Source organism: Capricornis sumatraensis, chromosome 1 (genome assembly GCF_032405125.1).
Source record: "Capricornis sumatraensis isolate serow.1 chromosome 1, serow.2, whole genome shotgun sequence".
Taxonomy (NCBI): Eukaryota; Metazoa; Chordata; class Mammalia; order Artiodactyla; family Bovidae; genus Capricornis; species Capricornis sumatraensis.
The window spans coordinates 86,743,309-87,019,493 of NC_091069.1; the positions used below are offsets into that span (position 1 = coordinate 86,743,309).

Sequence of the window (276,185 nt, forward strand, 5' to 3'; positions counted from 1 at the left end):
GAGATGATAATTGTGCTGTAAGACAATAGCTGAGCACAGAAAACAGTCAGTCTGGAGGGGTGAGATCACATACCGAGGAACCCTGGCAAGCTTAGAAGTGACGTTCTAGTGAGACTTCCAAGTCTATGAAGGATTGAGACGAATAGAGAGCAGACCACGTGAGGAGCCTGGACAAAGGGCCTGGGATGCATCCTGGAAAAGATAGATTTGAGAAATTGGGTGTACTAGTTTGGTTCTGTGAATTGCTGTTGGAACGTGCTTAGTTGCTCCGTTGTGTCCATCTCTTTGTGACCCCATGGACTGTAGCCCGCCAGGCTCCTCTGTCTGTGGAATCTTCTAGGCCAGAATGTTGGAGTGGGTTGCCATTTCCTCACTCAGAGGATCATCCTTACCCAGGGATTGCACCTGTGTTTCCTGCATCTCCTGCCTTGGCAGGCAGACTATTTACCTCATAGCCACCTGGGCCAGAACATAATTAAGGCGGCATCTTGGAAGAACTTGAGGGTTACTTTAAGCTTTGTAGTAACCAGCTGCCTTCCCAGGTGGCGCAGTGGGAAAGAATCCGCCTTCCAAGGCAGGAGAAGAAGGAGAGGTGGGTGCCATCCCTGGGTGGGGAAGATCCCCTGGAGTGAGGAAATGGCAACCCGCTCCAGTATTCTTGCCTGGAAAATTACATGGACAGAGGAGCCTGGTGGGCCACAGTCCATGGGGTCCCAAAGAGTCAGGAGTGGCTGAGCACACAGCAGCAACCAACTATCATTCTGAAATCATTGTGTAATTTTATAATTTTTAAAATGAGCCAAGTTTAAGCTTAACAGAAAAATCATAGTAATAGAAAATAGTTCTGTCAAGATTTATAGCAATTTCTAAAAAGTGTAATTGAAAGCAATTAATATGGTCTTCAGCTCCCAGTAATATAGTGCCACAGATGATATTACAAAGGGGAAAATGTATCTTTAAAATGAAAAGATCTTGTCACCACAATAACCAAGTAATTAAAGGTTCAGCATCACCAAAAGTGGAAGCACTTAACAACACACCCCTCCTGAAGTGATGTAAGAATTATACACTGTCAGCTGTTTAGTTTTCTTGCCCACAGTATTTAACTGGAAATTAATTATGAGGAAATGACTAGCCAAATCCTGAATAAGGTAATTAACTTGGGTTTCTCAAAAAGTCAGGACGATGAAAAAAAACAAGAAAGTAGAGGAACTCTTCTAAATACAGAGAGACTAGAGATACCATGACCAAATGCAATGCTTGACTCTTGATTGTATCCTGGTATATACATACAAAAAAAGAAAAACCCAGGAAATAGCTATAAAAGACATTTTTGAGATAATTGAGAACATTTGAATATAGACTGCATATTAAATGAATTTATAGAATAATTGTTAATTTCTTAGGTGTGATAATAATATTGATAATGATATTGTCATACCAGAAGATGTCTTACATTTTCTTAGGCAGTGCATACAGAAATATTTAGGGGTGAAGTGGCTTGACATTTGCAACTTACAAATGTTCAGCAAAAATCAAGGTGAACATAAATATGGTTATGTATGTATACACTTAGTCGTTCAGTAATGTCCAACTCTTTGTGACCCTTTGGGCTGTAGCCAGCCAGGCTCCTCCATCCATGGCATGCTCCAGGCAAGAATACTGGAGTGGGTTGCCATTTCCTCCTCCAGGGGAGGAGTACTTTTACTCTATAACATCACCCTGCGTTTCATTTCTTTCCTCTTGACTTCTATTTGAGGAAGGAATTAGTTCATAAATCCTATAGAACTTCCTTCATTTAGGATTTGGCTGATGGTATCCCCATGGTGTTTAGTTAGATCTAAAAAATTGATTTGATTATGGTCTGAAAATTTTTTCCAAGAATACTCCCTAGATGATGCTGTAGTGTGTGTGTGTGTATAGAGAGGAGTCACCCTTATTTCTATGTGAAAATCAACATACAACGTATTTCTTATACATTGTGTTAGGGAATGATGCTGTATATTTTGCATCACTCCAGGAGGAGCATGATGTCTGACTGTTCCACTTTTGGTGATTTTAAGTTTGATGGGTGGTTTGTGGTGGTGCCTGGGTTGGGAAGATCCCCTGGAGAAGGGAAAGGCTACCCACTCCAGTATTCTGGCCTGGAGAATTCCATGCAGTGTATCGTCCATGGGGTTGCAGAGAGTCAGACGCGACTGAGCGACTCACTTGCGGTGCTGTCATCCACTACCGTCAATTTTCCTTATCGGTCTTTCATCTAACAGTGTTAGCAGCCATTGATGACTATTGCCTGGATCCATTATTTCATTAGGGGTTGCAAAACTGATTTTCAGATTCTATCAAACCTTTTGCATTTATTATCTATGATTCTTCTTGAAAGAATTTTCTCTAAAGCTGAATGGGTTGTTGTTTAATTGCTAAGTCATGTCTGACTCCTTTGCAATCCCATGGACTGTATCCTGCCAGGCTCCTCTGTCTGTGGGATTTTCCAGGAAGGAATACTGGAGTGGGTTGCCATTTCCTTCTCCAGGGGCTCTTCCCAACCCTGGGATTGAACCCATGTCTCCTGCATTGGCAGACAGGGAACCCCAGAAACTGAATGGAAAAGATGGGATTAATAGTTATTAATTTTTAGAATGAGGTGGCACCTCAGCAACCGCCAAAGGTGACAAAGAGGTTTTTTGCCTTTTTTTTTTTCTTTTTTTTTTAGGCAGGAATGTGATCCAATCTATACTTTGAAACTGTGTTTAGACTAGGTTGGAGCAGGCAAAGACTATTGAAAGGTCAGAAGTCCGAGAGGCTAAGTGGACCAGGACAATGGGAGGGGACAGAACCAAGAGGAGCTGGCATCTAATCGGATGTGAGGATTTAGGTAAGCAGAGAATACCTCCAGGTTGCTCTGATGGTGAGCACCAGAAGTATGATGCTGTTACAGAAGGTCCAAGTCTCAATCAAATTAACCCCTTCAGTGAGCCACACACAACTGAGAGACATTTTGTCTCACACTGTTCTCTATTACAGTTTTTAGTTAGAATTTAAGCAATAGTGGAGCAATGGTTCAGGTATCACCATGGTGTGAGGTGCAGCACATTGAGGAGGTGAAATGCTGGATCTCGTTTGCAGATGTCGAGTTTGAGGTGCTGCTGAAATATTCAAGAGTGAATGTAGAGCAGATCTCGGAAATGCAGGGGAGGTACTTGAAGGATGAGCTGGAATCCTCACACAAACGAGATGTGGGGCTTATCTGGAAATAAGCCCTGGTGCTTAACTTTGAATCCAAGAGCTTGCCGAGGGAGAGTACATAGAGGAAAGGGCTCAGAAACAAAAGTATGCTGGACATCTCCAGTTAGATATTTACCCTTTATATCTACATGTCAGTCCACTCCCTAGCATCTGTGATTTCACATCTGTGACCGTGAGCTACTCCAGTCCTGACATTTCCTCAGAATGGTCACAGATACAGGGACAAGAGTTGACAGGTGTACAGAGGCCCCACTGGCTTATACTAAATGCAGAACCCAGGTCTCCCGCATTACAGGTGGATTCTTTACCATCTGAGCCACCAGGGAAGCCCATTACTGGCTTATAGGACTGAAGTCCATGTAATGGGTAAAACTCTTGAGGCAAATCAGATATCTCAAATATGTGTGGCTCTTCAGGGGTCAATACAATTGAGACCTGTATTAGTTTCCTAGAGCTGCTGTAACCAAAGGACCACAAAACCGCCGGCTGAAAACAACACCTATTTATTTTCTTACAGTTCGGGAGGCCAGAGTTTGACTGGGCTCAAGTCAAAGTGTTGGCAGGGCTGTGCTCCTCTGGGCGCTCCTGTTTTGCATCCCGTGTTCAGCATTACCTGATTAAGTTCCAGCCACACAGGTCTGCTCAGGGTCACCTAAATAGGCTTTTGTGCTCAATGGCTCTTAGCTATGGTTTCTACCTAAAATTCCCTTCAATCTTTTCCTTTTTTTTTGTAAAATAACAGCTGTATTGAGACATAATTTTGCATACTGTAAAATTCACCCCATTTAAAGTATACAGTTCAGTGGTGTTTAGTATATTCAGAGTTGTGCAGCCATCACTACAATCAATTTCAAAACACTTTCGTCTCCCCAGAAAGAAACCCTGTACTTGTTAGCAGGCTTTCCTCCTCTTCCCGAATTCTCTGCAACCACTCATCCACTTTCAATCTCCATAGACTTGCCTGCTTGGGACATTTCATTAAAGTGGAATCATACAACACAATCATACAACATGTGATCACTTTCACTTACTATGTTTTCAAGTGTCATCTATGATATAGCTTGGGTGGAAATTTCTTTCCCTTCTGTTGCCAAATAATATTCAACTACATGGATACATTACATTTAATTCACCTACTCATCAGCTGGTGGACATTTGGGTTTCTGTTTTCTGGCTATTATGAATACTGCTATGAATATTCGTGTGCAAGTTTTATGTGAACATGTTTCCATTTCTCCTGGGCATATACCTAGGAGTAGAAACATGGATCTTACTGTAACTCCATCCTAGTGACTTTGGATATGAAAATGATGGTCAGAGCCCAAATTCAGTGTTGCTACCATAGTGTTTTCCCAGCTCCCATACAGAATGAAGCTTCTCCCTAGTACTGCTAGTGCTTAGTACTTCAATATGGTACTTATCAGTTTGCCTTGGCACTCAAGTTATTCCTGTGTGGGTGTCCCCCTCCTTGTAAATTTCTGGAAAGCAGGGACAGTTGATTTACCTTAAGGAAGCAAGTGTATTACTCTGCATAAAGCAGGAACTCTCTAAGTGCTTTTTAATTAGTAGGGAATAAAAGTGCCAAGAATTTTATATGCCTGATCCTGTAAAATGTGTCTGATATGAAATAATGTTCATTGTAAAATTTCAACAATTAAATGTTGGTAAATAACACTTAAAGGTGGGTAGGTAAACCTTTGGTATATTAAAATCTCTTTATTTTGAATTTTAGAAGCTCTGGTATTTTGAGTTTATAATGAGGAAAATAAAACATTTTAGAAATTCTAGATAGGACTTTGAAAATAAACATAGTATTAACATAATATGGTCAAAAGTAAATGACAACCTGACCTGTTAAAATTTATGTTTCAAATGTCACATATGTTCTAAAGCAAGTTTAAAAATTCTTTTCAGTATTTTGCACCCTTTGGTTTTCATTATCATCTGGTTATGAACTTGTAAAAGGTGTTTATGAATAAAAGTAAGCTTTTACTCATACTGAAAATCTGTAGTTTTCATTGGTGGTGGTAAGAATAGAGGGATGTCTCCCACTCTCCAAGCCCGGCTGAGTGCTGGCCTCTGGCCTGGAAATGCAGACCACAACTCTGGTGGACTCATGGGTTCCGTCAAGGTTATTCCTATTCTTATGTTAATGAATATATTCATGAACATATTTAAAATACTCTGGGCCACTGGGCAGGTATCCCCATAGTACAAGGAGAAAAAGAAGCCAGTTCCTAACTCCATTCTGTCTGAAAGAATCCACATGGCTTTGGGTCTGGTAGAATGAATGTCAGTATGATGGCTAAAATGACAGGCAAGCATGTGATTGTAACTGCAAGAAGATGTACTCATGTTTTATCTGTTAATACAATGTTACTATGAAAAAGGTAAATATCAAAACAGTATTGTCCAACTATATGTCCAATATTTTACATATGTATTTATACTCATAAAAATAATAATTCAGTTTCTAGATGAAGCACTGAGGCCCAGACATTGACTAGGTTTTCAAACTCTACTGCATGTTGGTATCAAAGAGAGTGGTGCTCAGGCCAGACTGATCAATTATATAGATTCTCTGGAAGTATGATAATCTTTGTATTATCATTTTTTTAAAAGCTCTCCAAGTTAAACTTGAGGACAAGTGAATTAGGTCATATTAGGTCAGAGGTTAATAAAACTCATACTATTGATAACCTGGGTAAGTGTAGGTTAGCTTCTGCTATGTTCTCAAGTATGCTGTTTATAAGAAGAGGCTATCTCTTGCTCAGTGCTTCAGAAAGGTGAGCTATAAAACTGTACAGGTAAGGTCACAACTTGATCCAAAGAACAGTTGTGCTCTGGTTTAACCTAGAGCACTAGTTCTTATCCATGGGTGATAAGCAGACTCAGAACTTTAAAATAAATAGATATCTAGAAACTATCCTAGATTAGCTGAGTCAAGTCACTAAGGGTAGTACCTGAGCTTGGGAACTTTAAAAAACGTTCATGATTTTGATGCCCAAACTTACATGGAGCTCTCTAGGAATGTGCCACATGGTGTGTCTCTAGCTGTATTTGGTTAAGTTATAGGGAAGCAGAATTCAGCTTAAGACAGAAAAACAACTTTAAAATGACTTAGTGCTACCCAGCTCTTTTAAGGCAGTGAGCTCTCTGCGGTTGGACAAATCAAGGTAGAAGTAGGATTACCACCTGCTGGGAATGTTGACAAATGATAAGGTATTTGGATCACCTGATGTTTCAGGTTACTCCCAACTATTGTTTCTTTAGCCAAAACTTGCAATGGATACACACGCTGCCATGAAAACTCATGATTTTATGGAATATAATTACTTTGTCTCTAAAACTCATTAGATTTAAGTACTACTACTGGAACCTTGCCTCTGACATTACTCTCATTGAGGGGAATACTTTTCACCTCCTCCTCAAGCTTGCATGCAGGGAAGGGAACCTCTTCTTGCTCCTTGGAAGACAGAATTGTGGGAAGCAGTTCTGCGAGCCTGTATTCGTTCCTTCTCAACAGAGCTGAATCTCTCCTGATGAGTGGTTTTGGGAAAATGAACTGAGGATGTGCACCTCTCCTCTGCCCCTAGGGTTGGCTCTCTCGCCTTGACAGCTGACATGGGCTCTATCCTTCCTCTGAGGCAAGGTCTGCAGTCCTCTCTAAGCAGGGAGATCTCACAGGGAGTGTGGCTGGAGAACAAGTCAAGTAGCTCTTCATTCCGTTAGTAATAAAACTGATATTTTGATCTCAAACTCCCACGTCTTATTTCTCAATTTGTTCCAAAGTGAAGAAGGGAATAAGAGAGCTGGTGTCCTTAAACCCCATAAACGTCAGGACAGAGTCATGAACTGTAACTGCTGGTTTCTATAATACTTGTTGCTCTGCCATGGCTTTCCATTATATGTTGAAGTTAGTAAACAATTATATTCTAAAGTACAAAGTACTTCTAATGTACAAAAAGAACAAAACATATGAAGTCCCCTTTCTTTACTGGCATCAAAAATGTGGGAACTCTAACAGCCGAACTATCTGTCTTTAGGAAACAAGAACATTTGCCAAGCTTCCACTTTGTTGAGAATAATCTTAGTCATGATCTGCAGAAGTTGGTCCTGGACAATTTGAAGACAGGTCTTCTTTATCTGTAATTCATGTGAGGAAAAGAAACAATTAATACAAATTGCACAGTAAACTATTTTAGAAAATTGTTTCAGCATAACATGTATTTTGTAGTTGTGTCTGCTTCCTTACTCTGCTAAACAAACCAGGAAAAGATACAACAATAACCCCAAATTCTTCACTCAAGTACACAGTCCTTAGCTTCAAGTTAAAGCTGGCTTGGGCAAGTGCTAGAAAAGAAAGCACTTGTGTCTTTAAGACATCTGACATGTTTTAACCATTTCTTTCCTTACATGAAAAAAAAATGGAGTGGATTTCAACATCCTGATTTTTATGGTTCACAGACAATATTCTACCTAAGTACCAAAAAATTAGTTCTAAAAATTTACTATATCTTTCTGGTAGCTGAAAAATTGTGGAAAAATAAAGCATGAAAAAATGTATCAACTTCAACTGATTGAAAAATTCTTTCTTGTGAAATAGAAGACTGAAAAATTCCCTTCTGCACATTCAGTGTCTGAAAAGTTAAAGGCACCTTTAATTAACCCTCAGTTAATTCTTTCTCTACCCCCTATTTCTTTTAAAGCATTCATCCAACGTTGCCCTTTGGATGGAATAAAAAATTTCCATTGTCTATGGAAATATGACTTTCATAAAAAAAAAAAATCAAAGCCGAAATCAAAGCGCATTTGTATCCAATACTTTTCAAAAGTATAAAGTATCTTCTTACCTTCATAGGCTGTTCCACACCAAATACAATATAGATGTTCTTCTCTTAAATAACTAGTCAGTATTTGTAATTTTTCCAGTACCTAGGATACAAGCACGTTAATGGTTTACACCGAACAGAATTTTTGTTTTTAGGTCTCTTAGATTATGCTGAATTACTCCAAGGCCATAAATCTTCTGAAACACTCTCAGTCAGTTAGGAGAGGTGTCAAGGGTGGAATATATTAGAACATGTCCCAGTTTACTAGCTGCCCTGTTTCACTTCTGTCACACACACCACAGACCACTTGTTAACATTTCAACAATAGATTGCGGCTGGCTCTATTAGAATCAGCATCCTTTAAAGACCCCTCCTATTAATAGTTTCAAAGAATCTGGGTGAAACTCTCACTCTGCCACTAGAGTTCTCATCAATGGTTTCCCAGTTAGGTGGAACATAGATTTTTCCAATTGTGAATGTTTGCAACACACTCTTTTATACAAGTAACCATGGAAATGTGTATTCTTTTCTTGAAAACTCTCTACTTACTTTGAATTGTGTTTTTTGACTTTGTTTTGTTTGTGGCTGAGTTGGGGGGAGGAGGTACTCAGAATTACTTGAAGAGGTTCAATAGGAAACAAGGTAGAAATCAACATAATTTACATTGGCAGCTTATACATCATCCAAACTGAGGTGAGAGGGGTAAACTGAAGCTAAAAGGGCCATTTACATGAAGTTTTGATTTAGGGTTAATAAAATAAACCTATAATGTAGTAGCTCTCAACTAGGAGTGATTTTTTTCCCTCAGGTGAAAATTTAGCAATGTCTGGAGACATAAGAAAGCCTTTCTCAGTGATCAAAGCAAAGAAATAGATAAAAACAATAGAAGGGAAAGACTAGAGATCTCTTCAAGAAAATTAGAGCTATCAAGGGAACATTTCACGCAAAGGTGGGCACAATAAAGGGCAGAAACGGTATGGACCTAAGAGAAGCAGAAGATATTAAGAAGAGGAGGCAAGAATACACAGAACTATACAAAAAAGATCTTTGTGACCCAGACAACCACAATGGTGTGATCACTCACCTAGAGCCAGACAGCCTGGAATGTGAAGTCAAGTGGGCCTTAGAAAGCATCACTACAAACAAAGCCAGTGGAGGTGATAGAATTCCAGTTGAGCTCTTTCAAATCCTAAAAGATGATTCTGTAAAAGTGCGGCACTCCATATGCCAGCAAATTTGGAAAACTTGGCAGTGGACACAGGATTGGAAAATGTCAGTTTTCATTCCAATCCCAAAGAAAGGCAATGCCAAAGAATATTCAAACTACTGCATAATTACACACATCTCACACGCTAGCAAAGTAATGCTCAAAATTCTCCAAGCCAGGCTTCAACAGTACATGAACCATGAACTTCCAGATGTTCAAGCCAGATTTAGAAAAGGCAGAGGAACCAGAGATCAAATTGCCAACATCCATTGGATCACTGAAAAAGGAAGAGAGTTCCAGAAAAACATCTATTTCTGCTTTACTGACTATGCCAAAGCCTTTGACGGTGTGGATCACAACAAACTGCAGAAAATTCTTCGAGATGGGAATACCAGACCACCTGAGCTGCCTCCTGAGAAATATTTATTCAGGTCAAGAAGCAACAGTTAGAACTGGACATGGAACGATAGACTGGTTCCAAATCGGGAAAGGAGTATGTCAAGGCTGTATATTGTCACACTGCTTATTTAACTTATATGCAGAATATATCATAAGAAAGGCTGGACTGGAAGAAGCACAAGCTGGAATCAAGATTGCTGGGAGAAATATCAATAACCTCAGATATGCAGATGACACCACCCTTATGGCAGAAAGAGAAGAAAAACTAAACAGCCTCTTGATGAAAGTGAAAGAGGAGAGTGGAAAAGCTGGCTTAAAACTCAACATTCAGAAAACAAAGATCATGGCATCTGGTCTCATCACTTCATGGCAAATAGATGGGGAAACAATGGAAACAGTGAGACTTTATTTTGAGGGGCTCCAAAATCACTGCAGATGGTTACTGCAGCCATGAAATTAAAAGACGCTTGCTCCTTGGAAGAAAAGCTATGACCAAACTAGACAGCATATTAAAAAGCAGAGACATTACTTTTCCAACTAAGGTCCGTCTAGTCAAAGCTATGGTTTTTCCAGTAGTCGTGTATGAATGTGAGAGTCAGACTATAAAGAAAGCTGAGCACCGAAGAATTGGTGCTTTTGAAATGCGGTGTTGGAGAAGACTCTTGAGAGTCCCTTCGACTGCAAGGAGATCCAACCAGTCCATCCTAAAGGAAATCAGTCCTGAATATTCATTGGAAGGACTGATGCTGAAGTTGAAACTCCAATACTCTGGCCACCTGATGCGAAGAACTGACTCATTGGAAAAGACCCTGATTCTGGGAAAGACTGAGGGCAGGAGGTGAAGGGGACAACGGAGGATGAGATGGCTGGATGGCATCACCAACTCTATGGACATGAGTTTGAGTAAACTCTGAGAGTTAGTGATGGACAGGGAAGGCTGGTGTATTGCAGTCCATGGGGTCGCAAAGAGTTGGACATGACTGAGCAACTGAACTGAGCTGGAGACATTTTTGGTTGTCACAAGAGGGATGTGCAATGGATGGTGGATGGAGGCCATAGATGCGATGAAATAACTTACAATGTACAGAACAGCCCCACAACAAACAATTACCCGGTTCAAAATGTTAATTGTGCCAAGGCTGAGACATCTAGCTTAAGGAACTGGTGCTAAAACATACATTTAATGTGGCTGATTCATGTTGGTGTCTGGCAGAGGCTAATACAATATTGTAGAGCAATTATCCTCCCCCACTCCAAAAAAAACCAAACAAACCATACACTTAAATCTTCACTCTTATATTCATCTTCATCTTGTTCTTCCTCTGTCTCTTCTTCAGTTTCCTCTTCAGGCCTCAACCAGTACCAGGCCTCCCTGGGAACTTGAATATTCTGAAAATGGAGAATTATTCCTAATTAAACAAAGCTAAACATAAAGATTATCACAAGTTTGTTCATGTTCAACTAAATATTTACTGCTTTAAGTTCCACACCATGGAACAGTGCATGTGAGTTCAGTTGCTCAGTTGCGTGACTCTGACCCCAGGCTCTTCTGTCCGTGGAATTTTCCAGCTTAGAATACTAGTGTGGGTTGCCATTTCCTTCGCCAGGAGATCTTCCTGACCCAGGCATCAAACCTGAGTCTCCTGCGTCTCCTGCACTGAGGATTCTTTACCACTGAGCCACCTGGGAAACCCTGTACTATGGAACTATAGGGATGCAAAGCCCAGTTAGAATACTGCCTCCCAACTGCTGACAATCTAGTAGGGAAAAGACGCTATGGGGATAAGTGACTGAATGGGTATAAAATGATACACAAAGCTAAGAAATCTTAAGTATCATGACATATATTCAAAATAACATGCTATGGAAATACTGAATGAGAGATTGCTTTCAGCGGTCTATTTATATAAGGGAAATTTCAGAAATAATTTTTGAGACTTTAAATGAAGTCACTTTATTTTGCTGGTAGGTGAACCATCAAAATAAAAAAATTAAAGAAGAATCAAATCAAAAATTGAATTTTGAGGACTATTGAAATCTGAAATAGCATTCTACATGATTTTACTAGTTACAGACATGGAAGTTACTGAATATGGACTGAAAATAGGCTATTCTGATTGGCCAAACATTCAAATGAACAGAATTTCCACATGTAATAGTCTGAGTAATCAATATTCCAATAAATGGAGAACAGTTAAGTGAAAAACGGTATTTCATGCTTAAAGATCATTCAGAATATGTTCCTACAGTGAACAAGTCATTATTGTGCATACCAGTTATCACAGATCAACAGTGCATCTGAAAGTTTTAACAGGCAGATACACTAAGCTTGGAGTTCTCTCTCTCTCTTTAAAAATAAATGTATGGGACATTCCTGGTGGTCCAGTGGTTAAGACTCAACACTTCTAATGCAGAGGGTACACTTCCAATGCAGAGGGCACAAGTTTGACCCCTGGTCACACATGCTGTGTGGTGAGGCCAAAAAAAACATACACGGTAAATCATACTGGGGGCCAAAATACTTTACCAAACTGAAAGCAGGTAAAAGGATTACCTTCTGAGTATCCAGTTGTTGACAGGCTCTCTGACTTCTTCTAAGATCTCCTTCTAGCTTCATTTCATCTTGCTTATTTTTAAGTCGAATTCTAATTCAAAGAAAAAAATAGTACACTAGAGGTCTGTGCTCTCGTAATCCATGTTAAATGCCCAAATACCAGGAAACATACCATAGTAAAGGAACAATGAAACTAAAGACAGCTCAGTTACCGAAACTGTTCTGCTGCTCTTTCTTCAGCTTGGCTTTTCATGTGAATCTTTCTTCTGTAGCTTTCCAATTTTTCCTCTGCTTTCCGTTTTAATAATGTCTCATGACCAATGCCACTTTTCCCTGCTCAGACAGGAAACACTGATGAGAAACTTACTGACTTTGTATGTCAAAATGCGACAACTTAAATTTTTTTTTTGTGGCCATGCCTTGCAGCTGGCAGGATCTCAGTTTCCCACCCAGGAATTTAACCCAGGTCCTTGGCAGTGAAAGCATGGAGTCCTAACCACTGGACTGCCAGGGAATTACCTAAATACTTACAAATTAAATGCAATTCTAACTGCAGTACAATCACTCAAAATCATCTGATAAGAAGGGCAGGAGAAAACACTGGAGTTTTTTTTTAATCCAAATTCACAATTTGATTTTCACAAAGATTATCATTCTGATCTAAAAAGATGTCAATCCTATACACTTTTTTTTTCAAATTGGGAAATACGTATCAACAGTCATGCTTTTATAGAAATATGATGAACAAATAAAAAAATATATTTTTCTCTTTAATTTGTCCAATTATTAAGAGAAACATTTAGTGGATAAATCAGGATACTTTTAGGACATTCAACAGATAAAAATAGCTTTGTATTTTTGATGGTCACAACAATTTTCCCGTTACTTTTATGATTTAAATTTTATTTTATACTTATTAAAACTTACTTTTAGTTTAAAAGGTCTAGGAGTTTAAGAAACATTTTACATGATAAGAACTGTAATAGTACCACCATAAAAAAACCATTTATTGAACAGTATATGTGCTATATTTAAGTATAAGTTGTTATTACCAGCAAACAGCCGCAACAGTAATTACACACCTGTTTTGACATTGAGAGGAATTGGTTCAACAATACCATCTCCTAAAAAAAAAGAGAACAAAACACAAATTACTTTAGAAATTCTTCCTCAGACTACTGGTAGATGCAGTATGCAACTTTACAATGTTCTATACATATCCCTTCCAGTTTCAGGGATACTCAAAATTGGAACTGAACATCAATACTTAACATCAACTACTTCCCTTGGCCTTCAAATACTAAGTCCTCAATAAAGCTGATGGACAGCCTCCAATGCCACCTAAATGTAGGAATTTTCACTGATATATATACAAAAGGGTGGCAGCCTTAAGAGAGAGCAAAGCCTTGCTAGGGAAGTCAAAGCAATGGCAATAAAGGAGAGAAGAAGAGAGAAACAGCTTACAGAAGACACTATGTATATGACCTCTATCTCTGAATAAGCAATCTCATTCCTAAAACAGGTGAGAACTGAGCTTCTCCAGCTGAGGGGTCATCCAGGCAGCTGCCACACGTACAGAGCAAGCAGGCCGGAGTCCTGCCATCATCTCTAGTGTTGCTCCCCTGTCCTTTGGGCCACTGAACTTTGCTTTAAGATATTTTTGATGTGGGTCATCTTCTAAAGTCTTTGTTTTGGTGTTTTTGCCACTTGGCATGTGGGATCTCAGCTTTCTGAACAGGGATCGAACCTGCCCCCTCTGCATTGGAAGGTGAAGTCCCAACTACTGGACCACTAGGGAAGGCCCCCTTTCTGTTTTAAAGAAACAGTGATTTATTTATTTGGCTGTGCTAGGTCTTAGTTGCAGCATGCAGCAATCCAGTTCCCTGACTGGGGACGGGGGTGCATCGGGAGCAGGGCATTAGCCACTGAACCACCAGAGAATGCGTGGGGCCACTGCACTTCTTAACCCTTCTCCTGTCATCCTTCTTAGCTGCTGCCTCCGTGGCAAGCCTCATCCATCCCACTCCTTCAGGGCCAAGCTGGGCTGCTAAGCAGCTCTGGATGGCTTAAGTCTGAAGTGGCTATGGGAAGATGGAAGTGCTCCATAAGCTTGCCAGCATACAAGAGACCAGGAAGCTTAAGTTGTTCCAATTTCTGTGTAGATAGACAGTGAGGAAAGAGTCATCACTGGTCCCCATCAATAAGTTACCATTTGGTGGTTAAGGACAGCTGTTCATTTCCGGCTCTGACTCACCGCTCTTGCCGAGGGCCTGACCACTTTTATACCCCATCTTCTGAAGCAGAGCAAACCCTTTGTTTTCGCAGCCGAGTGCTTTCTTCAACCCTGTGTCACGTCTCTCTTGTTCTTCTTCTTTTGTACTCTTCTGTCTGTTTTTCAGATTCGCTTCCTGTCGCTTTTCTTCTTTTCGGCGGGCTTCCCGGATTTGCCTCAGCACTGGCAAGCCTGGTCTGATATCGTCTCTGAAGAATGAGGGAAAAGGTTATTTTAGACTAGTACATGGAAGTTTCTCATAACTTTGCCACTTACTCACTTGAAACTACTTAATATTTCAGTGCTACCTTTAGGAGCATCTCTGTTATCACCACTATTAGAACGTAACCAATGTCCTGTGAGAATGGCTGTTTTCGTAAAAACGATGAAGGCTGGTATTAGATGGTAAGAAACAAAATGTAGAGCTGAAAAAATAAGAAATAGACTAATTTTTCTAGGAGGTTGGCAATAATAAAAGGCTACTCTCAAAAGTAGAAACAAGACGTGAAAAGATGAAATAAAGGAAAAGAGTAAAATGGCCTTGGTAGTGTGGAAGAAAAAGAAGTAAAATGCTTAGCATTAGAAGTATCTTTGTATCACAGACATGTAGGAAATGTTCTCATAAAGCAGTGAGACGAAATTTCCAACCTCACCTTTAGAATCAATGGCATTGCTTAAAAATCTCCAATTCCTTAATGTCTTACACGTATCATTATATGGGGTGTGCACATTTACTTACTGGACATTAATGAAGGAATCAGACATATAGTCCTCCTCTTCTGCCATGTTCAACTTCATATGGTGAAAGTATCTACAAAGCAAACAGGATGAACAATTTTTTTTTAAGATGCAGATTCAAGGTTTTATTTCAAACCCCAGCATGACCACTTACTAGATGTGGGCAATCTTGAAAACATTACTGTACATTCTTCTACCATCAATTTTTAAAATTTATTTTTAATTGAAGGATAACTGCCTTATAATGTTGTGCTGGTTTCTGCCATACGACAACATGAATCAGCCGTAAGTATACACATGTCCCCTCCTTCTTGAACCTCCCTCCCAACCCCACCCCGTCCTGCCCTCACTCCATCCCTCCAGGTTGTCAGAGGGCACTGTGTTAAGCTCCCCGTGTTAGACAGCAGCTTCCTACTATCTACCTATTTCACATATGGTGTGCGTGTATGAATGCTAAGTCACTTCAGTTGTGTCAGACACTTTGTGAACCAATGGATGGCAGCCTGCCAGGCTCCTCTGTCCATGTGATTCTCCAGGCAAGAACACTGGAGTGGGTTGCCATGCCCTCCTCCTGGGAATCTTCCCGACCCAGGGATAGAACCTGCATCTCTTATGTTCCCTGCATTGGCAGGTGGGTTCTTTGCCACTAGCACTACCTGGGAAATCCTTTACATATGGTAACAACTACTAATTTTCAGTTTACCAAAATGGAAATAAACTTGCATGCATCCTCAGCTGTGACCTTTCTCTAGAAGCCTACTCCATATTCAAGTGCTCTTTTGACATCCTCCTGGGTTGAGCCCTCAAACTCAACAATCCAAACAACTCATTCCCTCCCCCATGCTGATTGCCTTTATCGCTGTATTTGCAAATTAACGCTGCCACCATCTCCCCCTTCCTGACCTCTTATAAACCTCTGTCCACTCTTCTTCCACATTATCCCTCATGGGCATTTTTTTCTTACAGTTGTGACCACTACTTTAGTTCAGGCATTTCTTTCTCATCTGAATGTCACAACTGCTTCCTGATTGGTCTTGTTGCCTTTGGCCTCTCCTCTTCCAATCCAGAGAGGTCCTCTATGACCTCTCCAAAGTGTTTTTTGTTTTTTGTTTTTTTAAATATAAGTCAGGGCATGTTACTTGCTGGTTTCAAATCCTTCAGCAAATTTTCCCCTGTGGGCAGTGGAGGAACCATCACTTTCACATGGTAGCAGAGAGATCCCCCGTAATCTGACCTGACTCTTTTTCAGGATTCATTACTCATGCCACATGGTCTCCTTGTCCTCTGAACACACTGCAGATAGTTCATTCCTCCTAGGCCTAGGCTACCCGCCTTTACAAAGGCCTGTCTTGACCACTCCAGGCCTCTCCACAGTACTTCATGTTCAAGCAGTTCATTGCTAACTAGATAGAGTTAACACTTCACTTATATGGAAATACTTTTGAGGACTGTTTTAGCCAAAATAGTTAAAATCATGTAATAATTAGCCCTTAAAGGGATAAAATAATTATCCAGAAAAGTGTACTTCAAACTTTCCTGTGTATACGAACTGCCCTGGGATTTTCTTGGGGCTTCCCTGGTAGCTCAGCAGTAAAGAGTCTGCCTGCAACGTAGGGGACGCAGGGAGACGTGGGTTCAATCCCTGGGTCAGAAAGATCCCCTGAAGAAGAGCATGGCAACTCACTCCAGTATTCTTGCCTGGAGAATCCCCATGGAGAGAAGAGCCTGGTAGGCTACAGTCAGTCCACAGGGTCGCAAAGAGTCGCAAAGAGTCAACTGAAGCAACTTTTAGCATGCAGCATGTTTCTCAAAATGCAGAGTCTGATTCTGAGCTCAAGTCCGAGGCTCTGCATTTCTAACAGCCTCCCAGGTGCTGTCAATGCTTCTGGTGCAGTTGCTGGATGCAAAATGGGAGTCACTTGCTGCAGTGCACACATGCTGTTTCAGCCTGTTCATCATCCCTCCTTTTGGAACTCAGCCCTCTGCCTTCCTTGTGGTTCTACTGGAGGGTGGCAATTAGTACTTCCTGAGGTATAAGGTGGCCAGTTATAGTACCCTATCCTAGTAAGAGGGGAGGGGATGGCCTAAACAGGGCAAATAAGCATCTCTTTCCCTGTTGTTGTTATTCAGTTGCTCAGTTGTGTACGACTCTTTGAGACCCCATGGACTGCAGCACACCAGGCTTCCCTGTCCTTCACCATCTCCCGGAGTTGGCTTAAACTCATGTCCATTGAGTCGGTGATGCCATTCGATCGTTTCATCCTCTGTCTCCCAATGAGTCGGCTCTGCGCATCAGGTGGCTACAGTATTGGAGCTTCAGCTTCAGCATCATTCCTTCTAATGAATATTTAGGGTTGATTTTCTTTAGGATTGACTGGTTTGATCTACTTGCAGTCCAAGGAATCCTCAAGGGTCTTCTTCAGCATAGGAGTTCGAAAGCATCAATTCTTCAGCGCTCAGCCTTCTTCATGATCCCACTCTCACATGACTACTGGAAAAACCATAGCTTTGACTAGACGGACCTTAGTTGGAAAAGTAATGTCTCTGCTTTTTAATATTCTGTCTAGTTTGGTCATAGCTTTTCTTCCAAGGAGCAAGTGTCTTTTAATTTCATGGATGCAGTCACCATCTGCAGTGATTTTGGTGCGCTCCAAAATAATCTCTTACTGTTTCCATTGTTTCCCCATCTATTTGCCATGAAGTGATGGGACCAGATGCCATGATCTTAGTTTTCTGAATGTTGAGTTTTAAGCCAACTTTTTCATTCTCCTCTTTCACTTTCATCAAGAGGCTCTTAAGTTTTTCTTTGCTTTCTGCCATAGGGTGGTGTCATCTGCATTCAGTTCAGTTGCCAGTTAAGTCCGACTTTTTGGAAGCACCTTTATAGAGTGTGTTGAGTGCCAAGAGATTACTATGTCAGTCAGTTCAGTCACTCAGTCGTATCCGCTCTTTGTGACCCCATGGACTGCAGCACACCAGGCCTCCCTGTCCATCACCAGCTCCTGAAGTTTACTTAAACTCATGCCCATTGAGTCAGTGATGCCATCCAACCATCTCATCCTCTGTCGTCCCCTTCTCCTCCTGCCTTCAATCTTTCCAAGCATTAGGGTCTTTTCAAATGAGTCAGCTGTTCGCATCAGGTGACCAATCTGTGTATCTGAGGTTATTAATACTTCTCCTGGAAATCTTGATTCCAGCTTGTGCTTCATCTAGCCCAACATTTTGCATCATGTACTCTGCTTATAAGCTAAATAAGCAGGGTGACAATATACAGCCTTGACATACTCCTTTCCCAATTTGGAACCAGTGTGTTGTTCCATGTCCAGTTCTAACTGTTGCTTCTTGACCTGTATACACATTTCTCAGGAGGCAGGTCAGATGGTCTGGTATTCCCATCTCTTTAAGAATTTTCCAGTTTGTTGTGACCCACACAGTCAAAGGCTTTGGTGTAGTGAATGAAACACCTACTTAATATATCAAACATTTTCATTCTATTTAATTACCATTAACGACTTCCCTGGTGGTCTAGTGGTTAAGCCTCTGTGCTCCCAACGCAGGGGTATGGGTTAAATCCTTGTCAAGGAACTAGATCCCCCATGCTACAACTAAGTAGTGCAGCCCTACAAATACATAGATAAAAATAAAAAGAAATATTAATTACCATTAACAGCTCTGTAAGATAGGTACAATTGTACTGTGCTTAGTCACTCAGTCATGTCTGACTCTCTGTGACCCCATGAACTGTAGCCTGCCAGGTACAGTTAGTCCTGCTTTAATTAAGACTCAGTATAGGTAAATAATTTGCTTAATACCACACACACACACAAATCATGTCTCAGAGCTGTTTCTACTGCAAATAGGATTAGATTATTTTTAAGGGACCTATTTAGCTCTAAAGGTCTATGCAGACAAGAATAGGGGTAACAGGTCATTTAAGCCCCCTTTTTATGGGTACAATATGTTTCCCAGCATCATCTATTCCCATGAAGCATAAGGATAAACTTCACAAGGTGATAATCCAGACAGAATGACAGTGGCTAGACAGCAATGGATTTCCCTGGTGGCTCAGATGGTAAAGCGTCTGCCTACAATGTGGGAGACCCGGGTTTGATGGAAGACAGCAATGGAAGTGATGAGAAATCATTGGATTCTGGGTATATTCTGAAGATAGGGATAATGGGATTGGAGGTGGCATGTGAAAGATTGATGCCAACGGTGACCCTAAGGCTTTTGGTTTGACTATCTGGAAGAATGGAGTAACCAGTTCTTGGAAATGGTCAGATTGCAGCACCAGGTTTTGTTTTTGTTTGTTTTCTGGCAGAGAGCAGGGGGGAGGTGTCAACAAGAGTGCTGCTTCACCCCTGTGTTCATAGCAGCTCTTCACAGTAGCCAAGACACGGAAATAACCTAAATGTCCGCTGACAGATGAATGGATAAAGAACAAAACAGTGCCATTTGCAGCAACATGGATGCAACGAGAAATAATCATACTAAGTGAAGCAAGTCAGAAGGAGAAAGACAAATCCCATATGAGACATGCTGCTGCTAAGTCACTTCTGTCGTGTCCGACTCTGTGCGACCCCATAGACAGCAGCCCACCAGTCTCCCCCATCCCTGGGATTCTCCAGGCAAGAACACTGGAGTGGGTTGCCATTTCCTTCTCCCATATGATATATGTGGAACCTAAAATATGACACAAATGAACCTATTTTATTTATGAAATAAAGACAGAATCATGGACATAGAGAAAATATACTGGTGGTTGCCAAAGGGAGGAGGTAGGAAGACGGATGGGTTGGTAGTTTGGGAGTAGTAGATTCAAAGAGAATACATAAACAACACCTTACTGTATAGCACAGGGAATTACAGTCAATATTTTGTGATAAGCCATGATGGAAAAGAATATGGAAATATATATGTATGTATAAATGAGCCATTTTGCTGTACAGCAGTGGCTGTACATTGCAATACACAACATTGTAATTCAAACATACTCTAAAAAAAAGTGATGCTTCGAATGTACTGAGAGTCTCATTACGCATCCAAGTGAAGAGATGGACTAAGTAGCTGAACGCACAGCAGAAAGATGACAAGAAACGCCTCAGTCCCAAACACTCCCTGCAGGGACCGCCGATCCCTTCCCTCCTGGCGCCCCTCCTAGCTGCAGTCGTCCCACAAACTTCATCACTCGTGGGTGGGAACATAGGAGATGGTGTGAGGGCTAGTTACAGCCAGCGTACAGGTCACCACTGTTTATCATTCGACAGGCGCCCACAGCCCCTTACCTGGAAGCTCTACTCGCCCCAGGCCAGCTCTAGAGAGCGCTTGCAGCGCAGACACACACCAACCTAAGGACCTCCCGGCCTCGGCTCGCTCCTGAGTTTCCGAAAACAGGATCAATCGGAAACCTGCGGCAGGAGGGGCTTGGCGGGCGCGGTTAAGTGCGCTTGCGCAGGATCAGCCTTCCGCGCACGCGCTCTCCCTGCGCTTCCTGCCGGCTGGAGTGTGGGAGGCGGGGCATCCGGGTCCCTCGGCGGCTGCTTCAGGCCCTGGAGCTCTGCTGAGGCGCCCCTGCCAGAAATAGGAGGTGAGGCCGCCGAGTCTGCAGCTAGAGCCTGCGCGTTAACACATCCCCTTCCCCAAAGTCCCCGCCACCACGTTGTCAGAGGGCTGGGGACGGAATCCCAGTTCGTAATGAACACTTTCACTTTCCAGCCGCCGACTCCTGGGGTTGACAGCCCGGGTGACCGGCGCCCAGGCCTGCGGCGCCTCCTGCATTTCCCCCAGGCCCGGCGCAGCGCTTCGGTTCTCATAATAGTCGGGTTTACCCGGACCAGCTGCGCGCGCGGCCTCTGCCAGCTGCGTTCCTGCACCCCCCCTCTCCCCCCCCGCCCGGCGTTGCAGCTGAAGCTTCGGCCGCGGGTATCTGGCCTCCCGCCGCCACCTCATCCCCCCAAGGAAGACTCTCAGAGGCTTCCAGGGTGGCATCTTTCTGCTGGGACGCCTTGAAGCCCTCCTGGGGCAGGTGCAGCAGGGGGAGGGTGCTGTGCATCGAGCAGAAGGAGAGAAAAAAGGAGGGTGGGTTGTCATGCTCGGCTGATGTTTGATATTGGTGTTTCGGTTTTCCGTTTATGAAATGGGTAAAGGACATATGTTTTTCTTCTGGAACCATGCCTTTTTTGCACTGATTAATTTTCCTTTGACCCCATTATCCATTCTTCCTCAACAAGCATGACTTTCATTTGTTTTTATTTGCACCCTTATCCTTTAAAATCAGTTTCTCAGGGTTTGCCTCAAAGAAGTTACGTACCTGTCCTCCAAGTGAGATGAGAAATAAAGCCTTGTATTTCTTTTCTTAGTGATTATATTCATGAAGCTTGACTTTTAACATGAACAGGTCCTTACAAGAATTTTAAAATTGTTTATTTAAGGTGTGAATTTAAAACTTCAGTCATGGAGTTAGCCCACAGTTTATTGCTCAATGAAGAAGCTTTGGCTCAAATCACTGAAGCAAAGAGACCAGTTTTTATCTTTGAATGGTTGCGATTTCTTGATAAAGTCTTGGTTGCTGCCAACAAGGTATGGTATTGCTTTTTATCTAGTTAACGTGTAAAGAATATTATGTGTACATGATTTGTAAGAAAGCTCATTATGTTTTGGAGGTTGTGGGTCACTTGAAAATATTACACTGTAGTAAAAATTTCTTGTCTGTCCTTTTTCTATCCTGTGGCAAAAACTGAAACCTCATTTAAATCCAGCTTATTGCTTGGATAGAGGCTTCATATTTCTTCCTGGACATCGAAATTTGAGTGGAGAAAAAGAAGATTATGTGACTGTTATCACCTTAAATTCATTATCTCCAACTTCAAGTGGTCCCTTAGTGCTGTGTAGCAGTTTCAGTATCTTCCCTTGTCTCTCTGAAGAGTTAGCCTTTTTTTTTCTTTGCTTCACAGTCTTTTCATCCAAATTACTTTTCAATATCTGTTTTAAAATTAGATGCTGTGTTTAAAATTAGGAAATCAAACATCTGATGATCTTTTACCATCTGCTCAAATTTAAGAGGGAAGGGGATATATGTATACCTGTAGCTGATTCATGCTGAGGTTTGACAGAAAACAAAATTCTGTAGAGCAATTATCCTTCAATTAAAAAATAAATAAATAAATAAAAATTTAAGAGGGAGTAGTAAAAGTTTGCTGGGTAGAATGACGTTTGTTAACTGTGCTTTGTCATACTGGTTCAGTTCTTTGAGGAACTCTTTATAGGTTTCTCTTGGCTAGTCATTCCCCACAAGAGCTTTTTTTTACTTTAAAGTGTCCTAAGGTATATGACTAGCTGCCTAGATTCTAGGATTTGGTGGAGAAGGCTGGGGACTTCAACATTCAGTATGTTAACTTTTACTTAGTCCCCCTGTTGTCAGTGTAGTTTTCCCAGCCCACAATTGTGCCTGAGCTTGCGAAGTCCAGAATGAAGGAGAGAGTCTTAAATAGACTCCCAATCATTCCCTTCACTTCTAGGTGCAACTTTACTGTCTCCTCCATGAGAACTTTGATGCCTCAAAACAAAAGCCACAACATACATGAGCTTTTAGGGGGTTCCGTGTTGGAAGTTGGGTATCTTCTAGCTTTCCCTATTGAGTATAGCTCATTCTTTGTTTTCTTTGCCTTTGTGTCCTTGTGCTTTTTAGTTACTTATTTCTTTGATTGCCCTGGAGTATACTTAAGTTTCTGTAGAGACAGAATTAACACATGGATTCATTACAGTTTTTAACTAAAAGTTCCTGTTTTCTCTTAAACTCACTCCATCTGGGTATGTGTTGCCTCCATTTCACTGAAACAGATCTTCTTTTGCCCAAACCAGTGGTCAGTATTCTGTCTTAATGGCCCCATCAGCAGCTTTTCACCTAGCTGATCCTCTGTCTGGAAATACTTAAAACATTGTTTTATTTTGTTGTGAAATTGAAAAGTAAAAGGAGTATGTAAAAAGTTATCCAAATTGTGAAGCGTGATAATATGAACATCTGTGCTCCCTTCACTCACATTAAAAAATAAATTGTTAACAATACTGTTGATGCACCGTTGGTGTGAATCTTTTCCTATTTGTGGTTCCTAAGACACTGCTTTTGGTTCTCATCCAGCTTCACTAGTTACTTCTCTTTTGCTGGCTGTTTCTCAGTCCTGGGCACGGTTTTTTTTTTTTTCAATACATCTTACTTACTCCTTCAGTGACACCATCTAATGTCATGACTTCTACTACCATCTGCATAGTAATGATTCCCAGATGTCTAACTACCTGCTCCACTTCTACCTCTTGGATATCTAAATGGCATCTCAACGTTAAAACCACATTCTTGATTTAACCCTCCAAACTTGTCCTCTCCCCAGTACTTTGTATCCGGAAGTGACCATTTTATCGTTCTGGTTGCTCAAATCATAAACCTTAGAGTCATTCTTCACTTCCCTCTTTTTCTCAAACTTCACATCGTGTTTCTCAGCAATTCATATTGGTTCTACCCCTACGTATGTCCAGAATTCAATTATTTTTCATTATTTCCATTGCTACCACCCTCATTTCTCATCAAATTTTTGCCACGACTTTTTAAGTGCTCACCATGCCTCTAACCATGTATGTTTGTAGAGTAGCCTCGGCTCAGTAGTCAGAACGAGCCTGTTAGAACATTTAATCATGTCCCTCTTCTGCTTCAAACTCTCAGAATAAAATAGAGTTCTTACAGTGGTGTCTGAGGCACTGCATGACCAGGTCCCTTCTACCATTCTGACTTCATCCCCTGCTGCTTCCTCTGTCTTATTCTGCTCCAGCCACACTGACTTCTCTATCCTCAAGCATGCTGAGCAAGGCCTTTGCATTTGTTTCCTGCCAGGAATGTTCTTCTCCCAGATGTCTGTATAACTCACATCTTGATTTCTCTTCAGGTTGCCTTTTTCTTATTCGTCTCTATAAAATAGTAAGAACCTAGACGGTTCATGTTTATTTGTAAACACTCTTTCTCCCCACTAGAATGTAAACTTCTTGACTGCAGAGGCTTTGTCTATTGTGGTCACCCTTGCTCCCCAGTGCCTAGAATAGTGCATGGCATATACGTGCACAGTAAATATTCCTTTAATGAATGGATGAATTCTCAGCATTGATTATGAGTAAATTTGAATATTTTTTCTGTTGCCTAGGGCTCTTCAGAGTTTCTTTTGGTTTCCTTTACTGAGCTATATAGCTTTGTGACTTTGCTTTTACGGGGAACCCTAGCTGAGTTCTAAGACATTAATTTGTCCATACGCTCAATATTTTACATCCTTGGATTGTTTTATTTTTTAATAAGCCAGTGTGGAAACTTTTTGGATATAGAGTAGTCACTTTTACTGATAGCCGACTTTGTGGAATTGGAGAAGAATGAAGGAGAAATATTTAATCTCCTTTAAATTTAAACAGAACAACCTTTTGGACTAAAAGATAAAATTATGTATAAGAAAAAAACTGATGTTCTCTTTTTTTTTTTTAACAGACTGATGTAAAGGAAAAACAGAAAAAACTTGTTGAACAATTAACTGGATTAATAAGTAGTTCACCTGGACCACCTACACGAAAATTGTTAGCTAAAAACCTTGCAGCCCTTTACAGCATTGGGGATACTTTCACTGTTTTTCAAACACTTGATAAATGTAATGACATTATCAGAAATAAAGATGACACTGCAGCCTACTTACCAACAAAATTGTAAGTACTTACTTTGAAATTAACCCTTGAAACTTGTTTTTTTTTTTTAGAGTAATTTATCTCAATAAGGGAATAGCAACCCACTCCAGTATTGTTGCTTGGAGAATTCTATTGACAGAGGAACCTGGTGGGCTACAGTCCATGGGGTCACAAAAGAGTCAGACATGACTGAGTGACTAATACTTACACATTATCTTAATGAAGGGCTGCTGATCATAAAGATTCCCAGGTAGAGGAGCCTGGGGCGTACTGTTGATAGTAAAAGCTCTAAGTAGGTCTGGGGAAGGAGTTCTATTTCAACATATGCTCCATTGTCCCTGGGACTTGTAGCAAACTACAGAGAATTGGTTTGATGTCAGCAATTTGCACAGGGGTTTCTGGTAATTTTGAAGGAAGTTTGAAGGGGTTTCTGGTAATATTCTTGGGTGGGATGGAAAGAAAAGATTTTCTAGGTGATGAGATTGATGCAGGAACAAGCAAACTATAGCCCCCAGGTCAAATCCAGCTTACCACCTATTTTGTAAATAAAGTTTTATTAGAATAGAACATACTCCTTCATATAGTAGCTGCTTTCATGCCAAAATGGTGGAGTTGAGTACCTGAGACAGGCTGCTTCCCTGGGAGCTCAGCTGGTAAAGAATCCACCTGCAATGCAGGAGTGAAAAAGTGAAAGTTAGTTGCTAAATTGTGTCCAACTTTTTGCATTTCCATGGACTGCAGCCTGTCCTGCTCCTCTGTCCGTGGAATTCTCCAGGCAAGAGTACTGGAGTGGGTTGGTATTTCCTTCTCCAAGGGATCATCCCGACCCAGGGATCAAACTTGGGTCTCCTACATTGCAGGCACATTCTTTACCAACTGAGCCACTAGGGAATGCAGGAGACCCTGGTTCAATTCCTGGGTTGGGACGATCCACTGGAGAAGGGATAGACCACCCACTCCAGTATTCTTGGGCTTCCCTGTGGCTCAGACAGTAAAGAATCTCCATGCAATGTGGGAGACCTGGGTTCAGTCCCTGGGTCAGGAAGATCCCCTGGAGAAGGGAATGACTGGCTACCCACTCCAGTATTCTTGCCTGGAGAATTCCATGGACAGAGGGGCCTAACAGGCTGCAGTCTGTGAGCAGCTTTCACTTTCACTTTATTGACTCCCTAAGTTAAGGACTTAACCCAGCTCCAAGCACATACTTGTTTGGATCTAGGGCAGATGTTTTCACAGGAAGTCTTGAGGATAATGGCCTTAGGGATGCACCTTATGAGAGTCCATTAAGAAAATCAGCAGTTATAGTACAGTGAGGAGTGCTGTGGGAGGGAAAATAACACCTGAATAAACTTAGCTGTGGTGTGAGGGAAGAGCAGTGTCAGTGAGGGCTTCTCAAAAAAGCATCAGCCAAAGAAGAACCATCAAGGGATGCCATATGGAAATGAGTCAAGTAAGGGATTAAGACGGGAAAAGGGGAAGATGGATGTGATGGGTTAGGGACCAGCAAGTATTATGGAAAGGGCCAGGTAGTAAATAGGTTTGGATTTGTTGAATATCTTCTCTGTTGCAGCCACCCAACTCTGCCATAGACAGTATGTAAATAAATGAGTACAGCTGTATACCAATAAAACTATTTACAGCAATAGGTGGAAGGCTGGATGATGGGCCAGATTTGGCCTGCAGACTGTGTTTCCCAACCTATTTTCTAGACAAAGAAAACTTATAACTGGAAACAGAGCTGGCTTATTTATATCTTATTTCTAGTACAGAGTAGTGGAGGGGATAAGTTCAGGAGAAGATGATGAATCCAGTTCTGAACATGCTGAGTTTGAGTCCACGTAACAGTGTGTAGTAGGCAGTTGGAAATCCTGGTCTGGGTTTCAGAGACCTGAGCTGAGAATGTTGTTTTGGTGAGTAGAGAGAGAATGGAGATTTGAGAGTAGGCTGAACCTGCGGTCTAGATAAAGTGTATTACTGTTTTGAGAGGAGAAGGTGCCAAGGATACACCTTCACAACACCAACATTCAAGGAGCCAGGACCAGTATAACAGCTTACAGAGGAAATGGGGAAACTATTCTGAACTTGGACACTGGTGTTTAGGTCTGTTTTCAACGACATAGGTATGCTGTGATTAAATTTTGTGTTGTTTGGGATGCATATGGATCTTAAAAGTGCTTTCCAGTTTATTCTGGAGTTTGGAGGTATGTTCATAGTTTTATGATTTAGTTCTCCATTACTTAGCAAATCCACACATGATTTTATAGTTCTGATAAAGCAGAATTTATTGCATATTACTTATTACTCATATGTATTTCCAGTGGATTCATGGGTTCTACTTAGGAATTCCATAGTACATTCTGGCAAATGACCTCAGACATTTTTAGCTTTGTTTTCAGCCTATAGAGTATTGAAAAAACCATGGGATTTGGAGTCAAAGAGGTGAAGATCGAGTCTCTGATTCTACTGTTTGTTGCTTGTAGGATAGTAAACTAAATTTATTTAATCAGTCACTTGTTCAGGACACATAGCTTTTGTGTGGCAGGTCCTAGGATTTAGGCACAGATTTGCGAGACTCCAAAGGATACATGCAGATTTCCCTGCAATGCAGGAGACGCAGGTTCAATCCCTGGGTTGGGAAGACCCCCTGGAGAAGGATATGGCAACCTCCTTCAGTATTCTTGCCTGCAAAATCCTTTGGACAGAGGAGCCTGGCAGGCTACAGTCCATGGGGTCGCAAACAACAACGAAAGGAAAGCTTGGGTTTCTTTCCAAAGGACGGGTATGATTTATTATATGAATATATGTTTATTCTCTTTTCTGACAAGAATACAGTTTGATTAACCATAGTATTTGTTAACAATGATAAACAAGGCATTTTTTTCTAAAAAATTTTTAATTGAAATATACTTGGTTTACAATATTGTGTTAGTTTCAGGCATATATCAAAGTGATTCAGTTAATATACATATATTCAATTTTTATATATATTCTATATATACATATATTTTTCAGATTATCTTCCATTATAGGTTATTATAAGATATAAAATATAGTTCCCTTTTGGAGAAGGCAATGGCAACCCACTCCAGTACTCTTGCCTGGAAAATCCGATGGACGGACGAGCCTGGTAGGCTGCAGTCCATGGGGTCGCGAAGAGTCAGACACGACTAAGCGACTTCACTTTCACTTTTCACTTTCATGCATTGGGGAAGGAAATGGCAACCCACTCCAGTGTTCTTGCCTGGAGAATCCCAGGGACAGCGGAGCCTGACGGGCTGCCGTCTATGGGGTCGCACAGAGTCGGTCATGACTGAAGCGACTTAGCAGCAGCAGCATAGTTCCCTTTGTTGAACAGTAAATCCTTATTGCTTATCTGTTTTTTGTATAGTAGTTTGTATCTGCTAATCCCATACTCCTAATTTATCCTTGCCCTCCTCATCCCCTTCGGTAACCATAAGTTTCTCTAAGTCTCTTTTTGTTTTGTATATAGATTCATTTGTATTTTCTTTTAGATCCCCCAAATAAGTGATATCAGATAATATTTGTTTTCCTCAGACTGGCTTATTTCACTTGGTATGATATTCTCTGGGTCCATCCATGTTGCTGTAAATGGCAGTATTTCATTCTTTTTCATGGCTAAGTAATATTCAATTGTATATATATACACCACATCTTCTTAAGCTGCCATCTGTTCTGTTGCCATCTGTGCCATGTGTTGATGGCCATTTGGGTTGTTTCCATGTCTTGGCTATTGTAAATAGTGCTGCTGTGAACACTGGGGTGCATGTGTATTTTTGAATTAAAGAGTTTTTGTTTTTTGCGGATATATGCCCAGAAATGGGATTGCTGAATCATACGGTGGCGATATTTTCAGTTTTTTGAGGAACCTCCGTATCAGTGCTGTTTTTCATAGTAGCTATACCAGTTTACATTCCCACCAACAGTGTAGGAAGGTTCCCTTTTCCCTACACCCTCTCCAGCATTTATTATTTATAGATTTTTTTAATGCTAGTCAGTAATCAACAAAGTGTTATTGAAAGTTTAAAATTTGTGGACAAAAATATCCTGCACAAATACAAATTGATTTCTGAAAATTAAAAAAAATGACAAAATTATTAATCTGAACAGTGACTGATGAAAATGTCGATTCTTACAGGGCTGCAGTGGCTTGTGTTGGAGCATTTTATGAAAAAATGGGGAGAATGTTAGGCAGTGCATTTCCAGAAACAGTGAATAATCTTTTGAAATCTCTGAAGAGTGCAGAGGTAAGTTTTACAACAAGTATTAAATGTTTTGCTTGTGGTAGGAGTTAGGTGTTAGGTAAAACCTATGTTTGCCTTTTTTCTGTTAAATGTATTACTCATATGGGTTAACAAGAGGGTAATTTAAAATTATTACTTGTAAAAAGTATTACTTGCCCTTTGTTTTAATGCATAGTTCCTCATATTTCAAAGAGAAAGGAAATTATGCTTTTCCTTAACAAAGAAGAGGTTTACATTAATCCCAGGGATATTTTTGTAGTGCTATATTATTTTTTTGTACCATAGCTAATGTATTAGTTTTCTAGGGCTGCTTTAATAAATTACCACAGAATGGATGGCTTAAAACAACAGAAATTTATTAGGTCCCAGTTCTGGAGGTTTAAGTCTGAAATCAAGGTATGAGCAGGGCCATTTTTCCTCTGATGACTCTTGGGAATAATGCTTCCTTGCCTTCTTAGTTTCTTGTTGCTACTGGCAGTCCTGGGCATTTGGTGGTGGTCCTGGGTTTGGAGATACATCTTTCGTGTTTCTCTCTCTGCTGCAACACGGTGTGCTACCGGTGCATCTGGTTCTGTGTCCAAATTCTCAAGGTATAAGGGTGCCAGTCATTGAATTAGGGTTCACCCTGATCTAGTATGACCTCATCTTTACTTGATGTCGTTTCTCTCTCAGTTCAGTTCAGTTGCTCAGTCGTGTCCGACCCTTTGCAACCCCATGGACTGCAGCACACCAGGCCTCCCTGTCCATCACCAACTCCTGGAGTTCACTCAAACTCATGTCAGTGATTCCATCAAACCATCTCATCCTCTCTCATCCCCTTTTCTTCTTGCCTTCAATCTTTCCCAGTATCAGGGTCTTTTCAGATGAGTCAGCTCTTCACATCAGGTGGCCAAACTATTGGAATTTCAGCTTCAACATCAGTCCTTCCAGTGAATATTCAGGACTGATCTCCTTTAGGATGGACTGGTTGGATCTCCTTGCAGTTCAAGGGACTCTCAAGAGTCTTCTTCAACACCACAACTCAAAAACATCAATTCTTCTGCGCTCAGCTCTCTTTATAGTCCAACTCTCACATCTATACATGACTAGTGGAAAAACCGTAGCTTTGACTACATGGACTTTTGTTGGCAAAGTAATGTCTCTGCTTTTTAATATGCTGTCTAGATTGGTTATAACTTTCCTTCCAAGGAGTAACATCTTTTAATTTTATGGCTGCAGTCACCATTTGCAGTGATTTTGGAGCCCCCAAAAATAAAGTCTGACACTGTTTCCACTGTTTCCCCATCTATTTTCCATGAAGCGATGAGACCAGGTGCCATGATCTTCATTTTCTGAATGTTGAGCTTTAAGCCAACTTTTTCACTCTCCTCTTTCACTTTCATCAAGAGGCTCTTTAGTTCCTCTTCACTTTCTGCCATAAGGGTGGTATCATCTGCATATCTGAGGTTATTGATATTTCTCCCAGCAATCCTAATTCCAGCTTGTGCTTCATCTACTCCAGCGTTTCTCATGATGTACTCTGCATATAAGTTAAATAAGCAGGGTGACAGTATACAGCCTTGACACACTCCTTTTCCTATTTGGAACCAGTCTGTTGCTCCATGTCCAGTTCTAACTGTTGCTTCCTGATCTGCGTACAGATTTCTCAGGAGACAGGTCAGATGGTCTGGTAGTTCCATCTCTTTCAGAATTTTCCACAGTTTGTTGTGATCCACATAGTCAAAGGCTTTGGCATAGTCAATAAAGTAGAAACAGATATTTTTTTGTAAATCTGTTGCTATTTCAGTGATCCAGCTGATGTTGGTAATTTGATCTCTGGTTCCTCTGCCTTTTTAAATTCAGCGTGAACGTCTGGAAGTTCACGGTTCACCTACCGTTGAAGCCTGGCTTGGAGAATTTTGAGCATTACTTTGTTAGCGTGTGAAATGAGTGCAATTGTGCGGTAGTTTGAGCATTCTTTGGCTTTGCCTTTCTTTGGGATTGGAATGAAAACTGACCTTTTCCAGTCCTGTGGCCACTGGTGAGTTTTCCAAATTTGCTGGCATATTGAGTGCAGCACTTTCACAGCATCATCTTTTAGGATTTGAAAGAGCTCACCTGGAATTCCATCATCTTCAGTAGCTTTTTTCATAGTGATGCTTCTTAAGGTTATCTGGGAACCTTACTTCCAAATAAAGTCATGTTTACAGGTAACAGGGCATAGGACTGATCTTGTCTTTTGGCAGGACAGTATTCAATCCACAGCGGCTAATATGATATAAAGACAGTTCTGTTTTGTCATTTCAATTTGTTATTACTTCTGAAAATTCTTTGTTCAGTTGGGGTTGACTGAAAATAGACGAAGCACTGGTCTCATAGTCTAGTTCTTTACCTTGGAAAACTAAAGGTTTCTTGGACAGCACCTCTTCTAAGAACTGTTTGTCTATTCATTTATTAAACAAGAGTGGAGGACATATTCTCAGGCATATCTTTAGGCTTGTAAAGATGGATAACATCTACCACTTGATCTCAAAAAGCTTACGATCTAATGAAAGAGATCTATATTTCAATCAGCTATCAGAAATATGAATCAAACACTGTAACAGTACAAAAACAACAGTTCAAATTAGTCCCAGTAATTTCATAGTTTGGAATATATCTGAGAAGTTTTAAAACTGTGTTGGCTATTTTATTCCTCTTTTAGATGCTTTATATTACTTAGGTACTTCTTGTAACTTTTTACATTCTGAAAGTTGGGATCCTTGAGAGATTATTATATTGAAGCTTTTGAATTTATCATGTTCTCATTATTTGAAATTCAACAGGTCCTGGAATATTAGAATATGTTTACTTATTGTAACATAATTTCTCAGGTATTATTTTGTTGAAGTTCATAATTATTTTTACCTTTTAGATACATTTTAGAATACTTTTTTATTTTTCATTACTTACTATTTATGTTTAGAATTAAGGCCATTAGGTGCAGAGAAATTTTGTGTATTGGTGTGTTCTTATTTAAATGTGGAATTTTCTTTATGTTCATGTGTAGTCTCAGGGGCGAAGTGAAATCTTAATGAGTCTACAGAAAGTTCTGAATGGACTGGGTGGTGCAGCAGCTTCCTGTCATCGTGATATTTACAAGAATGCCAGGTCCCTCTTAACTGACAGGTCAATGGCTGTTCGATGTGCAGTTGCCAAGGTTAGTTCTTAGTTGGTTTATAACATTGCTTCTTAACATGCTTGCCCTTAAATAATCAGTGATTTTTTTTTCTTTGTTTTTAAATATGGTATGATTTTTGTTCCCATGGATTAGTTTCATTCCATTTTCTAGAGTCATATATAGAAGGGAATGATGTTGTATGTCCTTTTTTTTTGGCCTGGCTTCTTTCACTCAGCATAATTATTTTGAGATTTGTCAGTGTTGTTACATGTATCGATAGTTCATTTCTTTTTATTGCTGGGTAGTATTTCATTGTATGGATATACCACAATTGGTGTATTCCTTCACCTATTATAAGTATTTAGGTTGCTTCAAATTTTGGCTATTACCAAAAAAGCTTCTGTGAACATCTGTGTACTAGTTTTTGTATGCTGCTGCTGCTGCTAAGTCGCTTCAGTCGTGTCCGACGCTGTGCGATCCCATAGACGGCAGCCCACCAGGCTCCTCTGTCCCTGGGATCCTCCAGGCAGGAACACTGGAGTGGGTTGCCATTTCCTTCTCCAATGCATGAAAGTGAAAAGTGAAAGTGAAGTTGCTCAGTTGTGTCCGACTCTTCATGACCCCATGGACTGCAGCCTACCAGGCTCCTCTGTCCCTGGGATTCTCCAGGCAGGAACACTAGAGTGGGGTGCCATATAGACATATGCTTTTCTTTCACATGGATAAATGCCTGGGAATGGTATGATTGGATCATATTCTAGATTTACATTTAATTTTTGGAGAAGTTCCCACCTTTTCCAAAGTATTGTGAAATTTCCTCTTTCTCCATGACCCTTATCAACATTGAGTATTGCCAGTCTTTTAACTTTTAACCATTCTTATAGATATGTACAGGTATCTCATTGTGGCTTTAATTTGCATTTCTAGACTAATGATGATCATTTTAGGTGCCTATTTGCCATTAACATCTTTGATAAAGAGTCTATTCAAAAATTTTTGCATTGTTATTGAGTTATTTGTTGTCTTATTATTGAATTTTGACAGTACTTTGTAGGTTCTTTATATATTTCTTTATCACACAGGTGATTTGCAAATGTTTTCTCCCACCCTGTGGTCTTGTCTTTTCATTCCCTAAATTGTTCCTTTCTATGAAGAGGAGTTTTGAATTTTGTCAAAGCCCAATTTATCAATTTTTATTATGTTAATTATGCTTTTAGTGTTATATGTAAGGGGCTTCCCATGTAGCTCAGCTGGTAAAAAAAAAAAAAAATCCACTTGCAATTCAGAAGACTCCAGTTTTATTCCTGGGTTGGGAATTTCCCCTGGAGAAGGGATAGGCTACCCACTCTGGTATTCATGGGCTTCTTTTGTGGCTCAGATGGTAAAGAATCCTCCTCCACTTCGGGAGACCTTGGTTTGATCCCTTGGTTGGGAAGATCCCCTGGAGGAGGGCATGGCAACCCACCGCTTGCCTGGAGAATCCCCATGGACAGAGGAGCCTGGTGGGCTACAGTCCAGTGAGTCTGGCAGGCTACAGTCCATGCAGGAGCAGAGAGTCAGACACGACTGAGCAACTAAGCACAGCACAGCATTGTATGTGAGAAAACTTCTCCTAGCCCAAGCTTTCTCCTATGTTTCTTTCCAAGTGAGTTTTATAATTTTACACTTGGGTATGTGATCCACTTTGAGTTACTTTTTGTATATAGTGCAAGGTATGAATCAAAGATTTTTTTGTTTTGTTTTACACATGAATATTTACTCGTTCTAGTGCCGTGTTGAAAAGGCTATCTTTTCTTCACTAAATTGCCTTTGCACCTGTGTTGAAAATCAGTTGTCCATATACTTGTGGGTCTGTTTTTGAAATCTCTGAATAGTTTCATTGAACTATTCGTCTATCTTGATGTACCTTTCTTGATTACTGTAACTTTGAAGGTGAAAGTGAAAGTCGCTCAGTCCTGTCCAACTCTTTGTGACCCCATGGACTATATGGTCCATGGAATTCTCCAGGCCAGAATACTGGAGTGGGTAGCCTTTCCCTTCACCAGGGGATCTTCCCAACCCAGGGATTGAACCCAGGTCTCCCACATTGCGGGCAGATTCTTTACCAACTGAGCCACAAGGGAAGCCCAAGAATACTGGTGTGGGTGGTCTGTCTTTTCTCCAGCGGATCTTCCCAACCCAGGAATCAAACCAGGGTCTTCTGCATTGCAGGCGGATTCTTTACCAACTAAACTATCAGGGAAGCTCAACTTTATAGTGCCTTAAAATCAAGTAGTGTCAGCCCTTCAACATTTTCTTTTTCAAAATAAATTTTGGGTATTTTCAGTCCTTTGCATTTCCATAGAAATTTTAGCTTATCAATCTCTACAAAAATAGCATGGTGGAATTTTTATTCAAGTTGCACCAAGTCTATAAATAAATTTGGGGAGAGTTGACAGCTTATCATTAAGTCCGACTCATAAATAGGATATCTCTATCTCCCATTCATTTAGATCTTCTGTGATCACTCTTAGCAACATTTTGTGGTTTTCAGATGCAGAGACCTTGCATATCTTTCGTCAGATTTATTGTTAACTGTTTCATATTTTTATGCTATTTTAAATAGTATTGATGAAAAAAATTTTTTAATTTCTAATTGTTCATTGCTGACATAGAGAAATACAGTTGCTTTGTACATTGATCTTGTATCCACCAACCTTCCTAAACTGTTATTAATTCTATGTCAGCTTTTTTTTTTTTTTTAATGTTTTATTTATTTGGCTGAGTCAGATTGTAGTTGTGGCATGTGGGATCTAGTTCCCTGACCAGGGATCAAACCCAGGCCCCCCGCATTGGAAGTACAGAGTCTTAGCCGCTGGACCACCAGGGAAGTCCCATGTCAGCTTTTTAAGTGGATTCTATCAGGTGTTCTCTATAGACAACCATGTTGCCTATGAGTAGAGACAGTTCTGCATCTTTTCCAGTCTGGATGCCTTTTATTTATTTTTCTTTCTTACTGCACTTCCTGACCAGATCCTTCAGTTCTGTGTTGAATATAAAACGTGAGAGCCAACATTCTTGTCTTGTTCTTGATCCTTAAAGGGAAAATATTCAGTCCTTCACCATTAAGTATGATGTTAACTGTCAGTTTTCTTTGATGACCTTTATCAGGTTGAGGAAATACCCTTATATTCCTAGCCTTCCAAGAAGTTTTTGTTAAGAATGTATTTTAGATTTTGTCAAATGCATGTTTGTTTGTTTTTTTTTTTAATTTGATTTCTAGTGTTGTTTCTGTTTTCTAACCAAGTTTTTTATTTTAGGATAATTGTATGATAATTGTAGGTTTACATGCAGGGTCTTCCCAAGTGGCTTCTCAAGTGGTAAAGAAACCGTCTGCCAGTGCAGGAGACATGAGTTTGATCCCTGAGTCAAGAAGATCTCCTGGAGGAGGAGATGGCATATTCTTGCCTGGATAGTCCTATGGACAGAGGAGCCTGGCAGCTATAGTCCATGGGGTCACAAAGAGTCCGACATGACTGAGTAACTAAACACATCGTATGCAGGTTTTCATGCAATTGTAAGAAATAATAGAGAGAGATCTTTATAAACTTATACCTAGTTCCCCCCCATGGTAATATCTTGAAAAAGCATACGGCATTACAAGCAGCATAATACAATAGTGACGTTTACACAGTCCACTGATCTTGTTCAGTTTTCCCCAGTTTTACTTATAATCTGTTAAATGTTTCTTTAGCATTTAATGAGATGAATAATATGAATTTTTTTCCAGCTTGCTAATGAATTGCACTGATTAGTTTTAGAATTTTAATCAGTCTTTCATTCCTAGGATAATCCCTGCTGATATATATTCATTTTATATGTTGTTGGATTAGAGTTACTAAAAGTTTGTGTGCACGTTTTGCATCTACATCCGTGGCAGGTATTGGTATGTAGGTTTCTTCCCTTGTAGTGTCTTCGTCAGATTTCAATATCAGGGTCAGTATGTTGAGTTGGGAAGTATACCCTTCTCTTCAATTTGCTGGAAGAGTTTATATAGGATTGGTATTATTTCTTGCTTAAACATTTGGTTGAATTCATCAGTACAACTCTCTGGGTCTCCAGTTTTCTTTGGGGAAAGATTTTAAACTACAAATTCAGTTTTTAAAATAGATATTGGGCTATTTAGGTTTTCTGTTTCTTCTTGAGTGAGTTGTCTGTTTCATCTAAGTTGTCAAATATATCGTCCTTTTCATATATACTGAATCTGTAGTTATGTGACTTCCTCATTCCTAATTTTGATAATCTGTGTCTTTCTTTTTTCTCATCTGTCTGGCTAGAGATTTAGCAGATATGTCGGTTGTTTCAGACAAGCAGCTTTTGGTTTCATTTCTGCTTTTCAGTTTTCTGGTTGATTGACTTCCTCTCTTAACTGTATTGTTTCCTATTTTCCTGCTTACTTTGTGTTGAATTTGCTCTGTGTCATCTAGTTTTTCAGTTAGAGGCTGAGATTATTGATTTGAGACTCTTCTTTCTAACACAGGACTACAGGGTTATGTATTTCCTCCTACCTGCTGGAAACTCAAGGGAGTATGCTGGGACAACTGTAGGGTTCAACTGGTGTTTTTTATCTCTTAAGGATTAGCATTCTTCGTTGCCTGATGGCCAGTGTCTTCAAAACTGTTGTTTCATGTATTTTGTCCATGTTTTGTTGTTGTTATTTCAGAAGAGAGAATAATTCTGGTTTTTGTTACCTTTGTCTCTGGAAGCAGAAGTTCTAATCCATTTATTATTATTATTTTAAAAATTCCAGTGTCTCCTAGAACTACAGAATGAAGCTGTGTTCATGTGGACTGCTGAACTGGAAAATATAGCCACTCTCTGCTTTAAGGCTTTGGAAAACTCTAACTATGGGGTACGAGTGGCAGTGTCTAAACTCTTAGGAACAGTCATGGCTACAGCACTGATGCCAAAACAAGCAACAGGTATCATTTTCCAGCCCCCAATATAGAGTGTAACAGGTGTTTGAAGATATATGGAATGCTTCCTTCCAGATGACGTACTACTTCTAGGCAAGTCAGTTTAAAGAGTTTAAATTGTTAAATATGCTTGTCTACGTTTTCATAAAATAGTTCCCACATGACTTTTTCCTTGATATGGGCAGGACATTTTCTTATGATAATAGTGAACAAGATTACATGTAGCAAGTATGTTGGACATATAAGCAAATAAGATTTATGGAGTGGTCTTGTATCCATCCACATGTACAGGGACTAGAACCTGCCAGAGTAGATCTTCATTCATAGTAAAGTATAATTTTCCTTTTCTTGACCATTATTATAAGCAGACTCGGAGGCAGTGCTGATCTCCTCAGTTATTTCTGCTGTGCCTCATAGTTCCATGGAGATGCTTCAGGGGCAGCTCTGAGTAGCTGTGGAGTGAGCCCAACTCTGCTGCTGTCCCCACGCCTCCTCCATCTCTGTATTGTAGAAAAAGACTCAGATTACAGGTTCAAGTCCTAGCTCTTATGTTTATTTGCTGTGAAACCCTTTGAACTTTGGTCTTTTCATCGTTAATGATAATTATTTCAATGTTTGAATTAGGTAACAATGATAATGATGATAGGTAACATTCATTAAGTGCTAACTATGTATAAGGCACTGAATGAGAGCAGAGTTATTTTATTTAATCCTCTCAAAAGCCCTGTTAATCCTGAGTATTGCTGTTATTCTCATTTTATAAACAAGGAAATTGAGGCTTAGAGAGATGGTGTCATTTGTGGTGTAATGAGTGTTCTACTAAGTGAAATCAAAACCCAGGCGTCAAATTCTAAAGTCCACGTACCTAATTATGAGCTTTATGCCTGTTGTGCAGAATTTTTGTGAGGATTGTATTTGGTACTCTATATGAAAGGACTTTATGAAGTAGGGCAGCTCTTTACCAGGGGTAGCAAGTTGGTTGCAGTCCAGTGACATTTCAACCCATAGGTTAACTTGTACAGAAAGCATGGTCTTGACAAAGTTTCATTGTGTCCATCTCAATTGTGAGTGAGGGCTGTGATCAGTTAGCATTACCTGCTATGGATGTACTTTGTCCCTGTCGTGTTCCTCATATAAAGTTAGCGTAATTGTTAGACTATTTTGTCATAGTATTGAATTGTTTTTAATTTGTAGCGCCTTCCTTTTTTTTTTTTTTTAGCATTTTTTGCTTCAAAATTAAATTTATTTTTACAAATACTTTGTAAATTGTAAGATTATAAGAAAATAAATGACTGTCTCCTTTGTAGTAGTTTAAGTATCCTTAAAAATAAATGCTTGAGTTTTAAAGCTAGATTATTAGAAAACATTTAAATAGCAAAACATATTTGCTTTATAAATTTGCTTTTTTTTCCTGAAAGTAATGCGCCAGAATGTGAAGCGAGCAACCTTTGATGAAGTCTTAGAACTCATGGCCACAGGATTTCTGCGTGGAGGGTCAGGTTTCTTAAAGAGTGGTGGAGAAATGTTAAAAGTTGGAGGGTCTGTTAATCGTGAAGTGAGAGTTGGAGTTACACAGGTTTGTAATACATATGTATAAAAGAATTCTGTTCATATCACTTGTGAAATTTCATCGAAGACTTGTACTAAGTAATAGCACATACAGAGATTTTTAATGCTATCTAAAATTTAATAATTAAAAATGTCTTTCAAAGCATTTCTCTTACTAAATGAATGAATTGCATTCAAATTGTAAATTGCATGCTTATATGGAACGTTAGATACTTAATGATGTGTGAATAAACCTGCATCTGCTACATCTATCTATCTGTAACAAAATTTTCCCAAATTTTACTTGGCAGAAAATCAGATGTAGAATAGTTTAGTTTTAACTGAAATTTTATTCAAGTAGCTTGAAGAATTTAGATTTTAATGTTTTCAGCAACCCTTGTAGCTAAAAATATTGGTTGGTACTTTGGATTTATCATCATTGCTTAATCACCAATGTGCTTATGAAGTTAAACCTTATGTGAGATAATTTCAGAATAATAATTAAAGATATTACAGTTAATAATATAATAATAATAGTTAACATCTAATACAAAGAGTTGGACACAACTGAGCACACACACATTAAAATGAAATGATTTTTTTGTGATCTTAGTCAAAATCATCCAATTATACCTTGTTCCAGAAACAAATGTAAAATAGAAGTAAACCGTTTCAACCTGATAGTCATAAGCGAATGTTTTATAGCTCTAGGTCAGCATTTATTTAGCATGTTGGGGCTTATTACTGTATCATCTTCATCAGGGCTTCCCAGGTGGCTTGGTGGTAGAGAATCCACCTCTCAATGCAGGAGTTGCAAGAGACCTGGGTTCGATCCCTGAGTTGGGAAGACCCCCTGGAGTAGGAAATGGCAACCCACTGCAGTATTCTTGCTGGGAAAATCCTATGGACCGAGGAGCCTGATGAGCTACAGTCCTTGGGGTCACAGAGAGTTGGCCACGACTGAGTGCACACACTGACACACATACATCACCTCCATCCCCAGGGTGATTTCACCTTTTCTTCCCACGCACACCACTCTCTGTTCTTCATGAAGCTATTATCCCAAAACTGTGTTTAGTTAAAGATACTTCAACCAGTAAATCCTATGCTACAAGTACCAGAAAGGTCTCAAGTTTTAAATTTTTCAGTTGTAATCTCAAAGATGTTATTTTGCATGCTGTCATCAGTTATTTACATAGTTGTTCTATCTGTAATTTCAGTTTGTGTGTATAAATTTACCTGAAGTTGTCTCTTAATCTATTTACAGGCATATGTTGTTTTTGTAACAACATTGGGTGGCCAGTGGTTGGAGCGTAGCTTTGCTACATTCTTGTCTCATGTACTTGATCTGGTTTCCCATCCTCGGGCAACACAAACACATGTGGAGGCTGTGTATTCTAGACGATGTGTCTCCTTTATCCTAAGAGCTACCGTGGGCAGTTTGCTAGGTGAAAAAGCCCAGATTGCAGCTGCCAAAGAGATATGCCAGGCGATTGGAAAACAAATGAAAGCAGTAGGTAAGAATTGATGTCATGGTATGTGTTGTTGATTATTAGTCATTTAGTTCTTTATTGCTACCCTTAATAAATACTGATAGATCTGATTAGTTCATATCTCTTTCTGGAATGTGTGTTTTTTTTTTTCCTTCTTGTCTTCCACCACGCCATGCAGCATGTGGGATTTTAATTTCCCAATCAGGGATTGAACCCACGCCCCATGCATTAGAAGTATGGAGTCTTAGCCACTGGACCACCAAGGAAGTCTCTGACTGTGTTTTAATAGTCCTTTTTATTGTATACTCTTAATTTGATATTAAAATAACATATAATTACAGTAAATTGGAGTTTTTTAATATTTGGGTAGTGTGTTTGTAAGATTTAGATTTTTTCTGTTTTATTCCTAGTACCTTTACTGACTTTATAGCTCTCCTGGTATGCAGTAGCATATTGAGGAATCTTTGAGGGATAACCTATTATGGTTTTTCTTCTTGGAGCCTGTTTTATAAATACATGTTGTTTTCCCCACCGTTATTAGGCTTGATATGAAGACTTAAAAACAGTTACAGGTGATTTTTAACCCATTACAGAGTATGCTGTGAAGCCTCAGTAATTCATAATTAAAAGAAACCTTCTAGGCAGTATCAATTTTATAACTTTTTCAGATGAACTAATAGTTATTCAGTATTTGAGATTGCAAACGAGTAATTCAGGTTTTGAGTAATGAGTAGGATAAAGTTACTGTCTTCTTGGTGCTTATAATACAATTAGGGAACTAATGCAAGGTAAAATATAAATTCTATGAGATAGTTTATTTTATCACTGTTGTGAATATATATTAATCAAGAAAATTATATTGCCTAACAGATGTCTTTAGAAATAAGAATTTAAAGACTGTATAATATCCAGGACTTTATATTTAGAGAATTAATAAATTCTTATGAAATTAATGAAAGTGAGTTTTTTTGTTATAGTTAGTAGCTTACTAGGCAAATCATATTTTAAATGGACTAACTGAAAGGAATTAAAAGATGTTCAAGTTAATGAGGTATTGTTAGATATGTTAAAGTAGTAATCTGTCCTAGATTCACAAGTTTAAAGATATTTGTTTGTTGATTCATTGAAGAAATGTTTGCATGACAAAAACACTGCCATATGGTAGGAGTAAAATAGCAAGCCACACAGATAACACTTGTTTCAGTTCAGTTCAGTCGCTCAGTCATGTCCGACTCTTTGTGACCCCATGAATCACAGAACGCCAGGCCTCCCTGTCCATTACCAGCTCCCGGAGTTCACTCAGACTCACGTCCATCGAGTCAGTGATGCCATCCAGCCATCTCATCCTCGGTCGTCCCCTTCTCCTCCTGCCCCCAATCCCTCCCAGCATCAGAGTTTTTTCCAATGAGTCAACTCTTCACATGAGGTGGCCAAAGTACTGGAGTTTCAGCTTTAGCATCATTCCTTCCAAAGAAATCCCAGGGTTGATATCCTTCAGAATGGACTGGTTGGATCTCCTTGCAGTCCAAGGGACTCTCAAGAGTCTTCTCCAACACCGCAGTTCAAAAGCATCAATTCTTCAGCACTCGGCTTTCTTCACAGTCCAACTCTCACATCCATACATGACCACTGGAAAAACCATAGCCTTGACTTAGGGAAATTCTAATTTAGTAACCAAAGGAGAGAGTCCATGCATTTCCAAGTCCAGAAGTATCTCAGGAGAAAAGAGGTGTTTAATTTTAGTCCATAATGTATTAATCAGTTATTTCCTATTATTCTATATTTTATAGCCTGTTAATTCATAATGAATATAAATAAGAAAGTTTGTTACTGTCATTTCACAGTCTTAAGGTCATAGATTAGTCATTTGATTCTTAAAATAGTAAAAGAATTAAACACAGTGCTGTGTATCTGGAATTTATGGGCCAGGATATAGTCTTAATTAGTAATTTGATAAGGAGTTTTTCATTTTTTCATGATTAAATACATATCAATTCTATTGGAAGCTAAAAGATGGGGGAAAGGGTCAACAACATTAATGGAAACTTTGAGGAACATCTCAGTAAGAAATTCTAAAGTCACTCTCTTTATAGATACTCTTTCTGGTCAGTAATTTGACAGTGATGCTACCAACACATTGCAGCTCTTAAATGATAAAGTAACAGTAATAGCTCCTAATGTTTACTGAATGTGTACTAGGGGCATCATTGATTTTTTTATCATTGTAATTTTGATTTGTGTTTCCCTAATTATTAGAGATCTTAGTTTTCTGAATGTTGAGCTTTAAGCCAACTTTTTCACTCTCCTCTTTCACTTTCATCAAGAGGCTTTTTAGTTCCTTTTCACTTTGTGCCATAAGGGTGGTGTCATCTGCATATCTGAGGTTGTTGATATTTCTCCCGGCAATCTTGATTCCAGCTTGTGCTTCTTCCAGCCCAGCATTTCTCATGATGTACTCTGCATATAAGTTAAATAAGCAGGGTGATAATATACAGCCTTGATGTACTCCTTTTCCTATTTGGAACCAGTCTGTTGTTCCATGTCCAGTTCTAACTGTTGCTTCCTGACCTGCATATAGGTTTCTCAAGAGGCAGGTCAGGTGGTCTGGTATTCCCATCTCTTTCAGAATTTTCCACACTTTATTGTGATCCACACAGTCAACGGCTTTGGTATAGTCAATAAAGCAGAAATAGATGTTTTTCTGGAACAGTCTCACTTTTTTGATGATCCAGCGGATGTTGCCCATTTGATCTCTGGTTCATCTGCCTTTTCTAGCTTGACCATCTGGAAGTTCACAGTTCACGTATTGCTGAAGATCATGGCATCTGGTCCCATCACTTCATGGGAAATAGATGAGGAAACAGTGGAAACAGTGGCAGACTATGTTTTTGGGCTCCAAAATCACTGCAGATGGTGATTGCAGCCATGAAATTAAAAGATGCTTACTCCTTGGAAGGAAAGTTATGACTAACCTAGATAGCATATTCAAAAGCAGAGACATCACTTTGCCAGCAAAGGTCCATCTAGTCAAGGCTATGGTTTTTTCCAGTAGTCATACATGGATGTGAGAGTTGGACTGTGAAGAAAGCTGAGTGCTGAAGAATTGATGCTTTTGAACTGTGGAGTTGGAGAAGACTCTTGAGAGTCCCTTGGACTGCAAGGAGATCCAACCAGTCCATTCTAAAGGAGATCAGTCCTGGTTGTTCTTTGGAAGCACTGATGCTAAAGCTGAAACTCCAATACTTTGGCCACTTCATGCTAAGAGCTGACTCACTGGAAAAGACCCTGATACTGGGAGGATTGAGGGCAGGAGGAGAAGGGGACGACCGAGGATGAGATGGCTGGATGGCATCACCAACTCGATGGACATGAATTTGGGCAAACTCCGGGAGTTGGTGATGGACAGGGACGCCTTGCGTGCTGTAATTCACGGGGTCACAAAGAGTTGGACACGACTGAGCGACAGAACTGAACTGAATTATTAGAGATACAAACACAGTTCTTAACAGTCAGGCATTCAGCTTGTATAAGTTAAAAACATAAAATTGTAAGATCAAAAAATTATATCAAGGTTTAATTCACCGACATTCCATACCTGATTTTGTGCTTCCAGAAGCAGTAGTGAATGACACTAGTGGGGAGAACAAGTCTGGAGCAGCAGACATTGCGGCAAGCCAGCATGTGATGGTCTGTGCCCTGCAGGAGCTCGGGAGCCTGGTGCAGAGCCTGAATGCCACCGCGTCCCCTCTTATTCAGGAAGCATCTATAGGTGTGGTGTTCACTTATAGGCCGGAATATTTTTTTCAATATTTTTAAAAGTCATAAGTGTGATTGATAAACTCCCAATTGGTTGCTTAACATGGTAATTAGCAGTTTAAATCATCCATTAAAAGTTGGGTTTTATTTAGGATTATTTATCTGTGATAATGAATCTTGAATTAAATATTAAAATACTGCTTTGAGAGACAGAAACAGTCATGGTAGTTTTGTTCCTAAACTTTATTGAATACCTCAGCATTTCATAGTTCATTGGATATAATTGTACCATGTTCTTTGTAGAAAATTTTCCTTTAAAGTACTTACCTGTTTATAAGTTGAGATGTGTGTGTTTTTTGGCAGCAATTCTGAAAATATCTGTGTAAAATTGTAACACAATAATAATGGTGGTGTTATACATAGTCTTTTAACTCATTAAATTGTGTGACTTCATTAAAGAGTAATTCTGAGTATTTTTTAGGTCTTTTGGAGACTGTGACCTCAGTGCTTCTCCATCCAAGCATGGCAGCTCGACTTGCTGCTGCCTGGTGTTTGCGCTGTGTGGCTGTGGCGTTACCGTTCCAGTTGACGCCATTTCTAGACAGATGTGCAGAACGGCTCAACAGCTTAAAAACTTCGCCAGAAGCTGTTAGTGGATACAGTTTTGCAATGGCTGCTTTGTTAGGTGGAGTTCATCAGTGTCCTTTGGGCATTCCTCATGCCAAGGGAAAGGTATGACAAAGATCCTAGAATTTTAAGTGCTAACCCGTGGGCTTTATTTAGTCTTTAGGAATACCTTCTGTGTTTGATGTTGAACTGGATGATCAAACATAAACAGTTTTGTGTGATAATAAGTGGCATAGTATTCTGTTTATATGGAGTTATGCCGTGCTGTGCTGTGCTTAGTCGCTCAGTCGTGTCCGACTCTTTGTGACCCCATGTACTATAGCCCACCAGGCTCTTCTGTCCATGGGGATTCTCCAGGCAAGAATACTGGAGTAGACTGCCATACCCTCCTCCAGAGGATATTCCCAACCCAGGGATCGAACCCAGGTCTCCCACACTGCAGGCAGATTCTTTTATCGTCTGAGCCACCCAGGAAGCCCGTGAATACTGGAGTGGGTAGCCTATCGCTTCTCCAGGGGATCTTCCCGGCCAGGAATTGAACCGAGGCCTCCTGCATTGCAGGCGGATTCTTTACCAGCTGAGCTACCGGGGAAGCCCATATGGAGTTGACAGACCCTAATTAAAATTTGATACTTACTTCTGTTACAGAAATAATAGGTTTTGTCTGGGTATAATATCATTTTATGATTTATTTTAGAGATTAAAAAAACCTTATACTGATTCTTTAGAAATCAGAGCTTTTCTTTGGAGTTTTAGAAATATAATTCACATTGCTATATTCAAAATGTCAAGAGAATGTGCTGTTGCTATAGTTAGCATTTTGGTAATACTTAATAAAATTTGAATAGCTGTCATGAATCAGTTACCTTTTTTTCACCTTTCTTTCTGCTATACCGTATACTACTATGAAGATTTTCTTCTTAGGAATATAAGTGTTTATATAAGTATTATTTGCAATTTCATATTGGGCTAAATTTTTTAATTTTTCTTTTTTCTGGGTTACTTGGCCCGTGTCTGTTCTTCGATAGCTCCTACTCAAACCCAGGCTTCCATCTCCCTTTGTCACATGCTTGTCTCCTACTGATTTTCCTTCTTTGGAGTCTTTTTCTCCCATCGCTTCCATGTTTTACAATGTGCTCAAAGACCCTTAGAGACTACGCAGGATCAGAGAATAAAACATAATCACCTCTGTCTGCTAAACTTGTACTTTCATAATTTGCTTTAATTCTTTCCTTTCATTCTAGTTTCCCATTGCACTCGTCAGACTAGCCACATTACTTTCTTTCCAAGCTTTTCTTCAGCCTCCGTGTCTTTGCTTATGCTAACATCTTACATTAGAATTTCATCTCTCTTCTTGTTAATCTGCACCAAACTAAGCTGCTTTGTTTAGAAGCCCAATTCAAGTTCCATCTCTTCCATGAAATGCCTTCAAGGCTGCCCAGTCTGTGGTAGCCTTTCTCTCTGCTGACCACTGCATCTGTACTGCTACTCTGTCGTTTGATCGTATGCTGCTTGTTCCTTCCCTTTCTTCCTATGTCTTTTCTAACCACCTTAAGATTAGCTTAATGGCAAATTTATAGTAAGAGTTCAACAAATCTTTAAGTGTAGGTTTACAGTGTTACTGCTAATAGCAGTTACTAAGTGACTACATGGATCAGCACCGTTCTGAGTGCTTTCCTGTATTAGCTTATTTAATCCGCACGTGAGTGACGTTGGTTCTCCTGTTATTCCTATTTTAGCAACGAGGCATAGAGATGAAGTTATTCTAGGTCGGAAAGCTAGGGAATGACAACACTGGGATATGAACTCAGGCATCTTGGCTCTGCAAGTCATATTCTTAACCACTGTGCTGTTCTGGGTCTTCTCTGAGTCAGCAGTGCAGTTGAGATTGATTAGGTATTGATGTTGCCTCTTTAAAAGCATGTTAACAGCAACAACAAAAAAGGACAAATTCTTTTTTAATAAAAGTATACTAGCTATGTATTTTCTTTTCTGATCTTGGTAACTTGTTTAAATTAAAATCCAGTTCTAAACCTCTCTTGCAGATGGTTGTTAGTATTGCTGAAGATCTCTTACGAACTGCTGCCCAAAATAGCAGGCTGTCTTTACAGCGCACCCAAGCTGGATGGCTCTTACTTGGAGCACTCATGACTTTAGGTACAGCTGTAACTGAGTGGGATTTTGTCTTATTCTGTAACTGTCAGTAGACTGTAAAGAAAGTTTAAAAGCATTCAACTTTATATTCTAGACTTCGAATGAGGCTGTAAAATGATAATGATGTTTTTCTCATCATTTGGTATGAGCTTTTTCAGTAATTTCTGTTTATGTACACTTACTGAGAAAGTGAAAGTCACTCTGTTGTGTCTGGCTCTTTGCAACCTCATGGACTGTATATTCCATGCAATTCTCTAAGACATAATACTGGAGCTGGAGTGGGTATCCTTTCTCTTCTCCAGGGGATCTTCCCAACCCAGGGATTGAACCCAGGTCTCCCGCATTGCAGGTGAATTCTTTACCAACTGAGCCAAGTTTCACCTTTACCATCAGAAGAGCCATGGTCTAACTGATTAGCCTATTAAAAGAAACGAGGTATTCCGTGCCCAAAGTGAAGGCTAGTGACATGGTTTTACTAGGATGTTAAAGTCACACAGTAAATAATATCTCTCGTTGGCTTTACATCCTTGGGGTTATTCTTATGCACTTCACTGTCCTAAGTGTTATGACAAATCTGAGATGCAGATAAAGTTTAGCGTTATACATAGAACAGAAATACATGTTATTATTGTCATAATATATGGTATCAATATGTTATCACCGTAATAAGGTGTGTCCACTTTTTACTTCACATTTTCGGCTTCTACTATAAAAAGTATGTGTGTGTGTACTAACTGCAGAGTGGCTAACTGCTTGATTCATCTACCTTTTGAAAATTGAACCTTGATCTGGTTTTCTAAAGAAAATAATAAGTGGTAACTTTTTTCCAGAACATTATATTAAGTATGTTATGTGGTATATTAAACGAATTCCTTAGCAGTATAAATATAGGTTCCTACCTCTAAATATACCACTCCATGAAAATTAACCATATAAATTGCCCTTAAAATGGAGTAGTAAATATTTATATGTATGTGTTTAGGAACAGGTGTATGTTTATAGAAAAGACATCATGAAATATGTCCTAGATAACTTTATTGTTGATAGAATGTAATCTGTCATTCTAAATATATCTGAGTAATTTCTTTTAGATGACATTTTATGGATTTATTTTATGTTGGATGCTATAAATATTGTTAGTTTCTAGATGAATTTTACTATGCTTCAATAGATATATATTTTACTTACAGAATAAAAAACATTTTGAAAACGTTAGAGATTAAGATAGAGATAAGAATTATTGTTAAAGCTTATTTGGGGCTCTTTTCTATGAATTTTTTTTGTAGTGTTACATATAGTATGGTTTTGTATTCCCATTTTCTTGGTTAGGACCGTCTGTTGTTCGTTACCATCTACCCAAGATGTTGTTATTGTGGCGAAACGTTTTCCCTCGTTCTCTAAAGGAACTGGAGGCTGAGAAGGCCCGAGGCGATTCTTTTACCTGGCAGGTAACATTGGAAGGTCGTGCTGGAGCTTTATGTGGTAAGAACTGAAGGGATTGCACTTTCACAATATTGCTTTCTTACTAAAATATTTGTGAAGTGAAGGTAAATCATTGCTTCAGTTTTTTATTTTAATATATAATGATGAGTTTGTAGACTTTTACATTTAGAAAAAAACTTTGTAAATAATCTATACCAGTTTACTAATTTTGTAGTAAAAATGAAGTTAAGTCTTTGAAAAGGAGATTAGAGTTTATGATCAAACAGGAGCTAGAATCCAGGCCGCTAGACTCCAGTTACTGCAGTCCCGAAGAAGCACTGAGTCATCATGTGAAAAAACCCAGTGCTTATTTAAAGGAAAGAGAAACAGGATTACCAAGTTTACTGAGTTTACAGTTAGTCTTTTTCATACAAATAGCTGTTTTCTCCTATCAGATCTGCAAAAGTTGATACATTTTTAGATATCAGCCTTTTTAACAAGTGTGAAATAAAGTTGTTTTTGTTTGGGAGTCAGCAACTTATAGGAAAGGCTCAAGTTTTGTTTTATTTGGGAACTAAAATTACACTGAGTGACTATCCTTTTTTGTTTTTTTACTTTATTTGAAGATGAAAAGTACTTCTTTTTCCAAACTGTGGGAGATGGATGTGCACTTAACCATAAACACGGCAGGGCAGAGTGTCAGTTTTGTGCCCATATATCTGAGAGATGGTAGCTCTACTGCTAAAGAGCCCACAAAGATACTTCTGCTCACTGGGGCTTTATGTCCATTCCTGGTTCTCTTCTGAAACAGCTCTCTTTTTCAGTCATCTGAATTCACATGGGGTCATAGACCTCTGAATTCTCACTCAAGGAAATCTTCTTAAGAGACATCTCCCCTTCCTCTGCCTCTGTTGTCCACTCTTCTAGCCTTTTCTAATGAGTTTTCTCTGTCGTTGCAGTTGGCTCTTCTTTTGGTTTGGCCTTGTTTTAGAACCTGATGTTTTTGTAATAATTAAAAATTTTAGGAACCTTTATATAACTTTAAAATTGTTCATCTTCACAAAAGCTGTTTCAAATCAGTCTTTTTAAAATTTTTACCTAGCGATGAGGAGTTTTGTTGCACATTGTCCTGAACTCCTAACTGAAGATGTGATTAGAAAATTGATGACCCCTATTGAATGTGCCATGACTATGATGTCACAGTAAGTAGGCAATTAGAACACATTAACATCCAATTTTATATATTTAAAAATTGCCATGTTTTGTAATTCCCTATACTGTCATAGAAAATGTACTAAACTTTATGTAAAGTGACTTTAAAAATTATAGTGATATAGACTGAAATAAAATTGTGTTATAGTGTTTCTGTTACTAATAGTAAAAGTTACAAAATAAACTAAAACAAAAACATAATACTTATCAGTGTACATTGACGGTACATTGATATCGTCTGGATATCATCTGGATATCACATTGATTTGACTGGAAAAGAATGTTTTAAGTACTGCTTATTCTATAAGCTAATACGAACTATACTGTTGACATTTTAGCATTCCCTCTGTAATTAAAGCCCACGGAGCTCATCTGAAAGCTAGTGCTGCCATGGTCCGTTTACGGCTTTATGATATCTTGGCGTTGTTACCTCCGAAAACGTACGAAGGTAAGTAAAACTTGTGGATGTTTAATAAAAATTCTTCATTATGCCTTTCCAGCTCTTCACAGTATCATCGAGTTCTGACCCTGGCTGCCTCACTGACTCACTATGCAAAGGAAGGCCACCATCTTCCTTTTCATCATACTGAGTGGCTAACGCCTGTTGAGCACTGCTGTGTTCCAGGTCCTACCCTAAGCCCTTTATAAGTATTGGTGTCTTTGACTCTAATCACAGACCTTATGAGGCTAAAATATAGCTTTGTTTAAAGGTGAAAAATCTTGGGTACTTAGAGGTTGTGTAGCTTGCACGGGTCTGGGAGGTAGTAGCAGAGCTTGGATTCAAACCCAGCTGGTTCATATTCAGAGTCTATGCTTTCGATGACTATCCTGTTACGATATAGCCAATAATTTAGGAATCTGGAGGGAGAATATTAATGTACTTTTGCAGAAGTTAAATGTCATATAAAATGTTAATATCCCAGTGCAAACATGCCTGAGAACTTTGATATGCCTGGTTCAGTGTTTGCACATCATTGAGTAATTAATAGTAAATAATAATCATATTTAACATATTTTAAATAAAGAACTTTTCCTGAATTTGAGTTTTTTATTTAAATAATTTGGACTAAAAGGCATAATACAATAATGAAGAAGTGCCATTATTGTGTATTAAAACTAGCAATGAAACATTTAATACTGATTTTTAAAAAAAGGAAATAGGGATTTAATAATTTTACTTCTGTTGAACATATTGCTGCTCTTTGTAGGTAATGATTGTCATCTTCTTAAAAAGTATTATTTTTTATCTGATCTGAGTTCTGTTTTATAGGCTCTTTCAACGCACTTCTTAGAGAGCTGGTGGCAGAATTCACTTTGACCGACAACTCAGCCAATACAACTACTTCCCTCCTCAGATCCCTCTGCCACTATGATGATAGTGTTCTACTTGGGTCCTGGCTTCAAGAAACTGATCATAAATCAATTGAAGACCAGGTAGTGAACTATACATTGAAATGATTACTAGCTTGATTGATAAACAATGGTACTCGTATACATTGTCATTTTAAAAGAAAATATTGTAGACTAAGGTTTACTTTTCATTTACCTTTCTTAAGACATTTAAAAATATCTTCTTAGTGGTGGATAAATAAGGAGAAAAGGTAAGCAGCAATAGTTAGAATTGGGTGAGTTGTCTTTATTTAATAGGCTGTGTATTTAGGTATCCTGTGGCTGCTTTTGCAAAGATCAGTTTTGAGTAGCTTTTTGGTTGTTGGTGTTCTGTTTTGGTTTAGTTTATTTTGTGACAGATTAGAGAGGAATAAAATTTAGTAGACTGAAGATTTAGAACCTTTTTTGCCCACTGAATACATTATTTCATATGTATTTTTTAAAAAGTTTCTAAAGGTCACTTTAAAAAACTTTTTTTGTGGGTTTAAGTTATTCCTGATGTTATTTTGCTTACACATTTTAAGGTGGGTACTATAAAAATGTTGTAGAATGAACAAGATTTTAAAAAAAATTATATCAACCGTTGTGACTTTGTTTAGATGGCCAAATTACATACTTCTCTATTTAAACATTTCCATAGTTAATCATTCTGTTCTTTTATTATTACCTTTTCTCTCTCCTCCTCTTACTCTTCACGCCCAGTACTTGGTAAGTGAATTTCCTAAAGTAGATTTCAAATGATTTTTATGTCCTCTTTTTGCAGCTCCAGCCAAACAGTGCATCTGGGAGTGGGGCTCTGGAGCATGACCCATCCTCCATTTACTTACGAATACCTGCTGGAGAAGCTGTGCCTGGGCCTCTTCCCCTTGGAGTGTCAGTCATTGACGCTTCCGTGGCTCTTTTTGGTGTAGTGTTTCCTCATGTTTCTTTTAAACACCGGTTAGTATAAAGTCATAGTTAAATATAAATTATTTTTAAGTAGTAGATTTTCCCAGCCAGTGAGTTTCCTTTTATTTCTCATTCATTAGGTGTTTTTATTGTGAAAAAATGTGGAATTTTGTCATTCTTTTAGTGCATCAATTGAGATGATTTGGGGTTTTTTCCTTCATCCTATTAAGGTGCTATATCACATTGATTAATTTTTGTCTGTTGAGCCATTCTGAAATTCCAGGAGTAAATCCCACTTGGTCATAGTATATAAACCTTTTAATGTACTGCTTTAGTTTGCTTATATTTTGTTCAAGATTTCTATGTCAGTATTTGTATTCGTAATTTTCTTGTAGTGTCTGCCTGTCTTTGATATCAGTGTAAAAGTTTTCAAAATATATTCTGGATGCAAAAAAAAAAAAAAGAGTTCAAACAATAGTCTCACAAACATAATAACATAAATTGCATGCAGACTCCACATAGTTTGAAACTGTTTTTCAGGTTTAAGTCCATGTTCCGGCATCTAATAACTATTGTATTGTGGACCAGGTCTTATACAACAAAATTTTCATTGTAGTAATTTGTTTGCTGGTTTATAAGGCATAGTATGTTTGCCTGTATCTTTAATTAGGGACAGCAGTTTTCCAAGTTTTTTGATTTTGTTACTGAGAAAGTAAATGAATGAGAAGTCTACCCCCTAATGTAACATTTGTCAGATGTTAAAATCTGGAAATTGGAACACTAAAGTAACTGATTCTTTTCTTAATGGGAACATTTTAGTTTGCTATGCTTTATGTCCACAGACACTGTACTTAACTTTTAGGTGCTTTATACTTACAGTGATTTTCCCAGAAGTACTAAAAATGAATTAATGTAAAATCTTCACAGATAGTTCAGGTTTTAAAAACTATGCCTCAAGAACATTGTTGTATTTGTATAGAAAAGATAGCATGTCTTTACATATGTAGGTTACTTGATTGTTTTTTTAACTTGAGGGGAGAATTTTAAATATGGAATTTTACTTTATCCAGATATCTTCAAGAACATCTGGTTGCCATGTGAATGTTAAAGACTTAAAACTGAAAGAATCCTATGAAGCATCTATTTTAATGTTCTTGTTTTAAAACTAAAGAAATCTAGGTCTGAGAGCTTGTGGTTTGCTAAAAATTATACAGCTAGTTGTGAAAGCTGTAACTGGAATCCAGGATTATCTTAACTTTATTAAATCACTTTTGTGAAACAAGATGAAGTAAAAATAGATAATTCTATCAAAAATATAATATATAACATAAATACCCAGAGATGGAGGAATCAGTGAATACACTATGGAAAGTTGATAGGCTGAAGTATGTTTTACAGAGACAATGTTTTGATATCAGCAAATGCTCATTATATAATTTTAAGTGAAGAATGTAAAAGACAAGAAGTGTTGCAGTTTCGATTTTAAAATATGTAGAAATGCTCAGCGGTTATTCCTAGGTAGTAACTTTTTCTTGATATTTTTCAAGTTAAAAGAAATAAATACTTCACAGAAGGGGAAACCTTTTTTTTAAGTTGCACGTTTGAGATCAGTTATAGACACTAGATGTTTGATAGCCGTGTTGGAGCACATGTACATCTTCTTAGGTGTGTGCCTGAAAGCAATGTGGACAGTACCCTGCTTCCTCACCATAGACGTGGGTCAGTGTCAGAGAGGTGTGCGCATGGCAGCCCGAACTGGTGTCCTCTAAGCACCTCTGACTGGGCTTCCTCCTGGAGGAAAGAAGGTTTCTTCCTGTTGGGTTTTTGAAGAATGCTTTGACTTGAGACCTGTGGCCTTTTATAATTAAGCTTAAACCCTTCCAGTGAAATTCCCCTAGATTCCTTTGCCCACTCCATTTCTTTTTAGGAGAATCTGATGTGACTTCATTCTCTTTAGTCAGAATAGTCTCAAATGGCTGTGATTTGGGGAAGAGGGGTAACTGTCTCATTTTTTAAAAATGAAAGAGTGAAACAACCAATTCACCTCTGATTTTTCACATTTAACAAAAGTGACCAAGCTAAATCTTAAAAAAAAAAAAAAAAAAAATCTCCTAATTAGCTTCCCAAAACAAGGCATGAAGTACTGTTTTCTTCTATGTGTGAGCATTTTAAAATTTCCAACCTAAAAGTCTTCCACAGAGATGCACAGCTAATGATGGTTATTCTGTTCAAGAGACCTTGAGCATCTACTTTGTTGCACACTGAAGATGACTCAGATTATGGCCTCATTTTGCTGGTTGAAACTTAATGTTAGTCTCTTGTGTTGTGCCAGTTAGTTGTTTCATGTTTGTCTGTTAATTCAAAGAAGAGGGGAACTGGTTTAGACCAGGGAATGAAAATAGAGAAGTGATAGCATGGGGCGTTATTTGTTAAACAGCGTGTCTTATCTCTGTTTTTTGAGCCATATTTGAATAAAAAGTAGTGCTAATGTAATCTTTATTCCATTATAGATTACAGATGTTGGATCACTTTGCTGAATGTGTTAAACAAGCCAAAGGTGTTCGCCAGCAGGCAGTGCAGCTTAATATCTTTACAGCTGTACTTAGCGCACTGAAGGTATTTACTTTTAACACATAGTAAATGTTCTAAACTGAGATTTTAACTAATACCTTTAATATAGTAATTCAGGCATACCAAGACTATTATATAATCTATAATATTAAGTTGTTAGTCTATAATATGGTAATATTAAGATATTACTGTTTTAAAATAAAAGGGCAACAGGTAAAGAGTTTAAATGGGCATGAATTAAATCATATTTTGTAAACTTCAGGGAAAGGGATGTAGGCACTGGTTATGCAAAAAAGATTTGTGCCGTTTATATAATCATTAGTATATGTCCTTTTTAGAGATTGTCAGCTACCAACCTCTGAGTTTTTTTAAAAAGCAGTGGCGTGGTCATGGTTCCCCTCAGTGGCTGGAAGGCTAGCAAACAACTATAATGTTTCTGTACAGTATACCTTTACTCATAGGTGTGCTCGCTAATGGCTCTGCTGAAGTTAACACTTTCCCTAGGCAGCATGACTTAGATTTTTGGCCTCAAGTAAATAAATAATTTTAAGTTCCAGGACAGTAATTGTAACTAGAACCAGAGACGTTAACCTTTAGTATGATGAAGAGACTTTGTCAGCATTCATGCTTTGTCACTTTGTCATGTCCGACTCTTTGCGACCCCATGGACTGTAGCCTACCAGGCTCCTCTGTCCATGGGATTCTCCAGGCATGAATAACGGAGTGGGTTGTCATGCCCTCCTCCAGAGGAGCTTCCCAACCCAGGAACTGAATCTGGGTCTCCAGCATTACAGGCAGATTCTTAACCATCTGAGCAACCGACGTTCGTTTACTGATTATTCTTACCTCATTTTGTCTTTAAGTATCCATTGGATATACTCTTTGTGACGTAATTATTGTCTCTGGCATTTTTATATAAATGTATCAGGGTTTCATGTTCATCAGGCCTTTTTCTTTCCTTAAGGTTAGAATGATAAATTTCAATCAGTTAATCACAGTTGTTTTAATAATACTGCCTGCCAAGTCGCCCCAGTTGTGTCTGACTTTGTGCGACCCCATAGACGGCAGCCCACCAGGCTCCCCCATCCCTGGGATTCTCCAGGCAAGAATACTGGAGTGGGTTGCCATTTGTCCTTTATATATAAAAACAACTTTTAAGTATGTGTCTTTGGTAGAGACACTCCTAGGGATTGTTGGTTTTAGGGCTGATTCAGCTATAACTATGTTACGTATCATGATCTGAAATCATGTTTAGGACAGTGATTGCTGTCAATTTGAAAGGTGTGAATTCTAAGCATAGTATATGCATGGGAAAGCTGGCTGAAGAGAGTAATGTGTGAAGATGTCAATTTACAAATATTGCAGTCCTTTTTTTTTTTTTTTTTTTTTTTTTAATAACCATAGGGCCTTGCTGAAAACAAAAGTACTTTAGGACCAGAGGAAGTTCGTAAATCTGCTCTGACACTGGTTATGGGGGCTCTGGACAATCCAAACCCTATCTTACGATGTGCAGCAGGGGAAGCTCTTGGAAGAATGGCTCAGGTGGTTGGAGAAGCAACTTTTATTGCTAGAATGGCCCAGTATAGCTTTGACAAGTGAGTCTCCCTATCAACAAGTAACTTTCTCTCATAGTCAATGATATCGTTTAGATAATCCACAGTTGTTATTAACCGAACCATGTATTTTCTACATGGTACATGCTTTCAATGTGGTGTGGGTTTCTTTTTCAGCTCTTGAATGTTATCTAATGGAATCAAGAGGGTTGTTAGTAAGGGTTTCTCTCAATTATGTGTACTTTGCTCTTAAAGAGGTGCTTTGAAGTTCTTTTCTCTCATTTCTGCTCCCCCCCACACCATTGCCATTGTTCTTTCTGTTAATATTTCACTTTTTGGACAAGCCATTCTTTTTCTAACTATTACTAAGTTTATCATTATTTAAATTATTTCTGAAACGGGATATATTTAGCATTAGCTTTTAAGAATTTTGTGGCATTTAAAAGAGTGACCTCAGAGATCCAAATAAATGTGATTAAGATGATAAATAGAGTTATTAGTGACTGTTGGTTGTTAATCAAGTACTGAAGTAGAGCAGTTGAAAATCAAGAGCGGGTAGGAATTAACACTTGAGTAATGTAAGCTAATCATTCTTAAGTTTGGTATATCTTGCATATTAATTATACTAAACTACATCATGATTAACAAGAGAGAGATTGGGAGAAGCAGTGGTTGTGAAGTAGTAATTCTAAAGAAGTGTTTTCTGAACTCTTCTGCACCTGAGAATTGTTGTCCTTGTCTTCACACACAATTGGCACAGTTTGGTGGGTTGAGGATAATGCCCCAGTGTTATCGCTTGTGACTCACTAAGGATAATACAAGTGGGGAGAATACAGTCAAAATATTCCCTGTCACTTAGTCTTCTGCAGAATGGCTTCAGTTGTTTTCTAGTGATAGATTAGCTTTACCTTTTTCAAGTATCTCTCATTGATCCTGAAATCAACTTTTGTTAAAGTTATTTTAAAAGAACCAATCTTAACTACCTATTTTGTGGTTTGTGTTCTGTTATTAATAGGTAAAATTGGAATTTATTTCTTTGGAAAACTCTTGAATGGTTAATTTTTCTTTAGTGACCAGGGGTTTTAATTTATGTGTCTTCAATACCTATCAGAGTATCTGTTTCATATCAATTCTGGTGAAAACAAGGACATTTCATTCATATTCATACCTGTCCGGTTAATGGTTTGCAGGTGTTCTCAATGCTTAGTTTCATTAACTTTTCCAAATAAGTTATTATGATCTAAAATTAATTATTACATAGATTTTAAGTTACCCATTTTTTTCACATTTTAATTTATCTGAAACTGGGATTTGTCGTAAAATCTCCATGTAGTATTATAATCATTAGGCAGCATTCTCACTTTGACACCTCTGGGAAATGTATAGTCTTATATCTTAGATAATTTACTGTACTGAATAGATAATTATTCCTGACAAAATTGGCTCAGCTTTCATTTTAGCTCACTGGCATGAACTTTGAAAAGTAGCTATGTGAAGGAAGCTTTCTAATCTGTGTAATGCTTTAGGATGCACAGATGTCCTTCATTCTTCTTTAATTCCTCAAAACAACTGCTATATAGGAGTAATGATAATGTTTTGTTTTACAGATGGAGAAACTGAGGTATAGAGAGGTAAAGACCCCTTATCCAAGGATATAATATATTAGAAATATTGCTAAAGGATTTCCCTGGTAGTCCAGTGGTTAAGACTCCACACTCGCAATGCAGAGGGATCAGGTTCAATCTGTGGTCAGGGAAGATCCTACATGCCATGTGGTGTGGTCGGAAAAAAAGTACTGCTCTGGATGCACTTAGTTCACGGCTTCCATCGCTACATTTCCTAACGTCTATTCTGTCTTGACAGCATTTGTATTTTTCTTTGCCATAGGCAAACTAACCAGCCAGAGTCCTGGGATGGTTTTTTATCCCTTGACTTTATTTCACTTTTATTAGTTTAATTATGGATGATTTATTGAGAGTTATAATACAGTTTGTTTGTTTATTTGTTTTTAGTAATACAGTTTTGAAAATATAATCAAAGTTGCTTTCTAGGCTCCTTTGCTATTTTAGGAGCTTTGTTCCTAGTGGGATTTTCCTCTTCTCTAACAGTAACTATGTTGGTGCCTGATTATGTCATAGTCTTTTTGTCTTATTTGTCTTTTATTGAAAGCACCAGTGGTTAAAATATATTTCAAATCGCTCTTGTATTTTTGAGGAATAATTTAATATTAAAAACTCTGAAGTTGTAGTTTCTTTTTCATGTTTTCTCTGAAATGAAAATAAGCTTGTATTCAGTGAAATGTGTGATTTTAGCCATTTTAAATTAAGTCTCTAACGTTTGTTAATGAGTAGAGAAAGAAATAATCATGATTGTAATCTTTTCTGATTTCCAGAATAGATCCCTTTTATTGTGTGATTCATAAGCTTGTTGTTGCCATAGAGAAAGAGGAGAAACAATCCCTGAAGCATGACTCTTTTCCAGGTTGAAGTCAGCTCGAGACGTCGTGTCCAGAACCGGCCACTCGTTGGCTCTGGGCTGTTTGCATCGTTATGTTGGTGGTATCGGCTCAGGACAACATCTGAAGACCAGTGTCAGCATTTTGTTGGCTCTGGCACAGGATGGAACATCCTCTGAAGTCCAGGTAGGATACCAAGTTTTTATTATGAAGTTTGAAAATATTATTTGTAGGAAAATTTATTTCTAAAAAATGGTAATGATTTTGATGAGTTGTTAGGGAAAATGTGTTAGGATCTTTCTCTATCATTTTGTTTTATGAATGTATAACAGGATTTTGTATTTGAACCTAATCCTAAAGTCTGTCTTATTCTGGGAATTTGACCCATTCCATACATTCCTTGAAGCATAGTTTCTTTTTATTATTTATTATCCTTGGTACATGTTTCCTCATCTTTGTATTTCCTTACATTTGGTAGATTGACCAAATTTCTTTTAATAACCTTTCTTTCTCTCCTCCTCTAATACCCTAACCCAGGTACAGGGCCATGGGTTGAATCTTCAAGTGTACTCCTTGAATTTCATTTTTTCTTTCTCTTCAAATATTTTATACAAAAATAGATTTAATTACAGTAAGAGGCAAAAACTTCATGTGTGTGAAGATATCCTAGATTCTTGATTTGCCATTTCACACTGATGCACCACAAAAGATCGAGTATGTGAATCCAGTAGCTGTCAACTCGCCAGCTTCATATTGGGACTCAGATGATGACAGAAGAGACAAGTTTGATTGCCATTATTGCCTTTCGTAGGTATATTTATAGATGGGTTCCTTCGCCATCAGAAAAGGATTCAGAATCCACCAGAGGCTTCTTAGTCTACAGGCTTAGTTTGCTTTGACTTCTTGGAAAATGTTTCCAGCAATAAAGCACAAACATCCCCAAAGAACTAAAAACACAAATGAAATAATCTTGCACCTTATGAGGGTCTATGCTTTTTTTTTTTTTTTTCTGAACACTGTTTCCACAGTGGTCTGCAAGAAAAGAACACAACTGTAAAATTATTTTACCTAAGAAGATGCTGCTTGCTTCTTTTATGTCAGAGAGTTGGTGCTAGTTTTCTTTCCTTTGCCTTCATCTTTTTCTCAGTCCTCTCTTGCTTTAATTTCTTAAAACCACACTCCTGTAAGTGACTGCTTCACATGATTCATTCCTATGACATGGCATTTTACTATCATGTAGATCACATACATTCCCTCAAAGCTGCTATTTCAGTTCTCATCTGCACAGGAACAGTATGGTAGCATTCTTCAGTTTTCTGTAAGGTCTCTTCTGTGACAAGAATCCTAACTCAAAAATTATACTTCACAGTCAAATTACTGTATACATGTATTCAGCTGTAATTACTAGAGCTTTATTGCTGCATAGTGGTTTCTTTTTTGTATCCTCAACTCCTGTGTTGAGATCTCTGTTCTTACTTTGTTTTTACTTGATAAGAAAACTTCCTTTAACAGTAATAATCTTGAGAAGGGTTGTTGAGTGGCGTGTTTTTTTGATTCCTTGCATAACTGAAATAAAATAACTCTATTTAATCTTCAAATTTGAGTGATATTTGGTCGGATATACTATTCCTGGCACACAGTCCTTTTTTTTTCATTATTCATAAATGTTTTGGTATTTTTTGTGTTACATGTGAGAGTCTCATAGTAGCTTAATTTTTTTAGTTAAATTTCCACAGATATTAACTCAGTTATTATCTCAGATATTATGTTTTTTATCAGCTATCTGTATAAGCTTTCAAATATGTTCTTTAAGATGTAGAAGATAACATAGAAGCCAATAATCAAATTAACTGGCGTACAAATACTGTAAAGTTTTTCTGCAGTGTGGCTTTGAATATCCAGATATAAAGTTTTGGTGGTAAATACATTTTCTTCTTTTATGCTGTGCATGTATTTTCCACTCCCAAAAGACTTCGGTTTATGTATTGACAATAAATTTCTAACATAATGGAGCTTATAGACATCATAGCGGTCTTTTTCCTTGGCTTTTTATTTCTTTTGCTAAGGAACTTATCTGAAATATGTCTATATGTTTATAACCTAACATTTTGGTTTACTAGCATTTTCCCTCTATCCTTGCAGCTTAGAAATTTCATCAAGTTGTGTATAAGTTTATCTTTTCTTTTTCACTTTCTGATACTTATTTGCATATTGAGCCTCTTGTCTTTTTCCTCATTATTTTAAATTTTTTGTGTTTTCACTATGTGTTACAAGATAATCTTCCAACTGAACCTCCAATTGAAAAAGTAATGATTTTTGTATTTCATAATCTGTTTAGTTGCTCAGTCATGTCTGGCTCTTTTGTGACCCCATGGACTGTAGCCCACCAGGCTCCTCTGTCCTTGGGATTTCCCAGGCAAGAGTACTGGAGTGCGTTGCCATTTCCCTTCTCCAGTATTGAATAATAATTAATCTTTTTTTCTAGCTTTCTACTGAACATTTAATATAAATCCTGGTGTTTTTTTTTTTTTTTTAAAAAAACACTTCTCCTTTTTACTTTAATTATATTGCCTTAAAAATCCTTGCAATAGTTTTATTAAAATACTTTCTTTCTTCCATTAATTTTTTTCTCCAGAATGTATATTCTGGTCTTCCTCCCACAAGCTGCTATATTCCTATTACTTTTCTCAGTAGTTGTAGTTTCTATACATAATTGTCCAACTCAGGTTGCTTGATTCCCTAGGATTGGAGTAGATTGACACGTAGTAGAAAGTAAGGTATGGATTTTTTTTCCTGCCACATTGTCAAGTTGGGAAACTTCTCTATTGAGACCTCTGTGTCCTTGGCTCAGGAGTGCAGCTCTCCTTTGGAGATGCCAATAGCAAAAATAAAAGGTACTGGTTTCCCTCTCCGCTGGGAGGAATGAGAAAGTTGGACCAGATGATTTAGACTTATGAAACGAAAAAGGGAGAAGGCAGTTTCGCTATCTGTTAGGATATACTCTGTGCTTCTTGCACTGTCTGTGTCCTAAAGACCAAGAGAGAAGAGATGGAATGGGACCAGAGAAGGGGTGCTGAGATGGCCTTCACATCCCTTCTGTAAATGGACTGGCAGCCCACACACCCACTCAGAACCTTCTAGACGCTGTAGCCCAGGCTTCCCAGCATAGATGGTGCCTCCCTGCATCCTTCTCCTTGACACAGAGAGGCTTCTAGTAAGGCTGCAGTTGAGTTAGAAAAGCCAACCAACAACACCCCCCATCTCTCCCGCACTTAGCTGGTACATGCTCCTTCACTGCAGCAAAGCCCAAACCTATTACAGGCAAAGCACTCGAGTTTTAAAACCTATGAAGAGAGTTCTATAAATGAGGTGCTCAGAAACTGGAGAAGGAGGCAGACGCAGCATTGGTGCCGAAGCACTTCAGTCAGCAGAACGCCTGGGCTGTGGCGGGGTCCTAAGAAGACCTCATGGAAAAGGTGAGGCTTCAGCCCTGGTGAAGAAGGGTGATTTTACTGAGAACGGGAAGGAAATGAGAGCCCAAACCCAGCCACATCCCCGAGGTGTGAACTGTATGAAGCAGGACCTTTAACTGCTCTTCAGTCAGTCCATTGTGGCTTCAGAAATATGTATGGGTAAAATCTCTTAAGAATTGAGAACTGAATGAGGTGTCTGAGAGTGTGTCTTTGGTAATAAAGCGGAGAGGTTTTTTTGTTTTTTTTAAAGGTACTTTCTTTAACATGTGGGTGTGGGCAGCTTAAAGGATTTTTCATTTTCTTAAGCCTGTGCTGATTACAGTACATTGCTCCAGGTTAATTCTGCAAATACTATTAGCCACTAAGATTATTTGTGCTTAGTAAACATAAATTAGAGCCTAGAAAGATTCCGTGACTTGAAGAGCTGTTATGTGAATGTCATTACTTGAGAAATAGATCTGAGTACTACAGAACATTGGTGTGGTCATGGTTTTATTTTAGGCTAGTTTCTTAGCAAAATTGTAAAGCCATGTCGGATGTCCTTCAGTTCAGTTCAGTCGCTCAGTCGTGTCCGACTCTTTGCGACCCCATGAATCACAGCACGCCAGGCCTCCCTGTTCATCACCATCTCCCGGAGTTCACTCAGACTCATGTCCAACGATGCCATCCAGCCATCTCATCCTCGGTCGTCCCCTTCTCCTCCTGCCCCCAGTCCCTCCCAGCATCAGAGTCTTTTCCAATGAGACTTAGCATCCACTAAACTCTCATTACATAAGTTCCTCTTTTTGGGAATTGTGAAATGCATGTAATTATAATAGAGGAAATGAGTTCATCAGTGAAACTTTTTCCCTGACACTTAAAGTCACACTGCAAAGGAACTTTAAACATAGCATTTGTGTATTGGTTGCTTTGGTCATTGGCTACTAGTGGCTTATGTGTTGACCTTTACTCATTTAAGGAATATATTTTAAAATATTTGTATTCATTAAAAATGAAAGTATTAGTATTATGAAAATTCAAGTTAAAATATCAGTTCACTATACTGTTTACAATAAAATAAATTATATTTTATTCCAGACTTGGTCCCTTCACTCGCTTGCTTTGATAGTGGATTCTAGTGGCCCAATGTATCGTGGATATGTAGAGCCAACATTATCTCTAGTTCTTACCTTGCTGTTGACAGTTCCACCCTCACATACAGAAGTTCATCAGTGTTTGGGTAGATGCTTGGGTGCTATAATAACTACTGTTGGACCTGAACTACAAGGTGAGTAACTTCATCTTAAGCTAAAGGGATTACACAGATAATAACTGTCTTTCAGCTTCCTGAATATTACCTTCACATTGCCTAAAGAAATCTTATACTAATAATTTCTGTGTGTTATGCACTGGCAATTTACTGAAAACCTGGAGCTCTCCTCTTTACGTGTGCTATTTTATTTACTCCCCTTAAGAAACCTGTGATATGAAGATGCTTTTTGAACTTTTGAGCAGAGAAAACACCTAAGTTAAAATGGTACTTGGAGCCCTATGAAGTCAAAGGTGAAAGTGGAGTTCCTTTGGCCTGGGGTGCCATCCTCTTGTCTTCATGGACTCTAGCTTCACTTTTTTGTTTTTTTAACTCTAAGAAATATATTATTTCCTCTCAGGAATTAAACTCAGTGAAGTTAAGTAACTTGCCTCGAGTCATTCAACTGAGGAGTAGCAGATTTGTGATCCTAAGGCCCAAATTCTTACCATGTACTTCCACTGAAATAATTCTACAAATGGTTAACTTAAACACTCAGGTCAGAAAATTATTGTGAATTTATGCAAAATACATGAGCTACTTTCAGAGCTTTCCCTTTTCCCCCTACTATTTATTAAATCTTTCAGTGAGTCTAGCTTTTTATATATATTATCTCATTTGATTCTAACAGCAATCCTGACAAAGGTATATCTCTCCATTTTACAGATGAAATACTGAGGCTGAGAAAGGTTAAGCACTTTCCCAAGATTTTATATATATTATATAGCCAGTGAGGGCTTCCCAGGTGGCACAGTGTAGAGAAGCCACCTGCCAATGCAGGAGACACAGGAGATGCAGGTTCAGTCCCTGGTTTGGGAAGATCCCCCGGAGAAGGAATGGCAACCCGCTCCAGTGTTCTTGCTGGGAAAATTTCATAGAGGAGCCTGACAGGCTATAGTCCATGCACAACTGAGCACACACACAGACACACACACACACACACACACACAGACACCACACACACGCACACGCACACCTGCCAGTGAGTGGTTGGGATCGGAGGTCAAGCTCAGGTAAATTTCCTTTGCCTGTTTGCCTGCATTCTTAACTACTTTGCTTCGTTGCTTCCATTCAGATAGTTACTTTAAAAAAAAGAGGGATGTGAAAAAAGAAAGGACCTTTAGGAGGAATGCTAGGAATTGAAAAATATATGATTTGTACATGTCTCTATCTTGGTCTCAGTGTCCTCTTTGAGAAGGTTGGTATTTCTTTCTTCCAGTGAATATCACAGGTATGTAGAGAGAATAAATATGTGCCCTTGATTAAGTGTAGGTGTCTACCAAGTGCTTTCTGATGTGATGGTGAGGCCTGTGTATTTCAAACTAGAATATGACTCTTGTGTGACTCTGATTTCCATGTTTGGTCTCTGTGGGTAAGTGTGTGCTCAGTCTCTGAAGTCATGTCCGACTCTTTGCGACTCTGTGGCTTGTAGTTGTCAGGGTCCTCTGGGATTTCCCAGGCAAGAATACTGGGGTAGGTTGCTGTTTCCATCTCTGGGGTATCTTCCTGACCCAGGGATCGAATCCATATTTCCTGGGTTGGCAGGTGGATTCTTTACCACTAATCCACTAGGGAAGCCCTGTTTGGTCTTTATATAAAATTTTTTTTTTTGCATTGGTAAAAATTTTAATTCACTTGCATTTGGCAGCTAAGACATTTTTATCTAGACGGTGTGTAATACTACACAATTTATTTTTCCTATCTCTGCTAAAAATTACCATTAATCTTATTAGGAAAATAGAATTTGACATTATTTTATCATAGAAGTGGTACTGTTATTTGAACAAAGAACTGGAGAATAAGGAATGTTCTGGCTCTTCCAAAGGAAACAATGATAGGCTTAAAAGACAATATAGCTTATCAGAGGATAAATATAAAGCTAGGTAAATCTAAGATGCATTATTGTCATTCATAAACTGTTGTGTTTTGAAATCATTTTTATATATTTTACAGAATTTTTGTTTACAAAACCATCAGAAAGAGGATTATTTTTCTTAAAAGTGACTCCTTTTTAAATTTTGATTGAAGCATAGTTGATATACACCATTGTATTCATTTCAGGTGTACTACTTGGTATTTCAGCATTTGTATATATTATGAATTGATCGCCACGTTACGTCTAGTAACTGTTACCATATAGTTATCATAAGATTGCTAACTGTATTCTCTATGCTATATGTTACATCCTTTGAGAAGTAACTTCTTTTTTGACATTGGCTTTCAAGGAGAGGAATTTAGAGGATGACTTTCTTATAATAGGGGACAGGCAGGTTAGGCAAATTAACTATGATCCATGGGCCAAATTTGTCAGATGCCCACTTGTTTGGTCTTTTTTTTTTTTTTTTAAACAACCCATGAGGTGAGAATTCTTTATAAGTGGTTATGTAGGCACTTCCCTCATAGAGTAGTGTGGATTTTGCCTCCTGGCAAGCAAAATAAAAAATATTGGCCCTCTTAAGAAAAGTTTGCTGACTCTTATTTTGTAGATTTTATTTGCTTGATAAAATGTAAGCTGTTAAAATGTAAGGGGAAAAAAAGTCAGGGCATTTCTTATAGTGATTTTTAATAGTTGCAGTATCAAACCTACAATAGAGCAAATGTACTAGTTAATGTTAATTCAACATAGTTTTTTTTTTTTAATTGAAGTACGGTTGATTTACAGTGTGGTGTTAGTTTCAGGTATACTTTTTTGTGTGTTTATTTGGAAAGGAGTTATTTAGAAGATAGTTATTTTCTAGGAATATTTTTGGTGATACTAATAATAAAATCATTGTATTTTATGTTGTCTTTTGCTTTGCTCTTAGGGAATGGAGCAACAATTTCCACAATCCGTTCTTCTTGTTTGGTGGGTTGTGCGATAACCCAGGACCATTCAGATTCTCTCGTCCAGGCAGCTGCCATATCTTGCCTTCAGCAGCTTCACATGTTTGCACCACGACATGTCAATTTATCCAGTCTTGTTCCTAGCCTTTGTGTAAGTATAAAGCTGTTTCATTCTTTTATTTGTTTAGGGAACCCAAAATTTGTTTTCCAAAAGATCAGACTAGAGCAAAGCAAAAAAAGTAAGTTTCCTGGATTGTGCATTCTAGTTTCAGTTTCAGTAGTCACTTTATGACTGTTTATTTTATTCACTGATTTTCTTTTTCACCTTTTAGGAAATATTTTAATGAACTGTTAAATAAGGTCCAGAGGACTTTCTCTGGACTAAACATACCTCAAAGCTGGGCAAGTATGTTGTACAGAGAGTGGAATTTCTTGGATGCAGCTCTAAGAATAAAATTTTTTTTCTTTTTTAAAAAATGTACAAAAATCATTATACATAGCACAAAAGGAAAATATTAAAGAAAAGTGTGGTTAACATGGTCAACAGTGATTGTTTACAATGAATGCTAGAAAAGACTATAGGCAAGCATATAAAGAGAGAATCCTATCATAACCTAGGCATTCAGAAAAGATTTCCTTGAAAAAATGATATATAAGATGCAAACTGTAGGGTAAATAGGAGTTAGTTTGGGGAGAAATATGATATTGGAGTAACAGCACTTATTTTTAAGCAGAAAGAAAAATATGTGAAAGGTCCTGAGATGGGAAGGAGGGAATGCATTTAAGGAATCGTTTAGTCAGAGGCTGAGAGGAAAAAGGGGGAGGTGGGTCATAAGGGCACAGGATGAAGCTGGACAATAATTTAGGGGGAATCATTCCCACACCTTCAAGGAGTTTGAATGTGCCACAGCGTGGAAACCAGGTGCATGTGAAATGTTTCCAAAGAACATCCACGAAGAAAATAGTCAATTAATAGTATACTCCAGATTGCATTCTGCAACAAGCTATGTGCCATCCTGTCAAAAGCCATGGCCTAACACGCAGGTTTTGAGGGCACAGATGGCATCTCTTGAGCACGGTAAACTAGTTACATGATACAGCTCTGGTATGTGTGTGCGTTCAGTAGTGTCTGAGTCCTTGCAGCCCCATGGACTGTAGCCTGTCAGGCTCCTCTGTCCATGGAATTTTCTAGGCCAGAATACTGGAGTGGGTTGCTATTTCCTACTCCAGAGAATCTTCCTGGCCCATGGCTCAAACCCCACCATCTCCTGCATAATGGGCAGATGCTTTACTGCTGAGCCACTTGGGAAGCGTAGCTCTGATAGGCAACTGATAAATGTGATGAAGACTCAGACACGCATTCCTCAGTTGTCTGGTTCCTCTGTGCATTTTTTTCTCCTTAAATATAATTATACTATGAAAGTTTTCCTTATGAGATGGAACATGTTTAAGAGGATCTGGTCAAGTAATAACGTGAATTTCTTTATTTCATTGAAGGTTACCAGTACGCCACAGGGAACATACTGAGTGTCCTGTGTGTTAACGGAAAATAATGTATCCAAAATGATTTTTTTAGCATAGCATCAAGGGTTTTGTTACACGGTATATTGGAGCACTCTCCTGAACCTTTTCCAAAAATCTGGGAAGGAGATGGCATGGGAGATAAAAGATAAAAAAGAGGGCCACTCGAGTGGCTCTCTTGATTCCACATTACCAAATGCCCTTTGAGCTGTCTTCATTACCAAATCTTTTGACACTCTCTAATAAAATAGTTCACACATGGATTCATCCAAATTAGTGAAATCAGGGCTGATTTTTGTAAACTTCATGTTCATCTCTATTCAGCCATTGCCACCAGAAGAGACCATATTATGTGATACCATGTGTAATACCTAACACAAATGAGGTGATTTTTTTTTTTTAGCAAATCTATTAAGAGGTAAGCTTCACCACAGTAATCTTTATGAGATTATATAAAAATATTAAAATGTATATGATGGAACTGTTCAAATGTGTTTTTGCAAGAACAGCCACCACTCTGGATTACTTTTATTTTCCTCCTGGCAAGTAGATGCTTTCTATACTATGTGATCAGTCATTCTTCTGTCCAGATCTTTTCTGCACATAGCAAGTACATTACCTGGGATGATTGTAGGAGATGTCAGTGAGAAAAAGACTTGAGCTAAATGCCCACGTCGTCAGTGACAGAGCAGGGATATCTCATTGTCCTGAATATAAGTACATGGCAGGCACAAGAAGGGATAGGTTAGCAAGATGACGTATGGTTTAAATAACAGGGCTTTCTGGGCTTCCCTTGTGGCTCAGCTGGTAAAGAATTCTCCTGCAGTGTGGGAGACCTGGGTTTGGAAGATCCCCTGGAGAAGGGAAAGGCTACCCACTCCAGTATTCTAGCCTAGAGAATTCCGTGGACTGTATAGTCCATGGGGTCGCAAAGAGTCAGACAAGACTGAGCGACTTCACTTCACAGAGGCCTAATGAAGGGAATGGCAACCCACTCGATTACTCTTCCCTCAAGAATTCCATGGACAGAGGAGCCTGGCAGGCTACTGTCCATGGGATCACAAAGAGTTGGACATGACTGAGTGGCTAACACTAACTAACTAGAGGCCTAATGTAGGACCAAGCAGCACGGTGTTCCTAAGGTTTGCAGAATATGAGGAAGAAAAAAGAAGCTTCTTTGGAAAACAGTGAGGCATAATCTACAAAAGTTGAAAGTATGCATACAATATAATCCAGCAACTCCCCTCTAAAGTGAATACCTGAGAGCAATGCATGCACATGTGTGCCCAAAAAAATCCTCAGGAATTTTCATTCCTGGGTTATTTGTGCTAGCCAAAAACATAGAAACAGCCAAAGTGTGCTCCATTCTGCAGAGTGGATAACGGTGTCATTCTTCAATAAAATATTATACAACAGTAAAAATGAATGAACCCCTATTATATGGAATCACGTGGATGGGTCCAACAGACATATTGCTGAAAAGAAACCAAACACAGAAGAGAACAGACTTCATGGTTCCATTTGTATAAAATTCAAGAACAAGGCTACACCAGGCTCTACTGATAGATGTCAAGTAAATTGTGATTATATCTGAGCAGCTAAGAAGTTTGCGTGAAGCCACGTATTTTTTTTTTTATCAAATTTAATGTTTTTTTCCTGATATTTTGTGGATTTTACCAGAAAGTGTTGCAAGTTTCCAAACAAATACAAGTTAATTGTTACCTGGTTTACAGTGGCTGCAAAACACAATCAGTGATAATTTGTATCTCTCATATCAGAGATGTTGAAATGGAGGGGTGGGGAAGTGACTTCAGAATCATTCAGTTCAGTTCAGTCGTGTCCGACTCTTTGCGACCCCATGAATCGCAGCACGCCAAGCCTCCCTGTCCATCACCGACTCCCGGAGTTCACTCAAACTCATGTCCATCGAGTCAGTGATGCCATCCAGCCATTTCAGGATCATTAAAACTGAGTTTTTGAAAACATGATGTAAACCTTAAAATATTTTATTTCTTTCACTTTGACCCAGGATATGTTGAGTGTATTTTCTTAGCTACAATTCTATTTAATTGTAATTAAATGAAATTATATGGTGTTATGCTTCATATATGTTTAATCCTTTGATCTTTCCACAGTTGCATAAGATAGGTAGGGCCCTTCTGTACAGATAAAAAAGCAAAACTCTGAGAGATTTGTTCTTTCCGTGTCATATGACCATGCTTAACCTTACCTATAGGATATTTGAAAGTTTTAAAATGTCATTATTTTTAGGAAGAGAAAAGAAAACATTATGTTGAAAAAAATCTGATCTGTTAGGTTTTCTCTCCTCAGTTATATTTTGTTTTTTTAATACTCGGTATAATTTCAATGATTGTAAGCTTTATTCAGAAATGAGTTACAAATGCTATATTAACAGCATAAAAATACATTATCTAGCATTGTGAAGGAGTGATGTCTTCCATATAATTATTTTCCCCTCCATCATTTCTAGATGAGATTCTTTCTAAAATGTCTTGCTTCCTTGCTTAAAAAGCAACATATGGAGCAGAGTTTAATATTTGCTTGATGAATCAGATTGATAGATTGAGTGATAATAGATTTATTATCTATTATATGATTTACTATGTATCATCTACTGTTCTAAATAAAATATTTGTTTTAACTTATTTTATTTTCACTATATTCCTGTGGGAAATTGCTGTCCTCATTTCATATATGAGCAAACAAGGCACAGAGAGGTTAGGTAACTTCCCTAAGACCACACAGGAGTAAGTGTGTGATTTAAACCCAGTCTGGCAACTGGGGCCTGAGTTCTTAATTATTATGCAGTGGTATGTCTTATGGTTTATATCATGTATTAGAGTGTACTACAGTGATTCTTTCGGGAACTTTTGAAATGAAAAATATTCTCTACCAAAAGAATCTTTTGCAGTTCTTTTCAGATATTTATGTTTGCTTAATTTTAATTTCTTATTTTAATGTGTACCTTCCTTTACTTTCAGTTCTTACTGTGTGCTCTACCCCGTGACTTTTCATTTGGTACACTTGATCTCTGTGCACTTCAAAAATTTCAGTGACATGGAGAAGGGAATGGCAACCCACTCCAGTATTCTTGCCTAGAAAATTCCATGGACAGAGGAGCCTGGTGGGCTGTGTCATTCATGGCGTCACAAAGAGTCAGACACGACAGAGTGACTTCATAGTCGATTAACAATGTTGTAATAGTTTCAGGTGAACAGTAAAGGGACTCGGCCATACATAGGCCTATATCCATTCTCCCCCAAACCTCTCTGAGGCCCATCCAGGCTAGCACATAACATTGAGCAGAGTTCTGTGTACTATACAATAGGTTTTTGTTGGTTATCCATTTTAAGTATAGCAGTGTGTACATGACCTTGCCAGAGTCCTAACTATCCCTTCCCCCTGGCAACCATGAGTTTGTTTTCTAACTTTGTGAGTCTCTTTCTGTTTTATGTTCATTTGTATTATTTCTTTTTAGACTCCAAATGTAAGGGTTTTCATATGATATTTCGCCTTCTGTCTGACTTCATTCAATATGACACTCGCTAGGTCCAAAAAAAATGTCGGTGACAGAGTTTAATAGGACTGTGTATAAAATGTGCAAAAGATCCTTCTGGATTTTAATTTAAGTATATTATATGATCTTTAACCCAAGACTTGGGGCAGTTCTTTTGTAGCCTATTAAAATACTCTATATATTTTATTGGTATTACTAGTTTTTGAAAAGTCCATCATTTGGCTCTATTGGAAACAAATAAGGGGGTTATATGAAGAGCCTCTTCAGAAATTAGGTGTTAATATACGTTCGTTAGACAAGTGAGATTACAGCTTTTTTAAAAAAGTCTAAAATTGTTATTGTTTACAGGTTCACCTGTGTAGTTCCCATCTATTACTTCGACGAGCAGCTGTGGCCTGTCTCCGGCAGCTTGCCCAAAGAGAAGCAGCTGAAGTATGTGAATATGCCATGAGCCTGGCAAAAAATTCAGGGGACAAAGAGAGCAGTGGCACCAGTAAGTCCTTTTATCAGTCAGTGTTCTTTTTAAGTATTAGTTATTAAATAACATTTTTGCATTGAAATATCATCAATTTTCTTACTCTTTTAAATAAAACTTGTTACTTTTAAAATTCCCATATAGTTTTCTTGGTAGTTTTACATTTTTAACTTTTTAAACACCCTCTTCCAACAACACAAGAGAAGACTCTACACATGGACATCACCAGATGGTCAATACCAAAATCACATAGATTATATTCTTTGTGGCCAAAGAGGGAGAAGCTCTATAAAGTCAGCAAAAACAAGACCAGGAGCTGACTGTGGCTCAGATCATGAACTCATTATGGCAAAATTCAGACTTAAATTGAAGAAAGTAGGGAAAACCAGTAGACCATCCAGGTATGACCTAAATCAAATCCCTTATGATGATACAGTGGGAGTGACAAACATATTCAAGGGATTAGATCTGACAGACAGAGTGCCTGAAGAACCATGGAAGGAGGTTCGTGACATTGTACAGGAGGTAGTGGTCAAGATCACCCCCAAGAAAACGAAATGCAAAAAGGCAAAATGGTTGTCTGAAGAGGACTTACAAATAGCTGAGAAAAGAAGCTAAAGGCAAAGCAGAAAAGGAAAGCTATACCCATTTGAATGCAGAGTTCCAAAGAATAGCAAAGTGAAGTGAAGTCGTGCAGTCCGACTCTTTGTGACGCAATAGACTGTAGCCTACCAGGCTCTTCCGTCCATGGGATTTTCCAGGTAAGAATACTGGAGTTAGCTGTCATTTCCTTCTCCAGGAGATCTTCCCGACTCAGGGATTGAACTCGGGTTTCCTGCATTGTACGCAGATGCTTTACCATCTGAGCTACTAGGGAAGTCTGGAGATAAAAAAGCCTTCCTCAGTGATCAAATGCAAAGAAATAGAGGTAAATAATAGAGTGGGAAACACTAGAGATCTCTTCAAGAAGATTAAAGATATCAAGGGAACATTTCATGCAAAGATAGGTACAATGAAGGACACACATGGTATGGACCTAACAGAAGCAGAAGATATTAAGAAGTGGCAAGAATACACACAAGAACTATACAAAAAGATCTTCATGACCCAGATAATCATGATGGTGTGATCACTCACCTAGAGCCAGACATCTTGGAATGTGAAGTCAAGTGGGCCTTAGGAAGCATCACTACGAACAAAGGTAGTGTAGGTGATGGAATTCCAGTTGAGCTATTTCAAGTCCTAAAAGATGATGCTGTGAAAGTGCTGCACTCAATAGGCCAGCAAATCTGGAAAACTCAGCAGTGGCCACAGGACTGGAAAAGATCAGTTTTCATTCCCGTCCCAACAAGGGCAATGCCAAAGAATGTTCAAACTACTGCACAATTGCACTCATCTCACACGCTAGCAAAGTAATGGTCAAAATTCTCCAAGCCAGGCTTCAACAGTACATGAACTGTGAGCTTCCAGATGTTCAAGCTGGTTTTAGAAAAGGCAGAGATCAAATTGCCAACATCGAAAAAGCAAAAGGGTTCCCGAAAAACATCTATTTCTTCTTACTTGACTAGACCAAAGCCTTTGACTGTGTAGATCACAACAGGCTGTGGAAGATTCTGAAAGAGATGGGAATGCCAGACCACCTGACCTGCCTCCTGAGAAATCTATATGCAGGTCAGGAAGCAACAGTTAGAACTGGACATGGAACAACAGACTGGTTCCACATCGGGAAAGGAGTCCGTCAAGGCTGTATATTGTCACCCTCCTTATTTAACTTACATGCAGAACACATCATGAGAAACACTGGGCTGGATGCAGCACAAGCTGGAGTCAGGATTGCCAGGAGAAATATTAATAACCTCAAATGTGCAGATCAACCACCCATTTGGCAGAAAGTGAAGAAGAACTAAAGATCCTCTTGATGAAAGTGAGAGAAGGAAGCAAAAAAGCTGGCTTAAAACTCAACATTCAAAAAACAGAGATCATGGCATCCGGTCCCATCACTTCATGGCAAAAGGATGGGGAAACAATGGAAACAATGGCAGACTTTATTTTTAGGGGCTCCAAAATCGCTGCAGATGGTGACTGCAGCCATGAAATAAAAAGACACTTGCTCCTTGGAAGAAAAGTTATGACCAACCTAGACAGCATATTAAAAAGCAGAGACATTACTTTGCTGACAGAGGTCCATCTAGTCAAAGCTATGGTTTTTCCAGTAGTCATGTATGGATGTGAGAGTTGGACTCAAAAGAAATCTGAGCACCAAAGAATTGATGCTTTTGAACTGTGGTGTTGGAGAAGACTTAAGAGTCTTCTCAAGACTGCAAAGGGTTCAAACCAGTTCATCCTAAAGGAAATCAGTCCTGAATATTCACTGGAAAGACTGATGCTGAAGCTGAAGCTCCAGTACTTTAGCCACCTGTTGCGAATACCCAGCTCCTTGGAAAAGACCCTGATGCTTGGAAAGATTGAGGGCAGGAGGGGAAGGGGACAACAGAGGATGAGATGGCTGGATGGCATTACCAACTCAAGGACATGAGTTTAAGCAAACTTTGGAAGTTGGTGATGGACAGTGAAGTCTGGCATGCTGCAGTTCATGGGGTCACAAAGAGTCGGATACGACTAAGAAACTGAACTGACTGACCTTTTAAAAATTTCATAGCTCAAAATTTTGGGGTGTCAGAACACTTCTGCCATCCCTAAAGGACATTATAACTGTATAAGGGATATTGCCTTGTATCCATAATAGGCTTCTGAAAAGATAATTTTGAGGATACTTCAAAACTTCCGATGTCTGACAATAGTTAATTTTTTGTGATGTTACTTTTCCTTGAAGAAGTTAAGACCACAGAAACCAATTAAACTATGAAATGTCAGTAGATGTTTAGGTAGTGAAAAATAGATCTTTACTTTCTTCAGTTCTTTTTGCTTTTTCAAGGATTTTAAGTATAGCTTGCATATATAATTGGCCCTCTGGGGATTCCCTGATACCTCAGTTGTTAAAGAATCCACCTGCAATGCAGGAAACTCTGGTTCGATCCTTGTGTCGGGAAAGTCCCCTGGAGAAGGGCTAGGCTACTCACCCCAATATTCTTGGGCTTCCCTTGTGGCTCAGCTGGTAAAGAATCCACCCACAATGCGGGAGACCTGGGTTCGATCCCTGGATTGGGAAGACTCCCCGAAGAAGGGAAAGGCTACCCACTCCAATATTCTGGCCTGGAGAATACCGTGGAGTGTGTAGTCCATGGGGTCACAAAAAGTCGGACACGACTGAGTGATTTTCACTTTCATTTTTCCTCTGGTTCTAGGGGTAGGTGGTTTGGGAACTTTAAGAGCTTAATTGACAGACATATTTCCTCTATAGTGAGAGAAAATTTCTACTTTTAAGAGGTTCCTAATGCATAGTAGTTTCTTGGGTACCAAGAAGTAATATACTAAAATGGCTTCAATTTTAGCATAATGTAAATAAGAACTCTGTTAGCAAGCACACACTGTATTGTAGAGTGTATAGGAAGTTTACTATAAAAAATACAGCAGTAAACATTACTGCTTTCTGGAGAGAAAACATAGCACCAAAAGTAGTTACAGAATTCTCTTGAATAAAAATTTCAGAACTTTTCTGCCAGTCACCATAATCAATATTGAAAGAGATAAACTAAGAATGGGAAAAATATTCACAAAATATCCTTTGTTTATTAAAATGTGTGCATTTGTATTTTAATATTTTAAAGCTTTTACAAATGTGTGCCAGGGGGCCTACGACACCCTCCCCTAGGTTTGGTGATTTACTAGGACTCAGCATATAGTCACATTTATGGCTATGATTAATACCAGCAGAAGGATACAAAGCAAAATCAGCAAAGGGAGAAGGTATATGGAGTGAAGTCCAGAGCAGACCAACAAGCTTCTACGAGTTCACTCCCCATGGAATCACACAGGATATGCTTACTTCCCCCGCAAGGAGTTGTGATGACACATGTAAAATGCTGTCTTCCTGTGAAGCTTGCTAGACCCTCAGTGCCTAAGGTTTTTATTAGGGGCTAGTCAAATCGGCATGATTTACCTAGCATATACTGGAAGTTCAGATTTTCTGAAAGTTTGTTGTTCAGCCTAAACAGATGTCCAGCATAAACCCTGCTGTTGGTACAGACAACTTAGGCATACTCAGCCACTTTTATCAGGAAATGATGGGGCTCTCTTGAAACCCAATTCCCAAATGCAAGTCAAGGACTGACTGTGATATCAGACCTTCATAGGGTAGTCTGGGACCTGCTAGGTTAACTCTTCAATGCATCTGTAAATATCGCAAGAGTACACAAAAGAGATGTTTTATCAAGGAAGCAGTACAAACATATGAAATACCTTTAATGATTAAATAGTTACATGTTAATACAGTCATAAGATAGCATTTTTCTTCTATGAAACTGATTAAGATTAAAAATTATGATTTTAACCAGTGTTGGGAGAGATATGAATAAAATAAATTTCTTATACTACTGGTAGAAACATAAAGTCACCCAAGTTTCCTTGGAGGGTTTTTTTGTCAGTATATCCTCCAAGTTTTCAAACCGTGCTAACCCTTTGACCCAGCCTCTTTCAGGAATTCCTCCTCAGTAGGTAATCAGTTACTGTACTCCTAAGTCATTGATTTGCTATGTTCATGTAAATTCATGTTGTGGAAGTCTAATTCCTGCTACGGGAAAATATTCACGCTATACTGCTAAGTGAAAAGTAGACATCTGTGCTTAATCTCTCTAGAATGTTACTTCCTCAGAACCTTCCATTTCCTGCTGTCTTTGAATTCCCTTAGCTGTGGCTGTTTTCTGCAAGCTTCTCCTTATTATGTCTTTGGAGTGATTCAATTTCAATTTGTTCATCCAACATATATACCAATAATTTTTTCAGATGATTAAATCTATTTAAAAATATATCTCTTTCCCACACTTTTCTTGTTAAAATCAAATATATTTATCAAGTATTCCCTGGAGATTTGTTTAAAATACTGTAGGATAATCAGTCTTAAAGAGCAGGGTTTTTACTTTCATTGTCAGATTAAATTCTAATTCTAAAAACATGTAATTTGGAGACCATAGTTGAATTGTGTATATATAGCTAACTGGTTTTGTTGTTGTTGTGAATATACATGTAGATCATGGTCTTTAACTTAACTATTACCACTAGTATACAATAAAATCCTGTACAAGTTCATTTGAAATATTTGCTTTTCAGATGTTAGTCCTTTTGCGCCTGGAGCAAGTTCTCGAAGTGATATCCATTGCCGGCATCAAGGTGTTAATATAACAGAAACTGGTCTTGAGGGACTTCTTTTTGGAATGCTAGACCGGGAGACAGACAGAAAATTATGTTCTGATATCCATGATACTTTGGGACATATGCTGTCATCGCTGGCTGTAGAAAAGCTTTCTCATTGGCTAATGCTTTGTAAAGATGTCCTAGCAGCTTCTAGTGGTATGTATTTAATATTTTTAAAATAAGGAAAATTATTTATTTTTGATACATATCTATTGATATATACCATATATAGATATACATACATATATATAAATTTGAGCCTACATTTTAAAATAATAATAAGTTGTACTCTATAAATCCCTGTAAAGGGATTAATTAAGGTTAAATTATATTACAAACTAATGAACTCTGATTATTTTTTGGCAGATAACTAAGTTCAAACTAATTTTCATATATTAAAATCCCAGATTACTGTCTTGTTCAACATAAGATGTAGAAGTAGTGAAATATGTAAATATTTTTGTTATTCTTTCCCTGGTTTTTCATTTCTATTTTTATTTATCTTTTTAAATTAAATATATTTAAGGAGAAATTTTATTTTACTGTCATAAACAGATCAATAATCATACCTTTCATAAAAATAAGTATTGTGAAAGTACTTGCCAAGGAGACAAAACAACATTATTGCATTTCAAAGTGATATCTGATAACTACTTTTATTGTTTATTTATTTTAATTTTATACAGGTTTTAAAGGTTGCTTTTCATTTACATGTATTACAAAATTATTGCCTGTATTCCTCGTGGTGTACATCACACCCTTGAGCCTGTCTTACATGCTTTGTACCCAGTCCCCCTCTTTGGTTTTTTAATTGATTCTCTAAAAAGAACCTTGCCAATTCTACTGTTTTTAAATTAGATTCCTTCAAACAGTGCTATATCTAAAGCATCATTTTTGCTATACGTGAGGTTGTTATAATGTGCTTTTACTCTTGTTACAGATATGAGTACTGCAACTCCTTTAAGCAGTGGAAAAGATGAGGAATTTGAGAAGAAAGATGAGATGGATGATGATACCATGTTTACCACACTCGGAGAAGAAGATAAGTCAAAGCCCTTCGTGGCACCTCGCTGGGCCACTCGAGTATTTGCTGCTGATTGCCTGTGTCGAATCATCAATCTGTGTGAGAATGCAGACCAGGCTCACTTTGATCTTGCCCTGGCACGTTCTGCTAAACTACGAAACCCCACAAGTAAGTTTAAAATCAGTACTTCTTTTCCCCCGAGTATTTTTTTTAATAGGTTTGAAATATTTTACTGCTTTGTAACCTGCTTTAGACTGTGCTCTTCATTTATTGTTAAGTTTCCTTGCTTTTTGCCTTTGTTTTTTGTCCTCTCTACATACTGTCTCTCTTCTGATCTCTATTTGGAAGGTAAGTTGAGGAAAGTGGGCCAAAGTTATATATCTATCTACCTTAAAGATATATTCATCTTAATCATTTGTCCTAAGAATAATGATGGCCCTGAGCGTAATGATGATGGTAACATATGTTTCCTTCTTACCTTATCCTACTTTTAGCAAAAGTTTAAGGTGAGTAAATAAAGTGCATTTTGCAGTCCCCAGCCATGGAGAATGTCAGAGTTTATGAATGCCATGGCAGATTTTAAACTCAGATTTCAGAAATGCTGTTGCATATTTTTGAAAAGGTAAAATTGTTTATTACTGAAACCTTTTTACTTTTTGATCGTTTGTAAGCTTTTATACCATATATCCCCTGGATCAGATATTAAACGGAATTTACAGAGATCATCAGGTTTTGTATTTTCACTTACAAATGAAGAAACCCAGAGAAGCTGAGAGACTGGTAGAGTAACAGAGTCTCTTATCTTATGCTTTGTTATCTCTTCATCATCCTGTCATTTTTTAAAATATCTGAAGACATGGTATGTATTATCAGTATTGAGGTCTATATGTTAAAAATGCCTTCCAGTTTATTGTATTGTGTGTAAGAAGCAATAAAAGTCACAGATGGATTAAAAAACAAAAAGTAAAACAGTATTACACTGGGTATAAAATGTGAATCTGATATAGGATACCAGTAAAGCACAATATGTTGTGAACACAGTGTCTTTAATCATGTCATTCATCAAATAGTCATCAAAACTTGTTCTTTGCTATCCATTGGGGATCCAGAAGGAAAAAAATAACAGTCTGTGCTTTTGAAGATGTTCTAGTCTAGAAGACAAAGAGACAAATTTGTCACTCAAATAATTATATTTCCCAGTAGTGGAAGGATAGAGTACTTTGGGAACATAAAAATTGCTATTCATTTCCTGAAGAACTAGGGAAAACCTCAAAGAAGAGGTCATATTGAAGCTGAATTTTATAGGAAGAGGGAGGGTTTTTCCAAGTAGAAGAGGCTGGTTGTGTTAGTTTTCTGTTGTTATTGTAAGAAATGACTGTAAACTTAATGGTTTAAACTAACAGAAATTTATTAAGTTACCGTTCTGTGGGTCAGAAAATCCCAGGATATTATAAACCTCTGTTGTTGTTCAGTCATCCAGTCGTGTCTGACTCTTTGCCACCACATGGACTGCAGTACTCCAGGCCTCCCTTTCCTCACCATCTCCCAGAGTTGGCCCAAGTTCATGTCCGTTTCATCGATAATGCTGTCCAGCCATCTCATCCTCTAATGCCCTCTTCTCCTTCTGCCCTCAATCTTTCCCAGCATCAGGGACTTTTCCAGTGAGTTGTCTGTTGACATCAGATGACCAGAATACTGGAGCTTCAGCATCAGTCCTTCCAGTGAATATTCAGGGTTGATCTCTTTTACAATTGACTGGTTTGATCTCCTTGCTGTGCAAGGGACTTTCAGGAGTCTTCTCCAGCACCACAATTTGAAGGCATCAATTCTTTGGCATTCTGCCCTCTTTATGGTCCAGCTCTCACAGCCATACATGACCACTGGGAAAAAACCATAGCCTTGACTAGAGGGAATTTTGTTGGCAGAGTAATGTCTCTGCTTTTAAATATGCTGTCTGCAGTGATTTTGGAGCCCCCCAAAATAAAGTCTGTCACTGTTTCCATTGTTTCTCCATCTATTTGCCATGAAGTGATAGGACTAGATGCCATGATTAGTTTTCTGAAGGTTGAGCTTTAAGCCAACTTTTTCACTCTCCTCTTTCACTTTCATCAAGAGGCTCTTTAGTTCTTCACTTTCTGCCATAAGGGTGGTGTCATCTGCATATCTGAGATTATTGACATTTCTCCCGGCAATCTTGATTCCAGCTTGTGCTTCATCCAGCCCAATGTTTCTCATGATGTAGTCTGCATATAAGTTAAATAAGCAGGGTGACAATATAGAGCCTAGATGTGCTCCTTTCCCGATGTGGAACCAGTCTGTTGTTCCATGTCCAGTCTAACTGTTGCTTCCTGACCTGCATACAGATTTCTTAGGAGGCAGGTCAGGTGATCTGGTATTCCCATATCGTGAAGAATTTTCTACAGCTTGTTGATCCACACAGTCAAACGCTCTGGTATAGTCAATAAAGCAGAAATAGATGTTTTTCTGGAACTCTCTTGCTTTTTTCCATGATCCAGTGGATTTTGGCAATTTGATCTCTGGTTCCTCTGCCTTTTCTAAAACCACCTTGAACATCTGGAGGTTCACAGTTCACGTACTGTTGAAGCCTGGCTGGGAGAATTTTGACCATTACTTTGCTAGCATGTGAGATGAGTGCAGTTGTGCAGTAGATTGAGCATTCTTTTGCATTGCCTTTCTAAGGGATTGGAATGAAAACTGACCTTTTCCAGTCCTGTGGCCACCGCTGAGTTTTCCAGATTTGCTGATTTGAGTACAACACTTTCATAGCATCATCTTTCAGGATTTGAAATAGCTCAACTGGAATTCCCTCACCTCCACTAGCTTTGTTGGTAGTGATGCTTCCTAAGGCCCACTTGACTTTACATTCCAGGATGTTTCTGACTCTAGGTGAGCGATCACACCATCACCATCTAGCTAGCTGCTAGACATTGCAAATTTTAAGTTACTAGTGCTGCATTTTGGTATATTCCTTTAAATAGTTTTTAACTTTGTTTTAAGATGTAGTTAAATTGCTTAGTATCTTTTGAATTCTTTTGATACTTGCTGTTGTGCTTGATAGTATGGATCTAGGGCAGCCTTTATTCAAGGGCTAAAAGGAAAAAGACTTCCCTTTTCTCCATCTAACCTTATAGATATCTTTTCCAGAGTAGAGGCTGATAAAGTACAGCTTGCAGTCCAAATCTAGCCTGCAGTCTGTTTTTATAAATAGTTTTATGGAGCACAGTATAGCTGTCTGTGTACATATGGTCTATGTACCAACTGCAACAGCAGAGTTGAATTGTTATAAGAGAAATTACGTGGTTGGGAAAACCAAATATATTTACTATCTGGTTCTTTATGGAAAAAGTTTGCCAATCCCTGTTGACAAAAGAATTACAGATTCCACTGGGGAAAGTTATAGTAATCAGTTATTTTGCTTCAGATGTCATCATACATCCTATAATATCATCCATGTTATCATATTGTATAAAGGTTTATCACAGTTCTTCAGAGATTATGATATGGAAACTTTCTTGAAAGTATATCTTTTTTATTTTTAAACTTGGTATAACATGTTGATCATAAATGCTTTTTAAAACAATTCCACTTTGTATTTTTCGTTAGTACACTTAATTTTGGAGATGTTTTACTTTCTGCCTCCTGTTTTTATTTTTAGATGACCTCCTGGTGCTTCATCTCTCTGACCTAATTCGCATGGCATTCATGGCTGCAACCGATCATAGTAACCAGCTGCGGATGGCTGGTCTCCAAGCGCTCGAAGACATTATCAAGAAGTTTGCCTCTGTGCCCGAGCCAGAATTCCCAGGTCATGTGATTCTGGAGCAGTATCAAGCTAATGTGAGATATTTTATTTGTTTCAAATTAAAATTGATCATTTGAGTGAACACTAAAGTGAAACTCCCCTGGAGAAATGCATTTGGACCTGTAACCTCTTTATTCATGTACCAGGCTTATGTTTTTTTCCCCTTGTCTGTTACATAGTTAGGATCAGTTCACAGCTGAAGAAACCATAATATAAAACTTGTCACTATTTTTAAGTCATGAGGTGGTATTAGTGATAAAACTAGAATAGATGTTCCAGCCTGGCTTTCCATTCTTATGTTTAGATTTTTAGTCATGCCATTTTAAAGATAAAAGGAACATTTAAAGAATGTTGTGGATTTACTGCCATTATTTTTATATGTCAAGACTTGATAAGCATTCTTAAAAATAAAAAGCAATTGTCTCTTGTATGCTGAAGGATAAATTAATTTTCAGTAGCAATGAAAACTATTACCAAAAGAACTGTATATTTCAAAACATTTTTTTAATACTCTAAACAGAGATACACTTGTTTCTTCTGAAATTTATACCTGTATTTATGTTCTTCAAAGGAGGCACAATAGGGACTTCCCTGGTGGCCCAGTGATTAGGATACTACACTTCCACTGCAGAGGGTACAGGTTCCATCCCTGGGCCACATGCACTGTGCCCCCCACCACCCCCCAAATAAAAGGATGCACAATGGATGAAATCCTAGAAATGGTAGATTATGTGAAGAAGAGAGAAACCTGTTAATAAGAAAAGAATGAACTATTTTTTTCTACTGTGATTATACCAAAATCGTGGCTTCAGTCACATCATACCTCATCTAACATCTATGCTCAAACATACACAAAATTAAAAAGTGTGGATAATGTATAGTCCATTTTCTTCTTTATAAGTGTAGGTAAAGAAGTTATACTTTCTAGTCCAAATGGCTATAGAATGCTTTTATATAATGATTTACTCCCAAATACCCAGTCTATCAGAATGGTCTTTTAAAAAAATCTTTCTATTTAGAAATAATTAAAACCTACAGAAATAATTGCAAGAATAGTACAAAAAAGACCTTGTCTTATACCCTTCATCCTTCATTCACATTTGCCAATTGAGAATTTTGCTTCATTTGCTTTAACATTTTCTCTTTCTCTCTCTGCTCACAACATACACTCTCTCAGCTTTTTTTTCCTGAGTTGTTTAAAAGTAAGTTATAGAAATCACGTATCTTTACCCTTGAGCACTTTAGTCTGGGTTTCCAAAAGACAAGAAAGTTGTCTTACATAACCACAGAACAGTTATCAACTTTAAGAAATTCAAAATCGATGTACTACTTTTATATAATCTGTCATATTCCAGGTTTATCAGTCAACCCAGTAATATCTTTTATAATATATTCTCTTTCTCCTTCAGTGTGAGACTTTATAGCACCTCTGAAGTACGATTACTACAGTTGATCATTGAAATGCAAATACTGGTTACTTGCTATATGTATTTATTTAGTCACTGAGAGGAATGCTTATTTCATTTCCAAACTCCTGTTGATAAGGAGTGTCCCCTTAGTGACTGAATCTCTAGTGTAAGGGGAGAAATCTCAAATGAGGAGTTGGCTATATCTAATTCCTTATTCACATCATACATACTAAATCTAATATAGCCAAGAGTCTGTGACTGATACTGGCTTATTAAAATAAAGCAGTAAGCAGAGTGGACCTGGTTAGTACTTGGTTGGAAAACTAAAGCTCATATTCCTTCATTTATTACTCTGAGAGCAGTACATAAATTAGTATTTCTTAAGCAACTCTCTTTTAAGACATCTTGTTTTGAAGTGAAATGATTTTTAAAGTCTTTTAGTTACTGTGTGAATTTTTAGTACTACTCAGTTATTTAAGGAAATTGAGCGTTTAACCTCAGTTATAGGAGATTTGCCCATGAGGTAAACACTGTTAGAAATATGTTCAAGAATATGTAGACAGGAGAAAAACAGCCATTTTCTCTTATCTGTGGGAACATGTAGAAAATCCCATGTACTGTTAAAAATAAATGAAAAAGAAACAAAATTAATTGCTTATTTGGTATAAGATTCATACAGATTAAGTAATGGTAATCTCCTATAAAGCCAAAGAAGAATGGGGGAGGGAGGTGGGAGGGGGGTTCATGTTTGGGAACGCATGTACACCCGTGGTGGATTCATGTCAATGTATGGCAGAACCAATACAGTATTGTAAAGTAAAATAAAGTAAAAATAAAAATTAAAAATTAAAAAAGGCAAAAGAAGAATGGTATGATTGAGTTTATTGTTATCAGAAAGAGAGATAAGAGACATGTGATAAAAAGGAAAGGAACAAAGATGTGTTTACTGTGTTTTCATCTCCAAAGACATAAGAGATTTCCTCAGTTCAGTCCTTCAGTCGTGTCCGACTCTTTGCGACCCCACGGACTGCAGCACGCCAGGCTTCCCTGTCCATCACCAACTCCCGGAGCTTACTCAGACTTATGTCCATCGAGTTGGTGATGCAATCCAACCATCTCATCCTCAACTTATCTTTAAAAATAAAATGCTTGTGCTCATTTTTCTAGGTGGGAGCTGCTCTAAGACCAGCCTTTTCACAAGATACCCCATCAGACATAATAGCAAAAGCTTGCCAGGTAAGAAGAAAAATAGAATTTTCTATATTCATCTTCTATAAATTTATAGATACTTTAGAACTTCACTTCCAAGAGAGAAAAATCGAATAGTATTAATTTTTATCTCAGAAATACAGCAGTGACGGTGTCCTTTTTTATCCTCTATGAAATGATGAAGTAGTAACTACTAATCACAACTTTAAAATAAAAATTTTTGCTGCAGCTGAGGTCACAGCTTTGGGATACGTAGCTCTTATGTTGTCCTGTAGTAAATGGAGATGTGAAAGTCATAAGATGGACTTGAGTAAAATCTATAATAATTGAAGAATATATAGTAATGGTAAACAGGTAGGTAAAAAGGTTTTTTTTGACCACAGGTTATAAAAATTCTACAAGTTTCTGTGTATTAAATTATCCTAAAGACAATTTTTCAATATGGCAATTTCATTGCAAAATTAATCCCAGGGGATTATTCTGAAACTATTGTATCTTCAGAGAGTTACAAAAGCACATATGTTCCTACCCCTTCAGTAAGTTTGTCTTTTTCGTGCTCCATCCTGAAAAAGGCTTTGTGCACTAAGCTCTAAACTTTCAGAAAATCTGATTTTTTATCTGCTAACCTAAGGATAGAAGAGAAGCAAGTCTGCCCTTCCCAGTTTTCTGGAGTACAGGGCTATAATCCATCTTTATTGCTTAGAATTCATAGTCAAGCGACATGTGGCCTCTATGCAGAGAATGTCCTGCTGTTTGCAATGACAAGTTTGAAATTCTGACTTTAATCTCTCTGTGGATAAATGAGTTGTCTCCTCCTCCTGTTAGTGTTTATTTCTTTGAAACCTGCTGTCTTATTGGTGGTCTTCAGAGAAATGAACTTCTCCCACCAACAGCAGACCAGAGAGAGAAGATGAGGGAGTGTTGTTTAAGATGGAAGCTTGGGGATCATGGTACAAACCTTGGAGGTAGAGTAGGTAAGCCATTTGGATCGGGAGACTGGCACACAAGCATCAGAAATTACAGTCAGTGTATAAAATAAATGTATCATGGTAATGTTTCAGATTGTGACATTTAAACACAACAAAACCTCCTACAAAGCTCCTGATGATCAGAAAAACAGAGGTGATTAGAACTTCATCTTGTGAATGATTAGTATGAAAATTCCATGTTAGTGAATTTGCCTTAAACTTATTTCTTAGATGGCCATGCTTTCTCTGTAAGAAGTGTCTTCTTTTCTAGTGCCAAATTCTTGATTTTTGATCATCTTCCTCAACTTTACTTCTATTTCTACCAAAATTCAAAGTATCAAGTATCTCCAAAGTGTTGTTTTCTTTAGGAACAACAACTTTTATTTTCACACTTATATTTAATTACTTTTTGCTTTAAATTTCAGTGTATTTGAGCATTGTGTCACTGACTTTTTTTTTTTTTGCCATCTGTATTGGTAATAATCAGTTTTTAAATGTCCCTATTGAATTTTATTTAGTTTTGAATTCTTAGAGAATAAGATTATAAGAGAATGAAACAGTTTACACATATATTTACTCTTAACTTTTTTAAAGTTTTAAATATAGGAATACAACCCATTAACCCAATTGAATATCTAGATGCTCTGAAAACCTGAAGCTTTTTCATAATTAATTTGGTAACAAAACCTGAGCTGACTGTATTGACTCAGCCCTGCCATGAAGTTGAGTGAGATGATATTATTGATTGATCTCAATTAGTGTGATTCATAGTACATTTCATTTTGTTTGGGAGGTGTTAGTTCTAAAAGGTCTTGTAGGTCTTCATAAAACCGTTCAACTTCAGTTTCTTCAGTGTTACTGGTTGGGTCATAGACTTGGATAACTGTGATATTGAATGGTTTGCCTTGGAGACGAACAGAGATCGTTCTGTCGTTTTTGAGGTTGCATCCAAGTACTGCATTTCAGACTCTTTTGTTGACCATGATGTCTACTCCATTTCTTCTGAGGGATTCCTGCCCGCACTAATAGATATAATGGTCATCTGAGTTAAATTCACCCATTCCAGTCCATTTTAGTTCGCTGATTCCTAAAATGTCGACGTTCACCCTTGCCACCTCTTGTTTGACCACTTCTAATTTGCCTTGATTCATGGACCTGACATTCCAGGTTCCTATGCAATATTGCTCTTTACAGCATCGGATCTTGCTTCTATCACCAGTCACATCCACACCTGGGTATTGTTTTGCTTTGGCTCCATCCCTTCATTCTTTCTGGAGTTATTTCTCCACTGATATCCAGTAGCATACTGGGAACCTAATGACCTGGGGAGTTCCTCTTTTGGTATCCTATCATTTTGCCTTTTCCTACTGTTCATGGGGTTCTCAAGGCAAGAATACTGAAGTGGTTTGCCATTCCCTTCTCCAGTGGAATGCAAAAGTAGGAAGTCAAGAAACACCTGGAGTAACAGGCAAATTTGGCCTTGGAATGCGGAATGAAGCAGGGCAAAGACTAATAGAGTTTTGCCAAGAAAATGCACGGGTCATAGCAAACACCCTCTTCCAGCAACACAAGAGAAGACTACACATGGACATTACCAGATGGTCAACACCGAAATCAGATTGATTATATTCTTTGCAGCCAAAGATGGAGAAGCTCTATACAAGACCAGGAGCTGACTGTGGCTCAGATCATGAACTCCTTATTACCAAATTCAGACTTAAATTGAACAAAGTATGGAAAACCGCTAGACCATTCAGGTATGACCTCAATCAAATCCCTTATGATTATACAGTTGAAGTGAGAAATAGATTTAGGGGCCTAGATCTGGTAGATAGAGTGCCTGATGAACTATGGAATGAGATTCGTGACATTGTGCAGGAGATAGGGATCAAGACCATCCCCATGGAAAAGAAATGCAAAAAAGCAAAATGGCTGTCTGGGGAGGCCTTACAAATAGCTGTGAAAAGAAGAGAGGCGAAAAGCAAAGGAGAAAAGGAAAAATATAAGCATCTGAATGCAGAGTTCCAGAGAATAGCAAGAAGAGATAAGAAAGCCTTCTTCAGCGATCAATGCAAAGAAATAGAGGAAAAGAACAGAATGGGAAAGACTAGAGCTCTCTTCAAGAAAATTAGAGATACCAAGGGAACATTTCATGCAAAGATGGGCTCAATAAAGGACAGAAATGGTATGGACCTAACAAGCAGAAATTAAGAGGAGGTGGCAAGAATACACAGAAGAACTGTGCAAAAAAGATCTTCATGACCCAGATAATCATGATGATGTAATCACTAATCTAGAGCCAGACATCTTGGAATGTGAAGTCAAGTGGGCCTTAGAAAGCATCACTACGAACAAAGCTAGTGGAGGTGATGGAATCCCAGTTGAGCTATTTCAAATCCTGAAAGATGATGCTGTGAAAGTGCTGCACTCAAAATGCCAGCAAATTTGGAAAACTCAGCAGCGGCCCCAGGACTGGAAAAGGTCAGTTTTCATTCCAATTCCAAAGAAAGGCAATGCAAAATAATGCTCAAACTACCACACAATTGCACTCATCTCACACACTAGTAAAGAAATGCTCAAAATTCTCCAAGCCAGGCTTCAGCAATACGTGAACCGTGAACTCCCTGATGTTCAAGCTGGTTTGAGAAAAGGCAGAGGAACCAGAGATCAAATTGCCAACATCTGCTGGATCATGGAAAAAGCAAGAGAGTTCCAGAAAAACATCTATTTCTGCTTTATTGACTATGATAAAGCCTTTGACTGTGTGGATCAAAATAAACTGCGGAAAATTCTGAAAGAGATGGGAATACCAGACCACCTGACCTGCCTCTTGAGAAATCTGTATGCAGGTCAAGAAGCAACAGTTAGAACTGGACATGGAACAACAGACTGGTTCCAAATAGGAAAAGGAGTACGTCAAGGCTGTGTATTGTCACCCTGTTTATTTAACTTATATGAAGAGTACATCATGAGAAATGCTGGGCTGGAAGAAACACAAGCTGGAATAAAGACTGCCGGGAGAAATACCAATAACCTCAGATATGCAGATGACACCACCTTTATGGCAGAAAGTGAAGAGGAGCTAAAAAGCCTCTTGATGAAAGTGAAAGAGGAGAGTGAAAAAGTTGGCTTAAAGCTCAACATTCAGAAAACAAAGATCATGGCATCTGGTCCCATCACTTCATGGCAAATAGATGGGGAAACAGTAGAATCAGTGTCAGACTTTATATTTTTGGGCTCCAAAATCACTGCAGATGGTGATTGCAGCCATGAAATTAAAAGACGCTTACTCCTTGGAAGAAAAGTTATGAGCAACCTAGATAGCATATTCAAAAGCAGAGACATTACTTTGCTGACTAAGGTCCGTCTAGTCAAGGCTATGGTTTTTCCTGTGGTCATGTATGGATGTGAGAGTTGGACTGTGAAGAAGGCTGAGCATTGAAGAATTGATGCTTTTGAAGTGTGGTGTTGGAGAAGACTCTTGAGAGTCCCTTGGACTGCAAGGAGATCCAACCAGTCCATTCTGAAGGAGATCAGCCCTGGGATTTCTTTGGAAGGAATGATGCTAAAGCTGAAGCTCCAGTACTCTGGCCACCTCATGTGAAGAGTTGACTCATTGGAAAAGACTTTGATGCTGGGAGGGATTGGGGGCAGGAGGAGAAGGGGACGACCGAGGATGAGATGGCTGGATGGCATCACTGACTGGATGGACGCGAGTCTGAGTGAACTCTGGGAGTTGGTGATGGACAGGGAGGCCTGGCGTGCTGCGATTCATGGGGTCGCGAAGAGTCAGACACGACTGAGCGACTGAACAGAACTATACATTTCATTCTGGAAGTATCTGTGTGTTAATTACGGGATACTGCTACATATCTTGCTTAATCCCTTAATTAAGTTCATGTACCTTACTACCCTTTAGGGTATAACGTTGTGAATTGTGCAACATATTACCTAAGGATTTCAGGTGAGAAAGTGAGGACATATACCTGTTGAGTGAAGTGGGCACTGTCAGACATCTTCTCTCATGCAGTAGGTTGTCTTTTTGTTTTGTTGCTGGTCTCCTTTGGTATGCAAAAGCTTTTAAGTTTAATTAGGTCCCATTTGTTTATTTTTGCTATATTTCTTTTGCTTTATGAGGTAGATCCAAAAAAAAATTGCTGCAGTTTATGTCAAAGAGTATTCTGCCTGTATTTTCCTCTAGGACTTTTATAGTAACAGGTCTTACATTTAAGTCTTTAATCCATTTTGAGTATATTTTTGTTCATTTCAGTTCAGTTGCTCAGTCGTGTCTGACTCTTTGCAACCCCATGGACTGGTTGGATCTCCTTGCAGTCCAAGGGACTCTCAAGAGTCTTTTCCAACACCACAGTTCAAAAGCATCAATTCTTCGGCGCTCAGCTTTCTTTACATGACTCACATCCATACGTGACTACTGGAAAAACCATAGCTTTGACTAGATGGACCTTTATTGGCAAAGTAATGTCTCTGCTTTTTAATATGCTGTCTAGGTTGGTCATAGCTTTTTTTCCAAGGATCAAATGTCTTTTAATTTCATGGCTGCAGGTACTGTCTGCAGTGATTTTGGAACTGCAAAAAATGAAGTCTCTCACTTTTTCCATTGTTTCCCCATCCATTTGCCATGAAGTGATGGGACTGGATGCCATGATCTTTGTTTATTGAATGTTGAATTTTAAGCTAGCTTTTTCACTCTCCTCTTTCACTTTCATCAGGAGGCTCTTTAGTTCTTTTTCGCTTTCTGCCATAAGGGTGGTATCATCTGCATATCTGAGGTTATTGATAATTCTCTGGGCAGTCTTGATTCCAGCTCGTGCTTCATCCAACCTGGCATTTTGCATGATGTATTCTGCATGTCAGTTAAATAAACAGGGTGTCAATATACAGCCTTGACGTACTCCTTTTCCTATTTGGAACCAGTCTGTTGTTCCATGTCCAGTTCTAACTGCTGCTTCTTGACTCGCACAAGGTTATTTTTTTGTATATGGTTTTTGTATATGTTTTTTTTGTATATGGTGTTAAAGGATGTTCTGATTTCATTCTTCTACATCTAGTTGTCCAGTTTTCCTAGCACCACTTATCGAAGAGACTGTCTCTTCTCCATTATATATTCTTGCCCCCTTTATCATCGATTAATTGACCATAAGTGTGGCTTATTTATGGGCTCTGTGTTCTGTTCCATTGATCTTTGTGTCAGTTTTTGGGGCAAATCTATACTATTTTGATGACTGTAGCTTTGTAGAATAGTCTGAAGTCAGGGAGTGTGATTCTTCCAGTACTCTTTTTCTTTGGCAAGTTTGTTTTAGCTATTCAGGATCTTTTGTGTTTCCATATAAATGTTTTAATTTTTTGTTCTAGTTCTGTGAAGAATGTCACTGGTATTTTGATAGGGATTGCATTGAATTTGTATATTGCTTTGAGTAGTATGGTAATATTAACAATATTAATTCTTCCAAGCCAGGAACACGGTAGGTACATCATGCCATCTGTTTGTATCATCTTCCGTTTCTTTCATCATTGTCTTACAGTTTTCCAAGTACAGGTCTTTTACCTCCTCATGTAGGTTTATTCCTAGGTATTTTATTCTTTTTGATGCAGTGGTCAATGAGTTGTTTTCAGTTTCTCTTTCTGATAGTTCTTTGTTAGTATATAGAAATGCAACAAATTTCTGTATATTAATTTTCTTTCCTGCAACTTTCCTGAATTCATTGATGAGCTGTAGTAGTTTCCTGGTAGCATATTTAGAATCTTCTATTGCTGTGGCTAGGACTTCCAAAACTATGTACAATAAAAATGGCAAGAGTAGACATACGTGTCTTGTTCCTAATCTTAAAGGAAATTCTTTCACTTTTCACTGTTGAATATGATGTTAGCTGTGAGTTTGTCATATATGACCTTTTTAAGTTAAGGTTCCTCCTGTGTTGGAACACAGTTGTTTCTACTGTGTTCACTTTCTGGAGAGTTTTTTTTTTTAAATCACAAATGGATTTTGAACTTTATCAAAAGTTTTTTCTGTTATCTATTGAGATGATCCCATAGTTTTTATTCTTCATTTGTTAATGTGTATCACACTGATTGATTTGTAGATATTGAAGAACCCTTGTTATCCCTGGGATGAATCCCACTTGATGATGGTGTATGACCCTTTTAATGTGTTGTTGGATTTGGTTTGATAATATTTTGTTGAGGATTTTTACATTTACATTCATCAGTTACATTGACCTGTAATTTTCTTTTTTTGTGGTATATTTGTCTGGTTTTGGTTTCAGGGTGATGCTGGTCTCATGGAATGAGTATTGAAATGACAGATTTTTAGTCAAGTTGTTTCCATTGAAAAATACTGATTTGAGGACTTCCTTGGCAGTCTGGTGGTTAAGATTCCACACTTCCAGTGCAGGGGGCACAGGGTTGATCCCTGGTCTGGGAACTAGATCTCATATGCTATGTGGTATGGCCAAAAAAAAGGTACAGATTTTAAAAGCTAATAACTTAGAACTCATACACAAAACAAATGGTAGACAACCTATTGAACGGGAGAAAATAATTGCAAATGCCGCTGCTGTTGCTGCTAAGTCGCTTCAGTCGTGTCCGACTCTGTGTGACCCCATCGACGGCAGCCCACCAGGCTATTCCGTCCCTGGGATTCTCCAGGCAAGAACACTGGAGTGGGCTGCCATTTCCTTCTCCAGTGCATGCATGCTTGCTAAGTCGCTTCAGTTGTGTCTGACTCTATGCGACTCTATAGACAGCAGCCCACCAGGCTCCTCTGTCCACAGGATTCTCTAGGCAAGAATATTGGAATGGGTTGCCATTTCCTTTTCCATTTGCAAATGATATGACCAATAAGAGGTTAATATCCAAAATATATAAATAGTTCATACAACTCAACATCAAAACAAACAATTGGATTAAAAACTGGATGGAAGTACTGATTAGACATTTTTGCAAAGAGAAAATGCAGATGGCCAATAGGCACATAAAAAGATGCTCACCATCACTTATCAAAGAAATGAAAATCAAAGCCACAACTAGGTATCACCTGACACCAGTCAGAATGACTATCATGGAAAAGAAAAATACAAAAATAGCAAACATTGGTGAAGATGTGGTGGAAAGGGAACCCTCACACACTGTTGGTGAGAATGTAAATTGGTGCAACCAGTGTGGAAAACAGGTTTCTCAAAAAATTTAAAATAGAATTACCTTGTGACCCAATTCAGTTTATATCTGAAAAGAACAAAAATACTAATCTGAAAAGAGTCATGCACTTCAGTGTTCCTAACAGCATTATTTACAGTGGTCAAGATTTGGAAGCAGTCTGAAGGTGGAATGCTACTCAGCCATAAAAAGGAGTGAGATTTTGCCATTTGCAGCAACATGGATGGACTTGGAGGGCTTTATGCTAACTGAAAAAATTCAGAGAAAGACATATACTGTATGCTGTCATTTATATGCAGAATCTAAAAAATATAACTAGTGAATGTTATAAAAAAAAAAAAAACAGACTGTAGACACAGAACAAACTAGTAGTTACCAATGGGGAGAGGGAAGGGGCAATTGTGGGGTAGGGGCAAAATAAAAACTCTAGTAATTAGGAGATTATGTGAAATCATAGATGAAAATTGTGAAGCACAGTAGAATTTAAAGACTTTCATTTAATTTAAAAAAGAGTTGGCACTATCAGGCAGCCCCTTCGTTCTTGACATTCTTCCTTTGTTTTCAGTATCACCACACTTGCCTATTTTCCTACTGCTTTTCTGGCATTTCCTTCTCAGTTTCTTTCATTGTTTATTTTTAGTCTGTCTCTCCCTTAAGTTTAATTATTTTTCCTGTGTTCTATCCTTATGGATCGATCCTTATCCTTTTTTTTTAATACCTGTCCTTGAACAAAATTACCTAGCACTTTAGCGATCACTTTTGCCTGGAGAATTCCTAAATCTACTTAGTTACCTTTGTCTTTGCTTCTGAAATCCAGACCCAAGTTTCCAACTGCCTACGAAATCAGCATGTCATAATTTAGTTCATAGTCAAAATCATGCTGCTCTGAAACTTCTCATCTCTACCACACTTCTCTGTATTCTTAAATAGTGGTATCACCTATCTTCCATTCATCCAAGGTAGAAGCTTTGACAATCAAAATTTGGTAATCATCACCTCTCACTGTTTACATGTCCCTGCTTTCACCCCTTTAAAGTACATAATTAGTTTTCAAACCTTGTGATTTCTACTTCCAAGTCATTTTCAAATGCCTCTCCCTTGTCATTTGATTCCATATCATCTCTGTCCAGTGGTGTTACAATAGTCATGTAGCTGAACACAGTGCTTACTATCTAAACACATGTTTTCCTGTGTTTATTGATAGTATTTGAGCAGTTTTCCTAAGGCACAATTCTAATAATATTCCCCTACTCAGAAGCCTTAGAAACTCATGATTGCCTGCAGAAAAAGTTTGCTGAATTCAGTTCACATGGAATTTAAATTGGACTGTAACCTAATCCTAGTTAACTTTCCCAATCTTTTTTCTTTCTCCGCCAAACTCCTCTCTATCTGTATACACAAAACTTCCTGATATCTAAACATTCCCATTTCTTGTGCTAGAATTAATTTCTTCTTTCTCTCTTTTTAAGTGTAGTATGACAGTCATAAAACATTCTTATGTGTTCATTTAATCTGTGCTTACTTACCTGAGGAGAGGGACTAGATTTTCTTTCCCTTTACTTTTTTGTTTCTTTTAAACTTCTCTGTATAGCTCAGAATAACCTTTTGACTATAGTAAACAGAAATGTTGAATTAAAGAATTATTTGTGACTGAACTGATTTGGGTGCAGATTTTTTTCTGTTAAAATTTTTGGGAATTTAGATAGTGGAAACATGGTGAGTAAATATTGTTTTGTTTTCTACATAGGAGTATAAGTTCCATACGTGCTATTGATTTTTTATTTAAAAAAAAAAAAGCATAGCATTGAAGCATTTTGTCTTGTTCATTGGTTTTGTTCTGTATTTGTACCCCTAGGAAAAAAATTCGGAGAAGGCAATGGCACCCCACTCCAGCACTCTTGCCTGGAAAATCCTATGGATGGGGTCGCTAAGAGTCGGACACGACTGAGCAACTTCACTTTCACTTTTCACTTTCATGCATTGGAGAAGGAAATGGCAACCCACTCCAGTGTTCTTGCCTGGAGAATCCGTCTATGGGGTCGCACAGAGTCAGACACACTGAAACGACTGAAGCGACTTAGCAGCAGCAGCAGGAAAAAAATCATATTAACACCAGCCTTTTATATGTTTAAACTTAACTTTTTAATATAAAAATAAAAGTTCTTTTTTTTTCCTCCCCCCTTTGGCTAGGTGTGTAGTACATGGATCGGAAGTGGAGTTGTCAGTGATCTCAATGATCTCCGTCGAGTACACAATCTGCTTGTTTCTTCACTGGACAAAGTTCAGGCCGGAAAAGGATCTTCCAGCCAACTGTACCGAGAGAGTGCTACAACCATGGAAAAACTGGCTGTTCTCAAAGCATGGGCAGAGGTAACGGCAGCCTATTGTTTTTAATTGTTTCTCCACCCATGAGGAAATATTCCTTTCTCCAATAGGTAAAAAAATTTTGTTTGGTTTTTGGTTTTTTTTAAGCTGACCTTTGGTATAGAGTGCTTTAAAAAATTTGCTATTTGCTTTCTCACTGAAATACGTATATATTTATGTCTCAAAAGAGCTCATATTGAACCTTTGAAAATTAGTATTTCTAATTAGTGTTTTTTAAATTTATTTATTTTAATTGGAGGCTAATTACTTTACAATTTTGTGGTGGTTTTATATGTTTTATTCATACGTTGACATGAATCAGTTTAAAAACATCTATATTGAAGAAGAGCTCTTCTTACTATGGAAAAATTAAGTGGGGAAAACCTACAAATAATAAAAAAATAGAAAAAATTGTGCTAAGAATCTTTTATTTGATTAAATTTCAGGAGACTTGCTGCCACTCATTGATTAGGCTGTAGGAGTTTATTTTGTTGTTGTATATTTTGTTTTTTTTAACAGCTGTTTTTACCTCTTTTTATGCCCATATTATTTCTAAAAATAATGATGCTGTTTTAATTTCACTTTTCTAAATCCCTTCTGCTAGTTACTTTCAAATTCTTATCCTTTGCATGTGGGTATTTCAAATATCTCTTTATTCCTTCCTCTGCCAACCCAGTATCTTACTTCCCTATTTCCATGGTTATCAGCAGCCTGTGGCCACCCCGCAGGCAATTGCTGGCTCAAAGCATACAACACCCAGATGATACAGTTTAGATAAAGGACCTCTGGGGTTTTGTGGATTTTTTTGTCACAGAAGAAAAAGAAGGGAAAATTAGAGCAATAAGATATTGTAGAAATTAGTTTTCTTTCTGTTTTTTATATCAAGTTGTTTTCATAGAGTAACCCTGAGTGTTCATTTATTTTCACCCTGCTGCCATCTTTTGTCTTAGACAAGTAAAATAACATTTGCTTTGATAAAATGTTTGTTCTTACTGATAAGATCTTATCAAATTAATGCAAATGGATAATTTTAAGTGGAAAGTAGTGTTAGAAAGATACTTACAATGTGTTTGCTTTCTCACTGAGATTCACAGAAATTCTTTGTTATTTTCATATATCTAATTTTTAGCTAAAAGTTACTGTAGAAATTACATTCCAAATGATTGAATGATTTTTATTTTTAAAAAATCTTTCAAAATTGTTGTTAATTCTCCAGCCGCATTCAGTAATTTCCCAAACATAGAGACAGTTAAGTAGTTGGATAAAACCATTTGTGAGTTAGCTGGTTCTCTGCTGACTTGCATGAATGTGCTTGATTTACCTACTAGGTAGTCTGGCACAGTTCAATATAAAAAGCTTTAAATGTAGAATCACAGACCCTACAGCAAGTTCTGTCTCTATCATTCACCATCTTTTGTACTTTGATCAAGTGAGTTGATCTCTCAGATACTCAAGTTTCTTTATCATAACATGGAAGCACAATAATATTTTCTAAAGTGACATGTATTAAAAAAACCAAGCATTGTAACTGGCACTGAATAGAAAATAAATAATAGTTTTAACAAATTAGATGAAAACTTCATATAACTAATTTATTAATGCACATTTTTGTTTGAAACTCTTTTCTTATTTTGGGGTAACTTGGTTCTATAATTAAATAATTTACACTTCAGCCCTCAGCCTATAATATTGTCAAGTAAATCTTTTCCTTGCTTAACTTCCTTCCTTCATCTTTTTACCTCAAAGGCCCAACATATTCTAGATTTCTCTGTTCAAGATCTATCTTTGCTTCTACTTTTTAATCAGAACATAGAGGATGTTAGTTTTCCAGCTCCTCAGATTGTTACCTTCAGGTCTTGAGATCTGTGTGAGTTGATAACTGTCCTTTTACCTGTGTGACCTTGGGTGAATTATTTACCTGCTTCTCTAAACCTGATTTCTCAGCTCTAAAGCGTGGATAATAATTACGCACATAGAATTACATTGTGAAGTAAATGAGACTTCATTGTGAAGTAACAAGGACTTTTTTCAATAACTACCTTATTTATATGCTCAGTGAATGTTGCCTGCTGTTATTAGTATAATTATTATTATTATTTTAAAGTTTTCCTCTGATCTAGGATTCCCTTTTCTCGATTTTCTTTCCCACTCTGATTCATTCAACAAAGTGTTAAATGAACATTAGCTCTGTGCCAGAGCGGTTGATGATACAGTAGTGCACAAGCCAGATGTTTTACACTTCCTGAGGAAAACAAACTAGTGGACTAGTGTGTGTGGCACCCCACTCCAGTGCTCTTGCCTGGAAAATCCCAGGGACGGAGCAGCCTGGTGGGCCACAGTCCATGGGGTCTCGAAGAGTCGGACATGACTGAGCGACTTCACTTTCACTTTTCACTTTCATGCATTGGAGAAGGAAATGGCAACCCACTCCAGTGTTCTTGCCGGGAAAATCCCAGGGACGGGGGAGCCTGGTGGGCTGCCATCTGTGGGGTCACACACAGTCGGACACAACTAAAGTGACTTAGCAGCAGCACAGGAAACGTACAGACTGTTGTAAACACATAGCAGAGGCACCGAAGTCTGGGGGTTCAGAGGAGGCTTCCTGGAAAGAGCAACACTTAAGCTGGGGCCTGGAGCATGAGAGCAGATGTTAGGAAGCAGGAGTCTGAGGAGGAGACTATTTCAAGCTAAGTGCATTCAGTTTTCCCCCACTTCTGTATCTCTCCATCTCCCTCTGCGTGTTCTTCCTCCCTCCTTCCCTTCCTTGTTCCCCAACTCAGCTTCCTCTTCCGCCCACTCTCCTCTTCACGTCCTTGAGTATTGAGTCACCCACTTCTCAATCCCCTGCAATCTAGGTTTACTCTCACCACTCCACTGAAATTACCAAAGTTCCAAATGATACAATTCTCCAAATCACTGGACGCTTCAGTCTCTGTCTGACTTAGCCTTTCTACAGCTTTTGACATTGTCTTCTCTGGAAACTCTTTGTTTTCCTTGACTTCCCGACCCTACTCCCTCGCTTCTCCTATTTTGTTTTCATTGTTCGTTCTTAGCATCACCTGCTGGCTACTCTTTGCCTGCCTGCCCTTTAAATGTTGATATTTTTCTTTTCGTTTTTCTTGCTCTTCATGCTTTATGGGTAACCACATCTACACCCACACCCTGTAGCTTTTCAGTTCAGTTCACTTCAGTCGCTCAGTCGTGTCCAACTCTTTGCGACCCCATGAATCGCAGCACGCCAGGCTTCCCTGTCCATCACCAACTCCCGGAGTTCACTCAAACTCACATCTATCGAGTCAGTGATGCCATCCAGCCATCTCATCCTCTGTCGTCCCCTTCTCCTCCTGCCCCCAATCCCTCCCAGCATCAGAGTCTTTTCCAACGAGTCAACTCTTCTCAAAGAGTGTCCAAAGTACTGGAATTTCAGCTTTAGCATCATTCCCTCCAAAGAAATCCCAGGGCTGATCTCCTTTAGAATGGACTGTTTGGATCTCCTTGCAGTCACATGTGTATGAAATATTCTAAATCTCCTTTCCTACTCAGACCTCCTTTCTAAATTCCAGTCCCATACTTTTAGCTATTTATTAGAGACATGTAGTAAGTACTGTAGTATTTACTACTGAAAAACATCTGCATGTAAGTGGACCCACACAGTTCAAACCTATGTTGTTTAGGGGTCAACATAGTATAGTCAAACACTTTTCTAAAACCACACCCATTGGTTTACCAGTTTATCCTAAGGAATATCGAGAATATACATAGATTCTGTTGTGAGGATGTTTGTTGTGATGTTGTTTATCATTCTAAAGAAAAGGAAATATATATATTTCTTGATCCAGAGATGATGGTGTTAAATGAATAGAAAATTGAGTTAAAAATTATAGACAAACACCCGTGGTGGATTCATGTCAATGTATGGCAAAACCAATACAGTATTGTAAAGTAAAATAAAGTAAAAATAAAAATTAAAAAAAATATATAGACAAACATATTATTGTTTAAAAGACTGTGAATATGTATTACAACGTGTCTAGCATGTTAACAGTATTACATCTGGGTAGTAGGATTGTGTCTGGCTTTATTTTCTTCATTTTACTTGTGCATCTGATTTTTCTATATTTCTTGTGTACCTTAAGAAAAATAAACCTCCAATTTTTTACAAAAACGAGTCAAAAAATATATTTTTATATTGCAAGTAGCAATGTAAAATATATGCCCCTTTTAGAAACGTTTGACAGTGTCTGTTCAGAGCCATGGAAGTATTTATAATCACTGACACAGTCACTCCATTTCTGGGATTTTATCCTAGGGAAGAATATTCAAAATATGAAAAAGAGAGACTTTGACAAAAATGTTTGTTTGGAACATTCATAATGTGAAAAACTGAACACCTTTGTCGTTGAAAACTGTGCCTCATCTTCTAAGATTCCCGGGGCTGAAAAGAATTTTAAAAAATATAAAATGTCAGCTACAGGAAAACTGTTAGGTGTATAATGTCTTCTATTACCACTATTAAAAATGATAGTTATGAAGCCTAGTATTTATATGGAAATCCTTTTATAAACAGTTAAGATTAAATACAAAATTCTCTGTACAACAAAATTACAGCTTAGTTGAAATGTGAAAATCTGGAAATTAGGATTGTGAGTAATTTTTATTAACTCATTTTTAAACTTTTTATGGTGTACTTTAAAATTTTTGTTAATTTATTTATGGCTATGCTGAGTCTTCATCGCTGCCCAAGCTGTTTTCCCATTGCAGCGAACGGGGCCTGCTCTCCAGCTGTGGAGCGTGGGCTTCTCATCGCAGGGGTTTCTCTGGTTGTGGAGCACAGGCTGTAGCGTGTGCAGGCTTCAGTAGTTGTGGGCATGGGTTTGGTTGCTCCGTGGCATGTGCAATCTTTCCAGACCAGGGATTGAACTAGTGCCTCCTGCTTTAACAGGTGGATTCTTTACCACTGAGCCACCAGGGAGGCCCACAGTATAATTTTTTAAATAAAAGTTGAGGAAAAATACATACATCTGACCCTTAAATCGTGCATTGACTCCACTTCCCCATTACCAAGAGTGAAATCTTCAGTTTCTTCTGCCTTGTGTTCTATGCTCAGTCTAATACCAAACTGGGAATTTCCTTAGAACGCCGTGCCCTTTCCTACCTCTTGTGCTCTTGCTCTTGATACTCCGTCTACCTCGAATCCCTCCTTCCACATTTGCCTGTCAACAGGTGAACTTTTGTCTTTGAACTGTGTCTCGCCTTTTCATACTCCATTAAGTTTCTTTATCTTTGGTGCTCCCTGTGATTCATTCATTACACAAACCACGAGTATTCGTTAGGTGCCAGGCAGTGGATGTGGTCACAGCTCATAGTGAGATGGGAAGATGGGTCATTTAAAACAAAATTTAAAAAATGTCCCTTCTCTCATCTCTTTTTTTCATCCCTTCTCTCATCTCTTCTATCATTGTATCAGTCTGTGAGTTCATGGCAGTGAAAACCACATGTGATTTGTCTTTGTTGCCTCAGATCCAAGCACAATAGCAAATACAAGGCAAGAGTAGGTACCTAAGAAGAATTTGATGAGTGAATGGCTGAGTATACTTACAGTGTTTATTGAGAGAGACATTTTCTTAAAATATCAACATTATAATAAATCTAAGTGAAGAAAGCAAGCTTAAAACCACTAAAAAATATGAATATGATATGTTTATAACTTGAGATTCAAATTCCCTTTTCCAAAAGTTAGATGGTTTATGCTTCTAAATTGTCAGGTGTTAGTATGACTGCTGCTGCTGCTGCTAAGTCGCTTCAGTCGTGTCCGACTCTGTGCGACCCCATAGACGGCAGCCCACCAGGCTCCCCCATCCCTGGGATTCTCCAGGCAAGAACACTGGAGTGGGTTGCCATTTCCTTCTCCAATGCATGGAAGTGAAAAGTCAAAGTGAAGTCGCTCAGTCATGTCCGACTCTTAGCAACCCCATGAACTGCAGCCTACCAGGCTCCTTCGTCCATGGGATTTTCCAGACAAGAGTATTAGAGTGGGGTGCCATTGACTAACTGACTATAATTAATTGATATATATATGATCACCATCATGTTAAGGAATGCTTCTTCTCAGAAATGAAGATTCATTGTTTCCTATCATCATTGTCTAAACTTAGTGAATTACTGTCCCATAGCTGTCTGCTTGTTGTAGGGATAGAGATAAGACCCTACCCTCAAGAAGTGTCCCTGGTTCAAATACATAGACTTTCTCTTATGTACAATGAAAATAACTGTGTATGGCAAACGTTTTTCTAAAGATACCTAGTGCAATTTTCTGTTGTTCTCTTACTCCCTTGACCGCTCCTCCCTTTTTTTGCTTTTTCGTGGATGTGTAATTCAGCTAGGTGCCGGTTGCCAAAGCCAAAATGTATGTACAACTACTAAAGAACACAAACAAAAGTAACTTTGGCAAAGAATCTTTAAGATTGTATTTTGAGAAGTTGTCATTATATATCTTTTTGGTTTACAAAGTGGAGAGAAAAGATACAGATAATATATATAGCCAGTAAATTACATTACTCTTGGCTGAGCTATCTGTTACAAGGACTAGATTACTAAATATGACTTAAGTACTCTAAAAGAAGGGGTTTTGGAGGATATTAGTGGAAATGCAGGTTGTGGTTTCTCTTCCCCCACCCCTTAGCTTTTTTTTTAATGCCATCTGATTGTGTCTAATAAGCCTGTGAAAGCAAATGCAGTAAACAGGAAGTTATACCCTATGGCAAAAAAAAGAGAAACCCACATATAAAGGGGGGCTTTGTAAAGTAGAACAAGAGAAGCCGGAAAAAATTCAGAGAACCGTACTCAAGGAATGTGCTGTGAGAGCAGTAGTCAGAAGTCAGATCTATTAAAAAAAGAAGATTGCCTCCAAAATAGGTGGGATTATTCTTTTGAGGATATCAGGAAAGTCTGAAGTTGCATACTTTCTACTAATAGTACTTACTCATGATGATTCAGCTGTATAATCATAGCGGTGGTGGTTTAGTTGCTAAGTCGCTTCTGACTCTTGCGACCCCATGGTTGATAGCCTGCCAGACTTCTCTGTCCATGGGATTTCCCATGCAAAAATGCTGGAGTGGGTTGCCATTTTCTTCTCCATATAATCATAACAGCTTAGAATATGTCATTTCTTAATATTATATCTTGTTCTTTTCTCCTCTTGAATCTCTTACTAGGTCTATGTGGTTGCTATGAATATTAAAAAAGAAGCAGAGTCAAAACCAAAAAGAGCAGTTAAAAATACTGATGACGATGATGATGATGACAGTACCATAGACGAACTACCACCAGATAGTTTAATAACACTCGTACAGCCTGAACTGCCAATACTCAGCCGCCTGTGGTTGGCAGCATTAAAAGACTACGCGCTTTTAACTTTACCAGCTGAATTTGCTAGTCAGCTCCCCCCAGATGGTAAGTACTGCGTTCAGAGTTTTGCTTTTAATGGAGTCAAAGTAGTAATTAAACAAAATGGAATTGGTGGAGACTGGCCACAATAATAATAATAACATCTTAAATTTCTGTGGACTTAAACTTGATATTCTGTCTGTACTGAATTTATAAATTCAGATACGGCATTAAACTTTACTTGTCAGCCCAAGCAAAAACGTTCTCACTGTTACAGTAATAACCGTCTGAGCCTGGGGTACTCTAAATAACTGCATAAGGAGTTACTATGCATAACCGTGATGAGGTATACCGCTGTGTTGGTCACTGTGTGTGTGCCAGGGCAGATATGGAAGTCCTCAGTTTGATAGTGAAAGCAGGAAGAAGGGAAGGATTTGCAGAAGAGTGGGGGAAAAAAAGAAGAGACAGAGTTCCCTCGCTGTAAGAGAAAGGAAAGGTGATGAGGGTTTTAAGAGTTGCTGGCGACAGTGAAGAGGAAGCCTGTGACCATGGGTGGGGCAAGGCAGAAGGCACTCAGAGGTGTGAGCACTTGCAGAGGAAAGGCTGGAAATGCTGGCATCAGTCACAAGGAAGTGATAGGCACTCCAGGTCAGCAGCTGTAGGAATGACGTTGGTTTAAAGAGACCCTTGGGAGAAACTCTTTGGCCAGATTCCTCTTTTATGTGTGCTGTGATCTGAATATTTGTATCACCTCAGAATGTATATGTTGAAACCTAATCCCTATTGTGATGGTATTAGGAGGTATGGATCCTTTGGGAGGTGCTTGGTCATGAGGGTGGAGCCCCTAGGAATGGGAGTAGTCCTGTTATAAAAGAGAACCCACAGAGTCCCCAACCCTGTCCACCTTCCACCTTGTGAAGACAGCAAGAAGGTACTGGCTGTCAGTCAGGAAGAAGGCCCTCACCCAGCCATGCTGGCATCTTGATCTCAGGCTTACAGCCTCCAGAACCTGATAAATAAATTTCTGTTGTGTAGCCACTCAGTCTGTGGTATTTTCTTAAAGCAGCTCAAATGGACTAAGACAGTATGTGACAGGTATTTTTAAATGAAGTTGTTCATAAATGAGTGAATATGTATAATAGAAGTAATGTTTTTCATTGATTTGATTGTTTTATAGGTGGGGCATTTTATACTCCTGAGACTATTGATACAGCTAGACTTCACTATCGGAATTCCTGGGCCCCAATTCTCCACGCAGTGGCACTTTGGTTAAATAGCACAGGATTTACATGTTCAGAGTCAGCAGAAGCAGCAGCAATATCAGCTTTACAAAAACGTTCCATACCGGTCAATTTAAGCCAAGCATCAGGAGCAACACCTAGTGCTAAATCTTTGGCAGAAATTAACAAAGACAGAATGCATCTGATTTTAGGTAGGTGAGCCGTCTTAATGTATTGCAAGATATATTACTTCTGAAAATGTTTATCTGTAAGGGAGAAAAGACTGCTTTCTACCATGTTAAGTTCTGTGACTGGCTTAAGAATTAAACTTACATAAGACACATTAATAGGAGAAAAGCATATAAATTGATTTAAAACTTTTACATGTTCATAGGAGGAAAATGAAGACTTGAAGAAGCTTTTAGGTCTGAGAGAGTGTATACAGTTTTACACAAACAAGAATAAATTGTGGAGATCTGACAAGACAAAGGGCTGAGGCCAGGGATCATAAGTTGTACAGGAACTAAAAAGTATATGGGGTAAACGAATGGAAAATTGGGGCTTCCTTGATAGCTCAGCAACAAAGAATCTGCTTGCCAGTGCAAGGAGATGTGAGTTCGATTCCTGCTCTGGGAAGATCCCCTGGGGAAAGAAATGGCAACCCACACTAGTATTCTTGCCTGGGAAATTCCATGGACAGCGGAGCCTGGTGGGCTACATCCATGGGGTCACAAGAGTCAGACACAGCTTAGTCACTGAACAACGACAGAAGAAGATCAGGCTTATTTTAGTATGTTTGTTTGGATAGGTCTATTTCAACATCGACTCCCAGTCTCAAGGAGTAAAAATATTCTTTGCCTGATACAGGGAGGGCATCTTTCTAATGAGAAATTTTATGACCTGCTTTTGGGTAAAAAGAGGGTCAAAGAGCCCTGCCTGCATCTGCTATTTCTCAAATGTGTTCAGCCAAGAAGGTATATTTTGGTGCAGCATGTTTTGAACTCCTTCATATCTTTCATTTTAATGCTATGGAAAAAAATTTTACAGTATAGTTCAGATAAGAAATAGTAAAAAGAGGTGTTTTTTTAAGCATATTTTCTAAATTAACTGAATTTTTAATAGAAAAATTTAATTATTAAATTACTCCTTAAAAATTCTCTATCATGTTCACTCACAGAGCAATACTGAATAATTTTCAAGGAAAAAGTTAAACTTTTTTTTTAATATGTTTTCTTTTTACTTGACACTTAAGTTACCCTGAGGAAATATAATATAAATTTATATTTATATTATAAATGTAATATATACATAAATTATGTATATGTATAAATTTATATATACATATATAAATGTATATATGCATATAATATAAATGTAAAGTTAAAGCAAATTTGAGTAATTGTTATTTATAATTGCTGTGTAGATTCTCTTGTAACATTTAAGAATTTGCAATCATTTATCATAATCTTATAATTTTCATACATTTATTCTTAATGTATTATTTTTAAATGTCTTTAAGTAGCTTCTTAATCAACCTGATGACCTTGGAACTCCCCCACTTGCTTCCAGTGTGACTGTTAGCCTCATTCCAAGGCTACAACCTATGTTAAGTTTGGCTACTTATTTTGACAATCATTTTGAACTCACTTTAAGGCATTAATAAATACATGTTAAACTAAGCTGTAAAATAAGTAGGTAAAAGAAAAAAAATGGTGTCAAAGAAACAAAGTGTTTTATATTAAGAAACCTGTTTGTTTATTTTGTGTATTACAGGTGTGAGTATACAGTTCCTTTGTTCCCCAAGACCTGAGGAGCCTGTTGAACATGTTACAGCTTGTCTGCAGGCTTTGCACACCTTGCTAGATTCTCCTTATGCCCGAATCCATATTGCAGAAGATCAGGTGCAGTATATTTCTAAAATAGATAATTTATGCTTTGTATTCATCATATTTATCTTAAGATAATTATCTCACATATGAGATAAATGTTATATAATAAGTGTTCAGGATTTTGGCTTCATCTAAGACCTTATATTGAATGTTGGATGACCAGACATGCTGGACTAGAGATCATCACTATACCTTCTTTGATGAGTTCATCAGCAATCAGATATAACTAAAAATGTAAAGGATCCCTTCAGTCCAAGTTAATGGTTCTGCTAGTAAAAGACTGAGTTAATTCATAAGGCTATTAATAAATTTGGGATTTTCTGGTGGCTCAGATAGTAAAGAGTCCGCTGCAATGAGGGAGACCCATGTTTGATCCCTGGGTTGGAAAGATCCCCTGGAGTAGGAAATGGCAAACCACTCCAGTATTCTTGCCTGGAAAATCCAAATAAATTATGTCACTTTTAAATGTTTGATTAAACTTGATCTCATTTAATAAGGTTTTTGCACTGGCTCAATTACTCATTTAAGAAGTTTAATGAATTGTGTTTTCTAATTTTTTGTATGGAATTTTTAGAGGATTTTATTCATGTTACAGAACCACGTTTCCACTGGATTTGTTTGTTTGTTTGTTTGTTTGTTTTAATTAGGAAGTCTTTTATTTTCATAATAACCATTTCTTTGGACACCATCACTACCAAATAGTACCTCTTGGGATAATTTTCTATAAAACACAAAAAGATTAAAAAAAACAAAATTATTATTATTGTGTTCTCTTAAAATTAGTTTTATAGATGATATTGCTCAATAAAAAAGAAAAAAACCCACATGAAACGAAGTATGTGCTGTGTGATTATAAGCGTCACTTACTGATAAACTCATCTTGTACTCGAGCCTTGTAGCTTAAAGCTGGGCCTCAGCTAGACTGCAGATTACGGCAAGGGTTGTTTTCAAATAGTCAGACCAATAAAGTTTAATCTGTGAATGAAGGTGTGTGACATATTATGTTAAAATTGAAATAATTGAGTGCAAATACAGTAGATTAAACGACGTGGTTAAATATGTATTTCATAAGTACAATAGACATAAATTTGACCTCTCCATCAGTTTTATAATGGTTGATTTTTAAGACATGAGAAGGGAGAAAGGAGGTCAATTACAAGGCTGTTTTCATAATTCCAGAGAGACAATGAGTTCACTGGCCTCGGAAAACTGAACAAAAGAAGAGGGAAACAGGGCCAAGACTGGAACTTTAGGGATAAATAACAAATGAGGGTGGAGATGAGGGAAGTTAATCAGCAGTGGAGACTACTGGAGAGGTAGGAGGAGGACCAAAGAGAACAGTTATCAAAGACAAGAGAGACTGTCAAGGACAGACAAGTCTCAGAGGAACAGAATCCAGTGAGTCAGGACAGAAGAGTCCCCGGAGGTTATTGGTGACCTCAGGCAGAGCATTTTCCCAGGTGAACGGAGCCAGGTTAGAGAAGTTTTGAGGAGTGAATGAGGGGGTGAAGGGAGTGGCATCTTCCATCAGGACAGAGACGGAAGAGATCATGGGGGCAGATGGAAGGATGTGAGGGTTCTCTGAGGCATGGAGGGAAATTAGATAGAAAAGACTTGAGCAACTACTTATATTGGGGAAGAGAAGCTTAGCTTAGTTTATCTATGATACATGGGATATGATTCAGGTCCTTGAAGAATCCTTGGGAAGTTAAACAGGATGGCATGGAGGCATGTGAGAAAAGAATTATCAGCCTTGGACAAGGGGCTGATCTTGATCTTAAGGAAAGAGGTAAAGGTGGCTTTGGTTGCAATTTAATTATTTTTCTCCCTCTTTGAAATTTGAGGTGGGTTTATTGGATGGGTTTGATGTGGAAGATTGTGAGAAGCTTAAGTGAATAGTGAGTGGTTAAAGTTTGTAATCGTTCTGAGACGAATCTTGGAGCGACTTGCCAGCCTGCCTGGAATTTCTGGTGGACTACTCTTGAGTACTCGGATTAGAAATCATAAATTTTAGTGGCACTAAACACTAGCAGTGCTGTTTAGTCCAAAGAGAAAAGAAATATTTTAAATGGAAAAATCATTTAAATATGTAATGAAGTAATTTTTGACTGAAAATATGTTGGGATAAAATATGACCATTTTTTAAGATTATTATAATATTTGCTGCATATTTTATGTATTTAGCTACCAAATCTATGTATTTTTATATGTATATTTTCCTAGATTTAATAATATAAATATATCCTTTAATTTCTCTCTATTAATTTATAATAGCTGATTGGTGTTGAGTTACTGAGTGTTTTACACCGCCTCCTGTTGACCTGGAATCCACCGTCTGTCCAGCTGCTGGTGACTGGAGTTGTACAACAGATAGTAAGAGCTGCTCAGGATTATTTGCAGGAAAAAAGAAACACACTAAGTAAGCACAAGAAATTACACTAACTTTAAAGTAGATTTTTTTCTATTCTAATTTTTTGAATATTAATATCAGGAAGTTTTTAATGAAAAAATTTAACCATGCATTTAAAAGATTGCAGTTGATTTTACTTTCATTAGAATGACCCAAATGAAATTGCTCATATACAACTATTTTTTACCTACAAAAGTGTTAACTTCATGTGTTTCAAGCCTAACATATGTGTTACTTCTATTATGAAATACATTCCTATTAAAAATACCTAATAAAAATTTTATTTTTAGTAAAGTAAAAAATGACTTGTCTGTTACATTTAAGGAGAGGTCAATAAACAATTCTAAGGCAGAGAATTACTCTGAGAAAGACATGGCATCAGTTAGACATTCAATTGTAAATTCTAAATTCTTTTGAAAGAATTTATTAAACATACTTACTGTGTTGTTACCTCTACTGTTTGTTATCCTTTTTGCTGAGAATTTCACCAGATTTTCTTTTACCCAAGATGAGGATGATATGGAAAAAGAGTCCAGTCCTGTATTAGGAGAAGGAGGTGACAGTGGTGGTCTCATTCCTGGAAAATCTCTTGTGTTTGCAACTATGGAGCTGTTGATGTTCATTTTAGTCCGTCATATGCCACATCTCAGTACCAAGATGTCGGACTCTCCAAGTCACATAGCCACTAAAACTCGACTGTCAGAAGAAAGTGCTCGTTTGGTGGCAGCCACAGTTACCATACTCTCTGACTTACCGTCTCTCTGTTCACCTGCTGGTATGGTGTTGCTCACTATTTGTAAATATATTATACTGTATTAGACAGAGATGAGCTTGGCTTTGATTTTAGGTGCTATGATGATTTATTTTCCTCTTAAGTCTTAAAGGAAAAGTAGGACTTATTTTTAAGGGTTTGTTTGCTTTAGAAGCCTATAAAGACTTAAGATTTAAAAAACCAAAACCCTAGGTGCCCTTTTCAGGTACATTTCAAAGAAACTTCGGCAAAGAGACAGACCCGCAGCTTGAGAGAAGACATTGGATGTTAGCAAATAGATGTAAAGTGGAATTACTAAACCCTTTATTTTCTGATCCAGTTGCTACTCTTGAGCCACACTGACAAACATGTCAGAGAAGAGTGACAACCAGCTTTAAGGAGCAACTGTTAATAAAAAATTATAGCTGAAAAAGATCCTTGAAGAACTAGTGGATAGAAAAATAGGCACTTGATACTTCCCTGGTCGTCCAGTGGCTAAGGCTCTGGTCTCAATACAGGGGGTCCGGGTTTGATTCCTGGTCAGGGAACTAGATCCCTCATGCTGCAACTAAAAGATCTCACATGCTGCAACTAAGACCTGACAAAACCAAACAAACAAGTATTAAAAAAAAAAAATAAGAAAAGTAAACTTTTCCTCTGTTGTATCTAGGAAATAGATATCATATCAGAATATATAAAGGTATCTTTCAGCTCAGCACAAGCCTACAGATAGGAAAACTCTACTCCATTGAAGCTTCATAGGTGGTCTACACTGGAGGCACGTCATAGTGGTGAAGGAAGTCTTCCGTTAAGTGGGCGGTTAATTTGATTACCTTAAAGTTCTTTCAGCTACAGATCCTAGGATTCGTTCATTTATTTTTGCCTTACCTATTTTTCAGTTTGCCTTACCTATTTATCAGGATCTCCCTGGTGGCTCAGACGGTAAAGCGTCTGCCTGCCGTGTGGGAGACCCAGGTTCGATCCCTGGGTTGGGAAGATCCTCTGGAGAAGGAAATGGCAACCCACTCCAGTGATCTTGCCTGGAAAATTCCATGGACTGAGGAGCCTGGTGGGCTACAGTCCATGGGGTCGCAAAGAGCCGGACACAACTGAGCGACTTCACTTACCTATTTATCAGCCTTTTTATCAGTTTCCTGACTTGGTTAGTACATTGACTAACTTAGTACTAACGCTCAGTACAGTGAGATTGATTACTTGTCTTGGAACTGCTACATGATTCACCAGGTTTCTCAACTACTTCTCAAAGTATTTGACAAAAGTTTTCCTTCTGTGTGAAACACTAGAAGTGATATAAAATAACAACGCAAGTTAGGAAAAGAAAGAAAATACTGACTTCTTTGAAATAGCTTGTGTCGTCCTTTTTATCTTTTTCAAACGTTGAATTACAGTAATAGCAGTGCTATAAAGTTTGTATAAATACAGGGAAAAGAAGTAATATTAAACCATTGTCAGTTGTAAAAAGATACAAACAATTGAAACAACTATAATACAGGAACTGAAGTAGTACAAGATAATCTGATTTGTTTTTATTTCAGGATGTATGACAATCTTGCCCACAATTCTGTTTTTAATTGCAAGAATATTGAAAGACACAGCAATAAAGTCTGCAGATAATCAGGTTCCTCCACCAGTCAGTGCAGCTCTTCAAGGGATCAAAAGTATTGTGACACTTTCAATGGCCAAAACTGAGGATACTCAAAAACAGTGGACAGCTCTAATTCGTAGCACTCTGGCATGCATCCTAGAATATTCCCAACCAGGTAATCTAATCAGTTTTAAATTTTTTAATTTATTACTATATTTGTTCCTTAATGACTGTCTGAACAAGCTCATCAGAATACTACTATATAACACTGAATCAACTCAGAGAAGTGTTTTTAATTCCATCTTTTAGATGTGAACTTTTAGTTCCGATTTTGAGTATTGACGCTCAACGCCCTTGTGTTGGGTTTCCTGGGTAGCTCAAATGGTGAATCCGCCTGCAGTGCAGCAGACCTGGGTTCTTCCCTTGTCTTACCGCTTACATACATGTTGGGAGTTTTCCCTCCAAAGAAAGAATGCGTATATATAAAACTCTTAGATTGTAAATTGTTCTGAACTCCTTGGTAGTTGTCTATCATTTATATTTATCAGTTATTAATCGTTCCCCTATCAATGGCTATTTTTACTATTTTTTTATTTTTCCTAGTTATAAAAATCTTCTCAGTGACTATCCTTATACATTCTTCATGCACATGTGCTATCAGATTTTCTACAGCATACCCCTAGAAATGGAATTGATGACACATTTTAATTTTCTCAGGCATTGCCAAATTGCTCTCCAGAGTAGTTATATAAATTTGCACTTCCACCAACAGTGCATGATTCCCACCAATACATGGTATTTCAGACTTTTTAATTTCATTATCTGGTAAGTAAAACATGCTATTTTATTGTTTTTACTTTCATTTCTCGTTTGCCGAGTAAGTATAAGCATTTTTCATGTTTGTGTTTAATTTGGGGGGAAATGCTTATTCACATTTTTGTCCACTTTTCTTCAGTGTTTAACTTTTTCTTTCATGTTGCTTCTGTTGTAAATGTGAAAAGATTGAAAACAATAATTAAAATTTTGTCATATTGCCTTCTAAAACATTTCCACACTATCTAAAACTGTGGAGTAGGCCCAAGAATGAACAGATAGGGCAGTAAAATTGAACTGTGTAAGTGTAAGTCAGTGCTAAATATCACAGAAGAAAATATCAATGTCAGTTCAGTTCAGTCGCTCAGTCATGTCCTATGCTCTGCAACCCCATGAATCATAGCATGCCAGGCCTCCCTGTCCATCAACAACTCCCGGAGTTCACTCAAACTCATGTCCAAGTCGGTGATGCCATCCAGCCATCTCATCCTCTGTCATCCCCTTCTCTTCCTGCCCCCAATCCCTTCCAGCATCAGGGTCTTTTCCAGTGAGTCAACTCTTCGCATGAGGTGGCCAAAGTATTGGAGTTTCAGCTTTAGCATCAGTCCTTCCAAAGAAATCCCAGGACCGATCTCCTTTAGGATGGACTGGTTGGATCTCCTTGCAGTCCAAGGGACTCTCAAGAGTCTTCTCCAACACCACAGTTCAAAAGCATCAATTCTTCGGCGCTCAGCTTTCTTCACAGTCCAACTCTCACATCCATACATGATCACTGGAAAAACCATAGCCTTGACTAGATGGACCTTTATTGGCAAGGTAATGTCTCTACTTTTATCTAGGTTGGTCATAACTTTCCTTCCAAGGAGTAAGCGTCTTTTAATTTTATGGCTGCAATCACCATATGCATATTGGACTATAAAATTTAGCATAAGCCTGTGAAAAATGACATGCATTAAAAGTAGGTGATAAATACTAAAGTTTCTTGTCAGAAGGAAAGTAGTTTTTTCTGTTTCTTCAATTTTGTATCTATATGAGATGGAGGACGTTTGCTAAACCTATTTTGATAGTCATTTCATAATGTATGTGAGTCAAATTATTGTGTTGTACATTTTAAATATATATATAGTACTGTAAGTTAAACATTCAGAAAACGAAGATCATGGCATCTGGTCCCATTACTTCATGGCAAATAGATGGGGAAACAGTGTCAGACTATTTTTTTGGGCTCCAAAATCACTGCAGATGGTGATTGCAGCCATGAAATTAAATGACGATTACTCCTTGGAAGGAAAGTTATGACCAACCTAGACAGCATATTAAAGAGCAGACATATTACTTTGCCAACAAAGGTCCTTCTGGTAAAGGCTATGGTTTTTCTTGTGGTCATGTATGGATGTGAGAGTTGGACTGTGAAGAAGACTGAGCTGAATTGATGCTTTTGAACTGTGGTGTTTTAGAAGACTCTTGAGAGTCCCTTGGACTGCAAGGAGATCCAACCAGTCCATCCTAAAGGAGACCAGTCCTGGGTGTTCATTGGAGGGACTGATGCTGAAGCTGAAACTCCAATATTTTGGCCACTTCATGTGAAGAGTAGACTCATTGGAAAAGACTCTGATGCTGGAAGGGATTGGGGGCAGGAGGAGAAGGAGACGACAGAGAATGAGGTGGCTGGATGGCATCACTGACTCGATGGAGATGAGTTTGGGTTAATTCCGGGAGTTGGTGATGGACAGGGAGACCTGGCAATGCTGCGATTCATGGGGGCGCAGAGTCGGACACGACTGAGCGACTGAACCTAACTGAACTGAACTGTGTTTCAGTTAAATCTCAATAAAACTGGAAGAAAAAATTTTACAAAATGAAAGCTGAAAAAGATCAAAAACTGAAAATAATAATGTCAGTGTTAATATCATTTATGTACAAAAAAATCTTATAAACATTTAACACCCAATATAAGAAAGAATGAGCTTCTCAGGTGGTTCAGTGGTAAAGTATCTGCCTGCCAATGCAGGAGATACGGGTTAGGTCCCTGGGTTGGGAAGATGCCCTGGAGAAGGAAATGGCGACTCACCCCAGTGTTCTTGCCTGGGAAATCCTATGGACCAAGGAGCCTGACAAGCTACAGTCCATTGAGTCACAAAAGAGTTGGACATGATTTAGTGACTAAACAACAACAAAGAGAAGAGAACAGGCAATGGTAAGAAAGAAATAGAAATGCCCACCAAGCATATAAAAAAATTGGCCACATTGTTATATCAGCAAAGAAATAAAATAATATAAATTTTTACCTGTAAAACTCATTTAACAAAAAAAATGTGAGTATGTACAGGGGGAATCGATTTTCATACTTTGCTAAAGGGAATTTAAAACAGTTCAGACTTTCAGGGAATCATTTCTGCAAAATATACAAAGAGCTTTTAAGATCTCATACTCTGACCTTAATCAAAAAGTTGTGTTCAGGTTTATTTGTTACAGTCTATTTTATAATAAAGAAAATACAAAAGTGATAAATATAACTATCCAGCAGTAGGAAAGATATTGAATATATGTTATATACTCTTTTGGATTATATATCCATTATATCTATTAAAAATCTTGTTTATAAATAATTATATTTAGAAGACTAACCCAGACCAGAAGAAATTAAACAAAAACCTGGAAATTAAACTATTCCTGGATGGTAAAATATTACATTTTATTTTATTTCCCTTACCCTTGTTGAAATTTAAACAAACTATATCCTACTTTTATTACCTGAATTTTTTTCAGATTAATATTTGGAGGGGAAAACTTTAATTAGTTTTGTTAATGTTACTAAAACTATTCTAACTTTATCATGAGTTAATATTTTGCTTTTTAAGATAGATTTTTAACAAGATAAAGAAACATTAAATGCCATAATTATATATGCTTTCATTTATATATGTGCCATGCTTAGTCTCTCAGTCATGTCCGACTCTTTGCGACCCCATAGACTGTAGCCCACAAGGCTCCTCTGTCCATGGAATTCTCCAGGCAAGAATGCTATAGTGGGTTGCCATGTCCTCCTCCAGGGGATCTTTCCAACCCAGGGATCGAACCCAGCTCTCCCAAATTACAGGTGGATTCCTTACCATCTGAGCCACCAGGGAAGCCCATGAAATTAAAAGACGCTTACTCCTTGGAAGGAAAGTTATGACCAACCTAGATAGTATATTGAAAAGCAGAGATATTACTTTGCCAACAAAGGTCTGTCTAGTCAGGGCTATAGTTTTTCTAGTGGTCATGTAGTGGTGAGTTGATGCACCTTCCTTTCTTATTTGTTTTTTCGCTTCTTATTAATAGACTATCCCTTCTCCAGGGGATCTTCCCAACTCAGGAATCTAACCGGGGTCTCCTGCATTGCAGTTGGATTCTTTATCAGCTGAGCTACCAGGGAATCCTTCATATCACACACACACATATATATAAATATTTCATTATTTGTATATTTCAGAAAATTCTTTTTTTTTTTAATTTTCTACTATTATTTCAGAAGATTCTGTGCCTGTGCCTGATGAAGTAAGCATGCTAACAGCAATTGCACTTTTCCTGTGGTCTGCTGGTAGTGAAATAATAGGAGTTCAGTCACTGCAGAATGGCTGCATTTGCAGATTTAAAAATGCATTAAATTCATGTGACCCATGGGTAAGTTACACTTAAAACATAATAGTAAACCTTCCACTCTATAAGAAAAATTTCAGATGGATTCATTAAAAATTTGTGATTCATCAAATGAAAGTATTTGCTATATGAATTTTCCAAAAAACTGGAAAGGGTCACTGGTTAAAGCTTAGGAGAGACATGTATATGTTAATTTATATATGCAGAAATTCCCCAGTATCTAAAATACTTGCTCAACCCTGGCCTACACTAGTAGAGACTTTACGTGTTTCTCTTTTTCACTGTTTACTTAATAACACCAAGGACATTAAAAGATAAATATATATAATAACATGTTTTTACAGGCCTAACGGAAACTTGTTTTTCTAAAAAATAAGTTTTATTGTTTTATAGCTTCAGCATCAAAACAAATGATTCTTAAACGTATTGAACTCAGGAGAAAAAGCAGTTTAGTAACATCTACCATTGTCTTCCTGAATCAGAGTCTCCAGATGTGTGGTCCACAGATGTGTATTTTTAAAATATTCCCCAGGCATTTTTCTTTTGTCCAGTGATGTTTAGTAGCTTCTCTTCCACCGAAGCCCTGAAACAGTTGTTCCCATTTTGTTTCTTTACATCAATGAGTTAATACACCTTCCTTTCTTATTTGTTTTTTTGCTTCTTGTTAATATGAAGTCTTTCTAATCTAAAGTGGAGCCACTGAAACTACTTTGTAGGCCTAGAACACTTAAATTGGTTTAAGCATTTATTTTCAGAGAATCCAAATGGAGTTGAGTGTCTGATATATTTTATAGCTTTGTTTGACATCATTCAAATATTAGCCATATAAAATATGTTAGGTTAAGATGAGAGGAACTTATACGCAGATTACATGATGAGAAACGCTGGGCTGGAAGAAGCACAAGCTGGAATCAAGACTGCCAGGAGAAATATCAGTAACCTCAGATATGCAGATGACACCACCCTTGTGGCAGAAAGTGAAGAAAAACTAAAAAGCCTCTTGATGAAACTGAAAGAGGAGAGCAAAAAAGTTGGCTTAAAGCTCAACATTCAGAAAACGAAGATCATGGCATCTGGTCCCATCACTTCCTGGGAAATAGATGAGGAAACAGTGAAAACAGTGTCAGACTTTATTTTTTTGGGCTCCAAAATCACTGCAGATGGTGACTGCAGCCATGAAATTAAAAGACGCTTACTCCTTGGAAGGAAAGTTATGACCAACCTAGATAGCAGAGATTACTTTGCCAACAGAGGTCCGTCTAGTCAAGGCTATAGTTTTTCCAGTGGTCATGTATGGATGTGAGAGTTGGACTGTGAAGAAAGCTGAGCACCGAAGAATTGATGCTTTTGAACTGTGGTGTTGGAGAAGACTCTTGAGAGTCCCTTGGACTGCAAGGAGATCCAACCAGTCCATCCTAAAGGAGGATCGATCCTGGGTGTTCATTGGAAGGACTGATGCTGAAGCTGAAACTCCAATACTTTGGCCACCTCATGCGAAGAGTTGACTCATTGGAAAAGACCCTGATGCTGGGAGGGATTAGGGGCAGGAGGAGAGGGGGACAACAGAGGATGAGATGGCTAGAAGGCATCACCAACTCAATGGACATGAGTTTGAGTGAACTCTGGGAGTTGGTGATGGACAGGGAGGCCTGGCATGCTGCAATTCATGGGATTTCAAAGAGTTGGACACGACTGAGTGACTGAACTGAACTGAATTGAAGGTGAGAGGGACAACTGTAAATTAAAGAAAGAATTAAAAACAAAAATTAGAATTCCTGGTATCTAATTTTTTACACAGTATAGAAATACAAAAATTATATAAGCAGTGGTAATTTGGGAACTAACATATAAAGAATGTTTGATTAATTTCAATTTTTTTTAGTTACCATATTAGAAGTTTTATTCCATTTCTATAAGTAGAATGGCATTAATTCATCACATTTCTATTTTCATCCTGCAGTATTGCTTGTTTTCCATACATATTAAGATGCAATGTGATTGTAGAGCAAATAATAACTGTCACACATGTAAATTAATAAAATTATTTTCTTGTATAGGTTCAAGCCAAATGTTACCAGCTTCTCCTCTCAGTTTTTCAACATTCCAATCGGGCCCTTTCAACTCCTTATATCCATTCCTTAGCTCCAATAGTAGTTGAAAAGCTAAAAGCTGTTGAAAGAAACAGACCAGGCAGTAGTACAGAACTCTTAGCTGTTCAAGAAGGAATCAAAGTTCTTGAAACATTGGTTGCTCTTGGGGAAGAGCAGAACAGTAAGTATTTTCCTCTAAAAAGCCACTAGTCTAAAATGAAGATTTGTGTTACATATTAATCTTATTTTCTATTTGACAGGGGCCGTTGCAGCAGTAAATTTTCTAAAGGTTGTTACTATGTGAAAGCTTAATGTTTTTGCTTATGTTGCAAAGAGAATTGAATTGATTTATATTTAAGAGCAAGAGATTAAAATAAATTAGGGATGCATTTCAACCCATGGATCTTTTCTTCTAGGAAGGTACTCTTTAAGAACTAGGGAAAATATGGCTGTTTAATATATTTTTAAGAATAATACATTTTGGTGTTTATAAGAAATGTATGAAAGCTTTTTAACAAATGGGACCAGATTAGTATTCATGCTAATCAGTATTAAAATACTCCAAAATTTAAAATTATTTTTTTAATTTAATGAAAAACTACCATATACTTCCATTTAACCAGAGACTTATGCAACTTAATACTTACTCCTCTGTATCCCCTAAGCTTAGATTTCATCGCAATCTAAAATTTATCTTTAAAAATATGACTTTTAATCGTTACAGAAAGACTGTACTTTTTAAACTAGTACCTTATGATTGAATTGTTAAGCTGTTTGCAATTTTTCAAGATCATCAATAACTGAAATGAGTGTTCTTGTACAGATATCTTTGTACACTCCTTTTTAAAAAAAATTGATGTTTTATTATCTGTGATCATTCTATTTTTTTTTTAATGAAGTAAATTTGCATTAACAGAATAAAATAACAGTAGAAGTAGAATCTAACAGTATAACTAGAGTCATTTCTCTGGGGTCTTAACAGAACTCTGAAATGTGGTATCTGATTAATGGAACCTTCCATTTTTCACAAATGGTGGTAGTGGTTGGACAGATGTTCTCAAATGCCTTGCCAGGTCCATGATCATTTACCCCCATATTCCAAAACAGAGTTTAAAAGATGAAAGGCCATCTCCTCTTGTGTGTTATTTCTATCAGATAATTTTTTTAAGAGAAATTACTGGGTTGAAAGGAAGACACATTTTTAAAACTTTTAATATATATATATTGTCAGATTATTCTCAGGGTAAAAATTACATCAGTTTTTCTATCATAAAATTTTTCCTCTTCTCTTGAAAGAATTTCACAGAAGTTAGAAAGGTAGTAGAGATTTTTAAAAAGCTATTGCTGATAAGTTCCCTATAAAATGATAATCCAGAATTACTGCAGTGGAAGAGAAGAGTACAGAAGTGATTGTGGAAAAAAAAATTGATCTGACTTGATGAGTATAGGTTACAGGGACAAGAGAAGAAGAAGAGCCAAATATTACTGTGTTACTTGGAAGAAGCATGGAAGCAATCTTAAAATTGAAAAGTTCAAGAAGAAGGGCTGTTTGGGAGGAGCTAATAAGTTTAGTTGAAACTAGATGTTAACAGATGATTTGAATAGAAACGTTATGACTGACATCATGGCCCGTGTTTGGTGACTCAACATAATTTTGTCTTTATTTGTATTTTACTCAATGTAAGTTCCATAAACATACAGACTAAATCTTACTCATTTCATAATCTCAACATTGAGCTTATTGACTTTTGCATAGTTTGTATTAAATTATGTCTGAGTTGAGTTGACTCTTGAGATCAGTTCCTGAACAGGTGTTCTAATTTAGGTAGGGAAGAGAGTCTTATACTTTTTCAAATAATTCTCTATTGTTTGAATTCTTTTAACAGCAAGAATATCTTCATGTATTATTCATGAAATTAAATATAGCTTAATAGTTAGATTTAACAAGGTTCATTTAATAAATAACCCTTTAATTTTCCATGTAAGAGTCAATTAATTTAAACTATGAAATAACTGAGGCAGTGTAGCTTCAATTCTCCAACCAGTTTCTAGTACTTAGTATTAGTGGGCTATATCAACAGTAAGCACCATAATGATTTCATTTTTTAAAGGACTGCTTCACTCAGATGTTTTGTACTATAGTAAGACTTCTAAGAGGTAGAATAAGCAGTCATCACTTTTTAAAAATTAATACTAAATCTGAGGCTAACTGCTGTGTACAAACCAAAGGGAAATGGTTATCATCACATTAATGTATACATTAGCTCATGCCTTTGATTGTTTCTTCCTCCTAATGAATGCTTCAGGTTTCTGTTCCCTATTCCATTAAACTTCCAACCTTCCTATTCTGGAATACCCTTGGAATTTTCGCAATTTTATTCTCAAAATACATTTTACCAGTGGCATTTGTAAAATTGTTCATTTTTACCTTTTAGCCAGTATTTTTTAAAATAAAACAATTAGTATAAATGCAAAATATACAATCTTAACAGGAGATCAAACCTGATTTCCTACCCTAACGTGGCTGGAAAATTAGTAAATATTAATAATGAATAATTATTGAGGTCTAAAATAGATTGGGCACATTTACTTGTGTTTTATTATAATTCAGACTACTATGGTAATTGCCTAGTGTTTAAATAAAGGTTACTGTAATTTTCAGATTCATGAGCATCTTCAAACTTTATCTTTGTTATTTGCAGGAGTGCAATTACTTGCTCTTTTAGTTCCCACTTTGATCTCTTACCTGCTGGATGAAAATTCTTTTGCCTCAGCAAGCACAGCTTCCAAAGATCTCCATGAGTTTGCACTCCAGAATTTAATGCATATTGGACCTCTGTATCCACACGCTTTCAAGACAGTAATGGGAGCAGCTCCTGAGCTGAAAGTACGTCTGGAAACTGCTGTTAGAGCAAGTCAAGCTAGTAAGGCTAAAGTGGCCACCAGGCAGCCAGCCCCAACCGTGCACTCTGCACCAACAATTAAGCTAAAAACAAGTTTCTTTTAATGTGCAATTCCATTCATTTTTGGTTATATTGTCAGTTAGGACCTAATTAGTGGTAACCACTGTACCATTCCAGTCTATAGGTTCAACTTTATTTATACACAGGAATTATATGCTTCCGAGGTAGGGTAAGTGAAATAATGCTCACACTGGTTTCTAATTTTGAAGGAATGATTTTGTGTGTGTGTGTGTGTGTGTGTGTGTGTGTGGTGAATGTGCTTTCATTTTTTTTCCTAATAATGTTTCTCTTTTATTAATTAATTTATTTTTTAAACACTGAGCCATAATCTTTTAAATTAAATGCAAGATATTGTATCATGTAGTTGGGCGGCCTGTTGTTACTGTCAGGGAAAAAATGGTATATTCAATAGCATCTGTTACCAAAAAAAAAATTAACTGAAAAGCAACCAGAATTTAAATTTTGAAGAAACAAAATAATGTGAAGTGTCTGTTTCATGGTGTATATATTAAGAATAAAGTTAACATTTTCTTAGCATTTCTCAGAAAGTCCTTACCTTTATGCTAGATCTTTTTGCTTTCATATTAGATTACTAAATTATGCTTGTGTATATTTAGTTAACTGAATTAAAACTCATTTAAAGATCCATTAAAATGATTCAAATATGGAATAATGTTCTGGTTTTTTTAATGGCTACAATTTGGCCTCACTTATTCTTTGTAATTACAGAGCCTTGAGTTCTGGCTCTGATGGTTGGTTTCATTCATCAAATATTAATATTGAGTGCCTACTATGTAGACGGCATCAAGCTAAGTGCTGCAGGGCATACAAAAATGAATTAGTCATAGTTATGCCAGTCTCTCATGCAGTGGGAATTTTACCACATCAGATAGATAATTGATGAATGAATGTTTGCCACACTGTTTAGCACACTTTAAACACCAAGTTTTACCACGTAGACGGAACCTTTCTGAACATTCCAAATACGTACCTTGTCATCACCTACTGCCTCCTGCTTATTCTCTCTCAGATCCTCGCCAATTGGCAGCTAATGTAGCCTTGCCTTCCTCATGTAGTCTTTAGACCTCAGATAGATGTGTTCTCTCATTTATTTTCTTACTGACTTTTACTTCTGCAAGGTTTTTAGTTTTTTTCATTTTATACCTGCTTTTCTAAAGCTATTCTCTTTGTTTTTTAGAGGTTTTTCGGTAATACTTTATTGAGATATTATTCACATACCATATGATTCACCCATATTAAATGTATAATTCAGTAGTTTTTAATATGTTCACAGAGTAGAATAACCATCACCACAATCAATTGTAAACATTTTCATTATCCTGCAAAGAAATCTGACACCATTTAGCTATTGCCCCACAAGCTCTCTGCTTCCCCTGAGCTTACTTTCTGTCTCTTATCAATTCTCATATTAAATGTGAACATTTTATATAAATGAAATCATACACTATGTGGCCGTTTGTGACTGACTTCTCGACTTAAGATTTTTAAGGTTCATCCATGTGGTAGCATACATCCTGCATCCTTTTTAATGGTTGAATACTATTCCTTTCTGCTTATATTTTTTTAATCCATTCATTAGTTGATGGGTGTTTGTGTTGTTTTAATTTTTTGTGTATTACAAATAATGCCGCTATAAACAATTGTGTACAGTATTTGTGTTGCTCTGTTTTTCATTTGGCCTGAGTGTATATCTGGGAGTGGAATTGCCAGCTCAGTGGGAACTCTGTGTTTAACTTTCTAAGAAGCTGCCAGACTCTTTTCCAATCTCCTTGTTTTTTGTACACATAACCCTTTTCGTTCATCTGTTTATGAGGTATGTTTATTTCTCCTTTGGCTGTTTTATGCTGTTCTTTGTACCTCCCAGGCTTCCCCCATCATTTCCTGCTTTGGGGAATATACTACATCATGCAGTAGCAATGATTCTCTCTCTCTTCCTTCTCTCCTTCCGTCTTTCTTTTTCTCCCTTTCCTCTCCCCGGTACAGCTTTATACTTTCTCTCAACTCTTCTGAGCCACTGACAACTTAACCTCTAGTTTTCTATGATCATATCTATAAAAGGGAGATCTGTTTGATTAATCATATTTATTAATTTGTCTCACTGCCCAAGTTGTTTCTTACTATGATATAAGAAAATATCTCTCATTTGCGAAACAGAAAAGTGCCTTAATCTTGTCTAATGAACGTAAAAGCAGTCAGAGGTCAAAGGAAAGTCAATTTTATACATTATTGTAAGTTAATTTTAATTATAAAATTTGATTTATTAAATTTTGGGGGAAATTACCACACTTCATCACACAGGCCAAATCATTGTTGATATTTTAATCCATTCTCTTCCACATTTGTAATCACATCCTGCAGGTAGGCTGTTGTATCCACTTATTTTATATCATTTTTTTCATAGAATTACTCTAATAATAATATAGGATAGATTTAGTAACCACCTTTTTGATACCTACTAAATAACAAATGTACTGTTACTGACTTAGGCAACATCCTGTGCTATGATACTTGGCTTCTAGTGTTTATATTTAAATAAGTAATGCTGCATTTGGCTTTTTAAAAATGAAAGTTTATAGATTATTTCCTTGGTTTAGATTTCTTAAAGGGGTAAAGATATGACAGGTTTGAATTTTGATATGCATTGCTGAATCTTACAAAGCTCTGCTTTTTGAAATAAGAGTTGTGAAAATAAAACTGGGTTATTGTTTACCAGATTCCAAGAAAATGCCTTGGAGTGCACTTAAATCTCCCCAATATTTTGATATACCTAAACCTTTTTTTAAAATGGCATTTTAGTTAGCTGTAAATCATTACAAAGTGAGAAAGAAGGACCTAATGAAGTTGCTGTATAGTAAAAACATACTTGTTAAAGAAATTGACAGTCCTGCTCTATACACTGTGGGCCCTCTGTGTGTATGGAGGGGGAGGCTGGACTGAGGCGGTTGAAGAATCACCTTCATATGCCACATGTCAAGAGCAGTGGCAAAATGGTGTGTATCCAAGCCAAGTGACAGAGAGGAACTGAGGGTAAGAAAGAGCAACATGATCATTAACCACTAGATAGGAGGGGTCAGACCATTGACAACAGCAACAGGACAATGTTTCAAATAAGTGGTTTGGAATAGAACTTAAACGAATTTCGTGAGAGACCTGTTGAGAAATGATTGCCTGTGATAGTGCATCCCTTGACACTGGACACACATGAAGAGGACTTGAATCCCTGTTAAAGGTTTTGTAATAAGATTGTGCAGTGTTGTCTGTTATTCCTGCATTGCCCCATTCAGTTATTAATGGGACACTACAATGTGGCAGGCATTGGAAATACAATAAAGAACAGTCAGGCAAAGAATCTACCATAATATGTTTACATTCTGCCTGGGGAGGGAGAGAAAACAATTTCAGGTTGTGATCACGAGGAAAGAAACGTATGAAACCAGGTGTAATAGATGATAATAATCAGGGATTCCTTTGTAGGCTTGTCCGGAGCCTAGCCTCGCGTCTACTCTTGAGATTCCATATGTGGCTACTTCCTCAATTTAAAATGGGACTCTCTACCTCCTTACCTAAAACCTGCTTCTCAACTCATGATCTCCAGCTAACTCTTATACTGGAGTTATACCATCACACAGCTCTTATACTGAGAAATAAGTGGTTCATAAATTTTGGTATCATCTCTGACATGTCCCACTTTCTCCCTCACTATGCACCAAGTTTCCTAAATACCTCCATGTGTCTACTGCCATTATCACCATCTTAGTCCAATACCATGGTTGATTACAATGTAGCAAAATGGGGGCTGTGGATGGTAGGGTCAGTCTGCCTGGATTGGAACCTGTCACCTACAACCTGTGTGAAGTTGAGCAAGTCACTTGTTCTCTACATTTGTAAAATGAGAAAAAGAATAATTCCTATTTTATAGAGTAGCTGTAGGTTAAATGAGTCAATACTTGCAAAGGGCCTTAAAATAGTGCCTGACCCTTAGAAAACAATTTAGAAATGTCAGCTAATATTGTATTTCTCATGCAGAAACTGAAATATATATATATATTTTCAAATCTGATACCTTGCTGAAAACTCCTCAGCTGATTACTCTACCATAAAGACCAATTCCATAAAGTACTCTTAAGCCCCTTCATAATCTGACCCCTGCCTACTCCACCTCCCCCTTTTATTTCATCTGGTCTTATAACCATATGTGGTATGCCTACATGTCAGATGAAGATAATCCATGTACTTCCACATAGGGACATTATAAGGATCAAGTTAATGCATATAAAATGCATTATTTTTCTTACGTGCTTATAAGTACCAGGTGTAAAAATAACAATTATTAAGTCCTGTTGTTCTTTACATGTCAGCTATATAGGACTTCTTTCAGAATATCAGAGGCACTATAGTGTTTTTTCCTCAGGTGTTTGAAATTTGCTGAAAGCTCCATTTCACCTTCTAACTAGTTTGTACTCTTCATGTTTTAATCCGGCTACATTCTCATAGAAATGTTGCAGCATTTATTTAGTTATTGTCATCTACTATACAAAACACTATTATTTAAACTGTCCTTTTCTCCTTTAATGAAAATGTACATATTGGCTCTTTAAGCTTGAATACAGTCAGCTCATGGGTAGTAAAGTTACACATTATGAGTTCGTGTGAAAGTGTCTATGAGCTGGTCCAAACCATCCCCTTGTTACTTCATGTCCTGCAGCTGGGGGGAAATCTGGGCCAGGAGATAACATAGATAATGGTAGAATTTTCCATCACAGGGAACAACTGCAAGTGCTAAAATTAACACATACTGAACAACAGTAGCATATTGAGGGCCTGCTGAGTAGAGGGAGAGAAATGCATTACATGCAATATAAGTTAAAGCTTTTTTGAAAACATTTAAGGGCACATAGTTCTTCTGTGTATTGTTGCCACCTCTTCTTAATATCTTCTGCTTCTATTAGGTCCATACCATTTCTGTCCTTTATCGAGCCCATCTTTGCATGAAATGTTCCCTTGGTATCTCTAATTTTCTTGAAGAGATCACTAGTCTTTCCCATTCTGTTGTTTTCCTCTATTTCTGTGCATTGATCACTGAGGAAGACTTTCTTATCTCTCCTTGCTATTCTTTGGAACTCTGCATTCAGATGTTTATATCTTTCCTTTTCTCCTTTGCTTTTCGCCTCTCTTCTTTTCACAGCTATTTGTAAGGCCTCCCCAGACAGCCGTTTTGATGCTGGGAGGGATTGGGGGCAGGAGGAAAAGGGGACGACAGAGGATGAGATGGCTGGATGGCATCACGGACTCGATGGACGTGAGTTTGAGTGAACTCCAGGAGATGGTGATGGACAGGGACGCCTGGCCTGCCGCAATTCATGGGGTCGCAGAGTCGGACGCGACTGAGCGACTGAACTGAACTGAAGGGCACATAGTCTTGAAAAATTAAAACAAAAATGTACTGAACCTCTTCAACCTCATTCATTTTTCTTATGTTTCTAGTACAGTGCCCAGATTTGTACCCCCACATCATGTTTATAAGAAAACAACATACATTTGAACTCTTTAGAGAACTAACTTCATTGATGTTAATGGAATATCAGATGGGAGTTTGGGGTGGGAGGTGCTGTCCTGACCAGTTCAAGCCTAAATGAAGATTGGGTTTCTGCTGAGAAAAGGCACCACCTGGGAGACCAGTATGTTGAATAGCCAGCAGGAATAGCCAGCTTATAAAAATGTTAAAAATGTTCTTCTCTTCCTACCACCCCTCGACCTGCTCTGCCACAGCTCTTTTTATGTAATGAAGATTACATTAATTGTTTGAAATTCAGTTGCTGCCTTAGAAACGGGGGCACCATAGTTATTTAAAAAGAAAAAGAAAAAAATCTGTTGAGTAGAGCTGTCATTTACTGGAAAATTTTTTAAAAAGGGTAGAGAAGAGAGGGATGAGTTGATGAGAAAGAATAGGAATGTGTTTTTTAAAAGTTTATCTTTGCTTAGAGAAATAGAATCTTAAGTTGATCATCGTCAATATACCAAGAGAAGTTTTACTACAGCTTCAGACCTATAGTATCATTTTATTGCCTTCCTGTGTTAAATACTTAGATTTGTTAAAGCAATCCTGATTTTAGATATTAAAGGTTTATTTCTCTAAACATCAGCCACTTACAAATTTAAAATCAATTTTAATTTAAAGATTAAATTTCATTCAATTAAATTATTAAAACTAATATAAAGTTTAAACTTGAAATTTAACAACTATTTTCAGCCAAAAGAAAATAATAGTGATAATAATAATAGTAAATAATAGAAGATATTACCCCTCCTATCAGAAGACTGGGTTTTAGATTTAACTTCTGGAGTCCAAGAAAAATTTCAGATAGTGAAATTTCTTATGACCCAACTTGTGCAACTGGCTGTTTCCCCAGCCCTGTCTTGACTAGACTTTAAATCTAGGCAGTAAAGTTTGCAGTCTCAGGAAAAGTGGAAGGAGGGATGGGCCCCATGAATCAGACAGGAAAAAGAAGTGAGAGAAATTAGAGCAGGCAGATATTAGGAGAAGCTGAAGTACAGTGGACTATGCATGCTCCTCTTCCCCAAAGTACTCTCCATCCCAGCAGAGCCCTCTACAGTCAAGTGGTCTACTCTTTTTTTTTCTGACCAGAATTCAGAAAGAGTCACCAAGTTCAGTTTGAAACCTTTTGTTTGAGCGGTTAAAAAGAGATCCGAATAACTGGTCATTTTGGATAGTTTTGTTTTTTTCTTAGTAGCCACTCATTTAAATAACTTTTTTTTTTAACAGATGAATTATTTGTCATTTTGGGGAATCATAATCCTTCAATACAGACACTCAAACATGTCCATCACTTTGCGATCACATGGAATGCAGCGCACCAGGCCTCCCTGTCCATCACCAACTCCCAGAGTTCACTCAGACTCACATCCATCGAGTCAGTGATGCCATCCAGCCATCTCATCCTCTGTCGTCCCCTTCTCCTCCTTCCTAGCATGAAGGTCTTTTCAAATGAGTCAGCTCTTTGCATCAGGTGGCCAAAATATTCGAGTTTCAGCTTCAACATGAGTCCTTCCAGTGAACACTCAGGACTGATTTTCTTTAGGATGGACTGGTTGGATGTCCTTGCAGTCCAAGGGACTCTCAACAGTCTTCTCCAACTCCACAGTTCAAAAGCATCAATTCTTCGGCGCTCAGCTTTCTTTATAGTCTTAACTCTCACATCCCTACATGATGACTTGAAAAACCATAGCCTGGTCTAGACGGACCTTTGTTGACGAAGTTATGTCTCTGGTTTTTAATATGTTGTCTAGGTTGGTCATAACTTTCCTTCCAAGGAGTAAGCGTCTTTTAATTTCACGGCTGCAATCACCATCCACAGTGATTTTGGAGCCCCCAAAAAGTAAAGTCAGCCACTGTTTCCAGTGTTTCCTGATCTATTTGCCATGAAGTGATGGGACCAGATGCCATGATCTTCGTTTTCTGGATGTTGAGCTTTAAGCAAACTTTTTCACTCTCCTCTTTTCACTTTCATCAAGAGGCTCTTTAGTTCTTCTTAACCTACTGCCATAAGAGTGGTGTCATCTGCGTATCTGAGGTTATTGATTTTTCTCCTAGCAATCTTGATTCCAGCTTGTGCTTATCCGGCCCATGTTTCTCATGATGTACTCTGCATGTAAGTTAAATAAGCAGGGTGACAATATACAGCCCTGACATATTCCTTTTCCTATTTGGAACCAGTCCATTGTTCCATGTCCGGTTCTAACTGTTCCTTCCTGACCTGCATACAGATTTCTCAAGAGGCAGGTTAGGTGGTCTGGTATTCCCATCTCTTTCAGAATTTTCCACAGCCTGTTCTGATCTACACAGTCAAAGGCTTTGGCATAGTCAATAAAGCAGAAATAGATGTTTTTCTGGAACTCTCTTGCTTTTTCAATGATCTAGCAGATGTTGGCAATTTGAGCTCTGGTTCCTCTGCCTTTTCTAAAACCAGCTTGAACATCTGGAAGTTCACAGTTCACATATCGCTGAAGCCTGGCTTGGAGAGTTTTGAGAATTACTTTACTAGTGTGTGAGATGAGCGGTAGTTTGAGCATTCTTTGGCATTGCCTTTCTTTGGGATTGGAATGAAACTTTTGCCAGTTCTGTGGCCACTGCTGAGTTTTCCAAATTTGCTGGCACATTGAGTGCAACACTTTCACAGCATCATCTTTTAGGATTTGAAATAGCTCGACTGGAATTCCATCACCTCCACTAGCTTTGTTCGTAGTGATGCTTCCCTAAGGCCCACTTGACTTCACATTCCAGGATGTCTGGCTCTAGGAGAGTGATCAAACCATCATGATTATCTGGGTCATGAAGATCTTTTTTGTACAGTCTTCTGTGTATTTTTGCCACCTCTTCTTAATATCTTCTGCTTCTGTTAGGTCCATACCCTTTCTGTGCCTTATTGAGCCCATCTTTGCATGAAATGTTCCCTTGGTGTCTCTAATTTTCTTGAAGAAGTCTCTAGTCTTTCCCATTCTGTTGTTTCCCTCTATTTCCTTACATTGATCACTGAGGAAGGCTTTCTTATCTCTCCTTGCTATTCTTTGGAACTGCATTCAAATAGGTATATCTTTGCTTTTCTCTTTTGCTTTTCACTTCTCTTCTTTTCACAGCTATTTGTAAGGCCTCCTCAGACAGCCATTTTGCTCTTTTGCATCTCTTTTTCTTGGGGATGGTGTTGATCCCTGTCTCCTGTATAATGTCACGAACCTCCATCCATAGTTCATCAGGCACTCTATCAGATCTAGTCCCTTAAATCTATTTCCCACTTCCACCGTGTAATCATAAGGGATTTAATTTAAGTCATACCTGAATGCTCTAGTGGTTTTCCATACTTTCTTCAATTTAAGTCTGAATTTGGCAATAAGGAGTTCATGATCTGAGCCACAGTCAGCTCCCGGTCTTGTTTTTGCTGCCTGGAATGAGCTTCTCCATCTTTGGCTGCAAAGAATATAATCAATCTGATTTCAGTGTTGGCCATCTGGTGATGTCCATGTGTAGAGTCTTCTCTTGTGTTGTTGGAGGAGGGTGTTTGTTATGACCAGTGTGTTCTCTTGGCAAAACTCTTAGCCTTTGCCCTGCTTTATTCTGTACTCCAAGGCCAAATTTGCCAGTTACTCCAGGTGTTTCTGGACTTTTGCATTCCAGTCCCATGTAATGAAAAGGGCATCCTTTTGGGGTGTTAGTTCTAAACGGCCTTATAGGTCTTCATAGAACCATTCAACTTCAGCTTCTTCAGCATTACTGGTCAGGGCATAGACTTGGATTACCGTGATATTGAATGATTTGCCTTGGAAATGAACAGAGATCATTCTGTCATTTTTGAGATTGCATCCAAGTACTGCATTTCGGACTCTTTTATTGACTATGATGGCTAATCCATTTCTTCTATGGGATTCTTGTCCACAGTAGTAGAGATAATGGTCATCTGAGTTAAATTCACCCATTCCAGTCCATTTTAGTTCGCTGATTCCTAAAATGTCGATGATCACTCCTGCCATCTCATGTTTGACCACTTCCAATTTGCCTTGATTCATGGACCTAACATTCCAGGTTCCTGTGCAATATTGTTCTTTACAGCATCAGACCTTGCTTCTATCCCCAGTCACATCCACAACTGGGTATTGTTTTTGCTTTGGCTCCATCTCTTCATTCTTTCTGGAGTTATTTCTCCACTGATCTCCAGTAACATATTGGGCACCTACCAACCTGGGGAATTCATCTTTCAGTGTCCTATCTTTTTGCCTTTTCATACAGTTCATGGGGTTCTCAAGGCAAGAATACTGAAGTGGTTTGCCATTCCCCTCTCCAGTGGACCACATTTTGCCAGAACTCTCCACCATGACCTGTCTGTCTTGAGTGGCCCTACATGGCATGGCTTAGTTTCATTGAGTTAGACAAGACTGTGGTCCATGTGATTAGATTGGTTAGTCTTCTGATTATCCTTACCCACTGTGTACATCATGAGAAGCGCTGGGCTGGAAGAAACACAAGATGGAATCAAGATTGCTGGGAAAAATATCAATAACCTCAGATATGCAGATGATACCACCCTGAACCTTTTTAGCTCATGAGGAACTAAAAAGCCTCTTGATGAAAGTGAAAGAGGAGAGTGAAAAGGTTAGCTTAAAGCTCAACATTCAGAAAACGAAGATCATGGCATCTGGTCCCATCATTTCATGGGAAATAGATGGGGGAAACAGTGGAAACAGTGTCAGACTTTATTTTTTTGGGCTCCAAAATCACTGCAGATGGTGATTGCAGCCATGAAATTAAAAGATGCTTACTCCTTGGAAGAAAAGTTATGACTAACCTAGATAACATATTGAAAAGCAGAGACATTACTTTGCTGACAGGTCTGTCTAGTCAAGGCTATGGTTTTTCCTGTGGTCATGTATGGATGTGAGAGTTGGACTGTGAAGGAGGCTGAGTGCCGAAGAATTGATGCTTTTGAACTGTGGTGTTGGAGAAGACTTGAGAGTCCCTTGAACTGCAAGGAGATCCAACCAGTCCGTTCTGAAGGAGATCAACCGTGGGATTTCTTTGGAAGGAATGATGCTAAAGCTGAAACTCCAGTACTTTGGCCACCTCATGCAAAGAGTTGACTCATTGGAAAAGACTGTGATGCTGGGAGGGATTGGGGGCAGGAGGAGAAGGGGACGACCGAGGATGAGATGGCTGGATGGCATCACTGACTCGATGGATGTGAGTCTGAGTGAACTCTGGGACTTGGTGATGGACAGGGAGGCCTGGCATTCTGTGATTCATGGGGTCGCAAGGAGTTGGACACGACTGAGTGAACTGAACTGAACTGTAAAGCACACACATATAAACCCAGGTGGTGCTAGTGGTAAAGAACCTGCCTGTCAACACAGGAGACATAGAGACATGGGTTCGATCCCTGGGTTAGGAAGAGCCCCTGAAGGAGAGCATGGCAGCCCACTCCAGCATTCTTGTCTGAAGAGTCCAATGGACAGAGGAGCCTGGAGAGCTGCAGTCAATAGGGTTGCAAAAAGTTAGACATGCTGAAGTGACTTAGCATGTGAGCACATAAACCAAAAAATAACAAACACTCGAATTATCTAAATAACCTTTTAGTATTTCATAATTTCTCTCTTTAAACTGATTATACTAATATATAAATCAACATCTCGGCAGGTGCTCTCTGTGCTTGGAAGGAAAACCCTATTTTTTTGTGTCACAGGCTTTATTAATCACAAAATGAAATGATCAGAAAACCGTCAGCAACAACTTGAGATCTGAAGACTTCATGGTTTAAAACAGACATTCCTTTTTAAAAAAGATTATTTTAACTCTTGAATTAAAGTTCTGAGTAGGGGATGAGAATAGAGTGATTATTGAGTCCCTATAATCATGATTTTTACATGTGTTATTTCAGTTAGGCTTATGAACTCCAATACAGTAAAAAGTATTATTCAGTATATATGTCAGGCATTATGGTAAGGGAATTACATTTTTTCTCATTTAATCTTCACAATTACCTTATAAGGTAAATACTATTCTCATAGTAAAAATGAGAGAACTGCTTAAAAAAAAGTTAAACCATTTGTCTAAGATTTTAAGATTTACAAAATTGTAAAATGAATAAAATTTAGATTTAATTCATTACAAATGCCTTGTTCTTTCATTATTAATGTTCTCAGGATATTTTTTTGAAAGAAAAATATTTTTGCTGTTGTGTATGAAATGCACAAGAGAGGACTCTGGGATGCCTGCCATTTTCAGTTTCATGATGTTCGTGGTAGTTACTAAACATGTAATTGCTCACTTTGTGAAAGTTCCTTTAGGTATTCACTTAGCACTTTTGAGGTTTTCTGTACTTATGTTTTATGTGATAAAATATGCACTTAAAAAAATCCATGGAGAACTGAAAATGTGAAAGATACGGGGGAGAACAAATCACTGGTAAGTTCACACTCAAAAATTAACAACTTCAGGAGTTGATTCAGTGAAGGATGAGAAGTGATGAGATTCATGGTCTTTATTTTCTTAAAGCAACATAGAACAAAAAACTCTAAAGGAAGTTCTTTATAAATTAATGTGGTTTTTGTTGTTGTTGTTAAATTAGAAAAGAAATATTACCAGATATTTTTGGGGAAAGAGAAAAGTAAATTTCTTCAGAATTCCACCTTAATGTAACCACTCATCATATTTTGATGTTACATTTTTGATCATATAACATTATAGATCATAAATACTATTTTGTGTGTAAATAAAGTCCTTTAAAAGCATTATAATAAGATTAAACTGGGCTTCTCTTGTGGCTCAGCTGGTAAAGAATCCACCTGCAATGTGGGAGACCTGGGTTCGATCCCTGGGTTGGGAAGATCCCCTCGAGAAGGGAAAGGCTACCCACTCCAGTATTCTGGCCTGGAGAATTCCATGGACTGTATAGTCTATGGGGTCGCAAAGAGTTGGACACAACTGAGCGACTTTCACTTCACTAAGGTTAAACTAAGAATTAAATCAGTGCTGTTGTATATATGTGATAGTTCAAGTTATCTATAAATTCTTTCTTTTTCACCTTTTGACCCTTCTCATCCATTTCTCCTACCACTCACTTCTAGCAGCCATGAATCTGTTCTTTATATCTGTGAGATTGTTTTTTTTAGGGAGGGTGGTGTGGGCTGTGTGTGTGTGTGTGTGTGTGTGTGTGTGTGTGTGTTTTAAATAGGTTCCCTGGAGAAGGAAATGGCAACCCAGTCCAGTATTCTTGCCTGGGAAATTTCGTGGAAAGAGGAGCCTGGTGGGCTACAGTCCATGAGGTTGCAACAGTTGGACATGACTGAGCAACTAAACCACTACATATATATATATGTATGTGTGTATGTATATATGAGAGATGACATCATCATCTTTCTCCGTCTGACTTAATGTCACTTAGTATTATGCCCTTGAGGTCTATTCATGTTGCAAATGGCAAGATTTCACTCTTTTTTATGGCTGAATCATACTCCATTGCACTGCTTATTATTTATCTGTTCATCCACTGATGGACAATTTAGGTTGTTTCCATGCTGTGGGCATTGTAAGTAATGCTGTAATTAACATGGGAATGCAGATATCTCTTTGAGAAAGTGATTTCATTTCCTTCAGATAAAAACCTAGAAGTAGAATTGCTGTATTATATAGTAGTTTTAATGTTTTGAGGAAGCTCCATATTGTTTTCCATAGTGACTGCAGCAATTTATAGTCCCATCAGTAGTTGCTTTTTCTTCATGTCCTTCCCAATACTTATTTCTTGCCCTTATGACTATAGCCATAGGTGTGAGGTGATAACTCATGGTTTTTATTTGCATTTACCTGATGAGTAAGGATATTGAGCATCTTTTCATGTGTCTGTTAGCCATGTATATGTCTTCTTTGGGAAAATGGTTATTCACATCTTCTCATTTTAAAATCTGATTGTTTTTTACTGTTGAGTTGTATAAGTTCTTTGTATATTTTGGATACTAAGCCCTTATCAGATATGAAAGTTGCAAATATTTCCTTCCATTTAGTACCAGACTTTTAATTTTGTTGATAATTTCCTTTAATGTGCAGAAGCTTTTTCCTTTGATACAGTCCCAACTTATTGATTTTGCTTTACTTCCTTTTACTTTTGCAGGCAGATTTAAAAAATCATCACCAAGAATTATATCAAGGAACTCATCACCTGTGTTTTCAGGTCTTCTGTTCAAGTCTTTAATCGATCTTGAGCTAATTTTTATAATATATGATATAAATTAGTGGTCCAGTTTCATTCTTCTGCATGTGGCTGTACAGTTTTCCCTGTATTCTCTATTAATCAAAGAGACAAACTTCCCCCATTATATGTTCTTGACTCCTTTGTTATACGTTAGTTGATCATATATATTTGGGTTTATTTCTAGGCTCTCTATTTTACTGATTGATATGTGTATTTATGCCAGTACCATACTAGTATAATTACTATAGTTTTGTAATAGATTTTGAAATCAGGGAGCATAATGCTTCTAGCTTTGTTCTTGGGATTCCTTTGGTCCTTTGTGATGTCATACAAATTTTAGGAAAATTTGTTCTATTTTTATGAAAAATGACACTAGAATTTTGATAGGGATTGCATTGAGTCTGTAGATTGCTTTGGGTAGTTTTTTAACAATACTAGTTCTTCCAATTCATGAGCATGGAATATCTTTCCATTTATTTGTGTGATCTTCAATGTCTTTCCTTAATGTCTTATAGTTTTCAATGTACAGGTCTTACACTTCCTTGGTTAAATTTATTCCTAGGTATCTTATTCTTTTTGATGCAAGTGTGAATGGGATTCCTTTCTTAATTTCTCTTTTTGCTAGTTTATTGATGGCATATAGAAATACAACCAATTTTTGTATATATATTTTTTAACCTGCAGCAATAATGAATTTGTTTATTGTTACTGTACTAACTTTTTTGATGGAGTCTTTAGGGTTTTCTATATATAGTATTATGGTGAGCGAATAAGCACACAAACTTGCATCTGCAAATAGTGACAGTTTTCCTTCTTCCTTTACAACTTGGATGAATTTTATTTCTTTTTCTCACCAAAGTGCTCTGGCTAGCACCTCCAACACTATGTAAAATAAAAGTAGCAACAGTGATCATCCTTGTCTGTTCCTGATCTTAGAGGAATGCTTTTAACTTTTCACCATTAGTATGATGTTAGCTGTTGGTTTGTCATAAGTGGCTTTTATTATGTTGAGGTAAATCCCCTCAATGTCTGCTTTGTTGAGAGCTTTTTATCATAAATGGATCATATATTTTATCAAATGCTTTTTCTGCATCTATTGAGATCATACAGTTTTTATCCTTCATTTTTTTAATGTGATGTACCCACTTGATCACTGTAAATGATTCTTTTTAATGTATTACTGACCTTGATTTGCTAACATTTGTTGAGTATTTGTACCTATGTTCATCAGGGATATTGGCCCATAATTTTCTTTTTTTGTGTGGCATTTCTTATTGGGTTTGGCATCAGAATAATGCTAGCCTCATAAAATGAGTTTGGAAGAATTCCTGCCTCTTCAGTTTTTTGGAAGAGTTTGAGAAGGACTGGTATTAATTCTTTTTGGAGTATTTGGTAGAATTCACCTGTGAAGTGGGACTTCCAGTGCAGGGGCTACAGGTTCTATCCCTGGTTGGAGAACTAAGATCCCACATGTTGTATGGCCTGGCAAAAGAAAAAAAAAAACAAAAACCAAACAAAATACTTCAGGGAAGCTCTCTGGTCCTGGACTTTTATTAGGAGGTTTTTTGATCACTGATTCATTTTCCTTACTATTAAGAGTAATTTTCTGTTTCATCCTGATTCAGTCAATACCTTGTATGTTTTAGGAAAGTGTCCATTTCTTCTAGGTTGTACAACTTGTTGACACATAATTGTTTCATTTCTGATTTTATTGAGTCTTCTCTCTTTTCTTCTTGGTGAATCTAGCTAAAGGTTTATGGATTCTTAAACAGCTAGCATTAAATGTAATCATGTTTTATAGTATGTTATAAAGTTATTTAAAGGAATTGTCAGACATGTCTTTTATTGGGGGGGGGGAAGCTTTTAACATTCAAAACCTGTAAGATTACTTAAATCCTGCAGATGAAAAAATATGCCATTGTTGTGTTACTGTCCCCTTGATAACTCTGATAGATCTGATAAGTAAGAGAGGAGGCGACCTGTTAATGGAAAGATTAAAGAACTAGCAATCAAGAATTCTGGTTTCTAGTTCTGACTGTGCCACTCACTCAAAGCTTCACTGTGAACAAGTTCAACTTCTTTGGACTTCAGTTTCCTAAACTGTAAAATGAAAGGATTGCGCAGTATCTCAAAAGACACTTACAGCTAAAACAACTTATGACCCAGGGAATTTGGCCAGGCTTGGATCAAACTTTTATTCCAATAAAGGACGAATTCATAAAATAGAAACATTCTGTAACTGGAAGCAGAGAGCTAGCGATCTATTTGCTACCAGCGCAGATACAATGTGTTTCCTGTCCTTTCCACAAGTAGCAATGGGAAGAGGGGGAGGGGAGCACAGGAACAGGATGTCCTTCCCAGACTTGTCACTCACCAGCCTGTATCTTTACATTTTCTCATGGCTATAAGGTCTGTTATCCCAGAACTCCATCCCACAAAGGAACTACAAATGACTTGCTAAGGGGACAAAATAAGTGCTTAATTTAATCTTCATTTGTTAATATTTTTTTCAGGTGCCTTCCTTTCATTATCATTGTAGTGTGAATTTATAGTGACATAATTTCAAGGACTTGAGAGAAAGGTAACAATTAGACACACTTGAAACGACTCTGGTGTGTCTTTCGTAGGGTAACAATAATGCCAGTTTGCAAGTGAACCATGGAAGAAACCGCGAACCGGACAAGTAAGTGAAAAGGGAGAAGTGTCTGAATACCTAAGAGAGCTCTAGGGCGTGGAAAGGGACTTTGTTCTTTCAGGTAGTTTCAGGCACCGTGAGAATTGATGTACATTTCTCTCTTTTCTCTCATTGCCAGTCTCTTTGACTGGCAGGAACTGACCATGGGAATTGTGTCATTTATCTTTATTTTCCCAGTGACAGCACTAAAGAGTCAAACATTGAAATGAGTATAAACTGCTCGGGAATGAGGAAAAATTAGATCGAAATTGTCATTTCGATTCTTGGATATCCAAAACTTTTTACAGGATTTACTTCAAGATTAACTACAAAGGGAAAAGGACTTCAGCGGAGTAGTGTTTCAAATGAGGTGTCAACAAACCAGAATTTGGAAGAAGCAGGAAGTTGCTGTGTAGAGTTCTGTAGAAAGATGATCAGAGATCCTTCTCCGTGAGAACTGACCAGGAAACAGGTTTGATTGAACCCTAAGCGACAAAGAAAGGCAGGAACGACAGTCATACGGAAGTGGACAAAACTGAGGCGTGTCTAGGGTCAGAGAATTACCGAAGTCTGAGCAGAAGGGGTCTGAGAGTGGTGGCTGGAGAACCCTGGTCTTGGGGTTGGACTGGCGAAGCTTGCTTTGAGCTTGTTTTTTTATCAGAACTACCAGGAAGCTCCAAAAGATGTGCAACTCGGGCTAACATTTCAACGCGCTAACTTCCGTGAGTGTGCGTGTGTGTGCAGCAGCGAGCGCCACCCAAAAACTTCCGCGTGCGAGGGAGACCAAAGCACCGCCCGCGGCTGCCCAGCCCCTTCAGTGAGGAAACCCGCGCATTCCGCCAGGGGGCGGCCCCCACCGCCGCGGGAAGGGGCGGGGCTGTAGGCGGGGCCGCGCTCGCGCCCCGTCTGAACGCAGCCCCACAGGCCGCCCGCACTCGTCGGCGCTCCGCCCCCCGACTACATTTCCCAGCAAGCCTCGGGCCGCCCGCGCGCCGCAGTTGACCCATTTCCCGGCCCGTCCCGGGCTCGACCGGCCCCCGCGCCCAGGCGGCTGCTCCCTGCTGACTGGGGTGTGGGCGGGGAGCGGCGGAGGGAGGAGGAGGCGCTGCTGGCTGCCGCCGTTGCCTCCGCTCCTGGGTGCCTGGGCAGCTTCCCCGGTTCCTGCGGCCGCCATGGACGAGCAAGCGGGTCCCGGCGTCTTCTTCAGCAACAACCACCCGGCAGCCGGTGGTGCCAAGGGTCTCGGGCCTCTGGCGGAGGCTGCCGCGGCCGGCGACGGGGCGGCTGCGGCGGGGGCGGCCCGAGCCCAGTACAGCCTCCCGGGGATCCTGCACTTCCTGCAGCATGAGTGGGCCCGCTTCGAGGTCGAGAGAGCCCAGTGGGAAGTGGAGCGGGCGGAGCTGCAGGTAAAGACCCTCCCGGCCTGGCCCTCTTCATCCCGCCTCTTCGCTCCCTTCCGCCCCGCCCCAGACCCTTCCCCCTCCCCTGCTTAGCCGTCGCTCGTCCCCTCCCCCTTTGCTCCTGCCCATCCCACCTCGAACCTCGTCCCCCTCCTTCCTTCGCCTTTGCCTGTCGCAGACCCCACTTCCTCGACCCGGGTTCTCTCTCTCGCCCCTGATACGTTGTTTACCTTCCTCACACCTTTTCATCTGCTCCTTTCCACTCTTAACTCTCAGGTTCATTTCAACTCTCTTGCCATTCCACATCTGAGGTGTTCCCTTCAGTTTACTAATTGGGCTTACAGTAGTTTTGCGAGATAAGCAATCATCCCTTGTCCTGGGGAGTCCCATCCTGGGTCTAGAGATGGTCCCCGTAAAAGGTATTGACAGTTGGCGCCTCTCGGTAAGGAAGGTGATCAAAGAAGACAACCAGAAATTGTGTCCGTGAGGCCTTGACTTTAAGCAAGAAGCTGCTGTTGGGCCAGAGTGTTACTAGGAGTATCAGCTCGCTTTTTAAAAATGTAAATGTTTCTTCTTTTCCTTCTCCTTCGCCCCCTCCGGCGTTTCTCTTAGGTATTTCAGATTCCTGGATTTTGAATGAAGGACCTAGATGAGCCCTGCCAGATGATGGTTCAGAGATGATTTCCCCTTCTCAGAATCTAAAACTTCCCACGGGTTAATTTTCTGTTCAGGGTTTTGTAAGATTGACTTATACTTTAACGGGAAACTAAAAAGAGCTTTAAAGTTGCTTACATTTCCTTGCATAATTTGCAAGATAAAGTGTATCCAGGGAGGAACTACTCTGGGCTCTCAGAAGGTTGAGAGTGAGACTGGTACTTTGCAGACAGTTCTGAATTGGTAAGTAGGTTTCAGTGGCTGTTCTTAAAACTTCCAAGGCATTCACCAATTTCACAAAGAACTTAGAAAACTCTGAGTGGCTGTGCCTTTCTGTTTACTGGCTAATCCTGTATGCTTGTGAAATCTGAGTATATTTTTGGTTGCTGAAATACTTGAAGTTAAAATACTATCCACTGTGCCACTGTTTTTGGTAGCATGTATTTTCTTTGGCACTTGAAAAGAAATGGAATCGTGTTAAATGGAATCATGTGCTGGACCAGACTGCTTTGGTGGAGTGGAAGTGGTTGTGGAAAGAGCAAGCAGACAGGGTTATGATACAGGCTGTGTTTGCTGCCAGCTCTGTGACCTTGAGGAAATCCTTTAACAAACTCTCTGAACTTCGGTTTCATCCTATATTCAGTGTCTTTATTAAGTGGTAACACTGTGCCTGTAGGCTTGGGGGTTAACAAAACTGAGAAAGCCTCTGTCCTCATTGAGCTTATGTTTTAGTTGGGAGGCAGCAAATGCAGCTATACAGTATGCTGATCCATAGTGGCAACTGCTATGGGAAAAATACACTAGGATACAAGAGTAAGGTGTGATCATGCTCAGTCGTGTATGAGTCTTTGCGACCCCATGGACTGTAGCCCACCGGGCTCCTCTCTGTCCATGGGATTTTCCAGGCAGGAATACTGAAGTGGATTGCCATTTCCTCCTCCGGGGGATCTTCCCCACCCAGGGATCAAACCCCAGTCTCCTGAGTCTCCTGCGTTGGCAGGGAGATAGATGCTTTATCACTTAGCCACCTGGGAAAGCCCCTTAGAGTATGATGGGGCAGCTGTTTTAGATGGAGGTCAGGGAAGGCCTCTGAGAAGCTGAATGCAGTGAGGGTGTGATCTATAGTTTCTGAGATTCTGCTTATTTATACAATTACATGTTTATATTCTTTGGCAACTTTTTCATTGGTACGGTTTTGTGACTTCAGTATCTAGTCTGTTGATATTTGTGATTTTTCTCATAATGAACCAGCAATGCATTCCATAAATGAGTTTGTGGATTTCAGACTTCAAGGAAGTATTAAAGGCAGGCTTTAACTTTAACCATTGTACAATTGTGGATAATGATTTTTGTATGTAGCTGCTTAAATTTTAACTTCTTATCCAGTTTAGGGAATGTAAGATAAGTCACACTAATTTGTTCAAAAACAAACAAAACAGTTCTTACCTTTCTACCTGGGAAGTCTGAAAATTTCCAACCTATCTTAACTTCTCTCCCTCCACCCCCATATTTAACTTTTAATTTCCCTGTAGTTGTAGTTTCTCTTTAGTTGTGCCTTCTCTCCTCCTGCCCCGCAGAATATATACACACATACACACACTACTTAACTGGGTTATTTATGGCAAATGTTAAACTTCAGGTAGATTTCCTATTGGTGCTCATCATATTAAGAATACTACATGTTCACTGACTCTTGGTTTGAGCTCCAGTTAAAATTAAGCATCCATGGAGAAACTTCGAAAATGTGCCATGACTTTTAAACAGAACAAGTATATTCTGTTGGAAGGAGAGAATTTGTAGGAATCTGTGTTTTTTGATTCTCTTATTAGCGTAATTGAAAATATATTTAAAAAATCCTTTCTTTACATCAGAATCATTAAATTTGATTATATTCCTTTATTTTTCTTTTGCCGTTGGAATTTTTCTAGAAAAACAGTAGAAAATAAGAATTGAATGAATGATGATAATGAAATTTGGATTAGTTGGTATCCTCCTTTTATTTTTATATCTTTGCCTAAGTCAGACTAATACCAGACTCAACAGAAATACCTTTAAGATTAGGTCTAATTGTCCCTTGAGGAACCTGTCAGTCCTGCTCTTTCAAGTTGCCAGGGCTGAGTTGTAAGAGGCAATCCAAGTTCTCATCTTCGTGGCCTGCCTGCATCACTTCCTCCCTCCTTCAGATCTGGGGAGTAAGGAACTGGTGCTCCCTTGTTCTAGAAATTTACTGGTCATTTTTTGCCCCTTTGCCCATGTTGATTAATATAAAATTCTCTTTTTTACTTGTGGGAATCCCCCTCTTGCCTCACCACCACCACCATTCATATAAGAGTATGTAATTCATGGGGAAAGAATTGTCAAGATTACTACTGAGCTTTGTATTTGTGAAAGAAATTGGAGATAGAATATGCATCTAATATTTGAGAGAATTTTCTGTTTATGACACATTGTGTTAGATGATCTCAAAGACACATGCAGTCTAGTTGGAGTGATAGAACAAACAAAATGCAGTAGAATCAGAATTTATCATTTTGGGGGTTTAACTTTTCTTAGAATAGCGTGAGAGAGGAGAGCTAGCAGTGAATGAGAAGAGCAGGAAGAAGGAACTAATGAGGTAATAAGAATCTAAGACTCAGTATTTGAAAATTACTGATTTCTGGGAAAGAAGCATGTAAGTAAAAAATAGTATTCATTGTGTCTAGATTTTGATGTTGCATGTGGTAAGGGAGGTTCTGCTATCTACCTGGAAATGCTGAATTGCATGGAAAAGGTGATATGATTGCGTATTAAGGCATGTGGTGTAGAGGCTCTGTGTGTGTGTCCTCAGTCACTCAGTCACATCTGATTCTTTGCAGCCCCATGGACTGTAGCCTGCCAGGCTTCCCTGTCCATCACCAACTCCTGGGGCTTGCGCAGACTTATGTCCATTGAGTCAGTGATGCCATCCAACCATCTCACCCTCTGTCGTTCCATTCTCCTCCTGCCTTCAATCTTTCCCAGCCATCAGGGTCTTTTCCAGTGAGTCAGTTCTTTCCATCAAGTGGCCAAATAAATAAATGAATACATTCATAAAAAGATGGTAATAAGTGCCATGATAAAGTAGGGTAAGGAGAATATGGAGTGCTTGAGAGGGTAGAGTGGGGAAGAAAGGCTTTACTGATAAGGTGCTATTTAAGCAAAGACCTGAAAGGGTGAAATCTGAGGAAAGAATATTCTAATCAGGGGAACAGTAGGGGGAAGGGTAAATATCCTCGGAATGTTCAAAGAGTAATTAGTGAAGTGTGGCTGAAGTGCAGGAGGAGAATGGAAGAAATGATGTCAGAGGTATTGGGCCTTTCTCATTGTAAGGACTATATTTCTGTGTCAGCAAGATGGGCAACTGTTGAAATGTTTGAACAGAAGAGTGATACCATCTTTCAGTGGAACCCTTTGCAAGGATCCAGGATAGACTGGGAGGGCAGACAGATCAGAAAGTCTAGTTAGAGGCTATTTTCATCCTCTGAGCCAGAGATGAACTAGAATGATAGTGACCAGATAACATAGTCACATGTGATACATACTTAAAATATAATAGATTCAGAATACATTTTTGAAGGTAGGGCTAGCAAGATGTGTCAAAGGATAGGAAGAGATTTGAGGGAAAGGGGATTGAAGTTTGATCAGCTTCATAGACTATTGTGAAGGTTTACTGAGCATTTAAATGGACAAAATAAACTCTTAAAACGACACTTTATTTTTTGTTATTATAACTGTTATTTACAATTACAATGAAAGACAACATGGCACAGACCTGGATTTAAATCTTTGCTTTAAACTTTCTATTTTTTTTCTTGCTAAATATATGTTTGCCATAATTCTGACCTCTCAGGAACTTAGTGTCTTCATATGTTAAGGTGAGGCTGATAAACTACCTGATGAGAATTAAATGAGATATTTAAAAATATCTAGCAGAAGTCTGGTACATAACATAAAGTGCCGAATAAATGAATGGTAGCAAGTGTGTGATGTTAAGTTTGTACTCTTATGTATCTCCTTGTCCCAGAGAAAAGCAGAGTCTTCAGTTATAACTCTTCTAAGGCTAGAGCAAGTAAGTGCCATCCTGGGGTCGTGCAGTCTAGTACTTTGGGTCTGATGATGGTGCTTGGACATTTAAGGAAGAGTGAATTATTGCCTTCAGTGTCAGCCTCAAAATACTGATTGTATACTTGAAACGTACTTGCTTTTCTTAGTAATCCACTGTGTGTCTGTTGTTTTGGAACTTACCTAAATTTTTCTGAATATGTTTGTCTTAACCTTACATGACGTCTTGGATAACAAATTGTATACATTTACCAACCACTCTATAAAACTAATCTTTGATATCATTTGTCCCTTTAACTACTTCCTTTAAACTTGGACCCAGGTGAACCCCATTGTGGTTATGGTATAATTTTGTAAACAGGTTCATTTTTCATTCTATTTATATTATTGATAACTTTATAATCTTTATATTTTTGAAAGATTACAGAGGTTTTACTCCTTTAAAACATAGCTTACTATTTGTCACTTGAGTTCAGTGTGTTTCAACTTTAGGTGAAATCGTAGAAACTTTAAAAAATACTTATTTCCTGACATGTACCCCCCAGACCATTTAAATCAGAATCTTAGGAATCAGGGCCCATGGCATTAGTACTCTTTTGAGTTTCCTAGTGGTTCTAATATGCAGCAGGGTTTGAGAGCCACTTCTTTAGTTGGCCTTTTCTGTTTTTATGTATGTTGTTTTGTTCAGTGACTAAGTTGTTCAGACTCCATGGACCGCAGCATGCCAGGCCTCCCTGTCCCTTACTATCTCCTGGAGTTTGCCCAAGTTCGTGTTTATGTATGTAGTTTGGTGATTTCAACACTTGTGTTGATGTTCCAGATACAGATGGCTTTTTATAGAATTTAGGATGTAATTTCTATTATGTTTCTATTATTCTTTTTGATGACATGTAGCATTTTATTTTTAGGCAGTAGAATATTATAGTTTGAATCACCTCTCTGAATAACTGATATAGTAGCTGGCATAGAACTTCCTTCATAGCTCAGTTGGTAAAAAGAATCTGACTGCAATGCAGGAGACCTGGGTTCAATTCCTGGGTCGGGAAGATCTTCTGGAGAAGGGAATGGCAGCCCACTCCAGTATTCTTGCCTGGAGAATCCCATGAACAGTGGAGTCTGGCAGGTTACAATGATATAGTAATCTTTGAAATGGCATGAACTTTGGAAACTATCACCTACAACCATCTTTTACAGGTAAAGTGAGGCCCAGAGAGGGGTTACATGACCAGGAATGAAATAGATTTCAAACAAGCTCTATCACTTAAATCTCCAGGTACCTTAATGGTTATTTTTAAAAAAAATTTTTTTTCAAAAACATCTTTCTTGGTCCTTAACAACCTTCGAAGGTAGAGTCACACTAATGTGACTTACCATTTTCCTTTTTATTTTGAAGCAATAGACATGGCAAATAGATGGGGAAACGATGGAAACAGTGGCAGACTTTATTTTGGGGGGCTCCAAAATCACTGCAGATGGTGACTGAAGCCATGAAATTAAAAGAGGCTTACTTCTTGGAAGGAAAGTTAAGACCAACCTAGACAGCATATTAAAAAGCAAAGACATTACTTTGCCAACAAAGGCCCGTCTAGTCAAGGCTATGGTTTTTCCAGTAGTCAAGTATGGATGTGACGGTTGGACTACAAAGAAAGCTGAGCACCAAAGAATTGATGCTTTTGAACTGTGGTGTTGTAGAGGACTCTTGAGAGTCCCTTGGACTGGAAGGAGATCCAACCAGTCCATCCTAAAGGAGATCAGTCCTGAGTGTTCATTGGAAGGACTGATGTTGAAGCTGAAACTCCAATAGGTTTGGCCACCTGATGGGGAGAGCTGACTTCTTTTCAAATAAGACCCTGATGTTGGGAAAGATTGAAGGTGGGAGGAGAAGGGGACGACAGAGGACGAGATGGTTGGATGGCATCACCGACTCAATGGACATGAGTTTGAGTAAACTCTGGGAGTTGGTGATGGACAGGGAGATCTGAAGTGCTGTGGTCCATGGGGTCACAAAGAGTCAAGACACGACTGAGCGATTGAACTGAGCTGAATACACATGGAGATTTTACTGTGTTCTATATACAGTTTTCAAGCTTATTTTATTAGCTACATTTAAGATTTCCTGTTGACTTTGGTGTTCTGAAGTTTCATAAGGTTGTATCAGAGTACAGATTTCTTTTTATTTTATTTTATTTGGGACTTTGTTAAGCTTGAGTCTCTGATTTGACATCTTATTAGTTCTGCAAAATTCTCAGTCATTATCTTTTTAGATTTCTCCTCTATCTTATCCTCTTTTCCATTTGGGTCTGATTACATGTCTCTCAGCCTTCTTTATCTGCTTTAGATTTTCCATATTTTTATCACTACATGCATTATTCTGGGTAGTTTATTCTGATTTATCATCCAGTCCATTGTGCATACATGCTAAGTCACTTCAGTCCTGTCTGACTCTTTGTGACCCTATGTACTGGAGACCAGGCTCCCTCTAAAGTTGAAGCTACTCTCTTAAGGTTATCCAGTGGGTTTGTAATTTTGGTTATTGTGGAAGTTTAGTTTTGGTTCCATTTATACGTCTTCTGCAAGAATCTTCCTGCATTTCAGGAGACCCAGGTTTGATCCCTGGGTCAAGAAGATCCCCTGGAGAACGGAATGGCTACCCACTCCAGTGTTCTTGTTGGAGAACTCCATGGACAGAGGAGCCTCTAGTGGGCTATGGTCCATGGAGTTGCAAGAGTCGGATGCGACTGAGTGACTAGCACACAGAGCTGCTGTATCTCTTAGTAGCTTCCTGTTCCCTGCAGATATTTTTGAGGTTACCTTTCATTCTTTAAACCGAATAAGTATGATTATTTCAAAGTTGTTGTCTCTCTGCTCTGTATATGTGAGATCTGATAGGGCCCTTTCTATGGTCAGTTGCTTTTGCCAGTTCCTGCTTATGATGACTTGTTTCTTTGTATGCTTAGATATCTGTGTGCTGCTCACTGTCCTTGAGAAAGTGTAAGAATAATCAGGTCTCAGATAAAGGTATCTCCTACAGAAAGTTTTTGCCTTTGTTTCTGCAGGCATTATATAGACTGAACCACTTTGGAATAAATTCCTTGCTTGGAGTTTTAGACCACCCAAGTAGTTGACTCATATTTTGGCTGTGAAGTTTTGAGTGCCAATATACTTCTGCCTCAGGCTTCTTGGGTGGCTCAGATGGTAAAGGATCAGCCTGCAGTGCAGGAGATCCCAGGTTTGATCCCTGAGTTGGAAATATCCCCTGGAGAAGGGAATGATAACCCACTCCAGTATTCTTGCCTGGAGAATTCCTTGGACAGAGGAGTCTGGAAGGCTCTGGTCCATGGGGTTGCAAAGAGTTGGACACAACTGAGCCAACTATCACATCACATACTTCTGTGTCACCTTTGCCTTGAGAGTATAAACCCTTTAGGGTCTTAGGTAAATGTATGTGTCTATTATGAAACTGTTTACCTCACATTGGGACTTGAATCCACGTGGCTGGAACTTGAACCCAGCCAAAACCACGGTACCTGGTTTCAGGGCCTGATGAAGCTCAGGTTTTTGATGTCTCATCACAGAAAGAATTCAGTGAGAGACAAAGTGATAGGTAAGAAGTGGATTTATTCAGATTCAGAGAGAAGCACACTCCACAGACAGGGTATGGGCCCTTGCAGAGGGTGAGGGGGGCTGTGAGATGTGGCATGGTTGGTTTTTATAGACTGGGTAATTTCATATGCTAATGAGTGGGGGGATTATTCCAGCTACTTTTGGGAGGGGGTGGAGATGGGAGACAGGAATCAAGACCATCCCTATGGTGAAGAAATGCAGAAAAGCAAAATGGCTGTCTGGGGAGTGCTTACAAATAGCTGTGAAAAGAAGAGAGGCGAAAAGGAAAGATATAAGCATCTGAATGTAGAGTTCCAAAGAATAGCAAGAAGATATAAGAAAGCCTTCCTCAGCGATAATTACAAAGAAATAGAGGAAAAGAACAGAATGGGAAAGACTAGAGATCTCTTCAAGAAAATTAGAGATACCAAGGGAACATTTCATGCAAAGATGGGCTCGATAAAGGACAGAAATGGTATGGACCTAACAGAAGCAGAAGATATTAAGAAGAGGTGGCAAGAATACACGGAAAAACTGTGCAAAAAAGATCTTCACGACCCAGATAATCATGATGATGTGGTCACTAATCTAGAGCCAGACATCTTGGAATGTGAAGTCAAGTGGGCCTTAGAAAGCATCACTACGAACAAAGCTAGTGGAGGTGATGGAATTCCAGTTGAGCTGTTTCAAATCCTGAAAGATGATGCTGTGAAAGTGCTGCACTCAATATGCCAGCACATTTGGAAAACTCAGCAGTGGCTACAGGACTGGAAAAGGTCAGCTTTCATTCCAATTCCAAAGAAAGGCAATGCCAAAGAATGCTCAAACTACTGCACAATTGCACTCATCTCACATGCTAGTAAAATAATGCTCAAAATTCTCCAAGCCAGGCTTCAGCAATACGTGAACTGTGAACTCCCTGATGTTCAAGCTGGTTTTAGAAAAGGCAGAGGAACCAGAGATCAAATTGCCAACATCCACTGGATCATGGAAAAAGCAAGAGAGTTCCAGAAAAACATCTATTTCTGCTTGATTGACTATGCTAAAGCCTTTGACTGTGTGGATCACAATAAACTGTGGAAAATTCTGAAAGAGATGGGAATACCAGACCACCTAACCTGCCTCTTGAGAAATCTGTATGCAGGTCAGGAAGCAACAGTTAGAACTGGACATGGAACAACAGACTGGTTCCAAATAGGAAAAGGAGTATGTCAAGGCTGTATATTGTCACCCTGCTTCTTTAACTTCTATGCAGAGTACCTCATGAGAAACGCTGGACTGGAAGAAACACAAGCTGGAGTCAAGATTGCCGGGAGAAATATCAATAACCTCAGATATGCAGATGACACCACCCTTATGGCAGAAAGTGAAGAGGAGCTAAAAAGCCTCTTGATGAAAGTGAAAGAGCAGAGTGAAAAAGTTGGCTTAAAGCTCAACATTCAGAAAACGAAGATCATGGCATCTGGTCCCATCACTTCATGGGAAATAGATGGGGAAACAGTAGAAACATGGTCAGACTTTATTTTGGGGGGCTCCAAAATCACTGCAGATGGTGACTGCAGCCATGAAATTAAAAGACGCTTACTCCTTGGAAGAAAAGTTATGACCAACCTAGATAGCACATTGAAAAGCAGAGGTATTACTTTGCCAACAAAGGTCCATCTAGTCAAGGCTATGGTTTTTCCAGTGGTCATGTATGGATGTGAGAGTTGGACTGTGAAGAAGGCTGAGCGCCGAAGAATTGATGCTTTTGAAGTGTGGTGTTGGAGAAGACTCTTGAGAGTCTCTTGGACTGCGAGGAGATCCAACCAGTCCATTCTGAAGGAGATCAGCTCTGGGATTTCTTTGGAAGGAATGATGCTAAAGCTGAAACCCCAGTACTTTGGCCACCTCATGTGAAGAGTTGACTCATTGGAAAAGACTCTGATGCTGGGAGGGATTGGGGGCAGGAGGAGAAGGGGACCACAGAGGATGAGATGGCTGGATGGCATCAAGGACTCGATGTATGTGAGTCTGAGTGAACTCTGGGAGATGGTGATGGACAGGGAGGCCTGGCGTGCTGCGATTCATGGGGTCGCAAAGAGTCGGACACGACTGAGTGACTGAATTGAACTGAACTGGAGATCTCCAGGAATTGGACCACCACCCACTCCTTGGTCTTTTGACAGTGCCTTTGGAACTGTCATGTTGCCTTTGGAAGTGTCATTTAGCTTGCTGATTGAGGATCAAGGTCTATTCAGAGTTGACTTGTTTGCATGTCTTGGATCCATCTGATTCTGGTCAGTTTATCTTGTGTCCCTGGGCTATGTCATTGTTTCAAAAGTTGTGCCCTGCCCCTTTCCCTTCTGTTACAGTTAAGACTCTATACTCTAGATGGTGCTGGTCTTTACATTTTGTCTTTTGCATTCTGCTGCTGCTGCTGCTAAGTCACTTCAGTCGTGTCTGAATCTATGCGACCCCATAGACGGCAGCCCACCAGGCTCCCCCGTCCCTGGTATTCTCCAGGCAAGAACACTGGAGTGGGTTGCCATTTCCTTCTCCAATGCATGGAAGAGAAAAGTCAAAGTGAAGTCATGTCCGACCAGAGCTGTCCAAACTATAGCTCAAATTTGTTCTGATTGGTCAACACCCAGAGAGCAAAATGGCTTTTGTTCCCTTACCTCACTGGGTTCCCATTTTCCCTTCAGTTTTGGTCAAATAATTCCTTACTTTCTTACCAGCTTTGCTTATGATGATTCTAGAAATATTTTATCTAGATGTTTTGGCTCTTTTCAGTAGGAGAGCTGTTCCATGACATCATTACTAGCACTAAATTCTCATACATTACTTTCTAAAACTATAAAAAATGGGCTTAATAATTATTTGTAGAGAAATATCACTGATAGTACTTCTTTATCAGGAGATGTGCCCATTTAGCCCTAAATATTACTTATTAACTAAATCTACTTCTCTTTGTATTGGGGTGGAGGGTACTTACTTCCACAAACTTTGGTAATTTAAGCAGAATTTAAAGCAAACCCCTTTGCTAATCAGTCTTTGAAAGATGTTTGAAAACCCATGTAATTGGGACTGGTTTCCCTTTGTCAGCCTACTGTGTGCTTGATGTCAGCTACACTTTTTTTTTTTACACTTTTGATGAAGTTTCTTGATTTGGTCAACATTTTGATGAAGTAGTCTGCTACTACTAAGTCACTTCAGTAGTGTCCGACTCTGTGCGACCCCATAGACGGCAGCCCACCAGGCTCCCCCATCCCTGGGATTCTCCAGGCAAGAACACTGGAGTGGGCTGCCATTTCCTTCTCCAATGTATGAAAGTGAAAAGTCAAAGTGAAGTCGCTCAGTCGTGTCCGACTCTTGGCAACCCCATGGACTGCAGCCTACCAGGTTCCTCTATCCATGGGATTTTCCAGGCAAGAGTACTGGACTGGGGTGCCATTGCCTTCTCCATGAAGTAGTCTATTGACCATCATAATTTGGCAGTGGGAAATGTGTACCTTCTAGTCAGCAGCTCCATAACTTCTGATTTAGATTTTTCCAGACCTTGTTTTTATTCTTTTAATTTTATTTTTAAAGTTTTTAATTATTTTTTGGCCACATGGCTTTTGTGATCTCAATTACCCAACCAGGGATTGAACTCTGGCCCTCGGCAATGAAAGTGCAGAGTCTTAATTCTTTGGACCTCATTTTTATTTGTAAATTATAGATAATAAAGCCACCAAGCAGAGTAGTTGTGTGATTTTAAAAGATAAAATATGTATAGTATATGACCAATAGGTGTCCAATAAGTGGTTTCCCCTTCTTGGTTAAAATTTCTGTGGATAGAATGCATTTGATTGTATTGTTTAAATCATATTTTAGAAGCCAACAACTAGTTTAAGTGATCCATTTGACATAGTAACTGCTTACATTCTCTTTGCCCTGTTAGTAAGTGATTTAGGGACAATAAATTGATGATAGATGAAATACGATGCGACCAGAGATGGCAGTAGAAGGTGGTAATAACTTACAGGCATTGCAGACTAGAGATACAACAGAGAAAACTGTAGTTTGGGAGAGAAACCTGAGGCAGGAAGGAGAAGTTGGGAAGCTGGTAGAAAAGAATAGATAAAGGCGCAGAGGGGTTGAGGTGGGTATAGGCAGATAGAAGTCACAGACTTCAGCACGCACATTCACCTGTTTTTACTTCCTAATGGATGTATTTTCTGTAGTCTTCATTTTAGTACTTAACTGTTGTAGAATTTTAAGGCTGACAAGGACAGACAACTAATAATATTTTAACCTCCAAGGGACCTTAGAACGTATATAGTCTCATACTTTGTTCCATCTTTTAGAGCCTGTGAAACTGAAAGTCACTTGGTCGTGTCCAACTCTGCAACCCTATGGACTGTACAGTCCATGGAATTCTCCAGGCCAGAATACTGGAGTGGGTAGCCTTTCCCTTCTCCAGGGGATCTTCCCAACCCAGGGATCGAACCCAGGTCTCTTCACATTGCAGGCGGATTCTTTACTAGCTGAGCCATAAGGGAAGCCGTATAGAGCCAGAGGGAGGAGGTAAACTTAGATCAGTCTGTGAGTTGGTGTGTATTTAGTTTAGAACTCGGGAGTCCCAGTACTCAAGCTGAGCCATTGTTCTCCATAACTCATTGTCTCCTTTTATTGATCCCTCTCCCTGAATAACTGCTTCTGATCTGAAGTAGAAAAATGAATTATAATATTTACCTGATTAAGTATGCTTTGAATAGCTGTCATAATTTAAAGAAAGTTATCATTTATTTCAATCTTTTCTTCAGGTAGTATAATGTAATGAAACAGTTATATTGTAAGGGGCTCAGGGAAGGTTTTTAACAATTTGTGTTCCTCAAATGTGTTTAATAATGTACCACTGTATTTTCTTTTAATATTTTTATTTATTTTTGTGTAGCGAATGTTGAAATACAGTCTTTATTTCTCTTTAAAAAAATGCAAATTTGGGTATTTTGCAACTTGCTCTGAGAATAGCCTAATTAAGTTCTATGTATATATATTTATTAGTATGGTTTGTGTTTATTGATCATATATCATTTTTTGTGTAGTGCTTTACTTAGGTTATTCTTAGCTCTACTTTACATATGCTATATTTGAACAGAATAATATGTCAATCATGTATTTGCTCTTATGCAGTAAAAGTATTTGAGGAAATAAAAATCACTTTCTTTGGCAAACTTTAATGCTGCTTAACGTCTATTATAAAAACACCCTATCGCGTACGAGGGAAAATTTGTCATAGTGTTGGTTAGCAGCAGTATGGCAAAAGGAGAAATGAGTAGGTATTTTGTTTTGGAGAAAAGATAGGGAGAAAAATAAGGGAGTAGAAGCCCTAGAATTCAGGTGAGTTTTGGGAAATATTGAATAAGGTTGGGTGGAATAGGTATTTTGGGTGTGGTGAATAGATTCTCAGCATGACTCCATTGGGGATCCAAAGAAAGCGCCAGGGGGTGTTTCATTACCTTACACACAGGTTTTATTAGCACTCGTTTGCATGTGACAGAAGTTGGATCCAATACTAGCATATCTAGTTAGGAGAAATAAACATGATGTCACATTCCTAAAGGATGATACCAGTTTCACCTGATGGAACATTACAGCCCAGTCTGGGGCTTGTTCTCAATTTTTTTGTTTATACTTTCTAAATGAGAAAGTTAAGCAGTGAGCTAAGGAGCCTGAATTACAGGCACAACTAAATCCTGCTCCTGAGGAATGTGGATACATACGCTAAACGGAGGGAGCAGAAGGAGCCTGGGGACTTGGGTCAGCTCCCTTACTGAACTGGAAAGAGTGGTCAGTCAGGGAGGAAGGTGCCCTGGTCCCAGTAATAGAACTCAGCACTGTATCTGCTCTTTCCTCTCTTTATTTTCTTCTTAACTCTCCAAAAATAATAATAGTTTTATTTATTGAGCACTTGCCCTTGCCAGGTACAGCGCTAAACACTTTTCATGTATAATTTTTATTAACCTTTGCAAAACTACCTGTGTAGATACTCATAATCATTCCATAATTCATAGATGGTAAATTAATAACCCTGGTGGCTCAGTGGTACAGAATCCGCCTGCCAGTGCAGGAGACCCAGGACACACGGTTTGGATCCCTGGGTTGGGAAGATGCCTTGGAGAAGGAAATGGCAACCCACTCCAGTATTCTTGCCTGGGAAATCCAATGGACAGAGGGAGCCTGGCTGGCTACATTCCGTAGGATTGCGAGAGAGTCAGACATGACCTAGTGACTAAACAACAACAGTTCATAGATGAGAAGAGAGGTTAAATAAGGAATAATTTTGCCATAAGGAAAGTTTGAGTGACGAGCCTGGGCATGGCAAGTAGAAAGAAATACAAACATACGGTCGTTTGTCAATGTAGCCAAGTGCACTGACCCTTCACTATTGTGTTTTAAAATGCTGATTGGAGTGCTGTGTTGTCCATCTTGAATAAGCTACAATTATAATATATTAATGATTTCTGATTTTAGTTTTTTTTTGGCCATTTGGCATGTGGGATCTTGGTTCCCTGACCAGGGATTGAACCTGTGCCCCCAGCAGGGAAAGTGCAGAGTCTTAATCACTGGACTGCCAGGGAACTCCCTGGTTTTCTTTGAGTAAAGCACACTGAGTGCAAAACCATAGATTTTAAATGATTTTTTCCCCAGTCTTTAACAGTTCATCCAAATCTAATTTGACAAAACCTAGTGTTTTTTAGTAGGTTTCCTTTGTCTGTGTTTCTGAAGCATTCAGTGTAGTCTTTCTCTTCATGCCTATATTTTGTTGGTTTATATGATACTTAATTGAATTACCTGATCAAAGTACCAAGTGGAACCGACATCAGCAGGTTTGGGAGGAAGTCCAGTTGACACTTGGTTGACCAACACGGATGAGTAAACTACAGATTTTAGCTTTAGCTTTGAACGTTTAGTATACCTTAGGCTCTGGGCAGTGTTTCACAAAGTTACTGGATAATACTGCTTAATCCATAGGGTTGGTTGAGAGAGGATTAGTGGTGAAAACTCCTGCTCTATCTTGATTATACCACATATCTCATACTTTGCATATTTGTTTCCTCACTAGATTGTGAGTCACTTTAAGGGTGTTCTTATTTCCCTAAGTTCAGCAGAATGATTTGCACATAGCAGTTGCTTAATATATGGTTCTTAAATGAAAGACTCATGTATTAGGTTACATTGTTATTTGAATATGTATTAAATAAATGTATCTATATATATATATCTTGTCTCCCAACTAAATTGTATCCTTAAGGGCAAGTCTTGTGTCCTACACTTCTTTGATATGCACAGTGTTTGTCATTGGAATGTACTACGATTATCCTTTACTGCCTGCAAAGCATGGGTTTCAGGACCATTCCTCCTGCCTCCTACCCCCTCCATGGATACCAAAGTCCGAAGATGCTCATATAATATGGCATAGTATAGTCAGCCCTCTATATCCACTGGTTCTGCATCTTTATGTTGGTATATAGAGGAACGGTGTACTGTCTCTTGCTGCTTGCTATGACTTCCACTGAAAAGAGCCTTTTAGAGCAAGTTAGTTCTTGCCTGGAGAATTCCAGGGATGGGGGAGCCTGGTGGACTGCCATCTATGGGGTCACACAGAGTTGGACACGACTGAAGTGACTTAGCAGCAGCAGCAGCAGGTCTATTCAGAGCATTGCCTGAGCCCTGCCATGTAATTCTGACAGCTTATTTCAGGGATGTTACTGGCCTCATAATAGCAGCCTGATATTAGCTGCAGCAAATGGTGCTAGAGTTTTGGTTGTTTTGCTTATAGGTTTGTTTTCTTCTCTGTTTGTGTGTTAAACACTGACTGGCATATACCAAGTGTCTTTGGCATCATGTCCTAAGAAGTCTTTACAATCATCAGGGTAATGTAACAATTTTTTTTTTAAAGCCCATACCTTAACATATTTATGTACACTTCTTATTCCTTCTAAGTAGATAGCAAATCAAGTATTTCTTCTTTCATCTTTACTTTGCATTCTACTTTTTATTTATAGTTGCATTACCAATATGTTATGATTGCAGACATTTTTGAACTCTCCTTTAATAAAATAGAAATGCTTCAGTTATCTAGAATGTAGTACAAAAAGTTTTGATTTCCTTATCAGTAAACATGTTTCTTTCCTTCAAAAATTAAACTTCTTAGATTCTTATAGCTAGCCAGCTAAGTGAGAATGAGCACAAAAAGACTGAAATATGAAATTACCAAAGTTGCCAATATCTCATAGAAAATTTGTTGTTGTGAATTGAAAAAAAAGTGTGCTTTTGCTTTCAAGACTTTGGGTTGAAACCTTAGGTACTTACTGAATACCTGGCATTCCTTCTAGGCACTGTGGAGAACAGGCAGATATGAGTTCAGCTCAGTCGTGTTTGATTCTGCAACCCCATGAACTGTAGCACGCCAGGCCTCCCTGTCCATCACCACCTCGCAGAGTTCACTCAAACTCATGTCCATTGAGTCGGTGATGCCATCCAGCCATCTCATCCTGCCCTCCATCTTTCCCAGCATCAGGGTCTTTTCATATGAGTCAGTTCTTTGCATCAGGTGGCCAAAGTATTGGAGTTTCAATTTCAGCATCAGTCCTTCCATTGAATATTCAGGACTGATTGCAGCTCACATGGAGCTTATAAGCAATGATTCTTAATTTCAGGTAGACCTAAGTCCGTTATGCGTATGGTAATAGTTACCTTGCTAGTGCCATTTCAGTTTTTCCCATTAAAAACCAACCAACCAGTAGTAACAGAAGAAACCCCTTTCTCAGCTCTTATCCATTAATATGGTGATCCTATCCCTTCATGTTTCTGTACAGGCCACCTTTACTGTCTTCAGTTTTATACTAATCTCAGCTCGCTCGCTCTCTCTCTCAGCTTCTTTGTTCTCTTTCTCTTTTTTTGATCATTCCTTTCTCAATCTCTTGTGATCTTGCTACTGTTCTCTGTTCAGATAGTTGTTGCCCAGATTATACTTTTTTTTTCCCAGTAGTTACACATTAAGTCCTCTCACTCCAGTTGATTCCTTTTATTTAATTATATTTCTAGTTAGGCCTGGTATTTTTCACAGTTAAAATTCTTCATGTCTAATTTCTTGCTTATCTCTTTACCTGGGTGACCTGTCACTTGAAAGTCAGTCATCGTTCTCCTCCCAGACTACTAGTCAATCTTCTTCTCTGTATCCAAACTCTCCTCTACCTTGTCTAAAAATCTAGATTCATCTTTCATTGAATGCTTCACTCTTGTCTTCACTTTCCCAGCACACATCTGATTTCATAAGTCCTGTGTAATGTTTTAAATCTATGTAAAATCATTTAATTCCTGACACTGCACTGTTGTTATCCTGGTTCAGACCTCCATCACCTCACCACCTCATGTCTGGGTGACTGCAGTGAGGGACCTTCGTAATAAATATTATGCCTCTGGTCTCTTCTTTGACCAAGGCGTTCTACATAGTATTGCTTCTGGCTTCTAAAAATATTGATTTGTTCAAGACATTCTCTTTTATTTTTCATTTTTGTGTGTAGTAGATTTCAGATCTCTCCGTTATCTCTCCATTAGGCTATTTATATTTCCTATCTATTTGATCTTTTTCAACCAAAATAGTGTACTCTTGCTTTGCACATAAGCCATTATCTCTTTTTCCTTTGTCTCTCTCTTTTAAAAATCATTACTCAAAAAGGTTTGCATTCTGGAGTCTCTTTCCACCACCTCATGGTTTGTGTTACTCTTTCAGATTTATGTGTTCTTTATTCAGATTTAGCTTAAGCCCCATTTCCAATGTGAAGAGTGTTTAGAGAATATTTTTAGTACAGCTAATCCTTGAACAACACGAGTTTGAATTGTGCAGGTCTACTAAATGCAGATTTTTCTCTGTAGTCAGTACTACAGTACTTCACCATCCAAGGCTCGCCGAATCCGCTGCTGTGGAACCATGGATATGCAGGAACTACCAGTGTGGAGGGCCAGCTGTACAAGGAGTTTTGACTGCCCAAAGGGTAGATGCCCCTAACCTCCTGTTGTTTCAGGGTCAGCTGTGGCTGCTTTGTCATTTGGCACTTAGGCTGTGTTACCTTGTACTCTGCTTTTTATGAACCCGTTCACTTCATTGAATAGGTATTTATTGGATATCTGCTACGTGCAAGTGACCATTCTGGACCTTGGGGATATAGAAACCAATAGCGGAGCCAGTCCTTTCCATCTTGGGGCTTCAGCAACTGCCTCTGTACCCGATTAAAAAAATTTTTTCCCTAGCACCTGTTCACAGTACATGTTAATAATGATGATGTTAAAATTGAGTTCAAATTTACAAGAAGGAGCGCCTGGCCTAATAATGCAGATCCCGCTTTCTTTCCTGCTACCTCTACCTTACTGCTGACCAAGATACACTGGTAACTTCAGAGAAGAGGATGATTGATCTGTAGGATGAGGATGTCTATTAGAAGGTGGCTATTGTCATGGATTCAGTAATAAATTTAAAAATTAGCCAAAGTAATACTGCCTAGGAAGATATTAACTCAACTGTATACTATCAGTCTCCCATGAAAAAGAAGACAATAAGTAGAATGCAAGCAAAAAGAAAATCTTTTTTTAAAAAATATTAGTCTTGGGATCAGTACTTATTCAGTTGTGTTTTTCATACACATCATCTTTGGTTCTGTAGAATCACAGGATGTTAAACTCTGCATAGTTGAGGGTACTGAGGCTCAGAGAAGTTCAGTAACTTTAATAAGATCACACAGGTTAGTGGGAGAACCAGGAGTAGGAATTTCCCAAATGACATCAAAGAACACTGAATTTTTGTATAATATAGCTCAGTAATTGATGTATATAGTTATGGCCCTGAGTTATCAGGAAAAATTAAGTGATGTTCACTAACTTTTTTGAAAAGTGAAAGCAGGAATTCATGGATCTTTTTGATTCAATATACTTCAAGGCTTAAATGGTTCAATTTATATCAATTATTTTTTATATATGTTTTATGAATCTTTACTGTTTTTCCTACTTTGTATTCCGTTTGTTTTCCTTTTAGACTGAGTAAAGATTGTTATTTTTGACATTTTAACCTAATTTTTTATATCAGTTTTTTTTTTTTAAATCAAGAAGTGAATGTGTTATGATGATTGAAAGTCAGGTAGTTACTGATAAAAGCTTTTTAAAATAAAACTTGACTTTCCTAATTTAGGAATCTATTAATGTTGACTTTTTTGACAATGTTTTTGTAAACTTGCTATAACATGAATTAGAGATTTAGAGCATAAAATTACTAGAAATCACTAATTTTTCTACAAAAAAGAAACAACGTTAGTCCTTGTTTAGAATTCAGAGTTAAATTTAGAGTTTCTTTTTTATCAGTTTTAAAGAAAACCAGAGCTGTATGGTAGTTAAAAGGGTAAAAGTAGATTTTAATCAGGAACCATTACAGTAGAAGGAAAGAGAGCTTTTAATATGAAACTGGGCTCAATCCGAAATACAACAAGGTGAGGTTGGAATAGAAAGCCAGTGAGGAGGGTATGTGTGTGTGTGGCGAGTGGAGGGGGGTGTTGGAGACAAAGCATCAAGGATAAGGGGGTGGATGTTGTTCAGTTGCTAATTTGTGTCCAACTCCATGACCCCATGGACAGCAGCACCCCAGACTTCCCTTTCCTTCACTATCTCCCAGAGTGTGCTCAAACTCATGTCCATTGAGTTGATGATGCCATCCACCCATCTCATCCTGTGTTGCCCTCTTCTCCTCCTGTCTTCAATCTTTCCCAGCATCAGGGTCTTTTCCGATGAGTTGGCTCTTCACATCAGGTGGCCACAGTATTGGATTTTCAGCATCCGTCCTTCCAATTAATATTCAAGGTTGATTTCCTTTAGGATTGACTGGTTGGATTTCCTTACAGTCCAGGGGATTCTCAAGAGTCTTCTCCGGCACCACAACTCGAAAGCATCAATTCTTTGGTGCTTAACCTTCTTTATGGTCCAACTCTAACATCCATACATGACTACTGGAAAAACCGTAGCTTTGACTAGATAGACTTTAGTCAGCAAAGTAACGTCTCTGCTTTTTAATATGCTGTGTAGGTTTGTCATAGCTTTTCTTCCAAGGAGCAAGTGTCTTTTAATTTCATTGCTACAGTCATTGTCGTCAGTGATTTTGAAGCCCAGGAAAATAAAATATGTCACTGCTTCCATTTTTTCCCCTTCCATTTTCCATTAAGTAATGGGACCGGATGGCATGATCTTTGCTTTTTGAATGTTGAGTTTTAGCCAGTTTTTTCACTCTCCTCTTTAGTTCCTCTTCACTTTCTGCCATTAGGGTGATATCATCTGCATATTTGAGGTTGTTGATATTTCTCCTGGCAATCTTAATTCCAGCTTGATTCATCCAGCCCAGCATTTCGCATGATGTACTCTACATATGTTAAATAAACAGGGTGACAGTGTACAGCCTTGTACTCCTTTCCTAATTTTGAACCAGTCAGTTGTTCTGTGTAAGGTTCTGTTGCTTCTTGACCCAAACATCAAGGATAAGGGATTCTTACTAAACTGACCTGACAGGATTCTTGCTGAGGGCAGGCTAGGGTGATCAGATATCACCCAAGGGATAGTGGAGATGAGGAATTTTGATCGATGCTGAGGATGATCAGATATTGAAGGTGGCTGGAGAAGGAAATGGCAACCTGCTTCAATATTCTTGCCTGGAAAGTCCCATGGACAGAGGAGCTCGGCGGGCTACAGTCCATGAGGTCCCGAAGAGTTGGAGATGACTAAGTGACTAAACACGCACACACACACAAATTTTCAGATATTGGAGGTAGAAGATTCTTGCTAAACTGCCTTAGTGAAATTATTGCTAAAATTGAATGATACAAAGATGGTCATGGAAATCCAAAGTTTCGGTCTTAAAGGAGAGAGCTCAGAGAAGGCTGACTAAAGTTTTGTCAAAGAAGAGAATCTTTGTCAAAAGAAATGATTTATATAGAATAATTGTATATACAAACCACAAGATATATACAAAAAATAGATTTGTATTTTTTGTATAACTCGCTCTCCCCAGTTCTTGGTCGCAATCTGTTTAGACGTAAATTCTGGTATCAATTTAGTGTGTATCCTCCCCGAATTTTTGTGTATACACATATAAGCATACACAGTTTTTTTAAAAATTGAACTTGTATTTGCCTTGACAATAATTGCATCTTTACATTTTAAGTTTTTCCAGTTAAGATTTCTCTCTTTCCTTAAGTAGAGACATCTTATACTTAAATACTTAGGAATAAACTTAAGAATTTATAGGTTTTATTACTTTTGTGAGTGGGATTTTTCCACATTACTTTCCTACTGGTTATTTCCAATATTTGGGAAAGCTGTGCTTTTGTGTGCAAAGTCATCTAGTTACCTTGCAGAAATACTTATTCTTTCTAATGTTTAGTTACTTTAGGTAGGAAAGCCAAGTGTAGGTATTTCCAGTGTTTATTCCTTCTTTGTTTAGAATTGGCTATCAATCCCAGAATTTAGTATTATGATAATCATACTTCCTGGAGGGTCTCCTTTTGTTCTTTTTTTTTTTAAGTTAAATGGAAATTGTGTAACTATTAAGTGTGATATTTGTTAATGGTTTCTAAAAACTACTATCTAGCATGTTAAGGAAGTTTCTTCTTAGCTTTCCAGGAGTTATTAACAGAAATAGATAATGAATTTTGTTAATTTTTTTTGATCTCCTAAAATAATACGTTATTTTTTTCCCTCATTTATCTTACTAATGGCATAAATGTGGTTGTGGAGCGATTTTCTTTTGATACACTGATGTATTTGATTTGATTATATTTTACTTAGGATTTAGGATTTTTCCTTCAGTATTCTTCAAGTCATTATCTTTGTTAATCTTGTTTTGAAGTCAGGTGAGAGGGTTGAAATCTCCTGGTTTTCAGTCTGTGGCACATTATCATCGTTGGTCTGCACACAGCCCCTCTCTTCTCTAATTTACTTTTCCATTTTTGTCTCGATTCCTCTCATATTCTCCTTCCAGATTTTTATGTATCTTTGTAAAATATTTTTGTTTTTCTTATGCGTGTATTTTTTTATTTACAAAAACCAAATTGTATAATTTTCTCTTTTTAACAAGGCTCATCTGTGATATTTTCTGAATATTAAGACCACTACTTTTAGCTATTTGTGAATGTCTTTCACATATTAATGAGTAGAGAAGTGGCTGGTTTGTAGGGTATATGTAAACTTAAGTAATTTGCTGATTGGTTTCTAGAGTGATTGCTCTTGTCTTCATTTCCACTAGCAGTGCATGATTGCACATTGCTGTTTACACTTGGCATATTCTAGAGTTCTGATTTTTGTTAGTCTGATAAATGTGAAGCTGTATCTCCTATTTAAATTAATTTAAATTTTTCTGGTTATCACTGAGATGAAGCATCTCTTCCTAAATTTGTTAGCCTTTTGGGTTTCTTCTACTCTGATGTGCTTGTTTATATCCTTTGTAAGAGCATGGAGGAGTGTTGGTCTCTGAATTTATTGAGATCATCTTCTATCAATATTCACAAGTAGGATTAGTTTTCTTTTTCCTATAATTTATTTTTGGTAATTTTTCAGGTTAGTGTTGCAGTTTTAATAGGAAACAGAAAGATAGTTTTTATTTATTAAAGCTAAAAAAATCTAATACTTGTAAAGTAGGTTAAGATGAAGTCATTGGATTTGTATTTATATTAGTAACATCACTTAAAATAACAGATATCATTTTATGTAATGGATTTAATTTTAAAAAGGCATATTTTCTGAATCTTATTTTTAAAAATTAATAAAAGGAAAAAAAATAGAAATACACGTGCATACACACACACACACTCTTAGCTACTTTAATTGTTTTAGAAATGTTAGAGATTTGTGTGTATATGAAAACCAGGATTACCAAATGTATTTCTAGTCTGAAAACTCTAGCCTTGTGTTACCTGCCTTGTAGATGGAATGCCCACCTTTATAGTAAAATCAGTTACATATAAAGTTATTATTTCAGTCTTACCCTCCCTCCTTACAAGCTCTTTTCATTATATCCTTATTGCCTTTATATATTATTTACACATAAGGCAGCTTATCTTAATAAAAGTCTGATGGTAGTGTCTTAGTTTTCTTCAGATCTCTGTTAGTGTACACATCTATGATTTAAATATGATGTTTGTACATAGTTATTTTAACTATTTTATTTTTCTTTTTGTTTGTGTGACAATGATATGAGTTAATAAAACACTTATTCAGAGCAGTGAAACATAGGAAGAGCTCAATAAAAGGTAACTTTATTAATTTTGTATATTTTCATTGTGCATGTGTGCCCAGTCATGTCTGACACTTTGTGGCCCCATGGACTGTAGCCTGCCAGGCACCTTTGTCCATATCCTTTTCCAGGCAAGAATACTGTTGCCATTTCCTCCTCCAGGGGATCTTCCAGACCCAGGGATCAAACTTGCATTTCATGTGTCTCTGGCATTGGCAGGCAGATTCTTTACCACTGTGCCACCTGGAAAGCCAGGACTTATACATATAAGTCCTTGCACTTATTTTTGGTAATTATGTAACCAAAGCAGATGTTAGTTTTGCTTTTTTCCTGTCTGTTTCTACATGTGGGAAAGGTCAGAAGGGACTTCAGCAAATTGTTCACATTGGTAGCCTCTCAGTAATGGAATAGAGGTACAGGCGTGGATCTGTTGTTCTTCCTTTGTATCTTTATATAAAGTTTGGATTTTTCCCCATTTTTCAGCATTTTGAGTGAGGAAGAAGAATATTTTTAAAAAGCAACCAAGATATAGCTTATTGAACTGATCTCTTTATGAGCATTTGGATGGCTTTGTTATAAGACAATGGTCAACATATGGCAAAATAGTTCATATTAGTAATTATCATCAAAGAAATGCACAGTTACACATTGAGGTGTCCTTTTCTGTCTATGAATTTTTTAAATCAATGAGAACACTTAATGCTAGGGAAGATAGTTAAGCATTACTCGCATACATTGCTGTTTGTATTGTCAATTGGTCAGTACCTATGAGGAAACTGTTATACTTTGACCTAGTAATTCTGCTTGTCATAGTCTATCCCAGAGAAATAAACAAAATTGCTAAAAGTGTATATGCATGAAGATCATCATTGGCAGTTTATTTTGTACTAGTGAAAAATTACAATATAAATGTTAAACTATAGTGAAACTAGTGTCATTTAGGAATGCTTTTGGCTGCAGGTAAACCCTATTAACAGAGGCATAACATATAAAGTTTATATTTCTCATAAGTCTGGTGGTGGGTAGTCTTTTTACCTGACATAGCTGGTACAGTTGCTCAGTGAGGACATAAAGAAACTTTCTATTCTCCTCTACCATCTTTCACCCCCAGTGTGCTGGCTTATTATTGTCTTTCCTCTTGTTACATTGTGATTCCAAGATTACTACGGTTAGAGACATCAGGACCACAGTAAAAAGCAGCGAAAAAGTTTGTTTGAGGTTTTCTGTTTGTTTAGAAGTGAATCTCCTTTGCCAGTGAATGATAAACCTTCTCCAGAAGTATCTTCTCTCCATCCTCAGCACACGTCTCATTGGTTACTTGGTTACGTGTAACTGTAAGAGAATCTAACCAGGAAAGCATTTGGCTCTCTAGATTCTATAGTGGGAAGTTTCAGGGTTGGTAAAAGTGGGATGGGAATGTACCATTTGTAAATAGATGACTAGTGCAATTTCGATGCATGAAGGAGGGCACCCAAAGCCAGTGCTCTGGGATAACACAGAGGGAGGGAGTTGGTGGGGGGTCTCAGGATGAGGGGGCACACATGTGTACCTGTGACTGGTTCATGTTGATGTATGGCAAAAACCATCATGATATTGTAAGTATCCTCCAATTAAAGTAAATTGAAAAAAAAGAAAGTACCATGTTGAAAATACATTTAATACATCTAACCTACTGAACATGATATCTTTAGCCTGGCCTACCTTAAATGTGTTCAGAACACTTATATTATCCTGCAAGTTGGGCAGAATCATCCAACACAAAGCCTATTTTATCATAAAGTGTTGAATACTTCATGTAATTTATTGAGTACTGAAAGGAAAAAACAGTGGTTGTCTTGAGTTTTGAATGGTTGTAAGTGTATTCATTGTTTCTTCTTGTGATTGCATGACTTACTGAGAGCTTTGACTGCTGTTGCTGTCCAGTATCATGAGAGTATTGCTAGCCTGGGGAAAGATCAGAATTCAAAATGTGAAGTATGGTTTCTGCTAAAAGAATATTGCTTTCCTACCATTGTAAAGCTGAACCCTCATAAGTGAGGGACTGTCTGTAGTACTAATGGGAAAACCAGGTTCCCTGATACGGCATTCTCTCCCTCCAAGTATAACTCTGCAGAATCAACCATCTTAAAAAACTCTTTAACTATTCTTTTTGTTATTTATTCATGTTTTAAGACAACGTTCTTAAACTACTCCCTCTTTATCTGTTTTAAATAATATCTATAGACTTCATGTATAGTAAATTAAAACTTAGCTATATCATCCCCTTTCACTTATCCACTCCAGTTTCACCGACTTTCTTCAGCATGTCACAGTATTTATAGTTAATGTTTATATTATGTGAATGTACACGTAATATCCACTTCTGAACAGCCAGATTGTGTACTGTGATTTTTTCTTTTCCTATGAAGGTTTTTGGCTTCCTTAGAGTTAATGATTAACTCGTTTCCCCCCATGGTTTAATTTTCTTTGAGTGTTGCTCTATTCACATACTTCAGTAGCTTTTAGAGACAAATTTACATGTGATCACACTTACCAGATAATTTCTCTGGCCCACTTCCCCTGTTCTTAGTACTTTTTTGCTTGGTTGGGCTGAGTCTTCGTTGCTGCACAGGCTTTTCTCTAGCTACGGGGAGCAGGAGCTACTCTCTGGTTGCGGTGCACAGGCTTCTCATCGTCACGCCTTCTCGTTGCAGAGCCCACGCTCTGGAGTGCTCGGGCTTCAGCAGATGCGATCTGTGGGCTCAGTAGTTGTGGCTCTCAGGCTCTAGAGCACAGGCTCAGTAGTTGTGTTTTGGACATGGGCTTAGTTGTCCTGCAGCGTGTGGGATCTTCCCAGACCAAGGATCGAACCTGGTCTCCTGCACTGACAGTTGGATTCTTTATCATTGAGCCACCAGGGGAGCCTCCTGTCCCCACCTTAAAAAAAAAAAAACAACAAAACTCTTGACCTTATTCCTGGAGTTTCCTGTCTTGCTCTAATGTGGGCTATTGCTCTTTAGGGGCCTGTAAATCAACTCTTATCCTGGAACTCATTGCTTCCCTCCATTGTTAGAACTCCTCTGTTTTCTGAAGTCTTTTTCGTCTTTTTAGTTTATCCTTTCATTTTAATGGTATCGTTAGTCTCTTGAGGAAGGATGTGTGGGAAGGAACTGTTTAGAAAATTTACATGTCTGAAGATGATTGACTGATGGTTGGAAAGAATGTGAATATATTGTTTCATTTCATTGTAGCCTCAGTATTATTCTGATTCTTATCTGTTATATTTGTCCTATTTTTTTTGTCTTGGAAGATTATCCCTGGTTGTCTGAAGTTTTATGATAGGTTTTGGTGTAAGTGGTGAATTTGCATTCATTGTGTTGGTGGTAGGATTGTTTCTGTCCTTCACTTCTAGAAAAAAAATTTTTTTGAATGATTTGCTTGATATCCTTTTCTGACTTTTCTCTAGTTTCTCTCTTAATTAGAGTGTTAGGCCTTTTGATTGATCTTTTTACTTTCTTATCCTTGTCTATCTGTTTTCCATTTCTTTGCCTTTTTTGTTTTGTGAGAGAATCCTTCGCTGTATCTCTTGATATTTTATTTTCCTATTTTGACTTTCATCTTTTCCATTTCAAAGAGTTTTGTTTTCCAAAAGGTACTTCCAGTTATAAGATAAATGAGCACTAGGGATGTAATGTACAACATGTTAAATATAATTTACATGGCTATATGTTATGTAAAAGAGAGCAAATCTTAAGAGTTCTCATTATAAGGAAAATATTTCCTTCTTTAATTTTATATCTGTATGAGATGATAGATATTCACTAGACTTATTGTGAAATCATTTTGTGATGTATATAAGTCAAATCATTATGCCACACACCTTAAACTTATACGGTGCTCAATGTCAATTTTATCTGAATAAAGCTGGAAGAAGGAGAAAACCAAACTGTTCAAGTAATCTATTAGATAAGATTGGGGCCCATACGATGAGACAGCGGTACTGAGGATTACTAATTTTCATCCATCTAACCCCAAAATATTTATCAAAAAATCTAACTAGAGGCCAAATATAATTTACTACACAAATAAAATAGTCTTAACTGCAAAAAAAAAAAAGTTCTGATCTCTAAACATTTTGATAGCATCCTGTTATTTTGTGGAGGCAATATCATCTCTTGTTTCAGCAAAGCATTGTATATTTGTTAAGAAGTTTAGCTCTGGCTTCCCTGGTGGCTCAGACGGTAAAGCGTCTGCCTACAATGCAGGAGACCTGGGTTCGATCCCCGGGTCGGGAAGATCCGCTGGAGAAGGAAATGGCAATCCACTCCAGTGCTACTGCCTGGAAAATCCCATGGACAGAGGAGCCTGATAGGTTACAGTCCATGGGGTCGCAAAGAGTCGGACACGACTGAGTGACTTCACTTCACTTCACTTCACTTTAGCCCTGGAACCAGATCTGAATCCTGTTTATGCTTATTAACCCTGGACAAACTAACCTCCATATGTCATATTGTTCTCTATCGGTTAAACAGGGATAATAATAACACTTCATGGGAGTCTACGAAAATTAAGTGCAATAATTATCTATAAACTGAAGTACCCAGTCAGTGTTAGCTGTTATTTCTCTGAGACCATTGGAGATCTTTTGAAAACTTGTTTTGTGTCTATATTGTCTTGTTTTCTTTGTGTTCCTTTTAATCCTTATGTTTTTGTCTCTATATTTTATTGGATAGAGACTTTTTTTAAATGTCAGGATGGACCATTTTTAAGAATGTAGCCCTCATAAACGGGTGGGAAGTCCTCTGTTTCTAGACTAGGAATCTTACATGGAGCTTTCAGTACAGTATGATCAGGCCTTCACTGAAGGATAATCTGATTCAGGTGAAATGGCTTTTTTATTGTTGTTGAAAGACCCCTGAATGCCATACTTAAATGACAGTAATTTCTTTTTTCCTCTGAGTTGTATTCTGTTTTTTAGCAAATGGCAGTCTAATTACCTGCCTTGAATAGAGAGCCTAACTGCAGAGGTAGAAGGAACCTGGGTAGGAAGTAGATTATAGGTTTTACCTTTAAAGCTTTCTCTTAGTCATCTTGGTTTTTTTTGGTCACTGCCCCATTCTTGCCCTCTCCTATACCTGGTATTCTGAGTCAAGACCTCTGTGTTTACATTTCTTCAGAGACTAAATGTCTAGTATCTTGCAGTGGTGGGCTAGAAATAGTTGCTTTCTTGCATGGAGTAGGGATGGACTCCAGTAGGTTTGACTGCATTTCATATACTTTTAACTTCCACCTTTTTTAAGCCCTGTAACACACCTGTTCATCTGTGTATCTCATACCTCTTAATTTCGGAACTGTTCAAGGTATTTTGGGGGAAATCTACTAGCTTGTCATTGAATTCCCTCTGTAGGTACTTAGGTTTCTGAGCTGCTAAGTAAGTACCCTTTCTTCATCTGTTTTCTATCACCCCTTGATGCCTGTGGCCTCTTTATATTCTCTTTGATCTTGTGGGTTTATATCTTAAAAAAAATTATTTAATTCTCCTTGGAAAGGAGCTATTCTTTCTGTCTTATGTTTTAAAATTTAGTGTGTGTTTGCCTCATGACTATGCTGAAGTATATGGAGGTTTTTTCCTTCTAATTTCCTTTATTATTCATATTTTCACATTCCTAAGAATTTTGCCATATGTCTGTCAAGTTCTGTGAATTATCCCAAGGGGATTTTTAGTACTTTACTGTGTCTTTAAATCTGTACATTTACTTAGATATGAGTGCTATCTTAAATTATTTCTCCAATCAGGAACATGAGCAGTGCTTTTATTTATTAATCTTTCTGGAGTCTCATTGTATCAGACAGCACAGAGATAGAAATTTCCATCTCTTCAGAAAGTCCAGGAGGACAGCTCTGTTCTTGAGTGTTTTACAGTTTTCTGTAAATATATATATTTTTTCTGTAAGTATATATTTATCCTTATTTAAGTGAATACATTGTATATTATTCATTTGTTACCGTTACTATCTTTTCAGTGTGTACTGTTAATATATAGTGTTACATGAAAGCGAGATGCCCTAGAGCAACATGGACAGGCTGCGCATGGGAGAAAGTTACCCGTTATCTCAACGTTTGGTCTTCTGCTCTATACGGTTCAGACCGTTTATTATTGCATCCTAAGTACTTCAGATTCTTGGGAAATTGAGACCTAGTAACTAAGAGAAGTAACTAGGAGAAGGCAATGGCACCCCACTCCAGTACTCTTGCCTGGAAAATCCCATGGACGGAGGAGCCTGGTAGGCTGCAGTCCATGGGGTTGCGAAGAGTCAGACATGACTGAGTGACTTCACTTTCACTTTTCACTTTCGTGCGTTGGAAAGGAAATGGCAACCCACTCCAGTGTTCTTGCCTAGAGAATCCCAGGGATGGGGGAGCCTGGTGGGCTGCTGTCTATGGGGTAGCACAGAGTCGGACATGACTGAAGCGACTTAGCAGCAGCAGCAACTAAGTACACAAGAGATGAAATTCTATTTTAAATTTCAGTGGTTATTGCCCTTCTGGTGACCAGAAGACTTATAACCTCTATCCAGGCACTGCTATAGAGAACCTGGGGAATCAAAAAATTATTTCTGGTGAGCTTGAATTGGAGCAAAGGCTTGAGTCCATCTAGAAAACTTCATATGGAAAAGCCTGGTGAACTATCTTTTGATTTTATTTTTGTTACTTTGGAGGGTAACTATTTGTTGCCCTTTATTTGTAAAAGGAAATAATGGAGTGCTACTGGTTTTATGGATTTATTTTATATACTGCCACTTAGCTAAATTCATCTGTGATTTTTTAATTTTTCTAGTTTCCTTGGGTGTTCTAGGTACACATCATTCCCTTTGGGGGAAAAACCAGTACTTTTTCCTTTCCTTTAATTATTTCTTTTTTTCTTCTTGAATAGTTCAAACACACATTTGTCCAAGCAGTTTTTTTTTTAATTACTATATTAATGGTATTGGTGGTGGGGTCATCTTGAATCATCTTTACTGCTTTTTTACTCTTTTTTGGTAGGAAATAAATAGGCCCTTTGAAAGGTACCAAAATGTGCTAGACCCTTTCGTAAACATTACGTAGTTTAAACTGTACGGTAACATTCTGAGTTTGGGGATATTATCAGCATTTTTACTAATGAGGAAATGAAAACTTAGGTCAAATGATTTGCCATTATTAAGTGACAAATGAACTTTAGAAACACTAGATATTGAATGCTTTTTTTGGAATCTTTGATTCCTGGATCATATTAAACCTGTGTAGAACTATAATAAGATACATAATACTAAGATAGGTACGTGAAAATGCTTTGTAAGCCATAGTGGAAAAGCTGAATATTATCATTGCCTCTCCTTCGCTTATCAGGGATAAGGTATGCGGTATGATGTGTTAGGTATTTGATCTACAAAAGCACCAGGAGGTCCCTAAGTGGCTACAGAAAAGGAATGTGTTCCTGTGTGATACTTACATTATTTTAAAAAAGACAGCAACAGCTCTGGTATACTTAGAAAATAAAAAAATTTTGCTGTTTTCTTTTTATTTTAGAAAAATGAAGTATTTTTTTAGTTTAAATGTTTCCTGCAAGAACAAAATAGATTAAATTTAATAGATATTCAGCATTATCTTCTGGAATTAAATTTGAATCCGCAGACATGGAGGTTAATAAACTTGATAAGCAATAGATAAAGGAAGACTGTATGAAAAAGAGTTAAGGTAGCAATGAGTCCATAAAAACTGGTAATAGAGGACACCAGACTTTCTCAAATATATTTTTTATAGTTATCTGTTTATACTGGTTTTATCAGCATATTGGAAAATTGCTTATTAATCACTCACAAATGCATAGTTTTCTAAGTCCTATTCAATATGTATAAGCATTTTATCTGTGTGTGTAATATTAATTATTTATAGGATGGTTCTGTTAATAGTTAGGCCAAATTGCTAGTTCAATCAGTGACTATTAATGTTTCACCAAATATGTGTTTCATGATCGTGAATTTCTTCTTTATTCTCACATAATTTTCTTGCAATTATGTGCTATTTGTCATTATGAAAAAAGATTATATATAATTTATTGTTGTGGTGAGGGGAAAAAAGCAATCCAATCCATAAACTTGGGTTCTGTTATTACTAGAATAATGATAGCTTATTTTTACTATCAGAAGACAGTAAAAGATAAAAAACTGTCTTGGACAACTGGTTGCTTATATTCTTTTCAGAGGTAAAACAGTAATATAAGTAAACAGGAAGATTTTGCCTGCGTGTGAAAGACGAGAGAAAGGCTTAAACGTGTTCATTCAAGGGATTTGGCATCCTAACTTTTTTTAAGAAATTGATTCTATTATATTTTCTGTCTGCCTCGGTCATTTTGCTTTTGCCTGAATATTTAATGTTTATAATTTTCATATATTAATATCAAAACCTTTTGTTTTAATGATAGAAGTTGCAGTTCACATTTCATAGTGACAGTGTGGTACTTGAAAGAACTAAGAATTGAAAATTTTTTCAAAGCTATGTGGAAAACAATTTGTGGCTTACAGTAATTTTTTATACTTCTAGTTTATTATTATCTTTATCATTTACTATGACTAAAATTTTATCTTTTAATCAGATAACATTGAATAACTAAGATCCCTTGGGACAGAACAGTTTTTTCTATTTGTTTAGTAGGTACTGTACTCAGTAGAGTTATAATTTAGTAGAATGAAGGGATCCTGCCTTTACATCCTAATACAAGTCAAGTGGGAGGCACATAGAAGGCATTAAGTGAATAATTGTTGAATGCATGAGTGGGGGCGTCTGTCTTCAAGGGGATTATAATTTGGTTGGAAATGAGATAAATCATAAACACTTAAAAAATTTAATGATGAAAGAAAATATTTTAATTGTGTGATAGTCCCAGTTAAATGAGATTAGCTACATACTGTGTTTAGCAGAGTGGTGAAAAACAAAAAATCCACCCCATTTTTCTTGAAATGTTAGGTAAATAAAAATAATGGTACAGAAACTTTATGAGGAAAATTTTAAGGAACTCACAGTTTGTTAAAAGATAAAGCTAGCTGTAGAGTTAATACCAGATTAAAATACAGTTTTTGAGTTATACATCAGTTTTGTACTTGACTCCAGAATTAATAGGCATCTCACTGTATTTTATTTGTGTTTATTTTTTATATTTGCTGCTTTTGCTTGTGAGAGGTTCTGATTCTAGTTGCATACAACATACGCTATTCAGCATACATGTTTCAGCCACTGAACTGTGAGCTCGGTTTTACTTGTTTTGTCACTACCGTAGCCCTAGTGCCAGTAACTGTCCTGGTACAAATGAAAATGGTTAGATAGCATCACTGACTAAATGCACATGAGTCTGAGCAAACTCCAGGAGATAGTGAAGGACATGGAAGCCTGGTGTGCTGCAGTTTATAGGGTCACAAAGAGCCAGAGATGTCTTAGCAACTGAACAACAACAACAATAATAAATGCTCAGTTAATATTGTCAAATGAATAAATGCGAATATTTGAGTCAAATCCCCAGTTGTTAGTAGCCTCCAGTGTTTCATCTTATGAATATATATGGAATATGTGTGTGTATAGTATATATATATTTGTTTGTTTATATATGTCTGTACTGGTATTGTACCCAAACTGAATTGAAAGTGCACTATGAGTAGCAGCTTGGTTTATTTGTCTTTCCTATATTCTCATTTATGGCAGTTTGAACTGTGATGGGTGGTAGGTATTCCCCACAAATGTTATTAAACTGAATGAAAATGGTTGATTTTATTTTCTTGTAAGGAGACTGCTAGAAATACAGTCATACACAAGGAATTTGGAAGAGAATCAAAAAGCTAGTGTGTACCTGTTTGTCAGCCTGAGGACATTTATAAGACTTCATCATTCTCTGTAAAGAGCTGGGGTTCTGGGACAGCTCAGTTACTTGCTCTTTAGCAGCCTATTTGCTTTATTTTTGGCCTTCTAACTATGTCACAGATGGTGTAGGTCAGTGGTTCTCCAAGTATTGTCCCAGAATAGCAGCATCACCTGGTAATGTGTGATACTTAATAACAATGCATGTTCTCAGGCCCCACTCCAGACCTGTTGAATCAGAAATGAGGAAGGGGCCAGCCCAAGCAATGTGTGTTTCAACACGTCCTCTAGGTGATTCTGATGCTGAAGTTAGATGCTGCCAAGTGATGACACTGTTTCTAGGAGAGAGAGCTAGCTAGAGATGATGATTGTATGCCTAGAGAAAAACAACTAACAGCCTAGATGCATGAGAATAATGTAGTCCAAAGCGTCTCAGAGGAAATAGGTATAATTTATAGAAGACATTAAGATGTCATTATAGAGCAGATTGTTGAAACTTTACTGTGTGCTCTTCTTTAGCTTAAGTAAACTACTTTATTAACTTTTACTTTTCATGTATTTCTCTTGTTGTTTGTGAGTTTGTGCTCTGTTGACAGAAACTTGTATCAGTTGTCTTTTGGCACTTTAGATTTTTGTAAAAGTGAATGTTCTTTCTTTCCCATAGCATATGACAGAAAAACAATTGAAAAATAGCCAACCCAAACTAATATGTTGTGTACATTTCTTTTTGAATATACTTTTCAGTGATTTCAGTTTTAAATTTTAACCCTGTAGAATTTTAGAGTACAAGATAGTTTAAAAAGTCTCAAAAACTATTTAAAATAATTTAGTTATTAGATACCCTCATGTGTGCAGGTAAACCTGCTTAGGTATAGCAGATTTATATTCCTTATATGTATCCTTTTGACAAATTAGAATTGAAAATAATAAAAACAAGTTTCCTGTTTATCACATAGACTTAAGTTGTAAAATACCTAGTTACTGTTGGTTTTTCGTTGTTTCTAACGGTTAGGAAATTAGAGGCCTGTTTTTAGGTACACAGTATAAAAGCTTATGGAATTTTTAAATATTTATTTTCCTTGCAGATAATTCCAAAATCTTCTTTTGAAAAATATGTGCCATTACTGTTAGTTTTACTTGTACTACAAATACTTTATTTGTAACACTTAAAAGCTATATTCATACCTTATCTACTTGTTCAGATTGTCCACAGTAGTGGTGAAACTGATTTAACAGTCGCAGTCAACATACAGTTGCATTTTTCCCAACATATTACCTAATTATTGAGCTTTATTAAGCTGATGAAAGGAGAAATGTGATTATAATTTTAATTGGTATTTCTCTTGTGAGAGTGGACATCTTTTTAATATTTTTGAGCTTTTGTATTTCCTTTCTATCAACATGTTCTTTGTGTTTTTTCCTGTTCTTGATCTTTTTCTTATTAATTTGTAGGTGCTCTTTATATATAAGGAAAAACAAACTCTTGTGATATGTGGCATTACTACTTCTCTCATTTTGTTTTGACATTTTGTCAAAAAGAAATGGTCTTATTTGTTACAGTTTTTCAGCAACTTTTAAATTACCATATATAAATTTTGTCTTTGAGGTGAAATTTATTAGTTTCTTATGACTTTGGGTTTTGTCTTATTTTCAAAAAGACATTCCATGAGATTATTAGAACAAACTCTGCCTTTTCTTTTAATACTTTTGGGTTCCTTTAAGGTTTTGATCCTTTTGGCAATTTGTTTTGATATGAGAAATAATTTCCAGATGGCTGCCATCAACATTTATTGAATAATTACATTTTCCCTAATGATGTGCAGTGTTACCTTTAATTTATATTAAATTCCTGTATGTATTTGGGTTTGTTTTTGGATTGTCTGTACCATAGGTATGTGTTTTTGTGCATCATTACCACTTTATAAGTGACTGTAAATGATGATATGTTTTAAAATATTTCAGAGCTTTGGAATTTTTTTTATTCTTATTTATTTTTCCATATGTACTTTAGGCTCATCATGTGTGATGTTTTTAAAAACATTGTATTTGTATTTTGATTGGGCTTGCATAATTTTATAAAATTAATTTAGGGAAAAGTAAAATTGTAATACAGAGGCTTCTTGTTTAAGAACACGATTTTGCTTCTGATTTGTTCAAGTCATTTTTTTACGCTCTTCAGTAGCGTTTAATCTTTCTATACCTCTTTTTTTTCTTGTAAGGTTTATTCTAATCTTATCACTTTGTTATTATAAATGTAATTGTTTACATTCATTATATCATCTAACTGGTTGTTTTTATAGAAGCCCATGGGTTTCAATTTATTATTTTTATATGTAGTTATTACTGAAATTCCCATATTTTTATAATAATATATAGTCTATTTTTTTCTTGGATTTTCCAGATATCCAGTCAGATCATTTGCAAATAATATGATTTTATTTCCTTTTTTAATTTGTAAACTTATTTTTTATTAATTGAAGTATAATTGATTTACAGTGTTCTATTTAGATGTACAACATAGTGGTTCAGCATCTTTATAGATTTTACTCCATTTACGTTATTACAAGATAATGACTGTAATTCCTGTACTATACAATATAGTCTTATTTATCTATTTTATACATAGTTTGTTAATCCCATTCTCCTAATTTGTCCCTCCCCACTTACCTCTCTCTCCTCTTTGGTAACCACAAGTTTGTTTTCTATATCTGTGAGTCTGTTTCTGTTTTGCATATACATTCGTTTGTATTATTTTTAAAATTTCACATACAAGTGATATCATACAGTACTTGTCATTCTCTGACTTATTTTCCTAAGCATAGTGTTTTCCAGGTTCATCCCTATTACTGCAAATGGCAGAGTGTCATTCTACGGCAAGGTAGTATTCCAGTGTATCATACGTATATATATGGAATACTGCTCTGTCAGTAGATATATGTATATATACATACCACATCTTCTTTATCCATTAATTTGTTGATGGGCACTGAATTCTTTCCGTGTCTTGACTGTTGTGAGCAGTGTTGTTATGAACATTGGGGTGCATGCATCTTTTAAAATTAATTTTCATTTTTTCCAAACCTTATTTCTTTCTGGACTAATGACAGTGGCCGCCACCAGAGCAATGTTCAATATTTGTGGTAAGAAATGGACCATCCTTGTTTTGTTCCTGATGGTCATTACTTCTTAGGTTTCTCTATTACACTTGGTACTGGCTTTTGAATTTAATTGTGTCTTATCATATTAAGGAAGTTGGCATAGTGTTTCTTTCAAAAACAAAAAATCTCCTGTTGACAGAAAAGTTGGAAGGGCAGTACAAATAAGTTTTTTTTCTGAACCATTTGAGGGCAGGGTGCCAGGCAACCTGATGACCTATTGCCATCCACCAAATACTTCAGTGTTTGTTTTCTGTAGACAAGTACTATCCTGTGTAACTACCACACATAGCCATCAAAATGTAGAAATTAACACTGATGTATTACTACCATTTGATCCTCAGATCCCATTCATATTTTGACAGTTTTCCCAATAATGTCCTTTTATAGCCAGATCTAGAACAGAATCATGTATTACATTTGGTTTTCAGGTCTTTTTAATCTCCTTTAATCTGAAACAGTTTTTCTTTGACTTTTATGACCTGACGCTTTTGAAGATTATAAGAATGTTAACATAAAATGCCCCTCAACTTGAGTTTGCTTGATGTTTCCATATGATTGATTTCAGGTTTTGCATCTGTGGCAGAAATGTCACAGAGATATTCTTTGATCACTAGGAACTATCACAGGTATTTCCATTATTCTTGTTTGTTTTGCCTTTTCCAGGCACCTCCATCTTCTTTGTAATCTTTCTTTTCAATAATTCTGAGTCTTTTAGTATTAAATATTTAATTAGTCCAGTATGTGAATTGATAGGAGGATGGGGAAGCAAGTGTCCTGGAAATATAAGAAGTAGTTGGTGGGCTGGGGAATGAGTCACAGTAAAGATTTTGAGTATTAGAGCCTGCAGTGTCAGAATCACCCAGGACAGAAATACAGAATGGTGCCAGAAATACAGAACTAGTCAAATGGGATAGAAAGGAAGAAATTGGTAATTTTAAAAAATTATTTTGGTTATTAGATTATACTGGTTAAATTATTATTATTTTTTTATTAAAGCCACTTTGAAGACTGTCTTCTAGGCCAAAGCACTGTTTGACCAAATAAGTTGGACTGTCATATCCTTTTGAAGGACATTCATTTTTGCCACTTTAATGCATGTATTATTACTCTGCTTATATAAAATAATCTCATTGTAGAACAAATAATTTCAAAAAGTTTTATGATTGTTTAGTATAGATATTACAGATATTTGATACATTTTCCTCTTTGTATACAATTGAATCATCTTTAGCCTATTTTTACATATTTCAATAGGATAAAAATAATCCTTCTAGTAACTGCAATGTAAATTTTAAGAGTTTGTTCAAATGACAACAAAAACATGACAGTCCCTACATTCTCAAGGTTATAAGAAGCTCAGTGAGTTGGATTTTATGTTTATTATGGTACTGAAAAAAGAGAAATGGGTGTCGTTTAAACTAAGAAGTTTGATGGTCATTCACCAAACCTTTAGTTAGATCATCCACAATTTCTTAGGGATATTGTAAGGTCCATCATTAAATGTAATTTCTTGCTTACTTAAATGGAAAGCACTGTGGATATATAAATAACACTATCTGAGTTAATATAATAGAAATGAGAGGGGAAAGAATGTGAGACTAGTGAAACTGATAGCTGTCTTTGAGGGCCTTTAAGTATATAGATCTCCTGCCACACTGCTGGTGGTGTTATGAGTTACCTTAAGAGGTTAGTATTTGCAACATAGTTTTTAATTCCTTAAGTAGAAGGTATTATTTCAGTTCTAAATGTATTTTTTAGTTATTCTGGACTACTGTTCTTTCCTATCCCCTTTTGTCTGACTGAAGATGAGAGTATTACAATTTGTGTTAAAATGTAGGGGTTTTTTTTTTTCTTTCTTTCTTTCTTTAGTGATACTTGGGAGGGGCCAGGAAACTAGGGAGGGCCACTGGCTCTGATTTTCCTTTTCCCACCTTTCACTTTCTTTACCCCTGCATATCGAAACTAAATGGGGTGGGGTTAAAGGTGGGGATTGAGAAAAGGCAGTTATTCCTTATTTGTAGATGTCCAGGATAAAGTCTCTGGAGACAAGGAATCCATCATAAAATTTAAGTAGATGGTGAAGCTCTGAGAACTCTTACTTTACAAGGCTTATTATAAGAACTCATGATTTTGCTTTACCCACTTGCCTCATCTTCACTCTGAAAATAAATTGTGTAAGTTTCAGGTGTACAGCATTATAGTTCAGTATCTGTAAATGCTGCAAAATGATCACTGTCACAAGTCCAGTTACCATCCATCACCATACAGTTGACCTGTTATACTCATGTTGCCTGTCCCCAACCCTTTTCGCCTCTGGTAACCACAGATGTCTTCTTTGTATTTATGTATTTGCTTTTGTTTTGTTTGTTCATCTTTATTTTTTGTAAGATTCCACACGTGAGTGAAATCATACAGCTTTTGTCTTTATCTGACTTACTTTGCTTAGCATAATATCCTTGCAGTTCATCTATATTATTGCATATGACAGGATTTTATTTTTTTATGGCTGAGTAGTATTCAGTTGTGTGTGTTATACCTATACAGACATACATATACGTACGTATACATATCTTCAGTAGCCATCTGTCAATGGACACTTAGTTTCCATATCTTGGCTATTTGTTATAAATAATGCTGCAGTGAACATGGGGATGCTTATTAGTGTTTTGAATTAGTGTTTTTATTTTCTTCGGATAGATACCTAAAAGCGGAATAGTACAAGTTGTGGTAGTTCTCCGTCTTCATTTTTTATAAAGGAGAACACCCCTCAGTGCCTTAGAAGACAAACTCTTGAGCAGACTGTACTGTATTTTGCATATGTCTGCACTTGTGTTGGTTGTCTTAACATCTGTAGTCTGAAGTAAAATGCATATAGATGTCCTTTAAAGAAAAAAAGTTAAGCATTCCACCCCTTGCAATCAGTGCCTTTCTGTTTACTTTGTGACAGATATGTAAAAAGAAATGTTTCTATATTTAATTTTTTTATCTTCCAAAGGTTCTTCAACTGAGTTTTTAAAAGTTTATTTCATCTAAACTGCATTTTGTCTTTCTTTTCCTTACTCAGGCCCAGATTGCCTTTCTTCAGGGGGAAAGGAAAGGTCAAGAAAACTTAAAGAAGGATCTTGTGAGAAGAATCAAAATGCTGGAATATGCTCTTAAACAGGAAAGGTAATTCAGTAAAATGGAAGGTAGTGTTCTCTTACTGGAATAATTTTTCTGTTACTCCTAAAACAGGTTCAAATTTTAATGTGTTCTGTTTGAATTTAGGAACTAGTATTTGTAATAAACATTTAAAAATGGTTGCTATATGTTAATTTGGTAATGAATGTTTAGTAATAATGACCAAAAACTGATGTATATGGTTTTAAAAATTTTAACAACTTTTCTCCCTACTCTGTCCTTTCTGAAGAAATGTGTATACTTCCTGAATGTCAATATCCAATTCTTTATAGAATTAAAGTAGTTTTTGAATTGTAAAGGAAATTTCTATAATACTTAATCCCTTTTCCTATCATCTGGTATTATTCAGTTTGATGTATTTTCCATGGAAAAGACCTGCTCTGGCAGACTATGTTGAGAATCTTTCTTTTTGATATTTTTAGCCTTTGCTATCACCTATTCATATCTCTCCAGAAGTGAATCTTACCTTTCTGTTCTGCTAAGTGTCTAAAATACTCAAGAACTAAACTTGGCTTGCAGGTAAAGGACAATAGGTCATGGATGAGAATTTTGGAAGTTTTCATATGAATTAAGTATTTGCTTTAGCAGATGGTCTTTAGAATTTTTGTCAGCAACATGAGACAGTTCTTTGTTTTAGATTATTGAGTACTTGAAAGGTGATATCAAAATTCTGTATTTTGCTTTGTTTGTGATCACATGGCCTTTTCATTTTTTTTGAAATTGATGAATGGCTTGTTTGAAAAACTACCATAAAATAACATTTAGCAGATGATATTTATGAATATCAAGAGCTATAAAGCTTTATTAGTTGTGTTTACCTTCATGTGGGATTTTAAATGGCACAAGAGACTGAAAACAGATTGCCTCTTAGTGAAAAATTGGTGGTTCTTCTCATTCCTTGAGAGGTTGATTGAAAGCTGTTTTGGGAAGGTGGGGGGGAGAACACTTTTAAAAGTGTGTAATTTGGGAATATCTGAGATTTTAAGCAATCTAAATGATAGGCATAATCAAAGAGCATAAGAACAGTAATAATAACTATTTATTAACTACTGTGTATTAGACCTTGAGACTAAAAAACTAAATAACTTAGAGTTGCAGAGTTACAGTAGAGCTGTGATTCGGATCCCTCTGGTTTGTCTGCTTCTGAAGCCTGTACTCTGCCAGTACATTATACGATCTTATAAGTCAGAAAAATTAAAATATACAAATACTAAACTAACCAAGGACATGGCTGTGGTGTGTATGTGTGTGTGTGTGTTTCCCTTCTCAATAACATATTCATTAATCTATCCATCCAGTTTAAGTACTGTGCTGGAATTGGGAACAAGCAAGTCACAGTTCTTGTCCTTCACAGCTTAGGGTAGCAGGAAGCAGAGTCATAATTCACAAAAATGCAGTGTAGTAAGTGAGATGCTATGGGAAGAAGTCAGCACAGGGTACAAAGAAGGGAGTGGTTATTTGGATCTGCAGCCTGTGGAAGTAGAAAGGAGGGTGTAATTAGAGGAGGTGAGACAGGAACAGCATCATAAAAAATAAGCTGTTTGCCGAGGTTTAGGACGTGGAGATGGTATGTTTGACATGGGACAAAGCAGTATGGTATGTTTACAAATTTGTGATTACTGTGTATGGAAGGTAGGGGCTGTAATGGTAGAGGTGGGCAAAAGCCCGATCATGAAGAGCCTAAGGAGTTCAAACTCCTGTCTTACATTGGAAGTTTTTAAAAAACATTTCATTTTAAAATAATCTCAAACTAATCGAAGTTGAGCAAACTATATACTCCTTACCCAGATTTCACCAGTTGACATTTTGCTGTATTTACTTGGATCATGTTCTCTCTGTATACTCATGGTCTTCCTCCTCTCCCGCCCCTCCCGCAGAGTCATTTGCTACTTGTTTGCAGACTAAATACTTAAGAGAGTATCTTCTAAGAACAAGGACTTTCCCTTAAATAACTACAGTTCATTATTAAGGAAATTTAATGTTAACATAGTTCTGTTATGTAATATAGCCCGTATTCATATGTTCCAATGATAATCTTACTACACTTGATCTTAGTCAGAAGGCCCAGAAGCGATCCAGTGATGATCTTTATAGCATTTTTTCCTACCAAATGTGCTGGTAATAATCTTTGTAGTATTTTTTTTTTCTGGTCCAGGGTCTAGTCTGCTGCTGCTGCTGCTGCTAAGTCGCTTCAGTTGTGTCCTACTCTGTGCGACCCCATAGACGGCAGCCTAACTGGAGTGGGGTGTCATTGCCTTCTCCAGGGTCTAGGCTAGGAATATATATTGCATTTATTTGTTGTACAGTTGAAAGGTTTAAGCATAGAATAGTGTTAAAAAGATTTTAGAAAATCACGCTGACCTTAGTTTGGGGGATGAACTGAAAAGATCTGTTAATAGAGGCCAGAAAATTGTAATAGTTTAGGATGAGAAATGGTATATTAACTGCTGGAATAGAGGAGTCATCAACTATGAAACATTTTATTTTTTACTTCTAATGTTGTATTTTTTGGCTGCACTTTGTGGTTTGCGGAATCTTAGTTCCCTGATCAGGGGTCGAACCTGGGCCCCTGGCAGTAAAAGCCCAAATCCTAACCACTGAATCACCAAGGAATTCCCTATGAAACATTTTAACTAGAAAAAATCCATAAAATTTGGAGGTGACTTGGTATTGGGGATGAAGAAGAAAGATAACTCAAGAATGATTTCTAGGTTTCTGGCTTGAGAGAGAAGTTTGAAAATTATAAAGTGAGTTAGAAATAAAGAGGGCAGTAAAGCAGATATAGAAGAGGATTCATGAATAGAGATGTGTACTTGGGAATCATCAATATTGTGGGTAAAATTATAAGAACTTTGAAACGAACAGAACTAGCATGGAACAGGAAGTAGCAGGAGCCGGTTGCAGGAGTGGTTTGAGGAAAAGACAGAGAAAGAAGCACTAACCAAGGAGCAGTGGGGAAGGAAGGAGAAAGCAGTGAATGGGAAGCAAGCTAGAGAAGGTGGGAGTTTGGCAATTGCAGATGCCAAGCAAATCACAAGTTGTATACTGAAAATAGTTCTGGACTTGCCCGTTAGGTGCTTGTTGGTGTCCTTGCCAGAACAGCTTTAGTGAGGTAGCAGGAACATAAACCAGATCACAGGGGATTGAGAGGTGAGAAGGATGGATAGTGTGGAGACAGACAGAGCTGTTTATTTTTTCAAGTGGTTTGACTCTGGAGAACAGAGAAGATAAACAGCTGGTGGCTGAGTCTAGGGAAGATTGTTCCTTGTTTTTCACTTTAAAGGGATTCTCCTGGAAAAGTATCCCTGATTTCATATCTTTTGAAGTTCATGGAACTTCATGAACTTCATGCCATTACATCGGGAATAATCTCCTAATGTATGGCACCACTGAAGTGTGTAATAAATTAAGGAATTAAAAAATTTCTTTGTGAATTAGTGCTCTTAAACATTTAAGTTCTCTTTTCTGTGAAATTATTTTTATACTACCTAGTAATTTTTTTAAAAAATTAGAGCTATAAAGCATTTCAGTTCTTTTCATTTTGAAATTATTTTTTCTAATGCCTTAAGCCAGTTTTTTTTTTAACTGCAGACAATTTGAAACACAGACATACAGAGACTAATATCTTTTATATACACCTCCAAGCCTCAACAGTTAACATTTTTGTCGGTCTTGCCTTATCTCAATCTATTTTAGAGCAAATTCTAGGCATCTTGTCATTTAACCTGTAAAAACCCAACTAAGGACCATGGTTTTGAGTTGCTGATTATAGATTTTCTAACTAGTCCCACTTAAAAAGGTCCACAGTTAAGTAAAACTGAATCTTGAACATTACAGAAGGATTACTCACCTAGTGTGGGTTTAACAGAGCATTCCTTAAAGGGTGTTAAAATTTACAAAATGAAAAAATTACATTTAATTTTCTAAGAACACACAAGGTATAACCTCAGGTTTTTTCAGAAAGTTCTATACTGAAGAATCTCAAGCACTATATAAAATATAATTCTGAAACATTTCTTCCATTTGCATCTCTTGTGTCTGCTCTAATGTAAATACTCAGCTATCATCCTTGCTTCTAATACATTTTCTCATTCTAATCTTTATTTTCCACATCCATGGGATTCATTTTCTAAATCACAAATGTTATATCCTTGCTTAAAAATATCTAGCTAATTTCAGAATTCTTAGTAAAACCTTTTACATCCAGGCCTCTTTCTAGTCCTGTACACACACACACACACACACACTGTGGTTTTCCACACCCCCACCCCCCTACTCTTAAGATGTTTCTTCTGACCAAAATACATTCTTCATCAATCCATTTGTCTGATTGTAAAACTGATTGCAGGTTTTGAGGTTTCTTTTTGGTAGCTGTCCTTGACTACTGTCAGGACCTTTGACAGAATTAGATAATCCCTTATCTGAATTTGTGTAACATTTGATATAACTAATAGTTCTTATCCACAGTGTTATTTATTTACATTTCTGTCTCTTCTTCATCTCCTTACCTCTTCCCTTAAGCAACTATAAGCTGCACATTATTCCCAGCAGCCAATAAGTGCAGTATCTGTCATAATAATTTAAAAACAGTTTGTTGGATTTAATCAAATTATTTTTAAGTGTCAGCGTTAAAGTGTGGTTGGAATGCTGTGTTATATTCCAAGCATATCATATGTAATAATTGACTTTGAAACAAAACCGTAATGGGATGTCATTAATATCTTTAATATATTATAATTATATGATTTTCATGCAGTTTTATCCAGTAAAGGCAGTTGGGAGGTGTAGCTGTGTATCAAATGTAGAGTTCATAGGCATAAGGTTTACTGTTTAACGTGGAGTCAGATATAGATAGAAAAAGATTAGAGAATAAGAAAATTGTTAACAGTGAGATGAAGGGTTAAAACAATGGGAAATAATATAAGTGGAAAGGTATTTTAGCATATTGACTTCAGAAGAAATGTTACTAAGTTGAGTTCTGTGAGTAAATTGTTTTTCAGTGAATTTAACAGTTCAGTAAGGAGACCCTGATTAATGGGAACGCGGCTTGTAGCAAACACAGCAGTTCTTTATTTTTTTTGAAATGTTATTCATAGTGTTTTGTTACATACATTGTATAGAATATTTTCTGTTCCCTTTTCTTTAAGCTCTGTTGTAGTTTTTCCCAAGACCACTAGGATGCACTATAGTGCAGCATTTTGGGTTTGAAATTTTTTTCATATATCTATGTGTATATAAATATATACATATATAAAACAAAAATATGTAAGTTAACTCCATAAAACTTCATTACTACTTTTATTCTGTCTTCAGGCCAGTTACTTTTAATTGCTATGTTGACTTACAGGAGCTATTGTTACTTCATCTTATGGTAGATGAAGTACATTTCTGAAAAATCTGAAGATTGACCATTACATTTAAAAACCATAACACGCACATATAAAACACACAGAAATGTACGCACGCACATAGACACACACAGTATTTTGTGCTTTTTTTTTTTAACTTAAGTCTAAAGCTCAATCCCATACTTGAACACAAAGATGTTCTTTTTTCTTTTTAGTGGGTGTATATTATCAAAAAACTTTTCATATGTATGCAAAATATATAAAGATTAATATCAAATATACTAACTACCCACCACCTGCCTTAAGAAATAGAACATCAGTTATCTGTAATTTTCAGAGATTTTCTTAACATTCCCCTCTGTATAAAATTTTAGTTTTTTTTCTGCTATGACTGAAAAATAATTAATTCAAAATAGGGTGAAGAATTCCAATATTTTACACATTTGAGCAAATGATTTTCATTTTATTTATCCTTTTCTTGAAATATAAAAATTTTAAAGTAAATGCTCAGTTAGTCTTTTATAAAGAAAAAAATAACTTACAAATTTGGCTCTTTAGTTGCCCTTACGTGCATGAGTGCATGCTAACTCTGTTCCATTGTGTGTGCTAAGTCTCTTCCAACTGTTTGTGACCTTATGGACTGTAGCCCACCAGTCTCCTCTGTCCATAGGATTCTCCAGGCAAGGATACTAGAAGTGGGTTGTCATGCCCTCCTTCAGGGAATCTTCTTGACCCAGGGATCAAACCCAAGTCTGTTATGTCTCCTGCACTGGCAGTCATGTTCTTTACTATTGGCAACACATGGGAAGCCCTTATTCCTTCTTTATTATTTGGTTTTTCAAATTATTATTGTTGTTGCTTTTATCCCAGTCTTATTATATTGAATATTATAATAGCCTCAATATTTGGGGGAAGCAAGCAAGTAAAAATATACAACCTTAAATATGGTTCATTTTTAGTTTACCTTTTAATTTTGTACCTTACTTGGATTATTTTTCTCATCTTAGATGGTTCAGTCTGAGATGGTTAAATCAGATGAATCAGAGATGATAACATCTAGTTAACTTTTAAAAGAAAACATTCCTGTTCACAGTTCTTCCTGACTTCATCTTAAAAAGGCAAAAGATACCTTTACTGTTAAAAAGTATGTTTATTTCTTCTAGAATGTCTTATTCAACACTGATAATTCAAGCTGATTCCTCTTCCTTCTTTTGGATCGTTCACTCTAATGCATACTTGGCAAAGCATAATTGCCTGACAATGCAGCGTATTATGGGTGACCTTTTTTTCTTAAAGAAACAAAAGCTCAATTTTGAGAAAGATTAGTCTTTTTCAAGTTTATTCCACAGGCCAGACTTATCTATTGCTTTTGATAGAATTGTACTCTGGCGGTCCTCAAGAAAATCTGAATACTGCAGAAACTAGAATGTTACATGTTTCATTCATAATTATAGAAACAAGATCTATCATTCTCAGTGTTATTACTTTTTTGTTCTAACAGAGAGAGCTTGATGGTATAACAGCAAAATGATAATGGGAAGCACTTTTATATTAAGACTTTGATACTGTGGAAGGCTTTGAACAGTTAAAAGTTAGTCAGGACTGCTGCATACTGATGACTACTCCTATTACATATCTTAAGGTTCATTTAACTGTGTTTTAAGATGGTTTGTATTTTCTTATTTCTTTGTTAGAGCCAAATACCACAAGTTGAAATATGGGACAGAATTGAATCAGGGAGATATGAAGCCTCCAAGCTATGATTCTGGTAAGCTAATTTTAAAGGAAGTTTAAGTAATTAAAAAGAAATTAATATCCAGTATTTTGTAGCAACACTATTTATAACTGCAAGTTAATTTCTAATTATTTGCATATTAGTTATTTTTTCTGACCTGCTTATCTTTGGGCACTAATCTCTTAGTGTCACTTAGATCATTTTCCACCACCTTCCTTCCTTCCCCCTCATCCTCTTTCTTGCAGTCCCCCATTTTCTGCTTATGTTCTGCACTTACTGGAAGGATCAGAATTCATGGGGTAACATGCACCAACATAACTGTGTCTTGCTGGGTCCCCACAATTTTAATGGGAACTTTGAGATGTGTAATACAAAGTACATCATGCCCTTGAAATCCTGAGAGAAAGAGTATAAGCCGTGGAGGTAAGAGATTTTTTCTTTCAGTACAAGAGAATTACTCATCCTTTAAGTCTAATCCCTCAGTTTCAGGTGCAAAATTGTTTTGGACTTTTTTATCCACAGGACGTTCTGTAACCAGGACAGTGTTTTTAACAGCTGAAGCATTTATTATCTTTTTGTGTTATTTCTTCCTTTTTCTTTCTCCTGTCTTCCTCATCACCCCCATCGAACAACACAACAGTAGTACTTGTAAAGATATTAAGGAATATAATTGACTAATATATTAGTAGGTGTTAGGGAAAAGTTAGAAAAATTGTTGAAAAGCCATCACCACGTTTCAGATGAGTATGTTTTTGACATGATGTCGGCTTAAATTCCTGGATCAAACGTCTGATATAACTATCACATGCTGGGCTTTATATACAATAACTTTAATACTTAATGCAATTATTCAACACAAGTAATATTATTTTAATTTTACTTGTATGAAATTTAAACTCAGAGAAGGAGAGAAATTTCCCCAGGGGTTGCACAGCTATTAATGGGAATATAGATCTGAATGGGAATATGATCTTCTGACGCCAAAACTCAAATTCTCCCCATTTGACCACACCATTTCTATGTTTGACAGTGTCTGAAAGAACAGAATAATTCCTAATACACTGCCAATTTTGTAGTTCACTTTAATGTAGTAATGTTATTAACAAGTTCCCACAGCTGAATATTGAATCCTTGAGATTTAGAGCAATACCAATTGATCACTGACATTTTTTTGTCGTTTTTTGGTGATCAGATTTTCTCTCAGATCATGCTGTCAGCAGTAAGGAAAGATGGGTTCCGTTCAGTTCAGCCACTCAGTCGTGTCCGACTCTTTGCGATCCCATGGACCCAGGCTTCCTTATCCATCACCAACTCCCAGAGTTTACTCAAACTCAAGTCCATTGAGTTGGTGATTCCATCCAACCATCTCATCCTCTGTTGTCCCCTTCTCCCGCCTTCAATCTTTCCCAGCATCAGGGTCTTTTCCAGTGAGTCGGTTCTTCACATCAGGTGGCCAAAGTATTGGAGTTTCAGCTTCAGTATCAGTCCTTTCAGTGAATATTCAGGACTGATTTCCTTTAGGATGGACTGGTTGGATCTCCTTGCAGTCTAAGGGACTCTCAAGAGTCTTCTCCAGTAACAGTTCAAAGGCATCAATTCTTCAGTGCTCAGCCTTCTTTATGGTCCAACTCTCACATCCATACATGACTACTGGAAAGATGGGTTAGAGAGGAGAAAAATGGAAATGGGGAGACGGGTTAGAGGACTTTACAACCTCCTGGGCGAATGAGGAAGTTTACCTTGACAAGTGTACCAACAATGGAGTTGAAGAGAAGTGGGTGTGTTCAGGAAATACTTAGGAAGTAAAATCTGCAGGATATTAGTTCTTGTTTAGATGGAGGGTTTTTTTAAACAAGGGAGATGCAAAGATAACTCCCACACTTCTAGTATAAAAACCTAGACCAAAACTGTGTTTGGAAGATGCTGGGTACACCTTTGGATTTATTTGTTAGGCCATCAAATGAAAATAGCTGGTATACAGTTGGGCAGGTGAGTCTGGAGCTCCAGCCAAATATAGGGGTTTAATATGTAGATTTCAGAGCATAAGCAGTACTGATGACACTCAACACCAGTGGGATGGAAGGGATCTTACGCAGAGTAAGAAGAGGACCTAAATGGAGCCTTAAGGAATGGTGGCATTTAGAAAACTGGTAGAACAGTAGAAACTTGGAAAGGAAACTGATGAGGATTATTTTACTAGGATGTGGAAAATCAGGAGAGTGGAAATCAAGAGAAGAGAGGATTTCCGGAAGGAGGGATCCTTCAGTATTACAGATTAATGCCTTGGGGTCCGAAGAGTGTCTCTGGGATTTAGTGACACACAGATCACTGGAAACTTTATTGAGAACAGCCTTGGGAGAGAGTTGAGAGCAGAAATGGAGACCATATATGGAAAGTAAAGACTAAGTGTGTTAAACTTTTAGGAAGCTGAGGTTGTGGAGGTGAAGGCGAGGTATAAGTAGAAATGGCCAAAGGGACCAGTGGGGTCAATGAAGAGACAGAGTGTGTGTTTGTTTGTATCTGTGTGTGTGTGTGAGAGAGAGAGAGAGAGAGAGAGAGAGAGAGTGATATGTTGCTTAGAGGAGGAACTAATAAAAGGGAGAGAGAATAGTGATACTTAAAATGTGAAAGTATCTGAAGAAATAATAGAAATTCTGATCATAGCTGGAGAATAGCAGGAGAAGCATGCATGTCTTTTATCGTTACCAAGAGAGAATGTAGGAAGTTAGGTGATGGGTCCATAGGTTTGGGTTTTGGTCTAGTGGTGGGTATTTAACATAATAGCTGTATGTATGAGACAGGATTACCTGCTAAAAATGCATCAGAGGTTTAAGGAAAGTGGAGAAGGTTTAAAATAATAATCAACAGGACAAGCTTATTAAGAAATAGTAGGATTGAGAAAAGCTAAGGATTCGATTGAGTTGTATCATCAGAGTTTATATAGAAGTGCTGCTCTGCACAATTGGCAGCCTAGGTAAAAGATAATATAAGAATGAAAATAGTGAACAGCTGGATTCAGGGAGGGATAAAGGGACAAGAAAATTGGAGACATTATCAAACGAATGATTGAATTGATAGACCCTGAACTAAGACTGGTGAGGAAAGAAAGTGAAGACAGAAGGAAGCTAATGGATCAAAGCAAGTGGATAGGCTACAATCTAGGGCAGATCAGCAAACTCTTTTGTAAAGGACCAGATAGTAATATGTAGGCCATTTGTTCCCTGTTGCAACTACTCAACGCGGCTGTTGTAACTTGAAGGCAGCCACAACACATAAATGAATAAGTGTGGCAGGCTGGGTTTGAAAAGTGAAAGTGAAGTAGCTCAGTCGTGTCCAACTCTTCGGGACCCCATGGACTGTAACCTACCATGCTCCTCTGTCCATGGGATTTTCCAGGCAAGAGTATTGGAGTGGGTTGCCATTTCCTTCTCCAGGGGATCTTCCCAACCCAGGGATCAAACCCTGGTCTCCCACACTGCAGACAGACGCTTTACCGTCTGAGCCACCAGGGAAGCCCAAACAGGCTGGGTTTGATCTGCAGGCTAATGTTTGCTGACCCCTGATCTAAGGTCCCACCTAAAGTCAAGTACCTAGTGAATTGGAAGTATTTAGCCTGAAGGATATGCTCAGAAAGTGAGTTTGCATCAGTGACAGTTCTTCATAATGACAAGGTCTAAGGCATGACAGCTAAGAGAGGGTGGTGGTTGTGCAGAAGCTGGAGTGAACCACCCACATGAATATTAACTTCAGTCAAGATGATGTAAAAGTTTAGTTGCAGAGGAATGTACCTGACTTAAAGCATTACCAAGGGGTTTGTAAATTAAGTGATAAGAACAGTGACTAGGAGAAGGTATAGAAGGTGGAGTATCCAAATTAAAGAAAAGAAGCAGGGATTTTTCCTTCTTCGTTATTTTATCCATTTATTGTATTTTCCTAAAATTGACAATCCAGATGTTTTCTGAAATATTCTTCACAAAAAATTAGTTTCCTCTCTTTTTTTTCTATTTTGTTCCACTTGCAAACCCTTAACGTTTCTATTTCATAACTTACGTTATGTTAAAATCTGTTTATTTTTCATACGTCAGTTTCTTCTGCTTAATATTAAAAGCCAGACACTTATTTAAAATAGAATGTCTTTATCCAAAGTAACAAATTCTGCCTTCTAACTGAGATGTTCAGACCTTTCACTGGCTTCCCAGGTGGCTCAGTGTAAAGAATCCACTTGCCAATGCAGGAGATATGGGTTCAATCCCTGGGTTGACCCAGGTTGAACCTACATTATTATTTTTGTTTCAGCAATTCTCTTTGAAAGAGATTTAAATAACGTAAAAAACCTAGATATCCAGTGCTCATCTTTCCTTCGTGTGCATCCATATCTTCCGGTACAGTTTTCCTTCTGTCTTGAGGACTTTTGACACATGTGCTGCTGATAATGCCTTCTTTCAGCTTTTGTGTGTCTGAAAGTCTTTATGTTGTTGCTTTTATCGTTTCTGATGTGGTATCTTCTGTCATCCATACATTTCTCTGTGTATTTATTGTTGTTCAGTCCCTCAGTTGTGTCTGATTCTTTGCGACCCCATGGACAGCAGCACGCCAGGCTTCCCTGTCCTTCACTGTCACCCAGAATTTGCTCAAACCCATGTCCATTGAGTTGGTGATGCCGTCCAACCATCCATCCTCTGCTGCCCCCCTCTCCTATGTATATGTGACCTTTTTTTCTGTCTGCTTTTAAGATTTGTCTCTTTCTCCTTGGTTTTAAGCAATTTTATCATGATGTGCCTTGGTATAGTTACCTTCTCTCCTCTCCCCAGTGTTTCTTGTGCTTGGAATTTGTTGGGTTTCTTGGATCTATGGGTTTATAGTTTTCATGAGATTTGGAACTTCTCAGCCGTTATATCTTCATTTTTCTTTCGGTTCCTCCCCCTTATGCTACGATCAGAAAACTGTCAGGGCAATAAACTGGAACAATCATAGGGCTCACCTGTTTGCTTCCTTTTTCTCAGAATTGCTATCCTTCGTTGTCTGATGTTCAGTGTCTTTACCATTGTATGCTCTATTTTGTTTTATAGTTGCTTCAGGCAGGAGGGTAACTTGGGTCCTTGTTACTCCAACTTGACTGGAAATGTCAGTCAGATACTTTTAATATTACTCAGAAATTGAATTCCTACCCACTTTAAAATCCTCACTTTTATATAATGTCACTTTTTGAACTTGATAAGGTAAGAATGAATCTGATAGTTGATGAGTACTTCACTAACCATTGAGAGAACTAAATGTTTAGCCTTGATAAGGAAGTGTCAGGAAAATCAAGTCCACATGTGACCCAGTCAGGTTTTTTTTTTAAAACAGAGAAAGGAAAATTCACTTCTGAGAAATTTATTGAAAATCAATATTTCTGTCTTTATATTGAAACTTATTGCTCTATAGACAGCTATACCATTGATTATCTGCGTCAGTGGAAGATAGATTTGGTAATGTTGAATAAAGAGCCTGTCTTACGTTTGTTTGGTTAAGGTCTTGATCACAGACATGGTCTTAGATCATTAATTCATACATTAATCTAATAAAAGAACTAAGGTAAGCAGTTTCCTCAAATCCATTGCCAAGGAGATAAGGACTGTTCAAGCTCTGTAGGTCTTTGACACTCTTCATTCCTACTGAGTGTTGTGACTGGTTATATTATATACTGGTGATTATATATATAAGGTTTCATATATTCCCTTGTAGTCATCTGGAGCCTAGTCATGATCCAGTGTGGAATGATATAATAAGGAGCAGTTCATAACCTTGCTGTTTTTGTCATAGAGCTGGGTTAACAAGATAGTCCTTTCTTTTTTTCTTTAAAGTATATTAGTTTCAGGTATACAACATAGTGGTTTGATATTTTAAAATATTATAAAATGACCACTCAGATCCGATTTTATTGCAATACAAGAATGTAGTTTTTAAAAGAGAGTAAGGATGCATTCTTATTTGATTTGGCTTTATTAAGGTATAATTTATTTACAGTAAAATTCACCTTTCTAGCTACCAAAGTAGACAAAGGCAGTTGAGTGTATCTGAAGATGGTATAGAAAGGATTTAGGCATATTTTGATGGGAAATTAGATGATCTCCAAAGTTCTTTCGCATCTGAAATTTTTGGTCTTTTGAAATGCCAGTATAGATATTCTTACTTGGCAAGTACAGGCTACTCACTTGACCTAAGAAGTGGAAGAACATATTATGTTATATACACAGTTTCTGAATGTGTGGGTCAGTGCAAACGATGTATTATTTTTCCTTACTATTTAGACATTGTTTTTCTTTCCTTTTTTCTTTTTCAAGTAAATGCTCTTTGAAGTCATCCCAAAGTAACCTTCCTTTGTGAGTTAATCTCCACCCAACACCCCCTCTCCCCCCGCCTTTCCTGCTCTCTCTCTGGTATGTCACAGAACTTGGTCTGGTTATTTTAAGAGAATAATGAAAATGCAAGATCTAATTCTTATTTTAATTTATATGTTTCTGTAATTTCTTACCATTGTAATGATAGCATGTGGAGAAAAACATGTGAGCTCTGGAGTCACACAGTCATGATTTCAACACTCACAGCTGTATTTCTAACTTAGAAACCTTACAATTAATCTACAAAACATCTCTCTCATCTTTAAAATGGGGATGGTAGTAATACCTGTCTTTGGAGGGTGTCAAGATTAAAAGAATAGTGTGTATGTTTTTAGCACAGTATCTGGAACACATTAAATGTTTTATATCAAATATCATAAAAGAAAATTTCCCAATCTCTCTTATAGCTCCACTTGAATAAAAATCTTATGAAGACCACAGTTTCTTATAGTTTGATCAAGGGCTAATGGAGAGTGTGAACTTTTTTTTATGTTTTTAAAGTTGAGCTATCCTGTAGTTTGGAAATTCTTTAGTCCAGACTTATCAAGGAGAAGGCTGTTTTTATTTTATCTTCTTCTTGAAAGATTTGGCTTCTACCATATGATGAATTTTAAGCTCTATGGGACCTAGGAAGTTTCCATCTAAAGAATGTCTTAAGAAAAGAATGCTTGAGGTTTTCATTTAATAACTAGTGAAGGAAATAGGTTTGGTTTGGGAATATTTTTTATCTATCTGTTCTTCACCAGACAAGCTTTTTTTCCCCTTCCTTCTAAACGGTCATTCCAGGGCACTTAGTTCTCATTCTGATGTGGTGCTTCATAATACTTTTATGTAATTCCTGTGTGACTTCATTTGTCCTAGAGGAAAGTTCTCAGGTTACCTAAAAAGTGGGGAAAAGGTCTTTATTTTTAGTTCTGAAACTCTCAGGGAAATCTAGTAGCAATAATGAATTTATTTTAGAGTTTCCTTATAGAAATTAAGGGGTTTCCCAGGTGGCACCAGTGGTAAAAAACAAAAACAAACAAAGAAAAACACCCCACCTCCCAGTGCAGGAGACTGAGACACAGGTTCAATCCCTGGGTTGGGAAGATCCCTGGAGGAGGGCATGGCAATTCACTCCAGTATTCTTGCCTGGAGAATCTCATGGACAGAGGAGCCCGGCAGTCTGCGGTACAGAGTCAGACATGACTGAAGCAACTTAGCACACATGCACATAGAAATTAAACTTAAAACTTAAATGGTCCTAAAATGCACCTGGAAAATTGCATGGACAGAGGAGTCTGGCAGGCTACGGTTCATGGGATTGGGAAGAGTTGGGATGACTGAGCACAGCACGCACTCAAAACATACTTTACAGTGCAGTGTTCTTAATCTTATAAATTTTTATTGGATATTTTTAATGAGATGTCCCCTAATGTATATTACATCAGTTTTTTTATGTTTTAATGTTTTCCAGATGAAGGTAATGAAACAGAGGTACAGCCACAACAAAACAGCCAGTTAATGTGGAAGCAAGGTCGGCAACTACTCAGACAGTAAGTATCTCGTGAAAGTATCTGCTATGAAAAAACTTCATCGAATTACTATTCCTTTTTCATATTCAAACACGTTTTCCCCTATGGAGGAATTTATTTTTAATAATTATTAACTAGGATTATCAAGAATAGATTTGCTTTCCGTAGCAAATAATCCATAGATTAGCTTTATCTATCCATAGATTAGCTTTATCAAAAAGTACAGTTAAGAGCTTCTAATTTATTATATGCTTAAATGTATAGTCTGAAGAATTCTGTACCCTTAAAGTTACTGTTTTCTTTCCACTTTTTATACATGAATATACATATGCTTTAATATGAGTCTACTCATGATATCTTTATGTTATGTTTTTAAACTTTATTTTAAGTAGATGGAAGAACTTACTGGATTTCCCAAATTTGTATATATTATGCTAACATATAGTCTCCCTATAAAATGTGAATTTGAGAGTATAAAGAGGGACCAAAGCTGGGTTGAGATTCAGATGTCAAGCAGTGGGGCTAGACCTGCTCATCAGCTCAGTGCCTAACCCTTGCATGTTATATTTGAAATTGATATTTTGATTTGTGTCTCAGTAAAATGAGATTTGCTACCTGGTTTATTCTTTTGGGTTTGCTTGTGAATAGTCTAAACCTGTTGTTTCCAAAGTGGATTGCATGCCAGTCATTTCTTTTGATAATGGTGAGAGGATATTAAAGTTTCTCCTTACCTCTATTTTTTTATCTCCTCAAAGTTAGAAGAAAATGAGACTTCATTAGTATTTAATAAGTAGGCTTTCACTTTGGTCTTAATAGTGGTTTGTGCATTTTCCTTTTATAAATAAATAAGTGTTCTTAAAGTGCTTATTTTGTTCTTCTTCTTTTGTTTTTAATGACAGTGGTTATGATAGCAATCCAAGAAGTATTTTTAGAAGACTCACCTGCCTCTCAGAGGTGACATTTTATTAGGTTCATGCAGGCCTAATTGTGGTCTCAGATCATGAATTTTAAATCATTATAACTAGACTCAAACATATCTTTATTAATAAAAATAGGAACCATTAAAATCAACACATTTTTACCAATGAAAAACAAGATTGTTTATTGTAGCATAAAAATCCATGCCTCGAGATTTGATGCACTCTTGGAAAACATTTTCTGTCTCGCTGCTTGAGGAAGCATTTCCCCTACAAAAAGTTGTTGAGTTGCTTGAAGAAGTGGTAGTTGGTTGGCGAGAGGTCAGATGAATATGGCCAGTTGTCCTATAAAATCCACTTTTCATTGCATATCACAATCCGATCAAGCAATGGTTTGTTGTTGTTTCATAGAATAAGAGATGATGACACTTCAAAATGACAGTTTTTTTTTTCTTTTTCTGTTCTGAGGCACCCATTTATCAAGGTTTTTCACCTTTCCAATTTGCTTCAAATGCCGAATGACCATAGAATGGTTGATGCTGAGTTCTTTGGCAACTTCTCCTGTCGTTGTAAGAGGATCAGCTTTGATGGTTGGTCTCAGTTGGTTGTTGTTAACTTCTGATGGCCGGCCACTATGCTCCTCATCTTCAAAGCTCTCCTCTCCTTTGCAAAACTTCTTGAACCACCATTGCACTGTACATTTGTTAGCAGTTTCCTGGGCCAGATGCATTGTTGATGTTGTGAGTTGTCTCTGCTGCTTTACAACCCATTTTGAACTTAAAAAAATTGCTTGAATTTGCTTTTTGTCTAACATCATTTCCATAGTCTAAAATACATATAAAATAAGCAGCAAGTACCAAGTCATTAAAGCAAAAAAACATAAAGTGTGAAATGCACATTAAAACGATGTATAACATAGCCACATTTACTTAAGAATATATTCCTGTATCAAATGGCAAAGTTCAACGATGCAAAACCACAATTACTTTTGCACCAACCTAAATATTAGTGGAAAATTCTGAAAGAGATGGGAATACCAGACCACCTGACCTGCCTCTTGAGAAACCTATATGCAGGTCAGGAAGCAACAGTTAGAACTGGACATGGAACAACACTGGTTCCAAATAGGAAAAGGAGTTCATCAAGGCTGTATATTGTCATCCTGCTTATTTAACTTATATGCAGAGTACATCATGAGAAATGCTGGACTGGAGGAAGCACAAGCTGGAATCAAGATTGTTGGGAGAAATATCAATAACCTCAGATATGCAGATGACACCACCCTATGGCAGAAAGTGAAGAGGAACTCAAAGCCTCTTGATGAAAGTAAAAGAGGAGAGTGAAAAAGTTGGCTTAAAGCTCAACATTCAGAAAACGAAGATCATGGCATCTCGTCCCATCACTTCATGGGAAATAGATGGTGAAACAGTGGAAACAGTGTCAGACTGATTTTTTTGGGCTCCAAAATCACTGCAGATAGTGACTGCAGCTATGAAATTAAAAGACCCTTACTCCTTGGAAGGAAAGTTATGACTAACCTAGATAGCATATTAAAAAGCAGAGACATTACTTTGCCAACAAAGGTCTGTCTAGTCAAGGCTGTGGTTTTTCCAGTGGTCATGTATGGATGTGAGAGTTGGACTGTGAAGAAAGCTGAGCACCGAAGAATTGATGCTTTTGAACTGTGGTGTTGGAGGAGACTCTTGAGAGTCCCTTGGACTGCAAGGAGATCCAACCAGTCCATTCTCAAGGAGATCAGTCCTGGGATTTCTTTGGAAGGAATGATGCTAAAGCTGAAACGCCAGTACTTTGGCCACCTCATGCGAAGAGTTGACTCATTGGAAAAGACTGTGATGCTGGGAGGGATTGGGGGCAGGAGGAGAAGGGGATGACAGAGGATGAGATGGCTGGATGGCATCACCAACTTGATGGACGTGAGTTAAGTGAACTCTAGGAGTTGGTGATGGACAGGGATGCCTGGCGTGCTGCAATTCATGGGGTTGCAAAGAGTCGGACACGACTGAGCAACTGAACTGAACTGAAATATTAATGAATAAGGAAGTAGCTATTTAGTAAAACCAGTCTATTTATGGAATGAGAGTTTTTGAAACAGTATTTGTAATGTGATTTTGTTCCTAAAGTGAGTTATGTATCAAATATTACTTGTTAAAAATAGAAAACATAATTCTTTTGTATTGGTTTGTAAGAATCAACTGATTACTAATTTTAATCAAAACCTTTCTATAGATACTGGATAGGATTGAAAATGAATACCTTGACTTGATAGGATAACTTACTCCATTTTGGTCACATGTCTTTTTGTGAGATATCTCTTTGAGCAATAATAACTCTTAACACCAGATCTTAAACTGATCTTAGACTGCTTATCTTTTTGATCTTTATCTTTCATTTCATAGACTTGATATTTACATATAATTTAATGTTTGATATTGTCTCTTACATTTATTAATGACTTTATTATTAACATTTGCCTTTTTCATGTTCCTACCCCTGCCACTTTTGATCGTTTTTGGTCATCTTTTGTTGTTAATGGATACTGAGCATCTTTTGTATGCCAGGCACTGCATTCTTTTTTTTAAGAGAAAGCTAAAGTTGAGAAGAATTAATGCTACACAGGAAAAAAGTGGAAGAAATGGGCTTTGAACCCATGTTTGACTCTCCATACAAAAGCTATTCTTTCTTTTCTGTGCTGCTCCTTTCTGCAGCACACACACCTCTGTACACCTACTGATCCCACATCCTACAATTGAACTGTGGTTTATTTTTATTGCAGAGTTGTCTCAGGATAAGAGCTTCCCTTCCGTAGAAGTGACTTGTTTGGAATATCCTGTGGTTTTGTATGTCATGTAGGAAGCTATATATGCTAGAAACATTCTCTTTAGATCTCAGTTGATCCAGTGATACTGTAACATCAAAAGTGTAAAAACACTACTGGTTATTCTCATTACTATTATAAAATAGTAATTCAGTAGCATCTGAGAGTGAGCTTACTCCAGCCCTGCCTAGAAGAAAGAATGTGCTATTAGATATATTAAGGAATAGCTTCTTCTTAAGATAAATGAATGGTGTATTGTATAGTTCTTTGGTTTTTCTCAGTGACCATAGAGGCTGGTACTGCAAGAGACAGCTCCATCTGCAGCTGGAAGATTATTTATTAGCGAGTCTTACTAGGATAGTACTGTGCTGTCCAGTCTTATACAGACAGTAAATTTAAAGAAATGTTTTTATTTAGATATCCAGTAGTAGAGTACTGATTCCAATATGTCTGAATGGTAAAGATCCTCTTCACACGCAGGTATCTACAGGAGGTGGGTTACACAGATACTATTCTAGATGTGAAATCCAAACGAGTGCGAGCTTTGTTGGGCTTTTCAAGTGATGTCACTGACAGGGAAGATGACAAAAATCAGGACTCAGTTATAAATGGCACAGAAGCCGAAGTTAAAGAGACAGCAATGATTGGGTAAGTATTTTGTCTGGAAAGTGGCTTGGCTGTAGTTTTAGTTCTTACTAATATTTTTGGCTTATGGGTGACACGTGTGATACTTGTACTTGTAGGTACTGCTGCAAAAATAATTTAATGATAAAGTTTAATAAAAAGGTTAAAATTTTATTTGGTAAAAGATATACACAGGGATTAGAGTTATCATTTATGACTTTTAAGAATATTTTTATTTAAGGTATTTTTATTTGCTTGAAATTTATGGATTCAATATAAATTTTAATACATTGAAGCTCAGTCACCTCTTACTATTATAACTTCATAAGAGATCTTATTTGGAAATTCACTTCAAGTCTGTAAGAGTGAACTTGCATTCTTGGTGACCCAGAAATCGTATAAATACTTAATTCTTTTGATGTAAACCTTTTCTTAGCCATTTTCATTTATCTAATAATGCTGTAATTCCTCTTCATTTTGAAAATTATCTATTTCAAGTATATATATATATTCTACTTGATAGAATAAGTGAAAAATTCAGTAGCAGGAACATTTCATTTTGCTTTTTGGATCAGGATCTTCTCAATCCAGGGATTAAACCTGGGTCTTCTGCATTGCAGGCAGATTCTTTACTGTCTGAGCCACCAGGGAAGCCCATATACTGTACAATTATATTGAATTCTGCTTAAAATGAAGGCGAGCAGTTTAATAAGGAGATTCTTCTTTATTGAAAAAACATTTGGCATAATTCTTAAAGAGTCAAAGATTCTTTGAAATTTAAATGTTACTTTATTTTAACTCATGTTTAGGCTGGAAGAATGGTTTTAGTTGAGCTCTGTACATTTTCTAGTAAGAACATAGTTTCTGTTATTTGGGGCATAAACTAAAATTATGGGGTTTAGGTAAAGGTTTAAACATATGTCTTGTAAACAAATGTCATTGGAACATTCTTAAATGTGCTCATTAATAGTTAAGATTACATAACTTGTTTTCATAAATGTAAGATGTAGATTCTTTCTCTTTGTAGACATAGATAGTGTGGGCATTAATCCTGGTTATATTTTCACCTATTAAATTAGTTTAAATTTGTATAAAGATGCTTAAGAAAGGCCACTCTAGTGTTTTGGCCTTGACCTGTCTTTTGAAACTGATAAAGGCATTATTCTGAATCTTACTTCTGTAGGGATGGAGAGTAGGTTAGAAAAGAACAAAAACATAGCTCTCAGCAGATTTGAAATTTAAGATTTATCTGTTTTGAGAATTTTGTTCATAGTTCTGGCTAAACGCTTTTCAGGAAAATGTCTTGTTATCTAAAACATTTCCTAATGAACTGGAGAGCAATCATTCTATTCTGGTCGTTAGGAAATTGATGAATTTCTTTAGAGAGAGCTAAATTAAAATCTCACATATTTGAAAAGTTAATCATTTCCGAAGATTAAGGGTTTATTCATCAATAGGAACGTTTTGTAGTAGTATATTAGTTTAACTAAAATACTGTTTTTAGTAAGCTTCATATACACATTTGCTTTTTTCAACTTTTTAGCTGTTTAGAAATATGAGATTGCATCAGAGAAAATTCTGTATTTACTAGTTATTTTCTTAGTTATGGAAGAGGAGGAGTTGAAGAAAGAAAAAACGATAGAGAAAAACAGAGGCAGAGATAATAAAAATATTTCAAAAAGAAATGTATTGTTTGGCTTAAGAATCAAAATAATACTAAATCAGAAGGAGGAGTTCTTTGTATTAGATTGCCATTAATCTAAGTAGTTCTAAGTAGTAGTTATGATAGAAAAGCACTTTTAAAAAGCATAACCAGTTTCTTCCTATATTGCTTTTCCAGTTAAAATCCCTGGTAGTGTAATAGATAAGAATCAGTGCAGATCCTAGTGTGATTGGTGGGGGGGGGGGGTTATAATTCAGTATAAACAGAAGTCAGTGCAGTGTATCATGGATTAATTCTTATGCTGAGTTTAAAAAATTAACTGAGCAAAATGTATATGTTTTAAACCAGAAAATCCGAGTTAACAGATTCTGCCTCCGTGCTGGATAATTTTAAATTCCTTGAAAGTGCAGCTGCAGATTTCAGTGATGAAGATGAAGATGATGACATTGATGGAAGAGAGAAAAGCATCATTGATACTTCAACAGTGAGTTGAATAACTCAGATATAAATATTTTTAGGGGCTATTATACATACTTTAAAAATCCATATCCTTCAACTTAAACCCTTAACTTTTATTTTTCCTTAAATTTGGGGAAATTTAATCTGAAAGTTTTTGTTTTGACTTCAAGAATATTTTTAGTATAGCAGTTTTCTCCTCAAGGCCTTCATTCTTTAGCTTTTTGTTAATTCATTAAAGATTTCAACATTTTTATAGGGTGAGTGAATATGGTAAATGTGTGTTATAACAATGCATTGTTCTTGGTGCTATAAGACAATAGAACTGACAGACCCATTATGGTGCCTGATGGTGACTGGCATCAGCTCTAAACGGTGCAGTTTTTGTTTGCAGCTCTAAACGGTCATGTCAGGGTTTTTTTGGTAGGCAAGGACTCCACATTTTCAGAACTCTCCCATTAGATTTCTCCAAACATGTTTATGGTTCTTCTGTGGTTTTGTTCAGATTTTTGTAAGTTTATTGACTTTCCCATGGTAGAGTCCTGGAATAAGATGTACATATAAATTGTTGCTTCTCCCTTTTCATCCCTTCTTTATTCTGTCCCCTTCTTCTTAACATCTCTCCTCCCCTGTTTTTTAAAAAAATTATTTTATTGAAGGATAATTGCTTTACAGAATTTTGCTGTTTTCTGTCAAACCTCAACATGAATCAGCTATAGTTATACATATATCCCCTCCCTTTTGAAACTCCCTCCAATCTCCTTCCCCATCCCACCCCTCTAGGTTGATACAGAGCTTCTGTTTGAGTTTCCTGAGCCATACAGCAAATTCCTTTTGGGTATCTGTTTTACATATGGTAATGTAAGTTTCCATGTTATTCTTTCCATACATCTCACCCTCTTCTCCCCTCTCCCCATGTCCATGAGTCTATTCTCTATGTCTGTTTCTCCATTGTTGACCTGTAAATAAATTCTTCAGTACCATTTTTTTAGATTCCATATATATGCATTAGAATACGGTATTCATCTCTTTCTGACTCACTTCACTCTGTATGATAGGTTCTAGGTTCATCCACCTCATTAGAACTGACTTAAATGCGTTTCTTTTTATGGATGAGTGATATTCCATTGTGTATATGTACCACAGCTTCTTTATCCATTCATCTGTCGATGGACATCTAGGTTGCTTCCATGTTCTAGCTGTTGTATGTAGTGCTGCAATTAACGATGGGATACATGTGTCTCTTTCAGTTTTGGTTTCCTCAGGGTATATGCCTAGGAGTGGGATTGCTGGGTCATATGGTGGTTTTATTTCTAGTGTTTTAAGGAATCTCCATACCATTTTCCATAGTGGCTATATTGATTTACATTCCCACCAACAGTGCAAGAGTGTTCCCTTTTCTCCACACCCTTTCCAGCATTTATTGTTTGTAGACTTTTTGATGATGGCCATTCTGACCGGAATGAGATGATATCTCATTGTAGTTTTGATTTGCCTTTCTCTAATAATGAGCGATGTTGAGCATCTTTTCATGTGTTCGTTAGCCATCTCTATGTCTTCTTTGGAGAAATGTCTGTTTACGTCTTTTTCCCACTTTTTGATTGGGTTATTTGTTTTTCTGGCATTGAGTTATACGAGCTGCTTGTATATTTTGGAAATTAATCCTTTGTCAGTTGTTTCATTTGCTATTATTTTCTCCCATTCTGAGGGTTGTCTTTTCACCTTGCTTATAGTTTCCTTTGCTGTGAGAAAGCTCTTAAGTTTACTCAGGTCCCACTTGTTTACTTTTGTTTTTATTTCCGTTACTCTAGGAGGTGGGTCATACAGGATCTTGCTTTGATTTATGTCATTGAGTGTTCTCCCTATGTTTTCCTCTAAGAGTTTTATAGTTTCTGGTCTCACATTTAGGTCTTTAATCCATTTCAAGTCTATCTTTGTGTGCAGTGTTAGGAATGTTCTAATTTCATTCTTTTACATGTAACTGTCCAGTTTTCCCAGCACCATTTATTGAAGAGGCTGTCTTTATCCCATTGTGTATTCTTGCCTCCTTTGTCAAAAATAAGGTACCCATAGGTGCATGGGTTTATTTCTGGGCTTTCTGTCTTCTTCCATTGGTCTATATTTCTGTTTTCATGCCAGTCCCTCTCCCCACTTTTAACCTCTCTCCTCTCTTCTCTCTCTTTCCCTCTCCTCCTTCTCTTTCTTCTTCTTCCTCCTCCTTCTGCTTTATTTAAAGTAGGAGACGAGGGCATGCTTTGCTTTTAGGAGAGTGTTCACATTTCCTCCTTCACGTTTATTTAAGAAGAGGGAGGAGGAAAGGAAGGAAGGATAAATAAAGCAGACTGGACCTAGACTCTAGGACTGGAGCTAAAGTCTCAGTTCTGTCACTAATTATCTGTGCTTTTTAATCCTTCAGGCTTAGTTTTTTAGTTTGTAAAATTGGGCTTAAAACAAGTACCCATCTTATCCCCAGATAATTTTGTGAGGAATAAATGAGACACTATGTTTGAAAATGATATGTTTAACTATAAAGTGCTTTCTTTCTAAGTGTAACTTCTCTTTTCTATTTAAGTCCTCTGCTTCCATCAGAGACTCTCAACTTATTATTACCAGATTAATGTTTCCCCGGGCCACTATTTGGTAGTGTTGTGCTTGCTAATACAGCCTTGCCATGGATGTTATTTGAACTTGAAGAAGTTACTCCCTCTTTTTATTATTCAAACAAGTAGTAATACATGTGTTTAAACTGACTGTAGTAAAATAAAATTCCAAAACTTGTATGATAACTTGTCTCTGTCCTAATCATTTGGAAATTTTATGCTGAGTTGTGATTTCTATGGGATGATTGCACTGAGATATTATTTTTCTGTCAAAGTACTTTACTTGTAGCTCAGTGGTTAAATAATAACGTAATGCTTTAAGTTTTGTTAAATACTAAAAAATATATAAGCTGTTTATTATTCCTATCAAGTATGGTCTTAATAGAAATTCCTAACTGTAAACTGATTTCTTTTAAATAATCAATTTCATAAATATCCTGACTTCCAGTTAGTGCTGATTATGGCAATTCTGTGACCAAGCCATGAAGGCACAGCCAGTGTAAACATATTGAATTCTATTTAAATGCTGGACCCAAAGATTCTTCTAGTTCTCTTTTAGAAAAATTTTTCTGAATAAATAATTGGTTTCTTTATAATAGTTTTGTATTAGTTTTGCTAATTTTTATGATGCATTAATTTTCACAGCTGCAGTTTAATAACTCTATGCCAAAAGACTTAAAAAATCTATGTAGCAATGTGTAAGCAGGACTTAAAAGATTGATTGCAGTGCTATATATGGAGAGAGAGAATGGCTGAAAAGTATCCTATTAAAATGTTTAGTAGAACAAACAGGTTTTTTAAATGTCACTTTATTCCCTTAATTAAAAATAGTTAAATAGATTCAACTAAGAAAATAACAGAAGCACAAAGCTCTTAATAGCTGAAGGTTGTGTTCAGGCTATTAATAGTGCATCTTGTTAGAAAAGACACATATGTTCATTTTCCTTTCTGGCTCTTTGTCCTATATTGAAGTTTGATTGTTCTTTGCATTACAGTCTGGATAATTTTCCTCCTTTCTATCTCCTTCACTTTTCTCATGATTAACTTTTTCACCTTGTGATTCCAGAGATATTTCTAAATATATAAATATGAGACATAATGGTCCTTGTTAGATTTGTTATTAAATCTAAGTTATGTATATCTCTGAAAGATCAATATTTTAAGAAAAAGTTGAATATATAGACAGTTATTAGAGGAAATTGATGGAAGCTTGGGGTGGTGGAAACAATAATGGGAAGAGTTCTCCCTCCCCAACTCCGTCCAATGGAATACCTTCTCAGTGTTGTGGCATGCATTTCTGAGTTTGTGGTTTTTGTGATTTTAGATTTTGTGAGGGAGTGATGTACTAGACTTAAAATTTATCATGGTTATATTCTGAAAAATTCTTGCAGTGTTTTATGAAGTGTTTCTTTCTTTGATTAGAATATCTGCACATTGTACAGATTGCATCCCAGAAATGTAAGATTTGATTGTGGTTCTCATAATACAGTATGTCAAGGACATTTTTCATCTGTTGCAATATAAATTCATGTGTTATATTCCAGTGTTTTCAATATGTGATTCCATTTGTTTATTTAAAAGAAGCCATCATTGAACAAAGTTTAAATTACTGCTTTAAAATGTTTAATATATAAAAATCTTAAAATGATATCTGTTTTCTACTGAATTTATAGGTATTGCAGTTATTTGACACAGCAAAGATGTATTTTCTGAAGAAAATAATAATTGGGTTTTCTCATTCAGGGGTAAAGGGATATTGTCTTCTTTATTTAAATTAACTCCATAATATCTTCCAATATTTTAATTGAGCATGCTTTTTCTCATTAGATTGTTAGGAAGAAAGTATTGCCCGATAGCAGTGAAGATCGAGATACAAAAGAAGCTCTAAAGGAGTTTGACTTCTTGGTTACGTCAGAAGAAGGAGACAATGACTCCAGAAGTGCAGGCGATGGGACAGACTGGGGTAAGGAGAAATGCTGTATCCAACCAGAGATGTTATGTAAATGAACAAAACTAATATTTTACTAGGAAAGCAGCATCTTGAAGAACACTTGAAATCTTGAACACTTGAAGTATTGAAATCTTGGACATTCTATGGACTTTTTACTATCATGACCTTTTTTCCAGGATGTGTGTTTATGTGTTTAAAGAAGGTTGTACAGCTATTTACCTTCCTCATCTTTCTTTCTTTTTTTTTTAACATAAGCGGTATAGCATGAAAATAATTTGAATTTATAGAATGTTTCTGCCTAAACAGTAGAACTTGCAAATCTAGATTTTGTGGAAATTGAGTATGAGAACATAGTAGAAGATCTCATTATTTTTTCTTTTCTTTCTTAGTTTTTTTTAGCCGTGCCACATGGCATGTGGGATCTTAGTTCCCTGGCCAGGTATCAAACCTGTGTTCCTTGCAGTAGAAGTACAAAGTCTTAACACTGGCCTGCCAGGGAAGTCCTTGTAAAGGACTTAGAAATCTCATCTCCGGCATCTTCTGGTTTACCACAGTTCTCCTGTGATCTTCTGTTACTGTTGTTATCATTATGGTGTTAAGAGTGTGATATAGCTGAATTTTTACTTTAAAAAGCTGAAGGCATTCTAGGATCTAAAATCTAACTCAGTTTAATTTATTATTAAGATGTAATTGATGAAAATCTACATTTTTGATTGTTAGATTTTTCTGAAAAAAGGAGACTTTCTACTATTGATAGTAGAATAAAAGTGTTGAGTTTTTATGTTCAGAGACCCAGTGATCTGTTTTTTAAACTGTGGACTGAAACTTGTTAAAAATAGATTTCTGATTATTCTGGTTCATTTTGGCTTATTTCAGTCATTTAACAAATACGGATTATGTGCCTTCTTTGTGCCAAGTCTTTTAGATGAAGATCCCTACCCCTGTGGGCCTACATTCTTCTAAGAGGATGTAGGCAGTAAGAGATAAACATGATAAGTGATGTTTATCATGTAAGTCAGAATGTGATCAATGCAATGGCAAATAGAAAAAGTAGAACAGAGTAAGTAGGATGGAGAGTGCTGGGGACTGGGTAGGGTGGAGTGGATAGGTTACAATATAAGATAGATTGATCATGGAAGGTGCATTGAGAGGGTAACATTTGAATGAGAGACAGCATGGATGAGAGAGTTAGCCACATGGTATCCAGGGAAAGAGTGTTCAAGAAGAAGAAAACTAGAACATATGCCCTAAGATAGTTGTAATCCAGGTATGTTTGAGAAATTCAAGGAAGCTAGGGTGACTGGAGCAGAATGATGAGGGAAATGTAGTAGGAAGTGACCGAATCAAGTGGAGATGTGTAGACCACTGGTGAGATGGAGAACCATGGGATGGTTGAGCCAGAAGGGTGAGTGACATGATCCAACTTTTGTTTGAAAGCATCACTTTGGCTGCTGTGTTGAGAATAGACTACCCGGGGCAATTAGTGTTTGCAGTAGACATGAAGTACAGAGGGAAAACATTTGCTGTAATTCTAGCAAGAAACAGGTCAGAGAAGTAGTGGATATGCTGAGGAGTGGTCAGATTCTGGATGTGTTTTAAAGGCAGAGAAACAATATTTCCTGAAATACTTGTTGTGGGGTTTGGAAAAAAAGGAGGTTTTTGGTCTGATCAAATGAAAGTATAGTTCGGTTCAGTTGCTTAGTCGTGTCCGATTCATTGCGACCCCATGAACCGCAGCACGCCAGGCCTCCCTGTCCATCACCAACTCCTGAAGTTTACCCAAACTCATGTCCATTGAGTCGGTGATGCCATCTAACTATCTCATCCTCTGTCATCCCCTTTTCATCCTGCCTTCAATCTTTCCCAACATTAGGGTCTTTTCAAATGAGTCAGCTCTTTGCATCAGGTGGCCAAGTATTGGAGTTTCAGCTTCAACATCAGTCCTTCCAAAGAACACCCACGACTGATTTCCTTTAGGATGGACTGGTTGGATCTCCTTGCAGTCCAAGGGACTCTCAAGAGTCTTCTCTAGCACCGCAGTTCAAAAGCGTCAATTCTTTAGCACTTAGCTTTCTTTATAGTCCAACTCTCATATCCACCATGACTACTGGAAAAACCATAGCCATGACTAGATGGACCTTTGTTGACAAAGCAATGTCTCTGCTTTTTAATATGCTATCTAGGTTGGTCATAACTTTCCTTCCAAGGAGTAAGAGTCTTTTAATTTCGTGGCTGCAATCACCATCTGCAGTGATTTTGGAGCCCCCAGAAATAAAGTCAGTCGCTGTTTCCACATCTATTTGCCATGATGTGATGGGACCAGATGTCATGATCTTAGTTTTCTGAATGTTGAGCTTTAAGCCAACATTTTCACTCTCCTCTTTCACTTTCATCAAGAGGCTCTTTAGTTCTTCTTCACTTTCTGCCATAAGGGTGGTGTCATCTGCATACCTGAGGTTATTGATAGTGCTTTCAAATAAGATGGGGAACCCTGTAGATGGAAGAGATTGGATGGGAAAGATTGGGAGTTTGGTTTTGTGTGTTTGGTTTTGATTAGAGTTCCTAATGGAAATACAGAGTAAGCAAGTGGATATATGTCTTGAGTTCAGGTGAGAGTTCTAACACTTACATAATGTTATATGTATATAGTAATTTATTTTATAGTAAGTATAAAATACGTAACATATTTGCTTTTAAAATTTTCTACTCCTGAAAGGTGAAAATTAATGGTGGCATTTCTTTTTTCCTAGAAGCTCAGTTTCCAGCTTTAAATATTTATAAATTAACAGGTCACTTAAATCATTTTAAGTATTGAATGCCAGGTTGATTAATAAGTTTGCAAAGTGCTATTTTTAAAGCCTGTAAAATAAAAATGGTCATTTGCTGATAAACGCATGCCAGAAATGCATTTTTGAAATGAAAAGATCATTGAAGACTATTTTGTACAAATGCTTAATAATCTTCTTTCATTACATAAATTAGTAAGAAATTTTTTTTATAAGTTAGTCCTAATCACAGTCTGAAAATGAGAGTTTCTTGAATGTAGACTTTTGAGGCTTAATTTACTAAAAGTCACTCAAATGTTGCAATTTTTTTCTATGTCTGTTTCAAGGGAAATTTAATATTATTACCAAAGAAATAGAATTGACTACTGTTTCTTGGATATTTCTTGTGACATGTATCTGATGACTAAATAATAACTTTAGAATTGGTAGTAATATGAAGAAGATGGTTGTTATGTCATTCATTGACATAACAGTGAATTCACTTTGAATGTTCAGTATCTTATTGAAAAAGGCTGTTTCATTTGTTTCACTCTGTTTAGAAAAGGAAGACCAGTGTCTCATCCCTGAAGCTTGGAATGTGGACCAGGGAGTAATTACCAAACTCAAGGAACAATACAAAAAGGAGAGAAAGGGGAAAAAGGGGGTGAAGAGTAAGTGGAAAACATTGTATCTATAAATCATAAATCTTACCTCTTTCATATCCCCCAATTTTTGTTTCCAATGTTTTCCTAAAACTTACTTACTCTTTTTTTTGCCTTCTCCTGACCTCTTTCCTTTTCACTTGCTCTTCAGGGGTGGAAATTAAATGGTTAGATATTTGATTATGAACTTTGAAAAAGAAAAAACCTGTGAATATAATTATGGAACCATAATGTATCCCAATAATAAATCTAGAGCATGATGATTGTATGGGACTGTGTTTTCAAACATAGCAATAATTTGATTTTTCAAATTATATGTGCTTAATTACAGTAATGATTTTTTACTATTGATAATTTAAATCTCATCTAGTGTGACCCTCTGGCAAGCCACCAAAATAATTGCTTACAATTTTAGGTCTTGGTCACAGAAAGAAGGTTAATTTCTATCCCTGAAAATCCTATGTGTTCATAACACACAGTTCATTTGCTCTCATCACTATATGTTATACAGGTCACAGAGTCAGACACAGCTCTTTTAAAGTACTTATTTTTCTAATTTAAAATTTTGGCCAGTGTCCTTTATAATATCACCAATTAGGTTTTTTCTTTTCCCAACAAGATGTGTTCCACATCAAAAATGGAAACTAAAATGAAATTTCTAGCCCTGTGCATCAATATATATATTATCTTATTCAAGTTATTAGTAAGGTTTAACAATAGGTCTAGTTAGGTATATAAAATATAAATACAAAAGCTTTCACACATCCCTGAAGCCATCTTAATCACCTTTCTAGGAGAGCAAGGTTAAATTATCTCCTTGTGCCTCCACTCTCATTGACAGTATGGACATGGGTCTCCCTTTCACGGCAATAGGAATTTCATCCTTTGGGATATTAGCGTACAGTGGGATTAAAATCCAACTTGAGTGAGGCATGTATTTAAAATTTTAAAAGACTGGAGGGATATGCTTTTTCTCTTTTTTTGTAGTGATGCTAAGGATTATCAAAAATCAGTCGTTCATTTATAACCTAGTAGTTACTCATTAATATTTAAATCTTTATTTAAAATAGCTTAGAATGTGCAAGTATTTCACTTTAATGGATAGAAAGTCAGTGGCCTTTATTGATATTAGTATTGCACCAACTATTATGTAACAGAGAGAGAACGTCATTTAATTCCTTCTCAGTATTTATTAATCACAATGAGAAAGGTTAATATTAAAACATAAGAACATTTTCTACTTTTTATTAAAAATACTGATGCAATTTAATTTTAACAAGCAGTAGTGAGACATGGTTTGTTATGACTTTTCATAGCCATGATAAAACCATTTAAGCTGAGATTTTAAGGAATATTTGTCATATGCAAGAAACAAGGAGAATGTTTATCAGATTGACTTAAAGTTAATATATTTGTCATTATGCTACAATAATAAATGTCTTAAAATGTAAAAGACCTTTTAATTGAAAAGGTATCAAGGACTTATGTATAATTTATCTATTATTTATTATTTGGTTCTTATCAAATATCAAGGCTTCGATATAGTTGGAGTTTAGCATTTAAGGTCTCAAGCTGCACCATTTGACTGAAATAGTATTCCTGCTAAAAGAAGCTAGTGGATTTCCTGAGCCTGAAGATTGTGATCACTGTTTCAGGCATATGGTACATAGCTTTTTAGTATGGTGAGAAAAAAATGATTCTTTAGGAGGAGAAAGGCTAATGTTTTTCACTGAAGAGAGAAGGACTGAAGACTGAAGTTAAGCACATTTTATCATCATCAGTTTAGGTTATCTTGATAAAATGATAATCTGGGAACAAAAGAAGACATGATAAAAACAGAACTGAAAGACATAAAATGAAAATAGAACTGAAGGAAAGCTTTGAATTGACATATGAGGCATTAATTTATAAAGCATCATAGGTATCTTTTTAAATTTAGCTGTTTTTCATTGGAAGAGGTTGTGTCTTTATAATATGGGGTAGTAGAGATATTTTCAGTCAAATTGTGTTCTCTAATCACACTATCTTAGAATATATTTCTAGGCAATAGTTAAAGTTGCTTAAAAATAGGAAAAAGCCATAATGGACTATGGGTAAGATTTTCCCATTCTTAATTAAACTTATAACAGGAAAAACAACCGAAGATCTGTTTCAGCCTCTATCCTATATAAAACAGTCAAAACAGGGATATGGGAGAATGAAGCATCAAAGTACAGGTAAGCAATTGGTAGGGTGTGAGACTTAACCTTGGGTACCATATTTTCAGGATGTAAAGCAGTGAATGCAGCTTAATTTAAACAAACAGAAAAGAATGTGCTTGTAATTTAGTACACAGTAGCTTCACAGTCTGTGGTATCTGTGTTTAGAGTTGTATACAGGATTCTAGAATAATACTATTTTTAATGATCCAAATTGCACAAGAACATTTTTTCATGCAAATAATGACATTTTATTCCATTAGCTTAATTTAAAAAATATATGTAAAACATAATTTTTCAAGAGTAATATACCTTTTTAAAAGTCTTGAGAACTTAGAAAATAAATTACTCTTTAATATAATATAGTATGGTATAGTATAGTTTTAAAGGTGAATATTGGCAGATGTGAATAAGGTTTATGGCACTATTTTGATGCAGTTGGATAATTCTGTTTTCTCTTTTTTGTTCTCTCCCTCCCTTTTTGGGGCTAGGGCCCAACAGGTCAAAACTACAAGACATGCTTGCTAATTTGAGAGATGTTGATGAACTTCCCTCCTTGCAGCCATCTGTGGGTTCACCCTCCAGACCCAGCAGCTCCAGGCTTCCTGAACATGAAATAAATAGGGCAGATGAAGGCAAGTACTTGTGACACACTAGAGCACAAAAACCACTTGGAAGTACTTACCTACATTCAGTTAGTAGAGAGGGCTCTCTAAGAGAAGAATTTTATTCTACAGACGTTTAAACTATATATGTAGTTCTCACATTGCAGGCTTTCTTATGTTCAAGGGGGTTTGATTATAACTATAGTCTTTAAGACTTGAAAAAGGATGCATAAACTTAAAACCAAGTCTAAATTGTAGTTTAGAACATCCCCCAACAGCTTCACGGAAGCCATGTAGTTGATGTGCGTACATGTAGTTCTAATACCATCCCAACAATGGGAAAACTGAGTATATACATAGTTAGTAAATGTTTACTTTGAGACTCACATAAATGTTTTCATATGTTTAAGCAATTTATCATTGACAAAAAGAGAAAAAAAGGCACCTGAAAGTCTAGTCATATTTCCTTGTTCTCTTTCAGTCCTTGTCTATGTGCATATACTTTTTACAAGGTTATAGTCACCATGTAGAAGAATTCAGTTGTATTTGTATATATAAAATCATAAATTCATGATTATACTTTTAAGATTTAAAATTTTAAATTAAATATTCTATTTTAGACTTGATACTTAACCATTCCCCTTTTGGATATTTAGATTATTCCCAGTTTTTTATAGTATAATCTTGTGTTATATAAATGCAGTTTTCCATCTCTTAGATAGAAGTTCTGATATTCCTATTTATAAATGTATAAAATGCTTATATGTGGAAATTGATTTTAAAATACATATTTATATTAGCTGAAAGTCATGAGTGACATGAAATTAATCTTCATGATTAATGAATATATTTTGAAATTTTTAAAAATTACCTTGAATTTAAATATTATAATTATTTACGGTGGATATGTCTCTTCAAATTATTATTTATTGAATTAAACCACCAAAGTCACAGAGGAAACATGTATTATTATTCTTTCTTGGTTTTAAATTTGGTTGTGTTTTAGAGAAATGTAAATTGACAGGCCCTTGATGGATAGATTTTTGTGTTTGGAATACTTTTTCAATAAATTGTTTGATCATTGCATGGCTAATTTATTAGTATTAATTATAGTATACTAGTAATTCATTTTCCACATATTAAATAATACCTTTACATTCTAGATGAACAATTTATTTGATGTAGGTATGTATCTTTTAAATTAAGATGTGAATCATGGGGCCTCAACAGGTATGTTTGTTACTCACTAGGAGATTCATTCAGCTAATACTATAGATGTGAGAATTTTAATCAACTTCCTTTATTCTAAGATCAGGTCTGGATAAGAAGGAAAGTTAGTTTTTCTCTTATTCTAATAATCTCAAAAGAGTTTTATCAGAAGTTTCATCTTATAGAATTTTTTTTCTTAATTGAAAGATAATTGGTTTATAGTGTTATGTTGGTTTCTGCCATGTAACCCAATTACAATAATAGAGGCAGAATATGTTCTAAATGACATTATGCAGAAAAGAATGTATAAACCACAGAAAATGCCCCTAATTAAAAAAAAAAATTAAGTACCTTTAGAACGGAAGTGTTGAATGTCTGACTTCTGATCTGTAGTATTGGTCCTCCGTCTGCTCCCACAGCACAGAATTTTCACAAGTAGAAAAGGCACTTAAGAAATATGTTGTAGATTTAATTGCCTGTGACTGATGCTTTTCAGTCTCCAGTCCAGTTTCAGAAGAAGTTTCCATAGCTTGTGTGTGCTATGTAAGTTCATTACTAAGTTTTTATTATAATTATTCAGAAGGCAGTGAGTGCTGCACTTGAGGCATATTTAAATTATTTTGTAAAAGCTGATTAGAGCCTGTAATATTTAGTTACTGATAGAAATGTGGCCTCTAATCAAAAGTTCTGAGGATTCTTAGAGAGCAGTCAGTCACTGGTGTGCCCATTGGAGCTCTCTCTTTGGCCCTTAGGTCTGCTGGCTTAGCCACTGGTATGTGTGGAAGCAGTGGTTGGCTGCCTTCCTTTGTTTTCAGATTTTACTTGGCCATTCCTAGAACAGTTAGTTAAATTAGCCCCCGCAATGTGAGTGACCAAATCACAAATCTTAGTTTTTGGGGGGGCATGGGGGAGAGCCATTTTTACTTCATATCTGAACTGAGTTTTCTGGCAATATTAGACGTGAAAACAAACAAAAGAACACCTGGCTGAAGCTCTAACCTCCTAGTCTCATGTGAATCATTTGGTTGAAATTTTGGCATGAAAATTGCTGTTCTAAATGAAACAATTCCTGCTCTTTATTAGTAAATGTTTAGAGTTGTTCAAACCCCTTATAAGATATATGGTATGTTTGTGTAAAACCCATTTTTATTATTGCAGCTTTATTGTATGGTGGTTTGAAAATGTATTATCAATTTATACTCTATTTTGTTCTTGTAACGATTTTGAGTAGAGTTCCTGCCACTAGTATTTTTAAAAGTTCATAGCTGTTCTTTTCATTTCTTCAATATTTATGATTGAATCTAAAATTATATTATTGAATGTGAAACTGAAAAACATCTCATAAATCTATTCTCTGCATACATTGATTAGTACAGTTGACTTGTTTCTTAAAAAAAAAGTTAACTAACTTCTTTAGCAGCCAAAGTTAAACTACTAAATTCATCTAATCAACTCATAAATGTTTGTCATCAATAAAGTCACTGCCTTGAGAAAACTACTTAAAGAATGATCTCTGATGGCTTGTCAGAATGATTTGCATTTATAAAAAGTGTTCCAGTAGACACTTTAATAAAAAGCTTCTTTGAAATGAGTATTTTTAAATGAAATATAATATACCTACAGTAAACTACTTAGTCATAGGGATGAGCTCAGTGAGTTATCTCAAAGCAAAACCAGTCATGTCACCACTGCCTAGGTCAGGAAGCAGAAAAAGTCACCAGGGCCTAGAAGTCCTGATGGTGCTGCCTTCAAACACTGCCCCTTCCCTCTTCTCCAGAGGTAGTCTTGAGTTCTGACAACACAATTAGCTTTGCCTTATATAGGCACTTATTACTAATACAGTTATGACCTATTTTCATTTGAGATTTCTCCATATTATTTAGGTTATGGAATTAACCAATTTTATTTTGAATGCAGCCAGCAATGTTCAAAATCACTCTACATGTTTTAATGTACATTACCTCATGTTAAATAGATGACCAGTGCAAGTTCAAAGCATGAAGCAGAGCATCCAAAACCAGTGCTCTGGGACAACCTAGGGTGGGGAAGGAGTTGGAAGGGCGGTTCAGGATGGGGGAACACATGTTTACCCATGGCTGATTCATGTCGATGTATGGCAAAAATCATCACAATATTGTAAAGTAATTATCCTCCAATTAAAATAAATTAATTAAAAAATTAAGTCACTTACTATACATATTTTAATAATTGATAGAAATCACTTGGGTAATTAGCATGAAATATCAAATGAGGAAAATCTTTGATATATTTATAAATTTTTTTTCTATATGAAAAAGAAAGGGTTTGTTTCATGTTGTACTTTTCTAATTAGATGATGCCTTTAAATGGTTAAAATATGGAAAAGAGCAAGCACTTCAGGATTTTCTGCATAGTGAATTTTACTGTGTTTGAAAGCATTTATAATCAAATGTAGATATGCCCTTATGAAGTTAATTGTTGACTATTTAGAAGTGTTTTTTTTAATGTTTCTTTTGTCTTCTCCCTTCAGTGGAAGCACTGACGTTTCCTCCTTCTTCTGGGAAGTCATTCATCATGGGAGCAGATGAAGCACTCGAAAGTGAACTGGGACTGGGAGAATTGGCAGGCCTTACAGTGGCCAATGAAGCAGATTCATTAACTTATGATGTGAGCAGTAGTTTTGTTTTTGTTGTTTTATTTTTTTTAAAATAGAAAGTTCATTTTATAGAAAAAGATGACAATAGTGAGACTTCTTCACAAGTGTGGAATTTGTTTCAGTTTTAATTGCAAACTTTGAAAATATGAGCATATTATAAAAATAAACAATACTTTTTACATCATACAGATTAAAATTGTAGGTTTTACCTAAATCTGTAAGTCAGTAGAGCTTATTCATTGGTTTTAGATAAGGGAAAGAATTCCTTTTTCTATCACCAAGATTGGGTTTGTCTTATGTTTTAAGGTACCAGTGATTAGTTGAAATTCATGCCTGCCTAATGGCAACATTTGTCTTGCTTATTTAATACATTGTCAATAAGACAACAGCTGAGAACTAGTTTTAGCTGTTGTTAGACAAGGTGTGTGCAAGATACTTTCCAGATGCTAAGGTTGACCTCAGTGATTTGGACCAAAACTGGCATCTTTATACCTTTATGCACACATCCATTTAGTTAATTTCAAACACAGTTCTTTTATAATTGTTCATTGTCATCAAGTATCAGAAAAACAGTTGCTTATTTCATAAAGTATTTACAGCCTATCTTATCTCTTCATTAAAATCGTTTCAGTTTTATACTTCGTCGTCTTCGTAGGGGAATAGTGTAGCTGCAGCCACATAGAGGATATAGCATGGATCCCTAAGTGAACCTTGGAAGTATTTTGAAGAGGAACCTCACCACTCACTCCTCTTCCCTTAGATCAAAAACTCTCTCCCTCTATGCTAAGCCCTTTAGTAAGTCTTTTGGGTTCTACCTCCAACAACTGAAACCTATATAGTACATCTTTTTTCTTCTCCTCCTGGTCCATTTTTCTTCACCTGGATCTACCACAATAACCTAATCTCATTCTCCACATATGTGGGGAAAAAAAAAAAATTCTGTTTTCATTGTTTTTATATCCTTATAATTTATGTCTTTTAAAAGCACCATTTAGCTGATTTTTATTTTTTAACCTTTGACAGCCTTTTAAAATTAGAAAGCTTTTAGTCCATTTCTTTTTAAAATAATTAATAATATTTGTACTTAATCCTGTCATCTTTTGTGCCGCCTTTTCTGTGTTTTTCTATTTTTGCCTAAATTGGGATTATTTTTTATCATTCACCCCTCTCCATTATTTGAAGCTTATGCACTCTTTCATTACTTTTTAAATTACAGATTAATTCATGAAGGTTAAATTAAAAAAAAAAAACTAAATCTTTTATGACAAGGCATAGAGAAGTATCAGTCAAAGGAAAAACTGTCCACTACTGAATAACCAAAAACAGAAAAACATTCTTATCAAATTTTATATACAAGGATCTTTAGAACACTTTATTTAAAAAACTCCCCCCCAGTGTATGTCATTCTTGTTATATATTTTATTTCTGTGTACATTAATCTTCTACAAGCTTCTGTTTTGTACACTCAGTAGTCAGAATTATCTGTTTTACATTAACTGTCTTGTCTTTTTCCATTCTCCCCTGCATATCTGACTGCCCATCTGGGGATTCATTTTTCTTTTACTCTAAGAATACAATATATCTGTTTAATGAAGATCTATTGGTGCCTAGCTTTCTTAGTTTCTGATTTTCTTGAATTGTCTTTACTTGTCTTTTTTTTTTTTTTTTGCCTGAGCAGGCTATTATCTCTGATTTTGAATTTCACTTTGCAAAAAATTTTTAGTGCTTTTTGTTTCCTTTATTTATTTTTAATTGAAGGATATTTACAAAAAGTGTATTGGTTTCTGTCATACTTTTTTTTAGTGCTTTAAATATATTTCATTTTTTTGTTGTTTTCTCTTAAAATCAGCGGTCATTTCTGTTTTTGGTTACAGTAGTAACCAAAGGTTTTTGGTTACAGTAGCAGTTCTCTTACTAATCATGTGTTATTTCTGTTTGTTTTCATTTATGCTGTTGTATTTCATATGGGTATGGTTATTTTGTACTATGTCCAAATAGCTATATTTGAAAAATTGTCTCTAGAAATAATTTCAGGCCTAAGTTTATATCTTTCCACAAAGAGTATATTTTCATTTTCTTCTCTCAGATGTCTGCAACCACTAGAAATCTGGACCACCTGCTTCATTTTTAGTTTTTGAGATGATCTAAAGCTGATCTACAATCTTTTAAGGGCTTTTGTTCTTTTAGTTCACTCTTATGTGTGGGATACAGCTTTCTGAAATCAAAACCTAAAGCCAGATAGTCTACTAAGCCCTACTTTCTTGGTAGGCCCTGGACATCAATCTATAGCTCTCTGTATTGCAAAGTCATCAGAAACACAGCTCAACCTCTCAGCCATCTCTTCTGCAATAGGTAAACACTCACTGGGGAAAACAGTTCCAGATACCAGGCTCACTTCCATAGGCCTCTGTCTTCACCTGGATCCTAGGTTTTTTCCCACGATTTTGTTAGTTCTAGATTTTTTATTCTTAGGTTTGCTATTCTACTTGTCCTCAGTACACAGTTGGTCCTAATGATCTGGTCCATCATGACCAGAAGCAGAAATTCCCATTAGATGCTTTTGTTCCTGCAAAGAGTTTGTCTAATACATAAAGGAATTCAGTCCTCTCTCTGGAGAAAGCTCATCCTTTTTTCATAACTTAATTGTTAGAAAACTTAGTGTTAGTCTGTCTCAGTTTCTAAAAGTAGTTCCTAGTTTTATTAAGCATATTAGCAATCTATTGCTGCCTAACAACTTGTACCACATTTAACAGGTTAGAAGAACAAACGTTTATATCTCACAGCTTCCATGGGTCAGCAGTCTGGGGACAGCTTAATTATGTGACTCTGGCTGTTTGTATGGTTGTAATCAAGACATTGACAAGGGCTGCAGTCTTACCTAGACTTGACTTGGGGAAAATCTGCTTCCAGGCTCACTCATGTAGTTGTTTGAAGGCCTTGGTTTCTTGCTGACTGTTGTCTGGGAACCAGTTCCTCACCACATGGACCTCTCTGTGGGCTCCTCAGCAGAGCAGCTGGCTTTTCCCAATGTGAGTGCACTTAAAAAGATAGGGAGCAGAAACACTCAAGATGAAAGGTTTTATAACCTAATTTTGGAAGTAGTTTATTCCAACTTCTGCTGTATGCTGTTGATCACAGAGCATCCCTATAATGTGGAAGTGTGAAAGTGTTAGTTGCTCAGCTGTGTCCAACCCTTTATGACCCCTTGGACTATAGCCTGCCAGGCTTCTCTGTCCATGGGATGCTCTGGGCAAGTATACTGGAGTGGGTAGCCATTTCCTTCTCCAGGGAATGAACCTGCGTCTCCCACATTCCAGGGAGGTTCTTTACCATCGGAGCCATCAGGGAGGGGGACTACCCAAAGGTAAAAATAGGTGGGGCTGACTGGGAACTTAGTGGCTGCCTACCACATCAAGATAATCAAAGGAATTTAAGTACTCTTCCACATGAAAACCTTTTAGCTCTTTTATAAGAATAAAAGAGGTCAGCTCGGTTGCCCTTGTCGTCCTAACCTTCCTGCCAGCCCTGCCTGCCCTCAAAATAATCAGCCCCATTCTTAGAGTAGTTCCTTGCATAATGTGTTTTGTTTTCACTCATTGCTTCCCAGGTGGCACTAGTGGTAAAGAACCTGCCTGCCAGTGCAGGAGACAAAAGAGACCTGGGTTTGATCCCTGGGTCCGGAAGCTCCCCTGGAGGAGGGCGTGGCAACCCACTCAAGTATTCTTGCCTGGAGAGCCCCATGGACAGAGAACCTAGTGGGCTATGGTTCATTGGGTCGCAAACAGTCAGACACAACTGGAACAACTTAGCACGCATGCATTGCCCCAGTTGTGACATGTCCTGTCCAGATTTCTCTGCAGATTTTTAAATGTCTGGGTTCTAAATTACAGTTTAATAGTATAGCCTCTGAAACCAGATTGCTTGATTTTGAATCCTGACTCCTCCATTTACTAGATGGCAAGTCACTTAACTTCTCTTTCCCTAAAGTGGCTAGTCTGTAAAGTGAGGATACTGTTAATTCCTACATCATAGAGTTGTGAGAATTAAGTGAGTTAATGCTTTTTAAGTCTTTTGAATAATATAGAAAATAATGAATGCTGCATAGAATATCAGTTGTTGTATCATTGATAATTTTTGTAACTGTGAGTATGGTAACATTTCTCTAATATATTACGAATACTTGCTTAAATCTACCATGATTGTTAGCCTTGGAGTATGAAGTTCATCCATGGTGCTTGTGTAAAGTCAAGCACTATCCTCTTTAGCTTTTCTATTAGTTGGAATGAAAAAACAGTGCATTATTTTTTCAGTTATTGAGATTGAGATTCTGTGGAGAAAGTGAAAGTCACTCAGTTGAGTCCAACTCTTTGTGACCCCATGGACTGTAATCTACCAGGCTCCTCTGTCCATGGGGATTTTCCAGGGAAGAATACTGGAGTAAGTTGCTGTTCCCTTCTCCAGGGAATCTTCCCAACCCAGGGATCGAACCCAGATCTCCCGTGTTGTAGGCAGATTCTGTACCATCTGAGCCACCAGGGAAGCCCTCTGTGGAGAAAAGGAACATAATAAACATATAATTATGTTCGTAATATCTGATTGTCTCTTCCAATTTTAACATTTTGTTGTCAGTATATAAACTTCATTACCAATTTGAAGAAAATTTAGCTTTTGTCTGAAACCATTGAAAATTTTGAAAGTATCATCATATTCTGTAATGTTAACGTGCTTAAAGATAATTTAGTTTTTCAACTCTTAACCAGAATTGCTTTATATTCTATAATTCAGGTTTAAATCACTTGTCTTTTTAAAAAGCATCCTAGTGAAATTTTGTTTTTTGTTACTAAGTTATTTGATCCTCCTATACTGAATTATGTATTTTCTTATTATAGCATTCATATTTCTTCAAAGAAAACCATTGTTGACATATTGCTAATTTTGCCTATTGATTTGGTTGTCTCCTTAAAAATTATATTATTTTGAAAGTTGCAAAATAATGGTAGTTTAATGATGAAACAGTAAGAATTAATGCTGAAATAGTTTTTTCCCCCATTCTGAACTAAGTATATTGGTATCTTTTTTTCTTTAATAGATAGCAAATAATAAAGATGCATTGAGGAAGACATGGAACCCCAAGTTTACATTAAGAAGTCACTTTGATGGCATTAGAGCCCTCGCTTTCCACCCCACTGAGCCTGTTTTGATAACAGCATCAGAGGATCACACGTTAAAAATGTGGAATTTGCAGAAAACTGCCCCAGCCAAAAAGTGAGAATATTCTACTTTAACTGTATTTGAATAATTTAATTAATATTTTTTCAGCAGAGACAGCCTTACTTTATTATTTGCTGTTAAATTCCTCAAATATCTCTTCTAATTTTTTTCCTTACCATGTCATGTAATTTAGGGTGTTTTTGCCTTCATACTCATAAGCTAATTTAGGTTGAAAAACTGACCCTTAGGGAGAAATGGTTTGTGAATGCTGATTATAATCTTTATTTGGTGTTTTAAATAACTTACATTTCGGGAACCCTTTGTCTGCGCTGGAGGTTTCTGTTGTTGTAAGCAGGCATAGTCATGTTTAAAACCGTCAAACCCCAACCCCAGTCCTTCCCCATTGTTTACTAGGTTTGGCCTTATGCTGGAGCCGGTGGGGGCAAGAGACCTCTCTTTGATCCTTTCTTTTGATCTTGACCAAAATGTCTAGACTGAAGGGGCACTGTTGCTGCTCTCAGTTATCTGCTAAACTTCCCTTGGCCCCTTGGTTCCTCTGTAAGCACGGACAGACATGAGTTGGTATAAACCCCTTTCGTCAGTCACCAAGCTAGTCCTGATCCCGCTTGGTACTTTCTCTTTCTTCCTTGGATTACGTGGTCCAGAACCCAGCATCTACCAGCAAGGGCCCTTCTACAGTGATAGATACCTCTTTTTATTAAAGAGTAGAAATGAACATCAAGTGGAGGAGAGGACAGAAGTTTTACTACTGACAGAGAATATCTCCTGCCCAATTTGAAAACAATCAGTGACATTCCAGCTGTCACACCTAGACGTTCATCAGACAGCTCAACTGGATCTTGCTAAAACCAAGTGAATCTTCATGTAGATCAGGTGTCTTTAACAGAGAAAAGGTATTTCCTGGTTACAAACTGTGCCTTTTGTTCTTCAAGTTATTTAGTTCACAGTGGGCATCATATTAGATGAGAGAATGTGAGTATCTCATCATATATTCTTGCCTATAACTTTGAAATATATTGAAATTTCTTGCTGGTGGTAGCTTAGTAATAACACCTTCACAAGCAAGTAACAATAGTCTTTGTTTACCTTTGAACTTAAAACTTTGGAAATGAGGAGAGCTATCATATGCCTATTAAAAAAAAATCTGTAATACAATCCAGTTTCTGTTCTCAGTATGGCCAGTATTAGCCATGTAGAGTACTCATACACTCAGTGTTCTGAGTAGTGAATAATCTGTTCTGATGTTCAAATCTAATCTGGACAGTTTCTGCAGGTATTCAGGACAGACATGTTAATCTTTATGGAAATGCGAGGAAATTAAAGTACCTTTGATTGAAATTCTGTTCTGTATGGTTTTGTCCTATGCTGTTTTACCTTGAAGAATCTCATTTAATCTTGTAAATATTTGCTGTTATCCCTATTTTTCTATTTTATATTAAACATAGAGGAGTCTAAAGTTTCAAAAGATTAAATAATTTGCCTAAAGTTAGCCAATTAAATACAGAACTGGAAATTAAATCCAGAAATTTATCTCTTCAAAACCCTTGTGTTTTCCCTCCGAGTGAGGCTCTTTCTCCTTTTAATTAAATAGAGTAGGACAGTGCTAAAAGTGCTGTAACAGTTCCTAAAGTATTTTGTTTCTTGAAGCCACAGAAATATGTGATTGATGTTAAGTAAGCTTTATTGTGTCCTGGGGTTGAGAATTGTATATTACCATAGTGTTGATATTTCTAGGGGCGTTTTTATGACATACATTCAGTCATACTGTTTACTACTGACTTTTAGAATGATAAAAACATCCTCCTTTCTCTCTGATTTAGGAGCACGTCTCTTGATGTGGAGCCTATCTATACATTCAGAGCTCATAAGTAAGTGTGTGCTTTTTCTTTGTGTTAAATCAACATCATTGTAAATCAGCCTGATTAGTATATCTTCTTTCATGTGTGTATTTGTCGTGTGTGGTATTTTTTTTGTATTTGGTAGCATTTTTTTTGTAAATGTAAAAGAAAGTGGCAGATAATGTAATGTTAGTGACAAGTATATCACTACCAAATAGGGATCCTTGCTGAAATTAGGTATTATTTGCATGATGTTTAGATGATGTATATATATCTCTCTTAAAATGAAGTTGAGGCAGTTAAGTTTAACTATTAGAAATCCTGATCTTTTTTTCCTTAAAGATAACCTGGTAAAAATACCTGAGACATTTAAAAAATTGTGGCCACATTTCATGCTTTTCCTGTTTCCATTTAAGTTTAAGAAATGTACCTGTTCACTCGATTTAGCACAGAGGTTGGCATACGTTTTATATTTAAAAAGGGTTAGATAGTAAATGCTTTTCAGGCTGCATATTTAATGTTGTATATTCTTGCTTTTAGTTTAGTTTTGTATTATAACATTTTAAAAAGGTAAAAACTGTAAGTGCTTTAGGATTGTACAAAACCAGTTCACTGGTTGGATTTGATCCACAGGCCGTAGACCACTAACCGCTGGTTTAGCAGAGGAAGAAAAATGAATAGTGCTTTGGTAAATTTTTTATTTGTTGTACAAAATAGAAAAAGAGAAAGCCATTTGAAAAACCAAGCATTCTTATTTCTAACTCATTCTAATACCAGATAGATTTTTTGAGGATGGAAATTGTTTTTTTCTCCCAGAGGTCCAGTGCTTTGTGTGGTGATGAGCAGCAATGGTGAGCAGTGCTACAGTGGTGGTACTGATGGACTGATCCAGAGCTGGAACACCACTAACCCCAACATCGATCCCTATGACTCCTATGGTATGTGACTCCCCCAAAATATGAAGGAATCACATTGTTTCTTTTTATGCATTTTATATTGCCTATCTATGGATAAAATGAGATGGTTTTAAAAATAAATTTATTTTGTTAAAAAGGGTTTCTATATTTCGGAATCAATTTGATATATATATATAATGCTAAAAAAAAAGAGGGAAAATAATGTATTTTTCCTGCAAAAAGAGTTCCCACCCCCAAGTCTTACTGATTGAAAATTTTGGCTTGATTGACAGTTGTTTTCTTCATTTGTAGGCATGTGTACGGTACTTGACACATTATTATTAATCTGTAATCATACTTTGTCACTACTCTTGACAAATAATTTTGAAGGAAAATGAATGTTGGCATCATCGTCTTGATCAATTATTACAGAGTGTAGAGGCTAATGATTTTCAAAGTGTATAACTCCAATATATTTAAAAGACTTTTAAAAATTAAAAAGTACCCTTTAGATTTGGAAACAGCACCATGAATCAAAAAACTATGATCTATCACTAGATATTATCATAAATTCTCTTTCAATTATTTTGATTTTCTCTTTAAATTCTCCATAAATTCTAGAACGGTATGAAGTGTCATATTTGTCATAAAACCACAGTTTATTTTTATTACCATTTTAGATTAATTTCATCACTAAACCTAAGATAAGAAATTCAGTAACTAAAATATTCTCCCAACATTTATTTAGTAATCATTTAACATATATTTTGTGAAAGATAACACCCTCTCTCCTGCTGCAGTTCTTTTCTGGATTTCTGTTTCATACTTTTTGTCACTTCCTTTATCCCTCTTTCAGAGATTAGTTGACCTCATTCTGTCCCAAGCCAACTCTTTCCCTTTCGCTGTTGACCTCCTTCTCTGGTTTCCTTTGAGACTGCACTGTCTTTCTTTTTTGCTGCCTCTCTCTTTTGCACTCATCTGAAGCCTTACCCTTTTTGCTCTCTTTCTATCCCCTGAGCATATAGTAAATTCAAGTTTCTCCCATCCTGGGCAAGAAGAAGCCTTTTGTGACTCCATTTCCCTCCCTGGTTCTTTTTTTTTTTTTTTTAATTTATTTAAATTGGAGGCTAATTACTTTATAATACTGTGGTAGGTTTTGCCATACATTGATATGAATCAGCCATGGGTGTACATGTGTCCCCCATCCTGAACCCATCTCCCTCCCCATCCCACCCCTCAGGGTCATCCCAGTGCACCAGCCCTGAGCACCCTGTGTCATGCATCGAACCTGGACTGGTGATCTGTTTCACATATGATAATATACATGTTTCAATGCTGTTCTCTCAAATCATCCCACCCTCGCCTTCTCCCAGAGTCCAAAAGTCTATTCTATACATCTGTGTCTTTTTTGCTGTCTCTCATATAGGGTCATTATTACCATCTTTCTAGCCTCTCTTCCTTCCCATGTCTCTTTGGTCTGCTGCTGCTGCTTCTAAGTCGCTTCAGTCGTGTCCGACTCTGTACGACCCCATAGACAGCAGCCCACTAGGCTCCCCCGTCCCTGGGATTCTCCAGGCAAGAACACTGAAGTGGGTTGCCATTTCCTTCTCCAAGGCATGAAAGTGAAAAGTGAAAGTGAAGTCGCTCAGTCGTGTCCGACTCTCAGTGACCCCAAGGACTGCAGCCTACCAGGCTTCTCCATCCATGGGATGTTCCAGGCAAGAGTACTGGAGTGGGGTGCCATTGCCTTCTCCGCTCTTTGCTCTAGAAAACACAATTATTAGTTACTGATTCCATGTCTTTCACTGTACATCATTCCTCTTCATTCTATCTTGTAGCTATGCCACTTAAATACAAAAAAGTATCAATAGCTATCTAACTGGCTGATCCAAGGGATATTTTACAATTCTTATTTTACTTGATGTACTGGCTATCTGAAACTATGGACCACTCTATCCTTTTTGAAATCTTTTCACTATAGGCTTTTTTGACACAACTCTATGACAGTTTCTATTCCCTATCCATCATAAACTCCTTTTATTTTCTCACCTAAAAATACTGATATTTTTTGAGGCTAGACCCTAACTCCAGAGAAGGCGATGGCACCCCACTCCAGTACTCTTGCCTGGAAAATCCCATGGACAGAGGAGCTTGGTAGGCTGCCGTCCATGGGGTCGTGAAGAGTCGGACACGACTGAGCGACTTCACTTCACTTTTCACTTTCATGCATTGGAGAAGGAAATGGCAACCCACTCCAGTGTTCTTGCCTGGAGAATCCCAGGGACGGGGGAGCCTGGTGGGCTGCTGTCTGTGGGGTCACACAGAGTCGGACACGACTGAAGTGACTTAGAAGTAGCAGTAGACCCTAACTCATTTTTTGCATTGTACACATATTCTTTGGTAGACTGAATCCACTTTGTGGTTTTATATATTGTTGACTCATCAATCTCTTTTTTAAGCCTGAGGCTACCTACACAGCATTTCAAAATGGCTGTCTTATTGTCCATATATCCCTGCAAGCACTTTTTCTTCTTCCATATACTCTTAATTTTTTTTGGTCACAGCATGCAGCTTGGGGGAATCTTAGTTCCCCAACCAGGGATTGAACCCGTGCCCCAGCAGTGAGAGCACCAAGTCCTAACCACTAGACATTAGGGAAGTCCGTTTTCAAATATTCTTTGTATATTCTTTATCAGGTGGCAGCACTACCAAACTTATCTAAACTAGATATCCAAGAGTTATCCTTGATTCTTTATACTATTTTACTATCTATCATTTATTAATTACTATACCTTTTTGTTAATACCCCCTAAATATTTCTTGAATTCACTCCTTTTCTGCCCCTTTTATCACTGTCCTTGCTTTGATTTTCATCTTCACTCTCCCAGTCTTCTAAAACAGTCCATTTGCCTTCGTCTTGTTTCTTTCCAATCTCTTCTACACTGTGATCAGAGTTACCATATTAAATACTTGCTTCACACTGCTGCTTCTGGGAAACCTTTCAGTGTTTCTGTGTTGCTTTTAGGGTAATTTCCTGAGTATGTCATAGGCCATCTAAGTTAAATTCATCCTTTCCAGTCCATTTTAGTTCGCTGATTCCTAGAATGTCAACGTTCACCCTTGCCATCTCTTGTTTGACCACTTCCAGTTTGCCTTGATTCATGGACCTGATGTTCCAGGTTCCTATGCAATATTGCTCTTTACAGCATTGGATCTTGCTTCTATCACCAGTCACATCCACAATTGGGTATTTTTTTGCTTTGGCTCCATCCCTTCGTTCTTTCTGTAGTTATTTCTGCACTGATCTCCAGTAGCATACTGGGCACCTAATGACCTGGGGAGTTCCTCTTTTGGTGGGCAGGAATCTCTCAGAAGAAATGGAGTAGCCATCATGGTCAACAAAAGAGTCTGAAATGCAGTACTTGGATGCAGTCTCAAAAATGACAGAATGATCTCTGTTCGTCTCCAAGGCAAACCATTCAATATCACAGTTATCCAAGTCTATACCCCAACCAGTAATGCTGAAGAAGCTGAAGTTGAACAGTTTTATGAAGACCTACAAGACCTTTTACAACTAACACACAAAAAAGATATCCTTTTCATTATAGGGGACTGGAATGCAAAAGTAGGAAGTCAAGAAACACCTGGAGTAACAGGCAAATTTGGCCTTGGAATGCGGAATGAAGCAGGGCAAAGACTAACACAGTTTTGCCAAGAAAATGCACGGGTCATAGCAAACACCCTCTTCCAACAACACAAGAGAAGAATCTACACATGGACATCACCAGATGGTCAACACTGAAATCAGATTGATTATATTCTTTGCAGCCAAAGATGGAGAAGCTCTATACAGTCAACAAAAACAAGACCAGGAGCTGACTGTGGCTCAGATCATGAACTTATTACCAAATTCAGACTTAAATTGAAGAAAGTACGGAAAACTGCTAGACCATTCAGGTATGACCTAAATCAAATCCCTTATGATTATACAGTGGAAGTGAGAAATAGATTTAAGGGCCTAGATCTGGTAGATAGAGTGTCTGATGAACTATGGAACGAAGTTCGTGACATTGTGCAGGAGATAGGGATCAAGACCATCCCCATGGAAAAGAAATGCAAAAAAGCAAAATGGCTGTCTGGAGAGGCCTTACAAATAGCTGTGAAAAGAAGAGAGGCGAAAAGCAAAGGAGAAAAGGAAAGGTATAGGCATCTAAATGCAGAGTTCCAAAGAATAGCAAGAAGAGATAAGAAAGCCTTCTTCAGCGATCAGTGCAAAGAAATCGAGGAAAACAACAGATTGGGAAAGACTAGAGATCTCTTTAAGAAAATTAGAGACACCAAGGGAACATTTCATGCAAAGTTGGGCTCAATAAAGGACAGAAATGGTCTGGACCTAACAGAAGCAGAAGATATTAAGAAGAGGTGGCAAGAATACATGGAAGACCTATACAAAAAAGATCTTCATGACCCAGATAGTCATGATGATGTGATCACTAATCTAGAGCCAGACATCTTAGAATGTGAAGTCAAGTGGGCCTTAGAAAGCATTACTACGAACAAAGCTAGTGGAGGTGATGGAATTTCAGTTGAGCTGTTTCAAATCCTGAAAGATGATGCTGTGAAAGTGCTGCACTCAATATGCCAGCACATTTGGAAAACTCAGCAGTGGCCCCAGGACTGGAAAAGGTCAGTTTTCATTCCAATCCCAAAGAAAGGCAATGCCAAAGAATGCTCAAACTACTGCACAATTGCACTCATCTCACATGCTAGTAAAGTAATACTCAAAATTCTCCAAGCCAGGCTTCAGCAATACATGAACCGTGAACTCCCTGATGTTCAAGCTGGTTTTAGAAAAGGCAGACCAGAGATCAAATTGCCAACATCCGCTGTATCATGGAAAAAGCAATAGAGTTCCAGAAAAAAACATCTATTTCTGGTTTATTGACTATGCTGAAGCCTTTGACTGTGTGGATCACAATAAACTGTGGAAAATTTTTCAAGAGATAGGAATACCAGACCACCTGACCTGCCTCTTGAGAAATCTATATGCAGGTCAGGAAACAACAGTTAGAACTGGACATGGAACAACAGACTGGTTCCAAACAGGAAAAGGAGTACGTCAAGGCTGTATATTGTCACCCTGCTTATTTAACTTCTGTGCAGAGTACCTCATGAGAAATGCTGGACTGGAAGAAACACAAGCTGGAATCAAGATTGCCGGGAGAAATATCAATAACCTCAGATATGCAGATGACACCACCCTTATGGCAGAAAGTGAAGAGGAGCTAAAAAGCCTCTTGATGAAAGTGAAAGAGGAGAACAAAAAAGTTGGCCTAAAGCTCAACATTCAGAAAACAAAGATCATGGCATCCGGTCCCATCACTTCATGGGAAATAGATTGGGAAACAGTGGAAACAGTGTCAGAGTTTTATTTTCTGGGGCTCCAGAATCACTGCAGATGGTGACTGCAGCCATGAAATTAAAAGAAGCTTACTCCTTGGAAGAAAAGTTATGAGCAACCTAGATAGCATATTCAAAAGCAGAAACATTACTTTGCCGACTAAGGTCCGTCTAGTCAAGGCTATGGTTTTTCCAGTAGTCATGTATGGATGTGAGAGTTGGACTGAGAACAAGGCTGAGCATTGAAGAATTGATGCTTTTGAAGTGTGGTGTTGGAGAAGACTCTTGAGAGTCCCTTGGACTGCATGAGATCCAACCAGTCCATTCTAAAGGAGATCAGCCCTGGGTGTTTTTTGGAAGGAATGATGTTAAAGCTGAAACTCCAGTACTTTGGCCATCTCATGCGAAGAGTTGACTCATTGGAAAAAACTCTGATGCTGGGAGGGATTGGGGGCAGGAGGAGAAGGGGACGACCGAGGATGAGATGGCTGGATGGCATCAAGGACTCGATGGACGTGAGTCTAAGTGAACTCCGGGAGTTGGTGATGAACAGGGAGGCCTGGCGTGCTGCGATTCATGGGGTCTCAAAGAGTCAGACACGACTGAGCGACTGAACTGAACTGATGTCATAGGCATCCCACCGTAAACTGACCGCTCTCATCTCATCCACTTCTTGCCTCAAATTTCATAGTCCAGTAATACTGAATTTCTTATAAATGTCCTGACATAGCATTCTATTTTTCCTTACGTTAGTTTGTAGGAGCTGCCTCCTTTGCCAGGAATGCCTCCCCTCTGCCCTTTGACAGGCCAACATCTATACACTGTAGGTGTCATTCTTTCCAAGAAGCGTCCAGTCACTCTCTTTCGTAACTGGTACTTGCCACTGTTGTACTTAAAACACATTACTTTTTGAAGACAGGGCTGGTATTGTGTCTAATCATCTGCATGACCCCTGCATCTAGCATAATGCCAAATACACAGTGTATCTTCAATAAATATTTTATGGTGTAACTAAAGAGGATATAGAACGAATAACACCAGTGACATTTTAAACTTAACATCTCTGAACTATCTTGAAAGTACAACTTCTAGAGTCATTGGGAGGGTTAATAAGTAAAGTTCCAATTTGGCTTTTATCATGAAACGCTCCTCCCCGGCTCCTCCCCCTCTCCCTCGCCACATGCATATCATCCATATGTCTTGTTTGAGAATTTGGGGATTTCTGTAAGTCTCAGTTTATGTCCATTAAGAATGTCAGAGGCCTGTTGCTCCCAAGAGCTATGATGGTAGTCATACCATCATAGCACAAGTGTCCTGAAGGGTGTGTGCCAGGTGCTGAAGGACATCACTTCCTCAGGGAATGTGAGTTTTGGTTTCTCTGCAAGCAGATTAAATCTTAATGGTTTGTGTTAACACGCTTAAAAAAAATAAAAAAGACAAATGGGAAGAAAAAAAGGGAGGAAGAGAGGAATGGCTGATTTTTTAAGGAGAAAAATATGTACTTTAAAATTTTAATTTAGACATTTTAAACCCTGTATTTGCATTGTTTCCAGGCCTGTTCTTGGTACATTTCAAAAGAATAATAGAAACCAGGAAGTATATTTTATGCTTTCTGTTTGTATCTTCTACTTCCCATTGGCCTCTCTCAGTACCTTTATGATTTGTGCTTTTCCCCTGCATTCTTGCTGTTGTCGCAGATCCTTCTGTCTTAAGAGGCCCTCTCTTGGGCCACACGGATGCAGTCTGGGGCTTGGCCTACAGTGCAGCACACCAGCGTTTGTTGTCCTGTTCAGCAGATGGCACTCTCCGGTTGTGGAATACAACTGAGGTTGCTCCAGCCCTGAGTGTGTTTAATGATAATCAAGGTACATACCTTTTTCTCCTTTTCTTACAGAGTCTTTTGTAAAGTGTCTTATTCTAAAAGAAACAAATAGATGATTCTACATTTTCTAAACTTAATTTGAAGGGTTTTTTTTTAAGCAGTGAAAATATATTTGTTTGAATTTCCAACTTAGTATGTATAATTTTAAAAAGCATATTATTTGGTGAAGTAGCAGGTATTTGTTTTGAATTTTTAAAAGTTGAAATAATTTATATACAGTCAAAAACAGGTATTAAAGGATACATTTTCATAAGTTTGACAAATGATGAAACTTTTGCTTCTGTCAAGATAGAGAACGTTTCCTTCAGTGCCCGAAAGTGGCTCTGTGTTATTCACAGTCATCTCTTCCCCTCATTCCCAACCAGAAGTACCCACTGTTGTGGTTTCTTTTGTTATAAATTTGTTTTGTCTATTCTAAAACTTCATATAAATGAAATCGTACAATGTATACCCTTTTTATATCTGACATTTACTCTTACTGTAGTGTTCTTGTTGCTTATCCATGTGGTAATAAATGTTAATAATTTAATCTTATTGTTTGTAGTAGTTCTTTAAACTGCTGTGTTTATAATTTACCTCTTGATGAACATTTGGCTTGTTTCTAGATTTTTCCTGTTATGAACAAAACTCCTATGAATATTTGTATTTTTTTTTTAATCACATGCAGGTAAAGACCTGTAAATAGAATTTGGGGGCTTTAGAAGTAGATTTATGTATTTAACTATTTAACATTATGTGACATCGCCAAACTTTCTTTGAAAGCGGTTGTGCCATGTTGTACCACTGATTGCAATGTGTGAGAATTCCAGGCGCCCTACATCCTTAATTACAAACATTTGTTGTTGATAGTGTAATTAATTTTAGCCATTTTGATGGGTGTGTGCAATAGTATTTCATTGTCTTTTTAAGTTGTATTTCTTTGGTGGCTATTTTGAGCACTTTTTTGGTATACTCGTTGTCCATTAATGTATCTTCTTCTGGAAGATACACATTTTTGAACTGTTAGTTTACTTAAGTTAGATTTTGAACCAGATTTTAAAAATCAGATTATGATCACATATACATAGAATTTCACTTTTAATATTTATAAATAAGTTCCAGATTTTAACCAAGTTTTACCCTATTCTAAATGATAAATAAAATTGTCTTCTTTATTCATGAGCTGCCATAACTTGTGCCTAGGTTTTGATGAGTTGCCTGCATTTGATATTTGTATGACTGTACCAATAAGTAGCAATTTGAAATTTTACTTCTTGAATTCCATATTTTTAGTGAATTAGAATTCCTAGTAACTCACTAAAGTTAGATGGGCTTTAAAATGAATTCCCGTGATGCCACTCTAAACCTCAGGTTGATTTGAGATGGAGGTAAACTTGTAGTCCATATGTTTTCCATTTATTCCTAAATAAAGGCTTGGATTCAGTAAATACAGTAGCTGAGTGACTGGTGGAAGATGTGGTTAACAGGTAAGGACAGTAAAAAGAGCTGATTCTTACTCTAACATTGAGCTTTGTTTTCTTCTTACACTGCTGCTTGTTTTGCTGTATTTGAAACATATTGTAAAGTATACCCTAACTGACATTCTCTTCTAATATGTTTTGACTCATAGAATTGGGAGTCCCTGCCTCTGTGGATCTGGTGAGCAGTGACCCAAGCCATATGGTCGCATCATTCAGCAAAGGATACACAAGCATCTTTAACATGGAAACACAACAACGCATTCTCACTTTAGAATCCAATCTAGATTCAAGTATGTATACCAATTTTAAGTAGTATGTGTTTGGATCAATTTTTTAGTGTTATCAATATTAGAATTACTAGAGTCAACAGTGAAAAATACTTGTCATTATAAAGGGTTCTGCCTCAAGATCATATAACACAGTTACATGTGAAGGGTATAATGATTTACAGTTGATTTTAAGTCTTTAGGTTAAGTTTATTCACATTTATAACTTTACTTGTTGAAGTAGCATTTGAAGTCAAGTTTAATTTTATACCAAATGTTTACTTTTCAATTCTATTTAAAGAAAATAACATTTATTCTAAATACAGGCATATCTTGGAGTTATTGCAGGTTCAGTTTCAGACCTGTGAAATAAAGCACATACATATCACAATAGAGTTAGTCACACGAAGCTTTTGTTTTTCCAATGCATATTAAAGTTTATGTTTACACTGTACTAGAGACAAAGTGTGCACATACCTTAATTTAAAAATATTTTGTTGCTGAAAAATGCTAACTATCATCTGAGCCTTCAGTGAGTCACAATCTTTTTGCCTGGGGGAGGGTCTCACCACGATGCTCATGGCTGACTGATCAGAGTGGTGGTTGCTGAAGGTTGGGGTGACTGTGGCAGTTTCTTAAATAAGATAGCAGTGAAGTTTGCTGCATCAATTGACTCTTGCTTTCATGAACAACTTCTCTATAGCATACATGGATGTTTGATAGCATTCTACTCATAGTAGAACTCCTTTCAAAATGGGAGTAAGTCTTTTCAAACCCTGCCACTGCTTGATCAACAAGATTTATATAATTGTGTAACCTTTGTTGTCATTCAACAATCTTCACCGCATCCTCCCAAGAATACATTCCTTCCAAAGAAACCACTTTCTTTGATCATCCATAAGAAGCATTTCCTCATCCGTCATGGGTTTTCTCATGAGATTGCAGCAATTCAGTCACATCATCAGGCTTCACTTCTAATTCTAGTTCTCTTGCTATTTCCACCATACCCAAAACTTCCTTTACTGAAGTCTTGACCCTTCATAGTCATCCATGAGGGTTGGAATTAACATTTTTCAGACTCCTGTTCGTGTTGACATTTTGACTGCTTCTCATGAATCACAAATACTTTTAATGGCATCTAGAATGATAAATCCTATCCAGAAGGTTTTCAATTGACTTTGCTTGGATCCATCAGAGAAATCACTATCTATGGCAGCTGTAGCCTCAAGAAATGTATTCCTTAAATAAGACTTGAAGGTCAAAATCACTCCTTGATCCATGGGCTGTAGAATGAAGCTTTTGTTAGGAGGCATGAGAAAGCATGAATCTTGTATGTCTCTATCAGAGCCCTTGGGTGACATTGTCCATGAACAATAAAATTTTGAAAGGATTCTTTTCTGAGCAGTAGTTCTCAAGAGTAGGCTTAAAATATTCAGTAAACCATGTTGTAAGCATATATGCTGTCATCCAGGCTTTGTTATTCCCTTTATAAAGCAAAGGCAGAGTTCAGTTCAGTTCAGTCACTCAGTCGTGTCCAACTCTTTGTGACCCCATGAATCGTAGCATGCCAGGCCTCCCTGTCCATCACCAACTCCCAGAGTTCACTCAGACTCATGTCCATTGAGTCAGTAATGCCATCCAGCCATCTCATCCTCTGTCGTCCCCTTCTCCTCCTGCCCACAATCCCTCCCAGCGTCTTCTCATGAGGTGGCCAAAGTACTGAAGTTTCAGCTTTAGCATCATTCCTTCCAAAGAAATCCCAGGGCTGATCTTCAGAATGGACTGGTTGGATCTCCTTGCAGTCCAAGGGACTCTCAAGAGTCTTCTCCAACAGCACAGTTCAAAAGCATCAATTCTTCGGCGCTCAGCTTTCTTCACAGTCCAACTCTCACATCCATACATGGCCACTGGAAAAACCATAGCCTTGACTAGAGATTATTACAATTCTTAAGGATCATAGAATTTTCAGAATGTTAAATGGGCATTGCCTTTACCATTAAGTCACCAGCTACATTAACCCCTAACAAGAGAGTCAGCCTGTTAAGGCTTTGAAGCCAGGTATTGACTTCCCTCTAGCTATGAAAGTCCTAGGTAGCAATTTCCTCCAATAGAAGGCTGTTTTGTCTACATTGATCCGTTATTTAGTGTAGCCTCCTTTATTCATTATCTCAGCTAGATCTGGATAAATTGCTGCAGCTTCCACATCAGCACTTGCTACTTCACTTTGCACTTTTATGTGATAGAGACAGCTTCTTTCCTTAAACTTCATGAACCCACTTCTGCTAGTTTCAAACTTTTCTTCTGCAGCTTTCTCACCTCTTTCAGCGTTTGTAGAATTAAAGAGAGTTAGGACCTTGCTCTAGATTAGGTTTTGTCTTAAGGGAATGTTATGGCTGGTTTGATCTTTTATCCAGACCACTAAAACTTTCTCCACATTGTTTTGCATTCTTATCATCTATATTTTTACTGGAGTATCATTTTCAATTTTCTTCAAGAACTTTTTCCTTTGCAGTCAAAACTTGGCTAACTGGAGCAAGAGACCTAGCTTTCGGCCTATCTTTTTGACATGTCTTCCTCACTAAGCTTAACCATATCTGGCTTTTGATTTAAAGTGAGAAGTGTGTATAAGTCTTCCTTCATTTGAACACTTGGTCATTGTAGGGTTATTGATTGGTCTAATTTCAGTATTTTCATGCTTCAGAAACTTAGGAAGGCTCCCCTGAGAGGGAGAGAGATGGGGTTTTACAGCTGGTTGGTGGAGCAACCGACCAGTGTTTATCAAGTTCACCATCTTATATGGGTGCAGTTCATAGCACCCCAAAACAATATTTTAGTAATATCAGTGATTAGAAACCACAGATCACCATAACAAATAATAACAATTTGATAATAATAGATATAAAAGTTTGAAATATTGCAAGAATTACCAAAATGTGACATAGACACAAAACAAACAAATTTCTATTGAAAAAATGGAACCAATAGGCTTGCTAAGTACAGAGTTGCCACAGACTTTCAATTTGTAAAAAAACATTTGCAAAACACAACAAAATATTTTATACAGTGCCTGTATAAAATAAATCTATTTTTCATAATGTTATATTTTTTAATTATAGTTTCTATACAATATTATATGTTACAGGTATACAGTATAGTGATTCACAGTTTTGAAAAGTAATTCTCCATTTATAATTATTGTAAAATATTGGTTGTATTCCTCGTGCTGTATAGTATATCCTTGTAGCTTATTTTATACCTAATAGTTTGTACCTTTTACTTCCCTACCCTTATATTGCCCTTCCCCCCTCATAATTTTATCTTTAAAATGAGCTTCTTTTCATAAATGACAGTTCAGTACTGATTAGAAAATAGATCAAGTTGTGCTTCTCAGAATCCCAAATCTGAATCTTCTTATTGGATACAGGAAACCAGGAAATAATGACTCAGATTTTGAAGAAGATAATACAGAATCCTTTGGAGTTTTGCCTTTTATAACCATTACTTTCTGCCTTTAGGCTTCAAACAAACAGTAAGTTTAGGCTGCAGTTGATAAAGAAAGCTACATACATGTACAGTGTTGTTTTAATTTGAGAACTAGCTTTAAAAATGATTACCATGATGAGTGCTCATGTGTGTGAATATGTGTGACTCTGTCTCCTATCCCTTTTATCTTATTCTCTCGAAAAATTCCTTCGATCCATTTTGGCTTTCTTCATTTTCTCTTTCCAATCTGTTGTTCCTTTTTTCTCTTGCTATCCTGTAAGAATTATTTAGGGAGGTAGGTTTGAATGGAGCTTTGAACTATTTGGATGTAAAAGAGACAGAAAAGTAAAAATTGAGATTATGGAATAGGAAAATGAATTTTTTTCTTTTTCCAAGAAATACATTTTAGACTTTCAGTAAATTTAAAATAGTGCTTAGATATATGACCTAGAGCTCCTATAGTAAGATGAAAAACCAGTATGAAATTAAAGCCCATGGACTGCAGCATGCCAGGCCTCCCTGTCCATCACCACTTGCTCAAATTAATGTCCATCAAGTCGATGATGCCATCCAACCATCTCATCCTCTGTCGTCCCCTTCTCCTCTTCCCTCAGTCTTTCCCAGGATCAGGGTTTTTTCCAATGAATCAGTTCTTCCCATCAGGTGGCCAAAGTATTGGAGCTTCAGCTTCAGTATAAGTCCTTCCAGTGAAGATTCAGGACTGATTTCCTTTAGGATTGACTGTTTTGATCTCCTTGCAGTCCAAGGGACTCACAGGAGCCTTCTCCAACACCACAATTCAAAAGCTTCAGTTCTTCTGGACGCAGCTTTCTTTATGGTCCAACTCTCACACCCATGCATGATTACTGGAAAAACCATAGCTTTGACTAGATGGACCTTGGTCGGCAAAGTAATGTCTCTGCTTTTTAATATGCTGCCTAGGTTGGTCATAGCTTTTCTTCCAAGGAGCAAGTGTCTTTTAATTTCATGGCTACAGTTACCATCTCCAGTGATTTTGGAGCCCAAGAAAATAAAGTCGCTTACTGTTTGCATTGTTTCCCCATCTATTTGCCATGAAATGATGGGATTGGATGCCATGATCTTAGTTTTCTAAATGTTGAGTTTTAAGCCAGCTTTTTCACTCTCCTCTTTCACTTTCATTAAGGGGCTATTTAGTTCCTCTTCACTTTCTGCCATAAGGGTGGTGTCATCTGCATATCTGAGGTTATTGATATTTCTCCCGGCAGTCTTGATTCCAGCTTGTGCTTCATCCAGCCCAGCATTTTGCATGACGTACTCTGCATATAAGTTAAATAAGCAGGGTGATAATATACAGCCTTGACATACTCCTTTCCCAATTTCCAACCAGTTCATTGTTCCATGTCCAGTTCTAACTGTTGCTTCTTGACCTGCATACAGATTTCTTACCTGTATGTCCATCAAGGTGGTGGACTGTTATTCCCAGTGAGGAGGTCTGGTATTCCCATCTCTTTAAAAATTTTCTACACTTTGTTGTGATCCACACAGTCAAAGCCTTTAGTGTAGTTAATAAAGCAGATGTTTTTCTGGAATTCTGTTGCTTTTTCTATGATCCAGCAGATATTGGCAGTTTGATCTCTGGTTCCTCTGCCTTTTCTAAATCCAGCTTGAACATCTGGAAGTTCTTGGTTCACGTACATTTGAAGCCTAGGTTGGAGAATTTTGAGCATTACTTTGCTAGCGTGTGAGATGAGTGCAATTATGTGATAGTTTCAACATTCTTTGGCATTGCCTTGGAGAAGGAAATGGCAACCCACTCCAGTGTTCTTGCCTGGAGAATCCCAGGGACGGAGGAGCCTGGTGGGCTGCTGTCCATGGGGTCGCATAGAGTCGGACACGACTGAAGCGACTTAGCAGTTAGCAGTTCTTTGGAATTGGAATGAAACTAGAAGCATTTTCAGAAGAAGACTCCCAAGAACGTTTTGAAAAAAGGCAGCATTAATGGAATAAGTGATAACTCTTTTAGATTATGATGATACGTCCTGACATTTCCTAAATCAACAATTTGATTACTTTAGAGTTATATGAAACAAACTTATTGCTGTCTACTGTGACTACTGCAGCCCCTTAGCTGTTTATGTTTGACTGTATTATTGTATTATGGAATTTAGTAGGTGTTTTTTAAATTGAAGTTCAGCCCAAACATGTTTTAAGCTAAAAGTGAATTTTGTATAATTTAGAAGGATGAAAGTTGTTTGTTCTTAGAATCGGAATAAATTACCTGCCTTCTTGCCAGTGGTGATTGGGCTTAATTAAGTAGAAGGTAGTTGAAAGAGGTAACTGAGTATTTGTGAATCCATTTCTCAGTCGCAAGCTGAATATAAATAAATATTTGGAGGATTGTTTTAGGTTCATTGTTAGAATAATGGCTGGTAGGTCTTTGTTTCTAGTGTTCTTTGTATTTGCTGACTTTTGCTTATCTGACTTACCATCAAGTGGAGAAACTTCCTTAAAAAGTATTACTAAATAAGAACTTTCTTTGCCTGATTTCTATCATACTCATTTTCTAGATCTCAAAGTAATTGAAGGTCTTCTCAGAAACCTCTCTCTCAAAATATATGGAATATTTTACTAAAGTACTTTTGTTGTTGTTATTCTGATAGACCTTACAGAGGATATTGCTCAATGATGTGTTATTTCTGGTGGAAAAAGCATCCATCGAATGAATTTTGAATCTAAATTCTTTGTCTAGGACCGTTTAAAATGAGTGTAACCAACCCAGAGTTCATTCCACATGGTCAGGTGACTTTTATTGTGCACATAGATAACAGACTGGGTGGCCACCTGCTGTCAGCATTGGAAAAAAGACTGTTTTCAGCTTTTAAGAGGTCATGTTTCTAGGTACCATATGAAAATCCAGTAGAGTAGACTAATATTGGAGCTATTTTTAACTGAACATAGTTGTATTTTCTGTTGTGAGTATGACTTCATGATACTTATTCTGAGATTTAAAAAATTTTAAGAACACTTTATTTTTGAAGTTTTAAGTTTAAAGAAAAGTTTCAAAAATAGTATAAGAACTTCTGGCTACATTTCACCCAAATTCACTAGTTTTTAACCTTTTGCCATATTAGTTACATTTACTTTGTCATTGTCTGTATGTGTGTGTACTTTAAAATTCTGAGCCACTTAAGAGACACTATATCCCTATACCCCTAGGTCCTTTAGTATGTAATTCCTAAGAACAAGGGCATTCTGTGACAGCATATTACATTATCAAAATCAAGGAATTTACAATGACACAATGCTATTGTATGAGTTATTGTTTACACTCAAATTTACTGGTTGCCCCAATTATACTCTGTAAACATCCCTTCTTCTTCCAAAACCCTGATATTAATATAATAATTATTTTAACTTTGATGTATCTTAAATTAGTGTTATCTTTATGTAGATTTTTCCTTATCAAAAGTATGATAACAAAAATCACTAAACATAAGTTCTTCATAATTGATTTCCATTTGAATAAAGACTTTCAGGAGGAACTTGTGATAGTTGAGGTACCTGTTTTGACAGTTTCCTGATTTGCATGAGGCATCTAATTTGGGTAGAGTAGGCACTGGAATAGGTACTGCCTTGTTACCGTGATTTTGGGGGCTATAACAGCTGTTTTCTGGACCTCAGTTCATTCACTAGGTGAAGGACCTAGTGACAATTGGCCCGCCCATCTCAGTGTGCATGTATAATTAAGATCTCTTTGAAAATTATTAAATAGTGTACAAAAAAGTACTGTTAGGATGCTGTTCTCAGATTCCATACATGGTAGATTATCTATTGATGACCATTTCTATTTTGATGAGAAGGAGAAGACTAAAAAGTTAAGAAGCTCCCTTTGTCATGTTTATCTTTAGATAATGACCATATGATAAAGAGTTCTGCGTTTAGACAAAGCTGAGATTTAAATTTGGAAATTATCCGTATGAAATAATGATGGAATTTTCTGAACGTGGCAGAAGTATCATAGACCACTGTCAAATGAGAGATGCCCATGGCTCTGGGCTCATTTCTCCGTGGCATCCCTAAAGACCAGGTGGTGGAAAGGAAATTCTAATTCCCAAGTATTTCTAGATTTGTCAGTAGAGTGTTTCTCAGACGAGTCTCATTTCCTAACATCACAGTTACGAACACAGTTGCAGAATGAATGAACTAAAGTCAAATTAAAAGTCCATCGTCTACTTTTCCAGGCTCTTATGTGAATGTTCAGTTCTTTTCTGTGTGAAGAAATGGTAGCTTTGACAAATTTGTGATGCTCTTTAATGTTTTCTTTTTAGCAGCCAACTCTTCCTGCCAAATAAATAGAGTCATCAGTCACCCCACTCTTCCCATCAGCATCACTGCCCATGAAGACAGGCACATCAAATTCTATGATAACAATACAGGTAAGAATGTATTTAAATTGATTATTATTGAAAAAAAAATCACAACTGTAATTTTGGTGTCTGTTGGTGGCTTTATGGGCAGGGAGTAGGCACTGAAACACAGATCCTCTCCCAGATCATTTGTTTTTACTTCATCTAACTCTGCAAAGGATCAGTGTTCATGATAGCATATGGGATCATCTTGGTTTATTTAATAGTAAATAGGTGCTATATTTTGGCCCTAGACCAAGGTTATTACTCAGAACATAATGAAAAATTCATTCGGATACCAATAAAATGTTAACATATTATGGAAAAGTAGAAACATGTTGGAAGTACGGGCATATATATGATCATTATGTTTTGTTTAAAATTGTTTAATTTTTTCAGATTCTTAGTGTTACAGATGGAAAACCCCTGAGTCATTTGATTTGTTTCTCCGTGGACCAATTTTTTTTTTTTTTTATAATACTGATTATTTGGTCCTGATGGATTTGCATGAGGGTATGGAAGCTTTCCCAATTTTTATTAGGTTATTTTTCACTAGTCTAAAGGAAGCATGAAGAGCTGACTGGGAGAAGAACGCACTGTGTAGTAGCCATATTTACTTGAGAATCTGCTGTCGACTGTTGTTCACTTTGTTTAGCTGTGACTGATGAATAAGTTACTGGTTTTAATATCTTTCCATATACTCTTCCCACCAAAATTGTGGCCAGATTTTCTGTCCCTTTGTCGTTGTCGCAGTCTCTGCTTCTCTTTCCACACCTATAATTTGCTTGTAGCTAAAGGATGCAAAGTTAGTGACTAATAATGTCTGAGTTTTAGTTAATGAACGTGGCTTCAAGGAATATTTGTGTACAAATTACTGACTTCCATATTGTGAAAGCCAAAAATATAATCTGAAAGTTGACGTTCTGTTTCTCATCATCACCATGGCTAGAGCAAGGAGGGAGACATGCATTGTTTTAGCAGTTGGGAAAGTCTTTGATGCAGAGACTACACAGAGAGGGGTGGCTGGTAGAGCCAGTACAGTGTGGTAGCTGGCTGGTATTCAGGATGAGAAAAACTATTACTAAAGAGTAACAATCTCTTTTTCCAAAGGCAAACTGATCCACTCGATGGTAGCCCACCTAGAAGCCGTTACAAGTTTAGCAGTTGATCCAAATGGCCTGTACTTAATGTCTGGCAGTAAGTACAGCTTTGAATTATTTATTTATTCTTACAGTTTTCACATTTAATGTAATTTTTCTCTTAATTTCTTTTCTTTTAATATAGGTCATGACTGTTCAATACGTTTATGGAACCTAGAAAGTAAGACGTGTATCCAAGAGTTCACAGCTCATCGGAAAAAGTTTGAAGAATCAATTCATGATGTAGCTTTCCACCCATCCAAATGCTATATAGCCAGTGCTGGGGCAGATGCACTGGCTAAAGTCTTTGTATGACACAATGCATCATCTTCACCTTCTAGCTCTTTATAAGTAATCAACTGCACAAAAGAGATACCGAAGACCAGGGCAAGAGTCAACCCATCCAGCCCTTTTGTTCTGCTGAAGGAGCACAGAGAACATTTGTTAAAGTATAGTTTTGCAATTCGTACACTGTTTTCTAAAACTAAGGTTTGTTCAGGTTGCTGCAAGCTCAGCTGAATCTGTGAGCCTGAAAACTTTAAAATTTTTCCCCAAACAGGAGCTTTTATTTCTGAGGTTGTTCTAATTCGCTAGGCAGGCCTGAGCGAAGAACAAACATGGGTTTAGCTTGTCCCTATTGAGTAAATAGGGCATATTGTAAGGGATAATTAAAAAGCTTGATTACTGGGAATGAATAAAGGAAGAATGGCAATTTAGACCTAGTTCTCCCCTGAGAAATCTTGTTAAACATATTAGATAGTTAAAACGGTAATCTTTATCACATCTACTGTACCAACCCCTATGTGCATAATGACCAAACAGTGTTAAAATGAGTTTTTAATTTAGCACTCCTTTCAACTGTTCTCATAAAGCACCTGGCAAAACATTTTACTTATTAGAGGGAAAAAAATGCAATAATATGTTAAATATATTATTATTCAGAAATGCTAAACAAATATTTAGTTTGTAAGCAGATTTCTATATTGTATTAACATTTTTGAAAATAGATTTGGTACCATTCTAAAGTTTAGCTATCAAAAATACTCACCATTAAGAAGAATAGTTGATATGAGTCTGCTTTTACTAAAGAATTTAACTTATTCAGGTTTAAGATTCTGTTTATTTTTAATGGCAAGCAGGGCATATCTTTATAATGATTTCTGTTAATTTTAAATTTCACTTTATTCGTGTGATATTTATAGTATCAGAGTGATTATTTCATATTGATGAAATCATACCTTTTAGTGATTGAAAAGCTGGAAGTTCCTTGCAAGTACTCACCAGAACCCACATAACCATGCTTCACATGATCTCTGTCTTCTTTGTCTCTGATATTAAAATTATCTGACACCTACCAAAAATAGTTCATAATTATTATGTTTTAATAGTCCAAAGGGTATGGTTAACCTCAGGCAGCTGCCTTTGCAGAATTACTAAATAAAGCAAATGTTTGTGCCCCAGAAGTTCCGTTATTAATATCTCCAAGCAGTAAAACCTCTTGGAAATCTGGATGGAATAGTTTGGTGTATAATATTGGCTAGAGGGTTCTCTCTTTCTTTCCCTTGCCCTACCCCACCTCCAGTGTTTCATTGGAATACATAGCATGTTTTAATGGGCAGTGGTCAATATTGTTTCTGGGGAAAACCATGTCTTGAAGGCCCGTGGTTCTCCAAGCTCAACTTACCAATGACCCACACATATGGTTAGCTCTTGGGATTTACGTGACCCCACTGTCTGGACATGGTATGTAGACCTTATCCCTGCAGCTGTCTCCCCTCTTCCTCATGCACTTTCTTATTTGCCCAATATGGCAGAGACCAATCTGGAAATCAGAAATGTTACTAATTCCCAAATTTTCAGCAAAATGTACTTTTAATAGGCTCTCAGATGTAATTTCTACATTCCTATGCCCACATATTCCATTATCATAGCAATGGCACTTCTAATACGTACATCTACTCCCTGAAGAAGTATTAACATGATACTGTGGATATTAATTGACAATTTTTCTTTAAAATGTCTGCTTATCTGCCTCGAGAATTCTGCAGTATACAGGCAGGTTTTCTTTAAGGATCTTTGTTAAAATTTCCTGGTTGATACACAGATACGCTTTATTTTGACACGGCTACCTTGTCATTTTTTATGTGCTTAACAATGGGCTCAAGGGACTGCTTTGTATATTCAAATGAATTGACCTGGACATGAGCTACCAGGTAAATGTTTATATTCCTGTGCGGGTATAGAATTCCACGCTGTGTTTGGTGAATTCCTTTCTGGCTTCTTCACAAAGTAAATAAATGATGTGACTGACCTAACATTTGTAGAAGGATACTGGAAAATTTCAGTAAGGTGCTCTTAATTGGCATATTTGTGATGGCTGACTACAAGCTATTGTTCTACCAATTATTGCTTTAATTACCTTCCAGGGTGTTCAGTGCCTGCTTTACTTCTGTCAACTGGAATTCTCAAAACTAAGACACTCTCTTCACCTGCATTTTAGGTCTCATGGTTGAAATTTTTCTGTTAGTAAGTGGAAAATAACCATGAGATATGTAGACTGTAGTGCAAATGATGGAACTGTTGAAAGTTCCTTAGAAAGCCAATGCTGTGCTCTTGGAGGTTATACCCAGAAACAGGGATTTCTTCTCCATTAGCACTGTTAACGATCTCAGCCTAGAAATGAGCCAAAGCTGTCTTCCAACCAGATAGAAGCATATATATGTGTGTGTGTTTGTCTGACTTTTCCCTCAGCCTATCAAAACTTCAATGAAAATTGACAAAATGAACAAATCCCAGATTTGAACAATGATTGAAATGTTTTCATAGTGCTTTATTTGTAAATATTTTGAATGAAATGTATTGGATGAGTATGAAAATCAGCAGATGAGGTGGGTCCCTGCCTTATTTTCATATGCTATGGGTACATCCCTGGGAGCTTGCAGCACCCTTCTCGAAACTCAGCTGTCATATGGAGCTCATTTGCTACTCAAACCATAGACAGATATTTAACATAAGTAATATAATGACCTTCAGTATTTTTCTATTGAACACGTTTAGCAATTTTTGCCATTAAACAGATTAATTAGTTATGCAAAGTATTTAGCTTTTATAATCATTTTAGTTATGACTAAAGGGGGAAATTGAGCTGTATCACTGATAATGAACTTTGTGAGAAATTTTTTGTTTATCTGAGTTTCATTCCTTCAGTGTTCTTGCTATAAGTTTCTTTTGGAGATAATGAAGATTTATTTGAAAATGTCTAAAATGTATGTATATTTTATAAATATATATTATATATATTGTATTGATATATATAATATATATAGACTATATATATTATATATATATATAAAAAACCATAGGTGCATTTTACTGTTTTGTATTTTCATTTTTGGAGATAGTGTCCACAGCAGGTAATGATGAGTATGATGAGTGTTGTGCTGTTTGCTTTTGCAGTATAATATATAGTTCTAAATGTTTACTGTATATACGATATTCATTATAGGCTAGCATGCTTGTTTTAAAGACTGTCATTCTAGTTTATTAAAATCTGAATGTAAGAAAACCTGGCTATTCAAATGTGAATTGAAAAATGTTCCATTCTCAGTACTGAACTATTTCCATTGAGCATTCAGGATTTTTGACAAAACTGATATCATCAAGAAGGCAATAGCTAGAGAAAGAGAGGTGCCTTTAAAAAAAAAAAAAAATACAAATTCAGCCTTACAGTGAGGATGAGAATTGAGTTGTTTTGTGGGGAAGAGGTGTGAGAGAGTGTGTGAGTGAGTGAGAGTGTGTGTGTGTGTGTGTCATGTTGTTTGAGTGTTTGCCCATCTGTGAAGGTCCTGATTTGTGACCATCAGTGTCTTTTTAATGTGTCTGTAAAACTTCTAGGACTTCAGGGGACATTTCATGCGCTGTCTTCGTGCTCTTCTGGCATCATAAGTACTTTCCAAGAATTCTGAATGTGAATTCCTAGAAATTTCAGTAGAGAAGAAAATAACTATTATTTCATTATAAATCAAGTTCAGGTAAAAGGAAAAATTACTGATTCATCAAAATTACAGGATCTCATTAATGTTAGCTAAGTAAATGTAATTTTTAAAGGCTCATTTTTTTTTAGTACTTCATGTATTTCCCCTTTACACAAGAGCATGTCATGCAATTCTTATATGATGAAGATTTAACTAGTAAAAATTGTTTTTAAATTAAACACCTGAAGTAGCTAAAATTCCACCTAAGAAGAGTATTTAAATGGCATCTTTCATATCTACCTCTTTGTCATTGCTGCCATTTTTGACTCAAGCAAATCTTTATGACATCGAAAATAGTGGTTGGATGCAGTTTAAAAAATCTGTGTTGGTGCTTTTCTCAGGCTATGTCATTTAAGTTATATTGAACAAAGGTGTTCACAAATTAGATCGAAAGGCTTCGAATTAATTTTGATTTTCTTTTGCAAGAACTGCTTAAAATTTGTCATCCATGTTGATAGTGAGCTGGAGATAATCTCTGGTTAGTATATGTCTATGTAATGTTTTCAACCAAGAGCCGAGTTGTTACTGATTTACATGGGAAAGGAGCTCTGATTTCCTTCAGCTTACTTTATCCTTTGAAAGCTGTTTCAAGGCTATTCAGTACATAATCATTCATTTTATTTGCTCAGAAGTTGTCTCTGTTACTGTGTTCCTTGTTTAGTCATTTATATAATTGCAGTATTTTGTTTTAACACTGGGATTCAGGTTGTACAAAAATAGTAGCTGACAGAAATTGTATGTATATTTTTCTGAAATATCTCAATTCCTTAAATTCATTTTAGAGGAAGGTCCAGAAAACTAACATATCTGTGTTTAAAAACAAAGGTCAGGTCCTTTGTAGATGATTTGAATCATTTGACTTTTGTTCCTGAAAGTTTTTAATTGGCCATATATCCATCATCCAGCTGGATCTTAGTGTCATTCCTAGGGACACCAGGTTCACAAAGTCTGTTCACAAACAGACTGCATCTTTTTTTTTTTAATCCAAAAAAAAAAAAAAAAATAAAGCCAAACAGAGATCTCTAGATCCCATTTACTTATTCTAGCAGTATTCCTGAAGTGGTGCTTAAGCATCAGAATTTTCTGGATCTTTGTTAGTCAAGATTTAGATTTGATTTAACTGGGACCACATGCCTGTCATCCCTCTGATGCAAATTAGAAAGTTCATTTTATTTCAGATTAACTCTAATGTCTGCCTGGGTTTTTAGCAGGCCGTGAACCAGTGAGTGCCTTGTTAATGTAGAATGATTTTTCCCTGGTTGTGTGTTAGCTCCTCTCTGAAAATTTCTCAGAGGATGGTATTTTAGTTGGCTTGTAGAAAGCTGCTAGATTTGGTATTATCAGCAATCAGAAAGCCTTCAGTCTACCACATTCCACCCTCCCTACTTTCTTCTCATTGTTTGGCTGAAATTTACCTCTTGTGAGAAATAAATGCAACCCCCTTCTCATAACTTTTTTCCAGTCCAGATTAAGAGATATCCTTTATACCTATCCCAACTATATGATCTAATAGCTGTTTTTTGTTTTTAGGAAGAACCACTTCTTTGTAATACTGTAATCCACTGCTTGTTTTATGCTTCTCAAGTTCAGTTTACTAGAGCTGACCTCAGGGCATCAGTTCAGATTCCTAAACAGCTCCTTTTCTCCACACCCCTTCACCCCTCTAACTGGTGAGCCCTGAGCCAGATGGTTTGATCTTCAGGTATTTTAAATTTTAAGTATATCAATTAATGTAAATTAATCCAAATGCTAATATTTGTGGTGCAAGAAGTTTCTCTTGTAAATTCAGGATATGGATAAGCTAATTAAGATATCCTTTTTTGGTGACTCTAAGTGTATTATTTGTTTTTAAATAAAGTGTACAAATATAGATAAGGTGTCTCATGAATTGAAATATTTGTCAGAATGGAATCTAGTGGATTTGCAGTTAAAATACTTCAATACAACTTGATTTTGTTTGGCGGGGAGGTAGTAAAAGGGTGCAGCAAAATAAAAGTGTATTAGGTAAAGTAGATGTGAATCCACAGAGATAAACCAGTCTTAATTATTGATCGTAAGGAAGGTGGAGAACTTTATTGTTATAGAAACTTTGGACCTTTGGAAAGCCAGTAAAATTAAAATGCCCCATATGATTGGATTATGATATTTTTAGGGACACATATATATTTTTCCTAAAGTATTCAGTTACATAACTTTAAAAACCCTATACACACATACACATAAAAATCTAATGTGCTTTTACTTATTTTTTTGTTTGGTTACTTAACAAGCATAAGCCTTCTGCCCCTTGCTCCTTCAAATCAACAGTATTTTTCAAGGGCTTCCCCTGCCCAGAGCTTGACAGTCTCTTTGTTCCAATCTGGAGTCACAATACTATACAGAATCTAAAAAGTACCTCTTCTGGTGTCCTTGAAACTATCCACTCTTCTGTGATGTTTCATAGGCTGCTGTAGTGTTCTATGCTTTGGTATGTACACATGCTTCAGTATTATCAGAAATGTCTCTTTTATCCCTTGTAATGAGAATTGAGCCATGATTTGCTGGAGTTATTGTAGAGTAATCTAGCTCAGAAGGTCAAGATGGCGCCAGAAGTGTTTCATGGACTGATGGACCCACTGGGGTCAGCCCAGGTTCACAGTGGTATTTTAACCTCCGTTGGGTTTTCCAAAGGCACCACTAAGATTTTAAGGGATCCTAGGTTGTCCTGGCACCAGAGTATTCCCCCAGGAACACCTGTAAGTCTGGTAGTAGCTTTACCTCAAACACTATAACCACAGTGCATCACTTCACTTGTTACTTCTCAGTTACAACTATTGCTTATGATGATGGGGACGCTTTAGTTCTAAGTTTTAAGAGAAGCACTGGCATGCAACTCTTAAAATTAGATTCCATATTTTCTGAAACACAAACTTCAGTTTATTTTGTGTACTTTTCAAAACAAAACATAATCCAAAACCTGCCTAATAGAAAATTACTTACTTTAAGTTTCACTAAGATCTTACAGAACCCTAAGCCTTTTCTTATTCCTTAGTTGATACTATATTAAAGGTAATGGTGGTTTTGGTCAGACTTGGAGGAATAAAATCTGCAATATCTTTCCCATCAGAAGGGTATATTTCATAGAAAATTCTCTTGTCCCTGGTGTTTTAGCCAGTCACCTTACAGGAAGACTGGTCTAGATGCTTACTTAATGTAGACTTTTCCTTGTGCCTCTTTAAAGAGATAATTAATCCAGTGGGCTAGCCTGGTGGCTCAGATGGTGAAGAATCTGCCTGCAATGCTGGCAATCTAGGTTTGATCCCCAGGGAGGGAAGATGCCCTGGAGAAGGGAATGGCAACCCACTCCAGAATTCCATGGACAGAGGAATCTGATGGGCTATAGTCCATGGGGTCGCAAAGAATCAGACATGACTGAGCAGCTCACACACAGACACACAGTCAGCAAAATATCTGTTAAATAGCACTTAGAGTACTAGAGTTAGTATTGTTAATTCATGTGCCAAAGTTTTTCATGCCCTCATAAGATCCAGGGGGTGTATCAGGTTTCCAATTTATAATCTCAAACCAAAGATATTTTTTAATTACCTCATATAATAGCACCATCAAATTAAGGGTAATGGTAGGGAAGCCCATCATTCACAAATGAGAATTCCCAAACTGAAGAACTTTGATTTAAAAAAAATGCGTTCATGGAAAGCAAAATTCAATGTTAGGCATAAGCATGTGTTAAGAAAATAAGCAGCTGTGGTTTATATAATGTGTTAGAAACGTTACTGTATACTGACATCCACCTACTCTTTCCTTATAGCAGGGAATCAAGGCAGTTGTTCAGTTGCTAAGTCGTGCCCAACTCTGTGACCGCATGGACTACAGCATGCCAGGTTTCCCTGTCCTCCGCCATCTCCTGGAATTTGCTCAGGCTCATGTCTATTGAGTCAGTGATGCCATCCAACCATCTCATTTTCTCTTTTTGTCCGCCTTTTCTCTTTTTGCCGTCAGTCTTTCCAAGTATTGGAACCTCATTGGGTCTTTTCCAGTGAGTCAGTTCTTTGTATCAGCTGGCCAGAGTATTGGAGCTTCAGCATCTGTCCTTCCAATGAATATTCAGGAATCAAGGCAGTAGTTTTTCATAAATAAGGTTAACTTACATTAGAGCAAAAGAAATTCATCAGAAAGGTTGTTCTGGGTGTTGGATAACTTGGGTGAGAACGTAGGGGAAGATGAACCTCTGATCTGAACCCATCACCCATTGTTTTCCTTTCCCTTTAAATGGCCTGGAAAGATGACCTCTAAGGTCCTTATGGTCTCTCAAAGTGAATGGTTCCAGTTCTGGTTTCTTTATCATTGATTCCTGTTATATAAATTAACAATTTTTAGGAAATACATCAAAATATGCTGGAGTTCCCTGGTTAAACTGTCAGATGACATAACTTTTTATTGTAGGAAGCTATATTAAGAGAGGCCCAGATACACTGTGTCATCTGCATAAGTCAGAAGGAAGACCAGACACGTAAGAAATGTCCTAATTTGACCAAGTAGTAATCTTATGAAAAGATGGAATCATTTTAATAGGATGAGTTCTATTTTGAATGATTCTGACTGTGCGTTTAGAATAATTTAAAAAAATATTTTTATCTTTTTCTACAGACTTTCAGCCCGCATGTTTCAGAATATCCTATTGATGGAGTTATTTCACTCAGTGTATATTTTAGAAAAAGAACAGAGTGGTCTCGTATGTCTTTCTGATAGTCATTTATGGATAACACTCCTGACCCCCACTCCCTACCAATACCCAAGTGCCATGTAGGAATTCTTCCATATGTTGTAAATATCTCAGCATTTTGCTGATTGGAAAAGCAGTATTTTTATACATAGTTTGCAGGTAAACCACAGAGCCTTGTGCATTTGATGCGTGTTAAAATGTATGGAGCATTAAGATAGAGCATGTGTAGCACATAAATAATGTTAATCGTGTCCCTTGAGAGTGAACAAGTCAAGATTAGATCTTGCCATTCACAGATTTTGAAAATACTCATGGTTAGCCAAAATCAGTTCGTTTAATTGGACACTTTGTTTTTCAATGAAATAGTACCTGTTCAATTTCCTTGTGTGTCTCAGAGTCAGAAGAAATGAGGCTTTCTCTCAACTCTAGAACATTCAGACTTCCTTTTATTCCTTTGATCAGCCTTTTAAACAAGCAGGACAATAAGTTACTTAATTCTCTTGTGAGATACCTTGGAATATATATGTATTGATTGCAATTTAAGAAAATAAAGCTTGCAAGCAGACCTTTTTCTCTTTCGAAACACCATTGCTTTCTGGAGGCAGAAATAATTTTACTTTCGAACTTGAAGATTATAGATCCAGGCAGTTTTATACCCGCAATGTATGCAAGTTACATATAGCTTGCCTCTACAGATAATCATGTTTTATTTTTGTGTGAATTTTAGAAATTGTTTTCAGGGTACAAAGATTGGCAAGGAAGATACAGTAAGTCTGATTTACATATATTATCTTTCAAAATCTTGTGGATTTTTTTGAGATGTGAAGAACAGGCAGTGATGAGTTTTATTCTGAATGCTTTGATTCTAAACTCATTCTCAACTCAGATTTTACCAATTAGTTATTGCTCATTTGTCACCTAAAAAATAGAAGGTAATAACTTTTTGTTTGCTGCTGTCTCTGTAAGCTCCTTGAGGCAGGGACCATGTTTATTTTTCTTATATTCCCTTTAACACCTCTCCCGGTGCCTCACCATATAGAAAGTACCTGATAAATATTTATTGGTTGAGTGACTGGAGAACACTTCTTAAAACTCTAAATCTATCCAGAACGTCAAAGACAAAGGTGGGGTGGGGGGAAGTGTCCCTGCCAGGTGATCTCAGGTGTATTTAGGTATGTGGAGCTGATGCTGAGATTGGGTCTGCACCTTCCTTGGGAGAAATTTGGACCTCACCTGGAAGGTGACAACAGAATGCCCAAGGCAGCTCCCTCTTCTGTTGTCCATTTCCAATTTTGCCTTCTTTGAACATGAGCAAACCATGTAGGGAAGTAGGTGGTCTCTATAAGTCCTGTTGTGTCCCTTTTGTCCCCCTAACTTCGTGAACACTAACCCACTGGCCTCTGATGCCTTGATAGGGGACTCTCCAACCTGGAAGCTGACCCTGCCTTGACCAGCTTGGGCCCAGACTGTATGCACTACTCTTCCCCTGTGACCCTCAGATAGTCCTGCTCTCCCTGTCTTTTTTTCTCTCCTAAGAGGTAGGAAGCTTCCTCTAGTAGAACGTTGTCAGGAAAGGCATTCCTCTGGGGAGTGTAGAACAAAATCCCTCAGGATGCTCTTAGGGCTGTTTTTGTCTTGAAGATTTGATGCAGTTATCTAAATGTTTATTCCAACTTCTAGAAACCGTTGTGTTGTCTTGATTTGTAGCTGCCAGTCCATCAGGGCCCAGGAGGCTTGAGGTGTTGAGCTGAACAGCTTAATTGCTGTAGGCATAGAAGAGTCAACTAATTAGACTTAGGGTAGGGTATTTGTATTTAACAATCAAATGACTTTCAAATCATTAATAGAATTATCGAAGAGTAGTAAATTATGTGACTGTGAATTTATTCGACTAAGCCTCAAAATGATATTAAACCTATGTATTAGGTGAGAACTATTATGTCCTTTTCAATTATTAAAATATGATTCCTTTACGGTCAGTATAGCACAGAGGAAAGAACAAAATTTTGGCCTGGTCACAGGACATTTGTTGTCCGTGAAACTTTAGGTAAGCTAATCTGAGTTGGTTTGTCATCTATAAAATGGGTCTCATAGATCTGCCTACTTAGATAACACCTGATAAAATGTCAGACAGTAATAAGCATCCAAGAAATAACTGTTATTCACTGCTTGATTTCAATCTTCTTTCCATGTAATTTGGGCTTCCCTGGTGGCTCAGAGGGTTAATCGTCTGACTGTAATGTGAGAGACCTGGGTTCAATCCCTGGGTCGGGAAGATCCCCTGGAGAAGGAAATGGCAACCCACTCCAGTACTCTTGCCTGGAAAATTCCATGGGCAGAAGAGCCCAGTAGGCTACCATGTAATTCACAGTCTTGATAGCTTCTGAAATACCAGGTTTTTAGGCGAAATAAGGTTAAAAGGAACCTCAAGAGGAGCCCTAAAGAAGTTATACATAAAATATTACTTTCCTCAATAATTGAGTGCCTGCTTTGTGCCAGACAGTTCTAGGTGCTGACATTCAGCAGTGAACAGACAAAACCCTTTACCTGATGGGGTGGACATTACAGTTGGGGGAAACAATATAAGTAAAATACATAGAATATTTGTGATAACTACTGAGGAAAGACAGAGGAAGGGTAATGATTTGATGTTTTTCGGGTTAAAAGAGTGATACAGATTAATAGTACTATGCGTGTGCCAAGTTGCTTCAGTCGTGTCTATTGTGTGACCCTGTGAACTGTAGCCTGCCAGGTTCCTCTGTCCATGAGATTCTCCAGGCAATAGTACTATAAAATATTACCATTAAAAGAACATCACAAATGAGCAATAGATGAACTAATAAAGATGCATAATGACAAAACTAATCATATTCTGCCATATCATTTCATTCTCTCCTCCCTTGTAGCAGCCTGATATATCTGTCTTTATCCTTTAATCACACAGATATGTATACCCAAATATTACAGGGTGTTGTCTTTTTCTGCAGCTTTCTAAAATGTGATGTGTATTGTGAGCCCCTTACAAGTCTGGACATATATACATCTCTTTTAAATTCCTTAATGTACATACGTTTATATAAATGAGATTTTTTAGTGTGTCACTTTGCTTTAAATGGGATTGTGTATATCCTCAGCATCTTTTCTCATTCAGTAATGGATGATGAAAATCCCTCCAGGTGTGTCTTTCAGCTCTTACTCTCTTTAATGCTGCGTAATACTGTATGATGATGAAGACATTATTAAACCTCTTCCACGTTGATGGGCATTTACTTTGTGAGCAGATTTTAGCTGTTACGGTCATTGTGCCTGTGTGCATATTCATGACCGTGATATTTCACTTCTATGGAATAGATTCCCTGGAGTAGGATTGCTGGGCCAAGGGAATATATAGATTTAAAATTTTAAAATAGATATTGACAGGTTGTTTCCCAAAATGCCTGGACAGTTTATATTTCCATAAGTAAATGTATGAAAATACTCTTACCCTTTATACCCATTAGCAATTTTTTTAAAAAGGAAAGGAAAAATAAAAGCCTGGTGGTGGGTATAGTGATTTCTCAGTGTTATTTTATTTGCATTTTCAATACTACTGTAAATCTGGACAATTTTCCATATGTTCTTTGGTCATTTGGATTTCACTCATAATTAAATGACCTATTATATTGCTGCATAACAAATTACCACAAATCTAGCAGCTTAAAACAGCACCCACTGATTATCTCACATTTCTGTGGGTTTGAACTTCTTTCAAAGCAGGCTTTGATTGGGCTCTCTATTTAGTTCTCAATAAGGCTGAAATAAAGGTTTGTGCCAGTCTGGGCTTCTAACTAAAGGCTCTGGGGGAGAATACATTTCCCAGCTCATTGATGCTGGCGGAATTCCATTCTTTGGAGTTGTAGTATGGTGCAGGATGGAGTTCAAGTGTTGTTATCAGCTCCTAGAAGCTTCCCTCCAGCCCTTGCACATAGTCCCCTCCATCTTCAAAGCTTGCAGGCATTCATCAAATCCTCCTGCTTTGACTCTTTGTTTTCTGCTACCAGTCATAGAAGACACCTCTTTTAAAGGACTCATGTGACTAAGTTAGGTCCACCCAGAAAATGTATATTAAAATATATATATATAATATATATTTAAAATTATGTTAAAATGACCTTTCTGTATGTTAAGTTCAACTTGTTAGAATCCTTAGTTATATCTGCAAAGTCTCTTTGCCCTGTAAATGTACCATTATCATAGGAGTAACACCAGGGGCAGAGATCATGGGGACCAGCTAAGAATTCTGCCTACCATAAGGATGTATATGTATATTTTATTTATAACTTTATATTCATTTTAATTTTTATTCATATTTTTGCTTATGGTTCTATTGTGTTTAGCTTTTCATATATTAAAACTTCCTATTCTTGGTTGCAAACATTTTTTCCTAACTCTTATTAGCTGTCTGTTAACCACATTAAAAAGTACTTTTTCCATAGAAAATTTAGCCATTTGGATTTCACTCTTAAGGTGAATTGTGTATTTGTATTTTTAAATTCACATTTAAAATTTTAACTCATTTTTTTCATTTTTAGCATTTTGCCCATATTTTCATTGTCTTTTTTTAGAAAAATTGTAAGTGCTGTTTGTTTATTATATATAAACTCTTATTTGCAAATTTTCTGCAGATCTATAATTTATCTGTTGACCATGTTTATAATATTTTTCCCATTCAAAATTTTATATTAGTATATATCCAAAATATTATTTTAGTTTTCAAAATATAAGCACTTGTGAATATATTTATCAACATTTTGAAGTATTCTGTATCATTTAAGGTCTTCACCCCTGGATGGGTTGTGTAGTCTCCTGGAATGACTTGTGCATTTTATTTTTGGTTTTAGTTGTTAATGTTTTTTGTGTTTGTCTTTGCTCCATTTGGAATTTATTTTTGTATAGAATGCAAGCTATAAGTACAACTTTCTTCCAAGTGAGTTGCCAATTGTCCCAGCACCTGTTATTAAACTATCTTTTCCCAATGAATTGAAACACTAATTTTGTCATTTATTAAATTTTCACATATGATAAGATTTATTTCTCAATATTCCATTCTGTTTCACTTCTAGTTCTCTTTACATATAGCAATAGCATATGGATTCAGTTACAGTGGCTTCTATTCTATTTGTGAACAATGGTTTTATCAAATGATCAGGCAGAGCATTCTCCCATCCATGCTCTGCCTACTGTTCTTTGTCTACTTTTCTTGGCCATTTGAAGTTTGTGATCATTTTAAATGATTAGGAGTTAAAATAACATTAAATTTTCAGATTAATTTTGGGAAATTTGACATATGATACTGTCTAAGAACTAATCATTTTCTGTTTGCTCAGATCTTGTCTATATCTGTAGTAAGATTTGAAGTTCTCTTCATTTAAATCTTGTGTCATTTTTATTAAATATTCTTGTTTGTTAGCGTTTTGGTCATTACTGTGAATGGTCATGTAAATGGATTTTTTTCTCCATTTCCTTTCTAAAGGAGCATTATAAATAAAGAAGAAGCTTGTTTTTTTTTTTTTCTCCTGTGTACTTATCTGGTATATAACAAATTTATTATATATACTTAGGAAATTTTCTCATTAATTTCAGCAATTTTCACTAGAGTCTCTTGGATTTTTAGAAATATAATGACACTCACAAAAATAATACAACTTGTTTTTTGTGATGTTTGACAGATTATTTTCTAGAATCTTTATTGTCTAGAAATTCCATCATAATGTTGAGTGATACTGGTGATAGACAGACATCTCTGTCATTGTTTTTAGTTGAAATAGTTTGAGTCGTTAATTATTTAGAATATTTGTGTTGCTACTTATAATAATCTTTATCTTATTTAAATATATTATTTCCTGTTTTATCAAGAGATTTTCTTAGGTATGACTGCTAAGTTTATCCAATGCCTTTTTAGCATCTTTTGATGTGATCATGTGTTACTTTCAGTCTGTTGACTAGATGGATTATGCGTGGAGTTGCTGATATTAAACCACTCTTGTCTCCTTGTAATAAAGCCTGCTTGGTCATAATGTGGTATTCTTTTCTTATAAATCAGTATTCTAGTTGCTAATCTTATATGTTAGAACTTTAGCATGAATATTCATAAGTGTGGTTGTCTATAGATTTCTTTAGTGGATTATTTTATTAGCTGTAAAAAATTATGCAGATTGACAAAATATGGGAGTAATCAGAAGGTTTACTCACTGCTGGTAAGAATTCAAATTTATTCAAATACAGTTTCCAATTAGAAAACCATTTGGCAGAGTCTACTGAAGTGGAAATAATTCCTACCATGGAATGTAGTAATTGTGTTTCTAGGCATACACCCAATAAAATACATACATGCAAAGGTATGTTTTAGAATGTTTATAGCAACGGTATTAGTAATAGCCTCAAACCTGAAACTACCTAAAAGATCATCCACCTGTAGAATGGGTAAATGCATTTTTGTGTATTCATACAATGGTATATGAGACAGTGAGAACAGTTTGTAACTATGTGCAACATATGGATGAATTTCAGAAGCATCATGATCAGCCTAAAAAGCCAGATATAAAAGAATGCTATATGCTCTCCTTCATATAAAGTTCAAAAACAGGCAAAATTAATCTATGCTGTTAGAAGTCAGGAAAGTGGTTATCCTTAGTGGGAGGTAGGTAGGAGAGGAGACACTGTGTGAAAGGAAGTCTGAGGGCGACTTAGCGTGCCAGAAATGTTTTGTTTCTGCTTCTGGATGCCTGTTTATGGTGGATTGTTTAGTTAATGAAAATTCATCTGTACGTTTTTCTGTATGTGTGTGTTTTTTGTATATATACTTTAGAATAATACTGTTTCATGAAATGAATTGGGGAGTTTTCACCTTTTTCTATAGTTTAGAATCATTTAAATAAGAGGTCACTAAAATTGCCTGTTAAAGATCAGTTGGAACTTGACAGAAATCCCAAGGCCTTTTTTTTATTGTGTAGGACTGTCTCATGTCTTTTGCCTCCCTAGCCCTTGGCTGTATACACACATACTAAGGTTTATTGCTCACCCCTGTTTCCTTCAGCTTTCTTTCTCTTTAGATTGAAGTCTCTGTCCTAATTAGTATCTTGTTTAGTTTTTAGTCTTTTCCTCGGGTGGGGTAATTTAATCTCTGAACGTCTGATAAGCCACAGATCTTTTTTTATCCTAATAGGTAAGTGATGTCTTGATTAGGTGTAGTACTTGGGATTGTAGATCTCTTTGTCCAGTGGCCTAAAAAACATCGTATTCTCAGTGTTGCAGTTGAGACGTTTGATGCTAGCCAGGATCTTTTTGCTTCATATGTCACTTGCTCTTTTTGTCTGGAAGTGATTCTTTTAAAGTTCTGGTTAAGGAATTATTTTTGACCTATGACTTGAGTTATTTTTCCACTTTCAGGCCTCTAATTCACGTCTCACACATGCCCCTTTTCCTTTCCTTTTGTTTCTTAAGTTTTTAGAACTATCCTGTGTGTGTTTGCTGTCATTAAATCTACTTACATGGACCTCATTATTTTTTCAAGTTGTCCACAGTCCTATTTCATGGAAAACTTTCTCTGATTGTTCTGTTGGTTTTCTCACCATCTTTGATAATCTGGCTTCTTGTATGTTACTGTTTGTTCATAGGGCCCAGCTGCTAAAAATTGTGTGTTCCAGAACTGGGGGGATACAATGCAGTCTCTGGTCTGAGGACTGGTTGTTTGGAAGCAGATGAGCTGTCAGTGTTCTCTGAAAGCTGGGGAAGTCTCTCTGTCCCTAAGTCTCCCCATAGCTCTTCGTGCTTTGGAGACATATAATAGAGGACTCACTTCATCTCTTAGCTTTTTCCCAGCTCTTTGGGGATTAGGATGATTAGTTATGCTTGGGCATAACTGGGCAATGTCAGTTGCCATGTGAATCACAAATTGTTAAGCTGCCCTACACACACACACACACATATATATATATATATATATAATATTAATATTATATATTAATATATGAAAGGCTGAGTTTCAGGTCAAGCAGAAGTTATAACAAAGATGATAGCCTGTTTGCTGTTGGGCTCTATGATTATAAATGGTAAACGGGTCAAACAAAAGAAGTACTCATTTTTCATACTGAATTCCCCATGGCAAGTTCAAGGATGAGGAAGAGAAAATTAAGGGGGGTCAAAAATTTTCTCAGACTCTCATCTGAAGACTCCTGAATCAGTAACTGAGGGGGTGCATTACGCTGTTTCTCCATTTCTCTTACTTTTGAAGAGTGAAGGACACCAATTCTTTTACCCCCACTTTCCTTGATTCTCATTGCCTTACCCAAACCTCTCCTTTCCATGCTGTATGGAAGAGTTTGCAAAGTATTGATACTTTGGTTTCTGATACTATAGTCAGTGGACAAGTTCTGAAGAAACCTTACCAAGAATTTGAAAACTCTTCTTAGGTACAAATATTTAAAACAAATGGCAAAGAGTAATCTGGAATGGTCATGGATACTAGCCACCTTGTCTGTCTTATTCCAAGAGTGTTTCGTCATTATTACTGAACCGTTTGTTTTCAATATTCAGACAAACTGCGTTTACTTTCAGTTTTGGCAAAGAGTGGAATTAGCCTTGTCAACTAAAACAGATGCACAACTTGAGAGTTGCAAGTTGAGTTTTATTTGGGGCAAAATGAGGACTGCAGCCCAGGAGACAGAACCTCAGATAGCTCTGAGAGACTGCTCCAAAGAGGCAGTCAGGGAAGATCAATATATAAGACTTTGATGAAGGGGGAGTTCCATGCAATCAAGTGTTTACTTTACAAAAGGTTTTTTGCTAGTCATGAGGAGCTGATGTCAGCAAGAAGGGATTTAGTGATTTTTCTAGAAGAGATGCAAGGATTGGGATCTTGAAATCAGTTCCTGAAAATAACTAAAGACCAGATCTACCAGATTCCCTGAAGCACAGAATGCCTCATTCCAACCTGAACTCCTTCAGAGGGTGTTGAAGGTCAACACCTGCAACAGCATAGGATTCAATCTTTGGAGTGGATTGCCATTCCTCCCAAAGGATCTTCCTGACTCAGGGATCAAACCTGTGTCTCCTGCATTGCAGGTGGATTCTTTGCCACTGAGCCGCCTGGAAAGCCCAACCTCCACAGAGGCAAATGCCCTTCTTGTTGCTGTTCAGTTGCTGGGAGATGCTCTTGGCAACTGGCAGTTTGTAGATGACAGCCTTCATGTTTAAGAAAACCAAATAACTAAAAATTAGAGGCTATTCCTCCTCTATAGTAAGTGTAGAGTAAGGAGGTTATTGGCATTGGTTGTACCTGTTCACAATGTTGAGGAAGACTCAGGCTCTTTTTATGTCTTTAGTGTCATTCTTAGAGTTGATGTTCAGTTGCTCAGTTGTGTCTGACTCTTTGACACCCCACGGACTGCAGCACACCAGGCTTCCCTATTCTTCACTATTGCTGGAGTTTGTTCAAACTCAGGTCCGTTGAGTCGATGATGCCATCCAAACATCTCATCCTCTGTCACCCCCTTCTCCTGCCTCAATCTTTCTCAGCATCAGGGTCTTTTCCAGTGTGTCAGTTCTTCGCATCAGGTGGCCAAAGTACTGGAGCTGCAGCTTCAGCATCAGTCCTTCCAATGCATATTCAGGGTTGATTTCCTTTAGGATTGACTGTTTTTGTTTTGTTTTGTTTGTTTTAGGATTGACTGGTTTGATCTCCTTGCAGTCCAAGGGACTCTCAAGAGTCTTCTCCAGCACCACAGTTTGAAAGCATCAATTCTTCAGCACTCAGCCTTTATGGTTCAGCTCTCACATCCTTAAAATTCTTAAAGTAATTTCATCTATTGTTTGGCTTCAGGCTCTCACAATGCCAGTCATGTTATCCAAGTTCAAGACAAGGAGAAGTTTGCTAAAAGAGGGAAAGGCAGTACTAACTGGGGCTTTGCTTATGATAAAGGAAAGTAAAGGAAGTCTTCTTAGAGGCAATCCCATTAGCAGATTTCCCCCATGTATCCACTGTCCAGAACATTGTCTCCCTACATTTAATGCATGTTGGTTTTCAGCTTTGCTGGTAGGAGATGGCAACTGAGAAGTCAATTTCAAATTGCTGTTGGATTAAACAACAAACCTTTGTCTGGAAGATTATCTTTAGATAACCTTAGAAGGAAATCTCCTTGATCACTTATTTCTCTTTTGCATTTTCCTTTATCTTTCCTCTCTTACCCTGATTATGAAAGGTGATGTATGTAACTTGTAGACACTGAGTCCTCATTTCCTGACTCTTGAAAACGGTACCTCAAATCACTTCCCAGATTGGACATTTGTTTGCTCCAGGGGATGTGACAGAATGACATCCTATGACAGAATGATCTCTGTTCATTTCCAAGGCAAACCATTCAATATTGCAGTAATCCAAGTCCATGCCCCAACCAATAATGCTGAAGAAGCTGAAGTTGAATGGTTCTATGAAGACCTATAAGACTTCTAGAACTAACACACACAAAAAGATGTCCTTTTCATCATGGGGGACTGGGATGCGAAAATAGGAAGTCAAGAACTGGAGTATCTTTTACCAAGGCAAATTTGGCCTTGGAGTACAAAATAAAACAGGGCAAAGGCTAACAGTTTTCCCTAGAGAATGCACTGGTGACAGCCAACACCCTATTTCAACAACACAGGAGAAGATGCTACACATGGACATCACCAGATGGTCAATATTGAAATCAGATTGATTATATTCTTTGCAGCCAAAGATGGAGAAGCTCTTTACAGTCAGCAAAAACAAGACTGGGAGCTGACTGTGGCTCAGATCAAGAACTTGTTGCCAAACTCAGACTTAATTGAAGAAAGTGGGGAAAACTACTAGACTATCCAGGTATGACCTAAATCAAATTCCTTACAATTATACAGTGGAAGTGACAAAAAGATTCAAGGCAAAGAGTGCCTGAAGAACTGTGGAGAGAGGTTTGTGACATTGTATAGGAGGCAGTGATCAAGACTACCCCCAAGAAAAATAAATGTGAGAAGGCAAAATGGTTGTCCATGAGGCCTTACAAATAGCTGAGAAGAGAAGTGAAAGGCAAAGGAGAAGAGGAAAGATATACCCATTTGAATGCAGAGTTCCAAGAACAGCAAGGAGAGATAAGAAAGCCTTCCTCAGTAATCAGTGCAAAGAAATAGAGGAAAACTATAGGATGGGAAGGACTAGAGATCTCGTCAAGAAAATTAGAGATACCAAGGGATCATTTCATGCAAAGATAGGTACAGTAAAGGACAGAAATGGTATGGACCTAACAGAAACAGAAGATATTAAGAAGAGGTGGCAAGAATACACACACGAACTATACAAAAAGATCTTAATGACCCAGATAACCATGATGGTGTGATCACTCCCCTAGAGCCAGACATCCTGGAATGTGAAGTCAAGTGGGCCTTAGGAAGCATCACTATGAACAAAGCTAGTGGAAATAATAGAATTCCAGTTGAGCTATTTCAAATCCTAAAAGATGATACTGTGAAAGTGCTGTGCTCAATATTCCAGCAAATTTAGAAAACAACAGTGGCCACAGGACTGGAAAAGGTCAGTTTTCATTCCAGTCCCAAGGAAGGGCAATGCCAAAGAATCTTCAAACTTACCACACAATTACATTCATCTCACATGCTAGTAAAGTAATGCTCAAAATTCTCCAAGCCAGGCTTCAACAGTATGTGAACCATGAACTTCCAGATGTTCAAGCTGGATTTAAAAAAGAGGAACCAGAGATCAAATTGCCAACATCTGTTGGATCATCAAAAAAGAGAATTCCAGAAAAACATCAACTTCATTGACTACATTAAAGCCTTTAGCCCACAACAAACTGGAAAATTCTTCAAGAGATGGGAATACCAGAGTACCTTACCTGCCTCCTGAGAAATCTGTATGCAGGTCATTAAGCAACAGTTAGAAGTGGCATGGAACAACAGACTGGTTCAAAATAGGGAAAGGAGTACGTCAAGGCTGTATATTGCTACCCTGCTTATTTAATTTTTATGCAGAGTACATCATGTGAAATGCCAGACTGGGATGAAGCACAAGCTGGAATCAAGATTGCTGGGAGAAATATCAATAAACTAAGATATACAGATGATACCACCATCATGAGAGAAAGTAAAGAGGGACTGAAGAGCCCCTTGATGAAAGAAGATAGTGAAAAAGCTGGCTTAAAACTCAACATTCAGAAAACTAAGATCATGGCATCTGGTCCCATCACTTCATAGCAAATAGATGGGGAAACAATGGAAACAGACTCTTGTGGGGGGGGGGCCTCCAAAATCACTGCAGATGGTGACTGCTGCCATGAAATTAAAAGACGCTTACTCCTTGGAAAAAAGTTATGACCAACCTAGAAAGCATATTAAAAAGCAGAGACATTACTTTGCCGACAGAGGCCCAACTGGTCAAAACTGTGGCTTTTCCAGGAGTCATGTTTGGATGTGAGAGTTGGACCATAAAGAAAGCTGACTACCAAAGAATTGATGCTTTTGAATTGTGGTGCTGGGGAAGACTCTTGAGAGTCCCTTGGACAGCAAGGAGCTCAACCCAGTCAATCCTAAAGGAAATCAATCCTGAATATTCATTGGAAGGACTGATGCTGAAGCTGAAACTCCAATACTTTGGTCACCTTATGGGAAGACCTGACTCATTGAAAAAGACCCTGATGCTGGGAATAATTGAAGGCAGGAAGAGAAGGGGAGAACAGAGGATGAGATGGTTGGATGACATCACCAACTCGATGAACATGAGTTTGAGCAACATCTGGGAGTTGGTGATGGACAGTGAAGCCTAGCGTGCTGCAGTCCAAGGGGTCACAAAGAGTTGGACACGACTGAGTGACATTGTACAGGAGACAGAGATCAAGACCATCCCCATGGAAAAGAAATGCAAAAAAGCAAAATGGCTGTCTGGGGAGGCCTTACAAATAGCTGTGAAAAGAAGAGAAGCAAAAAGCAAAGGAGAAAAAGGAAAGATATAAGCATCTGAATGCAGAGTTCCAAAGAACAGCAAGAAGAGATAAGAAAGCCTTCTTCAGCAATCAATGCAAAGAAATAGAGGAAAACAACAGAATGGGAAAGACTAGAGATCTCTTCAAGAAAATTAGAGAAACCAAGGGAATGTTTCATGCAAAGATGGGCTCGATAAAGGACAGAAACGGTATGGACCTAACAGAAGCAGAAGGTATTAAAAAGAGGTGGCAAGAATACACAGAAGAACTGTACAAAAAAGATCTTCACAACCAAGATAATCACGATGGTGTGATCACTCATCTAGAGCCAGACATCCGGGAATGTGAAGTCAAGTGGGCCTTAGAAAGCATCACTACGAACAAAGCTAGTGGAGGTGATGGAATTCCAGTTGAGCTATTTCAAATCCTGGAAGATGATGCTGTGAAAGTGATGCACTCAATATGCCAGCAAATTTAGAAAACTCAGCAGTGGCCCCAGGACAGGAAAAGGTCAGTTTTCATTCCAATCCCAAAGAAAGGCAATGCCAAAGAATGCTTAAACTACCGCACAATTGCACTCATCTCACACGCTAGTAAAGTAATGCTTAAATTCTCCAAGCCAGGCTTCAGCAATACGTGAACTGTGAACTTCCAGATGTTCAAGCTGGTTTTAGAAAAGGCAGAGGAACCAGAGATCAAATAGCCAAAATCTGCTGGATCATCGAAAAAGCAAGAGAGTTCCAGAAAAACATCTATTTCTGCTTTATTGACTATGCCAAAGCCTTTGACTGTGTGGATCACAATGAACTGTGGAGAATTCTTCAAGAGATGGGAATACCAGACCACCTGACCTACCTCTTGAGAAACCTATATGCAGGTCAGGGAGCAAAAGTTAAAAGTGGACATGGAACAACAAACTGGTTCCAAATAGGAAAAGGAGTCCGTCAAGGCTGTATATTGTCACCCTGCTTATTTAACTTCTATGCAGAGTACATCATGAGAAACGCTGGACTGGAAGAAACACAAGCTGGAATCAAGATTGCCGGGAGAAATATCAATAACCTCAGATATGCAGATGACACCACCCTTATGGCAGAAAGTGAAGAGGAACTAGAAAGCCTCTTGATGAAAGTGAAAGAGGAGAGTGAAAAAGTTGGCTTAAAGCTCAACATTCAGAAAACGTAGATCATGGCATCTGGTCCCATCACTTCATGGGAAATAGATGGGGAAACAGTGTCAGACTTTATATTTTGGGGCTCCAAAATCACTGCAGATGGTGATTTCAGCCATGAAATTAAAAGAAGCTTACTCCTTGGAAGAAAAGTTATGACCAACCTAGATAGTATATTCAAAAGCAGAGACATTACTTTGCCAACTAAGGTCCATCTAGTCAAGGCTATGGTTTTTCCAGTGGTCACGTATGGATGTGAGAGTTGGACTGTGAAAATGGCTGAGCGCTTTTGATGCTTTTGAACTGTGGTGTTGGAGAAGACTCTTGAGAGTCCCTTGGACTGCAAGGAGATCCCACCAGTCCATTCTAAAGGAGATCAGCCCTGGGTGTTTTTTGGAAGGAATGATGCTAAAGCTGAAACTCCAGTACTTTGACCACCTCATGCGAAGAGTTGACTCATTGGAAAAGACTCTGATGCTGGGAGGGATTGTGGGCAGGAGGAAAAGGGGACGACAGAGGATGAGATGGCTGGATGGCATCAAGGACTCGATGGACTTGAGTCTGAGTGAACTCCAGGAGATGGTGATGGACAGGGAGGCCTTGGGTGCTGCAGTTCGTGGGGTCGCAAAGAGTCGGATATGACTGAGCGACTGGACTGAGCTACTGAACTGAGCTAGGATGTCCCAATGATTCTAATCTTCCCTGCTTTGAATTCATTCACTCCATGAAGAGTGATCAAGCATCAAAGCTTGGTAAGTAGGCTTCCTTTCACACAAATCCTAAAGAAATCTATCATCTTAGATAGAGCCTTGAGGTTGTCCCTAAGGTTATGTTTAAGTTTGATGTGTGACTCTTCCATTTTATCTACCTCAGAGGATTATCTTTTATCCCTTAGAGGAGGTTGTTTTCCTGAAGATGGTAAAACAAACAAACAAAAAAGCACACACACCTTAAGAGATGCCTTAGAAAATAAACATCTTTACTCTTAAAATACTTTGGGCCAACCAATTTGAAAAATGCCTAAAACTTTATAACCTTCTGATATAAAAAGTGGACTTCCTTTGCTCTTTAAAATTAGACCAAATCATTCTTCTGGCTAAGACAGACCAACAGAGACCAGATTTTCACAACTTTTAAAAATAGAGAAAACAACACAACAGTCTTCTGGTATTGAACAGTAGCACAAGACAGCAATCCTTGAGAGAGAGGAAAACAGATTGTTGCCCCAGCTTACTGCCTAGACAGGGTGTCCATGATGCAGTTGGGCCGGCCTGGTAGAGCCTAGACGTCTCTGAGTTGAATAGACAGAGTTGAGAGTTCTGCAAGTCCAAGGCAGCTAGAGTTTGCAAGGTGAAGTACTACAGGAGAGCTCTGGCGATCTCAATGGGTCCTCGCCAAGTCTTCAGCCAAGTACTGGTAAGTATAAGCATGTGAGGAACATATCAGAGGCTGAGGAGTCACCCAAAAGATATAGACAGAATAATCCTCTTATGAGATTATTATCTGATGTTGGGAATAGGGTCAGGAATAGCACGTTTCCACCTGGCATAGTGGAAATACAAAATTTGAGGCAGTAGGACTTCTGAAGGTTATTGTTGCTTCATTACTGTGAAAAAACAGCCCTAGGCTAAAAGTTGTTTTGTTTCTGCCTTAAAGCTCAAAAGTAAGACATGAAAGGATCAAATCATCTTCAAGTAACTGTGACTCAGAACAAAGTTCATACATGTGCATATGTTTGTGTATATACATACTTGTGTACCTATTAATATTTAAATATATAAGACTACCTAACACTCAACAAAGTAATATTTATAATATTTGGGATCCAGTGATCAGGTATGCAAAGTAAGAAGAAAACACAACCCAAAATGAGAAAATTTAATATATTGAAAATGACCCAGAATTAACACATAAGATAGAATTTGTAAACAAGGACAATTAAATGTTCTAACTATACTGATATGTCTGAACACAGTGGAACACCTTTAAAATACTGAAAAGAAAAAGATCCTGTCAACTTGAAATTCTATACCCAGTAAAATTATATTTCAAAAACAGACTTACAAAAGCCAAAAGTATTCATGACTATTTGGATATATTAAAGCAAGTACTCAGGCAGAAGGAAATTGATACCAGATGATAATAGAAAAAAAATTACTTCTTTATAAATCATTTAAAATGATAATTGCAGTTTAAAACAAAAATTAATATACAGGGGGTTGTAAAATAAATATATAAGTAAAATTTATGAGAACAATAACACACAAACTAGAAGAGGGTAGATACAAGTATACCCCCTTAAGGTTACGGTACTGTATGCGAAGTAGCATAATATTACTTGAAGGTAGGCTGTGATAAATTATAGAGGCATACTGTTGAACCTGAAGCAACCACTTAAAAAAGACATAGGTAATAAACTGATAAAGGAGGTGATAGACAATAGATATCCCATTAATCCAAAAGAAGACAGAAGAAGGAAAAGGGGTACAAAGGACAGATATGACACATTGAAAACAAGTGACCAGATGGTAGATTTAATCCCACCTGTAGAACTAATCACTTTAAATGTAGACCATTAAATGTAAATGGTCTAAATGTCATAATTAAAGACAAGATTGACAGATACATGATATCTGTCATAGATGTCTGTCATCTGCTGCGTACAAGATACCCACTTTAAATAAAAAGACTCAAATAGGTTAAAGGTAGCATAAAAGGATAGAAGAAGATATGCATTGCTGAAAAACATCTTCAGTGACTAAGTCAGACAATAGATTTCGAGGAAAAGAATGTTGTCAGGGATAAAAAGTTCATATCAAAATGATTAAGAGGTCATTCATCAAGAGAACACAATTCCTGAGAGTTTATATCCCTAGTAAAAAAGCTTCAAAATAAATGGAGCAAAATCTGATAGAAAGAAGGGAAGAATAGACAAATCAACAAGTTTGGTTGGTGATTTCAACACTCCTCTCTCAGTAATTGATAGAACAAGGAGATAGAAAATCAAGATACAGAGGACAGGTAGCACTACCAACCACCTTGACCTAGTTGATACTTATAGAACATTTCATCCATCAAGAGCAGAATATACTTTTTCCCCAAGGGCCAAGAACATTTACCAAGATAGATCATATTCTGGACCATAAAACAAAAGTCTCAATAAATTTTAAATCATCCAAATCACACAAAAGTGAAATTAAATTAGCAGCCAATAAAAGAAAGATGTCTGGAAAATTCCCAAGTATTTGGAAACTGAAGAACACGTCTAAATAACCAAAGGGTAAAAGGAAAATTAAAAGTATTTAGACTGGCAAGGATGTGGAAAAACAGGAACATTCATTTACTGCTGGTGAGAATGTGAATGGTACAGCTACTTTGGAAGACAGTTTGGCAGTTTCTTATAAAACTAACACCATACACAAAAATAAACTCAAAATGGATTAAAGATCTAAACATAAGACTAGAAACTATAAAACTCCTAGAGGAGAACATAGGCAAAACACTCTCCGACATAAATCACAGCAGGATCCTCTATGATCCATCTCCCAGAATACTGGAAATAAAAGCAAAAATAAACAAATGGAATCTAATTAAAAGCTTCTGCACAACAAAGGAAACTATAAGCAAGTTGAAAAGACAGCCTTCTGAATGGGAGAAAATAATAGCAAATGAAGCAACTGACAAACAACTAATCTCAAAAATATACAAGCAACTTATGCACCTCAATTCCAGAAAAATAAATGACAATCAAAAAATGGGCCAAAGAACTAAACAGACATTTCTCCAAAGAAGACATACAGATGGCTAACAAACACATGAAAAATTGTTCAACATCACTCATTATCAGAGAAATGCAAATCAAAACCGCAATGAGGTACCATTTCATGCCAGTCAGAATGGCTGAGATCCAAAAGTCTACAAGCAATAAATGCTGGAGAGGGTGTGGAGAAAAGGGAACCCTCTTACACTGTTGGTGGGAATGCAAACTAGTACAGCCACTATGGAGAACAGTGTGGAGATTCCTTAAAAATTTGCAAATAGAGCTGCCTTATGACCCAGCAATCCCACTGCTGGGCATACACACCAAGGAAACCAGAAGTGAAAGAGACACGTGTCCCAATGTTCATCGCAGCACTGTTTATAATAGCCAGGACATGGAAACAACCTATATGTCCATCAGCAGATGAATGGATAAGAAAGCTGTGGTACATATACACAGTGGAGTATTACTCAGCCGTTAAAAAGAATACATTTGAATCAGTTCTAATGAGGTGGATGAAACTGGAGCCTATTATACAGAGTGAAGTAAGCCAGAAAGAAAAACACCAATACAATATACTAACACATATATATGGAATTTAGAATGATGGTAATGATAACCCTGTATGCGAGACAGCAAAAGAGACACAGACGTATAGAACGGACTTTTGGACTCTGTGGGAGAGGGAGAGGCTGGGGTGATTTGGGAGAATGGCATTGAAACATGTATACTATCATGTAAGAAATGAATCACCAGTCTAGGTTTGATGCAGGATACAGGATGCTTGGGGCTGGTGCATGGGGATGATCCAGAGAGATGATATGGGGTGGGAGGTGGGAGGGGGGTTCAGGATTGGGAACTCATGTACACCCATGGCAGATTCATGTCAGTGCATGGCAAAACCAATACAGTATTGTAAAGCAAAATAAAGTAAAAATAAAAATTAAAAAAAAAAAAACTAAACTTACTCTTAGCATATGATCCAGCAATCATTCTCCTTGGTATTTACCCAACTGAGTTGAAAGCTTATAACCACACAAAAACCTACACAAGGACGTTTGTAGAAACTTTATTCATAATTGCCAAAAACGTGGAAGCAACCAACATATGTGTTTCAGTAGGTAGATGTGGTACATCCAGACAATGGAATATTATTCAGCACTAAAGAAATGAGCTGTCAAGTCATGAAAAGACCTGGTGGAAACTTAAATTCATATTACTAAGTGAAAGAAGCCAATCTGAAAAGACTCTATACTGTATGCTTTCAGAAACTCTAGAGACAGTAACAAGATCAGTGGTTTCTAGGCACTGGGGTGAAGGGAGGGATGAATAAGCACAACACAGAGGATTTTTAGGACAGTGAAACTATTTGTGTGATATTGTAATGGTAGATACTTGTCATACATTTGTCAAAACCCACAGAATGTAGAATACCAAGAGTGAACCTATGTGTAAACTATGAGCTTTGGGTAATAAGGATGTGTTAATGTAGGTGCATCTATTTTAATAAATGTACCACTCTGGTGGGGAATGTTGGTGGAGGGAGTCAGTGTTTGTGGAGGGGAGACTAGGGATAATAGAGGAAATCTTTGTACTTTTTGTTCAATTTTGTTGTGAACCTGAAACTTCTCTAAAAAATAAAGTCTATTTTAAAATATTGGGGAAAAATTATTTTGAACTGAATGAAAATGAAAACCTACCAAAATTGGTAGGATGCAACTAAAGAGTGCTTAAAGGGAAGTTTTTATAGCACTGAACTCCTATATGTGAAAAGAAGAAAGCTCTCAATTTGATGAGCTCAGCTTTCACATTAAGAAAGAAGACAAAGAAAGTGAAGTAAACCCAGAGAAGAACAAAGGGAAAGATAAAAATAAGAGCAGAAATCAATAAAATATAAAGCAGAAAAACACAAGAGAAAGCCAATGGTGGAAACAGCTGATTTTCTTGAGAAGACGAATAAAAGGAACGTTTTTCTGGCTGATTCTCCAGACAAACTCCTGCCCAAATGGATCAAGGAGGGGACTTGCAACACCACTTCTCACCCAGGAAAAATGACGAGAGAGCTCTCTGGGTAATGAGAAAATATCTGTACTCCTATGTGCTAATAATCAGTTTCCAAAATCAAGTAAGACCCAATGTGTTCTTCCGTGAGGAAAAAGCACAGGATTTCTTTGATTCCCCAGGAAAGTTGTTTTGAACTGGTCATTTGAAAAGTTTACATATATACTGTATTTAAAGATTCTAAAACAGTATTCTGTTTTAATTCTATACTTGCAGCTTCACAATATACGTATCCTTCTTCCATTTTCAACCCCTGTTATTCAGAATTTATAAATTTGAACCTTCTTCATAGGTTCACTTTTTTTTGGGGGGTAGGGGGAAGGAATAGACCATTTACCATGTTTATTCTTGCTTGAACAGAGACTCTAAATTGATCATCAGTGAATAGGATAAACATTCAGGAACAAATATGTCTATTCTCTTAATCCTGACATTTGAAGAAAATTTATGAAGAACATTTATATAAAATAAGTTTCAGATGTTCAATAAAGGCAGTATAATTCAGGAATCTAAGGTCATGATGAATATCCCAAGCCAATGAAGTAATGTTTTTCAGTCAAATCAATATTTAATCATTTAGCTTCTAAAAACAGCACCATCAAGCAGATGATCCAAATTGTCACTGGAGAGTACTCGGAATGTAAAAAGACAAGTAAGTCATGGACTCTGTTCCATACAGATTTCTATTTTTTTCCATACTCTTCTTTCCTTACATGAAAGGTAGCATGGTTTATTCTCTTTTGCACTTTGCTTGCTTCTTTAATTCATAGCTTCACTTAAATTTATTCCCTGGCTTATTTCTGTTTTCTTCTATGAGGAGCAAACCTTAAATGACTTGTTGTTTCCCTAAAATATTGCTGCATGATTTTATTGCATTTACTGAAATCGTACTCTATTTACTTAAGTCTTTTTTTTTTTTTTCCTGAGAAAACTTGGATTTAAACCTGCCATTTATCCAGATGTGTAACTCTGGGACAAGTCGCATCTCTGAGTCTATTTTTCCCTCTCAAAATGGTGCCTTTACATGTATTATTCCAATTAAGTCCTTCAGAGATAGTGCCAGGCACATGAACGACCCTCAGGAAAGCCAGCTTCTCCACTCCCTTCCTCCTCATTCCCACCCTGCCAACCTCGGGCAACTGCAAATAGGGCCTGGCCCACAGGGAGAAACTTCACTGTGGAGAGTTCTGGACCTGTTAACCAAAAGCAACACATTACAAAGACCTCTTGTTTTTAGAAACCTTCATAATCTGAATGTTTCCAGGTGATTTATTTAGAAACCTCCTTAGAAAAGGAGTCAAACTAAAGTAAAACTAATTTTCTCCATTCCTAATTTTTTCCAGAAAATAGATTTACTGAAGAGAATTTATAGGCAAAGCTATATTCAGGAGGAAAAGTTAAGAAAGCTCCCTTTTAGTTCCCCAAGTATGCTTTGTCAAGGTGCAGCCTTGCTCCTTCAACCACAGAGAGGGGTGAACCCCAGCTGCTGTAGCCAACACCACCCCATTTCTCTCCCATGACACACAGCAAGAATCAATTTCAGTATTGCTTTCTCTAATGGCCTTGACCTCAGGCTTTTTCTGCATAGGGTTCTTCAGGCAGTGACTCCTACCTGATCTGCCCAGGCAACACCTATGCACTACCCCTGCCCGAAGGCTGCCAGGGCACCAGTACATGTGTGGCATAGGTCCAAAGAGGGAATTCTTTTTTCTGCTCTTTACTCCTTAATAAAGAGTTCCCCAATCACTGGCAGGTCATCACAGCTGGGACAGGTGACAGGGTTAGGACTTGGCATTTCTGTGGATGTGTGGGATGAGGGGCATTCAGAAATCTCGTGGGGGTCAGTGCTATGGTATGCAGGGCTTCCCAGGGCATTGGGGAAAAGCAGATGCTGTAAAGTGGCCAGGCAGTCCCCAAGCAACAGGGGTCACTGCCATAATGAGGGGGCAATAAGTTTGGCAGGTAAGGACACAAAGGACCCAAGTGGGTTAGGTTGGTTTACTCCACAGTCAGCCCCCTTGTCCCAAGGACAGCATCAGAGCAAAAGGGCCTGGATGACAAGCAACATGAGTCGTTGTAGGGGAACTCCTGGTGGCTCATGGATTTGATTCCTGGATCGGGAAGATTCACTAGAGAAGGGAATGGCAACCCACTCCAGTATTCTTGCCTGGGCAGAATCCCATAGGCAGAGGAGCCTAGCAGGCTACAGTCCACAGAGTCGGGTCACAAGAGTCGGACGTGATTTAGCAACTAAACCACCACCACCAATTCCAGGGGGCAGTGAATTTACTTTATAGGCTGCAGCTGTACCCTAAGGTGGGAAGTCCTTGACTGAAAAGAATGTTTTGTGAACACCTCCTACATGATGGACAGGTGGACAGAGTGGCTGTGACAGCTCCTCACAAACTACCCACCTTGCTACATTTCTGAGGTGATCTCAGGGCGTTGCAACCAGACGTGGGGCAGCCTGACCCGAGCCTGGCCCGCGGTGCCTGTGTGGAGGTGTGCAAGGTTACCAGGGTGCCTGGCACAGCCCTTTTCCTACTGACTTTCACCTAAGGAGATTATCCCCAGATACAGAGTTTGGTTAGAGAAAATTTCTTAGAGCCATTTGTTTCTTAAATACTTAGTTTTAATAAATGTCCAGAATCCCCTGGTATCCGGTCCCATCACTTCATGGGAAATAGATGGGGAAACAGTGTCAGACTTTATTTTTTGGGGCTCCAAAATCACTGCAGATGGTGACTGCAGCCATGAAGTTAAAAGTTACACTTACTCCTTGGAAGAAAAGTTATGACCAACCTAGACAGAAGCAGAAGATATTAAGAAGAGGTGGCAAGAATACACAGAAGAACTGTACAAAAAAGATCTTCACAACCAAGATAATCACGATGGTGTGATCACTCATCTACAGCCAGACATCCTGGAATGTGAAGTCAAGTGGGCCTTAGAAAGCATCACTACGAACAAAGCTAGTGGAGGTGATGGCATTCCAGTTGAGCTATTTCAAATCCTGGAAGATGATGCTGTGAAAGTGATGCACTCTATATGCCAGCATATTTGGAAAACTCAGCAGTGGCCCCAGGACAGGAAAATGTCAGTTTTCATTCCAATCCCAAAGAAAGGCAATGCCAAAGAATGCTCAAACTACCGCACAATTGCACTCATCTCACACACTAGTAAAGTAATGCTCAAATTCTCCAAGCCAGGCTTCAGCAATATGTGAACCGTGAACTTCCTGATGTTCAAGCTGGTTTTAGAAAAGGCAGAGGAACCAGAGATCAAATTGCCAACATCCTCTGGATCATCGAAAAGGCAAGAGAGTTCCAGAAAAACATCTATTTCTGCTTTATTGACTATGCCAAAGCCTTTGACTGTGTGGATCACAATGAACTGTGGAGAATTCTTCAAGAGATGGGAATACCAGACCACCTGACCTGCCTCTTGAGAAACCTATGTGCAGGTTAGGAAGCAACAGTTAGAACTGGACATGGAACAACAGACTGGTTCCAAATAGGAAAAGGAGTCTGTCAAGGCTGTATATTGTCACCCTGCTTCTTTAACTTCTATGCAGAGTACATCATGAGAAACTCTGGACTGGAAGAAACACAAGCTGGAATCAAGATTGCCGGGAGAAATATCAATAACCTCAGATATGCAGATGACACCACCCTTATTGCAGAAAGTGAAAAGGAACTAGAAAGCCTCTTGATGAAAGTGAAAGAGGAGAGTGAAAAAGTTGGTTTAAAGCTCAACATTCAGAAAATGAAGATCATGGCATCTGGTCTCATCACTTCATGGCAAATAGATGGGGAAACAGTGTCAGACTTTATTTTGGGGGGCTCCAAAATCACTGCATATGGTGACTGCAGCCATGAAATTAAAAGACACTTACTCCTTGGAAGAAAAGTTATGAGCAACCTAGACAGCATATTCAAAAGCAGAGACATTACTTTGCCGACTAAGGTCCGTCTAGTCAAGGCTATGGTTTTTCCAGTGGTCATGTATGGATGTGAGAGTTGGACTGTGAAGAAAGCTGAGCGCCGAAGAATTAATGTTTTTGAACTGTGGTGTTGGAGAAGACTCTTGAGAGTCCCTTGGACTGCAAGGAGATCCAACCAATCCATTCTAAAGGAGATCAGCCCTGGGATTTCTTTGGAAGGAATGATGCTAAAGCTGAAACTCCAGTACTTTGGCCACCTCATGCAAAGAGTTGACTCATTGGAAAAGACTCATACTGGGAGGGATTGTGGGCAGGAGGAGAAGGGGACGACAGAGAATGAGATGGCTGGATGGCATCACAGACTCGATGGATATGAGTCTGAGTGAACTCCAGGAGATGGTGATGGACAGGGAGGCCTGGCGTGCTGCGATTCATGGGGTCGCAAAGAGTTGGACACGACTGAGCCACTGAACTGAACTGAACTGAGAATCCCTTGAAATCAAAACAGTTCGTTAACCAAATACCTTCTCTTTAAAAGAATAGTTTGAGGGAGGCTCCACACTGCCCACTCAGCTGCCTGGCGCATGTAGTACCTGCCACTTAATCTGTGTTTAAGAGCCTGTGAGCAGATGGACTAACATCATCTGAGCTGGTGTGTAATTGCCTATATAATAATCAGAGAAATATGAAAAGGGACATGAAAGCAAAAGGCAACTTAGGACTTCAAGTAACAGTCCAGTCTCCCAAGATCTTGGATTTGAGGCTGCAGAGTAGAAAATAGAGTTTTGTGTGTTTTCAGTGACACACAAGAACTTCTAGCACCTTTCACGGAACATTAGGACTGCATAACTGATGTCTAGGATTGATTTTAACCTTGTCACTGAATTTCTCTAGGCCTCCTCAGCCTGAGTGCAAATGAAGCCCTGTGATGATAATTCCCTAGGGGTGTTGGCTGGTCCTCCCTGATAAACTGTAGGACCAAGGGTCTGGGCAGAGGCAGGGAAGGGTCTCTGTCAGACGCCCCAGATCTGCTCGCAAACAAGCCTGTGGCCTTGCCAACATCTTGCCGGCTCCCCTGTGGGCAGCTCTCCACTGCGGCTGCCTAGCTCCACTGGTATTTTGTTTCCCGAGATCTCTGCTAACTGTCCAGGATTAGAGTGACTCCAGGATGAAAGGGTTGGTTTTCCACTTCAGGAGAATGCCTTCTCTCTGTAGGTAAGAGCAGGCATGTGGGTGTTCCAGGCCTTGCATTTAGGTCAGAGGAGCTGGAAAGATCCCCTGGAGTTTCCACACTGCCTTGTCCCCTGTTCAATGAGGGTATTCTCTTAGGAGAAAACCAAATTACACTGCCACTTTGCCATTTAGAAAACTGTGTCTGCTCATTTATTTTGCTTGGTGCGTATCTTAGACAGTCATTTCCACAGCGGTTTGTAACCTTCAACTTGTCCCTGTTCCCTCTTTGGCTTTAAAATGCCACACAACCCCTCTACTGAGATTGAAAAGAAACTCCCTTTCACTATGATTTCAAGGAGAACTTGTAGAGTATTAGGATGATTGAAAAAAAAAATCGATATCATAATATCAAGATACAGGTTTACAGATGCCTTGGGAATGTCAGACCAACAACAATTAAATTGATTTTGGGTCTTGTTTTGATGTTTGCACAGTTTCCATGGCTTCCAGAGCCTTGCAGTTTCTGTGCCCTGGGCAGTCATGTAAAGGCTCTTTGTTGAGAACCCAGATTCCGATTTGCCATTAACCTGAATACACCCTGCTCACCTCAACCAAGTGTGAAACTAGAGGAGTCTCAGAAAGGAGCTATTCAGCTGGAATTGTATTTTTTATATGAAAGTCTCAGCTTCCAAGCCAAGTATAGTATTTGCTTACTTGGGCAGCTTCTTGCCTGTGGGCCCAGTTAGTGTAAGAGGAATGGTAGGGATAAAGTTAAGCTCAGTATTTTTCAATTACAGAACATTAAAAAAAAAAAAAAAGAAAGAAAGAAAAGAAAAAAAGCAAAGCCTTTATCGAAATTGCAATCTTTCAATCTTATTTGTTTGCCACGGAGATGGTTATTTAAAGAGTGCTTTTCTCCTCAATTACATCTTCGTACTAAGGGGAGAGGTGGATCCCAGAGGCAGCAGTTCGGCTTCCCTGATGATCTGAACAGTTTTCAATGGCTAATGGCCTATAAACAAGTAATATCTTGTAGCCACTGAGGCCAAGAGACGTGAAAAGGAGTCTTTGACAGCTATAGGTTTTCTTGGATAAAACTTCTAAGCAAAACAGAGGGAGATTGCAGAACTGGAAGACTAATACTCAGCATGCATTTGATTTTCCAAACTCAGGAACTCGTGGGCATTCATTTGTCAGCATTCAAGGCAATCAAGGAACCTCTAAAGTTTACTAACTGTAAGGTGATCAGACAAAACGATGTCAATGCTCCTGCCCAGCCCGCTGTGTCAGCTTGGGGTGCTGGGGGGCCCTGCTGAAGGAGGCCACATCGAGAGGCCAGTCCTTAACGTGTGGACAGCGCCACTCAGTCCCCAACCTGCAGGGCTGTTCAACAATTTCCAGATGAAGCTCGTCCTAGAGGAGAGTGACAGGACTACCTGATTTTCCAGTCCTTCTCTTGTCCTCCCTCTCCTTTCTGAGACTCTGCTGTCTGCCTGACCTTGGAGTTCATGAGTTCTTCCATTTTCCTTCCCCAAATCCCCTCTTTGCTTAGGCTACTGTAAGTTGAGTTTCTGTTGCTTGCACCTGAGAGAACTTGAACCAGCACAGCCCCCTGCCTCTGATCTGGCCCCCGCCTCTCCCTCCAGCCCTTTTCCTGACACCCCTGCCTCAGCCTCAAGTTGCATGCTGTCACTCCGCATTTCACACTGTTCCAAGCCTCCTCACCTCCCTAAGCATCTCAGGCAGGGACCAGGTCTTATTTATCTTTGTATCCCATTGGCTGTCACAATGCCTGACACATAATAGGTGCTTAAAACACATTTACTGAATGAAACTCAGGAAGGTAAACAGAAAGTGGGATTTTCATTTCTGTGGGAAAAAATAAGAGTGTAAGGTGAGGAATAGTTTCCCTGTGAGTAGATACCCTAGAAAGGCAGTGATTGTAACAGACAGTAATGAACCTAAGAAGGGTTCAAAAGAGTGCTGAGCCTGCGTGGAAGTAGATCCTTTCTCTTGCCACCATATCCCATTTCTTTCTGAAAAATCTCTGCCTCCCGTTCTACCAATGTTATTGTGTTAGGGGTTAGAATTCTCAGGTGACTTAGATTCAGAGTTCTCATCCCCTGTATTCCATGTCCTAGATGATGTATGTGTGAATTGTGTCCCTTAAGGAAAAGGGACAAGGAGGTCACTGGAAAATAGGTGGATCGGGACTGTATATCCAGAGAGCCCAGAGCAAGTCAGGGAAGGCTCCAAAGAGAAGATGGCATTTGGACTGAGACTTGAAGGATGGTTGGGAGTTTTATCAAAGGATGGAGAGCCCAGTGTGTTCAGGGAGCTACAGGGACTATGAACTGTAGATTATAATCACCTAGCTTAAGTGAAGGCAGGTAGCTATCCAGAGAAGCAGGAGGAGTGATGTGGGGAAAGTACAGTTTGCACTGGATGTTTAACAGCCTCCTCACTTTGTACATTTAAGAGATCCTGAGCACACACTTAGCAGAATTATACATACATTTTAAATTATCAAGCTTACTAGAGAACCCACTATGCAGCCACTTGGGTTTAATTCCCAGATCTGCCTCTCCCAGCCCTATGACCTTGGGCTAGTTACTTGACATCTTCATACTTCAGCTACATGATCTGTAAAGTGAGAATAATAATAGTACTTCTTGCCATAAATTGTAGGGATGGGTGAGTTAATACATGAGAAGTCCTTAGAACAGTGCCTGGCATGCAGCAAACACTAATTATTAAACGCTTCACGATTATTTCTCTCATGAGGTTATTTGCAATCACCAGTCATGCACTTTGTGCATAATGCCATGATATTAATTTTATCATTTTAGTTGTTCATTTCTGTGGGGTTTCTCACTGGACTGTGAATTCTTCAAAGCCATTAGTTGAATAAATATCTCTTTCTAAAGTAATTGAATTCATTTCAAGCATATTTCCTACTTACTACATTTACATATTGGTAACCAGGGGGAGAAATTTTCTTAGGATTGTTACTGAAAAATA

At 37.6% G+C, this 276,185-nt stretch overlaps 3 protein-coding genes and 1 non-coding gene across 6 annotated transcripts; 3 read left to right on the plus strand and 1 right to left on the minus strand.

Moving 5' to 3' along the window:
* Positions 1 to 7,124: 7,124 nt before the first annotated feature.
* On the minus strand, positions 7,125 to 20,662 carry GPATCH11 (G-patch domain containing 11). Of its 3 annotated transcripts, none has more exons than XM_068977307.1 (9): positions 20,534 to 20,662; positions 15,250 to 15,321; positions 14,496 to 14,719; positions 13,321 to 13,362; positions 12,451 to 12,571; positions 12,239 to 12,329; positions 10,963 to 11,073; positions 8,100 to 8,181; positions 7,125 to 7,392 (listed from the first exon to the last, which is right to left on the minus strand). In XM_068977307.1, exons 2-9 carry the CDS (start codon positions 15,306 to 15,308, stop codon positions 7,337 to 7,339), a joined length of 786 nt encoding a protein of 261 aa, XP_068833408.1. In that variant the 5' UTR covers positions 15,309 to 15,321; positions 20,534 to 20,662; the 3' UTR covers positions 7,125 to 7,336. The 3 variants fall into 3 exon arrangements, with proteins under 3 accessions (XP_068833408.1, XP_068833401.1, XP_068833413.1); XM_068977300.1 differs by having other exon boundaries at positions 14,493 to 14,719; XM_068977312.1 differs by lacking the exons at positions 13,321 to 13,362; positions 14,496 to 14,719; positions 20,534 to 20,662 and having other exon boundaries at positions 15,250 to 15,256.
* Positions 20,663 to 21,701: 1,039 nt separating this feature from the next.
* HEATR5B (HEAT repeat containing 5B) lies at positions 21,702 to 120,143 on the plus strand. The gene is made up of 35 exons (XM_068966777.1): positions 21,702 to 21,827; positions 24,766 to 24,977; positions 29,113 to 29,221; positions 32,247 to 32,396; positions 37,147 to 37,318; positions 38,731 to 38,888; positions 40,128 to 40,377; positions 43,967 to 44,122; positions 44,591 to 44,841; positions 46,782 to 46,893; positions 48,220 to 48,372; positions 49,415 to 49,514; positions 49,863 to 49,972; positions 50,795 to 50,958; positions 51,677 to 51,852; positions 54,312 to 54,417; positions 55,777 to 55,967; positions 58,407 to 58,566; positions 62,931 to 63,120; positions 65,946 to 66,115; positions 71,372 to 71,516; positions 76,725 to 76,964; positions 77,749 to 78,000; positions 81,509 to 81,690; positions 84,232 to 84,300; positions 94,605 to 94,784; positions 101,993 to 102,230; positions 103,342 to 103,596; positions 105,158 to 105,285; positions 107,548 to 107,692; positions 108,192 to 108,458; positions 109,991 to 110,215; positions 114,368 to 114,519; positions 116,553 to 116,766; positions 119,288 to 120,143. Exons 1-35 carry the CDS (start codon positions 21,702 to 21,704, stop codon positions 119,590 to 119,592), a joined length of 6,213 nt encoding a protein of 2,070 aa, XP_068822878.1. The 3' UTR covers positions 119,593 to 120,143.
* Positions 120,144 to 137,166: 17,023 nt separating this feature from the next.
* Positions 137,167 to 242,447, plus strand: STRN (striatin). The gene is made up of 18 exons (XM_068964919.1): positions 137,167 to 137,400; positions 177,116 to 177,219; positions 184,274 to 184,347; positions 192,154 to 192,232; positions 196,445 to 196,612; positions 198,600 to 198,735; positions 203,135 to 203,270; positions 206,584 to 206,694; positions 209,375 to 209,518; positions 213,207 to 213,343; positions 218,422 to 218,597; positions 220,385 to 220,432; positions 221,219 to 221,340; positions 228,396 to 228,563; positions 230,190 to 230,330; positions 238,100 to 238,207; positions 239,288 to 239,374; positions 239,462 to 242,447. The coding sequence occupies exons 1-18, from the start codon at positions 137,167 to 137,169 to the stop codon at positions 239,629 to 239,631; spliced, it is 2,343 nt and encodes a 780-aa protein (XP_068821020.1). The 3' UTR covers positions 239,632 to 242,447.
* On the plus strand, positions 165,229 to 165,300 carry TRNAC-ACA (transfer RNA cysteine (anticodon ACA)). Its single transcript has one exon. It is a non-coding gene; the product is annotated as a tRNA-Cys (tRNA).
* Positions 242,448 to 276,185: the final 33,738 nt, after the last annotated feature.

Excerpts from the sequence above, each read along its gene's own strand:
- GPATCH11 (XM_068977300.1), bottom strand. The coding sequence starts at position 15,308 with ATGAAGTTGAACATGGCAGAAGAGGAGGACTATATGTCTGATTCCTTC. Across the intron at positions 13,363-14,492 it reads TCAGGCCCTCGGCAAGAGCG|GAGATGGTATTGTTGAACCA; the intron begins GTGAGTCAGAGC and ends CTTTTTTTTTAG. Across the intron at positions 8,182-10,962 it reads ATAAGAGTGAAGATTTAAGT|GTACTGGAAAAATTACAAAT; the intron begins GTATGGTTTGTT and ends CTTGTATCCTAG.
- HEATR5B (XM_068966777.1), top strand. The coding sequence starts at position 21,702 with ATGGAGTTAGCCCACAGTTTATTGCTCAATGAAGAAGCTTTGGCTCAA. Across the intron at positions 54,418-55,776 it reads CTGTACTTAGCGCACTGAAG|GGCCTTGCTGAAAACAAAAG; the intron begins GTATTTACTTTT and ends TAATAACCATAG. Across the intron at positions 108,459-109,990 it reads GTCTCTCTGTTCACCTGCTG|GATGTATGACAATCTTGCCC; the intron begins GTATGGTGTTGC and ends TTTTTATTTCAG.
- STRN (XM_068964919.1), top strand. The coding sequence starts at position 137,167 with ATGGACGAGCAAGCGGGTCCCGGCGTCTTCTTCAGCAACAACCACCCG. Across the intron at positions 177,220-184,273 it reads TATGCTCTTAAACAGGAAAG|AGCCAAATACCACAAGTTGA; the intron begins GTAATTCAGTAA and ends TTTCTTTGTTAG. Across the intron at positions 221,341-228,395 it reads CGATCCCTATGACTCCTATG|ATCCTTCTGTCTTAAGAGGC; the intron begins GTATGTGACTCC and ends CTGTTGTCGCAG.